This window comes from Netta rufina (genome assembly GCF_964035555.1).
Source record: "Netta rufina genome assembly, chromosome: 2".
NCBI lineage: Eukaryota > Metazoa > Chordata > Aves > Anseriformes > Anatidae > Netta > Netta rufina.
The window spans coordinates 22,118,132-22,357,847 of record NC_140124.1 but is presented as its reverse complement, the minus strand read 5'-3'; the positions used below and the strand labels follow the sequence as shown (position 1 = coordinate 22,357,847).

The window sequence follows — 239,716 nt, the reverse complement described above, 5'->3', positions numbered from 1 at the left end:
GCGGGGGGGCACAGCGCTCCCTGCCGGCCCTGCCCCGCCGAGGGGGGCGGCCGGACGATGGGGGTCCCTCCGCCGAGCCCCGGAGCCCGGCCGTGCTTACCTGCCCCCGGGCTTCGTCCCCGCTATCCCCGCCGCCCCCCTGCCTCCCCTCGGCAGCCGCAAAATGGCCTCTGCCCGGCGGGGGGGGGGGGACGAGGCGGGCGAGGGGCGCGGTGGCTCGCAGGGGCCTGCTCGCCTGTTGCAGGGCGAAAGCGGTGTTGGAAATAAAGGCTGGGGAGGGCGAAGGGCCAGCCGGGGCTCCGCTGCTTGGGCACACGGAATCGTTTCGTGGAAAGGGCCTTCAGAAATGGGGCAAGAAAGGAAGGGCGAGCGGCTGAAGGCAGATGCTGGAGGCCGAGGTGGCGGCTCTGCACCCGCTGTGGCCTTGCAGAGCCCGTGGGGATGCGGTGGTGGCTGTCAGCGCATCCTAACAGGCCTCACAGGAGGGTTTCTCTCAGGTTTAATCTGCCCCATCCGTAAGAGCATCTCTCGGTGTACATCTCTCGGTGTACATCTCTCGGTGTGCTTTCTCTCCAGGAGACGACACAATGCCGCAGCGCTCACGGCTGCCTGGCTCTGCTGAGCGTTGTGCTTCCCAGGCGCTGCTCGTGTTTCCTGACTGCTGCTAGGGCCAGCTATTATGGCAAGTCTTTACACAGCTGTGCAAAGCAAAGCCTCAGCCCCACCAGCTCACGGATTTCCCATGATCTGGTCCCAAACGCTGTCTATGCTTCTGTTTGCCTGTAAGGCTGAAGTTTGCATACCTGGAAGTTTAATCCCTCATAGAGGCATCTTATTTTACAGCTTCAACTTTTACTTGTAACTTAATTCTATTTTTAAATAAAATCTACCATAAAAATGTTGTATATTTATTTATAGGAAGCAATACAGTTGTTTACCACTTCAGTATGTAACCAGACTAGCTACCATAAGCTACAGGTTGTTTCCTTACTGAATTTTATGCAACTCGTATCCCAGAAGTATAAAACTGATTTTGCAATCCTTGAATATTTTCCATTTTCTTTTTGGAGACACTCCAATTGATTATAATGTATTTTACCCTGATTTTATTGTTAAGAGGTTCAAATACATTTTCTTAGACTTGACAACAATGGTGTAGACATTGCTATTTTTTATTATTATTGTTATTTTTATTGAGAGTTTGGAGGATTTATTTGTAAAGCTCATTCCTATGAGAAAAGTAGTTACAGAAAGACTATTCATTTCAAAGAAAAGACCAAGTGAGCACATACAGATCATCTGATCTTATCCCTGTATCTTAAAACAAAGATTTGAATACTGTCTTGTGTCCTGTCTGAACATTTGCAATGAACCAAAAATGGTCTGAAGAGCCCAGAGGATTTAAAACAGAAACTGGATGAAGGCTTGGAGGCTGTTAGTTACTATCATCACAGAATCATTACGGTTGGAAAAGACCTCCAAGATCATCTGGTCCAACCACCAACCATCATTACTATGACACATTCCTTCATAAAGAAAGAAAGTTAGCCATATGGTAAAAAAAAAAAAAAAAAAAAAAAAAAAAGCATACAGTCTACCACCTTTTTTAAGATCCTACTTCTCTTTCTTTGTGTGTCCATGGATTTAAATTAGTACAAATAAGATGAAAGTCATAGCTTGAAAGTTAAGTGTAAGAGATCTCTGTCCATAAAGAAAGCCAGACCTATTTCTTACAAAGAATATGCATTTTCCTGAATATAGTTTTATTCCTTTCAGAAAACGGATACCATGGTCCTTGCAGCATCAGCAGATAACTACTCCAAACAAAATTTTGACTATTATTGCTGTTTGAAAAGCATGCTGTTTTAAATTATCAGTAAACCCTACATCACCTCACAGAAGGCGTTAGTCTGTGTATAGCATCAAAGAGCTACCATACTTTGTCTCTTTGTTGGCCATTTTAAGAACATTGAAGCAAAATAAACAGCATAGAAGTGCTTTTCCATTTCTGATTAGTATGTCTGGGTAGCTGTAGCAATGGAAACAGATTTCAAGTTTCTGTATTACATCAAAAATGCTTCATTTTCTGTAGACCAGAACTTGGCACGAGTCAAGTTTTTGCAAGAGCAAGCTGAAACAGGCTGGAAAGTACTTCACTATTAGTCCATGTAATGAGGAAAAGTTTACTCTAAAGCAACAAGGTACCTGGATATTTATTATTAGCATTAATATTTTGATAACAATTTTGCCCTCAAATGTTGGTGTTGAATATATCTCCATGGAATGGTTGGGGTGGAAAAGAAATGAGATATTGCACTGAAAAATAGGATATTACACTGAGTTTTGTCCAGAATTTACATTTATGAAAGTGAAAAGCCCTTTACATGGGGCTTGATCATGTTTTACAAAAAATATAAACTTTTGCTTTATCACTACTAAACAAATATTCTGTTTCAAGATTCAGTTTTGGCGGCATTTGTTCACCTGACCCATTATTCAATGAATTTGCAGTTTCAGAAGAGAAAGGTTTGTAACTCATATTAAAAGCTACAGGCATATGGAAAGTTAACTTTGCTTTTTCCTCATTGCCTTCTTGCCTCAAATAAGAAAGACAATGTGTAGCCACTCAGCATAGCACCTGCCCCTCTCCTGTGGCTGTACATTGAGAACTATCAAAACTCATCAGGATTATACACTGCTCTGGCCTTACCCTGTTATGTTTCCCTACCTAACTTGAGTAAGGTACCTTAAAGTTATGAAATTAAACTTTGTAAGGCTAGTGGTCTCATAGCTTTCAGGTTTTATTTAGCCTGGGAAATACAGCTCGCCAATCTGGATCCATGACTAAGAGATGCCATTATCTGCTACCACTTCACAGAAGAGAATTAGATGTGAAGATAGGACGAAAGCTTTGTGGGAAGTGGTTATCCAGAGATCTCTTATTTCCGAATGACGTATCAGTTAATATCTCTATATTGATATTACAATATTCCATCTAAAGATAACTTCTCAGATGATGAAAAGAAAAGCGGTGTTTTCCACTCTATTTCCATAACTAATTTGACCTTCTGCAATGAGATGCAGACACCTGATCCTAAACAGGCTATGCATATTTTAAAAACAAGCTATATATACAATACCACAGGCTTCCTGTTTTAGCTCTCTTTATTGGAGCCCAGATATACTTAAAGACTGTACTGAGCACACAGGGCTTGTCTCTTTCCCAAGTAAGCTAAATATATATATATAATTATATGGTAGCACTCATAAATGCACCCATTCATGTCATGAAACCAAGCTATTCTTCCAAATAGCTCCTCTTGAGATGATCCTTTCTCCCTTGCTTCAATGAGCACTTAAGTATCTAATACTGACATATTGGTAACGCCATTGATTTCTGAATGAACACTCACTGTGACATGTGGGATAGTTCATGTCTTAGAGCTCAGTTCAAATCCTCTTCAGACTTAAGCTAATATCAGTTATACCCCAGTCATGTTTTCATGCCTTTTTTTTTTTTTTTTTTTTTTTAATTATTGGTACCTATTGGCTGTACACCTTTATAGGAAAAAAGGAGCCGATTTCCTGCAGCTTGATTAAACAACACATGAGAGATGTCAGTAAATCCCACTGAAATACAGTAAAATGCCCTGAGACAGGCACCCGTGAGAGTTTAGCTAACTCTGCTCATTTCTATTTAGGAGGGAGATTTGAGCCCTGGTACTGGAGGTGCAGCAGGGGCAGGATGTATTCTTAACCCAAGCTGGGAAATAAAATGTCTCCTCTCTATAGCATTTACTATTCCTCTAGTCCAAGCTGAGGCTACACATTATATATATTCACATTGTATGAACAAATTTCTAAATAGTTGACCATTCAAGTCATGTATACTAATATACTTACTACATGATTAGCTATTACTAAGGCTGTTAGCACCAGGCATTAGTGAACAGATATTCAAAGAGTGCCTTGAAGACTATATACTTTACTTCAAGGTTAGGCTTGTAGTTAAAATTTTCAGTTTCCTATGGTGAGTGGTTTCACAGATGCTTTTGAATGGTGTGTTGAATATGTTTAAACAACAATTCAGGCTAATTAGTTCCTTTCTGTTCTCTCTCACATCTTCTAGCACATCTTTTCAGGTGGTATTATTTCCATGTGTACAAATGTAACTTCTGAAAGCAATGCTCAGACAGCCAATGACAAATCTATAATGCATTAACAGTTAAATATTTTCTATATAGCAAGTGAATTCAGTGATCCAAGAGGCGCAAACATCTGTAACAAGCTGTTATCCAGCCTTTCTGGGTGGTAATACCAGTGTGTGCATTTAAGAATGGCTTTGAAGTACTTTTATCATTTCTAGCAGAGTCCTTGCTTACCAGCGTGCAAGTTACATGACATATGCAAGATCACACAACCAAATATTAAAAAATAAATAAATAAATAAAAATAAAAATAAATAAATAAAAGGTGAGTGTGTGAGTACAAAGCCCTGAAGATTACTTTGGAATGCTCCTGGTAAGCAGAGCCAGCCACTGATTTTGTGGTATTCAACATTTTCACATTAAAACTATAGAAGATATCTAGTCCTAGATCTTTGAGAGAGAACAAATTTTTATGGCCAGGACAATGACAGCTTCCTATCCTTACCAGAAATCTATGAGTGCTTGAGCACAACTGTTGTTTTAGCTGTAGCCAACGCTGAGTGTGAATATAAAATTATAACGCTATCTTTGGCATAAATATCTTTTACCCTTCAGATCTCAGACCATACCCATGCTGTGCTAGTAATATGAAAGTCAACGAGTACCTGTACCTGCTACTAAGGTGAAGAAATGCTTGCCTAAGCAAGACCTAAGTATTTGTTTGCATAGGGAAGTCAGTGTGGCACAGTTACATGTGAAATACATCTCCATACCTGAATGCACAGTAACCCCCTTGATAATCAAGGATGTGGACTGGCTCAAGCCTTCAATAAACATTAAAGCCAAAATTAGGTTTTACTGCCCAGTTTATATATTAAATAAACTAATTCTTGTCTTGTGGGAACTACCAGAATAGAACTGGGGTAGGATTAAAAAAGATCTGTAAGCATCGCCCAAAGGTTGCAGAGGAGAAGCTATGCGGGAATCTTGAACTTGAAATGAGGGTTTTAGGAGGCTGGGCTGCAGCAGCTGAGACTGTGAGGCAGTGGTGGACCTGAAGCAGGGACAAAAGGATGATCAAGGAGTCAGTGGGCTGTGGGAAAGATGAAGGGGAAGTCAGTGGGGAAGGAAAGTGAGAAAGGTCTGTGGAGTTTTTGTTAACTACAGGAGACACCAGCATCTGTAAACTTGTACCCATCCTGCAGCATGGTCTGCTCAGAAGATGAGCAGATCACAGCTGTCCTCCTTCCTAGATGCTTTTCCTCTTCTAGCAGAAGAGCAGCTGGCAATGGATGAAAAGTGAAGGTGAAGAGCAGGCTCGGGGTTGAGAGCAGTGGAAAGGGAGAACAGAGCTGGGGTGAGAGGTGAGAGGGCAGTGACTGCCACTGCACAGACTGCTCTTTGAAGTGGCAAATTTTCCTTCCACCATGGCTGTTCTCTTAGCAGGAACAGCAGCAAGTCTGGCTCCGTGAGATCTGCATAACCACCTTGGCTGGTGTGCTGTGAGGAAACATCTGTCGCTTACTGGAGTTGAATGGCAGCTCCTGTAGATTGTCTTGTAGATAAATGGACTGAAACAACAAAAAAATTGATGATATTTAATTACCTTAGAAGAAAAAAAAGTCTGGATTGACCCCAAACACTGTAAGGAGTCTAGGGCATGGGCTTTCAAAAAATGCTACTCAAGGTTTCACAGAGGGGAAAATGCAAGTTCAGAAATACTGCGCAATAAACCACCACTTTTCTGAAGTGACTCATACTTCTGCTAGAAAAACATTTGGAGAAAGCATACGATGAAAAAGGCATCCAGACATTAGTCTGCCAGTCCTGTGGAGAAATGCCAGTCCTGGTACTTAGATATTTACCAGTGAAACGTGTGCCTAGGCAAGCCACGCACCGATGCATCAGTTTGCTGCTCTTGTGTTAGGGCAGAATGTATTCAAGTGTGCAGCAGCTGGAAGTCTCTCTCCAAAACGTGGGGATATGCTAAATCAGCATGTGGGGATATGTCCAAATTATTATTTATTTAACTAAGAAGTTTATGCAGGGAATAGGCTGGAGAGGATGTGTTGCCTTGTGGATAGCTTACTAACAGCAAACAAGCCAGAACCCTACTGCTAGGCTGAAGGGATTTCACGTAACCAAAAGACAAAACACCAAGATAATTCAAAATCAGAACACTGACAAGCAAACCAAGGTCTCAGTATCTGCCTGCAGATACTCTACAACAGAACTGTAGCTATGATTCATTTCAGCATCTGCCAGCTCCCACCCCAGTTCTCATGCAAAATACAAGACTTTGGTCTTGCTTACGGCTGAGTAGCTAAGCATGTCCTGATCTCGAGTCTCAGTTCTTGCAAACCTGAAGACTTAGTGCCATGCATAATGCATCAAATGGATAGACACACACTTGCTTTCATTACTCTCAAACAACAAATATTTGAAAACCCCATTTGAGCCCCTGACTTTGAGAGCTAAGAATTTAGTAAGACCACCAACATAATAAATTTCCTGATAAGAAAAAGTGACAACATTCATACTAAGGACTGTTATAAGGTTACCATGGACTGTAATTAAGAGAAAGATATTCTTCAGCTCAAAAATCCTTCTTTTCCTCTTTATAGTTATTTATGGCTCTGTTTAGCGGAAGGAATGACTCTATCCTTCTGATATGGGCTAGAAGAACTTAAAACTTTCTCTGGAGAAAGCTTGATTTAAACTCTGCTGGACACCGCTTATGGGATTGAGTTGCCAAAAGCAGTTAAAAACACAACAAAATCGATGTCAGATGTAAACAAACCAAACTATCTTTATGCTGCAGTAAAGGATGACAAAAGCATACTGATAAATTTTAAGCTTTCTAAAGTACTGCTTTGGTGCAACGCCTTACTAAAAACACCTCAGTAAAAAAATAAATAAAATCACTAAAAATAAACAAACAAACAAAAATAAACACTGAAAACCCCAGTGGTACAGCTCTTCTGGAAGGTGATGGAGGAATGTACGTCCAAGCACCCAGCCAGGTGCAGCTCTGTTCTGGGAGCCTGGGAGTGACTGTGCTTCCCTGTCCCTCCTAGCGGCAGTTCTTTCTGTTCTCTCCCTCCAATTCAGCAAAAATAAAATGCAAGGATCTTGCTTAATGGCCCTGAGCTGTCATTAAGAGGCTTTGTACAGATCTCAGACTTTGGAAAAATAACGAAACCACTTTATAAATCAATAAAAAAGCCTGGCAAGCATTGTTCTCAACAGCCATAATTTTAGCAAGATTTTAAAAACTGATTTTTGCTAAAGTTCTCCAGACAATTGTGTCAGTCATTTTCTTTCTTTGGCTCCCCTTCCTCCCATCTGCCTGTCATCTCTGCTTTCAGACCTCCTCTTGCTCAGGACACTTCGCTTTTTCTCATGGATTCAGCTATTGCTTACGTTGCCAAAATCTCATTTATTTTTCTTGTCCAATTTTTTTCTTACTTTAACCGTGTGCTCTCAAGCACATCAGTTTTGCAGTTAGAAATTATAAATCCCTCAAAAACCTTGTCCTTTCCCTTATTTTAATCATATTTGAAACCTGCTTACTGTTCTCTCACCCATACTTCCAAATACAGCACTTCCATTTTACTTCCTTTTCGTTCTTTGTATTTGTTTTATCTCATGCATTTATCCCAGGTTATCTTTCTAAGCTTCACCCTTTACTGAGCATACCTACTACTATACCCTTGTTCAAACAGTCTTACCTAATCTTGATTCCTACAACTCCCTCCCCATTGACTCCCACCTTCCTACTCCAGCCTCTTTCCTTCTTTAGTCAAGACTGAGGAACGTTTCTATTTGACTGATGAGAATTCATCCCTTATGTTCATTTGGTGACAACATATCTGCTGATTCAAACAGACAATCCTCCATCAGTTTGATTGTTTTTTTTCTACATACAAACCAGAGATTTTTAAAGTTACAGCTTTTTTTTTTTTTAATTATTATTTTTTTAAATGCCATTTTACAGTGGCTAGAAATAATTCACTGTTATCAGTAATTTACAAAGATGGAGAATTATATTATAATCATGGAACCTCCAGAAAAAAAAAATATATATATATATATATATTTATCTGAGCTTTAAAAAACATTTTAGCTATTCATTTCACCATATAATACCACCACTATCATCAGTCCTTACTAGAATTATTTTTTGGAAAATTTCATTTTTATCTACCTAGTGAAAATATCGAGGCAATTATTGGTATTCTTTTTTTTACAAATGATTGCTCTGCTACATCTGATTGCCACACACATCCCATCAAGGCTTAGTAATCTCTTAGACAGCTACAGCTGTGCTAGCAAATGCAACTAGTTTCTTAGCTCCCAAAGGCCCGGCTTTAAATTAGCTGGTGCTAAGTAGTGTCCCTCCTACCACGGTTAATGTGATGCACATTGCAAGGTTATTTTTTTTCTTCTGTCACTGTACTTATGCTCTTGTTATAGATGTCTTCGAGCTCACATACAATTTGCTAGCAAGTGGTCTTGTGTGATATATATGTATTAAATTCTACAATATTAATATGTGGAAACAGCTTGGCTTTCACATGTATTTATGCCTATAAATGATTCTGATTGTTTATTGCTTCCAATTTGCACAATTGCAGATGATCTAGAGCTTATTGTCCTAGGAAGCACCTTGGTGTGCTTGTGCTTTTTCTTCATGCTGCTCTTTCCCATTATTTTACAAGTAACCAGAAGCCAGACCCATCACCCTTTTGCCACTCCCTGCAAACTTGAAGTGTGAAAGTGGAGGTAGAAACAGTCCTGCTAAGCTCAGGTGGTCCCTGAACACCTGTCCTCAATGCGTAGCACAGAGGGAAGAAATGGTGGAAATGAGGGAAAACATATGAAGCGAGGTGTCAACGGTGTACCTAGCATGTAGGGAAGGCAATGACTGAAGGACTGATGAGCAATGTAAGTATTCTTGCCAGTGAGGGGGAGAAGAGATGGCAGTGTTTTTATGCCAGACTTTAGGAAAGAATTTAGTCCCCACCTTAGTGAAAAGAAGAAAACAGCTATTTCCCTATGTATTTAAAATGCAAATGACAAAAGAAAATGAACAGGTTTTACCTGGAGAATAATAAAAAAAAGAGTTCTAAGGTAATTGGTTATTATATTTAAATATTTTTATTTATTTATTTATTTTGTGGTTCACTGCTTTTCTTTTCTGAGTGCACTGAGACTGAACATTTTAAGTAGGCTAGCTTCAGCCAAGAAGTTAATTACCATACTGGCAAATATTTATACACTTGTGCCATGACTTTTCCAGGTTAGGTTTTGCATATCTTACCTTGTATTTCCCTGTACGCCTATTAGAAATGCACAGAACTCTGCACCATTCTCTCTTTTCCATTTTCTCCTTGTATTTGCCCAGGGAATGTAGATATGGCTGAACAGTTTGTTCGTTTGAACTGCAACACTTTTCACAGTAAGTTTGCATTATACTCCATATACCGTAGATCATACTGACTGAAGCATAAATGCAGAACCCATCACCGACTGCTAATTAAACCTGACATCTGTGCCCTTGATTACAAACGTACGAGAGGTGAACATTTGCTAAAAATTTTATTAAATGACATTAAAAAATAGGAGAATGGTAATTGTCTCAGTTGCTATCTGAGAATCAGCCCTTCCCATTCTTCTTTTTGAAGGCTGTCTGTCTGAAACAGATGCCACCGCAGATTTCCAAGGGGAGAGTGTGAACGAGAGAGGGAGCTTCTGCAGGTGGTTTTGCCTGAATTACTCATCTGGAAAAGACAGCTTAAGCAGCACGCACAATAAACATAGTGAAATGAGAAATACTGAAATGATGGGCAGAGCTCTATTATTTGTCTCATGAGTTAATAAGGCCAGGCATCATAATTCATCCTAAATACCACTGGCTGGAGGGACCTGTTTCACAATTACTCAGGAAGACATTGAGGTTTCTCAAGAGGTGTAAGTGTCAGGAGGTGGGGGATGACCCACGATTAAATTGCTTTTGTGTCTGGGATTCTGAACCCTTTGAAGACTGCTGTGGGCAAGACTGGCTCTGAGAAAGGAAAAGCACATCGCTGCCTATTGAAGCAGGGTCCTGGGAGCAACAAACTGCTGCTGCCACTGACACAGGGATCAGCTGCTGCTAGAAAAGACAGCAAACTTCCCAGACCCTTCACCTCAGCTCTGCTCACAACCTCTGCCTGATCTGAACAACCACATACCTGATGGCTTATGGCTTACTCATTTTAATCTTACACCAAACCCTGTTCTGCTTCCCAAGGAATATTTGCAGCCTCTCACTGAGCATTCCAGCACCTCTGGGTGCTCCCTGAATGCCCTCCAGCTTGAAGGACACTTTCTGCAAAGAAGGAAAAAAAATATGTCTTTATCAGCCCCTGCATCCAACACAGAGGAAATCTACTGAATGCAAGACAGTGTGTAGCCATATGTTGGGAAGACTAAGGAGAAATCTTAAACCTTTCTATTTTTTTATTTTATTTTATTTTATTTTTATTTTTTAATTTTTTCCCTTAGAAGGAAGAAACTTATGTGACACCAACTTATGAGAACATGGGAGCATGGAATAATCTCCATAAATAAGAGCTAGGTCATATCTGTAGCGTCTCAAGGACATAAGGACTACCTCGTAACTTTTACAATGCTTATACGCTGCAGAAGAATAATATGGGGGACAGGAACTGTGAAAATATATTAAACTCACTCCTTGAAAGAGGTGGTACAGCCATCAAACAGACTATAGAGCCAGTGTCCCATGAAAACTGAGCTGCAGGTTATGTCTGCTTTCAGCAGCAAGTGTTGTACGAACTAAAAGACATCTATTTCAATGTTATCTTCCAGAGCACAATGAATATAATTCTTCTGGGGAAACCTTGTACAAGATGTGAGCTCATTACATGTATGGTACAATGCTGTCATTTTATCTAGCTTGAGAAATTTAAGATAAAAATGAGAGGTTTTGGTCCAAGGAAAATAGGCCCCAAACTTGATTGCATCCATTCAGAGAGTAAAGGACCGCAGTACCTCTGACTGTCAGGCACGGTGTTCTCAGGAATATTTAGACACACCATTCCCATGAAAATGAAGGGCTCGGGTTGCTTGTAACCTGAGTAAATACTGCTGAAATGTTAGCCCTAGGAAATTGAAACTCTTTAAATGTGAGGCTTAGCCATGTATGTATGCACACGCATGTGGATACACACAAATTATCGGAAGTGGAAATCCTGTAATGCCAACGTGGAAGTTGTAGAATCAAAGCATGCTTTTCTTGTGTTTCCCCTCCATTAAAAACAGAATACTGGTCATTGGAATCCAGCTGACAAACCCTGCTGGGGTTATTAGCATGACCTCCCCACTATTGCTCATAAGAGATATTAAACCAAGGGAGAGCATGAGGAGGAAAAGAGAAGAGGATGGGTGGAAAGGGTGAGACAGACAAAGATGAAGTCTCGGGACTGGGAAAGTTGAGAAGGTGGCTACAGGAACTTCTGGCTACAGAAAGATGGGAACAACCGATTCATATTCTGTAAGATGATCTTATGGTCCCAGCTGGCCTTAACTCTGATGGAAGGGCTTTGTTTAAGAGCTATGAAAAACTTCAGTTTTCATAAGCTATGAGTGTCATCTCGGAAGAGAGAGAATTTGTCTGACGTGAATCATGTGGTCTTTGTTCTTTGTATTCCTTATAGAATTTAGAGAATAATATGAGAGCCCTCCTGTGGCCAGCTGAACACCTGTAAATTCTCTTGGTTGCAAAGACAAGACAGTCTGCTGGGTAATGTGTCTGGTTTCTTGTTCAATGGGATTAAGTTGTTGTTATCATATTTCTGTAGTATCAGAGGTGTGCCTAGCACTCTGAGGAGTAAAATACAAGATAACTGGCCAAAAAAACACCTAGCACCTAAGTGCACACACACAATAAGGCAAAACATGGGTAAAAAAAAAACGCTTGCACAGAACACAGCACCATATCACCCATCATATGTGTAAATTGGCACAACTCCATCAACACTGACAAAAGAAGAGTGGGTTGAAGAGGCAGTCAGATGGAGTGGACAAAAGACAGTGGACCTGAAGAAAGGTCCTATTTCATATTTCATAGTCTATTTAATAGAATCACAGAATGGTTTCGGTTGGAAGGGACCTTAAAGATCACCCAGTTCCAACCCCCTGCCATGGGCAGGGACACCTCCCACCAGACCAGGTTGCCCAAAGCCCCATCCAGCCTGGCCTTGAACACCTCCAGGGATGGGGCATCCACAGCTTCTCTGGGCAGCCTGTGCCAGGGCCTCACCACCCTGTGAGGTCTGCTGTGAGGTCTCCCAGAGCCTTCTCTCTTCCAGGCTGAACAACCCCAGCGCCCTCAGCCTGTCTTCATAGGAGAGGTGCTCCAGCCCCCTGACCATCCTTGTGGCTTCCTCTGGACTCACTCTAACAGTTCCATGTCCTTGTGCTGTGGCCCCAGAGCTGGATGCAGCACTCCATGTGGGGTCTCACAAGAGCAGAGCAGAGGGGCTCTCACCCTGTTGGCCACCCTGCTTTTGATGCAGCCCAGGTTACAGTTGGCTTTCTGGCCTGCAAGCACACATTGCCAGCTCATGTGGAGCTTCTCATTCACCAACACCTCCAGATCCTTCTCTTCAGGGAAGCTCTCAATCCATTCTCAACTCAGCCTGTATTTGAGCTGGGGATTGCCCTGGCCCAGGTGCAGGACCTTGTACTTGGCCTTGTTAAGCCTCATGAGGTTCTCACAGGCCCACCTCTCAGACCTGTCAAGGTCCTCTGGATGCCATCCCTTCCCTCCTGTATATCAACTGCTCCACACAGCTTGGTGTCATTGGCAAACTTTCTGAGAGTGCACTCGATCTCACTGTCCATGTTACTGACAAAGATGCTAAGTGCCAGTCCCAATACCATCCCCTGAGGAACACCACTCATTACTGACCTCCACTTAGACATTGAGCCATTGACCACACCTCTTTGAGTGTGACCACCCAGCCAATTCCTTTCCCACCATGTGGCCCATCCATCAAGTCCATGTATCTCCAATTTATAGACAAAGATATCACAGGGGAGAGTGTCAAATGCTTTGCACAAGTCCAGGTAGATGTCAGTGCTCTTCCCCTATCCACCAGTGCTGCAACCCCATTGCAGAAGGCCACCAGATCTGTTAGGCATGGTCTGCCCTTAATGAAGCCGTGTTGGCCATCACCAGTCACCTCCTTATTTTCTGCATGCCTTAGCAGAGATTCCAGGGGGATCTTAGCATGAAGAATCAGTGCATGTCTCTTATGCAATGAAAGGCATTACATTACTCAGCTCTTTCAATGGGTGTAGGTAGCTAAATAACTTGGAATAATATGATCTAAGATCATTTACACAATATTTCTGCTGATTTTCATTAGAATGAGTAAAAATGCAGGAAGAGAAAGCAGTTTTTAATTCTTTCAGTACAACATTAGTCAATGTTGCCTGCACTAGTGTCACCAGGTTTTCATGACTTGCAAGTCAAAGCAAAACGACATTTGAAGTACATGTATTTGCAGTTGTTCCAGAAGTAGTTCAACATTATCAATAAAATAAAATAAAATAAAATAAAATAAAATAAAATAAAATAAAATAAAAATAGTCTCACTGAAATTCTTCAGTTTCATGATTATTCTAGAATTTAAATTCTTGCATTTATCTGTCTTCCTATCCTTTTCAGACATATACAACATGTGACAAACTAGCTCAGTACAGGAAGTTTAGTGTGAGAATTAAAGTCTCTGCGAATTCACATCAGCCTGAGCGGGTGCTCTGTGGTAGTACAGCCAGTTGATCAGTAGATGGTGGTGGTGCACTGTCACCTGGTGCGGTTGGCTAAGGACTGCACCTAGCTATTGACTCATTTTTACTTTAAAGACCAGTAACAGTCTTGGAAACGATTGGGTTTTCGAAATATCTGATCATGAAGAAGTGAGAAATGCTATGTACCTGCCTCCTTTGAATTGCAGAAAAGCTGTGGAAAGGGGATATCCTTCACCTATTTTATAGTAGCTCTTTCATGTATGGGATGCTGTCGTGCCTCTATCTCAGAAGCTTGATCTGCTTTCACTGCTGCCAAAATTTTGGCACTACCTCCTAGGGTTATATACGGCATTATTCATCTGAAGCCTGTACTTTCGTCATGATGGACTGTATCAATCTGGGGGCCTCTAATGAGAATGGAAGAAATGGGGTTTTAAGACTAGGACCATGAGTGAGTAGATTAGAGCTGCCTTTCTGAGCAGTACAGACACTGGAGCTTTATAGCAGGACCTCTGATGGGAGCGATATGCTGAAAGCAATACTTAAAATACTGTAGAGTGGGGGCCAAATAGCAAGGGAGATCAAATTTCCAGTTACTAAACATGCTTGCCACCCACTGGCCAGACTGCAGATTTGCCTGTTGTTGCAATGGGAATCTGCAGCTTGTAATTTAGTTACGGGTATTTACATATGAAGGATAACTACGATGTAGAAAGCATAGTTTAACAGTGTATTTGAATCTTTCTAGGCTTTTGAGTGTTTAAAATTTTACATGTAATGATTCCAGAACTGGGCAGTGACAGGGCCATACTAATGCCTTCAACTGTGGGGTTCACATACGCCATCAAAAGCAATACTTTCTCAGTTACTTAGGTCACACCGACAAGGAGAGAGACAGAGGCAGAGGCTGACTACATGACAGGCTGTGCATGTGAATGATCAAAGCTAAAATAGTAATTTAATTTTGACTAGGTATAAAGCCTATTATGGAGGTAAAAATAGGTGTGAGTCAAAGTTGAACTAGTAGCTAAGAACAGGATGAGGGAACTGATGCAAACTGTTCCCATTCGTCAAGCATCTGGTGTCAGAAGATGAATCTGGTGTTAGAAAAGATAACTGAAGGGGGAAAACATGGCTGAAAGCATCTTCTCATGGTCTTTGCTCCTATTCAGAAGGTTTTGGTTTAGGTGCTATCTTCACTCAGAATGGCATTATGAAGGTGGGTAAGTCTTTTCCTTATCTGAAAAGCACAAGTAAAAGTTGGGCACTGGAACAGAAAAAAAATGTGCCCCCAGTCTACCAGACCAGAAACAAGAAATGACCTTTTAGAATTTTCCCACTGAGTCGGATTGTTGTTTTTTCCCCTTTATTCCCTCTCTACTTCGCTATAATTTTCCTATCACCTAGAAAATGCAGGAAATGCTTGTTTAAAGATGTAATATAAAGAGCAATTCCCACACTGCCCCTTTTGGATTTGAAAGCTGTTAAGAATTTATTGCTCAGTAAGTTAAATTTGATAATGTGACATTTCTGAGGACAATGGCTATCTAAATGCATCTTTATGCTGCCTCTGGGGTGCCACTGCAAACAAAAAACAGTCCCCCTGGGCAATGATGTCACCTTTATATGACTGAATACAAAGAATTGAGAACCACAAAAATAACCTTTTATGAACAGCTTCTCCTTTATTATGTCCTGCAAAAATATGTATAGCTTCAAAAGGAAACAAAGCCGGGGAGGAGTGAGAAATTTAGATAATTTTTCATGGTACCTTCAAATATTAAAGAAGGAATACAATAAAATACAAAAGCATTTCAGAAACTCATCTCTGCCCAGAAGTAAATCACTTTGCACTATGAAGACATCGGTGCAGAAACATTACCCATGTCAGAAAAAAAATCCAGTCTTAAGACAAATTAATATCTTAGAGAAAAGTCATAGTGTAGCTTGTACTGTAAAGCTTAGTCATTAGAGAAGTTATTTAATAGAGCTGTTTCATCATGCAGTATAATTAAAATGATAAGTTAACCACTGTCATGACAGTTCTTCCGTGATTAATATATGTTTTTCTTATAGGCTGCTGGTTTTTGATCATAGTGTCATGAACTCTTACGAAATTGGGCCTAGAAGTTCCATATAGAGGCACAGGGTTTTTCATGGAAAATGAATTTCTAACCCTACAGAGACTTAAAAAAATTTACTGTTCTAAATTTAAATATGTCTGGTAACTGGATGGAGCAAATACTCCTGTATGGAATGTGAGGGTCATGTATACTGTAGAAAGGATATATTTGATGTACTCTGAGCATTACTTATCACACCTACTATCCACTTAACATTTTCTGTGACAGGTGCACCACAAAGGATTCAGGGACCAGGCACTACCTTAAAACAAACAAACAAAACCAAATTAAAACATTGTCAATATTGCAACAATAAATAAATAAATAAATAAATAAATCAAGCTCTGTCTTTTCCTTATCATGTTGTAAGTATGGTAGTACTCTCTGTTCCTGTAGATGATACCTATCTGCAAAGAAAGGCAGGCAATAAAAGATGAAAATTGGACTTTGACTTGAATTTAGTAATTTATTTCATGTGGACTATTCCCTAAGGTAAGTTCCATCCTTTCCAAGACACACTATGGGAACTTCACTGTTGCCTGAAGAGCTAATGAATTTTTCATGACGACACTTCAAAATGGCCATTCAGCTGAGTCTCTCTTTCTGCTGCTGTTTATGGATTTACAGAGGCATTGAACACAGTATGGGGAAGGACTCTGTGAGGTCACTCCTGCTGCTCTTCTACCTGCGGCGTGCTCAATTCTACCCACTCTGACCCTGCCATCCATCCTCCATCATCCCCGGCGACTGGGACTTTTTGTGCCAAATCACTCCCAGGCAATCTGATTTCAGTGCTTCACTGCCTGGCCTGTTCAGAAACACTTTTTAACATCTACTCTACATCTCCCTCAGTGACATGTAAGGCTCTTATTTTTTGTTGTATCCAACGTGAACATGGCAAGCAGGTTACTCCCTTCCTCTTTGCGGCAGCAAATATTTATGTTTGAAGGTTATTGCCATCCCCCTCCACAGTCTTCTCTTCTTTCAGCAGAACAACCTAATTCCTGTCAATCTTTCAAGACAGCTAATCATTCTTACTGCTTGCCTTTGGACCCTTTCCAGATCATCCACATTTTTCTCAAAGCAACTGGGGTTGCCAGACATCCCTTATAATGTGGGACTTCCCATATTTAAGCCTCAAATCTCGCATGCCTTATTAAAAACATGTGATATTGCCTGCTCTGGTGTTTCCTCTATAGTTTAATAGGGGACACAGGTAGTGAGGTTGAAACATAGAAAACCCTGCAGCTGCTTTCCTGCCCTGTTCTCCAGAGCCTCCTTTGGGAGCATGGAGGTACAGCGTGGTTGGTGGCTGTGACAGAAGTGATAACCAGAGCATCCCTAAAGGAACTGGGGAGGTCCGAAGGGGAATGCTCACACTTGGTGCACCAGAAAGGTGAATCAGTGTTTTAAAATTCAGAACATGGCAACTCACGTATACTGCCTGCCAACAGATGTAGTTAATCCTCATGCCAGGGACTCACCTGTGTGAGAAAAGAAGAAATATTCCTATGTTTTGTAGGCAATACTTTGGTTATACAGCTAAGGAGATAGCACAGTAGGTCAGCAACTTATGATTCTCTATCATCTCTCCTTCACAAAATGCTAACTATCGAGTCATGCTCCATCCTGCATTCGTATGGTCACTTATACCTGACTAGCTAAGTACCTTGTCTTTCCTGAAGTTGATCTTTTCCTTATCAGAATGCTTCTTCAACCTGTCAAGTCCATTCTGACTTCTCACCCTGTCCTCCAGTACTCTCACCATTTTTCCCAGCCTGGTGTCATCTGTAAATTTAGTAAGCCTACTCACTTCTTAAGCATGCAAATTATTAAAAAACTACTAGAACCAGACCTCAGACAGACCTTTGAACTATACGTGATGTATCTTCAATTTCCACAGAGAACCATCTGCTCTGTTATTTGGAGCAAATCAGGAGGAGAACAGACTCCCTTCCACAATTTCCACGGATACTACAGACACAGAGGTCTGTGTTTGCTTCTTCCACTGCCAGATGTATGGATTTGCTGTGCTGCTCATAGCATCAGCTCTCATCTCTGGAAAGAAAGACTGTAAGGCAGCCTGCTTATCCTCAGCCCTCTCCTCCACAGCAGAAGCGCTGTTTCATAGACACAAGTGCAGATCCAGCTGGAGCAGAAGGTCAGATTAACCCAATGGAGGATCCGTCTGAGAGCTGAGAACACCCTAGCATTAAGGGCAAAATATCCACTCTCCACAAAATACCTGCTGCAACAAATAGCAGTCATTTATCTGTGGGTTCCCATGCAGTTTGGAAATACAAGAGAGAAATTACAATAGCCTTTTGCAGCCTGTAAGATTTGTGGCAGTCAACCACAGCAATGTCCATAACATCTGAAAATGTAACCATGTCTTTTCCTCCTGTTGGCAGACCCCAACTGCACGAGAAGTATTTCCTTCAACATCACCAAAAGGCCTTGGATATCCAATTTTATGGCCACTTTATGAGTCATCAGTGCCTTATTTTCATAATTTTCTATGAATGTGTGTGGATCTTTCTATCCTGGATCCTATCAGAGCAGTGGGACTTGGCATTTGGGAGAGATTTGAGACCAACTCCTTTGATTCCTTTTCCAGTACTCAGACTGATGACATCTCAGTGTAAAAGGAGGCTCTGCAGCTGGTGTCTGTCCTTTGTCAAGGAGACCTCGCAGGTAGTGGCATACTTGGCCACGCCATGGGGTGAAAAAGATGCTTGTCACCCTCATCAAGTCTGGATGTCTTTGTAGGACCACTAATAGACTTCTTGGTAATCCAGTTGCAATATAAATCTTTGGATGACCAAAGCGGATAGAAGGGAAGGGAGAAAAGCAACACAAAGCTGTAAGGTTACTTCTGTTCACTTAATGCTATTCCTAACTAAATTTCTAACTTTTAAACAAATTGCCATTATTTGCCAGAACATTAAAAAAACAAACAACAACAACAAAAAAAAAACCTACAAACACAATAAAACAGCCTCTTGAAAATGGAGGAGGCAGTTTATACCAGCCAACAGCGAGAGCAGAGGTGGCTGGAAAGATCTGACATGTACAGCCTGTGCTGATAGACCATGGGCTTGCAGGATTTATCTGTGGCCAGGGACTACTTACAGGACTGTTCTGTGCTTGTGTGGCCAGACACGTGAACGTCACGGGGTAGTTTTTCCTTGCAATGATGCAAGGAGGTAATATTTCCCACATTTTTCTCTTGGTGTCAGAGGGAAGTTATCCTGAAGAGCAGGAAGGCTGAGGATTGGGACCTCTAGTTGCTCGAAGGTGACATTAAAAGATTCTTTAACTCCAGCCACTTTGTATTACTAAGCTTCTTGAAGATTTATGACTTCTACAACAATCATTTTCCCCTGTGAAATTTTCCTTCTGCTTAAGTATTTACAGGAAGAAGTTTTCCTTTTTTCCTCCTCAAGTCAGCAGAGCTCATCCTGTGAGGATTTCTGAATGAAAGGGGGAGATTACTGGTTTAGGAACATACCTTAACTCAGTTTAGAAGCATTTACTGGACTTCCTGGCATGCCTCCTGTCCAGCTGGCTAGGCAGCCCCTGCCCTGCCTGTCTCCATGCGTGGCCATTCAGCTTTATTTTGTGGGAAGGAATTGGGGAAAAAAAAATCCACAAGCAAGTTTTGAGATGCTTTACTTAAGAAAAATCCCACTGGGGAGATCATTGTTTTTGTGGAAAAGAGGGAGCTTCAGTTAATGGGATTAAGGAAATTTCCATCTGCTCAGAGCCTCCTTTTCTCTGCCTCTCATTGACAGGGAGAAAAGTTTAATCACTGCAATTGTACTGCAGGATAATGTACCCAGTGGCTGTGGACTCAACGCACAAGGCTAGCCTTACAGCTACCAGTGGCTGAACTTTAATGAAGGCAGTCAGCTGCATGCAGGGGTTTCTACTGAGACCCATTTCTCACCAAGACAGAGAATATTTATCTAGGGCCTTAGCTGCACCTTGACATTTGCCTGAAATGAATAGCTCCTTTTTTTTTTTTTTTTTTAATGAAATACTGACCTGCTGGGGATATTTGAAAAAAAATAATGAAAGAACACAAGTCATCTTCTTTTGTTGAACATTAGTTTTTCAGAGAAAATCATTTTGAGGTAATTTCCTTCCCTGCTTCTTTTGATTTTGGAGTACCTTTCAGTGTGATAGTGATGGATCTGCATAATGGGATCATTCCCATTCTGTTAGGGCAAAGTAAGCTGTGGAAAGAGGTAGAGGCACTGCGATCCAATCTACACCCCAGCCAAACTACTTACATTATGTTTTTGAGACTAGTATGGTATGTTTCAGAGGGTTAGACATCTTCATCTTTTCCCCCCACCCTCCAAGTTTATCTAACATCACAGCTTTGTTTCCCTGAAATATTTAGAGGGGTGATGAAAAGAGTACTATTAGGCTGTTTGGGGATTGGGGAGTACATGATCAGTATGCTGTTACAGGGCTCTTTCAACATAAGGAAGCTGGAGATATACCGTTAACATTATTATTATTATATATATTTTTTTGTTTGTTTTTAAGTATAATTGTACCTTGCACTAAGCTCATTGTTAGAAAAGTCCTATCCATAATGGTTTCTAAAACAGAACGGGTCAGAGAGAAATGATGTACTGTTTCTAAAAGCAGATCAGTGTTTAATTATCTGCTGATGTATGCACAATTATTTAAGGTTATTTGCTGCTTAACACTATCATTGAAGTTTTATGAGAGGGGAAATTAAAGACATTCTGTGCCCTAAGGAGCTTATGAAAGGTTACATCAAAAGAAAAAGACACAAGAGTTCATTAGTACATCTCATTCTAATTTGAGGCAAAGAAAACACAAATGACAGTCTTTGAATGTAGAGCTTTTCTACTTTCTGCTTTACTGTCCATAACGTGTTTCACCTTTTCATTTCTCTATCAGAGTTGGTTGCACAGGCCTGTGTAAATGACAACCTGTCCTAACAGAGGAGGAGCAGAAGTGGTAGCCCCAACCATGCAGCATGTCCTAAACACACATGGATGGGTCCTCGCTGGAGCAACTTGTTCTGTGTCTGAAGCCACGGAGTCCTCCGTGCCCTCTCACCTCTCCTTCATTTATGTACATGAGTATTAACACTCACGATATCTGTGTATGTGCTTTTCATCTTTGATTTTTAATTCAATTTATCAAAAGATTAAAAAAAATATAATGATTTGAGTATGGCAGATTTTTTTTTTTCCTAACTTAACTTGCTGAAGACTGGATAATTGCACTTTCACTTTGCACATTTTTTAATGGAAACTTTTATACTTTCAAAGGAAGCATAAACCTCTCACAGAGACTATTTTCAACAGAGTGAGGTATTTTCTTCTAAATAATAGTTTTCAATTTTTCCTAAAGAGTCAAAAAAATGTTTCCCTCGGAAAGATCAAGGAAGTTGAAATTAATATTCTTTGATACTGCTGCACGGCTTGTAAGAAGCCTCAGGGATTTTTACTAGGAGCTCTGGCACCTTAATTGCATCATTTTTACATAAATGAAGCTCTTGTTAAATGTTAAGTAAGGGTAAATCATGTTCTGCAGAGATTGCTAAGCAGCTTGACTAAAATTGCTCCCTCCTCTTGATCACTTGATTTTCTTTCTAATTCATCGTTTCACTACTTCTCTAGTTGCCATGGAGCTCGAACGGCTTATTGAAATCAGACAGAATTCCCAAATAAAACAAAAGCCACAGCAAAATAGAACAGTAACATGAGGAGAAGAGGTACTGACAGGGCAGATAGAAACAAAAGTTTCATAGTACAATCCATACAGTATGTCCCCCTTGCATATCTTTCTCTCAGTTAATCAATGCCACGTGAATTCCAAGATAAAAAAAAAAAATCCAGCTTCCACCTTTATGTTACTTTTCACTGATTTCATTAATACATTACATTTTAATGCTGTCTCTTCACTGCTTGTTTCACCATTTTCTCTCGCCTTCAGCAATATGCCTGCCTACGGGGCTGCAGGACTCCAAAGTACATCTTGTTTGCTGCATGAATCACTGTTGGAGACTCATTCCAGAGACTTCTTCCTCATGCTGGCCTGATTCCTTCGTGCCTACATCACACATTAAGCATATTTTTAAATCCAAGTATCTCCCAAAAGTTTTTATATGAGACTTGGAAAAAAAAAAGAATAAAAATCCACATTTGTCATCTCTCTGAAGCCCCATCGATTATGTTTCTTAAAGGAGAAGTTATGTTATTTACTTCTTCCTAATGACTTGGCCAACAGGAATATGTATAACCAGACAACTTAGATTTTATCCATATGGAGAATTTGGAAATTGCATTAAATGTTTGACAGCACCAGATCCAAAGCACTGCTACCACACTGCAGCAGGTTTACACACAGTCCCTCCAGAACACAAGGAGAGAAAAGGTGTAAGAGTAGCCTTTCACGTACAAAGATATTTGGCAAATACATATGCCGGCTGTAGCATCCCTTGAGAGGTTAAACAAATTTAAACTTATGACCCATGCAGGTCTCCTTTAAGGTGTTATTTTCTCCCCTAAATACCAACTTGAAATTCTACTTCTAGCAAGTTTAAAAATGCAAGCTACATTAAGTTTTCAAGATTGAAACAAATCTCTGTAAATATATCAATCTTGAGAAGGGTAGCTACAGGGAAACAGATGCAGAAATTGCCCTATTGACAAATTAAAAAATAAAATAAAGTAGAGTGCTTGAGCTTAATAAACCCAGCATCACTTGCAAGCCAGATTAGTACAAGGGTATGCTCTCCTGCTGAACTGGTGAAAAAACGCATTTTCAAGAGTTCATAACTCAGTTGTAAAATGTTAACAACTGTTTTCCAGACTTCTCTTTGGTATAAAAAATTTGTCCCAGAAGTCCTTCCATTTCACCAAGTATGGTTCAGATTAAGGGGAAAAAAAAAAAAAAAAAAAAGGAAGAAAAAAAAAATCAACCTTTAAATATATTTGCATTTTTTTTAAAAATGTATAACATGAAAGTTCTACCAAGGTGGAAACCTTAATAAGCCATAGAATACAAATAGTTGTTTTAATTTGTGCAAATTGAATAAGCAATGTTAATTGGGTGAACACCTAAATCTGTGTACAACTTTTTACCAGAAGGTTTCAAGAAGCTGGGTTTGATAACCCTGTTTTACAGCTGAAGAACTAAGCTAAGTGATGTACAAGTCTATCTGCTGGACTAGCAACCAAGCCATGAGAAAGACCGCGGGATCTTTGGTCCTATACGGATCTGCTCACCAGAAGGCAAGCTACATGTTAATAAAAGGTACGACATGTGGCGTACACACACAGACAGCATGTTACAGCGCGTGTTGGATCACGGAGTGAGGTCTGTAACACAGCCTGCTCCCTTACACAGGCTCACAGCCTTGGCTCACTCTGTCAGGGTGGGATCAAGAGGCCGGGGAGGGTTTTGTTTGCTTGTCAGGGTACTGAGTGTCTGTCATCCATGGGCTTTGGAGCGTGCCATGCTGGTATTTTCTTTAGCGAGAAGAGGAGATAATTATTACACAGCTATAGTATCCTTAAAAAAATGGTTTAAATATAGGTTTTGCAATCAGCCTAACTACCCAGATATTCAGCCTACAGTTTCATGAAGTACAGAAATTCAGTTCCCTCTGATCTCCCTAATAATCATAACAGGGAACAAAACCAACCACTATTATCCTTCCCCTGAACATCTCTAATAGTAATAGTTTGGTCAGAATTTCCTATTGAGCATAAGTGTTGTGCACTTCATACAGTGATGTGTCATGTGCAAAACTCTTTTGCAGCAATTTATGTTTCTTACCCTATGAAAAGAATTTAAAAAAAGAAATAATCAAGCTCAAATTAAAAAAAAAAAAAAAAAGGAAGGTAAATAATACATATTAGTGGTCTGATTTCTTGCTGCAATTTAAAGCTGGAAGTTCAGCCCTCAGTAATCTCTGGGAGTTTATTCATATTCCAATGCAGGCAGTTCCACAGCAACATCTGTCTGTAAAGAGCATGTATTTGTTACCCTTTATGAAGACAACAATGAAACAGAGATATAATTAATTATGGTAAGATCATCTCCACGTATTGAAGGACTTGACTCCTGCTAGCAAACAAGGGAGGGAAACACAGAAGGTTGATACCACATCCATTACAGACAGGGATCATAGAGATTGCCTATTTCACATTTATTTAATCTTGCAAAAGTACTGTTGGGAAAAAAAAAGTTATTCCTCAAAAGCAGACAAGCTATTTAAAGATGCTCAGGGCAATTCTTAGGCCCTGTTGTACAATCCGTGCTCAAGAGAGCCCCGAGCAGTCGGGTCAGCCTGCTGTCCAAGGGCCTCCATGGCTGGACGCCCAGCGGTGCTCCCAAAGGTGCCTGCCCCCTCCCTTTGACCATGCATGGTGCTGATGCTCTGCACTGCAATGTACATGCAGCAAGACTAAGCAGAAAACAAGATGCTGGGAGAAAAGTGATGGCTTTAAGATATTTAAAAAAAAAAAAAAAAAAAGAAAGAAAGAAAAAACCACCAACCCTCCCATAACTAAAAGCCCAACTCTATGAAGCATTTCACCTATGAAAAAAAATAAAAATCTAATTCACTCATGGACCAAACATCAAATTACTCCAGCTCAGTTGGAGGCTGTATGTTGAAGCTTAAACACTGAGCACACAGCTAGAGAATACCCCAAACGCAGCCTTTACCCTGAACTCTCCCTGCACCACAGACTGCATCAGAGACAGCAGAGCAGGAGGCGCTCCCTCAGAAGGAGAGGTCTGTTACCTTCCTCCAAGTGCTGGCATCTAGTGCTGGAGCCTTTTTGTCTAATAAGGTGCAGGTGAGTTGCACAGCACAGCTGAAAGGCAGGTGCCCTGCACTCTCTCTGTTACTGTGCTGTTAGGGAAGGACTGAGAAGGGTGCCACTGTGGAGTCTTTAGTCCAGGACTGAGTAATTGGTACTGATGAAGTCAGGAGTAGGCAGCAGTGCTCTGCTTCCATTTAACCTCTTCTTCCATAGCCTGCAGCTGGGAAAACTTTGACTTTATTACCAGTAAGGTTTAAATTAATCTCCTTTACCATCACACATACATGTATTTCTATTTTGCTCATTAAAGTATATAATTTAGATACAAAACATTTTAGTTAATACCTCTCCAATACTATTAACTTCTTTTAACTTAAATCTGTAATGCAAATTAATAGCAAGCACCTTCAGTTGCAGGATGCTGCAGTGTAGTATTTGGTCACCAGAAATACACCAACAATTCTCCAAGTTACTGTAAATCCTATAAACATCCAGGTTAGCTGCTAACCCTGTGTCAAACTGAGACTTGGGCACAGATTTCAATGGGGTGTAAGTGTTCACTGAGAATGACAGAGGGAGGCAAGGCATGGGAAAAAAATGTAAATGCAGAAAAATAAGCTCTGCATCCAACACTTCGTATTAGTCCTCCGAGACCTTAAAACCACTGTTTGATTTGGGAGTTTTCCCAGGATATCAGTTAGAAGCCAGCAAGAGCGTGCACGAGCCCAGCACGCATCCCAAAATATCGCTTTCAGTCTCAGCTCTGGCTCCAGCAGTGCTGCACGTTAAATGCCTGTGGCATGTGGGGTGGCACCAATCTCCCAGTCCTTCAGCACAAGCCGCAGGGCTGCCAACAGCCCCAGCTCCTAGCCACAACATCCAGCAGCCAGGCTGGCATTGGGGGTTGTGGAGATGAGGATGATGTTTCTTTATAAAGCATTTTTAAAGTCACATCTTGTACCCTCTAGCAGCTTTCAGATGTTTCCAGGTCAAGCAAAACACACGTAGCAAAACAAAACAAAACTGGGTATGCACAATCACCTGTAGTTTCTTCAGGCAAGGCCACCTCAGAGAAGCAAGAATAATAGTCTTGGAAAATTTTAAGAGACTGTTTTTCCTGCCAACATACACAAATCTACAGTTACTTTATTCCCAGGGGCCAATTTTCCCGTACCACATCATGAACATTGCTGCTTAATTTGGCCTGAGTTTTGGCATACATTTAACACAGCTTCCCTAATATCACTGAGGCAAGCATAAAGCATCACTGCTTTCTCCTAGCCTGTTTCATCCCCTGATTATATTCACAGGTTCTTCACAGCACCACTGTGAGCACCTCAGCAGCCATCCTCCTGCTGTACCAGGTTGACAACCCAGTACAGTCTGCAACACCCTGACAGCCAGAACTGCTTCCTCTGGGGTTTCACCATCAGCTGTAGCCTCTGCAAATTTTTCTAACACTGTCTTATCTAGACAGTGTTCCAAAACCTGATTCATGCACATATATATACAAAAATTGCTTGGTTTTCATGCAATTTTTGTTCAGTAGCACAGAGCATTTGTACAGAAGTTAATGCATTTGAAAACCTTGCATTTGTAGATGGATAAAAATAAACTCTGTATTTTAAATACAGTGCTTGCACTGTATTTATTTTTAGTCAGCTAAAAAAAAAACCTTCCCAGAAAGGCATTAATTTTTTTTTTTTTTTTATACCCACAGACCAACCTCTACTTTTTTAAACATCAGATAGCACCTCTGGGTTACCTGATGCCAATGTCCACTTCCTACCTTACCATTGTGTATTAATGTAGTCACTGAAGACAATATTGGGCAGTCTGGGTTTACCCTTACCCCTGCTGGTGAATCTCAACAGTTTTGTGAAGAACCAGCCCCAGATTTTCCATAGCTACTGTCATTTTTCCACTCCTGCATATAAATCTGCTTGAATTAAGGGAACCACCTCAAATCACAAATTCATCGCCGATTTATTACCTTCAGCAATGCTGTATGAGGACCTAAGTGGCTCAATTAATCAGGCGGCTAATAGCAAGTAAGTCTCAAGGTAAGACTAACTAAAAAGGATCCTGGGGGGATCTTACTGTGCAGGAAAAACAAAGTCAAAACTTAAGACTGCAGCGGAGACCCTAGTGGGATAGAGGAAGAGCTCCTAGCTGTGGGCTGTCTGCAGCTCCAGGAGCCCTGGCTTTCCACACCTGCTGAAGGATTGCGGCTGGTGATACTGCCAATAGTCCAGAAAAAGTAGCAGCTGCAAGAAAGGGAGGGAGAAGGACTGTATAGGACCTCCTGACTTAACCTCACACATCTGCAGTGTAAATTGTTTCACCCCCTCCCCGCCATACTTCGCCCATAAAAAATAAATAAATAGATTGCCATGATTTCACGCGGGTGAAGAGAATCTCACTTTCATGGCTCAAGAGTTGTTTCATTTTCACATCTTAAGGATTTACAGAGCTTGGAGAGATCATAGGTGTGATTTTTCAAGTGTGAGTTTTTTGAACGTTCAGTGTTATGAGCTGGGTTTTTACCACTGCTGGAAAAAAAAAATAAAAATAATCCACCAGCCTAGAACTTGAGGATTGCAAACTATCGTGTGAATGTCATAAAATGAAATACAATTCCTGCAGAGGGTGGTTTGTCTTTGTTACATTTCACATCTGCCAGTTTTAATAGCACTCCTGTAAACCTAAATAATTCATTGTTCATATTATTTTCTATTTAAATACAACACACTCATTAGGAGAAAAAAAACTCTGTCATTTATTGATTCTTGTCTTACAGAATAAGCTATGAATCTTCAACATATAAAGTGACTATAAAAGAGAAACTGTAATTTCCTATGTAGTTAAACTTTTTCCTGAGACCTTATTGCTCCTCTAATATAGTTCAGCCATCTAATTATTTCAGAAAGAATGCGTTGTTTCAATAGCTGAATTCTTTACTAGATATTTCCCTTGCAAAGCAATTCAGAGCTTTCTATGCTATATTATTCTATGCAACTGCAGAGGTCAGGCATATAAATGGACATAAGTTTTATCAGAATTTTGTTTCATTTTTTTTTCCTTCAAGAAATCTGTGATTCTTTTTATTATTAAAAATGCATCAAGTATATTTTGTAGACAGCTCCATAGTTGATTTGCAAAGGCCTGTAGAAAGACTGGTAGCTCTTCGTGTCAGCTTTGGGGACCCTGTGGCAGGCTGTGGGACAGGAAGACCCAGCTGGGCTCATGACCACATTCATGTTCTGGGACCGTGGCATCAGACCCTCACTTTTGAGCCACCTCTTTTGCACTGCGTGGATAGATGCTGCTCCCAGCTGGGCCCAAAGCTAGTGGCACAGCTCGGTCTGTGAACGGCTCTTCAACATAGGAAGCCTGCTGGCAGGAGTAGAGCTTGGTGCTGGTAGGTATTGTATGATCCAAGGCTAGATGAGGAAAGATGGATATGGGAAGGATATTGATTCCTTACTGAGGAATTTGTTGGAGTGCTCCAACATTGGCATCATTTTATTTTATTTTAAAAATGATGGCATATGGCAGGAAAAAAGGACTGGTAGAACACACACCCATGGCTCACACCATTACAGGCATATTCTAGATGCAAGAACTCTTTCAAATCTGATTTCTCAGACATTGTCTAGGGACTATAGAGCCCTGCTATTTCCTCCAAATTCCTCATTTTCCCCCAAATCAACAAGCTTCAATCAGTCCTTGGCCATACAGCCAAGAGCCTTTCACCCCAAGCCCTCCTGGCTGCTGCTCACAAGGGCCAGCCACTGCTCCTTGGCTTACCAAGTCCTCATCTAGAGGGGAGCTGTCCCGAAACCTCTCTGCTTAATAAAAACATACCATCTATCACACCCCATAAAAATGAAATAGAGGGATATCAGACAGCAAATATAAACACTCCCACAGACCTCCTGCCACTGTAAAATAGTTTATGGGGTTGGAACTACGCTGGCATACTGTCCCCAATAATGTTCCCACTGGCTTACCAGCACCTCCGCTTTCCTTGGCTGTTTGCAGCACAATCCCAGCTCTCATTCCAGTTCAACAAGTAACTTTACTCGGGCCTGGCTCTTAAAAGTCTCAGATGTAGCCAGCTGTCCCTCATTGAGTGGAAAACTGTGCTCAGCTGTATCAGAACAGCTATAATTAAGCTCACTTAAAGCACTGTGGCTTTTTATTGAATAACTCCAAAGATAAAGTGTAACTGCTACCATCTCATTTTTGCCCTCCTCAAACGTTTCACACAACTTACTGCAAGAGGTCTAGGCAACACAAATGTTTTTAGACAGATGATAATATTACAAACAAACAAAAAACCACACAAAGTAAATAAAAGTAGGCTATTCACAAAATTTAACATGAGAAACAGCACACTTCTACCCCAAAACCTGTAGGTAATCTTGTGACACCATTTGTGAAACTTCTGTAATGTCCATCTTTTCTCCTGTGGTACAGTTTTCAGTGGGGGCACTGCTTTGCTGGTTGTTTGAGAGCTTAATAACATTCTTATGAATCTGCCATGCATGGGAATTTTTGTGTTAGGAATGCAGATAATAAGTCCATAAGAAAGGCAAGTATAGGAGAAAACTTGAACAGAAAAAGCAAAGACAATAGTGGTTTGTTGTTGTAAAAACTTCTTCTGGAGGGCAGCTCTAACACCAAATGGAAAGCCTCAGGCAGCAAGTAAAAGGAGTGAGTGTAGACATTGGGCCACCACCAGAAGTGCTCTGATATTGCAATTGGTAATTCAAAGCCACGTTGCAGAAAAATAAATAAATAAATAAATAAATAAATAAATAAAATATATATCAAATGCTTTTGCTGAATTTTCTCTCTGTTTTTTGAGAGCATCATTGCAGGAGCCTTTGTAATCCCATAAGGACTCAAAACCCATCAAAGTATGTAAGAACAAAACGTCAACAGAAAGCACTCTTCTGTTTGAGTGGTGAGTGCTCTACGGTAAGACAAATCTGAAAGTTTCTCTTACCTAAAGAGCTCACATCTAAATATGATGGATACAGAATACAATGTTCATTACAAAATCTACATCACATGAATTGGTTGGATTTTTTTGGATGGTTTTTCCTAGCTGTGCTTCTCTCTCTGTTTCACCCTTAAAACAGAGCGTGTGGCTGCTCTGAGAAGCAGTACTGCTGAAATGATTTGCAATGTCTATAATGGCCACCACTGCATCACTGCACATTTTCCCAGTACTAGCTAGAGAAGGCTAGAACGAGAGTCCTAAAGGAATTTTGCACCATTATAAACTCATAAACTTAGAAGCTTAATTAATTCTACACTCATCAAACTCAGTTGCAAAAATATGGCTGGATCCAGTGTGCTTTGGATGGGGAGAAATGCATTGAAACATGTCAGTGCAGAGTGTTTGCTGCACCAGCATAGCCTTAGGCGGGAGGCGAGAGACACGGCAGATACAGGATCTAGGGAGAGAGAAATACTTTATAGAAGTCATGGAAGTTATGATCAGCAATCCAGACCCAAACAATGCAGGAGCTATCATCCCAGTAAAGCCTCTGGTAATTAAAACCACCTAAGTTCAAAAGGGAAAAATAGTGACATTCTTAATGATAGCCATGGTACTTGAGTGTCGTTACCTGAAAAAGCAGGCTAAATTGTAAAAGCCTCTGGTGTTAAATATAAAAGTCAGCTTGCAAGGAGCCAAGACCAGACTTCCTTGCTGACAATGCAGTTAAACAAGGTAATACCTATTTGATTAAGTGTGGCCTGTTTTTTTTTTTTTCTTTTTTTTCTTTTTTTCTTTTTTCTGTTTGCATCTCTCTAGTCACATGGAAATACACTGACAGTTAAAAATTGGAATAATTATAGTAATGGCTTTATTTATAGAAGCTGCCACATCTTTTGCCAGATCGTTTGGAGTGCTCTGCAGCAATAGAAGGGAAAAAAAAAAAGTCATAGCCTCTTAATATTCAAAAAAGAGAGACATTTGAGACAAATGTTAAAAAACAAAATAGAAATGGAAGAAGACAAAGGATAGATTCAAAATCATAAATGATGGTCCAAATGTGATGTAAGTAAAACATCTCTGAAGCAGAACATGAGGAAAGCCAGAAATGTCCTTTAAGATGTTGGCTTATGACAATGTGTAGGAGGGGAAAGGAGGTGGAGCCAATGCAGATGCCATCCAGTACTAAAACTCATGAGGAACACCACAAACACTGCCTTGGGGTGTTCCACCTCTATCATTCAAATAAATAAATAAATAAATAAAATTTAAAAAAATGCAAAAAAAAGTGAAAGATTTCATCTATGGCCCACCTCCAAAGGAATGAGTTCTGTCAAGGAAGGTGGGAGGCCTGAGCGGGGCTGTTGTGTCCCTTAGCCCCACCTGCTCTCTGTTCCTCTCCCTGCCTTAATTCTTAAATTGCAAAAGGTCACAGGAAGGGTCTGATCCAGAAAATGTCCTGTATGAATTCAGGACTACAAGGGACTGGGGCCAGGTGACCACAGATCATAGTACCATTGTGTGAAGTCTCTATAGCTCCTGGTTGCTGGGGTGAGGGTGGCCTACCGACCTGCTGAGGACAGCAACCCCTGAATGTCTCTTTAGTAGTTCTGTGAGGCCTGAGGGCCCCACCTCACAAAATATTAAAGCACTTAACTTCTGTGTTTAAACTCAGGCAAAAAAGTCAACCCTTTGTGCAATAGATAAAATCAATGTATTATTTTGGTAGAAAGTCTGCCAAAGAACAAATTTTTACATGGAAAGAAAGGAAAGATCAATATTTTGAAATCAAATTAAATCCAAATCTGAGCTTGATTCTGTGTTCAGATACCCACATAAAACTCTAATGAAGTGAATAAATGTCATTAGTGTGAGTGTAACGCTGGAGACCGTGTGGAGATTATTTAACTTCCTCAGAACAGAAACTGAGCAAGTGCTTACTGCCCTTTCTTCTCAACGCGAGCACTGACTAAATAAAGTTGTCCTGGTCAGTGGTAATACAAAAGCAGAAAAGGGTGTTGAAAGACACGTCTAAGCTCTGGACAGAAAAGCCTAATCCTTTATATTTTTATAGAAGCCTTCTGAGCTCTCATTAGGGGCAGTGCGGGGTATTCGGTGTGCTGAGGCCTGCAGGGCGTGCAGTGCTGCTGGCCTCGGAAGTGCACCTCTCCATAAAAGTTCACAGCACTGCTCCCTGGCAAATACCCGAATGGAACCTCGGTAGCCTGAGGATACTAAGGGTAGTGTTCAGTGATAGAAACACTGTTGTGCTTTTTAAAAGCCTCACTAGTCTGGAAATGTAAATTGGGTTTTCTTCCATTTATACAATGCCTGAATCATAGGTTATTTAAATCTAACACCGTAAAATAGCAATAAGGAGAATTCAGGGAACATTTGGTGCTCCTTATTGACTGTCCTCATGATAGTTCTATTTCAGAATCCTTTCCTACATCGTAATCCCTCTCCCCCTCTTAGGAACACCTACGTCTCTCTACGCCTTCTACATTACTATGGCTACCACATAGGAAGCTGAGAAATGGTGGATTTGTTACACAATCTGAATGGATCTGTCCTGGCTTATGCTGTACTGGGACAAGTGCTCTTGTCTGTGGAGCTCCTGGTCACTGGAGAGGTGCCTGAACTCAAGCTGTTTCGTTTTAAATAAAATCTTTGCTTACGAATAGTTAGGTGACTCCAAGAGATTGTCCTTTTCACGGTGTGACACGCAGTGACATCAAGCACAGAAGAGTCCCCACACACAGAGATCCTAAAATCATGGGGACAAATTTACTCTCAGCATAGCTGTATTGGCACTAATGAAGTTACATCTGGGATGAATTTGGCCCTCAGCCTATGAAAATAGAAACCTCATGAAAATCTATTGCTGAGTTAATGACAATGCTGAGCAGTAAGTAATTTTCCAGTAGGTTCCAATACACAGTGGTAATAAATTTCAATGAGGAAATTGTTTTCCTTCTTTATTGGCAGCCAGCCCCATTTAATTAGGCTGCTAGAAGGTGGGAAGTGTCCAGAAATCCTACTTGCTCTTTGCTCTTCAAATGCAGCACCCTTTAGGGCTAGAAAATCTGTATGTATACCTGTGATGTGCCAGAACAGCCCCATGGCAGGTTTGTTTTGTTAGCAGCACCCAGCCTCTCCCTCTACTTTTTCCAAAGGGCTGGCATTGGCGGGCAAAGCAAAACTGGTGTTGTCCTGACAGAAGGGTGGAAGGGCTTCATGCAGCATTACTTGAATGAGATATGACCAAAGGACATCTTTCAAGAGAGAAGAGAAGGGAAACGTCTGGAAGAAGAGAAACCCACTGAAACACTGAATCCCTCCCACAGAGAGCGTGTAGGTGCTGTAGGATCCTGGGAAGGCAAAGGAGAGGAGGATGCAAGTTGGAGAGGCTCACTTTGGCGTTAGACCCTGACTTCAGACCTCTAACTTGGGGCTGGTAACATACTGTTCATCAAATTCTTATTGAAATAGGGAAGAGTCTGTTCTGCTTGCTGCCCAGGGGACACAGCTTGTGTGGGACACTATGAAACAGACGAGCACTACATCGTCCTGTCTGTGCAGCAACCAGGTCAGTAGGAGAAGCCCTGGGCTAAAGATCTGTCTTTGTTTCTCTTTGCAGAAACACCTGCAATAGCAAATGCAGAACTTGCATCACAGAAAGTCTGCATGGAGCATGATCTGGACGAGGGCATCGAGTGCACCCTCAGTAAGTTCGCAGATGACACCAAGTTAGGTGCGTGTGTCGATCTGCTCGAGGGTAGGAAAGCTCTGCAGGAGGATCTGGATAGGCTGCACCGATGGGCTGAGGTCAACTGCATGAAGTTCAACAAGGCCAAGTGCCGGGTCCTGCACCTGGGGCGCAATAACCCCAAGCAGAGCTACAGACTGGGAGAGGAATGGTTGGAGAGCTGCCAGGCGGAGAAGGACCTGGGAGTGATGGTGGATAGTCAGCTGAATATGGGCCAGCAGTGTGCTCAGGTGGCCAAGAAGGCCAACGGCATCCTGGCTTGTATCAGGAACAGCGTGACCAGCAGGGCGAGGGAGGTGATCATCCCCCTGTACTCAGCTCTGGTGAGGCCGCACCTCGAGTACTGTGTTCAGTTTTGGGCCCCTCGCTACAAGAAGGACATCGAGGTGCTTGAGCGGGTGCAGAGAAGGACGACGAAGCTGGTGAGGGGCCTGGAGAACAAGTCCTACGAGGAGCGGCTGAGGGAGCTGGGCTTGTTCAGCCTGGAGAAGAGGAGGCTCAGGGGTGACCTTATCGCTCTTTTTAGGTACCTCAAGGGAGGCTGTAGCGAGGTGGGGGTTGGCCTGTTCTCCCACGTGCCTGGTGACAGGACGAGGGGGAATGGGCTTAAGTTGAGCCAGGGGAGTTTTAGGTTAGATGTTAGGAAGAACTTCTTCACTGAAAGGGTTGTTAGACATTGGAACAGGCTGCCCAGGGAAGTGGTGGAGTCACCATCCCTGGAAGTCTTCAAAAGACGTTTAGATGTAGAGCTTAGGGATATGGTTTAGTGGAGGGCTGTTAGCGTTAGGTTGGAGGTTGGACTCGATGACCTTGAGGTCTCTTCCAACCTAGAAATTCTGTGATTCTGTGATTCTGTGATTCATAGGTGTGCTCCCACGTATTCACCTTCCTCCCCCAGGTTCTCAGTTCAAGTTGAAAGGGGATGTGTTGCCTTGCCAGCAGACTTCAACACTGAAACTAATTTTGCTCTGTCTGCAAGACTCTAGGATTGGTTTTGTTGCTTTGCAAAATACCAAGGGAAGGATAACTTGTTTTAGAAATAATTTCATGAAACATTCAAAAATGTTCATGAAGGCATAATTTAAAAAAGGGGGGGAGGGAGAAATAATGAAAAAAAAAAAAATCAAAGGAAAAAAGTGTTCTAATGGTCTTTGCTTTTTAGCCTCTTTCTTACCACTGACAACAGAGGTCTCTGTCTAGCATTTGACCTTCCCTGCACCTCCACAGAAAGTTGAGCTGGAGCATGGAAAAGCTGAGTATGTGCTGTTGCTTCATGCTAGACATATTCACATTACCATGATACAAACTAATGCATCTGATTCACAGCAGTCATCATATCAATAAAGAGCTCCAAAGGTAGTAATCTCTCTAAAGACCTCAAGCAATATAATGAATTGTAAACCATTCTAGCTTTCCTTAATCAGAGTGAACATTTCCAGGTGTTCTTTAGCCGAATCACTTAAGCAATGTCCAGGTTTCTCTACAAACAATGTTCCATTTGCTAGTTTATAGTTCCGTGTCCTTTGCCCCCTTTAAAATGTGGGATTCAAATCTTCTAATCCTTAATCTTCAGGAATCTCTTCCTGACCCTTGTGAACTAGAAAACGTCAGTGAAAGGACTGCAGATGTATCTCTCCTACAAACTTATGGATGTAAATTATCTGGACTTTAGGCCTGCTTTTAGTGCATCTAGTGTTTTTGCAGATGATACTGCTGTTATCTCTAACACGTGAGCAGACTCTCACCCTCCCTTTCCTTTCTGCAGACAGCTACAAATGAGCTGTTTAACAAAAGTGCTATTTCCTATCACTCAATATCTGTTCCTCACTATCATTTTTCACTGACCCCATGATTATCCTTTGTCTGTTGTGTGTATATGTAAGATCACTTAGCATTTATCACACTAACCGCGTATAAATTCTAGAACTGGACAGTTGTAGGAGATTTTTAATGTGGAATCAAAGTCACTTACTTGAACGACTTGCAGATGTGATTTCAGAGCTGCCTCCTAGTGCAGCAGCAGGCACAGTATTTTGGCCAACAGGCTGCTGCAGAATGATCGCTGTTTGTTACAGTCATTTTCAGTCTCAGCTCCAAAGTAATACAATAACAACATTATACAAAGTGAGCAAAAATAATGAAGTAAACAGAAACACCTACTTTCAAGAAAAAGCCAAAGGAACTAATACAGGTTTTTGGATGACAATGCACAGAAACAGGTAGTGAGTTTGAGGAGCTGCCATTGATGACTGCTCTGTCACTTCACATTGTGGTTCCCCATATAGTTTCTGGAGCACTCTAGATGAGCTAACAGTGCCTCAGTTGCTCATTAGATGACTCCAACAATGTTCTTGGCAATAGGGCTATTTCTTTGTTTTTGGAAAGGCCTGACATATTTTACTTTCCTCAACAGCTTTCTGGAATTCTACAGTCTGTGTTTCTACACAAAATATAGTGTATTTTGTATTTACCAGCACCTTTTCTTGCATTTTCTCAGCATCTTGCCTTCTTCATAAGTTTAATAACCAGCAATGTACACACAGTGTCCAAGTGGAAATCAGTAACAAGCAGTGTTCCTCAGGGCTTGGGACTGGGACCAGCGCTGTTCAGCATCCTTGTCAGTGTGGTGGACAGTGGGATCGAGTGCACCCTCAGCATGTTTGCCAATGGCACCAAGCTGTGTGGTGTGGTCGACACGCAGGAGGGAAGGGATGGCATCCAGAGGGAGCTGGGCAGGCCTGAGAGGTGGGCCTGTGCGAACCTCATGAGGTTCAACAAGGCCAAGTGTAGGGTCCTGCACCTGGGCTGGGGCAATCACAAGCACAAATACAGTAGTCACTATAGGAACTAATTTAAAAATTAGGACCATCCAGCAAGATCATTGCAGCTTATTGTGGCATCCATCTTCGTGATAACCAGCACACACACACAAAATCCACTGTTAGAACTACAACTCATTATTTTCAGGTAGGGATAAGTACCAAAAGACAGCATCTTTGAATTAAATAAATGCAATAAATATTCATCTATCGTTATACTTTCAGCAATGGTTTTGTTCAGTAGTAAAGTATCACCACTATGAAATGAACCGATTGATGCAGTCCATAGCTAAACAGCAGACACTAAGTAAATCACATCAGTAATGGTATTCTCCTTAAACTATTGACATTCATGAGAATTCAGCCTTTACATTTTCAGTAGGTGTTGGGTGAGATATAACCATTTTTTTTTTCTTTTCTGTGTGGTTCTCCTTAGAGATGCTCTTATGCTGGATACGTGTAATAATAGCAGAACTGCTGCCATCTGCTAAATGGCCTGCTTTGCAGATTAAGTGAAACTTCACTTAAAGAGATTAAAATGTAATAAAGACAGCAGATTTCAAAGGAAGTTGCCCCCCAAGTTTCTCGCTATTTGATTTTCTGCATTTCGCCCCCTTTTATACCCGTGACATAAGGCATGCCTGTGTCTGTGGTAAAACAAAGACTGGGGTGGGCACAGCTGACCCGATGAGCATGTTTGCAGGACACGCACACCAGTGACACTGCTGCAGGATGGACATTTCTCCCCAAAACATCGTGTTTTCTGCCTCTCAGAAACCAGTATACTTATTATGACGGATCCAAACACTGTTTCACAGCAAATATCTAAGTGAGAATGTCTGACACCCCTTCTCTGGACCAACCAAATGCCCACCATTGGGGCATTTTGGGTTCGGGGTGTGTCTGTGTGTGTCTTTATTACTGTTATTTACATTATTTAAATGACTGTGGTAATTTAAACCAGAGGAGGGGAGGCGAAGTGCCTCCAGCTCTAGCTCGGGCCTCCCCCATGCTCAGCGCCTCAGGGCCGGGCCCGGCCACCGCCACCGGGCGAGGCCGCGGGGCGTCGCTGCGACACCGCCTACGGCGCCGCAGGGCCCGGCCGAGCCCGGCCCGCCCCGAGGGGCCGGCGGCTCCGGGGCTGCCGTGCCGGGGCACCCCCGGGTGGGCACCGCCGGGGTCTGAGGGCAAAGTGTGGGCGAGAGCAGTGCCCAGGGTGTCGGGGTAGCTCCGGGCCTGGTGGCAGCCATGCGTCGTTTGTCCCCGCTCAAAGAGCCCCGAGCAAATCTATTGCTTTCACACCATCCATTTAAAAGTCATTTCAGCATTAATCGTTTCTCTGCGTTTTGATGTCTTACTCCAAGCATTTTTTTTTTTTTTTTTTTTTTTTTACCTATTCTCAACAGAAACAGAAAAACCTGGTTTGTTTTTTAAATATAGATATGTAAGATAAGCACCCTGTAGATACTGCTCAAGACATGATTTTTCCTTTAACTTCAGCGTATCTCATGCCTGTCCTGTTCACAGTGGAAACAAGCACTTGAGCCATATGACAGCCCTTCTCAACTCTGCTGCTTGAATGTGATTCTACAGCACAACCCAAAACATCCTTGAGACAGTGAAGTGGCTCAGAAGTGCTGTTTACAGCACATAGCTGAGGCGCTGTTCCTGTTCCAGCCGAAGTCTCCACCGATGATTAAAGCAACCTCAATGTAAAATGCAGGTTGGGACTGCTTGTGGTACCACATTGCATTCCTGGCCAAACTATTCTTGGTCCAGAATTAGGAAATTCTGACATTATGGGTACTATAATAGTGCAGAGGATCATCTGAGATCGTTTCATCCCACAAAAGCTCTGCAGAAGATCAGCTCTGTATGAGTTGCACCATTGCAAAGTGTCTCACAACTCTCTCTACTGCTGCATGCATAAATAACTTTAAAAAAATTAATATTTCCTAACTGCTGTTGTATTTTTGGTTATGAATAAATTACAGTACCATATACTTGAAAGTGTGAAACTCTCCCATCTGAGAGTGAGCTGTGGAACCAGTCATGGCCAGCTGGCTACAGCTGTCAGCCTGACCTTTGGACAGAGATGTTTTGTAGCTTTCTTTTTTAAACATAAAATAATATATATATATATAATATAAACATTTCATTATTTTCATTATTTTTTTCTCCTGAGACTTGAAATATCTTGAAATATTCTTGGAATATCATAAGCAGGTAGAAATGAGACTACATATTGTTTGATATTTCTAACTTCGACAGTTCTGCTGGCTCATTACTTTCAGCTGTGCTGAGGACGCACTGACTGTCACATCCCACCTGAGGTTGTTCTAACCTTAGCTGAAGTCACCTAAAGGGGAGATCTGTACGCTTCCTGTAATTGAGAATAGTAGTGTGTTGAATAGGTTCATATTATCTCTCCACCTTGAATTGAACTGTCAAGTGAGGACATGCTAAATCAGAGAACACTTTTAAAAATATCAAGATTTTTTTCATTCTTCCACTGCAGTCATGGTATAAAACTGAGTATACTGAGTGCTGATGCTTTATAGAAATCTGAAATGTCCTACATCTACACAAAGCTTTCTTTTCTACTTGTGTTTTTCATCAGAATACAAAGTTATATTTGCTGTCTTTTTACTGAAGATAGGTACAGGTGACTGCAGAAAAAGTAGGACTAGGCCTTGGGAGGGAAAGCAAGAGAAGGTGAGTCAAAAGAATAGCACAGAAAATAACTTTTTATTGAAAAATATTAAGACCATTTTTTCTTTTTATTTTCCTAACCTAATAATGACCTGAGACATCAAAAGAAAGTAAAAAATATTTTGTTAAGAGATACTATTGACAGGCTACTTCTTTCTGCAGCTGAACATTGCAAGAGCTCCCAGGCTTTACCTATGAAGACCTCTATAAAAAGCAAGCAGAAGTTGATACTTCTGAGAAGGTTGATGTAAGAAGGCTAAAAGAGGTTTTTCCAATCTTCTGTATTTGGACCATTGCTTCTTCCTCCTCCTCTTTTTTCCAGTGGCTGAGGAGTTCCAACTGTGCACTTTGGTGGCAACGGAGGCTGGGTATCTTCATCTCTGTTCGCTTTACAAGGACCTTACTTGGCCTGAAAAGGGCACCTGGACCATGTCAGCACCTCACCCAGTCTTTGTTCTAACTCAATTCTTTAGGTATAGATCATCTCTATATAAAGGCTTGAGCTTTCTTTTATTCCTTTCTTCATATGTCCATTATGATGGGTACATTGGTATCCGCTGAAACTCTCCACCTGCACCCCTTGTGTGACTTTCATTTGAGATTTTGATATTCTTTGTCAGTTTTCTCTGGATTTTAGGAGAAGGACAGGAAAGGAGAAAGAAAAAGAGACAAAAGAAGGAAAAAGAGAGGACAGCTGTCAGCAGTCATACTGAAGTGTGTCATGGCTTCCCAATATGTAGTGATGGTCTTATAGCCAAGGTGAGTCTCCAGGTCAACTGGAGGTAAAAAAGAGGATGTGAAGAAAGCACAAAGCTAACCCTTGAGTACGAGATGCTCATTTTTATGATATCCTCTCAAAGAAGTTGTATTTCCCACATTTGTCTGGAGCCCTGAAGCCCTGTAATGAAAAGTATGCTGAATATTACAGCATATACTTGGGCCTATAACAAGGACCAAGTGCTGAGAGGCGGTGTTTGTTAGGCTGGGCACAGTGCCATGCTAATGCGAAGGTACGGCTTCCAGATGGGAGTTGGCTCCTGTCCTGCCAGCTCAGGGAGAAGGCAGAATGAACACATACGTGTCTGCCTGCACCCCTCTGTATAACTGCCCTCAGTCCCTACTAGTGCCCAGAAGGTAGGAAAATATGTAATCACGCAGAACATACACATTTCCCTATGTGACATAGTTCACTTTTGTGCAAATGGTATTGATTTCCCTGTATATCTGATTGATCTTTAAAACAATTTTTTTTTTTCAGAGTTTACTAGACAAAACAAATCTTTTAAAATAAACTGTCTTGCTGCTGACATGCTAATGTTCACGTGCAATTTCTGTTTTTTACTTGAGGTTACTTAGGAACTGAGCTGCAGTGCTATGATGATATGACAGCATTTGTTTCTTTCCTGCTGGGTGCTTGGGCAATGAGACATATGGGCTATGCTGTCTTGTGCAATGCACAACCACATATTAATTCACACAGAAACAATGTGAGCTACGATTCCAGTTCCCTACACTCCCATCTGAGAAAGACAAATGAAACTCCACAGAATTTGCCCAGTTTTGCCCTCCTGACAATACCAATTTTCATCCCATATCCTCTGGAGTATTCTTTCATAGTGCATTTATGGAATAAAGTTTTCCAACAAAAAATTACTGCAGGAACATTCTCTGTTCATCAAAGCATGAAACCAAGTGTCTGCCTCTTGAAAAACATAAAGGCGTTGTTGTGAACATTGCTCTAATATTTACAGGGGAATGGAAAAAATAGCAGCTTTTTAAAGAGATTTAACTCAAATCCCCATGTGCCTCCGGCCTAAAGCCAATACAGTTTTTGATTCTAAGCCTTGCAATCTGAAGTTATCCTGTGGTTCTACAGTTGTGTTTGTTTTGGAAGATGCACAACAAATAACAAGAGGAAGGATAAATGAGATATCACAGAGAGCTACGGGGAAGGGGTTACAACTCCAAGAAGGGGGGAACTGTGTGCATGTGGCCTCTTAAAACAGAAACATGTATGTAGATAACATTAGCTTTTTTTTTACACTCCCTTGAGGAAACAAAAATAAAGGGCAGGAGGAAATTTATTTTTTCATTTTTATTTTTTTTTTTAACTATAGCCTTTGGTTGCTAAGAATCAGATACTGTTTTAATCAGTTGATCTACTGAAGATAGGAGCGGAAAGTTTTAGCCTCAAAATCCTAGAGAAGGTTGTAGAGCAGACAGGAAATCAGCACTGTAAATGGGAATCTGCTCTGAGCTGGCTGAAATGCTGAAGTTCTGTTCTGGGGGGAAAAAAGAAGTAGACATGCAGACGTGAAATTTTCTTTCATCTCTGGTTGGAATGAAAAGTCAAAATTCAGTATTTCCCAAAGCTGAACTCTCAGAATACTAAACCGGACTCATCAGACCATTTCATTTGAATGAAGTCAGCATTTTGTCGTGATAAAGTCAAAGGACTTTGTTTTAACTTTTGATTTGAAAGCTCTTTGACACAGTAAATGGCTGAAGCCTGCTCTCTGGAGAATGTTGTGTTCCCTGAAAATCTCACGGATTGTGTTTGTAAACTGGGGCAAAAGAAGTTTGTTGGAATCCAACTCTGCAACGTTGTCCAGCTTCATTGTCATTTGAAAGCAACTAAAGCGTTCTAGTAAGGGGCACTATATAGGCTGGCAGGAGTTTGAAAATCATCTGCAACGATGCAGAAATGCATTGGTGCTGTAAAGTCTGGTGAGAAAGATAGTCTTACGTACCTGTGACAGAGGTAGAGGACAGCCCCTTCATCTTACGTGTGTCGGTCACGATGCACAGCCTGCCCAGTCTTCACTGGCTTAAGGCAGCTGTATATTAATGCATTTTGACCAAGCCTAAATAAATATATTCAAGCTTTCTTGTGTCCTTGGGAAAATGGAGTGAAATACGGAGGGCTCTTTGACTTTTGCACAGTGAGAGTTCTGATTCATGTTTTTACACGGCTGTTTGAATAGCCAGCTTATAAAGTTCCAAAAATTACTCATATTAGAATCATAGCATCATAGAATGAGTTGGAAGGAACCCATAAGGATCATCAAGTCCAATTCTTGGCACCACACACGTCAACCCAAAATTTTATTTTCTCTGTGCCACAATATCATGGAGTCTATTGAAAAACTGCTATATTCTTCAGTAGCATTTTAAGTGAGCATAATTATGAAGTCAAGGCGAAGGAAAAGAGTTGTTAGTGACGGGGCAGTTAATTGCGACAGGTAGTTTTTGCTTGTAACTAGCAATTGTTATCCTGAGGTCAGCTTCATTTATAAAGTGTCAGGCAGCCTTACAAAGCAACCCAGGCATCTGGTTACAAGAAAGAAAGATGGAAGCATTGCGAATAGATTAAATGTTTACCAGTGGGAACAGGAAAAGAGCAAACATTATTGTTGGCCTCAAGTGAATTATAAAGGAAGCAAGCTAATGAACCTGCAAGGAAGCAAAGGTAGGGTTCAGACTAAGAACAAGTGATTACAGGCATATTATCTTGGTTCATGAAGTCCATCACTGTTGATTTTCAAAACATCAAAGTTAGATGCAGATCCTAGTACTCAGAAATCTTTAAGGAGAGGGGTAAGAAATGTTCTGTGACTAAATGCAGGAGAAATTTCACATGTGAGTGGGCAAGGGAGAGGAGGACCACTGGCCACAGCTGACAAGAAGCAAAGTGCACAGAACAAACAAAAACGAAGAGATGGGGACAACAATGATTAACTGCAATTGAGCTCTTAATGGAGACAGATTAATTTCAGGTTCTACAAGAGAAAGGCATGAAATCTGTACTCTGTTATCTGATCTGATACTGAGGAAGAGGGTAGTTATTTTAAAGGAGATTCATATGGTTGATAAGGAGGAAGGAAATAAGAACAAATTTAAATTAAGACGTGGGAAACCAGGGAGAAACAAAATAACAAACACTGTCAAGGAGATGGACTAGATGACCTCGAAGGTCTTCTCTATCTCATGCTTGTTTGACCCTTCAGGAAGACTGCAGGGTCTCAGTAGCAGATATTTTAATGGCCAACCTCAGCAGCTTTGTCCAGCTACAAAGAGTCTTCTTTTTCTGCAACCTCTCTGTCATTTTAGAGTTACAAAGTTACGGAAATGCAGCTCTGAGTTTCATCAAACCGTATCTTTAAAATGTTGGCAACGAGTAGAGGTGCAGCTTCTCTCCTTTTACAGTCCAAGTGTGGTGGTATCTCTGTTGTGAATTATTTTGATGTTTTTCCAGCTGCCTTCCTATATGGCTTTGTACTCTGCTGAGACTGTCCAGGATATTTAGCTGTGCTGATATGCAGTCACCTAACAAAGAAGCCACCCTGTTCACATGCTGGCTTGCATCCAGTTAGTATTTGGCCTCTCTGGGGACATTTCATTGCATGCTATATGAACTGGGGCTGTCCTGGATGTCCCAGCTCTGTGGGGAAAAAGAATGAGTATATAAGAGTCTCTGGACACTTACCCATGGTGTAATGAGCTGCTGGAAAGCATGTTATCCAGAGCTGCTCTTCACCCTCTATTTTCTTTCTCTTCTGGGCAGCCCTCACACTCACACTTAGCCCCCAGACCCTGCACAAGAAGTATTTGAGAAGTTCTCTGAGGTATAAAGTACTCAAAGAAAATCCAGCACTCTTGTAGTATGTTCCCAGCAAGCCTTGATCATATAAGGTCTGTGTGAGCACCACCACATCATGTTCTGGAAGTTCTTCTTTCTGAACCCTTTGGAGAGGGAGGTTCTGTAGCAACCACCTCCAGACATTGCTTATTAGTTCTGAGGAAACAGAGCTTTCATCAATATCAGTGGCTGCTCTGTTGTGGTTGACTTGCAGCTCAGTGTTTGTAAACTTCTCAGTCAGTTCACTCCACATCTCTGAAAGCTGTGGGGCTGCTGGGGGTCTCCCAGGGCGGTGGTGCAGTTGATGCCCAGCTCCTCCCGTTGGACCCTTGCTTGGACAAATCGCAGTAGCAGCCTAATTGGAAATGCCAGGATCAACTACCAGAGAACTGGTGAAATTCTCTGAAATTTGTGGGTGGAGGCTCACACTAATCAGACCCAAATGCAGATAGTTTGGCCAGCTTTGGGTTTATAAACAATATGTGCTGTGCTTTCTACTTCTGTGTTAGGGTGTGGGAGGCTGTGTACAAACACAACGGGAAAAGCCCCCCGTACATACTGCCTTTTAACTGAGTACGTCCTACAGAGGGAAAGAATAAACATTAGCAAACATTTCTGGCTTTCCCCTAACCTTTGCTATGAAATCATCCTATAATGTATGGTTTGATTTTTTAAAATGACTTTTTATTGGATCATGTCAGTATAAAAGAGTTCATCACTCACGAACATATATACACAACTCCTAAAGACTAGACTCCATTCATTTTATTATATTTTTTTTCACAGTAAAAAGGAAAGAGCCATGAAGAATGTCTTGAGCATGAGTTGGTGAATCCAGGCAAAACTGGGAAAAAAAAATGCCCCTTTTGTGTTTTATGGCACTCACTATCTTTTTAAAGTTATGTTTTTGTGTCAGCACTCAGCAGATTTAAGGTGAGATAAAGTGTCTACTCTTTTATTTTTTTCCTCTTCTTCCCCCATAGCATCTGGGACCTTATAACCAAAAAACCCTTATGATTTATCAGCCCTAATTGTCTCGCAGTGGGGTTTCAAAGAAGGGATCATTAGCACGCCCAGACATAACGCAGATGTTCCAGTGATGACATGTCAGCAGAAGGAGTGCATTTCTCTTTTGCCTCCTCCCTCTTCCTTACTGTTATCTAATCTCGTTCCCCTCAACACATTTGTCATTGCTCTCGGTGTGATGTTTGGTAGTGGGAGCGAAGCGAGAGGAGCGGTGCTGCTGGTGGCTGGGCTTTGAGGCCCCATGCACCCCTGTGTGCCTGCTCATTCACTGTGAGGGGTGCTCTGCTGTGCACAGCCACGGCTGGATGGAGGCAGTAGGGATTAGCAGGACTGCCCGGGATTCACGGGCAGCCCACCTGCCGTGTTTGTGTGTCACACCCGAGAAAAATACCCCACCAACCTCTCACCTGCTGCCCTGGCTTCATGCCCTTCCCATGATGCTGGTAAATTACAGGCCATCTGGGTGAAAAAAAGCTTACGACAATTCAGCTTCTGCTGCACATTTACTTCAGCAAAGCCAAAGTATTATTTATGAGGATTTTTCTTTAAAAATAAATGTCCTCCGGCCTGAGGAAGAGCAATAATGCTCAAAATTATGTCCTTGACCTAGAATTAATCTGGATGACTGGACAAGGGGGTAAAAAAGGGATGAAGCAAGTGCTTCAATTTATAAAGGAGATGGTTTTCTTCCAGCTGCCTGGCCCTCAGCGTTGGGGAGAACAGAAGACACAGGCGCTCAGGGTCTGAAAATGTAAAGAGTAAAAATGGTGTTTGTATTTTTAAATGTTTCCTTTAAGAAAAAAAAAAAAAAAGAAAAAAAAAAAAAGCAACAACAACAAATGAGAAACAAAAGAAACAAAAGAGAAGGATCACAGATAGCCATTTTGATAAGAAATATTTCTCAAAGGAAAAACAATGGAAGCCCTGCCAAATCAGGATTCAATACGAATGCATGGTTATATAAAAAAATCCTTCTCTTTTCCCCCTCAAGCCTATGCTGCATGCAAGATTTATTTCATTCTTGTCATGGCAAATCATTCTATGGCTGCTTTCCATTTTAGGAGTAAAGACCAAACTGTTTATGTACAATTGCACCCATTTTATGTTTCAGTGTCTGCACACATAACTGTTAACACATTCACAACAGAAACGTCACGGAGACATCATATCTCCTGCTATATTTTGTGCATTTCTGACCTTGAGAAGAGCTGCAGAGCTTATGGCTGTGGTGGAGACAGTGGAGACAACTGACTTGGGTACAGAAACCTATCCTGTACTAGAGAAGGAAAGAGGATTTTCTTTGTCATTGGGACTGACTAAGACCATCACTGGCAGTGGTTATGCATTTTCTTACTCTGTGTAAAACCTTATTGATTTGTCCCTTCCTTGCTGGATGGCTGCTTAGTAGGGCAAGAATAGATCCTGCCTTAACTGCTAGGGTTAAATTAGTCCCTCAAAGAAGGGTTGTCGTGAAACACTTCCATCTGGAGCAGGTCCTGCAGTTTCCCAAGCAGGCCTGTAACTGCAGAGCTTGAGGCTCTGGCTGCTGAGCCTGCTGCTAGAAGCCACTAGCCCTTTCAACAATGCAAGTAAGAGATATTTTTGCCACTCAGCATACATAGATGGGAAAACTGGTTTTGTCTATCCATATCTTAAGCAATAAAACCTGCAGCACTGATAGAATGCAGACTTCTTTACAACATTTGCTGTGGTAGGATACTTTGACTGCAAAGTGGCTTCATTTAGAATCAATACGGTCCACACTAATGGATTTCGTAGAATCTTAGAATCATTAAGGTTGGAAAAGACCTCCAAGATCATCTGGTCCAACCATCCCCCTACCAGCAATATTACCCACCAAACCATGTCCCTAAGTACATGTACTATATTTAACTCTCCTTAGACACCCCCAGGGACTCCACCACATTCCTGGGCAACTTGTTCCTATACTTAACCACAGTTTCTGAGAAGATGTCTCCTCATTTCCAACCCAAACCTCCCCTGGCACAACTTGAGGCCATTCCCCCTAGTCCTATCACTAGTTATCTGTGAGAAGATGCCAACCCCCAGCTCCCCACGCCTTTCTTTCAGGCAGTTGTAGAGAGCAATGAGGTCTCCCCTGAGCCACCTCTTCCCCAGACTAAACAACCCCAGCTCCCTCAGCTGCTCCTCACAGGCCTTGTGCTCCAGGTCCTTCACCAGCTTTGTAGCCCTTCTCTGGACACATTCCAGGGCCTCGATGTCCTTCTTGTAGTGAGGGCCCCAAAGGTGCATACAGTACTCAAGGTGCGGCCTCATCAGAGCAGAGTACAGAGGGACGATCACGTCCCTGGTCCTGCTGGCTGTACTATTCCTGGTACAAGCCAGGATGTTGTTGGCCTTCTTGGCCACCTGGGCACACTGCTGGCTCATGTCCAGTCGAGCATCAACCAGCACCCCCCCAGATCCTTTTCCTCCGCACAGCTTTCCAGCCATTCTCCCCCAGGCCTGTAGCGCTGCATACGGTTGTTGTGGCCAAAGTGCAGGACCCGGCACTGAGCCATGTTGAACCTCATCCCCTTGGCCTCTGCCCATCAACCCTGTCCAGGTCCCTCTGCAGGGCCTTCGTACCCTCCAGCAGATCGACACTTCCCCACAACTTGGTGTCATCTGCAAACTTAGTGAGGGTGCTCTCAATTCCCTCACCCAAATCATCAGTAAAGATATGAAAGAGGATGAGCTCCAACACTGACCCCTGGGGAACATGTGACCGATTGCCAGCTGGATTTAGTGTGGGCTTAGTGGATTACCATCTACAGAGACGTGTCAAAATATAATTTGGAAGAAGGAAAAAATTGGCAATGGAATATCAACACTAAGCTCCCATGTTTCAATGAGGACTCCAGCTTTGCTCCTATGTTATTTAATGTTTTTATCAATAATCTGATGGGAAATATAAATATTACTCTAATATTTAAATATTTACATAAAAATATAAAATATTTATACTGATAGAACATATTGATAGCACACTCCCTTATTTAAAGGAGAGGTGTGACAAGATGTAGCAATCATGTGCTGGAGTTAAAGAAATTTGGACAGCAAATGAGACATGGATTGTCAAGAGTGAAGACAGCTAAATGGTGGATTTAACATAGTGTGTAACTAATTCCTACACAACTGGGTGCTCAGAAGATGCAGGTAAGCACTCAAGGATGAAGAACAGCCAGAGCTGAGGAGGTGCAGTACAGTCTTTATTTTCATCCTTGATGGACTTGCGAGATGAGCTGCAGATGTTGTTCGTTTTGAATATTGGTAGCTGTTCTGCTCAAAATTATTTCCAAAAATACACTAAACACTGAAGAGAATAACATTTTTTTTAATCAATACTTTCACTTCAAAATAGTTTTGTTCTATGTTAGAAAATTTAGAAAGGAAAGAAAAAATGTGAAATAAAAATAGAATGCTAGAATACTTCTGACAAAAAAGAAGATCAATTATGGAGAAGGATAGTTTCCATTCTACATTAAATGCCATTTTAAAAACAAATAAAATACAATATTTCTTCAGAAAACTTTGTCCTGAGTCTGGCATGCATGTGGGAAAACCAAAACAAGAACAGTATGCAGTATATTGTATATTACAAATACTCCAGGCATTATGAATGGAAAAAAATACCTATCACTGACAATGTTATTGCCTCATAAATTATTTTTTCTCTTCTCTGGCTTTCATTATTCCCAAATTAGTTTGTCTATAAACATTTCAAAATTATAAGGCTGTGTGTAAAAATTTCAGAGCTTAAAGATAATGCTTTTACAGATACCATATCAACTTAAAATAACTTTGTGACTTCTGCTTAGATAAATGTTAAAAACTTCAAACATTGACCCTTCTTTTCAGAAACTGGATTGTTTTTACATAGTTAAGTATTTGGGCAAGTTTCTTCTTTTTCAAGAGGGATTTAAAAATAAAAACAGATGCAGATAAACACTTGAGTCTCAGGATCCGAAATCAAGCTTTTGTTTAAAAATTGTTTAATGACAAACTATATCAACTTGAGAAGATGTCAGAGAGTAGTTTTGAATTGTGTATCGTTCACGTTCATGAAACTCAAAAAAACCCAACCCTTGGAAAGTGAGGCTGGACAGGTATACTAGACATACCAGAGACTGGTACCCTTTGCACCTAGATTTCCCCAATCTGCACATCATTAATTTACACCAAAGAAAAGTGTTTTGCTTTTTCTGCCTCTTCATCCCATATGGCATTCAAAATTCAGAGTTGAGCATGAAGATGGAAGATGTCACCCTCCAACATATCTATGACAGGTGAATGAAGCTGTGGGGCTGTAGCAGCTGCAGTGCTGCTGATTTCCATGTCTCTGTCATTTCCATGTCATAAAGGGTTTATGTCTCTGCCAAACACTCCTGATGCCAGCTGAGTTCAGAGGGCTCTACAAACACCCCACAAAATATCAAAACTAGACAAGTATGAAATTTGCTGCTACTGTTATGGCTGCGGCTGCCTATAATTAGCTTGCAGCCAGGTAAAGTTCCTCTTGCTGAAATGCTCCTGACATGAGGCCAGACGGGTAGCACCAATGTAAATCACCACCCGTGCTCTCTGTGGGGCTGCTGCTGCAGTCTCCCCCCTGGAATTTACACCGGGGCCGTGTTCTGTGAGCAGAAGCAGTGTGTGCCCTGTGCTTCCCCAGAAGAGGAGCAAAATGGCTGTGTGGAGAAACTTCCGCATTGCCCACATTCCAGTTGTTCCTTTGAGCCGCAGCCATAACTCCCTCCAGATGTAACCCTTCACTTCTCCCTCTTTACAAGTTTATTTTCCTTGTAAGGAAGAAAAACATGGAAAAGATTTTTGGTGGGTGTAGGCTGAACTGAGAAGTACTGAATGTAAAGAATGAAGAAGGCTTTATACAACATCCGACTACAGCCAGTGAGCTGATTCACACACAAAGCTGTGGAAGTGCTAAACCTTTTCAGATGCCTCTGTCTAGGTGAAATTCATCTTCTTGCCTAACAGTACATGGGAGAGGAATATATGTGTGTTCGTGCACACATAGAGAAAGAAATCTGTGCCTCAATTTATGGCCCGAGCAAGGAACTTTGTGACTCACTGGAGCTCCTGCTGCAAACTCTGAGGCTGATCAAAGCCTGAAGGTGCCGCAGACATCCTCCCTGGGGGGCTTTGATCACAGCAAACATGTATATGCAAGCCTGTGGCAGCTCCACAGCTCTCATGCTTCTCTACAGATGCTCTCCAGAGAAGGAAAGCCCTCCATTTTCACACTTCGGTGTTCTTCTGAGGGGAGTGTGGCGATCGTGTTGGATTTCAATCTGAGTTTTGGGCCTAGATGTGCTAGTTCCAACACATGCTCTTACCATCTCTGAGTAGAGGACAGCAATGCTTCCCACTTTCTGTGGCTGGAGGGTGACTGCAGCTAAACCTTCACCTGGGCCCAATGTAACAGCAAAAGCCTTTATCTTCTGAGCCTGGAGCCTTGACAGACACTGTGGCTACGGGTAGTGATGAGGGGACCACAGTGTGTTATTTCGGCCTTGTGGTGAGCAGCAGCATGGTGGAGAAAGGCGAAGTGCTGAGGTATGCTCTCTGTTAACCAAAATCACCAGCCTCTGCCCTCTGCCTGGAGGAGCTGGGGACAGACCTGCCCAAGCACTCAGCTGTGCCATTGCCTGGAGAACCAACAGCAGTGGTGGCAAGTCCCCAAGAAGGGGCTGTAGTCCCCACAAGACCTCTCTGGTGATTCTTTAGTCTATCAGATGGAGAAACCAAAAAAATGATTTCAAAATACACAAATGGTGTTTTATTACTCCACCGTAGGACCCTGCTGATGTACTATTATGCTGTTTATTCCATTAATGAAAGAAAAACCGTGAGTTTTTTTCCTCCGAACACAGGAGTAAAGCACAGCTTCTCAAGGGAGATTCAGGAAGAAATCTATTTTTTTCCTGAGGTTGCAAGTATGTCAAGGAACATATCGTATTTGTAAAATTAAAAATGAGCCTCTTTGAAATGAAATCACTGAACCAAGTCATTTCTGCCACCATCAGCATTGGATATCATCTACATGTAACCAGACATGGCATCATCCTGTTGACTCTTCCTTCATCTGTGAGTCCTCCTGGGGCTCTCAGTTTGCAGTGTGGGCCTGATGCCCAGAGCTCTCCTCTGCCCTCGTTTTGCTGCTCCTTCACCTGTCTGGTAAGACAGACCCCAAAAGTAAGCTTAAAAGATGTGGACACACTAAATTTAACCCTCTTGTCCAAGAATAGTTACTACTAAGACAAGAGCATAAGAACAGAAAACGTGAAAGCCTTCACTCATCAGTGACACCAAACTTCATTTCTGAGAAGGCCCAGGGGTAGAAGTAGGGATGTGGGATGGAGGGAGTGAAGGCCATCTACTGAGGCACGATGGACACCTCAGTCATCTCCATAAAACATCTCAGCTTGGAGCCTGATGACTTGGTAAGTGTGAAGTACAGTAGTTCTCTTCCAAGGACACTCTGAACTACCGATTTGATAATTCACATTTGAAAAACAAACAAACAAACAAAAAAAAACCACCAACAAACAACAACAAAAACAACTGCATATACAGATGCAGTAGTCCTGGTATTGCTCCAAGTTTTATGTCAATACATAGAGATCCTACAGAGTATTGCTTTTCTCCTTTTCTTTGGTCTTGTTTATGCTTAGATCCTTATTAGAAACATGTGAAACTATCACAAACATTAATACATGAATTTGGCTGCCAAAAGTTAGCTCCTTAAAACCAGGTATCCAAAGTATTTGATTCTCGGAGATTCAGGGCTCAAACTGTGACAGAGCAAGCTATTGATTTACGTGCCTACACACAACTTCAGGTGTTCATTTTGAACAACCAAATTGGAAATATTTTGGCCACTATATTTGGGCAAGAAACATCAAACTGGTGAACTTCAGAGCATCTGACAGTTTAAACTCCTAAATGATTAGTAGAACATGGCAAGGCTCTAAACTTCCAAGGACTTCCACAGGCAATCTCATATTAAATAGTTGAAATTTGGAGCTCCTTTAGTGTTTTGTTTTTGTTGTTGTTGTTATTAGTGAGAGACCACGTTTAGACTGACTGTTAGCAAATCTGTCGTTGTTTTAGGAGAAACTTGGGAGCCTTAGTTCAACAGAGCAATTGGTATCATGTATTAGCTGGTGCTGCCAGCCTGAAGAAGCCCAGCCTTAGCGGTGCTTTTTGTGCTGCAGCTCTCTCTGGATGCTCTTGCTTTACACTTGGAGGTATATCAGCCTGAGCACTTCCTTCCCAGAGTTTTTGCAACTGGTGTGGCTGAAGAAAGGACCAAAGGAGACAGGGACACTGTGTAACAGCTTCTTGGCTGCAGCACTCAGGGACAGAGCAGAGAAAGTGGATACTTGGCTTTATTCAACCAGCCAAGATCTGAATAACCATTTATTTCTCGGGGCACAAGGGAGTTGCTGTCCCACGGCTGTCACTGCCACTGGCTGTGTAAGGCGTTGGAGTAACTGGGAGAGATGCTCTGGATTGCCTTGCTGGGCCAGATGACTGCTATTTAGGTATTAAGATGCCCAATTTAGGCATTCATAATAAGAAGTTTGCTTAGGGCCCTGGTGTGCTATGGCCATTGCGTATTATGCTGTTCATAATCGTGTCATTGTTTCCGTATGCTTCCCGCTTTATTGCATCCATCTGCTGCTCCATATTTTACATTTGAAGTGCAGGCTTTCTGTGCCATGCCTTTGCTCAGTGCTTAGCACATAGTAGAGGCGTGCCAATACCCAAATTCTGCCTTTCCCCCACAACCCCTGCTAGAAGCGCTAAACTAAATGAAACAGTCTGGACAGTGGATAGTTCAGTAAAATGCTTAATTTCTACTCTGAGCACCAACATTTGAGTTGTTTGCCTGCTGATGCCTGCTATCTATGGGCGCAAAAATTCAGGACTCGGAGGGCAAGCTAAGGGATCAATTTTCATATCTGCCTTTTTAGGCTGTAAACATCACTGCCAATATACTGAGAAGAAAAGACAGTTTTGACAGAAACTCTGTGGGTCATCATTGCCTCTGTGACGCAAGCCAGTTTAAACAAGGGAATACAATGGTAACACAGGCTCCACTGCCACCCCCTTCTACTCATGGTGATTTCACAGAGGCTTTGGATGCTAATATGAAGAATTCCTGCTAGTTTTAACAAAAGGCCACGCCTGGGCCAAGATTTCCAAGTGTTATAATGTTTCTGGCTGCTCAGCTTAAAGCGGTTCTGTTTTTTCAGAGGGCACCCAAGGATTCCAAGCCCTGATCACTTTACCGTCAGCCACCAGTTATTTGAGTCAATACAGCAGTCCAGATGATGCTCAGGGTCTCTTGTGTTCCTTCCTGAAAGACTTCTGTGGTTGTTTGTGTATCTGTACCCCCAGTCTGCATCCCTTCACTTAGAGACAAAGGCAATAGTCTGGTGCCCGGTAGAGCAAAGGCAAGGTAAAGCTGTACATTTCTGACTTGCTGCTGAAAAGCTGCAGACTAGTTTGTTAAGAAGTTCTAGAAATCACATATAGCTCCTAGATAATTCTATTTTCAAAAGAAAAGCAAGCCTGATCCTCTGGGTGTCCACGGTCCAAAGTTGAACAGTATTTCATATTAATATTTCTTCCCTCCTGAACTGTTCTACACAACAGCTTGGAAAACTATTATTTGTCTGACATTTCAGTAGCTTTGTATGTGACTGGATTGATGGTAATGGAACCAGCAGACTTCTTAGTTGGCCTGAGATGAATAAATAGCCTAAATCACAGTACCCGTAACTACTTTCTTAATTAGTTTGGTTTTACTTTATTTCACCAGTTAAAACCGGTGCCCTTAATAAAACAGGAATAAGCAGCTAAAAATGCGTGGTTTTGTGGTCTGTGGGGAAAGAAAGGGAGGGGTTGGAGTTCTCTCCAACATGGGCACTTGGGCTTGTGGCAACTGCCCCCAGGGACCGACGCTGTTCAGTATCGATACAGAGCTGTAAGTCTGTGACAGCCCATGAGATCTGTGAGATGTGTCCTGGTGCTGTCCCCCTCCAGATGGGGACGTGAGGACTGAAGTGCTTTGCCCAATGTTATGTGAAGTTTGTGGTGGCCAAGCCAAGGAATGAAACATGTTTGCCCAAGTTCAGCCCAAAATCTGAGCACAAAGCCATCCCTTCCCTCTCTTGCTCTCAATTTCCACCAGCAAGTGGCCGTCCCAGAGGAGGCTGTAGGGCCTGGAGTGGTGGTGAGGAAGCTGTAAAGCTCCGGCGTTAAGTTTTATGCAGGCAGCTCCAGAGACCAGGCCTGTGTTAGCAGCTGAAGGGAACAGAGCTCAGCTACAAAAGGGGACTGGAAGAGTTTACTGTGAGGGCAATCTGCAAGGAGCAGACCAGCACGTTGTCCTGAGACATGAGGGGTGAACCCAGAGAGAAAAATGGGGCAAGAGAGGTTACACCGAGCAAAAAGAGGAGACCAGAGGGGTGTTGCTATTGATGAGAAGGCACACTCACACCCGGGAGCCCCAAGGTGCCCGTCTGGGGCCTCATCACAGTGTGGTGCTGGGCGACAGCTGGTGAAGGTGGAGCAGGGGAGGGTGGAGGAGCTGCTGTGTGTGGAGACACCAGGAGGAGCTGTAAGGCTGCAGGAAGGAGCAAGGGCAGAGGAGCAAGCTGGAGGAAGAGTGGAGATGTTGAGGAGTCCACAACATGTTTTGCGAGAAGGTTTGCTTTAAAAGACATTGCAGTGAGTGGAAGTATTGGAAACCTAATGGCTACACACAGCTGTTGTTAGCTTGAAATGGCCAGAGGGTCAAGTTCGTGGTCTTGCTTTGTTCTACCAAATTACAGAGCTAAGGCTTGGCTGGGTGCTCAGTGAAACAATGTGCAATAGATACCACAGGACTCCCTGCCTCCTTGTGTATGTGTGGGCAACAGAAGAGTGGGGGCAGAGACTAAACAACCCTTCCCCCCCAGATCAAGCAGAGTGTATTCTCTTCACTCCTGGGAATTACCAGAAAGTTGCAGACACGTTCACGAGACAGGAGCTACCCTCAGCTTTTTAAACAAGAAGCAGATTGAAAGGAGATGGAGAGTGTGGAGGAGACAGCGGAGCCGTAACATTGAACAAGCAGCACCCAACAGAGCAAAGCCATGCAGAGGTTAAAGCCTATGAGATGCTTCAAGACAAGGGGATACATCTGAAGGACGATGACCTGTTACGGTGGCAGGATTTCCCCTCCTGGTTGTTTTCTCTTTCTCTTTTTTTTCAGGAAAACAGACATCAAGATTTCTTTCCCCATGAAAATTCTTAGACTGAGACTCGGAAACAAACAATATCACTGTTACTAGTGTCAAAGTGCTTCGTTGGTATCAAAATATATTAAATGTAGAATTAAAGAAATAGTTAACTTTAAAAATGTCAAGCAAAACAGTCATTGAAACCAAAACTGGAAGGGAAATGCGATCAGTGTATTTTTCATTGCATCAATTAACTTTTCAATTCCACCGGTGATTTAGTTGTGCCTCCCTCATTAGCAAGAATTACTGCAGTTCAAACACTGGAAACTCTATGTGGGGAATCTTAAAACCAAAGCTATCGACATACACAGAAAAGCTTTCCAATGTATGTAACCACACTTCATAAATACAAAATGAAGATTTAAAAAAAAATAAAACACTTAAAAATCACTTTACTCCTCAGGTCTCTTGGGTTAGCTAGGCACAGACAGAAGGTTTCCATGAAAGAATTAATTTTTTTCTCATTTGAAAAAGTTGTCTTTCTATTACCTTTGGACAGCACAGGCTGTACCACGCCAGTGAAAGATGTTGTACAGCCTTAATGAATACTACAGCAGTCACTCTGAAACAGCAGTCGGACCAGAAGCTTTTAGCAGACGTTGGAACAAATTCAAGTCTTATGTTTCTGCCACCTCCTTCCTTCTCTCAAAGCCAACGCAGTGAATACTGCCCTTCTTCTAAGAAAAAGAGGGATTCACAGATAACCCAATAATCCTGTCACAGCTGCAGGGATATTTTTTCCTTTCGTTATTTAATTACTAGGAACATGCTCTTCCTCAAACTTTGTACGAGCAATGAATCAATTGGTCATTGTGGAAAAAATAATCACTGCAGTAGATCATTTCTCATGTTATCTGCTGGGGTCACAACTCCTCATCTGCTGTAGCTGAGCCTTGTTTCCAATCCATCCATCTTACTAGTCAACCTTTGTCTTGTTCCTGTGGTAACACCTACGTGTTTGAAGGTTTGCTTTCTCCTCTAGAGCCTCCTACCCCTACCTTCTATTTCTTTATCAAAGTTATTTATAGTTAACATAATTGCCTGCAGCCTCCTTAACTGCTTAAAGCCCTTTGTGCCCAGCCGACCTGCATTTATACTCGTACCAGTTATGCTTGGAGGACAGTGCTGCAATGGTTCCGTGTTCTCCTTTAGAAAACCAAATCTCTCCTTCTTTTAGGCTCTGAGAAAATTTACTCTTTGTCCTTCTCCACAGGAAAAATTCTTTCTGGTGTACATCAAGCATTTCTCATCCCTCTGCCTGCTTTGATGGTTCCAGTTGCCCATGCTCTGCCTTTTCTGATTTACCAGGGCATGCAGTAGGGCATAATACACTGCTGGATCTTTAAAAATAAAACCTTCTGTTTGCACATGAGTTGGCATCAGAGTGTTTGCTATGACAAAACCATAACACCTGTGAAAGTCTCAGCGGGCACCTGAGATATCTCCTGATGTCCCTTTTGTGCCTAAAAACAGAAAAGTCAGGTCCAGATCTAAGCCTGGGTCTCTTCTGAGACTTCACTGTCAGTTTAAGTATGTTTTCTCTTTTAGCTTTTATGATGCTGACCTAACTTTTCCTAAATGCTATTAAAATTTTAAAAGCCGACACCACCACCAGAATTATAAATTATCTAAAGAGCCAAGAGCTATCACATACATGCTTGTAAAAATGTAAAAACTCTACAAGATTCATGGAAACTTTTTGCAACTTCAGAGATTATTTTCTGCTCTTGCTGACCGATGATGGGCAGATTGCTTTTGCTGGGAAAAATTCAATATAAACCTTCATGACCAGGAGAGTGCATCAGAAGACAGACACTGTTTGTACTTTTGCTATTTGCTTGATTTGATTGCCTTTTATTTCTCCTACACAAGCCTAAGATGTGCCTGCCCTTCCATCCCCAGCCTAGTCATGAGGATTGCTTACAGCAATAATAGAGGGCCCAGCCTGGCCCTGACTTTCAGGAGAAATGGGGAATCTGAGGTTGATGCTCTGTTAGTATGACTCGGGCTGAATTTGTACAAAACTGTTGGAAAATGAGTTATCCCCTGTGATGCAGTGGGCAGTTCACACAGCATCCTGAATTCTGCTCGGCTGCCGTTATCCCGAGCTTGCTGCTGGAAGAGCAATGCTGCCTGACACAACCCGGCTTTGGAAAGCCTTGCCGAGGCAGGCTTCACCAACCATTTCTGAAACAAAGGAACAATACCCAACCAAATGAAATGCAGTGCATCGGTTAAGTAGATGCAGCATGACGAAAACAAATGAAACCATCTGAAAAGCGAGCTGAACAATTACTTCCATTCTCGTCCAAAAATCACTGTGTACAGTAGGGTAGCATCTTGAACAGTTAAGTGCCCCTCAAATGCAGCATAAAGTCAAAACAAGAACAGCCCTTCGATATTAAAAGCATTCCTGCTGTGTCACATCATGGCGCCTGCCTAAGCTGAATTCAAGACTCTTTATTGTCAAGAGGCACTACCATTACACTACATTTTAATATGGATCTTCGCCAACAATCATAAATAAAACACTCACTCATAAACAATTCCTAAAGGCAGTTTGTCAGATGGTATTTCATTAAAAAAAAAAAAAAAAAGTTTGCTACAAAGTAGTGGAATACCTTAGTTCATGAGCAGCTGGGGCTTTCTCTCCACTGCGTATCGCTACATGTTCTGCTGGCTCCCCAAAGGCTTTTTAGCTAATGTGTGCTGTGACTACTAGGAGATTCTTCTTGCAAATGAATGAAAAAATCACAGCTAAAAGGTATAGAAAATCAGTGCCATTTTCAAAGGATACTTAATATGGGAAACCTGTAGTGGCTCTGAGTGCAAAAAAAAAAAACTTGGAAAAGGCAGAAAAAATGTAAATGAGTTGCAGAATGGTAAAAAGAGAAAATTTTTGTTAACGACCTGGTGGCTAGAAGAAAATTGTATTTGCTACATACCTTCAAAGATTAAATCTGTAAGAGATGAGTTATTCAGTTGTACCAGTCCCGATTATGTAAATTCTGAAATTTTCATAAAACAGAAAATGTCACCTGACAGTTTTAAAAAGTCAACACTCTTCAGAAGTTTGCTGCATGGCAAAAGCTGCAATAAGCACGTGAAATGAAATGGATGGATGTCTCTCTGTTTATTAGACCACTGTGTTGGCCACAGCAGTAAACAATTTTAAAAGGTTTTAAAGCAGCCTCCTGTTTTTTTTTTTTTTTTTTTTTTTTTTTTTTTTTTTTTCCCCCTCTCCTGACTATTGCTGTGCTCTCAGCCATTAGCAGCGCACCACATACACTTGGAGGTGTAAGGCTGCATTACTTGCACAGAAAGCTGCATTTAGGAGCTCGTTGCAAAGCTGACATCACTGAAACAAAAGTTCACTCCTGCAGGGCTGTGGCAGAGGTTATCGTGTAGCACATTGCTAATATACTGGGGGGAAAGATTATGTTAACTGCCTGCTAGTGTCCACATCCAGGATGCAATCTCCCTAGGGGATAAACACTCTTGGCAAGCACTGAAACCCAGAAATCTCCTTTGCAAAGCTGTTTGCAATTTGCAGCCAAAACTGTCCACAAACGCTGGGACCCAGGACTGCAGTCCTTGACAGCACGCGGCTCCAGACATTTCCACGGGGGAAGTTTAATCTACAAGGATGTAGAAATCTAAAACAAAGTTTTGCTCAAAGTAACTGTTTGTCAGATCATGTGCCTCTAATTTGGTTTCCAGTGACATTATACAGCTGCAGCCAATGGACTCCAGCCAGGCCCAGCAGTCACCGAGGTTCTTTTTGGTTTAAATTTAGTATCTGAACATGTTTTGCCCATCATTAAAATGGAGAGTAATTGCTCAAAAGTGAACCATAGATGTTACAACTGCAAGGAACGCATTAGGTCACCTAGTCCCATCCTCAGGGCAATGCAGGATTGAAAACACATTGGAACAAACACTGAACAGAGCTGAGTTTGTTCTTTTTTTTCCTATTATTTTTTCTTTATTGTAGTCATTAATCAGTATATCCAGAAGTTCAAAAAACAACCACAAATGCCAGTGTAAACATGCTTCAGGTATATAAGTAATATAAAGTATTGCACGTACAAAAGTCCTATGTTTGGTAGCTCCTAATGGTGCTATTTCATCAGAGTTGTGCCAACGTCGTGAATTTAATGAGCTAGCCGACCGTAGGTCAGAATCTGCTACACACAACAACTCAATATTTACAAAAGCGAGAAGCTCACTGTCATTTTCACGGGAGGTTGATCTCACCTGGAATGTGCAGGACACAGAGGTGCGCAGAGGTGGAAGGGGCTTGCTGTGTGGTGACATTTATCAGCAGATTTCTTAAACCCTTTGGTGGTCAGGTCTCAAGAAGCAGAGGTGCCACTGTCTGCTGCTTGTGTCTCCTCCTCTCAGTAAGTCTCGAGGGCATGAAAATGATAACCTAAAGACTCCATGAAGGACTTCTTGCCTTAGACATGAGGACGGAACTCACCTGCCTAGGTTTCCTAGCTCTTGCTTAGATTTCACAGGTCAGCCTGTGTGCCAGAAGTGGTAAGACTGTAAAATGTCCTGTGGGACTGACAGAAGCAGCCATGTCTCATGGCTACTCCTGTCCTAAAGTCGCAGGGAGCAGGAGGGCAGGTATCTAAAAGGAGACAAGCAGAGGCTGAAGGGATACAGCCATTTGACCGTTTGAGAAGCTGAGATGGATGGGAGAGAAAAAGAGCTCAGGAGATGGAAAATGTGATAGATGTTTCAGAAAATGAACAATTGCTCCTGACGTTTACACAAGACAGCAAATTTCACACTCAGCCAGAACTGCAAGACTTGAGCTTTCAGGCACAAATTTGCATAGATCCAGAGCTTAGAGCCCCAGCTGAGATAACGACCAAGCTATTTTTGCTCACTGGAGAGAAAGAACGAAGCCTCTCTTCTTCAGAATCCTTGAGTCAGAAAAAAAAAAACAAGCAAACAAACAATTGTGTATATTGTTACTCTTTACCTCAAAATATCTTCTTTTTTTTTTTTTTTTCTCCCTTTTGTTCACACTTAGCTGGCTGGCATCCTATCTTCTGCATAAATACAATCCTTGCTCACCTTCCCTACAAGACGTTGCTTAAGAAATAATTATCTTCTACTACAAACTTCAGTGAAATCTCTTCAACTCTTTAAATATGCTGCTAGCTTGTAGTCCATAAAATGAAAACAAAAATTTCTTTAGATGAGCAAAACGTTAGGGTCTGTGACACAAATTCAACAGAAGATACACCAGCAGTAGCCACTTAAGAGGATATTTCAACCAAATGACAGGGCAATGGCAAAGAAAATTCTTCCTAGCCCCAAAATACCCCAAATCCTCTCCATAAGACCACAGATGCATGCCTGTGACAATTTAAATCAGTGTTTCACAAAGGACTGCATCCTGTGTCAGGTGGCAGTCATCAGCAATGGGATGAGTAGGTAACTCATCCACTGTATTATGTTGCACATGGATTTTGTTATCTGCGTGCGATGCTGCCAACTGTGGGTTGAAAGAGATACAATACATACTTGCTTATCCTACGTCTTATCTTGTAAAAAGCTGCATAAATCCTCTGTTCTGCAAAACACCTTGTAACCAAGAAAGATGTGCTCTGTGTGTACGATAGGTTTACTTTTCTATTTACATGCAAGTTAAGTACATGATTTCTATATTTTGGCTTTTTTTTTTCTCTCAAAATCTAAGCTGATGATTATATCAGATACTTATCCTGAAAAGGTGGAAAATAAATAACTGTGCCCTATCTATACAGTTCTTTATAGACTACCTTTGTGTTTCAGAAGTACTTTCACAGTACTGATATATTGCTTGTCTCCCTGAGCCATAATTTCATAAAAGTTCTTATTCTTAGGGAGGTGTCAAAGGTATTCTGCGTGATACAGTAGTGTTCAGAAGCTCTGTCTTGGTCCATCTTCTAGACAATACAGCAATGCGGGCGTTTTCTCCTTGGGAGATTTGGGCTTGTTCTGGAAGTGCCTCAGTATACCACACGTGTTCAAAAGCATCTGGTAAAATGCAGACTGACTGAAATATGGAACAAACATTCTGTTCAGTGGTGAGTATGTTCTTAAGGCAGTGATAAAGTTGCTTTCTTTGGCAAGGATGGCCATCATGTGGCATGTTCTCAGAACGTTGCATAGATCAGGCTATGACACCATGTCACTCGCAGCTACAAAAGAAGACTGGTGGAAGGAAACCTTCATTTACTCCTCATGGTTTCTAGTCGCAGGCAGGATTCTGACTTGATCTGTCACTCTCTTCCTCTATGCATCAGTAGTCTTGTTATTTGTCAGTTGTTCCCTGTCAGCCATGTCATCTTGAGGGGGTCTAGCTCTGTCAAAGAAGCCACACTGCAGAAAACAATCAACAGAAACAAAGGCGTCACGATAAGAAGACCACAGGGAGTCTCAGCTGCTGTTTCATACTTTGCTTGCTCAAGCTGAAAGGTAGGGTACAGTCTATGGCAACCTGATAGACTGTGAACTGTTTTTGTTCCTGTTCAAATCATTCCATATAAAAAATGAAAGTTTTAGGTGCAAGATGTTGAGTTCCAAAGTATAGCTTTAAAAATTCAAATTGTATGAAAGCTGTCTTTGCAGGCAATGTAGAGACTTGTTTGAATGCCAGTGCTGACTGACACTAATGAGGAAACTGTCAATTTCAGTGCAGCAAGACACTAACTCAGAATACATATCAGAATAGACAAAATAATTATAGAATCATTATAGAACCATAGAATGGGTTGGGTTGGAAGGGACCGTAAAGATCATCTAATTCCATCCCCCTGCCATGGGCAGGGACACCTCTCACCAGACGAGGTTGCCCAAAGCCCCATCCAGCCTGGCCTTGAACACCTCCAGGGATGAGGCATCCACAGCTTCTCTTGGCAGCCTGTGCCAGGGCCTCACTACTCTCTGAGTAAATTTCCTCCTAATATTGAATCTAAATCTACCCTGTTTTAGTTTAAAGCCATTATTCCTTGTCCTATCCCTACACCTCCTGACAAAAAGTCCCTTCCCAGCTTTCCTGTAGGCCCCCCTTTAGGTACTGGCAGGCCGCTGTAAGGTCTCCCCAGAGCCTTCTCTTCTACAGGCTGAACAACCCCAGCTCCCTCAGCCTGTCTTCATAGGAGAGGTGCTCCAGCCCCCCGATCATCCTCGTGGCCCTCCTCTGGACTCACTCCAACAGCTCCATGTCCTTGTGCTGGGGCCCCAGAGCTGAACGCAGGGCTCCAGGTGGGGTATCAGAAGAGCAGAGCAGAGGGGCAGAATCCCCTCCCTTGCCCTGCTGGCCATGCTGCTTCTGATGCAGCCCAGAGTATATTTACATAATAATAACAACAATAATAATAGAAAATGTGTTCAGAAATGTGCACAAAACATTGTTGTAACCAAGACTAAATATCACTAAAGATGAGTTTACTGTCACCAAACTGTAACTGCCTTAAAGTTAGCCTTCTGTTTGAAATTGGTTACATAGGCTTCACGAGAGGTCAAAGCAGAATACTACCAAAAGGCGACTCCTATCATCCTCACCTGTTCTAGAGATACTTTGTTGCTCTTGTAGTTAACAGACTACGAAGGGAATATGGACAGCTAGAATAGGCTGCACACCTGATCTACCACCTTTAGGCAGCTCAAAATAGATGAGCTATATCCTAATTTATTAAATTTTCAAAGAGACAAAGAGTTTTTTCTTTGATTGGTAACTGAAAGGATGGCAAAAAGCTACATTGGTTCCCCGTAACGTAGCAGTTTCCAGTAACTTGTCTTAAAACCTGTGAAGGGAGTGTAAAACCAACACAGACCTAAAAACCTTAGAAAACTGAAGATATAGCACGCTAATATAAAAGGAAATCTAAAAATTTATTGTCAAAGCTGGGAGTGTTGTTATATGCTAACAAAAACTGGAAATTCCTTAAGTATTCAGAGAAAACAAAGTTAGAGTCACTTCTTTATGAACCTAAACATCCTGAAAAAGAGGATCATAGGTCTTGGGAAAACAGCCAAACTCTGTATGCCCATTTATAACCACACTGTAATAATAAGGGAGGACTTTGAAAACATGCTCCCTACATAAAGGTCAGTGACACTAGCATGTCAGAAATGCCAAAACAAAGAAGACACATGTGTATTGTTGCTTTTCCTCCAAACCATTAAAGATCACAACCTCTTATTTTCCTTATCTGTGAGCATCTTCCAGTACTTTTCAGATTTTTTTTTTTTCCTTAAGACAACAGAAATAGTATTAACACAAACATACCTTCCATAAAGCTAGGGTCAGCATAGCTAGTACCAGTAGTCCAAGAAGAATCGCTAGTATTATAACCCATAAAGGGATTACAAAGGAGACATTTGGAGTGGACCAAATGACAGATGTTCTGATCTGAAATGAAGAGAATACGTTAAATGAACAAAAAATAAGTAAAGCAAATCTGACAGTAGAATACACAGGTTATAAGCATTCACTTCAATAGCATTTTGCAGATTAGAAACACACGTTGCTTGGAATTTTCCCATGTTGGCTTCATTTACTGCAAGTTGCTTTTCTCTTGTTCATGATAGTTTCTAGAAATGGGATTTGCACATCTACAAAAGCACTTGCCATCTCAGACGTAAGAAACATTTCCCTCAACACAACACAGCAAAGACAAAAAACAAAAAAACCCTCCTGTACAGATAATTCAAGAAGTTTCAAGAAGAAAAAATCTCCTCGCATGTACGCTGGTACAGCCTGGACCAGCGTAACTTACTTATATAGAAATATTCTGAAACAATGGTTGACTTCAGCCCAAAACTCTTAATTCAAACCACAGTAGATACCAGCTACATTAGTATTATTCTAATTTCTGCTGACAAGTCTGTATACATTTTTTCTAGGACTTGTGTTTCAGCTAAGCAGTCCAAAAATGAGACTCAAGCAGAATGCATTGTCCTTGTGATACAGCCTCATGTCCCCTATGCTCCTTGAAAGGAGGCGAGCGTACCTCCTGTTATGTGCATGGGAGGTAAGCATAACCCACTGTCTGTCCTTGTCTGAGGCTCTAGAAAGCAGCAGGTGTGTCTAACAATTTATGGAAGGTTTTAGTTGAATCAGCAAACTTCTCTCTTTAGACCTTCATGTTGACAAAGAGTAATAATAACCCTTCTTTATTTCTCCTTCTGGGGTCATCCATACAAGCAACCTCCTCCTTACTCTCCCCCTTTGTACCTTGTAGACAAATTTATCCTATGCTGTCAGACTCTGCTTGGAAGACTCCTCATCAATCTCATTTAATATTTGCTCTCTCCCTGCCATTCCCCAGTGAGAAGGAGTGAGTTTGAGCTTTTCTTATCTCTTCAGACATAGTTATGTCCCTTTTTTTTTTCTTCTTTATTTTTTCTTTTTTTTGGGGGTCAAACTTTTGTCTTCTTTTAGTCTGAATTGTTAGGCTGTGAAGTTAAATTTCTTTGGGGCTTTCTGTTGGACCTCTCTCATTTACTCCTAGTCTCTCTTTAACAGGATAAGTATGTGGCAGATGGAAGTTATTTTATTCTTCATGACAAGGTGACAAGTTTGCTTTGCAATCTGATTACACAAACTCTCAAATTATCTTCCTCTTTAGTGCTTGAGGCTTGAGGTACAGGTAGGAAATCTGCTCTTCTTAATAAATTTCTTGGCTATTGCCCAGCCCCTGATCTGCACTCACTGCAAATTCTTTTTTTTTTTTTTTTCCTGTTAGCTCAGTGGCTGGTACACCTGCAATTTAGCATAAGTCTAATTTGCTAATTCATTAGACAGCGTGCTAAGATCGAAGACTGGACTTGACTTTGTAGTCCAGTTCCCAATTAATTCAGTTCTGCGTCTCTGTCACTTTTCTCCCTGAAGATGGCAAATTTCAGCCTTTCTGCAACTTATAGCCCTTTTCCTCTTTTACTCTTCCTCTTGATCTTTCCCAGACTTCTCATGCTGTAAGCGCCAGCAGATCTTTCATCCATGCTTAACTGGAAGACACTTCGTAATCGTCTTCTCCATGTCCATCACCTGTGTAGCCAACTGTCCCCACTCTGACACAGCACTTGCAAAAATGGTAATAAAAAATGTAAACAGTTATTACCCTATAAGACTTAATGTAATGCAAGACAAAAGTATAGCATATGCAAAGAATAAATATTAGTTAGCCAATTAGAGCAAGAGAAATTTATTTCAAGGCAAACAAAGTTAGTTAAAAACCATGAAAACCCATGCCTGGGTCCCAACAGTGTGTTGCTTGAGTAACTGCAAGGATACCACTCCCATCTCTGGGAGGTTTCTGAAGCATGGCAGAACTTTGTAGGCTCTGTATCACTGGATTCAGCAATAGCAGTGCTTATTTAATAAGTGTTATTGAATGGCTTTCCTTGTGTCTCAGAGTGGCACTGTATCTGGCATTAAAATGCAAGGGCAGAGAAAATGAGGAAAAGGTCATCTGAACTGTCTGCAGAGATTCCTCCCAGAGAAAGGCCAGTTAAGGAAAAAGATGAATTAAAGCAAAAGGCTCATCTGGCAATCAGAAGGGATGCGGACACGATGGGCTGCATGAAGCCTGCAGCAAGCAATGAGCTCAGCTGCCCAACGAAGAAAGTGTCTCCCTTCTACTGCTCAAAACTCCTCATGAACACTGAGGAAAGGGCTACAAAGTGCTGATAGAAATTCAAAGAGCACCATGACAGACACAACTGAGATTGATTGAAAAAAAAAAAACACAAAGAAAACCACCACAATTCACGTACACTGCGTGCTTCCTCTGCTGGCAAAGTCTGTAGTACCACAAGCAAGAAATTACCTTAAAAATATATGCATTATTTGAGAAGGATCTGAAGCTATGAACATACCTCACTTAAGTAAGGTTTGGGCTTCCCTTCTGTGCTAACAGTACCGCGTATCCAAGCATTTTGCTGTGGAGGTGGAGCAGTGAGGCGATACCCCAGTTACTGCACCACTTGCAAGCAACAGCAGAAAGCAAGTGCAAGCAGAGCTTTCTATGCTGTAAAGTTTCATGAAACAATTGACTCCATTTTACAGTAAGATCAAACCCCAGGGAAGACCCATTTGCTTGCAAAAGTTGGATGTAGTCGTTTCTGGTATGGGTAGTCTGAGCCAAATTCCCAAGTGGCATAACGTGACTGAGGTTAATACAGCAGGAAACAGAGTCAGCATCGCTGCCCTGAGCCAGGCTGTGCAACATCAGCAAACCAGGACAAAAGGACTCCAGCAAGCTGTCAGCCAGCTATGAACGGATTGGTAGAGAGGTTGTCTAACGAAATCACACATTCTGAATACAGAGATTATCCTACTTTTGTACAAAATATTTTTGTTTACAGATTTGAGATAGTATTTGACTGATCCACAGCTGCCTCCTTCATCCACGCTAAGGCAACTCCTTCGGCAAGGAGGTACTTTTAGGGAAAGGTGAGCTAAGCTGCTCCTGGTGTTATCTAAGATCTGGATTGCTCACAAGGCTGCCTACTGACTGCACAGGAGCACAGCAATTAGACTCTAACTAACATGCTGCATTTGGGTCACTGTTCAAAATTAGATGGGGTCAGTCCAGACCTCAAAACGTGTTTGAGACCCTGCTGAAATCAGTGGAAACAGAGGATCTCATTAGGGGCTGGGGATTTCACTAGGGTTGAGTAAAGCTGACAGGTATGTATGGATCTACAGGTAGGTAGCCATTCTATGTCTACTTTGATGCACTGCTTCATAGGTGTGTGCTGCAGTTGCCTGCTCTGTTTTCTTTCCTCTTAGGCTGTGAAGAAGACAATCTAACTCTTCTTGTGATACCTATTAGAGAATCTGCCAGCACGGATCCAGTTAGGAACATCTGGGTTTTTTTTGAGGCCACACTGTAAGCAATGTTGCAGCAGTGCTCAGCCTTGCTTGTACTGCGTGGGTTCATAATCCTCATCCCTAACTTTCTCCTATTGTTCCGCCTTTACAGTGTAATTCAGTGTAATTTCCTGTAGCTCAGTAGCTCAGCTGGAGTCTGACAAATGTTGAAATATAAACAAGAAGCCTTAATCTTACAGAAGTGCAGGGCATTGTGTATATAATCCTGAGATTATCAGCAATGAATGTAACAGTAGAAATGGGCTCCATCCTGTATCAAGCAGAAAGTTGCTGCAAAGCTGCCACATCTCTGCTCTCTTGAAGCAGAAGCAAGACCAACAGCTAATGAACCTATATAAAATCTTGCAAACTATCTTGTCTCACCCAGCTTTTCCCCCTTTGCTGTCTCAGGTTCCTGAAAGCTAGCGAATGGTTGTGCTAAGTGCTTGAGATACATGGAGCTGCTCTACGAGTGAGCAGAAGATTACACGCAGTCCCACTCCTGCCTGTGTGCACTGACAGCAGAACTAGTGCCCCAGGGCTGCCTCCTTTCATACAGAGCCTGGTGGGGCTGCTAACACAATTCCTGGTGAACAGCTTGGCACCGCAAAGTCCCGAACACCCACAGAGCTGAGGCAGGAGCTGGAGGGGAAGAAAGAAACAAAGCATCCCTTCAGTTCTGCCTGCCTCATTTCACCGTTTCCACAGAAGACTGTCCCTCCTCGACCCCATGCTGTCCACAACACTTTTACATATGATTTTGATTTAAGACAAGTCTACATTATTCAGCTTGGATTTCTGTTCTTCATGTGGTAGGTTTAGTGCTGCAGGATCAGAGCCAGGGAACGTTTGGGGGGAGATTTATCTGTTTTCATCTAAGGTGGCCAATATGAAGAAGTGGAATTTTTACGTGTTGCATGTTGGCACTGTCCTTTAGATGCATTTTGGCTTTTCTCTCTTCAGAGCTTGAAGACTTTCTTATACTGAACGCTGAAAACAGTGATTGCTTCTCTGTCAGACTGGTGAAAAGCACACCTTGCAGACATAAGACAGGATCCATCTGACTTCTGGCCTTTTGGGTGTGCAATGGGGTGACAAGGAATGCCGTCTGGCTCAGGCATGGAGGTGAAGGTGAAGCCAACCAGAGTTACAGACAGTGCTTTGCTTGCTATTGGAAATAAAATCCAAGCTGGCCTTAGAACAGATGTTGTCTGATAGTCTTAACTTCAGAATCACTACTGTGATTCCATGAAAGTATTTCTGTAGGGGAGCTTTTATTTCTTTTTAATTTATCTTTTTATTTTTTTTTTCCTCTTTCAGAACACAGTACCTGATAACAAGCATCTCATGAAGCATTTTTTCCTTTTGTCCTTTAAAAGACACTCTTAAAAATAATTTCTCAATAGTTTTATCTGCTACTTTAAGAAACAGTAGCTAAATTAATTATTCTAATGCTATTACTTTTATTGCTTATGATGGCTTTCTTCTAATCTTATTCATTTTATTACAGTGACCGTGAAACAGTAACTCTTTAGTACTGTATGTTCCCATCTAACCTCTGCAGAATGATGTTCTTGCATGCTCTGCAAAAAAGCTGAAAATAGAATGTAAAAGTTCCCTTGAGCTTGGAGTCATAATTAATATTGACATTTATTTTTACACTTTACAAATGTTTGTGCAAACACATTTCATATGGAATATAAGCACATTTAAAATAAAAGTACTCATCACCATGTAATAGCTAAAAATGAGTTATAAGCCTGAGTCTGAAAACAATTTTGTGAACTGTGGGACACTGGTCAAAAACTTTATACTAAAGGTATGGCCTCTGAAGACCCTATCAAACAATTAAGAAAAGAATTTGTATCTTGTTAAACTCCAAACGGGCTCAAGAACCAGAAATTAAAATAGAAAAAAAAAAAAACCAAACTGTTTATTGTTACTCTAGACTTTGCATAATAAAAAGTGTAATTTCACTTTCCACATGAAATTCATCAAGTGCTGCATTATTATTTACCATAATACTCTCTAAGAAAAAAATATATTTTCTCTTGAAATCCAACCAGTTGTACAATAGTTGTAATTCCAAGCCTATCAAAACCAATAGAAATACATTTTACTATAAAAGATTCAGTATTTATCATAACGTTTATCATAACCTTTCACACATCTATGTATCATCTACCTCTGTTCAAGATACAGACCTTTATTCCATGGTGATGAAAATAAAGACCTCAGTGCTGCAAATATGTAAGCACATACATGACTCTGTATGTAACTGATGTCTGTGGGATTACTTATACCATTAAAGTTAAATATCTGTATCAGCCTGCATAATGGGAACCCAGTGCTGTATGAGTTAAACGAAGGACATGTGCTCTGTTCTTTTCGAATATATTATCCTAACTGCAAAAAATGTAAGGTGCTAGCTGATAATTAAGTACACACTGTCGACAATTGATTTTAAAATATTAAAATCTTTATTCCACTTTCCCCCTTGCACTGTCTGAAAGAAAACTGTAAACTTCCAAATAAATCTTTGGAAACTTTTAAAACGCAACCACTGATCTTTTTCAGAAGAAGCAAAAATATTAAGCATTGCCCAACTTCAAGCAAATATTTTCTTCTTGAGACTGGAACATCAAAAGAACTTGTGCATATAACACATCAAGCTATAGAGCTGGCAAACATCCACTGCCATGTCCAGATATGAAACAACATAAAAGCGCTATCATTTTTCAACGTTTTACAGTTGCCATTACAGGCATTTTGCTGTAAATCATCTGCACCAAATAACAAGCATTATACTGGCTGGAGTAAGAGAATAAAATGCTTATCTGATCACCTGGTAGATCATCTGACACTCGTTGAGAACAGCAGGCTATCACCTGGGTAAAGCACTTCAGCCCAGATGAAGGCACCACTATCAATAGAGCTCTGCACAACATGTGTTTCTGGTATGGAACACATGCTGCAAGAAAATAAAAAGAGCCTGAATATATCTGTCAGCTTGGAGCCTTTGAACCTTCTTGGGTGAACACTGCATTAAGTATCAAATCTCTCCGGTGAAATCATGGCCCTCCTGGTATTAGAGGCTGAAGATCTGTCACTGAGCCTACAGGACCAGGATTTTACCTTGTGTCTTCCCAGTGCAAATAGCAACCAGCCATTCAACCTCTGCTTGTTCAAAACAAAACTTTATAGCTTGTATCCTCTAACATACATTCAGTGTAAAGTGTATTATGTTGCTTTTAAAGATAAGAAAATCTGTTCCCTACTACTACGTCCCAACAGACCAATATGATATATTTGCATCAGGATTTAACTTGAAGAAATTTGGATTGATCTTACCTTTAAAAAGAGCTGTGAATGATAAATCTTTAGAAAGATGAGAACAATAAGCCTTCAAATTTCAGATGACTCATACTAAAATCAAATTTTGCACTCATATTTTTTTCACTTGCAGCAGTAATGACAAAATAAGAGTGAATTTTAACCATGATATCAGACACCAAAAGAAGTAAATTCCTTTTAAGTTGCTCCCCAAACTCAATGCTTTGGCAACAGCAAACAAATCAAATTTATATTTCCAAGATTCATTTTTCATATAAGAACCCAGAGCCATACTAATCTCACTCTGAAATAAGGCAAGTACTTTAGTATTCAACTAACACATCTGTAGGGATTGCCAGACAATTTTATATCTCCTACCTGATGAGATGGCAAAACCTAGGGAGGCATGCAGACCCTTCTGAAAATTAGGGTAAAGAAGAAAGTTTAATATAGATAAGAGAGAGGTTGCCATAGATAATCCATAAACTTGTGTAAGAAAACTGAAAGATGAGATCTCTAAACCTGACAGAAACAAGATTCTGGATTTTACATGAGAAAATTCCTTTTTTTTTTTTTTTTTTTTTTTTTTTAAACTCCAGATGAGATAATTAGATACTTGCTTTCATGATTTTGTTATTTTCTTCTGGGTGAAAAATCCATCCAGTTTGCAATAAAACAGTCTGCACATTAATGCAACACACAGTTATTTAAAATGGAATTAGTATTATATACCAGCAACTTCCACAGAATGCAATAAATGTATTTCCTTTAGGCATTACCTCAGGAATTTACACTAGAAACACAGGAAAGACTGATCTCAATATTTTCACCTATAAAAACTCTCACAGCCATGATCAGAATGACCAAATACATGTGCTTCACACAAAGATACAATTTTCAGTTACTTACTGCTATGCTTCCCCGGGGGAGCTTTGCTGGCTGCACTTTATAGGGCATGTTCTTAACTTCGAAGGACACGTTGGAAGAAAGAGTATAGGGATCATTTTTTCTCTGAAATTATATGAAAAGAAGAAAATATTAAAAACCATGTTTCTACTTAAAAGCATAATGAGAAATAAGCAGAGAAAAAATAGAGAGAACTCATTTCCTAAGGCAAAGATGGTTTCTTTCAGTAAAGGGTACAGCAGTCCTGGGACCTGTATGCATCCACAAATAATAGAGCATAAATTTGAAATACAAAGATTGCATGTTCAAAGCACGGAAGAAGGGCACATATGTAGAAGGGCACACGCAGTTGTTTCTCATATTTCTCACTGCAATAGGAGACTGGTGAGTTTGAAGGAGGAGGAGGTTTATGGGGTGTCTATGTTTTAAAACCTTGCCTCTGCTCACAAAGCACAACAAGAACCAGAGGTATCTTGAGATTTCCAGGCCCATGCTGAGACCAGGCTGGTACAGTTGTATGATGGCATCAGAGGAATGGCTGTGAATTCCCATCAAAGAACTATAGGGACAAGTATCTTTGCACTTTACTTAGGGTGTGATTGGCTTCCCGTTGCAGTAGAGTTCATAAAAAACACAACAACTCACCTTGATTTTTTACTGCACAGTGCAACTGCAATAGGAATGTATCATAGCCACTGCTTAACAGGGTGCTAATAAAATATTTACATAGCTCTCATTAAGCACTTCAGCTTAATGAACCAGAGATGTACAGAATAAACAAATGTAGCTCTGTCTGTCCTCTGTCTTTCATTTAAACTTGCTTGTATTTATTAGAGATTCAACTAGATTAGATTTGATTAGGCAGTATTTTTTCTGGTTTAGAATGACTCAAAACTGTTATATCATACAGCTCATGCTGAGAGCTTCAGTTAGTGCTGTCACCTCATTAGGAAGCCATACAGACACTACATCTGACTGTCTGTCTCGTGCTGTTCTGGCCTCAACAGCAGCCTCCATCCTGCACAAACTGCCTTGAAATGGTAGTCGAGTGTGAACATGTCCTTTGGAAAACAGCCACCTAAATCTGTACTGAATTGGTGCAAAATCTGACATTTGAATGTGCATGCCCTTTAGAAGGATCTTAATGGCTGCAACATTTACTAAAATGGATACCAATATTTCCACACACTTATTTTGAATCCTGTTGAGATCCTGACATCATCCATCTAACTGGAACTAGCTTTGAAGGTTAGGTACACCAGGAATCAAGTAAATTTTTCAATACACTTTGAGTTTGAGGTCTTTCCATTACACTGAATGTAATGTTGTCACAGAGAGAAGATCCTGCATGCTAACTACCTGTTTTCTTGTTTTTATCCCAAGGAAAGATGCCTAACTGGCTACCATGCTCTTCTGGAAGTCAAGAAACCTTCTTTCTCATTCCATCTCTGCAACTGATTTTTCTGGGTAATGTTACCTGTGATTTATCTTGCATATCCCATGTCAAGTCAGGGTAATGATATGGATCTCCTTTAAAAGTGCTTTGATAAGCCCTGAAGAGAATGAAATAAGGCCCAGTGGTTATGACTAACATTATATCCCTTTGCATTAGACTCCTTGAGGTAAACAACTTTAGTCTTTTATATAAGAATATTTTTGAAGCACTTTATCATTTTTGCTACCTGTCTCGATCCTTTTTGAAATATCAGAATTCAACACAATATTCCACTGCTGATTTATGGAAAGGTAGGGCCTTGGAAGTGAAGCACTCCTCTGTTTTGGCACCAGCTGCTCACAGATTACATTGAATAACAGAAGAACTGGGATGAATTTTAAACTATCCCAGTAACCCGAGCCAAATGTAAATTCTACCTTATCCATTTTGCAAAGCTCAGTTGCCTCCCTGGCCCCCCCATAATCTCCAAGCACTTATGAAATTTCTCCCAACTTCCAGGTTGACTAATGTGGAAGTACTGAAAGCCATTTGTCATCTTCTGAAGTCATATTTGTATTTAGTACCTAAAGAAACCCACAGTATTTCCCATTTCTATAATAATTCATATGAAATTCTTCTGTATGTTGCATTATATAGTGCTTTATTAATCATTAAAATTATTCTACCAGTCATAACAGTTTATTTTATTGACTGTAATCATATCCAGTGCATTTGGAATGACCCTGTCATTTCCTAAATCCCCTTCTGCAAGACTTTCTCATTCCTTCTACTTACGGCACATTTCGGAGTTCTGTTCCACTGACAAGACTTAGTTCCTATGCGATTATCCAAAATCTTTTCCTCCCTGCTAAGTGTTGTTTTCCTCTGGAATTTCCAATTTTATCAAAGGTATAAACCTTATCAGTCTAAGACACCTTTTCAGCTGTTTTATGGAATAAAGACTGAGGTAAAAGAGACCCTGTGACAATTTTGACCAGTGTTTTCATAGTAAAAAGTTTTTTTTTTCTTAGGTTTAAATGGCATTTCCCATATTTGACTTGTTCTGTCACTGAATATCACTGAGCCTGGCTTTGTCTTCTTTACTTCCACCCATAACTGGCCAGCTCCCTTTGCACTTGTGGGTGCATCCCACCAGATCCCTTGGGCTTTTGTATGTCCAATTTTTTTAAATGATCCCTAACCAGATACACCTCCACTGAGGGTTAATGTTCATTGCTGCAGGTTTTCTCTCCCATTGTAGAGGCCTTGGATTACTGTATGAAGATTTTACTAGTAAGGAGGCATCAAATAACTTGGCCTTCTGCACACCCCATTCAGCAGAAGGTCCATATTTTCCCCAGCCTTCCTTTTCTTCTGATGTACTTACAGAAGCTGCCTCGTTGCCCTATAAGTACCTTGCTAGGCTCAGCTCCTGGTGGGCTTTTGCTTTCCTAACTGCTCAGAGAGCATCTCTATATTCCCCAGCCAACACCTACTCCATGTCCACTGACCCTGGTTCCACCTCTTGCATGTTTCTTTTTTACATTTGAGTTTTACCAGGAACTCCTTGTTCATCCACGCAAACCTCCTGCCACCTTTGCTTGACTTTCCACATGCCAGGATGGACTGGTCTTGAACTTGGAGGAGGTGATCCTAGAGAATCAACTGGCTCTCCGGGACTGCTCTTTTCTCCAGTACCATCTCCCATGGAGTTCTTCCACACAGATCCCTGAAAAGGCTGAAGTCTGCTCTCCTGAGGTCCAGGGCTGTAGTTCAGATATTTGCCTTGTCCCTTCTGTTTTCTGTTTAAACAATGAACTTTCTCTTCGAGTATATGAGTGCTTACTGGAGACATGAAGCCAGCATATTTATTGCCTTCTGGAATTAATTTGGCTATGCCATAATTTTGTTCTTTTAAAATACCAAGAGCAGCTGAATGTTTATTATCAGAACATTTAACCTCTCCTTTGGGCTTGTATTAGGAATGAGCAATACAAAGAAAATTTCCTTAAGTGACTTACATAGGGATAGGCAAATCAGCTCCATAATACAGATGACATCTAATGGAAGAAACTACATTTTCTATCAACAGTGTTTAAAATAAGACTAAAAAAAACCCACAACTGACTTAATATTAGACTTATCAAATAAATAATTTTTATACTCTTTCACGGTGCTTAACACCTATGAGATGGTCTTCAGAAAAATATTTTTTCTTTACCACATTAATTATTTTCCATTTTCGGACTCAAGCCATTCTTCTCACCAGATTTTCACTATGATTCATTTTTTCTGTGAGAGTCCAAGCATTGGACTTCTCACATGCAGCCCCGGAGTGTTTCTGTAATTGAGCAATAATTTGCATTCATAATTTCAGAACTCTCTGCCTGAAAAAAAAAGTCATGCTTTCAATTGTAAGCATTCATATTAAGCAGGATTCTGGCTATGATTTATATGATTTATAAGACTAATTGTAATGGAGAGGGTAGGCTATGTTACATTATTAAAGAAGTAGGTATTAGACACACAACCTGATTGACAAAGGTACAGTGAAGTCATTAACTTCCTTGAAATATCCTACAAAGAAATGCAGTGCCCATAGAAAAACAAATCCTTTCACCTACTATACATGGCTTATTTAATTTTCAGCTTATATCAGCAATAAGAACAACAGAGGAGAATATTTCCTGTGGATTAATGCTTCACTGGGGTTAATAACCTTGGGTTGTGCCCACAGCTATTAAATGTTCTCAACCCATCATTAGGCCCTTGGAAATGCTGCACATCTCCATTGCTGTAAAGCAATATAAAAGGCTAGAGAGCCTTTTCCTCTGTTCACATAAATGTGTGTTTGTGGCAAAGGGCATTATAACAATGACTGTGGTCAGCATCAATTGGAAACAGGATTTTACTTGTTCCAACACCTTGGAGATACAGGCAGCTGCCTCTGTTTATAATTCTCAAGTCATTTGCGAGAAACTGCATTTCTTTAACATATCATTTTTTAAACAGTGTATATTTAAATATTCAGTGTTTACTGGAAGCAGCAGGACCTGTGGTTTGCAATTCAGCTGAGGGCTTCATTACAGTTCAGAGGAAAGGGAAGAAGGAATTTAGTCTCTGAACGTTGGCGCCTAATGGCCAACAGTGGGTGCCAGCCCTGGCTACCTGGGCCTTCTGAAGGCTCCTCTGACACTCTCGTGCGCATCACTGAGACAGCTCTTTGCCTAAATGCTATCGAGAGAAACAGAAATAATGTGGGGAGTGCTGGACACTCTTGGACAATTTAAAGGAGAGTTCTCCAAGCTCCAGCTGAATGCTGGCAATTCCTGCAGGGAGCTCAGGCAAAGACCCAGAGTCTCCAAAAAGCATCGTTAAAGCACACAGAGGCATCTTAGAGGACAGACTAAAATGCAGAGGGTAAATCTGGTCTAGACTGAAGGTAGGAGAACTAACACTTCTAGCAGCTTAAAGGTGTCTGACAGGTCCTTGTTTTCCTGCAGGTTTGGAGAGTTTACTAGTAGAGAGACTCCCCAGAATGACTTTGTTCCACTGGCTCTAGTTGAACACTGGCATTGTTCAACTTACCCAAAACACTTTCCTTCTGGTTAGATCTAGTCTAGTGAAGTCACTCTAGGTGAAGGGCACGTACTTTCTCTACAACAAGCTGTGGTGGAATTCTCCCCCAGAAACTGTTATCTCCTGCATACAGAGCTCAGTGCTGTGGTTACAGCATTGGCTCTGCTGATTAAAACCTGTTTCCCTTTGTGTCCACTGGAGTCTGGCACATTTTAGAGAGGAGACAGTAAGCAATATTGTGTTTCCTTTAAAATACATGCTTTGGGAATTCGTTAACTTGCTTTCTTTGACCCACACCTCCAAAAACCTGAACAACAGCCAGTAAAGAGTAGCTTACATAAATGCTGAGAGTAGAGGTCATGCAACTATTTGTTCTTCTGTTAATTCATTATAAAGCATGTCTATGATTCAAAAAGTCAAAAAGTCCTTGAGCTGTTTGTACTACAACAATATGTTCACGCAAATATCTCTTTTGAACAGAGACAATACAGCTCCTCTGAAAATCAACACATCCTCATCTCTACCTTTAATCTCTTACACCTGACATACCGTATCTTCTATATTCACTGAAATGGACTATTTTAAATTAACTGATAGAAACTTCGTGTGATTTCAGATCGCTTTGACATAGATTTTACTGGTTATCAGTTTAAGATGTCTGTTTTTCCATTCACCTAACTTTATGCACACTTCAGCACATCTATCAAGATCCTCATGTTCTGCTTTGTTAATATTTTGACATTATTTTAAGTAACAATGAATGAAAACAAAACTAGCCTACACCCAAAAGAACTTCCAGCTGGCCCAGCCCAGTGCCAAAGGCTCTTTCTTTCTAGCCTTCATTCCACATAAACAATCATATCCAGCATAATAGGGCATTTTTGGCCACACACAGTTTTGCTTTTTACTTATTTTATTTTTTCAAATAACAACACTTGTTTGACGTAAAGGCAAATTTCTCTGACAACTTCCCCCTTTTGTTTTTATATGTGGCTTGAAGGGCAGTGCATCAAATTTATGGCTTTCAGTCCTCAGTCTGAATTAAAATAATCTATTTAAACTTCCATGGCAATTATCAAGAGACCATGATCTCTCTCACTAATTTGTCTGTTGCCTCCCTGTAGGCAAACTTTCTGTGTAGCCTGGTGCATTGCTTCTATCCACTGACAGGAAATTTAGGCTGGCTGCAGTTATACTTCAGAAAACACTTCTGTAAGCTTCCCTTGACTGAGACGTGTTCCACTGGGCACAGGTAGAGGTTCTACGCTGGGGGATGCTGAGCTCAGAAATTACCGTTCCTTGGGTGATTCAATAAAGAAGCCTATATAAGAGGTAGATCTCACTCCTATCTTGGGCCACCTCCACCCCCTCACCTCTGCTCTGATTTCCAAGTTGGTTTTCTGCCAACACCACATATGCCACGCAGTCTGTGTGGATCCACTGCACTGGTTATCTGCATTCTGCCTCCAGTGGTCTTTGTGCAGTTAAATTGACTTCTTGTCCCCAAACCACTAACTGGCTTACCTTCTGCCACCCTCAGAAGAGTTTATGAGTTCACCAGTAGCAAAATATGGAGATTCTCAACAAATCTTCTCATTAAGGAAGTACAACTAGAGCAAACACTCTAACAGTGATGACAGCTGCAGGTGCAGGCAGTGAAGGCAAAGGGAGGTGAGAGTACTGGAAGGACTTCTAGCTGATGGCCCCAAATGCCAAGGTACTCCATCAAGCTCTTTTTCCTGTCCTGTACCCTTCCAGATCAATGGGTTTCTTTCTGTGTCTTTGTAAATGTGCTTCCTGAGCAACAGGGAACACCATCATCCTATAAAAGCAGGGATGTGAGGTTTCTCAACCTAAGGAGGAAACTGAATTCACATCTTCCAGTCATGAATTCTCTGACCACTAGACTGCCAGCTCTAAATCTTGTGACTGAATTTTGAATAAACAAAGTCTTCCTTAAGTCTTTCAACTAATGCTGTAGGTATTTCCCCTTGTGAGCGATTTGTGGATTTGCATTCTGAAAGGGTGGACATACTCCTGCCTAATCCTGATGTTCCTGCCTGCCCTCCTTATGACGGAGAGCACCACCCTGATGGTTAATGCAGGTCTGTTTGTTTTTCCGAGGTACTGGATTGCCTCTGTATGCTGTATGGGGACCCTATGCACTAAAAAGCTTCAGGTTTTGGATCCCAGTCTGGGGCCAGGCAGTTAGGATGCGGGTGTCATGGCAGTGATTGTCTTTATTATTTCCATATTTAGGCATCTAAGAGTCTAAGAAATAGGAGCAGTGCAAGTTCAGAAACACTGAAAAGATGAGTATTTTGCAGAGAAGCCAAAACACGGCTTTGCATTTTAAGAGAGCACCTGCTTACAGACTGGCTGCCATGTTTCTGTTGCTTTTGAACTTTCTCAGATTAAAACTAAATCTTTCTCCCTTCTAGCTATTAAAGCTCACATAGACGGGGTGCCATATTCAGCTATCTGGGTCTGTGTAAAAGCCAAGAGAGAAACAACACGATTACATTCAATTGCAGAAAGAAAATCAAATGATTGATTGAAACCTCTTGGGAACCTTGCACACCTTCTGTGTTTTTTTTTTTTTTTTGTTTGTTTTTTTTTTAATGTTACTGTCTCCTCAGGCACCCCAGAAGGAGATTTTCATCATTGTGAGGAACTATCAATACAGGCTGAAAAAACAGTCAAGAATGAGCTGAGTCCTACTTCCCACAGGGCTGTAAGTGTCTGACGAGCTTGGAGACTGGAAGGAAGTCACACATCAGACAGATGGTATAGACTCATCATTTAGAAATGTATTTTCAGAACTGATGTTTTACTACCCAGCTCCTCAGTATTATATTTAGAAGTACCCATCAGAGTTCAAAGAACATGGGGCAAGACCCCTTGGTTCTCCCTCTGATGACTCAGAAATTAGGCACGATTAGGCAAATGGAGACATAACAGAGCCCTAGCAGCACACAACGTAACGTGGCCATGTAAGGTTGTTTCTCTTTTGCATGAATCAGGCTACTATTTGCTAGCTCAGCAAGTCTGAATCCCAAAGTCAGCATTAGGAGAGGGTTCACATTTACAGCCAGGCTTTGAAGTTAATCCAAAAAAAGTCTGTAAGTCTGTGATTCTTCTTGGCTTTTGCACAACGTCTGTCTCTATCTTCGTTGGCTGGTTGAGAAATTTGGGCTCCTTTTGTTTACTTAAACACGTCTAATCACTGCACGTCATTTAACTGTTATTTGTTATGGGAGTTTGGGTTTTAAGGTGACAGATTGCAACTGTCAAGAGGCAAAGGGGGTCAGCTGTTGACAGTTAAACTAAGTGGAAAAGGAAGCAGTCACTCAGTGCAGGGCTGGTCTGTTGTGGCAACAAAATGCACAGGCTCATCCATAGACCCCTGATGAGAAACATGAATTACTTCATCCTAGCTGTAACCAATCACATTGAATTTTTATCAGGTTTGCATTAGAGTATCTATAAGGAGACATTGGCATATCTATGAGGAGAAAATGCAGACTGACAGCTTGTGCTGAACTGCAACGAGCACAAAGAATTTCTTCTGCAGATCATCATGTCTTCATTCAGATTATAACACAGTTGAGGAATGTTGCGTGCCACCATCATCCTGCTTTCTTTGGCATATGAAAATTCTGCACGTTAAGTGCATGTGCCAAAGAGTTTGTGATGTTGCCGCAGAGAGAGCAACTTTTCCTCTAAGTTTCTGTACAAAAGCATTAGTGTGGGGTTCAGCCTGTCCCTTGAACACTGTGTCCTGGTTCAGAACCACCACATCCTCATTATTTTGACTGCATTTTAATCCTCACTTTGAATCTGCAGATTTCAGCCGTGCGAACAGCAGTAGTTTTTTTAGGTGTACCTTACTTTACTTCTGGGATGACCTTAGGAACTCCAAGTTTACAGGCTTACTAAAAGCAAAAGATGCCCTTTTTAGGCAACTAATTACGCTCTATCATCTTTTATGGTGATGGCTGTATAACTGTTCATTTTAAAAGGGGCTTTGAGAAAGGAAACTGTTTGGAGGTGAGTGGGAGGAAGGCAACCAGATCCCATCAGGCTACTTGCTCTCTCTCTCTTCTCAATATATGTTTGCATGTGAAGCAGGGGTCATGTTATTCTGGCAGCTTTTTAGACATATATGGGAAGATGCAACAGTTCTCTGGTGACTACTGTTTTTATGTGGGGAAAAAAATCCTGCTGCTTTAAGTGGAGTTTTCTGTGAGTCTTTCTTTTGCAAAGCTTGAAAGCTACTATCTGAAGGAAACAGAAATGCTTCTGAAGGATACAGAGAAAAGGTAAAATCCTCAAAGTCCATAAAAAAATGTTTGATAGCAAAGGTACATAAGGACAGAGCAATACTGAAAGATATACAGATATACTTGCAGGCATGTTTGTCATGGGGTCTCAGCACCCAGGAAGCCTACAGGATGGCTCCTTCCAGCCCCTGCCTCAAGCTCAGTAAGTGGAGGGGGATACAGTCATAGCAAGAAGGATTTATTAGGGGAGAAGCAGGAGCTAAAGGGACCACAGCACCCTCACTGGCACTGCCTGTGTGTTTGCACACACCTGTGTCCCAAAGCAGAGCTGTGGCCCTTCTCCACCATCCAGATCAGGAGGGCAGAGGAGGATGTTTCAAATCAGCTGGACAACACATCCTCTGAAGACATCTCTGTCTGGCCACGGACTGGAGTTAGAAAACCACCTTTGGCATGTAACTTTCAGATGACTAAAATTGGGTACGATGAGTCCTCCTGCTCCTGTATTAATCATGCTACTAAATTTCATGCAGTTATCCCTCTTCTGAGCCTAAGTTAGGTTTATAATCTTGAAAAAGCTTATATTTTAGCTCTTAAAATATAAGCTCTGTAGCTTATACTGTAGGAAAAGATTCTGTCTTGCTTAGGAGACCCAGAGAAAAGAAGATTAATGTCTTTTGTAGCTAGTTTCTTCCAACTGTTACAGATCCTTGGTCACAAACAAAAACTCAGAGAACCACTTTCTGTTTCTCATTAAATTTGTTTAGCTTTAAACTCTTATAGTTATTTTTTGCTACATACTAAACTGGACTCAGAAAAACATTTATGAGACTAACTCCCACTGAAAGAGCTGTAAATACCCTAGAAAACTGGTGTTTAGGATCTGTGCAAGGGGGTTCATTTATGTTTTTCTTTTTTTTTTTTTTTTTTTAACAAGACAAGGCTTTGGTCTTTGCATGGTTAATTAGATTTCACCAGCAGAATGATGAAGAGAAAGACTTGATGGAATCCCAAATGTGACTTAACTTTTTCCCAGTACTGTAGCTAAGGGAGCTAAGCTCTCTATCTTTTGTTTGGTGAGGAAGATGGGGATGGTTCACTGTTGACATTGCTTGGACACAACAGTGGTCAAAATTATCATGAATAGCTGTAGCCATGAATAATTTTTTTGCCTCTCTGTCTGTCTCTCTGTCTCTTTGTATTAGGGACAGTGAAGTAGCTGAGCTAAGCTCTTAACTGAATTTAACAGAGACTAGCCAGTCTGCAAAGATCCCACCTGCTCTCTTGTTTCTCCAGCAAAGCAAGTTGAACAAGGAAGAATTTCTTTTATCTACCTTCACATTTGAGGAAAAGGAGAAATTAACTTAAAAGGTATGAATAGCTCAATTTAAAACTCCCGTTGTAAACTGAGCATTCTCCATTCTACTTTTGCTAGGGTAAGAGGCACTGTGGGGATAAACCACAGCTTCTCCCACAGCTATGGGGAACACAGGAAGGTTGGTTCCAAGTAGAAAGACAGGGAGATTTGAAAGTCCTTGAAGAAGGAAGGCAATAATTGACCAGTTTGATCAAGATAGGATCTGCAATTATTTCCTAGTTAACAGTGAACTGAATTGAAATTTCTCGGTGTACTGCCCAGTGTTAAAGATACTCATCCAGAGTGCCGATAGTCTTATCAATCTCTCCTGCAGAGTGCTTTAAAAAGTTATCTCTAAGAAAAACAGATCCTTCAGAGGAGCACCACAGCAACACACGTCTGGAAAATTTTACATTTTGGATCTCAATATATACTGTGTGACTTTCTGATATCCAAAGACAATATGTAGTATCTTCATATTTTCAGTAATGTACATGTAATTCATAGAGAAGATTCCCTCAAAATGACCTTTTGGAAAACACTGCTGTAAAAAGAGGCAAGTCCATAACAATCATATAGTACTAAAGACACCTGGCCAGCTACAAGATACCATCTCACAGTGCAATCCCACTGCCCTATACACCCTAAACACAATTCTGAGCAACTGAAGTTGGAAATGCAAGAATTTGCGAGTTGTTCATTCCTTCCATGCACTGCCCTTCTTTTTAGTGGTAAATCATAAATCATCTCTACTTGAGTGTTGAACGTCATACGAGCTTGGTACGTACTACCCTAGATTAACAGACAATAACAACTTGTAAGCTGGATACAGTGTACACCATCTACTGTTTGGTTCCAAGACAGATCTTTCACCAGGAAAGATATGAGCAAAGCAGAAAGCAGAAACAAACAAACAAACAAACAAACAAAACAAAAACAAAACAAAACAAAACAAAACAAAAAACAGAAAAGGTGTTTACAAATCATTTTAGAATTTTCAGGGAAAGATTCAGGACATGAGTTTGAGACGGACTGACAGTGAGAGAAGGAAAAGCAGCATGTATATGATATGAACTAGTGAGATGCTACCTTCAAAGAAAGTGATAACAAAGAAGGGTTTGCATATGCCCCATTTAATTTCATCATTGGTATTCTTAAATATCCGGTCAAGCAAAGATGCAGGGATCCACGTGTATAGAAAAAATTTTGTTTGCATTACCTGCAGGAAAGTTTGGGCCCATAGCCGGGACCTGATTTTTAGCGCTGCGCTCTTCCCTCTTTCCAGTTGTCCCACATAGCAGGAAATTAAGATACACTTCACATTTGTACAGTTCTGCGTACAAAATAAAGGGAAGTTATACATATACTTTAAAAATGTATGAAATCACTTTCAAATACTCAAAATTACCAAACCCAATCAACATTCCCTTTAAGGGTTACAAAACCAATAATTTTATATAATATGTATGAGGTACCTCATGAGTGACTGTGAGAATATAAACCAAGACGGAGATTCTTTTTGCACCACCAGTGAATACAACCAGCCACTGTAGTACTGAAAATGCAAGTAACAACTTTCACTAATTTAGTTTGAAGAACTCTTAAAATGGCCAGGTACTTCTCAAGCATGAAGCATATGCTTTGTCTCTATCTGTCAGTCATTTTGTCATTTCAACACATATTTTTTTCTGTTCTCTATGGCCGAAGCCTATATTTATGTTCTTAAATCTTTCCCCTCTTCCAACTCTCCCAGTTTTCTTACTGGTATTTACATTATAGCAGCCAGAACGTTTGCTGAGATTCATTAGTTGATCTACTTGAAACTTGTGGTCCATGAAACATTCCTGATGAGCAGTGATTCTGGCTTATACACAGGACGGAAGGCAAAAGCCAAGTAATGCAACTCAAAACTATATGCTCTGTTAAAGTCTGCCAGAAGAACGTCACAAAAATTATTAAAAACTGACTAGAAGCCACTGGAGGGAATGAGCAGAGTCTCATGGGGAAACCACAGAAATGATGGGGTTGTTTGGGGTATAGAAAGGAAGGCAGATCTCATAGAAAAAAAAAATGATTAAAAGTGTGTCGGGATTTGAAAAAAAAAGAAAAAAGAAAAGTATAGCTGTATATATACAAATGGTGTTTACCCCCAAAGTTTGGTTTAAATCAAGAGGAAGGCTAGGGTTTTAATTAATTCATATTTTTTTAACAAAGCATACATTACCCCTCTTACAGATACTTCACTAACACTTATGCCAGAAGATCTTGTGACCTTGATTGCAAAGCTGAGTTCCCACATGTACATTCCCTCAGGGGAGTAAGAATGGCTGTACTGCAAAGCCCATACTTCAGAAACTGAGATGATGATGGATGTAATAGATGTGAAAACACCCTTAAGGAATCCTTTATCTTTATGGACAGCTTTCCGCACAGATTTCTACCTTATTACAAGTTAAATAGAAGCTGCGTGCTTAAGCACCCTTGTCTAAATTTGCCTGAAAATGAAACTGTAACTTCCAAACTCTGATTTTTTTTTTTTTTAATGAGGATTTCAGAGTATCTGTTTATTTGGCTTTTCATATTTAAACATCCTCCATCCAGATTTATTTATCTTGCAGGAAGGAGGAGAGCTGTATTCATTAATCATAGTGGCCAAAACCACATATTAACAAAATAAATCATTAGTATGCAAAAAGCCTACTTTTGGCTGACATTTTAGGACCTGAACACAGATTTCTATTTTTTCTAAGTAATGCATTTAGCCCATAGTGCTTTTCAGAACACTATAGCATTAGAACTAAAGGAAGAGAAAGCAAATGCTTAATAAACAGTATAAATAGAGTAAGAGGTTCTCAGAACATCTTTCCTTTCTGTGAAAATGTTTCGATGAAAATAATAAAAAAAAAATTCTGATGAAAGAATATAAAATTTTGATCAAAAATTACCTTTAGCCAGTTAGGCATTTTCAGCAGCAACATTTGCTTTCCATAATCTCTCAATGACTCAAAATTAAGAAAAAAATATATTTTGGACTCCTAGTATGCAATGAAGACGTGGCATTGGGACCAGTTGCTAACTGAACATACTTATTTGGTTACTTTTCTATGCCCATCCTGAACAAAAACTGCTATATTTCCATTGGTAGGCACTGTACCCAATCCTATCTAAATTTATGCTTATCTAAAGCATATTGTACTGTAAAACTGATCATCACATGTGCCAATTTCATATTCTATGTATTCAGCTAAACAGTCTCTGTCCACATCAAGCAGCTGAAAAATCTCTGCCTCGTATTTTAAAATGAGTAATAAGGTGCAGACACAGTACATACTTATGATCTTGGTTAACCATTCACAGTTGCTGCAGTGATTTCTGTGCTGGCAGCATACAAGCCTAATCACTGAGAAAGACAACTGACAATTAAGGTATTACTGAAGAATGGATTAAGTGTTCTGTGGTATTGACTGGTATGTCTTTGAAAGCCTAGGCATTTTTCCTTCAGCCCCAGTGGAATCAGATTCTTCCCAGGCTATTAGGTTAATGTAAGAATTACATAGGCATCAGCAGTGATTATTGTTTCACATGGGTTCATCTGTGATTTTGTATTTAATAACATTATGGTATTCATTACTTTCAGATTCTGTCTTTTTCCTGTTATAAAAATTGCCAAATTAACTTTCGGAAGCAGCATTATTATTCTATTACTCCAGAATAGTTAGGTCAGTGAGGTGCTTCTCTTCCTCCCAAGGTCTGGTGATGTCAAGGAATTCAAACATGAGCCTGCAGCAAACAGCTTAATAAGAGAATGGACTGCATGAAAGAAACTGCCTGAGGTTCATAAAAATAAACGGCAAGGACTGACCACATGAATCCCATGAACGACCTCAAGGTCATCAACTTTGAACCCATGAACGACCTCAAGGTCATCAACTTTGAACACAGCCTCTGGGCACGGTGAGCTGATGCCTGTAATTCTTGAGACTGAACATGGAATTCAGGAATGGAAAAAAAGAAAACCCTTCTGAAAAATACAGCCAAGTACAAATACTCAGGTACCAGACCAACTAATCAGAACTCTTTTCCTGGACTAGCTAGGAGAGAGATCTTTGCTCTTGCTCATAATTTTAAGCACCTCAGCTGCTTTGGAGCATTGGTTGGAATGTTAAAAATGTGGTGACCTGTCCTATCTGCCTTGCTTGTGGTACTGGGAAGTCCTACCTCTCCATGTATATATATACTTATTGACAGGACCAAATATACTCCAAACTATGTCAGAGCTGTTACTTTCCATGAAAATGTTAATTATAAGCATTAGCTATTGTTTATGAAAGAGCCAGAACACCAGGAGCCAAGTTAACAACGAAAGACTTACATTTCAGAAATCAGAATCTGAAATTTCATTCCTGGAACAGGGACCTATTCTCTAACTTTGCACTGAACCTCCCTGTGATAAGTGTGTCGTTGTATGACCACAAAGGTCCACCTGTGTGCATGCAGCCAGAAGTAGCACAGTTAGAAATTTGGTATGCATGATCTTTAAATGTAAAAAAACTGCCAAACAAAATCTGCAGCCTGTGGCACCGTGATATGTAGTAAACAATATCTTAACAATGAGAGGATAAAAATTACTTAGTATTTACAAACCTGTAAATAAATTGCAGTCACACTGATAGCCACTTTGATTATACTGTATACATAGTCCCAGTTTATAGATTCTATTTAACTCACCAGTATTTTTGCAGAGTTTCTCCTGTAAGGTTCTGCAACTGTGATCTCCCTTCTCCTGATATAATGAGAAATTGTGGAATTATACAAAAAAGCAGCAAGTTCAGGAGTGTCTTGTGGAATAGCAAACTGCAAAGAGAAACAAAAAAGCAAATGGTAATGATATATCCACACAATGAATCTAACAGATCATCTGTTCCCTTCTCAGAGGTCTTGAATTTTGGATTAACATTGTGGTTTTTTTCTTTTTTTCTTTTTTTTTTTTTTCAGTTTAACAACTCAGCCATGAGAGTATAATGTCTTCAACTAGGAGTATGATTAGTAATAGCACTGCAAGATATTGCCTCGTTATAGGAATTACAGTAGATAATATTTTTTCCCACTTTATTTTTACTGGAGTCATTGCTATACTTATTTTCCTTAGATGCTTGGGACTGGATTCTGATCTCTGTAACAGGATAAATTAGAAGTTGCTGCACTGAAATCTGGTCAATAGCTCAGATCAGAAGCTGCCTACTGGAATATAATGATTTTACCAGCATTAGAAAGTAGAAGAAAAAAAGGAAATCTGAATTCTAGCAACACAGCTTTTAACCATTGCTTGTTGAAGATTATTTTTTTTTTTGTGGGGGGTAACAACTTGACTTTGTATAATGCAACTGTTTGTTCATTCTTAAACTCATATTAAAATGCATCCTCTTCAGCTTTATCTTCATGGATTTTCAATCTCTGAATAAAACCTAGTTTTACTGTTTCCATTTTGTCTTTAATTTATATACGAAGCATTTGTAGCTTCTTTCAAGAATCTTCAGAGAATGCTCAGGAACTCAAATTTCTACAGAGAGAAAGATAAATACTAATTTATGACAATCCTGTTATGTCGAATTAAATAAAATGTACTTGGAAGCCTGTAAAAAGATCTCAAAGGAACTCACCTAAACACAGACACCGCTATTCATTATGGGCCTCAGATTAGAAACAGCTATGTCAGATCCATCCTACCAGTTTCTTTAACCTCCGAGCACTAAATATTTAAATCACTAAAGAAAATGTTAGTAATTATAAAAAATATTGTAGCACTGAGGGGATGAGAACAGGCATAACCACAGAAAACCCTCCATGAACTAATACTGTGTTGTTCTTGATTTGGAAAATCTGTACCATTCAAATGATTAAAATTATGACGCAAAAAAGAGTTTTGACATTGTCTGAGATCTTCAGTCAAAAGCATCCTGCAAAGTGGAAGATGCTATAATTACTTAACTAATGAAAAACACTTAAACAAAAATGATTTTTTTTTCCTGAATTAGGTTAACATTGTCTTTTGCAATAAGGGAACGGTTAAATAGCTAGTAAATCTCTCCATCTCCATGTGATAACATGTGGGAATTCTCTTTCCAGGATTCTTTCACCAGGATATATGGGATTCTTTAATGATGACAAATGAAAAGAACCACAATATAATGACACGCCTTTGAAGAAGCCCTCAATATACGAAGACAATATGAAGACATATGTAGACCCATTTGAATAGTAGATGATCTTTCCATTCACTTATTTTTTTCATAGATCCTAGTGTCAGCATCTTCAGTACTGAATTATTACAGCTAGGGCTAGAAAACAGCCCTCAGCAATTAAGAAAAAGCATACATCTCATGCAACAGTTCAAAAGTAGAATTTCTCCAGTGCCTTAAATATCTGTGTTAAAGATACTACATTAAAGTTATTGTTTCAGCTGTCTTGAGCCAACAGTACAGAACTGGACAACTGTCTCCGTAGCCATTCTATATACCATATATTTTGCACATTAAACCTTACTCAGAATGGATTCTTGCTCCTTTTCTTTAACTACAATGGACTTTCTTGGTTTTCTCACCAGGAAAAACTATACTGCTCTTTCCTATCCTCAGCCTTGTCATCTTGAGCAGATTTCCAGATATCTCCAGTTCTTCACTTCTCACGCAAAAAGCCAGTTTATTTTTCCTCCTTTTTCAGCCTCTGCTGCAATGTGCAATTGCACCAGAAATGCTCTGAAGAGGATATTTTGTGTGTGTGTCTCCGGACCAGAACTTACATGCACTGATAACAGCTCCACAGTGTGAGGAGACGCCACCTCTGGCAGAGGTTAGCACCTCCCAGCCACTTCAGTGGATGTACCTTACCCCTGGGGTGGATTTTGGTCACCCTGAACAGTCTGTCATAGTTGGAAGCCACATCCTATCCCTCTGGTATTTATAGGTACAGGCTGCATAGAATTACTTTTTGCTATTAGCCTGGAAAAAAAGTAATCTCAGAAGTACTGGATCAGGCCAAAGGCTTACTGGCTGAGCCTTCTTCCCATCAACCCTGCCTTTAAACAGATGTGGAAGGAAGAGTAAGAACAGGGCATGCATACATGATACTCTCCTAAAACTGCAGCTTCCACATGTTTTCAGCTCAGGGACTTCCTGATGTGGATGAAGTTTCTGTTCATTTATTAATCTTCACTGGACTTCTGCAGATTTGTCCAGTTTCCTCCTAAAACCATGTAAACTTTTAACCCCCACTACTTCCTCTGGCAACAAGCTCCAGACATCCAATACCTGTTGCACAAAGCACCGCTTCTCTTTGCTTGCTTTGACTCCGACTCTGCGAGCTTCACTTGATCCTGCAGTTCCTGTGCAGTGAACACTCTGCACGCATTCCTGGGCAGGAGCAGGCACAGAGCAGTCAGTCCCCACCCACGGGTCTGACACTTCTGGCCTTGCAGATCCTAGCTGGATACAGTCACCTCCTCTTTAGATTGAAGCATCTAGGGTACCGACTTCTTCTGTGCAGGGGGTCTGTTCCGTGTCTTTGATCATTCCTTTTGCTTCTCTGTATGCCATTTGGAAGATTCATTGTTTTACTACCACCACCCCCAGAGTAAGATAAGCTACAGAACAGGAAAAGCCCCTACCTAGGAGTCTTCCCATGCGTGCCCAGGTTTACAGGCAAAATGTGTCTTCGTGAATGAAACAATGGAGCACAAAGGAAAGCTTTCTACAAGACAATAAATTCAACAATAGGGAGGAATATACTGCTTTAGCTGAAACTGAAAAATCCAAATAATTTTAAAGGGGAAACACCCCAGCACCCTAGGAGAGCTAGGTTCTGAAACCCAAGAGCAGCCAGACATGCGGTGTCCTCAGCCTTATTTGGAAATCTGAGCCAGATATCCCGTGTTTACACAACCCCCTGCATCCTCTTCCCATCTGAAGCATAACACAAGCCTTAAGTATTTGAAACCTGATTTGTGTATCCATGCTGTGCAGTGCTTCGAGAAGCTAAAACAATGAAAGGATGTTTAATTCTTGCAGTAATGACTGAGCATCTGAGGCTGTCTTCTGCTGAGACAGATGGACCGGTATTTCATTAGTACAAGATGGGTTCGCACAAGCCTCACGAAGATTTAGTCTTCTTTATGTAACAGATGTAATCCTTATCAAATAGGACACGAAAACCAAACTCAAAATATTAAAAAGTTGCCAAAAGTACATTGCCTGAAAATGTCATTAAGAGCTGTGGCACTATTCCACCCAGAAACTCTGTCCTCCTGACAGTGATGTTCCCATCCCAGCTTTTTAATTGAACCACTGCAACTTAAAGCAGAATGCAGCATGTATTTCATGTATTTGCAACCTGATCCGAGCAGTGACTTTGAGATGCCAGGCTTGCAAATACAAATTTGGCAGCTCACTTCTTGTTCCTTACCACTTTTAAAAAATAGGTGCAGAAAATACCTATTTCCAAACCTGTTTTGTTTCGGACACAAAATGGAAACATTTTCCATCCTCACTTCCCTATCACTCATTTCATTTTTCATCCCCTAGTGAAACTAAATGACAGGGTGTAACCCTAACCCTTCTCTGGCTTCCTTGGGGAAAATGCAAAAATTTAGAAATAATGTTTTTGTTATACATCAGTTTTTCTATATGCTTGTAAGTATTTTCTGCATTTCCGTCTCTGTAAGCTAAAGACTTGTCACATAGCTCCTGTGGTGGGGAGCAATCCTCTTCAGCAGAAAGATGTCTCCACTTTCATCCACTGTACTGAGCTCAGCCCCTCCTGGTATGCAGACGACGTATAGCAGCTTTAGCGTTTGGAAAGCAGCTCACCCCACAAGATGTTTAACAGACTACTGGTTAAACTCGAGAAGTGTTGTTTACTCCAGAAGTGTCTGGAAGCAGTTATGCTTAATAAACTGGATACCTTGTTTTTGATGGGATAATATGTAGAGCTGTGTTTTGCTAAATCTTCTGACTTTGAGCCAAACCCAATTCTTCTTGCGGGATCTGCCATCACAAACACAGATCTTAAAACAGGCTTTTAGACGCTGGCCTATCAACAGTGTGCTGAGGAGGCTGCTACTAGGCTTCTCCTTGGTCCCACCTCCTCCAAATTCTGAGATCTACAGCTCTGCTGTAACAGAGGAACCACATCCATGAAAGGAGAAACAATTTAAACAGAAAACAATACCTAGGAGTAACATGAAGAAAATGGTTGGGGATTTCTTTTTTTTTTCCTTTCTGTTGGTATGATTAAAATAACTACAGAACCATTTCCAAGTGGATAACAAAAAAAAAAAAAAAGAAACAAAACCAAACAAAACCAAAAAATGCCTGTCACAGCTGACATGGATATAACTTTTAATGAGTTAATATTGCTTAAGGCATAAAAATAATTTTAGACTAAGGTGGCAATGCAGGAAAATTTTCATTTTTGGAGTATACTCAGTGCAGAATCCAATTGGTAGTTTACTTCATAGGATATTCAAAGCATGTTCTTTGAAAATTTAAAATCATGAACATTTTAAGACAGGTAAAAACTGTATAGGCTTCTGAAGTGCCTCTAATTTCACAGAGTATACTGTCTCAAACTATGTTGAACTTGACCATACTACAAAATATAGTATGTGATATTATACATATGTATCATATACTTGGTGCAAGGAATTCAGCAGCAATATAGGCTGAGAGGCTGAGTGGTTATGCAGCAACTCTGCAGAAAAGGACGTGGGTTAAGCTGTGGAGGAGCCAGCAGCATGCCCTGGCAGCAGCAAGCACTGTGTGAACAGGAGCAGGGGCAGGTTGAGGGACCAGTGCTTGTTCAGCTCAGAGGTGAGACGGCTCTAGGGGGGGAAAAAGCACCCTACGACCTACAAGGAAGTTATCACAAAAACGGGGCCAGGCTCTTCACAGAGGCTCATGATGGGAGTATGAGAGACAATGAGAGTATGTTGCGAGGTTCAGGCTGCATGTCTGAAAAAAACCCTTTCCCCATAAGCACAATCAAGCAGCAGCAAAATTTTCCTAGAGAGGCTTTAAGCTGTAATTAGACCGTAATCCTGTAAAACAAATTTAACAGCCAACACAAGTTAGCTGTAAATTATATCATTGAAAGAAAAAACAAACAAACAAACAACAAACTAACTAAAATTGGGTTGTAACTCAAAATACTCTAAAAAAAATACTTTATGGCACAATAGTTGGTGGCCGCCTGCTGTCTATTAAACAGCTGTAAGAATATAATGCCTTTCATTCTGATAATATTGCACTATTGTGCTATAAAGCATGTTCCACTCTGCTAACAGGTTCAGATCTAAGACATTGTGAAAAACAAACCCGTGCTATGCTGTACTATGTGTTATGCCGTGCTGTGCTCAACTGAAGATTTCTGTCACCTTTGGGAACTCATCTGTTAAGCTCTGCTGTACAGGTGACTTTCTAAATTAACGTAAATTAACAAGAATTTTCTAGGTCATATGAAAACAGTAGAATTTTCTGTCATCTATTCAAAGGCATGTTAGAAAAGGCTCTCCATAAAAATACTAAAAACTTCTATTTTAAAATTATCTTGTATCTAATGCTGTAACATTGAATCAACGCATATAACTTTCTGCTGATAAGAAGAGTTTAGAAACCAAACATATCACAAAGCACAGCTGTCACACTGGACTCATAATGGACTATCTCTTGCTTTTTACCCACAAAAATGGCATCAGGGCCATTCTGAAAAAAAATCCAAAAATCTCCATCCTATTGTGAAGATGTAGACAGAAAATGCAAGCAAATATAGACAGGGATGGAAATAACAGTGAGTGACCTACCTTTATTTGCATTGTATTAATAGGAGAGCTTGTCTGACAGTGCAGTGGTCCGTGTGTCTGGATATGGAGAATGTAAAGAAGAAATTCTTCACGACTGGACACAGGCCAACCCACATGGAGAACTGTGTTGTTGATGGCACTGGGTCCTATATTGTGAAGCTGAGAAACAAGTATTATCAGTGCTTTCAAAGGCAGTGAATAATAGCTAAAGACACAGCAATCGCTACTTAGCCATTTCCAAATTCCTAATGTTCGCAGCCCTGAAGTACTTCAGGAAAGTTGTATAGATTATTATAATAATTTTACTGATGGAAAATCTGTGTTGGGGAATGAAAAAGGACCTTGACATATTAGTTCAAAAAGCCAATGGCAAATCTGGGAGAACAAGCTTTTTTGTCTGAGTCTGTATTCAAGACAGACTTTCCCACCTTTCCCATTTTTTCATACATATGAAAGACCTGCAGTTGCCAAATTATCTTACAAACAAAAAAGCAAACCACCAATCAAGACCCAAACCAAAACACCTTAGCAAAATACACTACACAAATATAAACAACAAACCATAACAGAAAATACTGGAAAATAAAAGGTGAAACTTCATGACGCAAAAGAATCACATCTCAGGCTACAGGAATAGAAGGTGTAGCAAAACATAAACTAGTTTTTGTGGTTAAGAACTCTATTTCCAGCACTTCTCAGTTCATATTTCCCAAGAAGAAAAAAAAAAGGAATTAGCTTTCCTAAAGTAACATTACATGACATCATTCTTTTCTGGGAAAATAAATAAAGATAGAAATAATAGAAATTAAAACTTGTGTGCTGTTGAACTAGTTTGCAATTTGAAAATATCTGATGACCACATAAAGTTTGGGTATGTGCTAGCACTGTATATGAGAGGTACACAAGCAGAATGCCATGGAACTTTGCTCAAAGTTTCTGGAGATGTGAAATAACTTAAAAAAAAAAAAAAAATGGAACCAAATAAAACCTACTTTCAGTCTTACATCTTCTTCAGTAAAGGGCTTTTATGTTGCTGTTTGGGCTTTTCATGCTTTGCTGATATCAGTAAACCATGAAAAAGGCTTTAATCACTGTAACTATTGAATCACTGTAACTATTTAAATATGTTTGAGGTCACATATATTGTTCCATAAACAGCTCAAATGGCTGAGACAGGAAAATTTGTTAGAGACTTTTCAGTTTAGAGAAATGTGTTAATATGAGGAATTCACAAATAATATTTTGTATTTCATAGCCTGATTCACTAAAGTTTAGTATGTTATGCAAATTTTTATCTTACACTGTTAATTAAGCTCAATTGCTTTTATTTTCTTGACTGCTGGTTTGTGAATTGTAACCACATGAGAAGCACACTGTTTTATGCCTAGAATAAAAGTTATCCATCAGATTCCAAAGATGGTCTGTATTCTGTGTAGTTCACTCAATGCACTTGTTTCTAACCTGAACTCTTCTCCTCACAGCATTTAAAGAAGAAACACTCAAGTCACTAAAAATATTTGACATCGGCTGTAATGAGCTGTATGCACTGTTTTTAATTCTTGCCAAACACTCCAAATGTTTATAAATCTATTAAATGTCAAAGGCAGATTTCTAGCATAAACTTGTGTCTCCTCCATTAACATGAAAAGGGTTGTGAATTTCTGGATTAAATTTGGGTTAGGTCTTAAAGTTTGAATATTTACAAATATGACTTCATCTACTTGCCGATAAAGATGATAATCCAAATTCATCAGGATTTCATTGGAAGCAGCGTCACATCCTATGGAATCAGGATGTGATAGTATCTGGCTGGTAAGATCAGATGGTATCTAACTGATGAGAATTAGTTTTACCTCATAGATGTGTTCAACTAAAGGACCAAGTTCTTCTTCTTTTGTAGGTTCATCTTTGGGTTCCCAGTTGTGAAGCGGCAAAACAATTTGTGGGGGGTGAGACACTCTGTAATATATAAGATGAGTTAAAACAGTATTCATTGCTAGTGATCAGCTGCAGTACTTTTAGAGAAATTAAGAAAAATCAAGAAAATTAAGACCCCGATAGTGACCTGAAGCCTTAAGGGCACTTTATTTAGACACATTCATTACAGTTAGGTGAGGCTAACAATGTGATGCCTCCATAAAGTGCTGCTGACTCCTTACAGGCTTCCAAGGGTGAGCATTTAGTTTCAGACTTCCTCTGAAGGGCAATTCTTTCCAAGCAAGGGAGTAGCTCCTTCTCTGTTGGCGAAGAGGAATGCAGTCTGCCTGGCATTTACATCATTCTCACAGATGAGTTATCTGAACACATTATCCACAAAAGTAGAGTAATGATATGTAAATAATACATTTTCCATTTAAGCCCGTAGATGCCTCATGCCATCCATATAACTTTCCTGCAAATATTTTTTAAATATTTAATTTCTTTGACTGTAAATTCCTCATGACCTTTGCTATTATCCCTTTTAAAAAAGGAATGATAAAGTAGTCATTTACCTCATTTTACAGGTGGAAAGCTGAGGTACAGGTAGGGCAAATGACTTCCATAAAGCCACAAAGCAAATTGGTGTATCAAGAAACTGAATTCATAGGCAGAGCATGAAACAGTGCTCCAGGCTTTCCCATTTGCTTTGCAGACAAAGTGGTAGCTAGGGCATTGCCCAAAACACTGTTGCAATGTCAACAATGAAAATCAAAAATAAATTTAAAAAAACAGTGACTTTGACATCTTTCTTTAGGTCTGCTATTTTGTTTTTCCTTTCCTTCTGGGTCTGCTCTTAAGAAGGGAACAAGCAGTCTTCTGTTAACATTTCCACTTGAATCACAAGCATTATTTCCTGTGAAAACTGAAAGTTGCCTGGAGGTACTTCATTCAGATGCCAACTTTAACCTTGTTCAGTTGTTGAGATCTTGGGAAATCAGATTCCAATAATTTCTTCCATCGTGGTAGGTGAGTGCTGGCCCAGATATCTGTCATCTGCTTGTATTGGAAGTAGTTCTTGGTGCTAAAACAGTAAGCATTACCCTTCCTTTACAAGGGTCAGCTCTCACTCACTTTTGCTGCTTCCCAGATTCTTTAGCTAAGAGGAAAGGCATTGAATTTCATTGCTTACTCTACTAAAGCTGAGAGTTTGCTGATAGAAAGCTGTTAAAACAAAAAATTAAAATTGCTGCTGATTTTTTTTTTTTGGTGCAGAATATAAAATTTGAGTGAAATGATGGACCTCATTCACTGATGTCAATTCCCTTTCACTTGAGTGTAAACAGAGGAAGCATCACTGCAGACACAGTTTTCCCCTTGAAGAAGGAGAACAGAAAACCAGAAGATTTTGTTACAAATCCTGACATTTTCAAAATATTTTAGGAAGAAGAAATGTTCCTGCTTCCAACTCTTATACCATATACAATGAATGAAACGTCTGACAAACTTTTTCACAGAACAGAGCTTCTCAAAGCAGGGTGAGACCCTGGAAGAGAATAATGTAATACCATCCCGCTAAAGTACAGATCTTCATGAAATATAGGGCATCTTGGAGAATCCTGCTAACTCTTCCCCAGATAATACTTCCCAGACTTCAAAATGCCTACTAGTTCCTACTAACACGCATGTCAGAAGACAAACTGAAAAGCAAAGCCAAATAATAAAGAAAATGAAGCGTATTCATAAAATGTCATTTCAGATGACATTTTACTTATTATGTTTCACAAATAACCTTCCAATGAGAACTTTAATTATAAACTGTCTGTGGAGAGTGGGACCTTTCCTGTGTAGTCAGAAAAGCCAAGACATGGAGACCTTTCAGCTACCACAAAAATTTTCAAAACACAAGGTATACATCAATAAAAAGAAGCAAGGTTTTAAAAGTCAGTGTTTTCTGTTACATTCCCTGCACAGTGTTTTTCTCATCTACGGAATTACAAAGTGCAAACATAGACATGCAGTTAAAATGATTATAAATTATGTAAGAATGTGTACATTTATTTTAATAGATTTTACAAAGATATTTTAAGCACTTCTGCTATTGACATGAAGGTAATAAAATCAGGCCAAATAAAACAGAAATCCTCTCTTTTGACTATTTTATTTTGTTATTAACTTTGAATATTTTGACATTTGAATGGTTTATTAGGTGAGAATTTTTCCTGGACTTTTAGATGACAATGATCTGATAAAGACAAGCACTGAAAAAAAACAAGATAAAAGAAGTTCTACAAAGAATGGTTATATAGGATATACTAATAAAAATTATGCCTGCTGCTAGTCTTCCCAGTCCAAATTGCTTCCTTCCTAAATCCCTCATTGCTCTAATGCTCTTTCAGCAGTGGAAAATCATAATTACAGCTATAAAACTCTTAAATTTTTATAGAGATAAAGGTAAGCAGCATAATTAAATGTCAGTTATCTGAGCAACTATTCATTGAATGAACAATCTAAGCAGTTATCTTAAATTTCTTTTGAAGAAAGATTTCTTCCTTTCTCATAGAGGCAGTATTTGCATGCATCTACTGTGTAAGTTTATATGCATGTATGCATATGCACAATCTGGTAACTGCACTTAGTTTTCTCAGTAAAATATAATGATTCTAGTCCCACTTCATCCACCCCTATTGCAGAGCAGTATGGAAATCAGTGTAAGATATTTTCCAGTCCAAATGTGGACATAGACTCTCTTTTATTTTTATCTAGGAAATAATGAGCAAATAGTTCCCATGGAGCTGTGTGTTTCACCATCTCTGAGTAATTAGCAAAATCTGTCAACAAAGCATTTGGGAATTTTCCTTTGTACACGCATATTACAGTTAACATGAAAACCAAAGGACTTAAGAGGAAAGGAACTGGAAGTCGTTCAATTAAATAAATTTCTCTATTTAACAACCTGTTTCTTAGCACTGTAGGCAGCAGTTCAGGCCCGTTTTTCCACTCGTTAGCAAACTCTTTTTAACAACCGAGGTTGTTTGAGTCGTGTTTGGTGAAATTTACAAAGAATTCAAACTGCAAGACTTTTCTATGAAGGTGATGAGCAATATCACTGAAAAAAAAATCAGCATCTACAGCTTTGAAAGCAACCCTTATTGGAAAATCTCATGTTCTACATGCATAGCCTTTTCTTTGCTGCACTGAAACTCTAGCCATTTTTTAACCTGGGCATCCAGTCATGGATGCTCTCTCCCAGCAGCATTCTCTCTCCTGTCTGCAGCCAACCAACTAACTCCTTTGATCCTACCTCAGCCTCTACTTCTCTGTTACCTTGCCCCTGATTTCATGTTTTTCACCTTGTTAGTGTGACATTCCTCTCTTGTCCAGATCATTGCCCTGTAATCATTACTAACTACAGAAAATATGATCACAGAATCAATCAAGAGAACCATAGAACGGCTTAGGTTCTGTTCTTGTTAAATAGTCTTACAGCTGCTCCTTTTCAGAAATATAAGCATTAACAAATGTCCACATAGTCTTTTGTGTGCCTGTCATCTTCCTTCCACCAAACTGCAACCTTCTGAACCCGGAAAGCACTCACAAATTGTGTTGAAAAATTCTTCAAAAATCTCCCTTATAGTCTTATGTTGAGTCTTAGAATAGAAAACATGATCTCTGGGATCTGCAAAATGGTTGGATTCTTTTATGGGACAGAGTAGTCAAAGTATTGTCTTAGAAGTGGTAACAATAAATTGATTTTTATAAATCTATAAATGCATAAATAAATGCATACTTGTTTACACCTTAGGCAGTCTGCTGAGGTGGATAATGTAAGAGACATCTACTCCTCTTATATCAGCCAGACCTCATGGTCTGATTGTGGGAGTGAAGCCAGGGTACCTCCTGCTCTCCCTCTGCAGTGCCGAGAATGGCTAAGGTTCAGAGCTATAATTTGAGAAGGGGTGATGCAGGAAATCTGAGCTCCCAGACAAAAAGCATTTTGGCAATCATTTGCTTTAAGAGAACATCCTGCTGATCTCTTCCAGGATGCCAAGATAGCAGTCTAGTTCCAAGATCTTACAGAACAGTCTGAGATTCTGATTCCCTAATTGCATTTTTTTACTTTCCTAAACAAAGCTGTATGTGAAAAGGGAGACAATAGAAATAATCATCTTCAATCATATCCTGTGCTTGTTTAGTTTCAGTATCCCTTGTGTCAGTGGACAGACGTGCTTCAGATAGAAATGTAAGAATACTACAGTAGTAGCTGGCTGCACTCTTGTCACAGTCATAGCTCACTCCTTATTCATTCTTTCTCCAAGGGTCTCACTCTGCTCTCTATTAGCATATGCCTTAATTTGTTTCATCATTCTAATGATAAAAACAGCAGATTCTGCTTTGGTATTGAGAATTAAGTGCCTAGGTGGTTGCACAAGCAGACCGACGCACATAAAGAGACATTCTGTATTAGTAATGTCCATGGACACGATTTGAATACCCAAATAAAAGGTTGGGTCCAACTGCTGTTACTACAGTGTGGAATTCTACAGCGTGCTGCATTTGCACCAACATGGTAAGTTTAAAGAAGTCTACATGGGCAATAATGCCCTACACAGCCTGTAACATCTTTAGCTGATCAGGCTTGCATGGCTGATACTTCCTGGGAATTCTCAGGTGTTCCTGTTGGGTTAAGGCCCTTGGGATTATAAAATGTTGAAAGATTCCACTAGACAGAATTATTATATGTAGAAAGATTCAATACAAAAACAGTTACCGTTCTGAATTGAAATAGTGGAATACTTACCCTCTGACCTGTACTTGAGCCACAGCACTGATGTTGATATGGAGGTTAACTAAATTGCTGGTTGGATTGATCTTATTAGAACTGGAAAAGATTTAAGATTGGTACAAAGGTTAAAAAAGGTTTTTTTTTTTTTTTTTTGTTTTTTTTTTTTTAAAAAAAAGCAGAACTCTAGACTGTTATAGATACAGCACTGAACACCCACAAGTCTCCAGCTGGGAAGTGGTGCTGTTGGACATATGACAACGTGGGTTTTGTTATTGCCACTCTTCAGTCTTGTAGGAGATTTGTATTTAAGTCTGAGCTCATCACATGTTTTATAGTATAATCAACTCAAACTTCCTTTAAAGAATCCTGCGGATATGGGTGGATATGATGATACAGATTTATTTGGCTCAGAATATAATTTAAATTTCCTTGTTCAACTTGGCTATCTGTATGGATAGGGATATCTTAATAGAATATGAGGTTGATTCATGTAGTGAAGGAAGGCAATGTTAATGAACAAGATAGGCTTTGTTACAATAAAATCTGCCTTTCTAATTCTCCAAACTTGTGACTTCTGCATGACAATCTTTAAAGCAAAAACATATAAATAGATAACTAACTAAATAAATGCTTTCTTTCCATTTCTTATTCTCTCCCCTCTTCTATCCAGAGAGTGTTTACACTCTTAATCCCACTTAGCATTGAAAACACATCTCTACATTTAAAGTGTGCTCTCACTCCTTTTCTTTTCCTAATGGAATTTCTTAGTAGCAAAAGTAGTTTCTCTCACTTCAAGTGGCCATTCATGTGACTGTAGTCCATTCACATAAAGAACAGTTTCCAGGTTTAAATTCATGAAGACAGTAAAAGAAATATTTAGAGATTTAGAGTATATTTAATTATGGGATTAATGACACTAAGTTAGGAGGTTTTACTCAAGCAAGCATGGAAGCACTTCCTTACTTCATGGAGTCTAAGTGTCTATTGCTGTCACAGTTTACTGTTATCACATCTGGGTAGCATCAGTCAAATGGAAACATTCAGAGGAGGCCAGAATTCCCAGTGACTGACTCCTGAGGAGTAAAGGCCAATAGTGCTTTGATCCAGGCTTTCTGGTTACAGATTGCTAAAATTAGGAGCAGCTCTAATTTGTTTGTAAACTAATGCAGATTCCCCTCAAACATCATGTGAACTTTTGAAGTAATCCTCCATAGCCATTGTTCTGAGCTGCAGTCAGCGTTTAAAATTTGCTTTTAAGTAAAAAATGACTATACAATTAATTTGTTAGTATCAGTTGTTCTCCATCTTCTTACAGTTCTACTTTCCATGGAGTTACAATACAGAGTTTGATCACATATATTTGGCATTTAAATCCTGTTTGTGCGTTATGCTATTTTGTAGGTAACAATAGTTTTAAAAAAAGTGCCAGGACATCTCCATTGCTTAGGGGTACATAATGCCTAGCAAAATCCACACCAGAAAACGAATCAGATTTCAAAACCCTACTCAGCCTCTTGCCTATTTCTTATAAGTGATGAAGTTCAGTCTTGCAAGCCAAAAAAATTATTTTCCACTTGATGTTTTGGAGCAAATTAAAGGTGTGTTTAAGAATAACTCAGATAAGGACACAGATTCAGACATGTTCTCTGCCTCCCTTTCTTTCCACTTTAGGTCACTTCCTTTTTCTCTTTTTCTGAGTTAAAATTTTCTGTTTCCTTTTTTTTTTTTTTTTTTAATTTGTTTTACCTCTTCACTAAGGACAAAGAAATACATGAATGGTATTGCTGCTTGGGAAGTAATGTAGAGGAGTGTGTTAACTATAGGATACATTCCTTATGCAAGAAGCTTAACTTTTATGTATTTATTTAAGTAGCTGGGTGCTGTTCAGCATTTTGACACCAACTTGTGGAAACTGTCCTGCCTTCCTGGTAGTCCAACAGACTTCTTCCCCTTACGTTTCAGTCAGTAGATATGGAGGAATTATGAGGTGCTGCTGCCTCTTGAAGTTCTGACTTCTACCTTATCACTTTTTCTACCGAATTGACCTGCCCTCAGCTCTTTCTAGCTGGAAAGATCTATCAACCCACCAAGCTCCAAGCCTCCCTGGTTTCACAGCATGAAAAGGGTAACGATGAGAGCCTTTGATAAGTATTTCATATATACAACTGTGTTACTTGCATTAATGCCCTGATGGTGAACAGTGGTGTGAGCAGGGGACCTACAAGCTAGAAGTTACATATTTTCTCTCTCTCTGGAGGTCCCCATGCCTCCAGCTTGTCAGCCACCCTCCCAGCCCTTTGGCTTCTGCAGCCTTCTGTTGCTGTGCCCTTCCCAGGTTTCTGCACGTCCTTTCCTTCCAGGGTTACATTCTGGAAACATGACTTAAACATTTTAAATGTCGCAGTTATTTACCATAGTGAGCGTGATCAAGGCCCTCATTAAAGGCCAGACATTAGCAATTAAGTCTGTGTGTGTGGGGCAGGGAGGGCCCCATCAGGAACTCCAGCATGCATTTGATGAGGACAGACGTAGCAGAAGCTCAGCCACCTACTGAAAAATTCCCAAGTTTGTGCTTGCTGTTATTCTAACCCAGCCTGTCCTGTGCTTTTCTGTCCCTGTGCATTGCTCAGCATAAAACAGAAGATTCTCTAGAAGTAATATTTCATCCCCACAAATGAGGAACTTAAAAAAATAAATACCGATTCACCTGAATAAAACTGAAACAGCTTCCTCTCTTTATGACAGTAACTGTAACTACATCTTCTATAAAATATGAAGCATTTTGACTTTCAAAAAACATTTTCATATATATTAAAGAACAATTATCTGGTAATTTCAGTAAAAAAAATCAAGAGTAAGTCTAAAAATACAGATATAAAACAACTGAAAATATTTTTAAGTTCATCTCTTAAAAAAAAAAAGGAAAACTTGATCATATTTTAACTGCTCACCTATTTTCCATATTGCTGTAAAGGAGTGGCATATCTTTTATGTTTCAAGAGCATTTTATACTTTAAAATACAGAACTTTGTTGGAAAATGATCACCGTTCATTAATCCCGAAGTGGAGAACCACATGCAAATTTGGGAAATCTATGGAAGAACCTTGGAACACTAACCAAAATTAGTTAACCTGTATTTTAACAAAATAAAAACCTTAGAATAACTCTAAGACTGATATAGTTAAAAGCTAACATGGCCCCAGCTCTACAAATCCTCCTGAAGAAAGCTACCAAAGGAGAAATAACTACTGAAGTTGAAGAGCTAAACTTCTTAAACTCCAGATATTGTCAGGAATTCAGAATTTAAATAACCGTGCTCTTGGTAAAATATCTAACCTTTTTATTTGCAGCTCAAAATTGATGCTGAAATCTGAATTTTCAAAATGCTGAACAGAAAAGCGGATGCCTGTAGAGAACTGGAAAAGAAACAAAAGAACAGGTTACTAATTTCCATTTGCTTTTTGAAACAGTAATGGAATAAAGCAGAACAAGCTCATTCAGAAGACAATGGAATTGGAAAGCTAGTTAAAGAAGCAATATACAACAGCATATGGTGGGGTCTCTGTAACCCTCTTGCTGGACTTAGTTACATCACTGGTTATGCAAGTGGCTAGGGAGGAGGGGGAGATGCCATCTGTCCTCCACATTAAATTAATAAAATCATCCCGCAATGTTTAAATTAATCCTTTTAATTGCCTCATTTCAACTGCATATGTTTTTAATCTGGCAATTTCTGAAATCTGAATTTTGCATTGAGGCTGACAGCAAAGCATACAGCCTGTATACTCTGCATATAAGTACCACTTCTCCCCTCCTTCTCACCTCCTGCACTGTCTGATAGTAACATTTCCTGCCAGATAACTTGCATACACGCTTTCCTTTTTAAAAAGGATTGTTACATATAACCATATTCTCCATGTGGAGAAAAATAAAGACTTGTCTCTTCAGTATGCTTTCCTTGGCATACTTGGGGCAGCATTGCCAGCAACAGAACACAACACAACAACGTAGTTTTCTGTCTGGGACACGGATTCAGTATCACTGACAAGGAAGGATTTTCTTCTGTGGGTGTCATTTCATATGTTTAAGAAATCTCTTTTTTCCAAGCATTATTTTGTTATAAGTCCTCACTCAATTTTCCCTCTTTTCTCACTTGTGGTGGTGGATCACTGAATATTAATCCATCTGCAGAGCGAGACTTAGCTAACGTGTTTCAATTACTTCTTTCAATTGTCCTATGCTAGAAGCAATATTGTTACCATGAAAAAATGGCACATTCAAATATTTGAATTATTTTCATTTTAATATCAGAGCTAATCTCTCTTCTTGGAAGTAAAATCTTTAAGATGAAAGGAAAATACTCATTAAATTAACCAGAAGCTGAACAGTTTGCTTGGAATAGAGATGCAAACTATTTTTATTACCATTCTGGGGATGATTTTAACCTTATTGATTCAACTTTAGAAACATATCATGATCTTTTTAATCTCTGAGACAAAAATAAATAAATAAATAAGATACTGATTTCAGCTTTTGTCATACTGATCAGTCTACATAAATTTGTTTCCATTTCTAGCAGAAAAAAAAGTTTTGATGAACCAAAGACATAATTTTCCTCTGATCTAACAGAGCAGGCATGAACTGCAGTTTTGATGATCCATCATATCCCTGATGTCCCAGGTTTAATGCCTTATTTAATACCGAAACATACCTCTACTGTATGAGTCTAATGAGCTGCAGATGTTGCCTCTGTGTGGTAATATGACTTTGTTAATGTCAAGTAGCCCTTGACAAAGCTACTAATAAGATCCTAACATGCCCTTGCTGAAAATTCAGAGGCCAAAGGAGTTGAATTTGCTTTAGTTTGTACACTAGCAGTCACAGGATCTCCTTGTTTTAGTAAGAGATTCATTTAATCCGAATAGTTTATTTAAATGTTCCAAGTGAAGTTACTTTCATCTGAAGTGCATCATTTGCCATGTTAGAATCATCATGCTTCTTTGAAATATATGACATTTCTGCTACTACTGATAATCTTTAATTTGTTATGTTCGGCAGCACCCAGGAGTACACTGGGAGATAGATGGCTACTGTTTTTTGGCATGTCTTACAGAGCATAAGAAAGATAAAGCCTCTGTGCTCTTGAAGAATTAGTTTGCTACACACCAAGACATAGGCAAGATCGTCCAAGCCTCCCAGCCTTCTGGCCTTATTGCCATTCGTTTCTATTTCCTTCCAAATTCTTCTACCTATTCTATTTCTAATAAGATCTACATTTCACTTGCTAAAGCCATTGAAGAGGCATTAGTAAGCTTGTCAGTATGATCCATTTCATAAACTAAGTACTTTGAGCATCTTTCCTCTCTGCCTGTGAGATGGTATCACAGACATCTAGTTTGAATTCTGGGCCATATGGTTGTGGGATTTTCTTTCTCATGTTTTTTATCTACTTTTTTTAACCATGCAGATACTATTGAAAAGGATACAGACTTTCTGTGGGCAGTAAATATTTTAAGGTCATGGAATTTAAAGAAGTCAGAGAGATAGTCATTCTGATGACAATGTTGAAAATGAAGTGTTCTGCAGCCCACAGCAGTAATATCCCATGGGATACATCACAAAATCCTGACATAATTCTCATCCTCAGAAAGTTGATCTTAATGTGTCGGAGAATCCCCAGGTTTCAGGGTGCTGAAAAGTCATTACAGTGACTCAATAGTTAAGAGTTTAAAGAATGTTAGACTTTGACCTAACCCTCTCTTCCCACTCCCTCACAACTTCCACAGAGTCCCTTTCTGACTGCGTGTTTTGAGAATAACTGATCTCCTGCCAGAGCAAAATTGTTTTGCAAAACTGGAAATGGATCAGAGAAGCCTCTCATGATTTATGCAATTTGTACAAAGGGTTGGTATTTCGCTGTTGGAAGTACGTTTGCCATCATAAATATGTTTGGACTGAAAAAGCTCAAGTGCTTTCACCTTTACTAAGCTTCCAGGAGAGCTGGTTTCAAAGATACAGCTAGGCTTTAAGCTTTTGCTAATTATAATCCAACACTTTTGCCATCTGGCTTTGTGATGCTTTATCTTTGTATGCCTTAATTTTCAAGTGTGAGATTCTTTTTGTTTCAAAACAGAATATTCTTAAACATGTTATGAACCCTGCTGTTTTATTCTGCTACTTCCAAGTCTCTCTTTATGAAGTATTTTGCTTAGGAATATTTGGTAACAATGCATTTACAGCAGCCCAAGTGCTGACTCTGAAGCAAAACAGGATTAGCTGTGCTGACAGAATCCATGAGGAGACAGGTGAGAGTAGCACTGCTTCAGTGGCCACCAAATAACATTCCTGAAGTCTTCAGACTGCCAGTAGTTTGGCTCAAGGATGATGTGGAAACAGCGCTTTGGATTCACAGGGGAGAGTAGAGGGGCTGTAGTTTAATATCTCCACATTCAGACCTTTCCATTGCTTATACTTAAGACAAAATGCAAAGCAACACAGACTTGCTCCTAGATTGATATAAAATGGCAGTGCTTCTTGTCTCCCTTTCCTCTTCAAAACCCATGCTTACCCGCACAATCATCCACAAAATTCTTGTCCACTTTTGTCTATCTTGATAATGTGCTTCTGCCATAGGACTAAGTAAGAAACAAATCAGTAGATAAATTTGCTGGTTTTCTGGTAAGCGATGTTATCTGCCTTGAGTTTGGATTTTTCTAAGGCTTTGGTCCATCAGTGCCTCCCATCATTATGTTAGGAAAACTCCATTCCTCAGTATTTTTTTCAATTACTCTTATTTTTTAGGAGTTTCATTTAATAGAATGAAATAAAAAATGCAAAACCTTTTAGCCCTGTTTTCTATATTCACTGACTCAACTATCTATGCAGTCAGCGTTCCTAGTGCAATGCCTTTCCCAGAAAACACTTTTAAAGTTCCCCTCTTCAGACTTCTAATTTGCATCAGTTTTACAGAGCAGAACCCTCACCAAGCACATTCCTGCTCCCAGTGGGTCCACCATCTGGAGTTCATTTCTCTGTGGTTTCTAGCTCCTTGTAATCCTAAGGAGTCTGCCTGGGACTGCTGGTAATCATGACTGTGCGAGACACCTGGTCTCACACTTGCCTTCAAAAGCTCTATGACTGATCTGAAGCCAACCTTACATATCCAAACAAGCTTATTGGAGTCCAAATCTTCTATCATGTGATCCATTTGGTTCTTTTATCAAGGCTGAGTCAGGAACTATTTCAAAACCATTTGAAAGATCTTGAAAAAGTTTGAGTTAAACACCCATAGGATTACACCATGAGCAGTGCTAGAATTCCTCTGCAGGGACATCCATGGCAGAACATTCCTAGGTTCAACACTTCTGGGGCTGCCCTGCACTGTTTGTCAGGACATAGGAACAAGTGATGATAATTGGTAGCTCTTTTTTTGCCTCCAAATATGTTCAATCCAAATGACATTCATAATGTGAAGGAAAACTTTACTCCAACATCATTTTCATGGATGTAAGTCATGACATAAACTGATAAGAGAATGCTCATACACTCAAGATTAGACTCAGAATAAAGAATATGTTATTTACTACACACATCTTAAATAGAACGAATACTAAGGCAGAAATAAACATTACACATTATGGATTGGGATTCCCTTCTCATCATACTAGTGCAACTTCTGGGACTTAAACTGAGGGACACTAACTTTCTTTAGAGTATGTGAAATAAAACGTGTTATCTAATATCATCAATTTTTTAGAACAACAGATTGTTAGTTTTTCAGAAGCACAGTACTGTCTCTTATTGCACCAACATTTTCCTGTCCGAGTAAATAATTTGGTTTAGGTGCTGCTTATTTGGACACATTCTGCTAATTGAATAGTTTTCCATTAGCTCCTCTTTAAAATTCAATTAGATAAAAATCAGTAAATGCATCTGGTTTTCCCTTACGTTTGCGCCAGCCACCATGGGGTTCCCAAGATCACAAACCACCATTCTAGTTTCATTTTCCATCTTGTAATCACAGCTCAATACACGCAGGGCCTGTAACAAAAGGACATCAGTATGGAGGTCAGAGATCATAGTGAAACGTATCCAGTTGGGAAAGCGATGCCTTTTTGATCGTGACATTTCTTTTGATTTCGGACACCTGCTCAGTGCACTAGGAAAACATTTAATTGGTTATTGTCAGACAATGGGTGAAAACTGATGCCAGGGAAAAACAAACAGGGACGCTTCCTAATACCTGAAGGGCCATGATGCAATCACTCTAGCTCCAGTTTTAACATACTGCTTTGCTGTTGTAAATCATCCTTATGGCCATAATGACTCAACAGAGAAAACAAGCATAAAAAGGTAAAAGGGGTGAAAGAAACAGGTTTCACACTAATTGCAATATTTTTATTATCTGTCACTAGAAGTCTCTGGAATGAATTTATGGCATTGGCCACAAATGGACCAAGCCTAGAATTTTATTTTCCAAGCTATGGTTTATGTTGTTACAACTTCACGTTGTTATTTCTGTAACTACATTAGTTGTAATTTATAATTTAGCAACAAAGAAGATGGATTTCTACTTAAATAATTTCCCTCTAAATTTCTTAATGTAAAACGTGTTTCTTCTTTGTTCTTTCAACCCTTTATAATCTTTATTGCTAGTAGTTTCACCTGTATAGAAAACAGACTGTGCAGAAGGAGGAACAACCATAGGACAGCAGAAGATAGGAGATACAGAGTAGGACAAAGCAACATTTTTTTTTTTCTGTTTACCTCTCTGGCATATTGGAGAAAATAGTCACTATTACGTGCAGAAGTAAACTAGCTTTGTAAAAGCAGAATGCAGCTAGAGCTGTTGCCATAAGGCTCTCCCACTACCTTTCCTCTCATTTGTGATTCTCACAGATTAACCAATACATGCAAGGTCATGCTCTTTATATAAAAAGACCTGGGAAATCTCCAGACCACTGGCTACCAATTCACTCCTAATCTGCAAAAGCCAGTGTGGACATGTTGATCTTATCACTTCCTGAGACTGAAAGAAATGATAGGGCATGTCCTAAATGTAGCCCATGTGAAGCATGCCCTCAGTATGCACCTCATTCATGTTGACACTTTTATGGTTTGTGAGGAGGAAAGAAAGTTTTTTACACAGTGTGTCCACTGAGCTACTCGCCATCCCAAGCCTCTCTACAGCAGGGAGCAGAGGATTTTTACATTCTTCCCAGCTGCTCAATTAGAGGTGGGCTGCAACACCTGGGAGAAGCAAGAATGTTAACACAGCTGAAACCAAACTTGTTTGTAAAACTCTTCATTTTAGCTTGATTTGTGGGTATATGGTTTTGTTCTTCATTTTTATTTTTTATTTTTTTGAAATTCAGGTCTAAATGTTTGAACATAGATATTCCTCTACATTTCATACCTTGCAGTTTCTTTATTAATACTGTATTAAACACCAGGACAGAGTACTTCATCCCTTATCACACACTTTTTGTCCCTTGAAAGCTAAGCAAATAGAAAAGTTGTGCAAGTAGGTTTTCTGCAATTTGAAGGTGATGCTTTCATGCCAAAAACGGTTAATGGAACTGAACTTACATGACCAGAATCACAAAAGCTCATTTGTGGGCATAAAGATGTGACAGGGAGCTGTGATATAATTTCTTCAGGATCGAGATTAATTGCCTTTGTTTTTCCACTGATCACCTTTTTGAGGTAGTTCAATACACCTCAAATTAAAACCAGGCAGGAAGCAAGCAAGAGCAAAGAAACTTATATACCCAATATTGTCAGTACCATTATCTCATACGTAACTCAGCCAGCTGGAAGGTTTTGCCACAAAACCCTACTACCTGCCACTGGTAGCAATTTATGTTTTTATAGCAACACATGGTCTTTTTGGCAATCTTGAGCAGAAGCAAAATCCCAACAATTAACACATGTGCTCCCAGGGTGCATTTTAACTAGAAAATGACTGGATGCTCTAAGTCATCCAGGCAGCCTACAAACTTGAAGCTTTCTGGTGGTCTTAGCAATGAATTAAAAATTGATGCCAGAATTGTTAAGCACTACAGACTGTGGATTAAAACACCTCCTCTCTTTTCTTGATCAACACCTTTCATCCTTATCTTCTGAGTAGAAATGGATGGATTAGGTACCAGGTGCCAGAATCTAGCTTCTCATCTAACTGATGTACGAGAACGAGCGTTTGTCCTCAAAAGGCTCAATTTATGCCTCATCTAGCCAGCCACCTTCTATTTACTCTTATAATATGAATTTTCAGGTAAGAAAAGAAGGTTGCATATCTTTTTCCTATTCATGTATTATGCTATAGTTCAGAAAGGCTTGGGGCTAAAAGCTGGATTTTCAATGGATTTATCCATTGAAAAGTAAAACTGGTTGTGATCCACAACAGCCCCACAGTTCCCAGCCTGCACAGAGACAGTCATGCCAAAATACATAATGTTTTTGGTGTGGAACAAATACCTAATAGGGCTTTGTATTTGCTTGATTTACTTCTACTAATTATTCCATGATAATTTGGGCTCCACCCATCACTACTAAGGCAGGATAGAGTTGTGTGTGAAACTCTTTTGCTGGGCAAAGGATTAGTGTACAGTACTCAGGCAATGGCTTGGGGTTCAAGTACACAATCACGCTATTGTAGCGTAAGAACTTACCATACAGCAAGTATATACTGCCTCTGGCTCTACTGCTGGCCATGGAAATGTGAGGTAATATAATGTGGTTATACTTTTTTCATTGCAGCTAATTCCAGTAATTCCACACCTACTGCATATGGACAGTTATTACAAGCCAAAAGGTTTCCAGTAACTTGTAAAGCTGTGGTAATTTTCTCATTTACCTGGTATCTGGAGCTTTTAAGTGTTCCCACAATACAACTAATGAATAACACACTTCATTTCATTATAAGTCATTGTTTCATTAACCAGTTTTTTGACTGAAGGAAGTATCAGTACGTGCAAGAATCAAAGAAACTTCAAAATCATATCCTTGACCTCAGACTTTAAGATCAAACACACTAACTTGTCTCTTCACTTGCATGTGTTCATGTACATCTCTGCAAAGAGTTATTCTTCTGATCCAGTTGCCCAGTTTAGGTTCAGTATGCTACAGAATCAGGCTGGAGATGACAAGCTAATGACAAATGAGGAATGCCAAACACTGCATTGCATCGAGCTGAAAAGAAGAGGTAATAGGTGCGGGAATTTTCAGTTATGTATTCAACTGAAATTATTTAATGCTTCAGTTAAATTATTTAACTGAAAGTATTTAACACACTCACAGTGTAATTCAGATAATACAGAATAACTCAAGAAATTATTTCCAAAAAAATCAGGTTTAATGGAAGCAATTAAGGGATAAATTTGTCTATTAGATAGACTAAATCCAGAGTAGCCCCATAATAAAGTAGTCTAGCATCCTGTAAAAGTATCGTTAATTCAAAATGCTGGCAGCCTAACAGAATGATTTGATTCTAAAGATTTTTCAGTTCCATCAGAAATTTATCAAGTGGTTTCTTTGGCTCATTACATTTCATTTGTTTGCCCCTCAGCCTACCTGTTTTGCTGCTTCTGAGATGTCTATCATCTCTGCCTTAATACAATGAAGTCTGCAGTATGGAGAAAAACAACTACACAGGCAACTGTGAACATATACATTGAACGAAATCCTTGAATGCAGAGCTTTAAGAGCATGACTGCAACTGCCTCTACCACAAGTCCACCTGTCTGCCAAAATCACTGTATTCAATTATCTGCGTTTCAGGAGCATTCAAAAATCCCGCATTGGCAGACTGCTGCACAAAAATGAAAATAAGAAATGAAATCCCAACTCCACTTACACCTCACAACAAAATGTTATTTTTCATCTACAGTCTATGCCTCAAAGTACCTACAGACCAAGAGAACTTCCTTCCATTTACCCCCGTGTTTCCCGCATACCAGTGTGATAAGTGTTTCTGAGCTCTTGTCAAGTGGTTCATACTGCCATAGATTTTAAAACCCCATAGGTTGCATTAAATGAGTCCCTTTCTAATATACTGTCATTTGTACTATGACCCATAAAAATCATTGTAACAATGATTTTTTCAATTTTTTCAATGTGAAACATTTTTTCAATGTTTCCTTGAAACAGATGGGCCTCTGATACCCAGAGTTCTGATCACTCTGGGGAAAATGAAATTGCCTGCTAATTCTTGTTTCAAGTTGTGATCCTACTTAATCTGTACATTTATCTGGGATAAATTAAACAAGAATGTTGAATAAGAAGAATATAAAATAATGTCTGAGTTCTTAAAATGAGTGATATATTTTCATTGTAAATTTACTTTTTTAAATTAAGAAGACTGTATTTTCTTTTTTGTCATGTCCACAGCAGTTTTAAGTAGCTTGTCAGTACAGTGACATGTTTTAATGGTGGACTTGGCAGTGCTAATTTAAAGGTTACACCAGATGATCTTAGAAGTCTTCTCCAACGTAAATGTTTCTATGATTCTATGAATACGTACAAGAACCAACCTCCACCAGTAAAAATGGCAGCAAATTTTAGCTTTGTCTTTTTAAAGAAAATTACAATATTAATTTCTCTCCCACATAAAGATTTAGAAATGAATATTTCAGTTAAATGAACCATAACATCACAAAGACCATTCTTTTCAAAAATATACTTTTACGGTTTAAAATCAGTAGAAAGAACAAACTTTCAGTACATTTGTAATCTTTGTGTAAGCTGTATCTGCAGTGTAGAAGGCAAGATGTTAACAACGATGTAGGCAGTAAGATTAACGTTCTGATACTTCTCAGAAAGAATGTAATGACATTTTTGATAGAGTAAGTATAAAAAGAGAGTAAGAAATAAATTCCGTGCTCTAGTGAACTAACTAAATGTGGGGAAAATGAAGGCAATTCTTCCATAAATCTGGAAGGATTCAGAATTTGACTTGTCAAAATTGTATATTATCTTCCACAAGAACTGAAGAATATGAAAAGCTTTTCTATGTTTCCTAGGTTTAAAAAAAAAGAAAAGTAGTATCTTTTGCTAACCCATTTCTAGCTTATCCTCATTCTTGAAAAACACCAGACTCTCCCAGCTCTTTTTCCCTTCCTTTCCCCCCTGAGGCTACCCTTCTGGCACCACAAAATTCAAGTTTTCCTAACATAATGAAAAGCCCTGAATGATTTCTGTCCAGTCCGAGTGATAGATATGTGTGGGCTAATATGTGTGGGCCTTGGAGTAAGCAACTCCCCTGACATCCTTGGTAATGGCCAGAAGAACAGCCAAAGATTCCCAAAGAGCAGCAAAGGAAAAAGACAACCAGGTGTACATGTTAAAGAGAACTTAAGTTTTCTTTATGCCTTGTAGACCACAGTATGAGAAAAGGGAGTATACAAAGAGAGTAAAGGAAATGCAGATGACAGCAAGAGGCTGATGTCTTTACTTATTTGTGCACAAATATATGCTTTTGAGAAGTGAGGTTTCAGAGAATTTCCATATTACCACCTTCAGTGACATCATTAATTCTTGTCATTTTTTTTCCAAGTGGGTTAAAAGCCCAATAATAAAGGCACTGACAGAAGGAGAGTAAGGAAATACTTTGTAAGTTACTTTCAACTTCCTTAAAAACATTTGCCTTCAGAAAGGAAATTAACTTGCTTTCTCCCACTCTCACCCTTGAGGCCCTGCTGCACATTCCAGGCACTGACAGAAAAAAAGAAAGTTCATGTTGCAACAGCCTGGGAGATTTATGTGCAGATGAGGTGATTCAGACTTGCTGTCCAACAGAGAATACAAGAACACTCTGCTTGTTTGCAGGATAGTGTTTCGTCTGTGCTCTTAAAAAACAAACAGATCCCAAAAGGAAACATTGTGTGTTCAGTACAGCTCAGCGGGACGTGAGTCAGCCCTTTTGTGAACATTGCCACATTTCATATTATAACTGTTTTTTTGGCCTATCTGTAAGATAAATTAATTGAATAGAAAGGAGGTCAACTTTGTCAAGTTTATACTGCAGTTAATGTTCAATTATTCAGCATATCAGAGACTGGAATACCCTTAATGATAGTAAAACACTGCTGCGCTGGAAGCATGAGCCAGAAGTGTCCAGGTGTCTGGGGTTCAGAAGGGCTTATTGACCCTTACTGAGATGTGGTAACACCGTGGGATCCGGGGTTGGAAGCACTCAGGTGATTCTGGTACTGTTAGGGTTGACTGGTTCGAAATCTCTGAACTATGTAAATAGCTCTTGCACTAGAAGAAACATGACAGTATTTGTGTGGCACTATATCTAAGTTAATGACGAGGAACTGGACCTGAGCTGGCTCTGAACAGGATGGACCTGCCTTTCCCATCTGCATGTGACATGGCTGATCTTCAGCCTGGACCGTGAGCACAAAGATAGCTGAGAGTTGATGGAATTTCCTCTCCTAGGAGGCAGCTGTCCACTTGCTGAGTTCAGCTGGCACTGCCTGTGTAGGTTAACTGGGCATGTCCTAAGTACCTCAAGGGAGGGTGCAAGGAGGACAGAACCAGGATCAGGCCGGTAGTGTGGCCGAGCGGTCTAAGGCGCTGGATTAAGGCTCCAGTCTCTTCGGGGGCGTGGGTTCGAATCCCACCGCTGCCAGCAGCTCTTTTATAGAACCAGTCATCTTGAATGAAATCACAGAGCAAATGTGGGACAACCCAGAGGATCAGGCTCAGTCAGTCTCCCACAGTATTCTCCCGGAGAAGTTGGCAGCCCATGGCTTGGACAGGTACACGCTTTGCTGGGTTAAAAACTGGCTGGATGGCTGGACCCAGAGTGGTGTTGAATAGAGTGAAATCCAGCTGGCAACTGCTCACCAGTGGTGTTCCGTTGATGTTGGGGTCCATCCTCTTCAATATCTTTATCAATGATTTGGATGAGGGAATTGGGTGCACCCTCAGTTAAGTTTGCAGATGACACCAAGCTGGGGGGAAGTGTCAATCTGCTGGAGGGTACGAAGGCCCTGCAGAGGGACCTGGACAGGGTTGATGGGCAGAGGCCAAGGGGATGAGGTTCAACATGGCTCAGTGCCGGGTCCCGCACTTTGGCCACAACAACCCCATGCAGCACTACTGGCCTGGGGGAGAGTGGCTGGAAAGCTGTGCAGAGGAAAAGGATCTGGGGGTGCTGGTTGATGCTCGCCTGGACATGAGCCAGCAGTGTGCCCAGGTGGCCAAGAAGGCCAACAACATCCTGGCTTGTACCAGGAATAGTACAGCCAGCAGGACCAGGGACGTGATCCTCCCCCTGTATTCAGCTCTGGTAAGGCAGCACTTCAAATGCTGTGTTAAGCTTTGGGCCCCTCACTATAAGAAGGACATTGAGGCCCCAGAATGTGTCCAGAGAAGGGCTACGAAGGTGGTGAAGGGCCTGGAACAAAAGTCGCACAAGGAGCCACTGAGGGAGCTGGGGTTGTTTAGTCGAGGAGACTCAGGCGAGACCTCATTGCTTTCTGCAACTACCTGAAAGGAAGGTGTGGGGAGCTAGGGGTCGGCCTCTTCTCACAGGTAACTAGTGATAGGACTAGAGAAAATGGCCTCAAGGTGTGCCAGGGGAGGTTTAGGTTGGAAATGTAGGAGAAAGAGTAGTCAAGCATTGAAATGGGTTGCTCTGGGAGGTGGTGGTGTCACCGTCTCTGGAGGTGTTTAAGGAGAGGTTGTACCTGGTGCTTAGGGACGTGGTCTAGTGAGTGATAGTGGTGGTAGGGGAATGGCTGGACCAGATGATCTTGGAGGTCCTTACCAACTTTAATGATTCTGTGATTATCACTAACATTTTGATTTTCATTTACCTTGTTGTTGCGTTCAACACCAGTGTAATCTGCTTCAGGTGGAATCTTTATATGTAGCTCAGCTTCATAGGCTCCTTCTCCATCATTCCTTGGATTTATTATGAGCATTACACAGTTTTCTTCTCCAATTATTAGCGGATCTTTATCTCTATATAGAACATACAACTTGTCAGGAATTAAAACATCCACAAGTATGATTTACATATGATTAAAGCAGAAGGCCAATTTGCTCTCATAGCATCTGCTCTGGAAAAATATTCTGTGAATACAGAGTAAAAGTTTTTCATAAAAAATAATCCCATGGTAAAGTATGCAAGCACCTGGGAAGGAGACAGTTCAAAGGAAAACACATACTATGGATGATCAGAGTAGACTACCAGAGAACCTGAAAGTCAGTTGCATAAAATTTCAGAGCCTGACTACTTTCCACCTAGAGACAAGTATCTACTGGAGGAAAGTACTTGCCACCAGAGACCCATTAGCACTTCTCTCTGGAGGGAACAGAATTGGTGGGATTTCAGTTATCCGTTCATGTCTGTTGTACAGGGAACAGACAGAAGCTCTCCTGAGAACTGCAATAGCACTGTGCCCTTTCCTTTCACAGATATCTACTGATTTTGATGGCACAGAGACAGGTAACAGGACAACATTGAACAACAATTGGTGTTATCTCTTGGCATTCAGAGAACTAGTACTGCTCCTAACACTTGTAAACTGTATTTTCAATGATAACATTTAAACACCATGAACATGTCTGACAAATACATACTTTGTAAGTGTATATTTCTCCACTTCTTGGTTTTCTAGATGAAAAATCTGGAAATCAGGTAAGAATAAGTAGCAAACAACAGAACTGTGCTTCATTTTGCTAAAGCAGTTAGAATTGTCTGGGTTTTGTTATATACAGCATTAGTTTTTTTATTTTACTTACGGCATAGCAGAAAGCTGCAAGTCAGGAATGCACAAGTTGTCCTCCCCACAGTCTACCAGAATGTAAGCCTGTGTAGTCACAAAATAGGTATATATAATACAGTTAGTATATGCTTGAAAGTCCAAATCACTTCATTAAATATCCCAAATTTAAATGTCTTAAATGTCACTATCACTGCCCTTCTGAATTTATCTCCTTTCTACAAGTTCCTTTCCACTTGAGTACTGTTGGAGACTATTTAGATTGTAAACTATGTCCTTACCAGAATAATAACATCTTTCAGGCCCTTTCCCACAGTAACTTGGCTTACATATCGTAAAATGCAATCAAAACTATGAACACAACAAAATTTTGGAAATGCTTTAAAGGATTCCCTGGTTCTATATTTATCTTCAATATACATTTTGAACTAATTAAACCCTCGTTGTGCAATTTCTGGGCCTGATACTCTGTTTAAAGAAAAATGACACACATTATACTCCTAAACATTTTTGAGTTTATATACAGAAGATGCTGCATGCAAAATTCATACCTGTTCTGTTACTGAGCTTTTCTGGTAATAATTCAGTATTGGCTTCACAGTCAAGCCGTCTTCAAAATGGGATTCATCCAAGCTATAATTCAAGTTTATATTGATGGGAGACAATTTATCTCTAAATTCTGTTTCATCCTGTAAGAGACAGTCATATAATAAAAAACAAGAGTTTAAAGTAATTCCTTCAGATGAGTAGGGTATTGCAACAGATTCAGAATTAGTCTTATTGAAGGTAAAGAGTTGGTTCTTTGACAGGTGCTGGCCAAAATCTGCCTATTTGTAACATCATTATGAAAGCAAAATGACTCACATGGAACTGGAATGCCCAGAACACATTGCCTCCACAGCCCCACATCTGGAAGAAGCTGGCTGAGCTGAGTAGACTCAGAATTTTTTCAAAGCATCAGCTTAAAAGAAGCTGTTTAAAAGAGACACGCAAAACCAAATGCTATCAGCTGCTGCCCATCTTCTGTTTGGAATGGAGGGAGTGCATGCGTGGATTTGTGGAGGTAACATTGTTGGTTTGTTCCATAACCAATGACATATATGGACTAGTGATGGTAAAACTCCACCAACTCCTTGTTTCGATGCTGTCTTACATATTTCTTGAGATTCCCCCATTTCTTCTCCCACTACATTTCTAGGACCAGCCTTGAAATCTGCTTTAATGGCAGGAGGTAATTCCAGCTGCAAGTGAGTAACCAACGACCTTTGCTCCTTCATAACTTAAGTGCCACTGTTTTAATTTTTCAAAAAATATTTTAAAAGATTTTTAAAATATTCTAAATAATATATTAATTTAGGCCAATGTTGTTGGCGACACGCCTTTAACATATTTGTTGGAACTGAGTTGAAATGACTTTTAACAAGTTCAGTTGATTATTGTACTGCAAATACTATAAGAGCAAACAATGTTGCACTTTTGTATAAGGAGATGCAGTGTTTAATCAGAATTTCCAGAAGAGCATGAAATGAACATATTTGTACACAGAAGAACCGTACACTCTTCTTCAAAGGAAGTCTTTCTTTTATATTTTCATTGACAAAAAATGAGACAAAGATTTACATGGGAATTCTTGCTGAGGTAGAAGAATGGTCTGGACACTCACACCAGACCTTTCTTATCTCTCATTTCTGTAATTCTGGGATCTAAGAACACTGGAAAATGTTCTTGCTTTTCCAAAGGGCTCCCCCTTTTTATTCATCTTTTAAAATTCCTGATACTACTCAAATTATGGTGACAGTCCAAAATATTTTAAACTTACTCTGAGATAAACAAGAAAGTCCTGGCAACGGAGCTGTTTCTGTCTTTCTATCACAATGGAGAAGTAATGATGTGACTGATGGTAGTCAAAGAAGAGAGTCCTTTTAACAGCTCCTTTCTGTTTCAATGAATCTAACTGCAATTCACCTTTCAGCACTAAAGAATATAAGTAAATTGAGTATTTATTTATTTAACATGGAAAGAAAAAATAGCAAACAATTCATTAAATATTATAGTTAATAACTAGCATTAACATAACAAATAACTAGCAAAGTCTTCCAAGTAAAACTAATCCATGCCCAAGGTATCTGTCTGTTTAGGAGCATACTAGTTTTTGATGCAAAGTATGTCCTACATGTAACTTCAGTAAAGCTTTGCAAGTTCATTTACAGATCATATGTGTACTACACAGGAAATCTGTTTTTTATTTTTGTTTTCTTGTTTATTTGTTTTTCAAAACAGAACATTCTCCAGCTGGGTACAATCTTATTTTTGTTTGTAAAATGGCTAAAAATTAATAAAAAATCCTTCAAGTGAATAGGACAAGCTTTGTGTTTATATAAGTACCACTTTAACTGCATTTTCTTACCTTAGGAACATTGTAGTCCTATTATCTTTCAAAGCATAAGAAAAAAAAAAATCTGAATTTAAGTGGGACAGACTAAATTACAGGAATATAAAACATTTCTTACCTATCGCATCTGAAATACTTTGACCTTCAAATGCTGCGCAGACTCTTACTGTAAAACTATGTATAAAAAGAAGTAATTATTAGCAGAAAGAGAGCTGACCTGGGGAATAGTAAATCCCAAATCATACCCATGTTCTTGTTTCTTTTTCTTAAATGATGTTCATTGAATCTGTGTTTAGGCACCCAACATATCCCCTAAGTCAGCAAGTCTCCCAGGCTCCACCAATACTCAAAGAAGACAGGGTATCCTCAGAATATCTTCCCTGGAAAGATGTAGAGAACTTTTCCCACTAATTCTGGAGAAAGCCTATAGAGATCACCCTTTAATACTACTGGCAAAGTTGGGTTCCTAATACTGAGCTTCAGCAAGCCACCATTGTATGAGGCTGCCTGCAGAAGTCCTTTCTGCTTCATCATGCTGAAGAAAGAAAGACTTCCATGATTTCAAGATGTGCAATTCAATACAAAGTGTCTCTGGTTAACAGTCATTTTCATGGAATACTTTAATGGGTTCAGAAAATATTTTGCTTTGTATCAGCTGAAAATGGGTAGTAAGTCATCATTGGAAGATGTGAAACCAGCATATTTTACAGTAATACCTTGGGTTAAATAGAAATATTTTTGAATTAGTCATTGCTCTTATTCTCCATGCAGTGGATTAAAAACCAGCAACACAATCTTTAAAATAACCTGCAATCATATTCTAATTGAATGTTTGCTTTCGCTGACAAACATAATGAAACTGTGCCACATATGGTATTCATATAACTTTCATGACCTTATTAAATATTTTCCTCTTGGCCAAAAAAATTGCCTTATGCCATTAAGCTATGCTTAACCACAGCCTTCAAATGACATTAGGAGTGTCGATTCACGTTCCATGCAGATATTGCAAATTCAGTCACATTCCTGCTTCTTTAGAATTATGAGTTAACAGATGAAGAACCGATCATTTGCTGACACACAAGGGCAAGAACAAACAACATGAAAGAGAAAAGCATGTGTAATTGCATAAATGCGGTTTAGACATCAGGCTTCACAAACTAGTCTGACATGTCATAGCATAGGAGAGCATTTCCTCAAATGTAAACTCACAAGCTGCCACTGTGTGTTGAACTTGGTGATCTCAGTTCCTGAAATCTCAAATAATTTTTGCACTATCCTGTTTAAAAAATAGTTGAGTTAAAAATCCAGCTTGAAATGGATTGTAATCAGAAATGAATTGATTGTTAAATAGCACAACTATAACATATATTTAATTTATTTTAATGAATGCAATAATTCGTAATACACATTTGATAACCCAAGTCATGTTCTGAAGTAATATGGTAAGAGCCAAGATTTAATCCTTCCTTTCCAGGCACAGCATGTCAAGAAGAGTGCAAAAAAATCAAACTTTTGGAATTTATCAGTCTCTTGGCTCTGCCCATCTGACTGGCAACACTGTGGGTTTAGCAGAATTCCATCACCCATTTCTGATTTCGAGGATATTCAGTTCAGAAACAGTTCTAAAGAGAGATATCCTCATCACTTTGACAAGAAGTTGCCGTGGAGATTTTGCAGGATGTTTAGCTGTGAGAAAATGAAAACGGAGGAGAAGGTAGACCACAGAAGAGGCCAGGAGTCTAAAATATTTTTGAGATTTAAGATCTGACTCCTTGGCACATGAAGAAACATAATAATTGATCTTCTGAGCTTGCAGGAGCCATAAAGCAAACAAGACAATTAACAATAAAAGGAAGGAAACTTCAGCAGGTAAGAAATGACTGGGAAATGGCCCATCATCCTTAAGCATATGATCTTTTCTGTGCTGTCAGTCTTATCTCTCTGTAGGAGATCTCTGCACTGCATTTATTCAACAGTGTCTGCCATCACTATCAGCTCATGGTTTGAGTAGTATTCAGTTGTGGCCATGAAATACAGGAAAAGCATTAAAACTGAACACACCAGCTTTCCCTGGTAATCTTGGACCAACAAAGCAGTTTGTTTGAACTAATTTTATGTTCTTCAGTTAGACAGAAACATTTTTAATGTTATTAGAAAAAGCTTAAAAGTATTTCTCTTCATTCAAAACAACACGTGGCATAGATAGGGATAGTATCTTGAGAAGTGAAAATAATATTAGAAAAACAAAGAAGATGATTTCTGCCCAAAAATGTTTTTTGGGGCTGCTATTTTTACCAGAAATAACTGAATTTAATCTGGCTATGGTACAGGGTGAAAAAAATAGGAAGCGTACTTCAGGAAGTGATAAACTTGAAATTATCAGATCCTACCAGAAATTACTTGCCATTGTTGTCTATTTTTTCAGAATACAGAACTGGACACAGAGAGGAAGATGGATAATGCCTTAGCAGAAAGGCACTCAAAGTTTTGATGGTATAGACCTTCATCTGCGCAAAGTAACGAGGCCCTTCAGTCCCTGACTGTGGGGCACTGATCACATCCAGGTTCCAATGAAGTCAATGGAAGAAGGAATTGCTACCTCTATCTTTCAAACTTTTTTTTTTTTTAAAAAGTCTGTTTACATTCAAAGTTGCAGAATTTGTTCCAAATTTGTTAGTTTTGGTAACTCAGAAATAGCCATGTTTTAAACATAGCAGAGAAATAATTATATATGTTTCTAGAAGTTCAGGACAATTCTCTTAAGATTGTGTATAAAAATAACTTTTTATGCATGCTTCCTCTGCACTTCAGTCTTCCAAATTATATTATGGCAAAAATAATATTTTCCTAATACTAGAAAGTGTACAATAATCTACGTTATTCATACTTTACACTTCCTGAAACTGTTCTGGTAGTAGGTTTTCTTTCACTCTAATTTTGCAATGTCAGTCAGTAGACATTTTATACTAGCAGCACAGCTGGCTAAGAGATACAGAAATCTATCCCAAGGGACTAAAGAATTCCTTGCCTGTTGGAGTTTCCCTACTAATTATTTTCATATGTACAATACAAGCTTATATCAACTAAGGAGAAAAATTAGAGCATGGAAAATAGCAGCTGGTCTTCAGTCAGTTCATAATACAAACTAAATCTTCAGGGAAGAATATTTTAGAATAAAGTGGACAGAAATTAAATTATGCTCATAATAAAAGTCTCGTAGATATGAACCAAACATCTTCTGGCTTTTTGTAATACAGAAGTAAAAAGTAATGAAAAAACTTCATGTTCCACAAGCCCTTTTTGAACAGTACCTTACAGCAGGAATACATTTTTAGCAGGGATGTTTTTATTCACTCATGTTGTGAAAAAAACAACAAATTGTATCTTTTTTTTTTCTTCCAGTAAACTGTCAGTAAATGCTATAATATTGGTATTTTTTTCCAGTATAAAACTTATCCAAAGGATTCTTTAGAAGTCTTAAAAACTGAAGTTTTGGGGAAAAAAATCAAATGCACATGGAACAATGAATATGCTACAGCCCAATGTTGATATTTTAATTTTTTTATTGCATTGACTATTAAAACAAAATTTGCTTGAATCAAAATATAAAGATGGATCTTTATCTGGAACCTACTCCAGAAAGGACTAAACGTTTTAAAGTTCTGGGACCACACCGTTCTACCGAGTGCATTCTACCTTCCTCTGTACGTGGCTGATTTTACTACACACAATGTAGAAATGAGGAACATAATGATAAAAATAAGCAGTTCCGTATAGAGTAAAAGAATAGAGTAAAAGTGAAAATCTCTTGAAAACCCTGTCCCAGATTTTGACAATCAGTAGATGTAGCACTTCTGAGTCACAAATTGCACCCACTGCATTAACAGCCCATATATTTAGTGGTTTAATGGTGTCAGAGTTGAGTTCCTGTACGTCTCTTAAGTAAACTGTTTCTGGTCATGATTATTTTTTATTTTTCATATTTATCAATTTGATGTAAAACCTCCTCTGCTAACTATTATGTTTGTGACTATTTTTAGAACTCATTTCCCATAAAGAATGTCTCCAGTGTGGGGACTCCCTCTGACCACTTCTAGTTTAAAAGCGGTGAAAAATTAGTGCAGTCACCTTGTCTTTCTCCTTTACACCTTGATATTCTTTTCATACATCCCATGTTCTGCAGGCTTTGTGCCCCTAATGTGTTTAATTAAAATGCTACAGCTAGTTTTTATATTTTAGAAATCTGTTCCGTACAGTCTCTCTGGCAAGACTTACTGGAATTTTATATTCAACTTGCAAGTGTTTATGCTCTGTTTTGTTTTTAGTTTCCTCATTTGTTATGATTTCAACTTCTAAAAAGCATCTAATGTATTTCTAATAGCCTGTTTTATCAGCTGTTATTTGGGGTCTTTTCTAAGTGACTTTCTTATAGTACTGTAAATGCACCTGCATGTGGTGTTAATAGTACTAGATAGCCTCCAACTGTCCTACGACATTTATATTTGTAACTGATCCTGAATTGTTTCAATTTGCTTCAAGGTTCTGAGTGTACTTTTTCTTTTCAAAGTTAAATGCTACTATGGCAGAGGGTTTCTCTTTTAAGGCTCTGTCCAACATTGTCCTGCCTGATGCACTAAAAATATCTTTCCTCTGACCAAAGACAGCCAGAAACAACATCCCATGAACTGCTCTCAGCGTAGTGAGCAGGACACCTTCTCTCTTCCACAAAGGACTAAGATCTCTCTTTCTGTTGCAGAAATTGGTGGGACTACCAGCTCTTTGCATCACTTTCACTGTGATATTTTCTCAGCAAAGATGTGTGTTTTGTCAGGTGAATGCTTTGTCAATCTTGGCTGTTGCACGTTTCACTCATTCAGACACTGAATGTGATTTTGCAGCTTGATCCTGTAAGACACTGAACATCTTCCCATGAAGGAGGATATCACATCACTGGACTTTTAGCTACTTCATTTAGAGAATCTGTGAAGTATTGGAAGGTGTCAAAAAGAACTCTGTTCTATATAATTTTTGTTGTTGTTGAGCTTATAGCATATTTGAATACCTGTACATTCAACAAAAAGCGGCAAGAAAAGCTAGGAGTGGGAGGTTATTTGAGAAAGAAGAGGATGCTGAAGATGTTTTTTGTCTAATCATGAACTTACCAGGCTACCAAAAGCTGAGAGCCAGGGAGCTGACAAGTCTTATTGTCTGGATTCACAATCATAGGGTTCAGAATAAGCAGAGCACTCACGGTCACAACAGGTCTGGCTCTAAGTGACAGAAATAACATTCACTACATACAGCACATTAGTACCTAACTTACACCAGAGAAAACAACTGAGATAGACACAAAGAAGTTTGAAATGTAGGGTTACTTGGTAGAAAATACTTTTAAAATGCTGCTCCTACCCAAAAGACCCTTGATATTTTTGGGGATCAGAAACTATGATACCTTCTGCTATGACATTTCGAAAGTTCTTCACAAAAAAAACACAGGTTAACAGCACACAGCATCGCTGAAACAGTATGCTCCACTTAACAATAGGTCTGTCCTGGGATTCACGCACATCAGACACATTTCATCACACTGTGATGTTTTCATAAAGGGACAGAGCCTGCCTTTTGGAAATTACAGAAGTCCCTTGGCTGTTATTTTATAAACTGTCAGATTTGTGTTTCTTCATGAACAGTGATATATTCAGGCTTGCTATCACTGTTTAAGGTTCTTCAAAAAATGAACATAATTTAGTTAAAATAGAAGTTGATCTAGAATTATCTTAAACCAACAATAAAGTAAACTCAGTCTGACATCATGTCTTGAGACAATTGACTTTGGAAAATGAGAATAATCATCACAGAAAATTCTGCTGAGCATGTGAATACATGGTTGTGGTGATGGGAAACATCCCTCTGAAAAGCAATCTGCTAGTAAGTAATGAGCTAATCTGTAATTGAGAGCAGTTTAAAAGAGAAAACAAAATTCTGTTAAGACAATGAATCTGTTTTACTTATATAATTAGATAATACTGTTTTAACTTAGGTAATTCTGCCAAAAATAGCTTACTACAGTTACTTTCCTCATATTTTAACCCACAGTTGAGCTTTTATGATCACTTTTCTGTATTGTTTCAGCAAGACACTCAAAAAATAGTTACTTCCTTCATTTCTGTGCAACAGCGAAAACCTTTTTTTTTGTAGCAAAGTTCAGCTAATAAAACTTTCTCCAGCATGACAAGTTTGGTATTTGATACACTCTGGACAGGAAACAGAAAGATTGAGGGATTCTTGCTTGCTATTCACCTTCCTAAATGAAATAGAACACATTTTTTATTGCTATCTAAAGTACACAGTGGATCTCATTCTCCAATGTTTCACATCCTGTGCAGTCATTTAATGCCACTGCAAAGTGATGCATTGCAAAATATTTGCATGACTCTAAAATAGGGCAGCAGGAAAACCAGGTCTTCTCACTGTGCTTAATAGTGTTACCAAAAATGAGCTAATGCTCCTGTTTTACAGAATTCTTATGCTTTGACAAATATTCATCCAGGAAACAGAACATGCCTTCTCTCAGACAGGTACTGTTCCGAATACAGACAAGAAGAAGACAGAGAGGAATCAGGAAATATGACTACATCGTTGCAGTAACGGATGGTGAATATTTAAATGCAAAGAACTGTCTGCACATCAGCATTAATAGGGCTGCAGCAGATAGTCATTTATGCGTTTGGTAGTTGTAATTTATACTTCTAATCAAAAAGTGCATTTAGCAAAAAAAAGTAGTCAGCAACAACTCCGGAGATTTGCAAAGTGAGATCTCATACATTTTATCTAAACTGAAGCTAAAAGCAGCAGTCTTTATTTCTAATAAATAGATTGTCTTAATGTGCATGACCTCCAAAGAGTCAAGAGTCATCTGAATAATGAATTTCTTACTAGTACCATTCCTCCAAGAAATAAATGAATTTTCAGTGTTGTGCTTCATAAATTTCTCTCTGATGAGCTGTAGGATGAGCTTTTTGACTCTACAGAATTTTGTGTGAAGTTGCTTTAAAGGTAGGAAAGACACCATTTTCTCTTCTTATCTAATTTAAAATTAACTGAGGAGTCAAGCATTCCAGAAAGAGTTTCTTGAACTAAGACTAACCATGGAAATTTTCATGAAAAATTGGAAGTTTTGAGCATGAGAAAAAAGAAATTTGTAAAACATTTGTTGCTCACACGATGTTTCATTTATCATCTGTAATCAGTATCTTTTACACGTTGCACCAGGGAAACAAAGAAATGTGATATTTGTTTATTCACAGATCTCCCACTGAAGCTGTAAAATTAAAAATCCATTGTATTTATCACGTACCTGTAAACAACTGCTTTTCCAGCTCCAAATGCACCCACAATTAAATCTGGAGAAAGAAAACAGCTTCAGAAGAACTATATAGAAGCCTTATTCATACTAAATAAGATTACTAATATACAGAATGCAGTAACATGAAACAAATGTGGAAATTCCCACTTCCTTAGCAATTTTTTCAACACTGCTATCTTAAAGAAAACATTTAAGACTGGACAAGACTGGCTCATAAATATCTTGGCTGTATCCAGTCAGTGTGAATCTGTTTAACACAGGGTCAGGCATGGTACAATTTTGTTTCTCTGCAGTTTGTATTAAAGAGTAAGAAGAATGCCTTCAACTTCCATGCATTTTCATAGAATCACAGAACCACAGAATGGTTTGGGTTGGAAGAGAAATTAAAGATCACCCAGTTCCAACCCCCTGCCATGGGCAGGGACACCTCCCACCAGACCAGGTTGCCCAAAGCCCCATCCAGCCTGGCCTTGAACACCTCCAGGGATGGGGCATCCACAGCTTCTCTGGGCAGCCTGTGCCTCACCACCGAGTAAAGAACTTCTTCCCAATATGTAATCTAAATCTCTCCTCTTTTAATTTAAAACCATTACCCTTGTCCTATCCCTACACCTCCTGACAAAGAGTCCCTCCCCAGCTTTACTGTAGGCCCCCTTTAGGTACTGGCAGGCCCCTATAAGGTCTCCCTGGAGCCTTCTCTTCTCCAGGCTGAACAACCCCAACTCCCTCAGCCTGTCTTCATAGGAGAGGTGCTCCAGACCTTTGATTGTCTTCATGGCCCCCCTCTGGACTTGTTCTAACAGGTCCATGTCCTCCTCGTGCTGTGGGCCCTAGAGCTGAGAGAAGCACTCCAGGTTGGGTCTCACAAGAGGGGCAGAATCCCCTCCCTCGTCCTGCTGCCCACGTTGCCCGGGGTATGGTTGGCTTTCTGGGCTGCAAGCCCATGTTGCCAGCGCAAGTTGAGTTTCTCATCCACCAACACCCCCCACGTCCTTGTCCTCAGGGCTGTTCTCAGTTTTATCCCAAACCACTAATTGCCCATTACACATAGAGATAAAAACCAACTTTTTGGTCACTCCCATGCAGTTCACATTGAAAGTTTACCGTGTTCTTTCCTGACATTCCTTCCATTCCTGTTTTGTGCTTTAAGTCATTTGTTCATTAATTTAGGAAATTACATCTCCGTGACCATGAAAACAAGGCATAGGTTGGAGGATGGCTAATTTCATAGTTACTAATGTTTTCAGCATCATATAGGGTGTGTTAAGGCCTGTAATAGTTATCAGTTGAAAGCCATCACAAGTCACGATTTGGAACAAATAGGGTCAACAGTGCTAGCATTTCACTGGGCCTTGGGCACATCTTTGTTACCAGGCCTGGGTTGGAATCCTACAGGCCCATATATTTCCTCCTTTTACCTGGAGTCCCCACACAGTGCTCTCTGGAAAGATCCCGACTGGCTTGCTGGAAAGATCACGTAGATCTCCAGTTCTTGTTGGAGAAAAGCTGGGGCCAAGCAGCAGGGAACAAAGGCTCAGCTTTCCTGCTGCCTCTCGCTGGAGCACAGATCAAGAATGGGAAAGAGCTTTGTCTTGTTTTCATACGCCCTAATGCAATGCCCAGCTGGGTACCTCTTTCACTCTACTGCTGATATCCTATGGTTTGATTTACAAACGTGCCATTCGGTAGGCCAGGCACAGCCTGGCACTCTGAGCTGATCTGACTGAGTTCATGAAACCAGTAGACAGGGTCGACAAACAAACCCTTCCTTGCTGTTTCCATCGTTTGAGCGTGGGTGTGCTTAGAGGCACTGAAGTCACGGAGCATAACGCAATGACACAGCTCTGGTGCTAATTAGCTTGGTGGGTTCGGGCCGGTCTGGCTGCGTGTTTTCCGGTGCTGTCTGCCCTTCAGATGGTCAGGATTTAACAAGTTTAAACAAGCACTCCACATGGGCAACAGCCTGTCCTACAATAGATTCCACTGATTAACGTCCTCATCGGAGAGGGCATGGACAGTTTATGGGTCTGATCTACTTTTTGCATAACATTTACATTTTTCTGCTTCCATTGGCCTTACAGAAACATGCTTCAGAGTCAGAAATACTTTAAATAGCAGAAAATAAGTGTTGCTTCTGTCTCCTTTTTTGGATATTTTGAGTCCTTTTCATTAGCAGCTTTTCTAGAGAGCTTGCTCACAGTCCCAAGACCTAAAGATATTTTCCTCTTAAATAAACAACTGATTGAGACATACCTGTCATCATAAAGGCTCCACAACACAAGCGGCAGAACTTTCTGTAACAGCTACAGTATGCACAGTAACCCAAAAAGATTTTTTTTTTTTTCCAAAAAAACAACATTGTGTTATGAACAGAAAGTGAGACAAGAAGGAAGGACTTTACATTAAAACTGTTGTTCCCAGCTGGATGCTCTTTATGAATTCTGCAACTGACTTAACCTAGGATATGTACTGTTTCATACCAGACTAGATAAGTCAAAAGGTTTCATTACAGGGCTGTGCTATGGCACTGACAAAACTAGCAGGTATCTATGACTTATCCATATTCTAGAATTGCGATGACTTCATAATCTGATTTTTCATTAAAAAATAAAGCACTCCAATCCTTCACAGACACAAGGTAAAGCTTGAACACACAACTTGAGTTCAAGTTTAATAACCCGTAGCCTGTTTGAACCTGAAGTTAGAAAGAATGAGTCTGTGAGAGATACTTACCCTCCGCAGTTTGAGTGAAATCTTAATTTCAGTATCTACAGCTGTATGAACTTGTGTCCCCACTACCTCAGCATCCCCACTTTGACATTGAGGAAAATTTTGCACAGCTGCTTACTAGTTAAATCCTGGTTTCTCTGGGACAGAACCCAGCTTATTTGAAAACAGAAGCTAATGGTTTTAGAGCAACAATGACAGTCCCCAGTCACCAAAAGACTGAGCAGTCTTTCTGCATTGCCACCTCAGCCAGGCTTGGAGACACAGCAAGAAAGATGAGGACATTCAATAATGGCACCATCATAAAAGCTCCACTTGAACAAATGCTTAGGACAGCCGGGACTATGCTCATCCTGTTCTCATTTGCAAGAGCGTACTTTTTCCCTGACATGTCCTTTATTTTATACTCTTGGCCATAATTATTCTTCAGCTAAAGAGTCTGAATGAGTGTGTGCTGGTTTGCTTGAGATATGATTAATTTTCTTCATAGTAGCTTGTACATGTGTTATGTTTTGTTTGTTTGTTTGTTTTTTAACTGTATGATTTGTAATGAAAATAGATGTGATAACACACCGATGTTTTAGTTGTTGCAGAGCAGTGCTTATACTAAGTCAAGGACTCCTCTGCTTCTTGTGCTGCCCTGCCAGCAAGAAGGCTGGGGGTGCACAAAGAGGGCACAGAGCCAGGATAGTTGATCCAAATGTAACAAAGTGATATCTCGTACCATAAGATGTTATGTTCAACATAAAACTGGGAGGAGTTGGCTAGGGGAGCTGCTTGGGGACTGGCTGGGCATCGATCGGCTGGTGGTGAGAAACTGTGTTATACATCACTTGCTGGGTGTGCAATTGTTTTTTTTTCCTTTCTTATTAAACTGTCTTTATCTCAACCCATGAGTTTTCTAACTTTTGCCCTTCCAGTTCTCTTCCCCACGCATCCAGCTGCGGGGGAAATAAGCAGCTCAGCTGCCCACTGGGTTAAACCACAACAGCATGAAACTACTAAGAAGAAAAAGTGGACTTCAGAATAAATATGCAAAGAATAAAACATATTTATGTCCAGGAGTGACATCTGTGAGCTAACATAAGGACCAAGTCATTATATATTAAAGAGGATTTAGTGGAAGATCCATTAGAGTTAGGCTTTGCTTTTACTTGTTCTCTTAAAGAGCATGTAGCTTTATTCTTTCTTTCATTGCTTTCTGGGGTCAACTCTTATACTTCTCATTGGAAAAAAAACACAAAACAAAACAAACCATTTTTGACACTGATACAAATCCAAGAGATTTGAATACACATCAAATCAGATCACTTATATGCAGAAGTTTTGAATTTGTTGTGCGTTTTGAAGAAGAAAAGTTATTAAACATTTCTATGAAAGAAAAGCATGTCTAAATTATCTGCAGCTTGGCAAGTTTCCGCTCCTAAAAATAGAGAGAAGTTGTTTTTATTCATTTCTTGTTAATGCTACACATGCAATGTCACTGATATAAAGTCCACTAGTTAGAAAACAAGGGTTTAACGAGGAATTTGGAATTACACGGAAAAAAATAGCAACAGCATAGTGAAGTGTAACCCTTCCAAGCAGAGCCTGAAGGAAAGCATATGAAAACTTCTGACTGCACCTTTGCATTTCTGAGTAGTTTTTTTTTAAGGTCCGAATAAAACATTTATAAATAGCGAAAGAAAGAGAGAGAGGTATCTGACACAAAATGGCCTTCACTCCTTCTCTATTTCATGTTTTCAGGAGGATGAGAATCCTTCTAGATTCAGGTAAATGACCACCTTGTCTATGCCAACTCATTGAGAAGATCTTTTACCATCTGTTCCTCCTTCAGAGAAGCAGAGCTGAAGGAAGGGCTGGTGTGCTTCTGCCTCATTGCTGCTGTGGCATGAATGAGCTGTAGGGCTCATAACCAAAATGCTCGATGGGTTTTGTAAGCTTATCTCTTTACCTGTACCTTCCACGTGGCCATGCCAGACCTTAAAGGCTGTGCTAAAGGGCAGAACCCAGCCACGATGCTGAATGAACCTTCAACTAACTGAAGGAAGTAGAGTTCTACTTCCAGTCTCAACAACTCATTTATTAACTTGAGCAAATTCTTTGATCCCCTGATATTTTTAAAGGACATCTCCATCCCTTATGAGAGATGCAGCCCCAGGGAGCCTTAAGTGGGGGAGGAAACGTGTGGCATGCTCAGCACTCCACCCTTCGTTTGGAGTCTGTCCAGCGGTCCCAAGAGACGTGGCCAAGGCACGGAATCTCATATTCATGGGGAGACGGGGGCCAAGAACAGCAGCCAGCGAAGAACTGTACCATTGGCACACACTTCATTTGCCAGAAACACAGAAATGAAAACGACAGACAGATGAGTCACTGCCCCGCCACAACTCTATCAGGATACAGGCATGAAAGTGTTTGCTTTATGGGCTCAGTATGTTCTGCTGGCAGCTTTAAACCGCATATTGTGTAGTCTGTCAGTTTAATTGCGTAGTAGAAATAGTAACTGGAAAACAATTAAGAATCCTATCAGTGTAGGTGCTAATGGAAATTTCACAAAAGAGAGTGAGGAAACTGCATAACTGAAAACCCTGTTAATTTTTTTTTGTGTGAGCCTTTCTTCTTTTTTATTTCCCCACCATCAGATTTCTATTTCTGCTTTCTAGGATTTCAGAGATCACTAAACAGTAAGAAAGGGCCAGAATAACATTCCCTTTAAATGGCCATTACTAAAGGCTTGACCATAATGAAGGACACAGGATATATCCAATTCAGCCAACCTTACTCAAGAATTTTAGCTGAATATGACACTCAACCACCACTCAAATCAGAATCACTTTCTTGTACCATTCTCGACTGTCTCGATCCTCATGTTTTTAAACCATTCTGGAAGCAGATCTGTTAAGAATAACACCTAAGGCTAATTCAATGCTCCAGTTTTGTCTGAATGAGACCCTTTCATAGTGCAGTGTTATTATTCACTCCATTATACTACAAACAAATTCAAAAGGAGGCAGGTCATGTCCTGTCACTTCAGTCAATCCCTACTTCCTGTTATTAACTGCTTTATTCTTATACTCTGTTGGGGAAAATATTGTTAATTTCATTAAAAAACTCAAAGAATTTTAGAAAAGCACGTCTATAAATTAAATAGATCATTTGTGCAATTGTTAATCGTAAAATTAACATATTTTCAGAAGATTCTTGGCTTGTCACTATATTTTTGATTGATTATTCATGTGTAGACAAATTTAGCTGGTAGAAACACCAGCTCTTCTGCATTTGCTGGCAGAACCCACGCCCTTGTTCTGGCTCCCACGCTCAGCAGTCTTTTCTTACCAGAGCAGATGCAACTTTTCATTGATTAAACTTGTTTGTCCTCCACAAATCTCCTGGACCAATTTCATAATTCAATCATCACTAGATTATGACTCTGTGATATCGTTGGCATGCTGCTTATTGTTCTCAAAAACTTATGAGCACTGAAGAACCCTTGCTTCTCAGAAAGAAACTTGAGTGTTTTCTTCCCACTGTTTGAGTTAACGTACTTAGCAGATGGAGCTGCTAAATACTCCTATTTTAATATGATTACACTGGATTGCTGAAGTTCTTAGGAAATTTTGTCTGATTATGACACTTGTTTCTTTCTTAAAATGTTTCTAGAGTAAATTGTTTGTATTATATTATTTAATTGAATTATTAAATATAAATATGTGTACTCTTAAGATAATAACTGAGCCCAAAATAATGAGGCCTGAAGATGCCTTTATCCATTTCCCTGGCAGAAAAAGGCTTGACTAAAAAGAATAACCAAAAGAACAGGCCAACAGAACTGGGTTTGTTTAAAACTGTGATACCTTGATCGCCATCAAGTTTCAGTGACACTTATTCCAGGGGAATCTCTAAGTTAATAGGGAAGACCTACACAAGTGTCAAAGCAGAAACCATATTGCATAATGTATTTGAGCAATTAACTAATTAACTATCAACAGCCTTTGAATAGTGAATTCATCCAGAGCACTGCTCAGAATCCACCCACACCGTTAAAAGAAACTGGTTAAACAATCCTGGCTCACAAAAACATTTGAACAAACCACAGTCTGCCGGAGGATATGCCACAAGAAGAAAGCAAGCTTAATGAGTTGAGCAAGTTTCTCATTATAAACTATTTGCTCAGCTATAATCAGCCATCAAGTGACTGAGCATATGCTCAAATGTGAGGGTGGAAACCTCACAGCCTCCAAATGCCTGAGCCCTGCACAGATAGATGAACCAGCTGGAAGTGCAGCACCATCACCTAGATAATCACAGACTTCAAGCACTCAGTTGGGAACAGCTTTGAACTGATTCCCAGAAGCAAAAAGAAATGAGTTTATTTTTCCTAACTAGTTGCATTTTCTAACTATGCAATTAGAAAAGATAGATAAAATAATACATAAAATAAGCTACAATTCAAAATGCAAACCTAAGCTGAGACCTCAATCCTTGCTCCAGGCCTTGTGACACAAATAAAGCTCAGGATAGAGCAAAGGGGCCCTAAACGCTCCAGATTTAGCTGGGAAGGGAGTGGTAACTGTTGAAAGTTACCATTAGACTGTTCAGATAGGCATAGGCATAGGCAGTCAGGAAAGGCGTGCTGAGGCAGGGACTGCAAAAGATCCTGGGTAAACCTTGAAGAGGTGCTGCTACAGAGGATGCCATGGCTATCCCATCGGAACATTATGACCAAGGAAGTGGTGGAGTGCTCATCCCTGGAAATATTTACGGGATGTGCGGATGTTGCATGGTTTAGTGATGGGACTCAGTAGGTCAGGTGACATTTGGACTTGATGATCCTGAAGGTCTTTTCCAGCCTAAAGGATTCTATGATTCTGTGATCTTCAACCAAAAATCTACCTCTTGAATTTACATTCTGGCCTCTTCATCTGGAAGTACAGCACGTTCTTCTGTTTTTTCTTCTGACTGACATATCTGACTGACATGCTTGATTTACCTTCCTGTTACTGCTTCCTTATAGCCTTTCTGACTATAACATTTGGTCAAATTTAGACTGTATTAAACTATAAAGTTTGCCTAACTCTCATATGACCACAAAGAAAGGAGCAGAGGGGGCAGCTGCATGTCCTTCGAGAGACACACCTGTCAGCAGCACAGGGTTTTACCCCTGGTGCTTCCCAGGGCTGAAAGTTTCCCACTGCTTTTGGGCCTGCAAAGTAGAGGCTAGCGTATTATCACCCCAGCTATGTAGATAAAGGAGTAGTTCTGGGCACACAAAATCTGCAGCGTCTGTGAACCTGACATGATTTACAGAAGTCCTGCTCTGGAAGTCTGTGGAGATGTAAACCTAGGGTTGTGCTTAATAACAAAAACTAAATCTTCCCTGTTGAAAGGTTAAAAAAATCCCTGTATTTTCACAATGCTCAGAGAAGAGGTCTGTTACTTTTACAGCACTAATATCTATGCCAGGGCAGCTGAAGACAGATGGTCATTACACTGAGAGGACCGTTAATGAGAAGGAAAAGCAGCCCTGTCTGTACGCTGACCCTACTAAAAAATTACTAAAATATAGGAGAAAAAACAGACTGTGATTCATCCTCACTTTTCAGAAACTGTATTCCCCAACTTGTAACTGAGTCTTTAAGTGTGCTGGCTCATGGGAGAGTCCAGGATGAAGCTCAGTGATCTGTGAGAGGAAGCCATACAGGCAAGTGGTCTCTTCTGGCCTCCAAGTCTGTGAATCCACTGTGCTGCTCCAAGAACATTAATCTGTCGTCTGATTTAACAAAGCACTGAAACTCTAAAAGCTCTGAAAATGCTACACAGTGCATGAAAAATGAAATGCCTCTCATTTCCTAGCCAGGGATATGCCTGCATCATGAACAAAGTTAGGCACAAGGGCTCAAGAAAATTGTACCAGCACCGCTTAAATTAAAGGAGCCCTCACAAACTAGTGTCTGAAGCTTTGAACTTCTTGAAAGCATGATCCTTTTTTGAGTTTATTTGTCTTCACACCACTCTTTGACCATAGAAGAGATAATTGCTGGGAGACTCTCACCTTAGACTGTGGCAATATGTGTTTATACCTTCAGCCAGACATCTCCAGGGAACTGAACTTCTGAGAACGATGAGTCAATATGACCTGATTTTATTAACCTTTTCTTTCTGTAAAATGGTTGAGTTTACAATATAGTCAGTAAAAAAATGTTGAGATCCTTTCCTAATCTTATACAACCCTCTTTGAATCACAAGTATGACCCATAGTTTGGGAAGCACTGAATTGCAAGTCCTTCTAAAGTCAGCAAATGCCCTGCCCCTCAGTTGACATCTAAAATAAAACTTCCTTCATATTCTTTCAAAGTTCTGTCCCTTCTTTCCTCTTCATTCAAGGGCAGCCCTTCAGGATTTCCGTCAGAAGGTAGAAAAGAAAAGCTTTTTGACACAAGAAGGATTACTTGTTTCATTGCCTAGTGTGTTTGTCCTGGACTTGCATTTCCCCATATTATTTCCTTTCTTTCTTTTACCCACAGGAAGGTATTCTATTCTTGTGCTAATACTGTGCCATGGTTGTGCTATTTTTACAGCTCTGTTTTGGTGCTTCAAGTGTATGACTTAAGGAAGAGGTGGTCAGCTAATAGTAAGGTGTGTTTTTTTTTTTTTGCTTGTGTCATTTTCTGACAGATTCTCACCAGTGCTCAGGACTGCTCATCCAGACACTCAACGAGCGATGTAGGAAAAAGCTAATTATGATAAATGTAGGTTTGTGTTCTATTTCTAAAATAAATAATGCATGTAACAAAACCAAACCATCTAACTCATGGTATGCTGATATCACAATGGGAAATTCTTCAAGTAGGATGTATAGCAGAGCCAACAATGACAGGCAGGATAAATCCAGTAAATCTCACAAGTGAACTGACTACAGAAGCTCCTCAGTGCACATTTAGAAAGATCAAGTCCCATCATCCAAACTTTTCATTAATTAGCTTAAAAGATGCTCCACAAAAAGTGATTTATACAGTAGGTAGACTTCTACTCTTCTTGCTTCCCAATGTGACTCAAAGAAGATCTGAAAGAATCTTTCCTTTCCCTCTATCTTTCCAATCTTAGAAATGTAAGGAATGCAATATCCTGTTTTCTTTGGTTTTGCTGGGGGGCCTTGTGTGTGCTTTAGAAAATGTTTAAATGCTGGAACTTTAATAAAGACCTCCCTTGTCCAAAGCAACCTCATTAGTCATGGACAATGAAAAACTATTAATAGCATCACAGACAATATGCAAACAAAAAGTCAGAACGCTGTTTAAAGTCCTTTCTCTTACATGTTAAAGTTTCTCTCACTTAAAGTGATAGCCTCATTTTATGACTCTGCAGTCAGCTTTTCTGTTGGGTAAGACTGTAATTTCTATCATAAACACCCCTTTCCAGAAACCTTCTTCCTCATCTGAGAAAAACAAAAGCAAAACTCTTCTAAGGTTTTTACAATCCATCACAAAATCGAAAGAGATCACACTTTTGTCCCTTTGAAAATCAAAATTTTCCCTTTCTAAAGAACACAACTTTTAAGAACGCTAGCCTGAAACAACCCAGGCTAACAAGAGAGATTTCACAGTGAGTTAGAAAACAAAGACTTAGCATCCTACTGTGGATGAACCTTTCACAATAAAAAATATGATGTTTTATTGCACGCTATTGCTAAGCTTCTGAATTCTAACGAAAAGAAACAAAACAGATTTGTTTTCAGAAGAGAGAGAGTAAACACAAACACATGTAAAATATCTTCAACATTCAGACTACTTGGATGCTAGGAACATTCCTCTTTTAAAAACCAAACACCTCCTCCCCAGCAAAACTCAACTGATGTTACCAACTTGACAAATGCACATCAGGTAAACTAATAAGAAAGAATCAAGGAAAAGTTGACACAGCAGAATGAAAACAACAACAGCAAAAAAAAAAGCATGGAAAGGCCCAAATTAAATATCTGTCTTTAAGCAATGTCTTTGCATTCTCTGTTTTTTGTAATGAGAACAAAGCTGTTAAGAACCCAAATACAGCCCATCATCTCTTTGGACAGCAAAAAACAACTTAGCAACACTACCAAGTCGATCTCTTTCTACAACACAACATGTTTTTAATTAAGAAAGAATGCCAGAATGAAGGAAACCTTACAAGTTCAATAAGCTGAGAGCACTCAGTGGGGGGAAAGGGTTAAGCTTGTATTGTAAACTTCACATGTTTTATGTTAATGTAACTGTTTAAGCCCTTTCTTGACTTTCTGATCATGTCTTTTGACAGGAAAGGGAGTATTTGTTTTGTCTGATTTTAACTCTCAGAAAAGCAAGCTAGAACTATCCAAAAATATGTCTATTCGTTAATTTGACCTCTGCCTTCCAAAAGGAGCAGTTTAGGCATGATGCATTTTCCAGGGGATGGAAGTATGAAATTCCCTTTCTAATGGAAAAATCTTACCTGGGTAATCATTCTTGTCTACATCCGAGTCTCCTCTCAGAGTGAAGCCAAATCCCGAAGGCATGGACTGTGAGGCCCAGGCTCCATTGAGAACCTGGGAAGGGTTAGTATTTAACCCATTACTGTATCCATTGTAAATGAACACTTTCCCTCTTCGGTCTTCACCTGCAAATGGTGCACCAATAGCAATGTCTGCAGCACAGTAAAAGAATAAAAAGAATGGGCACAGTTAACATAAAGCAAGAATTAAGTCCCCGCAGGAAAACAGACATAAAAGGTTTCTGCTATGTACATGCAAAAACTATGGCATTCTGTACTTCTCTGTGCATTCTAATTTCAGGGCAAATATTCAAGAATGTTCATGATGTCTTATGTATCAAACTTTTATGACAAAAGCTTACAAACTCATCCTGTGAGAGTGTTATTACATTGTACTAAATTGCCAATCCACACTGTATTCCTCTACTGCATTTCCAGGACATTTAATAAGCTTTAATAAATTGAGACATAATGAATGCCTGAATCCACTTCATTTTATTTAGTCAGATAAATTTTTTCCCTGATTTCTTCCATCACCTAGTTAATAAGGAATAGCTGTTATAGAAAATTAATTTTATTATTCCTGATAAAATGTTCAACACAGGGAAAATCCCCACCTCTCTCAAATATCCGGTGTGTTAGTATGCAAAAGAGAACAATGTAATGTAAGGTTTTATCTATACCAAGCCAACATGTTATCGAGAAATGGAGAAGGAGGAAATAGGAGGCCTTGTGTATTATGCAACTGAGCACTGCAATACTTAAAAAATGAGGTGTCATATCCAAGAAGTGGAACTCACAAAGCTCTTCACAATTCTAACACATAGGAAGTGGAGAGAATCATGATAGAAGTGGAGAGTCAAAGACTCAAAGACTGAGATTCAGCAGCTGAACTAGCTGAGCTAGCCAACTGGAAACACTATCTACAGCTCTAATTTTTAGGATCTCATCAAGGAGCTGACACTAGACTCCTTTATTAAACTTGACTTTTGCACCTGGAATTCCTACCTTCCCTCTGAAGGGAGGAGGGCAACAAAGCTCTGCGACTCATGTCTTCAATTATGAAGCAGAATACCTCAGCTCTAGATCCTTCTTAGCATTCTTTATACAGCAAGAAATACAAGCAGGAATACATCTTCCCTACCAGAATGCCATGGAGACCAATCTTCCCTGCCTGGAGAAGCTGAAGGCATCTGCTACTGCTCACAGGTAGGAAAGAGAAAGTCTTCACCATGGGGTTCAGCCCAGCTGGGTCTTCCAGGGAAATGGGATTCCCAGAAAACCCAATGAGGGTATTCTCACCAACCACAACCCACTGACTTCTGCAAGATGGGATTGGAGTTTCCTGCACCCTGAACCCCAGTAAAATCCTATGTATCCAGAGATGACTTATCCCTTGCACAGGAGACACACATTTGCCACACTGCCCTACAGTCTAGTGGTTAGAGCACTGTGCAAAAGGAGGAGCTAAGTCCTTTGTTTTTAGTTTACTGGCCGAAGTATCTTTAAGGCTACTGTTCAAAATAACTCCACCTGTAAAAACCCCTTGGGGCTTTAGATGCAGAGATGCCTCCTTGTAGGTCCTTAGCATCTGGAAACAGGACGTAAGAAAATGCATGTAGGTAAGATGAGAATGTTACTGACCGTGAGTAGGAGCCTAACTCTAGGTGCTCAAAGCATCCAAGCCATCTCATACAATTAAGCAAATTAGTTTACTTGGACTGTTTTCCAGAACTCTGGCTCTCGGTTTACTTGGTGAATGTTTTGCTATTTATTTTTGTGCTACTGGTATCTGGAAAAGATCCCACCATGAAACTGTTTCTTTCTGTGCCTAAATATCGGTGGAAGCCTGATTCCAAAACAGTATGCCTGTATTTGTCCTCTTCCTTCATTGTGGGCAAGATACTCCTGCTCCAGTTACTAAACCTTATTCGATTTATCCAAGCATTTGAAGAGAGAAAGAGAACGCTGCTTTTAAACAAATTCAACATCTTAACTAAGTATTTAAATCTAATTATATTTATAAAACAACAGATAATATTTTGATTCAAATGAACATGTTAGCATTTGGTAAAAAATAGCACTGTAGTGAATAAGACTGTCCTAAAAGTAAGCTTTTTATGGTTTGGCCCTCAGTACCAGTTTCATTAGGGTTAGTGTAAATCCTCACGATTTTCAAAAGCAATTACATGGTAAAACGCCTTTTTCAGGCACTGCACAGACACTTCATCTTCACTGCTTAGCCATTTTTAATATCAATGTTATACACACACATATATATGTTACCACATTATATAAAAATTACCATTATATCCATCCTGATTGAGATCTCCAAGGTGTGTGATTGCACTGCCAAATCTACCAAACACTTCCGTGCTGGTCAGAATTTGCGCGTCTTGGAAGAGGAAAGCACTTTCTTGCAGGTACAGATAAACTTGCCCAACTTCTTTAGGCTTGCTCTCAAATTCTCGTTCCATAAAGAGAGGGGCCCCAACTAAGATATCATCTAAACTGGAAAAGTCAAACAAAAATCAGTGTCACTGAGAGACTGAGGAAACCAACAAAGTTCATGCATTTGTTTAACACGAAGCAAACTAAAAGAGGCAGGGAGGCATTTCTGGAGTTCTAGAGCAACCACTTGGTAAAAGCATGGTCAACTGGAGAAGCCTACCCAGGGCTGTGCCCACTCCAGTTTTTAGTATCTCCAAGGATGGAGACTCCATAACGTCTCTGGGCAACCTGCTCCAGTGTTCAATCAACCTCACAGCAAAAAATTTTCTGCTAAGATTTAAATAGAAATTATTGTACTTCAATTCATGCCCACGATAGACACTGAAATGCTATACTTTGCAGTTTATGATACAGAAGTCCGGAATTTAACTCAGAGGTAATCTGTGTTAGCAGAACAAATTCAGTAGATCTATCCTGCAAATGGCGCTAGTGAAAGACAAAGTTTCGTATCAACTGTAGATTTTTTTTAACGCTACACATCAGTAAGTGAACAACAGACCCAAAATTGCCACTTGCCAGGATATTTTTGAAGTAATACACATGAAACACAGGCAGAACATCAAACCATAGAGAATTCCTCATCACTAATTCAAATGTAAGCTGGGAGAAAAAGCCAAAGTTTCATTTCTGAAAACAGAATCTTCTGTTGAATATTAGAGTAGCTGCAGTGCTTATGTTATTTGCTGTTATTTTGGTGTATTAAGTATTAAAGAGAACAGATATCAAAAAGTCATAGTAATATGAGGCTTAAAGGGAAAAGTTAATCTCTATGTTTTGCTAGTCCAAGAAGGATCAGTAAAAGATGACAGACTAATCAAAAGATATGTTGCATCTTATCAACATTTATTTGGCAAGAAAAAAAAAAGATGCTTTACTGGACATCAAGCAAGATTGATAGACATGTAACAAGAGGAAATGTTCATAATAGATCATTTTGAAATATGAAACAATGGTACCAGATAAATTTCTGAAGGTTGTTCAAACCCCTGTAAACTAACAGAAAAATTCCCATTATATTCAGTGGCACTGGTCATCCATATTAAGGAATTCTGTTATTGCAAAGGTCTACTACTACTTAATCCTAGCATTTTAAATTTAGAAAACATATTCTCTATCTTTAACATGAAACTTTGTTCCAACTTTGTAAAAATCACAGAAAACTTTATATGCTCACTTCACCATATTCTGAATAGTGATGTTTTCACAGAGGCTTTATTCATTAGCAAACCAATTAGGAAAAATGCACTACAGTGTTTTTCCTAATCCTGATAGAAAACAACAACAAAACCACAGACGCATGTCCTAGGAGTAGCTTAGCTGCTACTCTACCATGGATATACACTATTGTTCTAGGATGTGTACCACAGAATTTAATAGAGAATATCTCATTTGAATGCCTTCTAATCACATGGTAGAAGTTACACATTCTGTAAATTGTGACAAAGCACTTACTCAAAATGTTATTTTTCTATTAAGTTTTATAGATGTTTCCACAAAGGAAACTGTAATTCAAAGTGTTAGGTCACTTCTGTACAGTTCTTTTTTATATGTCAGATATTACTCCGTTGCATGGATAACTACAAAAGGAAGGAAGCAGAAGCTGACTTCACAGCAAAGGTGGGGTTTTCCTTCCACACTAAACATCAAAAGTTCTCTGCTAATGGAAGGTGTTAGTGGCTTGGACAGAACGTCACCTGAAGCTGTTGTCATGAAACAACAGCAACAACAGAAACAGATCATTAATGTTCTTTTTTCATAAGTTATTTTATGTACGCCATGTACTAAAAGCATTGCATGGTAGCATTATCAACTGTAATTTTACTACATTGCAGTCCACATGTTCACACTGATAATGTGACCCCATGGTGTTATGTGCTGTGTAAAGCATGAGGTAAAAGATGAGCTTGGCTCCAATTAAAATTTTATAAATGAGAGATTGTAAGGCTACGGGAAGATATTTTAGAAGTGGTAGGGAAGCAAAAGATTCAGAGCCAGTAAGCTCCCAGTACATCAATGTAAAATAAGTAGATACCTAGATACCTTTGAAACTGGGGGCCATACAGAAGTTGAATAATATTCAATGTGCCTAAAATGGAGAGAGAGGCAGACTATCCATTGTCCACCATGGCCAAAAATTCCCTAAGCAGAAGCCCAATGCAGAATACAAGAGTCACCAGGTAAGATGGAAAGCAGACAGGAGCTAGAGTCTGTTATGGAGGGATTATTACATCTCAGATGAAAGTCCTGGGTTATTTTTCTAGGAAAATTTCCACTTTGTTAAAAGAAACGACAATGATCATATAAAATGCATGAATAGTCCAGTGAGCAGGACCAAAACTCAGCAGCTAAGATGGCTAAGAGGGAAAGGTGGGAGGAAGGCACTCATCTAAATTAGACTGACCTACCTCTAGATTTGTTATGGGTAGCAGAGCTACCTGGAGCTCCCAGAGCACTGAGTTGGCCTTCCCTCCAGGTCTGGCATGTCCCACCCATACCAACCTTCCAGCCCTCACCCTCTTGCTGTTCCCTCTTCTTTCTTAGTGCCCAAGCTCAGGTCAAGATAAGCTGCTTCAGCAAGTCCTCTATAAGAAGGATTTTTTTTATTTTTTTTTAACCCCCACTGTCATAGCAACATACAATAGACAGAGAGGATTCTTCAGCTACCTTGTTCTCTGTTAGCCTCATTCTCTTATTCCCAGTGTCTCACCAAGTGGGTAATAAGAAAGCAATCATTGCTCACCATGCTTTACAGTCAGTTGTTTAGGACCTTTTACAGTTTCTAAATGTAAGTATTTAGACATCAAGCACTCTAGATGAGTCACTTGTTTGGTTGCAAGCACCATGTGATTGGAATTATTTATTTTTAGTGGTGAAGGAGGAAATTTCAATTGGCTTTTAGCTATAGGAGTTTATATTTACAGAAGTGGAGTTGTGAGCCAAATTCAGGGTGACGTCCTGTCTTTTAAAAAGCAACAAAAGCAAAGCAAATGTCCCTTAACAGCAATATTAAATCAAAAAGGGCAGTTCAGTGTGCAGTATTTTGAACTGCACCATTAGATTTATTTTGTCACTGCCTATGATGGTGCAGTTAACAGGAATCAGTGTATTTATGTTTATTCCAGCACAGAAACATTACTAGCCAATATTGCTTCCCTAAAAGCATAAACTGACCACCTGCTGAGACTGGATGAGGTTGCTTTGTATGCTGCCCTGTAATAAAAAACAGGAGTATGGGAAGTGTCAAGAGGTCAAAGTATAATTGTGGGAAGCTTTGATAGAGGCTCCATAAAAGACCAGTAAACAATTTATTCCACAATTTTTATTAAATTGTTTTACTCTAAATTGAGTGCTCTCTCTTTTTCTCTTCACTAGGAATTCAGCCTGTAAGTTGATGGCACAGCTTGATTTGTTAAGTTTCACTGAAGATTTCTGATTACTAGCAGTGGGCAACAAAAGGGTAGTTGAAATAATACCTTCAATTTCCCTGTTCTGCCTACAGAAATGTTTTCCTAGGATAAGCCTTAGAGCCACATCTTCAGCCTTATTGGAGCAATTCATCATATTTATTAATATTTTCATTATATGACTTAATCAGGTTTCTGCTACTGGTAAGGTCATCACTACCTCCTTTGTCTTTAGCTGAAAAAAAATGTGAATTTGAAGTGGACATTTCCCTTTTGCTTTTATTTCTTTCCCTCCAGTTTTACTTTTCCTTTCAGATAAATATTTCCATTGACTATATGTGCAAACCAGCAATGATGGACTATATATAATCAGACATGTTTATCATGTAGAGCTTTTTCTGTTTTGTTTTCTGTGGGATGTTTGGATCTCAGAGAAAGTCATTAGATTTCTTTTAAGATATAGACTGGAAGACCACACAGGCCTCAACAGCATTTTGATTATATTATTGACATAAACTGTGGTCTTAGAGGTACACAGAAAATATGAGACCTGCCAAGTAACCCTGTGATTCACAGGAAATAACCTGTCTACGAAATAGTTTGGTTCAATGAGAAGTTAACTAATAAGTTCCCTGAAAGTCTAATGAGTGCCTTTTGTAACTAAGATCAATATTTCTCCATCCTTTCATGTTAGTAACGCCTTGCAGTAACACTAAACTAATCCTGACTCAGTGTATCAGAAAAAATAGTTTTAGAAAGTTCAAGTATGATGACAAAATCTGACCTCAGAGCCTTGGAGCAACTTGACTAGTATAAAGATATCACAGGAACTGCTGAAGCCTTTTTCCACCCCATTTTAGTTTTGGAACTACAATAACATTTGATCACCTTGTTCCTCTTCTCATTTCTTATATCCCTAACTTTAAGGGTTCACTAGTCCCTGATGGGAAGTAATGATTTAGCCCAGAGAAAGTATTTAATGCACTATGTTTATGTCCCTAATAAGAAATAATGACAAGAACAAAGCATAGACAAAGCTGAGACAAGTTGCAATAGGAAAGAGTATGAAAAGCTCTGAATATAATCCTAGCTCACCTTCATGCAGGCTTACAAGGTTCTGAGCCTCACTAATCCTTAACTCCTTTCTAAAAAGCTAGTATCTTACTAGTATCGCTTACTAAAGTCCTGATTTTCTAAAGCATTTAATCGGATTTTACGTAAGATCAAAGTCAGCAAGTGTTGTTGTTGAATGGGGCCAGTGTCATTAAGCATAACCCTGGCAGTTAAGCAGCATTCTCCCTCAGGCAAGCACAATGGCTGTCATAACAACTGTGGATCATAGACACTTTTTGGACCTCTAGATGATGAAAATGGACGACCAGCCAGCAGGCACTGCAAAGAGGAACCAATGATACTGAAAAGCTCTTAAAACTGAGAAGTGAAGCTCTGAATGGTCTACTTACCTGCTTCTAAGAATAGAAGAATGAACTTTTGGCTTGCATCTCTCTCCCCAACAGCAGTTTGCAGTTTTATTCACTCTACCTCTACTTGGATTTGTTTCCTAAGACTTTAGACACTCTGCCATGCTGCTTTGAATAAATATTCAGGAAGATAAACTTAAACTAGGCCTGAAAATATTTATGCCACTGTAATTGCATAAAGAAAAACCTAAGTGAACAATCAGAAAAGCAGAGAAGCCAAAAGAAGCATTTTGAGGCATGAAGCACCTGAAAAACTGTGGTTATTAATAAATATCAGGCATTGCTTCTATGGATGTTCAGTGGAGCTGAATATATTTGGTAACCTACCCATCATTGTTAACATCAGATACTGCAACAGTGTACCCAAAATAAGACGCCATCTGGAAATAAAAAACAACAGATAGGCTTTCATATCATAACAATTTTTAAGAAGTTTTTACTGATAAACCTCTTTGTTTCTATGGTTATTAGTTCTAAGAGGTAAACATTTTATGTATTTTTGAAACTATATTGATGAAATTATATCCTCTTGATATATAATACTTCATCACATAGTTGCTTGACATTACCTGTTCACCAGTGAAGTTCTGAATGAAGGTCAAGTCAGAAGAATTAATGATTGAGACCTGATAACAGAAAGATATGGAAAGTTTCAAGCACAGACAAAGATGATACAGCATAGCATCACTGCAAACCAACGTGAAATGCTGAAGGACGGTCCAATGTGGTCAAGAAAACACATCAATTCTTTTCTGTTGCACCATAGTTTTCCTGTGTTATCTTGGATAAATCACTACAATTTTATGAGTTCAACTCCCCCATGAAGAAACTGGGGAAAAAATTGTTTCCTTCCTTACCAGACAATGTGAACAGCTGCAAATCACAGCACATCAGATAATCAGCAGCTACATTATTAGGCACGAAAACAGAAATTAAAAAAATATATATATACATATGTGTATATATATATAAATATATATAATAAACATATAATATATATGATACATATAAACATACATTTACATTTATATACATATACATACATAAATACACACCTTTCATCTGAAAAATGGTATCAATAAGTTCCAGAGACACAAGGAATTTTGGGTCCACAAAGCTAGATAATGTGTCTGTGGCTGGGATCTTTCTGTTTCCCAATCAGAAACACCTGAAACTTTTTTTTTTTTCTTCCTAAGAGAGAAAAGCTGTGTATTCACACATCACCCTTCTCTCAGTTTCTAACTGTACTGTACCTCCTTTCATTTGGTAGTCAGTCTATGTACTTAAAAAGAACACTGAAAACAAACACCGTGTATGAATAATCAGAACGTGGACTTCTCTCTACTGTGGACAGAAAGTTGCACATGAAATACCCCAGCCGATGGGTAAACTTAGGCCAGGGTCTGATACCTGTGGGTACTGGGATACTACTCGTACTCAAAGCATGCTGGTAACTGGCTGTTGAAAATAGACTTCAGAATGGAGTAAGAGCTTAATATTCAAAGCCGATGCCAGTAAGCATTTCATCTCAATTAGGTAAGCCTGAGTGTAAAAGCCAGTGGCAGTTTTATTTGATTAGAAAGTTTAGGCTCAAAGAGACTGAAAATATAATATAGCCTTTAACCTTCCAAATGGTCTAATGTCGTTCTCACTATAAATGTCATTCTCACTATATAAAGGATAAAACGTGAGTCCAGTACGTACATAGCCAAAGTTCTGTGCTCCTCTTGGGACTCCAGCAACCAACTCTGAAAGATAAACAATTGGCAATGAACTGGCTATGCTATCTGAGCAGTTCATGCAACATGCATCCCATGCCACTTAAATCTTCCTTGATACATTATAACTTTAGGATTTTGGTTTTTTATCTGTATCAGAAACACCTGCAAATCACTTCAAGGCATTCATTCATAAGATTTTAACATTCATCCAGTGCATCTAGTTGCTTGAAATACTACATCTGAAGTGTTGAATACACTCCACACCTAGCCAGAAGTCTCTTTCCACCTACTTAGCATGGAACAGTCCAATAAAGCTCTTACTCCGATTCAGCTTCTTACCTGACAGCTGTGGATTGATCAAACAAGAATTAGCTGTGGCAACACACACTATCATACAGAAGCTAAACATGATTGTCATTACAAATTCCCCTTTTCTTTCTGGCTGCACAACATTCTCTCCCATCTGTTATTTGGCTTGATGCCATGAAAGTGTTTGACAAGTTGTGCACACGCTAGCTATCTAAAAGCATTACAAGCAAGTTTTTGTGAGTCGTATTGAGGGAATTAATTGAACTAGAACATGAAACACTGGACCTAGCTACTCTCTAGTACATGATTCCACTCAGAGGCCAAATCTTAAACAACTAGTGGGGGAAAAAAAGACAAAGAAAAGAGCAAAGCTACAGCCAGCAGTCATACTGTCTAAACCTTCCCTCATTACAATACCCACAGCAGAAGACAGCAGAAGGAGCTTCAAACACCAGAGCGCCTCAGACATCTTCCTTGACTGACCTAGCATTCACCTATTCTGCTTTGGGTTTATATACTTCCCTTTGGTTGAATGTGTCTGGTCAAGAGGAGATGAAAATAGTAATGAAGGACTGTGAGGTCAGCCAACGATGCAATTCTTTGTGCCAATCATATAGTGGCTGCAGTCTTCCACTGTCAGAAGCATATAAGCATATCTTTTTTTATTTTTTTTCCTTATTTTATTTTTTTAGCATTGCACTCAAAATTGTGTCTTTTTTAATTTTTTTTTCTTTTTCTTCTTGACTCCAGAGTGGCTCAGGACAGGAAATTCTAAACTTTACAGGGATTAAGCAGCAGTTCTGGGGAGCTGGCTTCATTTGTAGAAATTTACCGGGTATCTATTGGCTTGTGAGTCTGGACCATGGAGCTATTCATACTCCCAAGAAATCTGCTGTTTATATAATACTTTCTGACTGTCAGCCTTAAACAAGATATATAGCTCCTAAGGTACGAAACACCAGGGATCACAGCTAACTGTATGTACATGTATGTTTCAACACACAGACATTGCCAAACTAGGTTGCATCTCTCCAGCCAGGTGCTGAGCTCCAGCAGCCTCTATGCTGCTGAGTAACTTAAGTACAGGCCACAGAACTGTAGAGGATTGCACAGTTGGTTCCACTTGTTACATCACCAAATTGGCTAAATTCAGTGAGCTTAGCTGGCTCCACCTGTGATGTCACAGCTCTGCAGAACAGACACACAAGCAGGAGGATACCACCATAGCGGATTCAGACGTTTAGGTCACTTAAATTCTGCTCTGGCATGCTACACCTTCTAAGGAAATATTTGCCTCTAAGAATATTGGGCACGGATAGCTTAAGTTTCACCAGTGTTTCAGATGCATAAAAAGTGGACCTGTGTACAGATCCAAACAGAGGAATTTAATAGGTGCACAGCCATGTGGTTTCCATTCAAATAAATGGCTTCTTACCTTGTTCAGAATCTCCAGTAAATTCCCCAGCAGCCACTGAGTATCCTGTTTAAAAATAAATCACAAGAAAAAAAAAAAAAAGTTAAACCATTTCTTTCAAAAAATGTGAAAGGACAATCAGATTTGTCAGCTCATCTGATCATCAGAATATAAATTTTCTAAAATTAGTATTCTAGAACTGTGTGGGGAAAAAAGGGAAAATTATCACATTATTATGACTTAATTAACTGTAGATCTCAAAGAATAATAGATCTAGCCTTCCTCTCCCCAGATGAACTGCCAAAGCATTAATACTTAATACTTTCTCTGAAAAAAAACAGGAGGTAGTACAGTAGTTTGCCCTAACAGCTATTGACAAAATTTTGGTCTTCATAACGGTCCTGCATTGTGTGAGAATCCTGGTTTAGTTCTATATGGAAGATAGATTTCCAAGATTTCCAAAGATGCAGTTGAATACCTCCTGAGGCTTTTGTAAACCAATGAGATAATTGATGCTGACAAAGTAAAGACTTCAGCATTGTATCAGTGACTGCAATTTCAAATCTATAGGCAGAGATGAAAGGTTGTATTTTTGCCTTCTAATTCCACTCCATTTTTTCTATAATCATGTGAAGCAAAAACTGTCTTGCATGCACAGATGTGTGAACATCATGCAAATTCTTAGTGAAAATGAAAGGTACAAAGAGCCTTTTTCATTACATAATATATGCAAACAGTGTTATATTATTTAAAAGACACAATTCAAGTAAGCAATTGCAGTGAGAATAAATTGGGTATTTATGTAGTACTGCATGAAAATACTGCAGAACTGAATTTTATTTATCTATCAAAAACTGAAATAGTCTTTAATTACTTTAAACTCAAACCATTATCTTGTAGTGAAAGAAAATATAAATAGGAAAAGTTGGTATTTGTGGTTATTTTTTTAAGATCAAATAATAAGAATCCTAATCAGACATTTAAGATCTCAACTTTCAAAACCTGTTGTTGCGCATAACTTGAAGAATGTTCTTCATTCCATTGAAGTCACAAGCAAACTACTGATCTGTTGTTCTGCTTAAGGCATAATGTGTTTGAATCATCTCACAATTGGGACATTAGTAATTTAGGGCTTGTTTTCTCATTTATATAAGTCCCTTGCTTTTAGGACATATTGCTAACTGAAAAAGAGCTTAGCTTACCCATGTAATTGTCATCATACGTGGGTGGTGCCACTCCTGTCTGCTTCTCTCGTGCCAGTTTCCTCAGAATATCTTTGAAAGAATAATTTGCAATGATATCCGCAATGCTTGCAGTGATTACCTGACCTGAATTCAAACAGCTTCATAAATGAAAGGGACACAAAGGACAGTCGCAAAACAGAGCTAGCAGAACATAAAAACAGAGCTTCAAGGGATAATATAGCACAAATGCAAAGATTAGGCATCTTCTCTCAATCTTTCTTCATCATTACCCTGAAAGTCTCACAAGTACATGTAAATAAATACATCAAGGCATTGATTCTGCATTGAACAATCACAAAAACCAACTCCAGATACATTTCACAGAGCTGAATCAAACTAAAATCAAACATTTTCAGGCTCAGCCTTTTCAGAACAGCTACCTTTTGCAGCTGTAGAGTTTAAATTTAATATACAAATGGAAGTAATTTCTTAATGGAAAATTCAAAGCCATGCATCCCCTACCATCATAATCAATCAGATCTTCCTTTTTTAATGGCTATGAAAAAACACACATCAAACACACATCAATGAGGCTGACAAGAGGCAAGTTGGTAGGCAGTCTAGGAATCAGCTACATCATGACATCAAAAACAGTTAAAGCAAAAATACCCTTTTTCTCCTTTACCAAAACTACTTCAGATTTCATCTACATGAGAAAGTACATCTGAGAAACTGCAGTGATGCCACATATATCCTGAAAATACGTGCAGATAGCAATAAAAGGTGGTGTTCAGAAACAAATAGTGACAAAATTTTGAAAATATTACATTTACTGTACAAATATTAGCTACTTAACGAATGCAAGTATTTTTAGGAAAACAGCTTATTAAATAACAAATCTGCTAAACTGCCAAGATAAAAATAGTTATTTCTCTTTGTCTCTCTTTCTGTAGAACCTACAGTCTGAATTTTCTCTTGACTTGTTTTTATGCTCAGTGGCTTCTAAACAATTCCTCTGTTGTTTATACTTGTTGAAAATAGACCAGAGACTGGTTATCTTAAACTGAGAAAACACTGGAAATCTAGAATGTTTTCCACAATACTTTATGCTTCACTTCTTAGATCAAGTTAACCAGCCAGATGAACATACCTTGCCAATAAAAACTACCAGGCCCGCCTACTATCAGGTCTCCATTCTACAAAAAGCAGAATTGAATAAAATTACACAACAAAAGAACACAACAAAATGAAGCATGCATGGGAAAAAAACAATTTTAATGACCAAAAGAATATCAGAACAATGATAAGGGAGAACAGTCCTGTCCAAGGAAAGGATGTAGGCACATGGGTTTTCAGGAAAATCTATGGATAAATAAAGTTAAGACCATCCTATGCATCTTTATTTGAATGAAAGACAATTTTATTTTTCAGTACTAACAGCATTCTAAAAATTGCTGGTTCTTTGTAAGAAAATGAAGTCAGCATAAAAAAGGTCCTTCACATTCAATGAAGCAACGGTAACATTTTACAGAGAAATACAGCTGTGTATATTCTACAATGAAGTCTTTACTACTTGCCTATTAATAGCGTGAATAACAATTGTTGCTACACAACACTGAAAACAATTCCAGTGATGTGAAAGACATGTGGGCTCCTAGTGCTGTAATACTGGCAAAGATAGTAACAATAGCTGCAAAATATATTCTTTGGCCCACAGTATTTTTACTGACTCTCTTGGCATGTAAGAACAACTAGCTATTTCCCTTCAGTGTTTCCTCTATCACCTCCACAGGAGAACAGTCTCAGTCATTGGTCTGGCTCCAAAAGCATCCTTATACAAAATCTATTTTGACTTCTAAAAGACAGCTGGTGCCTACCCATTATTTCCTGAAAGTCAGGTCTCCAGAAAGCAATGTGAGTGTGGAACACTGAGAGAGAAGCACATACAAATTTTTGCTTAATTATCTATTAAGAGATCAAGGAGAGATAAACTGGAGTGCTGCTAACAGATGAACAGGTACTGATAGTGATATTTCTTCTATTAATGAAACCAGAAAGTTTGAAGCTTGCAAAGGAGGAAAGAACTTGGCAAAACCTTCCATATGCAGTAGCATGGGCATAAACTCTTGATCACTGTGACAGCATGTGCACATGGGGTTTATATTAGAAATATATTTGGTCAAAGTATTTCAGAAGCATAATCTCACCTTGTAAAAATCTAAGCTGAAACCTGCTTGACAAAAGCCTTGTCCTTCAGGATCTGCATTGCCTGCAATTATGAAAGAAGAAGCATTTTATTGATTTCATAGTGCATGCAGAAGACAGTGTACACACCCTCTGGAGCTGTAAGGCTGTAAATGCAAAATTATCAAATTATATGTAAAGAAGGTGTTGTTTTTGTTGTTGCTGTTTGTTTGTTTGTTTTTTAAGGCAGAGCAAATCAAGGCCTTCTACAGGACACTGAACATGCAGCCCCCTCATGAAGGGTTTGGAAAATAGCACCAGTTACTAGGGTCTTCATCCTCTCATGCCAAGGAAGGATCCTTGTTACAACTACCAAGTATTCAGCTTGAATTTGTCTGCAGATACAAAAATAAACAACACAACAAGGAATTCTAGAATGGCCACCATAGCCTGCTCTGCCATAAACACAGAATTAAGTGTTTATTAAGGCATTCTCCAGAAATGCTGACAGAGTCGATGAGTCAGCATGGGTCAATGTTCAAACAGCATCCTGATTGTCAGTACTACAGCATGGGAAAGGGGCACTTGTTCTTCACAAGGGTCACCCCTTTAATTGACACACATTTGTTCAATTGGGACTTGTGAAATATAATTTAGGATGCACATCTGTACACGCAAAAACATCCTCCCTGTTTCTGTTCATTTTTATTTCTAGTCTCCAAATCCTTACATAACTGTACAAAGTGTGCTGGCATGCATTTCAGGGCTTCCCTATGAGCACTGGCATGCTGGAAGTCTGTAGGATCAGGAAACAGCATTGACTACTTCAATTCTCTCTTGAAATGGCATCAGCTTTTGGCAAAACCCCAGTAAGACATCAGAATGACATGAAGCAGATCTTGTGGGCACCGTTTCTTTTACAAATTCAGCTTCTTTCCATATCTGTCCACCCAGGGATAAGGATTAGTCAATTAAGAAACACTTGGTAGCACAACTCAGTTTAGCGTTTTATCTGCTACTTTATGTGTACAGATTTTCTGGTAGACTGTGGAAAGCATTGCTGGGCTGTATTATCAAGCATCTGTCAGATGTCAGGAAAATCCAGCTACACAATATAATGCTGACTGTAGATCATCACAGGAAAATGACCTTTTAATTATGTAAAGTGTGTGTCTACTTTTCCTGTAAAAAGCCTGGTACTTTCTTGGCAAAATGATCCATAAGAAACTTGATGGTAGGAGCACAATCCCCAGAACAGGAACAGTCAGAAGGTGCGATTCAAAATTAGCCCACGTGCACATGGCAAGAATGCTGGCTGCAATAGCAGGTTATCTGTTCAATGGGTGTTGTGATAAGGGGTTATGTGCAGACTTCTCTTGCATTGGCTGGCACACACAACCTGAAAGAGCAAACCACCTTACTAAATTGAACAACATCATAATTCTGCTTTGGAAGTTTCCAAAGGAAGGGATAGGCAAACCTATCATATTTGCTATCGTACAGACATTACTTTTAGGAAAGTAATTGAATGAATAATTCTCTGATCTGTGAGTGCAGAAACTGCATTGTGCAGTTTCCCAGTCCAAAGCTCAGTAAAGTCACTAGATACCTCATATTGATTTTAATAATTCGGAGCATTGAGGTAATGAGAGTATTAGCAATCATTACATAAACATAGACATAGGATGCTGAGCAGGATGAACATCTTTTTTAATCTGATGTGTGGCATTTTCTGCAGACTTCTGGGTAACTGAGATTGGTTCTAAATGCACATGCACGGCTTTTTCCTATTCCCCAAGAAGGTCCAGAGATTGCTACCACAGTGGAGTGAAGGCACACATCATCAGAATAGCAGAGTGAGGAACAGCAGTGCTAATGTGTGTGGCTTTCTTCCATGTTGGAAGTCCTTCCTAAGTGAGTCAGCGTGGGTGACGTTGGCACGAATGGTGATACAGGCTTGTGTGTTTCTGTGTGGGGTCTGGTCTTCTGATGGTGATCCTGGGATGAGCGATTTATACTCAGCATGAACATGAGTAATTGGTTTAAAATGCTGTCTGGTTCTTATCTAGATCTGTTTGTTACATTTTAAAGCCATTTCAACTGAACCAATTATATCACATCACTGTAACTGCATGAGCTTAATTTACTTAATTTCTTCTCTTTTAATTATACAATTAAGCATCCAATTGCAGGCATACAATTCTATGTTGATTTTTTCTTTAAACCCTCATCCAGCGTGATAACAACATACAGTAATTTTCATTCAACTGTGATTGTGCAAAAACTGAAAGGATGAAAACATTGAGAGCAACATTAATTCCTCCAAAACAAATTAGTTTCTATTAATACTTACTGTTGCGACAGGGTGAATATTCAGCATAGGCACTGAAGTTCTGAATTGCTACATAGCAGGTGCCAACTGGGTCCTTCTCAGGGCTATCTTTAAGTGTCCTCCAGTGATATAAGGGAGCACAAGCCTATCAAAACAGAAACCACGTCACACATACCTTTCATAAACTCCTGTACCTGACAAATGTAGTTTTTCATAAACAGTTTACAAGGATCCTTTCTGGTATTGTATCATTCATATAGCAATGATCATAATATATTGATAGAATGAAATGCAGAACCACTGCTTCTTATAATGAAATCATAACCTGAAAAAAAGTCTCATCTAGAATGTAGCAGATGAAATCTGACAGGGACAACAACTCTCATTAAAGCGTATGTTACACATAACCCCTAAGCCTGCTTCACAAGTAATATGCTTGCTCTATTACTGTTCACTGCACAGGACTCAATCCCGTAGTTTAAGCTGCACATTATGTGTATTAGGCTGAGGACATCCCTGCTTCTGTCCTGATACATCTTAAGATAATGGCCACTGCAACAGAACTGATATGATTTTCCTCTCCTGATGGAAGATTTGTCAGGGTGTTCTGCCACACTGCCTATCACAGCCATCAGATTGTCTGCTGTCTTATGAACCCCTGGTCCAAACCTTTAGAGAGGCAAGACAGTTATAATGCATTTGACAGACCCTCCATTAACAATTTTTTTTGTTGAATAACTTTTGGCTAGTAGACTGGTATTCCATCTTCTGTGTTCTGGTAGAGATGTTACAAACATGAAAGTCTAAGGATAAAACATCTTTAAGTTGTGTAGGGAGAGAGAATCTTTTTTAAAATAAATAATTATAAAACCAAAAAGATAAGCTGTCAGGTATGCAAGTCGCTCTTCAGGGTCTCCTGTGCCCTAAAACTTTTCAGTTGATGGGGGTGGTGGGGCAGAGATGCCACCTTCTCCTTACAATCTTTCCGCTGTAAGATACAACCAAATCCTCCATCTGCATCCTGCCCTGATTCACTTTCGCAATCAGGAACCCGTCTCCCTCTGGCAAGGCGTTGTTATTCACATTACTGTATCGGCCTTAGTTCTGCAATCAGTTCCAGCTGGACAAGCCCCTGTGTTATTCAGGGCTTACCAGTAAAGTCAGAGCTCCTGGAACACCAGTTTAGGACCAGGGACCCTAACACATGCCCCTGCCTAGAAGACCTTGCAGACTGAGATATATCAGAGAGCAGAACCAGACTGCAGCAATGAGGAATACATGCCCTATGAGGGTGAATTGAGGTACGTTCTAAAGCATTGAGCAAAGTGGATTGAAACAAGAATTATACATAATCATAAATGTTGACCTCATGCAGTTTATAATTGGATTTGTAGTTAAAAAAAAAATTCTGACAGTTTGATGACATTTCCCTTTTCTTTCCTTTCAGTCTACAAACCTTAAAAAAGAAGATTTTATAGCTTTGCTGACCAAGTTTTTGCCTGAAAAGTGTTGACCATTTCTGTGTTTCAGAAAGCCTGAGGAAATTTATAAGAAGAAAAGCAACGTTTGGTTAGTACAGACACCACACATCACTCTGTGATGATGTTTTCAGTTTGTTTGATTAAGATTCAGCAAGTGGTGATAAAGGAGTATTCTACTGCAGTTTGTGAACTATTTTTAGTAGAGTAAACAAACGGAAAAGTCTTCAGCTACTTCTAGGATTTTTACATTTACAATTCAGAAAAGTGACAAGTACTTTCTTTGTGTAATTAACATTGAAATAGAAAATGCACGTACAAAAGAGTGGTACATGAAGGCAATGAATATGAAATTTGAGAGCTGTGATAACACTGACACAGTATATGCTAACTCTCTAACAGTAAGGTGATGTTTTATTCATTACCTGTTCTGTGTCAAAATCCTTCTCTAGGTTAACAACAAGGCATGCAATTTAAGTGAAAGCACTACCTTTTGATGCTTCCCTTATGACTATTTCTTAAGTAACAATTGGAAGTTTGAAATAAATACCAGGATACAAGTTATTGCTTTGTAATTGTAAAAATAATCAGGTATCAACAAACTATTTATTCATATCAAAATTGTTTCAGTAGTGTTTCCAATGCAAACAAAAGTGCATAAATTATAAAGTGTCTGCATGTAAGCAACACTAAACGATAATACTACTTGTACCATGAGGACCATTGGTCCTCAACCAATACAGAGGAAATTCTCAGCAAAACTGGAACACTTTAACAGCAGTCATGACTTGGAGCTTTTTTATTGAGACTTTTTTGCAGCTGGTCTACCCTGTGACATAGGTGTTTGAAACAATGTAAATGTGACAAAGTAAGTCAGTGCTTCCTCTTATTACTTGATCTTCAGCACAGATTCTTGGCTTCAATTACATTCTACATTTAACGTCCCTCATAAACCTTCATAATACAAAATATTTTAAGCATACAGCTATTACAGTTACTATCTCACAAAAAAAAGTCTATTATTTGTTTTAAAAAATTAATCTTTTGCTTCCATAACCAATATGGCATTCCACTATTTTGACCTGGCAGCAGGATCATCTTCAAGTGATGAGTTCAACCTGATTCTACAGACTGATTTTTTACAAGCTATATACATCATCTGTTTTAAACTCTATGAGTAATCACAGACTTGCTTATGCGATCTATACACAGACAGCTATTAAAGATACACATTTGAGAAAAGATAAACATTATCTCCAAATTAGTACCAAGTGCGTAAGACTTACCACAACTTTTTCTTTATGAGCTTTGACTGTTGCCCCAAACCACTGATTTGTCTTAAACTCAATTGGTTCCCTGGTGCCATTGACCTTAATTTTCCTGTTGTCTGACAAAAAGAAGAAGAAGATTGTTGACAGCTTATTTTAAAAAAGTATTACCCAGTGAATTACAGATACAAGTAAACATACCAATGGATATACTAATTACATCATATCCACTGTCATCACCCTATCAGTTGAGAATTCAAAATAATTACACTTAAATTTCAGGAAAAAAAAAAAAGAAAAAAAAGGAAGATGAAACTCTGTGTTATACACACACACACAAAAACAAACAAACAGACAAAAATCCAAACACTTGACCTGGTGTTTATGATGAACAAATAGGAATCTACAAAAATAAGCAAAAATCCCTAAAAAACGTTTCTCATAAGTGGCAGAAACCTTCCATACTGGGAAAAAAAAAAAAAGACCATGTTCTATAGTTTTTGTCAAATGTGAAATTTCTCAGCATGAATATTCAGAGCCCAGCACTACTGATAGCAAAGGACTTCGTTTTTAACAGAATTACATGTGTACACATTGTCACAAGAGACAGCTTCTTAATGTTGCTTTATATACACTCTTGCAGATGTCAGCATAAGAGAAGCCATCTGGGCAAAGACTCAGGCCAATTATAATGCATTTCAGGTTTTAATAAAAAACAGACATCCCTTCCTTTCACCCTTAGTTCTCTGAAGTAAACTGATTTCCCATATGTTCGTGAGATATGCTCTTCCCTTACCAGTCACTCCTAATGAACTTCTCAATTTATACATAAGCAGGGCATTACTCCTTTCCCCTTGTATCTGCATTCCCTTATGCTTGTTTCTGGTTCCTATCAAGGGGGATTGCACGAGAATCAATTCTTTTTATTCACTCTAAGTGAACATAAAAACCTATACTGTCTACCTGGGAATGTAGGGAAAAAAAAAAAAAAAAAAAAAAAAAAAAGGAATTTTGTATTATACAGTATGTACTTAGATACATTTTTTTAAAAACTGAGGAAAAACACAGCTGGTATAATTGTCACCTGCAAAAAGCCAGTGCTTCCCGGGATTTCCCCAATAGCCATAGAGGAGATACCTGAATCCTTTTCTACGATGTTGGATTACCGATTGCCTCAGCCTGTGGTAACCTCATAAATGTTACAGATACAAACAGAAAGACAAATGCTTGAAATTTGGAGAAAAAGGGGACCCTACCTTTGTATTTTTCTAATAAGCATAGAAGAAAGTTGAAAAAGAACAAACCTGTGAAAGTTTGAAAAGTCTCTGAGAAAGTTTCCCTCAGACAAGTATTCGTTGTTGTGCTCTGCTGAAGCTAATACAGAAATCTATGCTCACAGCACTCATAGGAGAGTGATAAATTTTGGGAATATTAAGATCTTAAGATTTGGAAATAATACTTTAAAATTCTAGAAACTTTCACTTTTAAATACATTTATTTAAATTAGGCATAAACTTCAAGAGTGTGGGAGACACTGACTTTGACACTGCGTTATAGGCGCTGCCAGCTTCTACCTACTTGTTGGCAACACCACTTTTGATTATTTTTCCAGTGAAGACAGAGCATTTAAAACGTAAAGAAACCTTTATTTAACTTATTTATTTATTTTAATGCTTCAGCAGATCTGAAGATGATCAATGTCCACAGATGAGGTCTCGATAGAAACAAAGCTTTTGAAACTTGAAAATCCACCATGGTTGGCTTACAGAAGACAATGCTACCCTGGCTCTGAGGAAGCTCCCAACCAGTTTTCTAACTTAAAAAGAGCTTACATTTTTAATTGAAACAGCTCACTTGTCTACGGGCAAAGTATACTAAAATTTGAGATGATGTTAGGTTTTAAAACTAGGACAACTGTTTGCAGGATTTATGAAAACCATAGCTGAATTTAGCAGTATCTGCAAGAACTGTAGTCCCCCTTAGTGGCATATGGTGTAGTATGAATCCTCATCATGTGGCATGGGATTTTCATTATAAATTAATTAGTAAAACATCACACACACACAAATTAGTAAATAGTTTTTTATTTTTCCCTGGCTAAGTGTTTTTTGACAGAAATTCTCAAACCATGTTTATTCAGGACCCTTGCTGGAGCTGTCAGCATCTGCCAACTTTCTGAAGTTGTACTTTGCAATACAGTTTAGCCTTCAGTATGTAACAACCAGCCAGTATTTCAGATTGCTGTAAAACAGCAACTGCTTCCCCTGTAACTTCATCAAAATGAAGCTATAAACACAATTAACTTGTGTGAATACATATGGACTGTCATTACCGTGCACTGACTGCACTCAATTAGACAGCAAGGCTCCAAACGAAGATCCTGTAAATGCCCCCTCCAGAGCTAGTCAGCCACTTACAACGGAGGGCATGACCTACTGCACAGTTCTTATCCTGAAGCAAGCACCTGAGAAGGTCAGAAGAACAATGGCCTAAAAGTAACTTTCTTTTTTTTAATTTTTTTAAATTGACTATATACAGCCAAGGAGGACCAGCTTAGACTAGGCTAACATAAAAGCTACTTGTTTAGTCAGATAAATCCCACTCCGGTTCTCAAAAAACAATGAAGTTATTTCTGTCTTTGGTAAATCCCTCAAAACTGTGCTAAGTGTTTCAAAGGATGTCTGTATCCTGACAACACCCTTAATAAGACAGCAAAATATCTCATGTTATTTATGTGGATCTGAGGCCCACAGGCTACGTCTCATCTGCTTTGCCCTCAGGCTGAGCTACACTTCTGTGAGCAGCAAAAACTTGGCTCGAATTCAGGTTGCATACAAATGTCATCTTCTCTTCTGGAGGAACATGCCTGGCCCCTTTTAGGAAGGAGTCCAGGCTATCTTGTATCACGATACGTGACGCTGGCGTGAGGAGAGCAAGGCTGGAAGGCAGCAGCTGGGCCGGGCACACAACGCCTGGGCCTGCCCGCTGAGAGGCCCAGCAAGCGCCTCAGTCCCGGCTGGATTGCTTCAGGGCCAGCCCAGGAGCTCTTCCAGATGGTCAACAGTCTGGATCACTCGCAAATTTGGCTTGAACCTCAGCCCTGGAGTCACTCGTAATTGTACTGGCTGGGACTGTATCGCAGGCTAGGGCCCAGACAAGCGAGAGCATGCAAAGGGCAGAGATGTCTGTATCTAAATATAGGTGCATGTTAGCAGCCCCAAATCATCTCCCTTTCTGCTGCAGGAGCCCAAACTCCTGTGCATTGGTACTACCCCACAAGCCAGCTTCAGAAGCAGTGTTGGAGATGGTGAAAAATGCTTCTCAAGATCCATGTTCCTTCAGCCACTGCTATAGACCTGAGCTACCAAGGGGCTACTAAAGGGAAAGAGGCTCCTGAAATCACCTGGACAAGTAGAAAAAAATGAGTCCAGGCAGGAAAACGCAACAGCATTGCAAAAGAACAACAGCACAGAGATTTCTTTTTAGGAAATTAAAGCCTGAACCTGGAAAAAGTGTAAATGCCAACCCATCATTTGCACGTATTAAACTAAATTTGGCAGTACAGAGCTTGGTCTCCTCTCAGGCACTGAATGAGTACATTATAAACTCTTCAACAGGCATGAATCAAACATCACCCTTATACATATTTATTTTTTTGTTGTTAATTAGGAACAGCATAAAAACACTTGCAGATACTGATAGCGGCTCATTCAGTTCTTGAAAACGAGAAGTAAAATATTATCTACTAGAATTTGAAAATACTCGAATAAAAGCAAAAATATTTTAAACACACTAATGTAGGAAAACAACACTTCTAATCAAAGCAGCAAATCCAGCTATATTATGTACCTACAACTCTTTCTGGTCAGTTCTCACTTACCAGGAACTTTGTAACGTACTGTCTTCACTGGCTCTGTGTGTGCATTTGTCTGTATGTGCTGTAATGGATAAACATACATGGCCGTTCATCAGGCACCTGTAGCAGGCTCAGTTACACTATGCCCACTAATCTGTGCCTATTCAGACTACATCCAGGATGGCAAATCCCTTTTCAATACCTGTTTTGATATATGTATGTATTTATGCATATCCATATGTATCAACAAATGTATAGAGAAAATATAAATTTAATATAGTTATTATATATGTATATTCATATCTAATTATATATACACAGAGTAGAGCTGAATAATCATCTTAACCTATGCATATTTCTATAATGTGGATACAAATATATAAACAAACCAAACATTTATATTTATATAAATATTTATAGGTCAAGAAAAGCGTATATCCCCCTCACCTGGGGCAACACCTAGAATGCTACAGTACAGTTTTGAAACACTAGTACAAGTCTTGCAGTTGCAAGAAGAGAAAGCAAAGGAGGATCTCTATGATCTGTTTGCACTTCAGCCAGTGCTCAATAGGTAGAGAGAAGAGAGAGCCAAACTCCCACCTGAGGTACACTGCAAAAGGAAAAGAGGCAACAGACATTTGTTGCAGCAAGGGAACTTCTGATTAAATATAAATAAAATACCCTTCACAGTGAGAGTGATTAGGTATTGCAACAGTTTCTCCAGAGAGGCTGTGACATCTCCACCCTTGGGTAGATTCAAAACTTGGCTACAGGTGCAAAGCTCCAAGCAAACTGCTTTAACTTTGAGCTCAGCCCTGCTGCACTGGTAAGGTCATGACTTACAGGAGGTAAGAGAGAGAGTGAAGGGTTTGTACCGGTCCCATACTCCAGAAATTAGGTAAGAGGTGGTCTTGTCAGCCTTACCACCACGGCACAGTGATTTTTATTGGTATCCCCACCATAAAAGATTCAAATGATACCACCCATTACTAACCGAAGGTAAACCAATACCTTCCACAGGGCCACTGCTACTAGGTCTTCAGCAGAGAGTCAGAACACAAATGCAAGGCTAATGATGATTCAGGGAACAAAGCCAAGCAGTTGCCTTCAACGTTAATGCTGTAGAAAAAAGACTCCACAATATTTGAGACAGTAAGGACATGCAAAATCCATGCATGATGAGAAGAGTTGCCTCTATTTTTATATTTAACTGACTCTACAAACTGTGTTGTACTTATATTTCTATGTTGTTTTTTATTTTATTGTGCCTTAGATTCTATTCATATGAGTTATTTTAATTTAATAGATCATATCTAGAGAGCTTTATTTGGACTTAAATTCCATGAATTAAGAAAAAAAAAAGGAATCATCGAACCCAACAGGATTTTTTGCCTAAGTACTATCTGATCAAAAACAAATTAGAGACCTCAGGGCTTGAACTAACACAGCTAAGGATATTTTTTTCCTTCTTTAGATAATGCTGAGATTTATAAAAGAAACCCACAAGGATCTATTATAAATCAGAGTGCCACAAGTGAACCATGAGGCTCCAGATAAGGTCTTACTGGCACAGTGACTGAAATGTGTCAGCATTTCAAAGTACAACAAAGTTCTCCCTCGGCATTTTCTCTTGAGATGCAAATTCTGCTTTATAACAAGATTCTAAGTTTTCCCCAGAATCTCAGCATCTTTGCAGCTAATGATTTTTTCATGTAACTGAATCTCTCGAGTCCCACAATACATCCTTTCCTTATACAGCATACCTGGGTTCTGTTACAATCAGCTCAACTGCCGGCCAAATTAGCTCATGTTTTTTATCAACTCCATGCTTGGCCAGGTCTGACCTACATTCCCCCTCACCTGTTCCTCTTCAGAGCCCATTCAAATTCTCTCCAGCTAGTTTAAAAAACATAACCCATTTTTACTAAAACTGGTGAAGTGGACTGATAGCAAAGGCAACTCCAGTGAGTCCTGAAAACCTAGGGCAAGTATCTAAAATTCTGCCCTTCAGATCTAATTTAACATTAATTAGTATCAGAACTTGTTACAGCTTGTTTAGCGCTACAATTAAAAATAACTATTATAATGAGTTTCTGAAATATGAAGTATTAGCTTATTAACAGATCTCAAACACAACAGTGTACTTCAGGGAGCATTTAAGTTTGGTTCTGGCTGCAAGATGCCTTGAGAGCTTCAGAAGTTCCCCAGTTAATAAAGAAGGGAGAAAGATTTCTTCACATTGCTCTCCTGCTACCTCTTCTGGCAGCCGAAAGGAAGAGCATCCAGTTTGAACGCAAGGACTTGGTAATTTTACCTCCGTGCTAAAGCAGAAAAACTCACTGTAAACCTCATTCCATAATGGAGAAACTGAAAAGAAGTTGGCTTTGTGTAGGAAAGAGGAAATTCAGATCACATCTCTCTAAGATAATGCCAACGCTTGTTCCCCTGTTCTCCTGTTACATTTCAAAGAGTATCACATCCTGACAGTGCAATGCAATAGGACAGCCTTGCAGAGCAAGAAAACAAGGGAGAAGAGTCTCTGCCCTTCAGTCCGTATCTCCTGGAGTAAGGGGATACTAAAAGCCCTTCCATTATACTTTATCTCACTTCCCTGCTGCAACAAGGGCGCTTAAAACACCAGTTGAGCTCTGAAGGACAGTGCTTTCAGCTTCCTCTCAGGCTTGGCTCCAGTACCTAGATTTAGGGAGCTTTGAAGAACTGCAAACAAGGGACTGCAGAGTCAGCACTGCATCAACAGCAGGAAACACGGAGAGTTACTGCTAAATCCCCTTCCTGGCTGCAGGCCATATCACTGGTCCACCCATATGGGAATGTCCTGTTACGTGACTTACATATGGATGGGCGGACTCAATTCCCAACGTATGTCAAAATGTCATCCTCTGTCCCTCATCTGTTCCCTGTCAGGAATGATTTATTTCATCGGGAGGACTAATTATACACCTAAGTCTGCAGGTAAGTAACCTCAGTGCATTGGAAACGTCTGGGTTGACTGCTCTGGAACAAAGATGGGTGACCTGAGAGATCAGTGACAATCTGGGAGAACTCTCAGTAGAACAATGTCAGTGAGGTGGCATCACAGAATGGGTTGGGTTGGAAGGAACCTTAAAGACCATCCAGTTCCAACCCCCTGCCATGGGCAGGGACACCTCCCACCAGACCAGGTTGCTCGAAGCCCCATCCAGCCTGGCCTTGAACACCTCCAGGGATGGGGCATCCACAGCTTCTCTTCCATGACTTGCAGGAATGAGCTCCAGATACTCCTACACCTCTGCTAACTCTAAGTAAGCCATCTTCTCATCAGAGCAGCTTAGCCCACACACACTTCCACATTAACACAAGTTCAGCAGCAGCACATAGGACTCGGACCAGCCTGTGCATCCTAACTACAGGCTGAGCCATAGAGAGTTCAGGAGCAGCCTTGAGTAGTAAGGAACCTAGTTTGTGTTTGACAGCCAGGACATGGCACTCAGAAGTAATGACACATTGTTAAAAGTGTTTGCATATCTTTCACAGGGAATTGACCGAATATTGTATGTTCCCCTTAGGTATACCTTAGTAATCAACACAATGTCTATTTCCTCATGCAGTCTTAGTTCCTGAGGAAAAACAAAAAGGAGCAAGAGAACTTCAGAAGCCACAGGGATTTGTCTTCTATAATTTAAAGCTTACAGGAGACAAAGGACAGAGTTTAGTTCTAGTGTGGTGGAGGGGAGGTGAGCTGCACTTTGCCAGTGCCGCCCTTGCAGTGTCATATCTCCGGTCCTCTGTGCAACACTTGCAGTTGTCTTACACCAGTGTCAGGGTGGCAGGTCCAGCTAGGCTTCACATCTCCATTCTCCCTTCAGGACTCTATGGCATGGAGGATACAGAACAGCTTTCTTTAAACTAAACCTTTAGTTGTTTTTAAAATATGAAGGTAATGTTCACAGAGGGAAAAAAAAAAAATCATCAATGAAACAGTCTATACAGGACCAAAGTTATCCTATCTCAGCACTTTCCATCCTAATATTAACCTAACCAAGGATAAGCTTTTCACTATGGTGTCTATCCTGGAACACTGTCTTGGAATCAGTGAAATAAAGGGAAACTATAAATTAGTACAAAGCAACCCCACACCTGTAACATCATGATATTAGAAAATGTCCAGAATCTTGACAGAAGTCACCACAGAAAACTACTCAATGACATAATTATTTTTCATTTAGTAGGAACGAGATATTGATAGCATTAAGACAAACAACATCAAAGCATTTGCAAATGAAGGAAACCTTAAAATTAGGTCTGTTTTCTTTTTGGAAACAGAACAACAACCTGTACAATTACACAAGTCTCACCAACTAGGTACCCACTTACAGCCTTATTTCCACCAGCAAAACTGAGGCACTACGATGTTACAGGATGATTTGCAATGACTGCCCACTACAGCACCTGCACGGGGCAGCAGAGACACCCTGCTTGTGAGATAATTCCAGTCTTGATGGAATCAAAAACACTACTGTGCTTTTTTTGGTAAAATTGTCCTAATTCACACAGTGAACCTTCTCTGTTTCTGAACTACGGTGGCTATTATTGGCAGTAAAAGTCCAAATAACATCCAAGTGCACAGTGTGTTCCCTCAACGGGAGAGCATAACTTGCATTGAAAACAACATACCTGAACTTCTTGTGTGTACCCAGCCCTCAGAAATGGAAGACATATCAAAAGCCTTCATGCTCATGTGCAGTTGAAGTCAGTGTTTTTCAACCAACCACCTGAACTTGTTGATGTCTTGAATTTTTTGGTTATAGTAGAAATTCCACAGTTTCTGTGACCTGCAGAGATTTCATGTCTCTAACGTGGGCTGTAGTATTTATCAATCTGCTTTTCTTTAACAAACTTTTTAGAAGTTCTCCATTGAACCCTTCGGGCTGAACAACACTGATTTAATAAATTCTTTATCTATTTGTTGGGTCACACTGCCTTTTAACTGTTACATCATTCTCTTCTTTTCTTTCTAGTTACCCTCACTTTTAGCTTCTGATGTTAATTTAAAAATACTCTTACTGATTGAGCAGGTTTTTTTTGTTTGTTTCTTTGTTTGCTTGTTTTTGTTTTTGTTTTTTAATAATTTAAATTTAGAGCTCTTAGAGCTGTATTCCCAGTCTTCTGACAGTTTCTGGGAGTTTCTACTTTGGAAGAAATGATAATTTTCTGGTTAAGGTACTGGCAGAAGACAAAAAAATCTAGAGTCATTTTGCAGAACCATCACCAACTTCCTGAGTGATATTTGACAACCTAGACTCACTTTTTTCTGTTTCTCAGAATGGATACAAAAATGGATATTTAAATAGAAAATGGGAGTAATGGCCATTCTCAGCGACGCTGCAGGGAGAATGCATAGTGAGTACAAGGTGTCAGTCCAAGGAAGAGTCATAATCTGAAAATACCCCGAATATTAAAAAAGAACCAGTTAACTTCCACTTGGCATACAGTGGTCAAAGGCTTCGACAGGAACTGTGTGTAACAGGCTATTTAAAATAGCATCATCTAGGATAGAGTTCACGTGGACTGCTTTGGGGGAAATGTGGAAAAGATGGAAACATTGCTCCAGTAAGTGAAGTATTTTGGAGAGACAAAACTGACATGAAATACACATCTCTTCTTCAGTAAAATGAATTATCTAAGGCATATTAGAGATAGTCTTTATGTTGCTGGCAGTGAAGAATGGGCATTGGTACAAGCTATGCAAACCTTCCTGGGGTCCTCGTCCATGAGGGCAGCTGGCCAGCACCAAATTGTGTGAAATGACACCTGAACTGCCCTTGGTACTTGAATTGGACAGCCAGCGATAACACTTCCAAACACGTCTGTACTGCAGGCACTGCTTCTTGCTTAACTTCAATTTCTGCAAATTAAGTGTCTATCCAGAGGATACAAAATGCCTCAGACTGAAAGAACAACACTTTGGAGATGCCACACTCTCTGTCCTCTCTGGACAGTCATGTGGCACAGTCCAAAGCCTTTTTGATGCACTTACTCAACAGCCTGTGGTTGTGCCTTCCCTCAAAACACAGCACCCACAAATGGAAATCTGTGCCTACAGCATATGGAGTTGTCCTAAGCCTCTGTAGTGAACTTTTCTGAAGTTTCCCACAGGAAAGCCAGATGCCATTCTAGATTTCATCACTAGGTTTTCATTCATTTTTCAAAACGCCCCTTTCAAATGCAAAGGAATTTTCATTTGGTCTGAAAGTTTTCTCTTCAAAACTAAAAGTAATTTGTGTAGATAACATATTCTACTTCTGGTACATGAATTTATCTAACTGTAAGATAGAAATAGAAGAATATTTGCTCAACTAGGTTTATTAGTGCACTAGCTCACGAAGACACATGACAATAAAAATACTGTATACACACTATGCCCATACATTCCCATTTATACATAACTACATGCTCTACATCACTTCACATGCCCAAGGAGCCACAGATACATACAGTACTGCTTTGCAGGCTCCCGGGGCAGGAGCTCCTAGGCTGTTCCTAAGACGATGGCAGTCCTGAATGGAAGAGGCTTAAACACTTACACAGTCATAGTGGGAGGGTGGCTGGCACTGGGTAGGGGGGAGAACTGCCCTTACTTGCTACAACGAAATAAGCTCTACTAAGTTAATTTGTGCTCCTAGCACAAGAGCGAAGTGTATTGTGTTTGTATTTAAGTACGCCATAAAAGCTAAGAATATAACCGAAAGAACCGTAACTTTTGTTTAATGGCTAAACTGTCAAAGTTTGCCTGACTTAAACCAATCGGTCTTCCTGTCCCTGGAAACACGAGGCTCAAATTGTTCTCAAGACCTATACAGAGACAACAGAAAGCACAAACAGCCTGAACTGCTTAAATGCGCATTCTCCCTAATTAAATAAGTCTGTCCTGGGACTTTGGAAGTGGATGCGATCTACCCACCCCTGTGCCTAAATCCGTTTGCAGCCAGCCTGCAGCCCTGAGAGGAGGGAGAAGGGAGGGGAGCAGGAGTTTGGTGCCGTGTGAGCAGCTACACCAGCGAGGTAGCGCGATGGAGCACAACCACCCAGCCTCACCTGTGACTTCCAGGAGTGGGAGAAGCGTGTGGGGCAGGGCTCGGGGGCACTCAGCCCAAACGAGGTGTTCCCAAAGCCGGGCGCACCTTGCCCCGCAGCTCCCGGGAGGAGCGCGGGGAGGAGGTGGACGGGGGGGGGACCCGCGGCACTTACTGGTGTTGTCGAAGGGGATCTGGTGGCAGCCCGCGGCGGGCCAGGCGCAGTGGTACACCGCTCCTCCCTGCACGATGTCCGGCTGCGACGTGTTGGCCTTGGGGGCTCCCACCAGCACGCCGACCCTGCGGAGCAGCACGCCGCCCGGTCAGCGGGGCAGGCAAGGTGGGGAGCTCCCCGCCGCCAGCCCCCGCACTCACCTGCCGGGCTCGGGGATGTAGAAATCCACCGCGTAGCCGAAGTAGCTGCCGGGGGGCCCGCTGTACACCGTCAGCTTCTCCTCGTCCAGGTTGAAAGCCACCGCGGGCGCTGACAGCACGAGGAGGAGGAGGAGGAGGAGGAGGAGGAAGGCGAAGGGCAGCGGGCACGGCGGCTGCCGGCGGCGCAGCATCCTCGCCCCGCTGAGCCAGCCCGGCCGCAGCGCCCCGCAGCCCAGCGCAGCTGCGCGGTGCCGCGGGGGGCCGGCGGGGGAGGCTCGGCCCCGCTCACCCCCACCGCCACCTCCACCTCCGCCGCCGCGGCCGGCGGGCAGCGAGCCGCCCTCCGGCTCCCCCTGGCGGCCGCGCGGCCCGGCAGAGGCGGCCCCGGGGGAGGGAGGCTGTGGCGGGGAAGCCTCGGAGGCGCCTCAGCCCCGCGCCGCCTCAGGGCTCCGCTGAGGGGACGCCGCCGCTGGGAGAGGGGCCCCGGAGGTGGCTGAGGAGGGTTTGGCGCGCACAAGCCACCCGTGGGGCTGGGGGAAGGAGCTGTCAGCTGGGACATCCCCTTCGCTCTGCCCTGCGGTCCCCTCAAAGTGGTCTCCGTGTGGCCAGCCCTGTTCGCAAGGGGAGGCAGAGCTGGGGCTGGTGTGGGCATTTCCACTTCTTGCAGCATGTTCAAGAGTTTGAACTGAAGGGTCTGACAGCTGAGCAATGCCTTTTAGGAAACAGAACACGTGGAAAAGAAGAGACCTTCATTAGGTTGTTATGGGACATGGGCATTAAAGACAAAGCAAACAAAAACATGCAAACAAAAAACCCAAACCTCTCACCATAGGGAAGATGTAAAGCTGACTGACCCCCCCAATTCCGAACACTTTAGAGTCATAGAAGCATGGAGTGGTTTCGGTTGGAAGGGACCTTAAAGATCACCCAGCCCAAACCCCCTGCCATGGGCAGGGACACCTCCCACCAGACCAGGCTGCCCAAAGCCCCATCCAGCCTGGCCTTGAACACCTCCAGGGATGGGGCATCCACAGCTTCTCTGGACAGCCTGTGCCAGGGCCTCACCACCCTCTGAGTGAAGAATTTCCTCCTTCTATCTAACCTAAATCTCCCCTCTTTTAGTTGAAAGCCACTACCCCTTGTCCTGTCATCACAATCCCTGACACAGCATCCCTCCCCAGCTTCCCTGTAGGCCCCCTTTAGGTACTGGCAGGCCACTGTAAGGTCTCCCAGAGCATTATCTTCTCCAGGCTGAACAACCCCGGCTCCTTCAGCCTGTCTTCATAGGAGAAGTGCTCCAGCCCCCAATCATCTTCTGGATGGCATCCCTACCTTCTGTCGTGCCAACTGCAGCACACAGCTTGGTGTCATCCATAGACTTGCAGAGGGTGCACTCAATCCCACTGTCCATGTCATTAGTAAGGATACTAAACAGTACTGCTCCCAGTACCCACCCCTGAGGGACACCACTTGTCACTGATCTCCACCTGGACCTGTTGACCACACCACTCTGGATGATACCATTGTTAGCGGTTAGGAAAGTAAATTCCTCTGTGAGTTTCTGTCAGTGCTTGCCTGGCTACATAAGCTTTTGTGGTGCTGAAGGGAGGTCCTTATGTTCACAAGGACAGCATTGCTGTGGACCTTCACCACAGCTCTGTGCAGGTGTGGTGCCTTTATTCCCATAGAAATGGCCAACCCCACTATACTGCAAGGTTCACTAACTTTTAGAAAGTTCCTCATATAAGTTCTTAAAAGTAACTAAAAAAAATGAAGCTGTATAACATTTTTCTTGAATTGTTTTGCCCCAATGAGCCCGACAATAGTGTTCTAGCTGTTCTTGTTAAGAGAATGCAAAAAATGCATCTGCCTGTTAATGCTCCCTTCCCCAGCAAGGCTAAACAGGACATTGCACCCACATCTTAAGGGGACAGTCTAATTTTTTCTGACCAACCCGAAGAAAGGAAAGGAAAAAAATGATTTAATCATCTCTATTAGGACAAAAAACTGTTGTTTTTCAGCATTTATAATGTAAGATGTGTCCAAAAATATCAGGGAAAGATCAGAAAAATTGAGAACATTTGTCATGAAACCCATTTATAAACATGTTCCAGTAGTGCATACCTATGAAAGCAGCTGAGGGTAGTTTGTTTTGTTCTGAGGTTCTGGTTTCTTTTCTTTTGTGTTTGTTTTAATTTAAGTGTTTTATGGCAAGATTACTCTGATAAGACTGACATTCCTGCTCACAAAAATAGAACTGCGTGTTTATTTCCAGCATTAGCTATGTGACCCTCAGCTGTCCCCACAGGCTTGTAATATTCCTTAATTCTGTTAGCTTTACAACTCTACTGACTTTATTACTCTTATTAGAGTGAAACATAACCATTGACAGTATTTGGCCATTTCACATGGAACTACCATCACCTGGAGTTCTAAGCACCTATAAGAAATTCAGCAGTACCTCAATGACTTTGTGGGGATAACGCCTATCCTTAACAGTCATACATTTTTAAAGCAAGTGAAGGCAAATAAATGGAAGTTGTATGTTGTGATAGTACTGTATTCATCCCTGCCTATGTCACGGAGATTGGAACTGGATGATCTTTGTGGTCCCTTCCAACCCAAGCCATTCTATGGTTCTATGATTCCATTCTATGAATAGGAATTCAGCTATCGTAAGTGCTGCCTTATGCTAATGTCTATTATGTTGAACTACAAAGTCTTAATAGGATCTAGAAACTGATCTGGAGCCAAGATAGAGAGCTTTTATATAAGAGCATTTAGCCAGAGTCCAAAAGTCATTATAAACCTATTTACTCTACAGAATAACTGGAAGGTCGGATGTGGAACCAAATAATTTATACAGATAAAGTATGAGATTCACAATGTGAACTTCTGCAGCTTACATTATATGCAGTTGGTATGGTTAACGTGTCATTATGGTCTTTCCAACCTTAAAAATAAATCAGTGAAAGCTTCTACAGAAAGTTTTGCCTAAGCAAAACTTAGAATTCCATACAAGACTCTATTATTAAACCTTTAATCTTATTTTATGCCACTATTTAGTAATCTGTCTGCTAGCAGAAGGAGGATAAATGTTCCAAAGAATCATATGGGATTTTAACATAAAGCTTGTCAAAACTAACGCCAATTTTACTGTTGGATCTTTCCAAAACCTGCCAGTACAGAAGCCTCGAGTGTCCAATTCCCACAGGAAAGCTTACCCATTCCCTTAGCTGTTTCCCGGTAACTTTCTGTAGCAGGAAGCCTTCTCCTAAACCGCACTTGGAGCCATTGCAGACAGTATTTTGTACTGATTATGCTGTTGCAAAGCATGAGGATGAAATGAGAATATGACCATGCCCTACACAAGGCATAAATTTCTTAACAGCTTGCTACTGCGAGCTACTGAATCTGAGCACCTGCTTGTCTTTCCTAACTGAAAAGGATGAATTTTAGCCCATACCCAAGTCTGAGAGGCTATTGTGGTCAGCAGCCTTGCAGCATAATACAGCAAACCCACAACTACAGTGTCCAGAGCATGCTTGATCCTATATGCGAAGTAGATCAGTGTGGAAACGAGTACCCATGCTAACTGGCCAGAAGCTTTCTGTAGACACTCATCTAGCTGGAAAGCAAATGCAGCATGGCATGTGTTACACTAGTGGATGTTCTTGCTCCTGCTCACCAAGTGTTGTGCAGATATTGCCATTTCACTACCCTAATACATCTTCTTCCCACATCACCTATATACACTATCTAGGCCCAGCTTGGGCTTCTTTGCCCTAAATTCAGCCTCACAAGGAAGAGAAGAAAGAAAGAAAAAGAAAGAAGCACACGGATCAGATAGAAATTAGCACTGTCTGAGAGATAAAACCAAGCACAAGTATTCAAAACCCAAAGTGCCCTGTGAATACTTAAGTGATGGACTATTTTAAAGGGGTCTTCATGGGGAATGTAACAAGCATAGCCACATTTGGATTCATACTGGCTGCACAGTTTAGGCTTTAATGAAGCAAAATATATATATATATATATATTTATGTTAGCCTTAAGCCTTCATATAGAACTCCCCAGGCTAATATGAGGCACCGGAAACAATCTTTCCATTATTTATTTATTTATTGAGAATATCTAACTGCAAACTTCAGTACACATCCAAGTTAGGCCTCAAACAACCAGGCAGTTTGAAGGAAAAAAAAAAGAAAGGTGTAAGAAAAAGGGTTCCTTTACATGAGGCATCAGCTACATTCCTATAGAGTATTGCAGCAGGGCTTCTATTTTTTTTTTTTTCTCCTGGGAGATGAAAAATAATTGGTATCTGACACAGGACTAAAAAGAGCCTGTTCAATCTAACTGATTCAGTGCAAGTTCTGTTGTGAGACACTGTATTGTAAAGCAAGACAGACACTAAAATCCAGAAGGAGCAAGAGAAGTGAACTCTTACCTTCAAAGTCTGTCTGAAGGACAGAAGTTAAGAAAAACAAGACAAAGTTAAGAAAACGTTTTTCTTAAGTTACCCAAACTAACTAGAGCAAGTACCCATCAGGAAAATCAAAGCTTCACACTTGTCAGTTCAATAACTTGCCCAGTTAAGTATTAGAACAGATTCTCTTAATCGTCTATATACTTTTGAATAGCAATGCTACTGTTGCACAAGTCATTTAGCATCCAGACCACATAGATTAAGGAATCTTTTAAAAAATACTTTGCAGATGACTAAGTTTTTTATTTTTTTAGAAAAACAAATCTCAAAGAGGTAAGATACACTGCTGTCAGATTAGCATTCAGTAATGGTCATGTTAATTGGACCTACGCTGTTCACCCATTTCCAGATGTGACACTAATAGATACATTCTATAGTCCTGCAGAGAACATATCTGCAAGTGTCATGCAAATGATGTTCTTTCTGCTATTACTTTAACTACTATATAGTGCAACAAGGATTTCACCTCAAACCTACGTGTTTCATTTCTGACCATGCCTGTTCATCTTCTTGCATGATGATCACTCTAGAGGAATGAAATTTTTAAAAAGTAAAATAGTTCTGAATGTGAATTTCAGCCCCGTTGGCAATAACAGAGGCTCTTCAGTGAGTTAAGATGCAATAAATTACCCCCCTCCCCCAACTCCCTCTCGAGCTATGTTCATCTCAAAACCTGGCATTTCTAAATGTAAGGTCCCTTTTCATCATTTTACAGAAGTGGTACACAAGTCACATTAAAACCAAATATATAAAAGAAACAACACATCAGGATTCAAGGAAAAAAATTTATTTTAGGGCTAACAAGTTGATAATAAATAAAGGAATATAATAATGTAGTAACAGATGTTCTCATGCACTTAACACATACAATAACGCTGGCTTACACTGCTGTTTGGACAAATTGAGAAGAGGTATTTGGCAATATAAGTTTGAATAGTTTAGAGATTATAGAACAAGAAATTCTGCTGTGTTTCTTTTTTTACAGTTCTTTTATACAAATTCAAATAAATATTAATACATCTATTTTTCCTTGGATTGTGTTCACTTTTAACATGCCTGATAACTAAGCCACAGTAATATACAACTGCCAAGAAATAGTATTTATGAGTTATACTTATTAACATTCCCAGAAATGTATCATATTATGTCACATTGTGCAAGCTCCTTAGGTAAGATCGGATTTTAGGAAAAACTGCAGAAGGTTTAAACTCATTTAAACATATCCAGTGCAAAGGCCAGTCTAGTCCACACATTATGGTACTGTAATGTAAGCCAATATAATTTAAATAATAAAACATGCCTATATGATTCAGAAGCTGAATATGTCTTGTGTTTTAAAGATCAGACATCTAATATGCAGATTCTGCAATATCAGACATTTTTCAAATCTTTATGAGATGGCAAAATAATGTTAAGACTTTATAAGTAGTTTTTATTTTCTTTTTTTTAAGGGTAACTCACATTAACAGTACTACAGTGGCCAAAAAAAGACAAACTATTATAATAGAAATCAATCTGATTAAAAAATTAAATATTCCAATTAACACTGAAAAAGTGTTCGTATTCATTATTTACAATTCATCAATGATACCAGTGTATAACTTCACACGGTCAAAGCATACCACTTTCCGAGCAAATACCAATTCGTCTATCCCCATTCAAGCATCCGATAGTAGCATGTTGTTTACACGTTTCATTCAGTTTAAAGAAGGAGATCGATCTGTGGTCCACAGTAATTCTATATATGGCCATTTGGTTTGCAAGCAGCGCTTTACAGGAGTGTCATCAGTCTGTAGCATTGGTTCTTCAAAGCCCATAACAACTGCTGTGCCTTCTACATACATGACCTGTCAAAACAAATCCAAATATGTCAGCTTATGTTTGTTCAAAACTTTTTTTTTCCTAAAAAAAGAATCAGATCCATGAAGATCTTTTTATTATTTATTTTTATTTTTAAATGAGATGAGGTATGAAATCTCTACTCAAAAAGCACAGCTGAAGAGCTGCAGTCCAGCCAACCTATTCACTATACTGTCTACAGTATGATCGTAAGCACAAAGCAGTTTCTGATTACAAATATATCCTTTTACAAGAAAAATCAATACTTTTGACAAAGCCAGTTTGAAGTACAAGTATTTTGTCTGTCACTACAGAGACAGGGAGTCAATTTTGCAACCTAATTGTTATTAGGACTAGACTTATGTTTCTTATATCTTACCTTTTCATTATAGTTGGATTGTTTCAGTCCGTTGTAATGGTAAACAGTGAATGACTCTGAAACCCTGGAGTCCTGGTAGAAAGAAAATAGTTCATTTAATGTAATATATACACTGTGCCTTAATAGTGTCTTTTCTTTACAACCAGACAGAAGCATTTAAACAGGAATGCTCAAGGAGTCTGCAGGAGTGTGCCATTTCTATTTTTCTTTCTCTTTCAGGTGATATATTGAAGATTTTGTTCACCTTGCTTTCCTCATCACAAATTATTAAAAGATGTCATTAAATTAACAGTTAAACTCCTCTAACACCCCCCAAACATTTTCAAGAGCTGCTCATGATCTCCTGTGTTCATGCAGACACTTTAAATCACACCTTCAGTACTCAGCATGTAGAAACTGTCCTACTCTTTAAAGTTAAGACACGTTAAGTAGTAGCCACAGTTGTGTGTATCTGTAACTGTTTGGATACTACTAAGTTAAATATTTACTAAGGACCAGATCCAGCCTCCAACCCTCCACGTGAAATCCAAAGAGAAATTTCTATTTCACATGCCTGCCTACCTGCAAACTAATTCTGAGGACACCTGTTCAGCTGATGCCTAACAGATGGACTGCAGTTGTCAACCTTTACCACTCCAGGTGTTTAAGTCCTTTAGTCCTAAAAGGACTGAAACGTTTTGCATGTAACTGAATTAGGAAATGCAAATTAGGTGTAACATCATCTCTTTCATACCTACTGGACCGGGCTACAAACGAAAGCTTTTCCCATTTTAAAATATACGGCAATAAAGGCTGGAACGAGGACAGATCTGCTCAGGTTACAACACATTCATCAGTGTACAGAAAGCCCCCATTCGTTTTCCTCCTCCAGAAGGATTCAGAAACTGTGCCGTGCCATGGGTATCACGCAGCTAGGCTAGGCAGTAAAGGGAGGCTGGAGAAGAGAACTTACTGAAGTTGCTTCACAGAGACAAATAAAACAAAGCCTAGCTGGGAAGGGAAGAGGGCACGTTCTTTTCCCTGATAAAGGGAGAAGGGATGAAGGAAGAGATGCGCTGGTTCCCAGTTCCTGTCCCACAGATGTTAAGAATTTTGTGCAGTAATTGTTTCCCAAATAAAGGGCATATTGGGGAGTTCAAGAACTCCCCTCTCCAAGCGACTACCTAACCACCAAAGAGTCATGCTTGCACTCTCAGTCTAAATGATTTTTGAATATTTTTCTACGTCAACAGCTTTGAAAAGGAAAGCTGAGACCCCTTCTTCCTCCTGAGGTGGAGTTTAGTTCTCTCGGAGAGTAAGAATGAGAATCCCTTCTCAGGAAAGGAATTGATCTGATCTCCTGAGCACTGAGTGTTCAAATATTATGTAAAGGGGAGTATCAACAATTCCAACCATCACCGGCATCTGCTATTTTCTCGTGGTATTTTAAAACAAGATATTAACATTAACTTCTGAAGAATTTCACTTTAAGAAATAATTCTGAACTAGCATGGGGAAGGGTTCCTGCTATGTAATCCAGAGACATTACAGAATATGTACTTTGGCTTTCTAAACTCTAAACTAGAGGTGCCACTCTAGATATCTGAGACCGAAAAAATAAGTACTGGAATCTTCCAGATTAAATAGGATTAAATTGTATTCATTTTATAAGATATTTCCACTTCTGGAAGAACAAATGATAGTAAGAAGAAACAGCTGGGAAATACATAATGTATATTTAATTCTGTAAATCCCACGAAAATGAGCACTAACTCCTCTTTTTTCTTCTAGACCTGAATCATCTCTTAATGATGCATTCAGTCACTACCATCTTTGGCAGGGCATTCTTCTGAATGACCATCTCGTTTCAGACTGCGGTACTGTTTGGGTGTAATACTCTGTGCAACTCTAACAAAAAGAGTCTTCCTGAAGGTATTTTAAAAATACTAGTTTCATGTTACCTTGGTTGTAAAAATTAAGCCGCAGTTTCAATTATATGTTAAACCACAAAAGCCTCCAAAGGATTACTCCTCTCAGCCCTTCTCTTGCCTCCACCATTGCATCTTTCCATTCCTGGGAAATCCCTCTCTCTTCTGCTGTCACAAACGTTTGAGACTGCTCTCGTCTGGACCAGCTGCCTGTTCTGGTTTAACATACATCTGCACAGAGATGTTCCTCGTGGCAGGAGGAAGGCAGCATGACAGCAGGAGAATGTGACCCAGGCCAAAGAGAGAAGCGGAGAGCAGCACTAGGTTAACACGTGCTTCAGAGCAGTGGTGCAATCTTAATGAATCTATGGAAAATTACTTTCGAGCTCTCAATCTGTTTCATTACCCTGGCAGATACCGACTTCTACGCATACTAAACATAAATCTGTAATGACTTCTGCTTATACTGTTTACATGATTAGAGATGCATGGTTTTACATATGTTGCAATCTTTTCCTATTTGTAGCAATTATAGCAGACATTTGTAATATTGATAGAAACAGACTGACATTTCATTCTGAGAAAAAACAAACTCAGATGAACTTCCTTTTCTGGCTAGGGAAGTGGTTCAATTTCATATGCGACATAATTATACATTTCCAGAACATACGTTTTGAAATTGTCACTACAAGGGAGCTTCCTTCCAGTGTAAAGCTGACAAAAATCACAGATACGTTACACAAAATGGAAGTCTACAGTTTGTTATGCAATGCAAGAAGTTATTTACTGGTCATACGTGTCCATACAATACTTATTATTGAAAATACCTTTATGATATTGATCAAAGTGCTTCATGACCCTCAAAGACAAGTTAAAGAGACAGTGCTCTGCAGCAATGAAGCTATATTGATTACCTGCTCAGGGAAGAATTCTTGCAGAAAGGGACCCAGTAAGATGATGCCCAGCCCTTCTGGGTCTAATTTGGTCTTCATGAGGTTTACACTACGACAAAAACATCGGATATAAAAGTATGAGTAAGACGTCTTTACTCCTGCACTACTAAATTACGCTCTGCTACCACAGTACTGGCTGCCAAGGATATCAATACTATTCTATTTTTAATCCTGAGTGACAAAATGCACCAGAATGGCATGCCAGTTGCCAAAACACAGTTATTTTTAAGTAAAAATAATCTCTTATTTTAAATTAAATAAGTGATAATTCTGAAGGACCACCATATTTGGTAAAGTAATTTGAAACCCATATAATCTAAAACTAGGTTTATAGCCCAAAAGGCACTCTGCTGTCTTGTATGCATTCTTCAGCTATACATAAAACAGTCATCTCTCAAACGCAGCTCCGTTTATGCATGTTAATAAAAAAATGCATGTTAATAAATGCATTTATTAACAGCACACTGGAATAATCTGAAAGCCTTTCTGCATGAATATGATGTAATTTTGCGTCACTACAAACAAATGTCAATTATACCTTTATGATTCTACTTGAACATCATAGTATACAGACATCAGATTGTCTAAACATTTATTTATCCTGTCCTTTTGTCTAAATTGCAAGCTGTACCATGCAGGAGAATGTCCTCACTGGAGACTGCCTCGCCCTGTGTACTGTTTCCAACGCTGTTCAGTAGTGGATGCTTACAACAGAGTACAAGAGGGCAAGAATACAGTGATACTCTTAGTTTACCCTCCCTGTTTCCAGCAGTCTGCTGCTTGAAGACATCTTCAGTGAGAGGCTATATCTAAACACACAGATGTATATTCTTTTTCTTTCCATGCATATGCCTGATTGGCTTTGAACCCATATACACTTGATGCATTTAATCAACTCCACTCAAATTAAATATAAGATACTGTAAATAAGCATCCAATGTTTTGCAACTGCTACCTGCTAATCCAGTTTGATGACACCTTGTTCTTGTACAGTGAGTAACAATGAACATAATTCTGTATTGATTTTTATGAAAATCCTGATCTTAGAAACCTCTCACATGCCACTGATTGTCTTTCGTTACTCATCTTGAGATTCCGAAAAGCTTAAAGCATTAGATAAGATGATCACAACCAAACTTTTTAGTTCTCAAACTAAAAAGTGCAAATACCACTCTTGGAAGCAATGCCTTTAATTTTACTTTAACAACAAAAACAGAACAGAAAGGTCTGCACGTAATTTGAAATGTGTTATTTATACCTTTGTTCCACATTAAATGGACAGGGCAACTAGAAACAAAATAGAATAGGTCCTCAAGACAGTAACGTTAGACAAAATTTGTATTTAAGAAGAGATATTTCAAGACAAAATATTCCATGGTTTGATCTCCAGTGAGGTCTTTCCCATATAGCAGGCTGTCTGACTGTCATCCTACATCAGTTTATGTTTGATGTGCTAAGCACAATAACATAGGCCAGGGTTATGCCACAGATGCCCTGAAGGCCAAACAGCCAAATGAAAAAACTCCTCGATGCAGAAAGGGTATTTCTGCAGACTTATTGATGCAACAGAACAAAAGGCCAAAACAAAGTTTCTCAGACCTTTTAAATTAAGGCTTTTTTTCCCTTAAAAAAAAAAAAAACAACCCACAAACAAACAAACAAAACTTTTGCAAATTTCACCATTTACTAACATGACACAAATATTAGTATTTTTGTCTTGTCTTTCCTGGGTGTCTCTTGATTCCAATTTTCACTCTTCCTCCCCAGCTCAGTAAACTTCGCTATAGCTTGTAACATTTGGAAGACAGAAAATGACATCAATACATTTCATGTCTGTGGTAAGTACACTTGCAGCCTCAACAGCCATTGTACAGGAATGACTGATTTAGATTGTAATAGGCTAGAACATGCTCATGAAAGAACAGAACCATCTTTGAAGATGTTAAAAAAAAAATCAAGCACATAGCTCTCCTTTCTTGGTTAAACATTTAGTGTTAAGACATAATTAGAAGGTAAGCTTTGACACTGAAGATTATCTGCTGTCACTGAATATTAGTCCCATCAGTCCATATAACATCTAAAGTAAGTAAGTGAAACCTTTTTTTGACTAGTAGTTTTGACTCTAATCCTAGAAATGTGTCATTTCTGGAAATAAATATCAGTTATAAACAGAAGGCACCACATGCTGCTGGAACAAAAATGCAGGTGAAGCAGTTTCAGCTTTAAACTCTGTATATAAATCAATGTTAAACTGCCTACGTGTACCTTAGTGATTTATCTTTTTAGTCAGTTTCACCCTAGTCAACATATAGGAATATATTCACAATGACCATCTCCTCAACACATAGTACTGACGGTAGTGTGTTTTTTTTTGGCTTCTAGTTATCACTATCAAAGCTAGAGACATTTTAATTCTAATTCATCCCCCCTTCCAATTCACTGAAAGCTAACTTAGGCACTTCAAAATAACATCCTGTGCTCAGAGTACAGGCTAGAAAAAAAAATCCAGAAAAAAACAGTAATTAATATGTGGCTAACTGATACTTCTGTATTCTGAAATTTCATTATACTTACTATTCAGGATCTGAAACAAGGTCCAGAGCCTTCATTACATCTTCTAGGAGAGTGTCAGGTATAAAGCCATTATCTAAAGCAGTAACAAAGCTCATTAGGAAAAGAAACAAAATGCTTTCCAGGAACACAGAATTTACTCAAAACTACAAATATTGCACATCTTTATCTCTAAAACTTAAAAACACATGGTGGGGTTCTAGAAGGCACAGTTTTCAAGCACTTCTCTATCACTTTAAAAGAATGCAATACAAAAACTGTAGGTTTATCATTTATACGCTTAACAACTTAATACTTGCTAACAATTCAATCTCTATAGTAATCTCCACTTGATACATGGGGTAATAACTGTTATTTTTTTTTTGGTTTTGAACAGTTAAAATAATGACTGAATGTTACACAATTTGTTTTCCAAAACCTAAGAAAGTTTTCAGTTTGTGTCATACACGTTTAAAAACAATTTCATGATGAATGCAATCATAACAAATATTTTATGAAAGATTAATATAAGAGGAATCAAATTATATGTAAGCCTTCTGTTAATTAGAAACAATATTATGAGGTTAAAAAGCATATGCTCTAAGAACTCTAACTCCTGTTACACTACGTTGTACTCAATTCCCTTTGCTACAAAAAGTTTTCAAAAATTTGTTTCACTTATAGATTGAATGCTGTATTAAAAATTTCTTAAGTACTAAGTACTTAATTTGTCTATTAATCAGTCTGGGAATAAACAGTGTATTACCCTGACATAGAAAGCGCAATGGATTTGAAAGTGCAGTATTTAGAACAAATTTTATAAAATAATAATCCTGTTTATTTTTAAGAGATACTCCACAGAATGCAGCATTCATTACTCCTTGAAATATGTCTCTACCGAATGAATGCACTTCAATCCAAAAATCACACTTCAGCAAGACATACAGCCCTTACCCTCAGGGTCATATGTTTGGAAGACCCTCCTAGCTTGTTCTGAAGGCGCTTCAGGAGCAACAAGGGCCATATCCTTTGGAGAAAAAAAAAAAAAAAAAAGAAAGAAAGAAAACTTTCAGGATATTCTTAATTCAGATACAGATTACTAAGGAAAAATTTACCTATACTACACAGCTTTGGACCTTAAATGAATGCAAATTAAATACAAGAGAAGAATAACTGTAAGTACTTTGAAAACAGTGACTTAAAGCTATCAAGAACTATGTTGCAGACTATTAAACTTCCAGACAAAGCTTACGTAATTTTTAATGCAGATGTCATGGCACAGAAAAACTACTTGGAGTCTGTGCATTATATAGAGATTTAAATTTATAGTATTATTCTTCATATCCGAAAACACAAACAAGTAGCAGAGGAGTTTAGTGAGTGTACTATGCATGCATGCATTACAAACAGATAAGAATTATTTAGATAGAAAGCTGCAAGACAATGTTTTGAAGTCTATTTCACAGGCTGCCAGAACACAAACTTGTTAGTTGCATGAAAAAAATATGGTTCCAATAGTAGCTGTTGTAATGCTTTTATTTATGGGCTTTTCATCTCAAACACGGTTTTGTTTTCCAAAACTCATATACAGGAGACATTTTCTCTACTATCGTAAAACGGCAAAAAGCATATTCCTCTGGTTTTGTGCCAAAAACATTATGAAAAAAAGTAAAACTGGTAAGCTATTCATGAGAAATAAAAGGCGATAAAAAGGGTAAGAAATGCACCGTACTCAGCACACCCTTTAGCTTAAAAAGGTACCAAAACCTGAGATTAAAATGGAACATAAAACACCAAATAACTGCTCACTAGGAGTACCTGAAGCCCTCATCTCCTCTTAAAAGTTACGACCATGTATGTTATTTTTCACACAGAAAGGGAAATGAAAAACTAAAACTTACAAAGGAAACACTGCATTTGACAATGCCCCCCTATAGTTTTGCTTTCTGTCAAAGTAGAAATGTAATGGTACCTGCTCTGCTATGGACAGGAAAACAAACAAAAAGTTGGCTTTCCTCTAAACAACAGTAAACATCAAAAATGTTTCTTCATATTGTATGAAGTAATTTTTATTTTTTACAAACCAGTGTTTTAAAAAGCATACAACCTTTTAAATTCCAGTTTCAGCTCAACTTCACTTTCTGCAGATGACATTTTTTTAGAAGAGAAAATCACCATATCCACTCATTATACCTCTATGTGCAACAGTTAATCAGAGAAATGTAGAATTCAAAAATGCACAGGGGCTTACTGCTCTTTGAACAGATTAAGAAAACCACTTCAGGGAAAGAACAGAGGCAAACCATAGATTTTACCAGAACTCCACTCTTATCCATTTTCTCTTAATAGCTGACTCCAAATCAGCCAAGAACTTTAAGTATACACCTAACAGTATCCAGCATGCGCTTAGAAAACCTCCCTGAGTGAAAGCCAGCTGCCTAGAACACACAAAAAGGGGTAACATGCGACACAATACATTTAAAATATCAAGCAAGTTTTATTTTGCAGACATGAGAGATGCAGCTCTTACTGGCATCAGGCGCATACAATCATGGGTTAGAGTTCCCCTAATTTCTGCACATGGGACAGCCAATATTTGGTCTTAAGAAGGATTGTATTTAAAAGTTAGAAGGAGATATCTGAGCTGCCAGCCCATCACTACTAGAACACCAGCCTGTTATACTTTCTCTCCTAAGGGCTGCTCTATGGCTGCTTACACCATGCAAAAATCTACATTATGGAGCAGTGTGGTGCCTATATAGAAGGATTGGGGTTCAATCTGCTGTGATCTATTTAGATACATCCATATTGCAACTTAAGTGGTAATAAAGTTTGGGCCAAATGCCAGCCCCAGATGCACACTGTGCAGAAGCAAAGCCAGCTGCTCGTGTCCACCCCTCTCTGAAAAGCAGCATCCCAGTGCGCAACTTCAGCACGGGCTCCACAGCTAGAGAAAGCTTTCCGCACATCTGTTGGACACTTGGTTGCATGCAGCAGGATTTAAAGGATCAATGCAATGGGAATTTTCCCCTCAAAGAAAGCTCTGAAACATGCTAAGTCCCTAATGCAGATTAACCCAATGAATCACGTCTGCTGGAAGCCTCCTAGTTCTTAAGACGTGAAAAGCCCTTACCAGGACCAAGCCAATTCCTGGCCCTCTTGCAGCACAAGTACCACATCTCACTGTGACTGGACTTCTGAACCCATCTTCATTTATACCAGAAGTAGGTTGGCCTGCAGAGAAACTAGGACTGTACATCTCCCTGAGCTATACGCAACTTCTCCATCACCTTCTGAGTACTCCATCTCCATCATCCATCTCCAAGGCAGAAAGCCTACAGAAGACACTAGTTCAGAAGAAGTCCGTTCATGCTTTTAGTCTCTCCTGGTGAGAGCAACTTCTACAGTACTTGCTTAACGGACTGGAAAAATAAAAGCTAAATTGTTATATTGATCCAGTAGCATCAAAATGCAATTTTAAGGGTCTAAACACGACTGATTTGGAACAAAAACAGCAATGCAAAATATTAGTGATTGTGTGAATGAATGACAACTACAGCACTTACAGAAAATCAATACTTTAACAGTGTATCTTCATAGTTGCCTATGTTTAAACTTTTTTTTAAGCAGGTAAGAGACTTAGGAAGCAAAAAGATTAGAAAAAAATCTTATGTTTGTAAAACCCTATAAAAGATTAAAATTTATTCTTTAAAAAAGGAAAAAGTAAATAAAATATATCCATAGGGAGTGTGGAACCCCAAACTGTTCTAACCTCTGAGACTTTAAAAAAAATTTTTAATTGTTTTTATTAAAAAAAAAATAATAAACAATTAAAATTTTAAGATTTTATCCATGTATATACAAATCTAATGCATCCTTTAACTTAGAAAATACATGTATATCCACTATCCATGGTCCATACGTTTTTATCTAGCCAACGCCCCTCTCGCTCCCCCCAAAACAAACCCGTACCTCCCTCGAGCAGCAAAATTGAAAACGTGACAAACACTTAATGAAAACATATTTCAGCTGCCCAAGCTGATACTCCATCAGCTGTGCCAAAACACGCCCCCAGCCTTACGAATTGTATTTTGATGTATCCCATGCATTAGAAGTTCCATATAAGGGAATTCCATCAACAGTTAATTATAATAATTATTTGCAATATTAAGTACAACATGTCCCAAAAATCACATTTTGCTTGTTGGCTCCTATGATTCACAAACAAGGCATGTTATATTACTTTGAAAAGTTGTTCTCATCAGCGGTACCAGTTATTTTAAGATCCCGTGTTTACCCTCAGAGGCAAAAAATACTCTTCTTAAGTTTTAATGAAAACATTCCAGAAGTTTTCATTTTACAAATCAAAACCAGAACATAATGAATAAGCCACACTGACATCCTGGCTATGAATTTTTACAAAGACCCCTTGCTGAAAGACCTGCTGCCCCTGAAAATGAAATGTTTGCATATGGCCCACTTCACAGTTCCACACATGCCACAGTTGAGTGATACATGGAAGAATTACATACTACAGCACTAATTCTTTTCTTGAAAAATTGCTTGAAAACAATACAGAAACGCTGGTAATTTATTAACTATTTAATCAGATCTGCAAGAACCAGGATTATTTTGTATCTTGTATTTTGGAATCTTGTATTACAGACAAAACAGTGTCTTTTTCAATGCTGTAATCATTGGCTTTCAAGACAGCAACTTTTCCAAAATAGTTTCCTAAGAAAACAAGGCTGATGGGATCTGAAAACAATTCCCGTATCTCTGGTTGACTTCTGGATGCATTGCTCAACTTCAATTTTATTTGACAGAAGGGCTGGAGTCTCAAGACTGGTTGTTGAAACTGGAGGCCAGGCAGCGAGGAATTGCACAAGTTTGTGCTCCCAGCAGGACAGAAGGCAGACACTGCTGTTAATGACTGCGTTTGGCAGAAGGTGGACAACTGCCAACTACTGCAGGCATAAGCTCAGACTTCTGACTTGTGAATCCACGCCTGGCTCTCCTCACATGCACTCGTGCAGGAGATTAAGTGGTGGGTTACCATAACGTGTCTGGGTGTGTGGAGACGTAGAAAGAGAGGTGCAAGAGAGAGAAGGAAAGGGAAAGAAGAAAAAAAACATTTAAGAAATGGTCTAGGAGACACACCTGCTGAAAGACGGGCTTTGTCTGGTTTGCTCTTCCACAGCGTGCCTTGGCTTGGAAGCCCATTCACCCTATAGCAAAATCTGACAAAACGTTCATTGCATACTACTTTCTTTCCATCAAAGATAAAATGCAATACATTTTCCAGAAAGTTAGGCCATGGTATCTTGGGAGTTCTTTTGGACAACAAATTGTCTATCAGTCAGCAGCACATCCTTCGTCAATGACGGCTGCATTAGCGGGAAGGTTGTAAGTCACTGGAGGAAAGTGATTCTTCCTCGATACCTCTGAGATTTCACCTGAGATATAAGGGACAGGGTTGGGTTCCTGACCACACGATGTTGACGTACTGGAGCTGTCCAAGGAAGGGCAACCAAAACTACTGGCGCAGGTAAAGAATGTAATATAGGAGAAGGGGCTGAGGGAACTGGATTTCTCAAGCCTTAGAAAAGGTTAGCAATCATTGCTATCTTCAATTACCTACTAGGACAATAGGGAAGACAGGGCCAGACTTTGCTGTGATGCATAGAGAGGGCAAGAGCCAATGGGTACAAGTCACAACACAGGAGATTTAGATTAGATATTATAATTCAGATTTTTTTTTCCTCGTGATGAAGGAAGCTTAACATCGGAACAGGCTGCCCAGGAAGGCCGTAGAGATATTCAAAACACAACTGGGCAAGGCCCTGAGCAACCTGCTCTGGGCAAGACCTGCTCTGAGCAGGGAGCTTGCTTAATCCTAAAATGTCTAACAGGTCTTTCCAATCCAGTTTATAATTCTAACAAGTTCTAGATTTACTGTTCTCATCTTACAATTTCAGCTGGTCTTAATGAGACACTGAACGTGTACTTAGAGATGTGTAACAATCTTATTGTATTGTATAAATTACCTTTCCAGAGCGGTCACTGTTCCCTCTTAATTTTAATCCAATGGCTTCAAGTTGAAGGTTTCCATAACTGATTCAAATATAAAAATACAATTCCCTGACAAATGACAACTGTTATTTGAACTTAGGTACTAAGCTTGAAAGTTCTTATGCAAAGACAGCTATCCACATGCCAGTGTTGCGAAAACAGAGTGTGAATGCATCTGGTAGTTTAATTGCTGATTTTGGTCCACATGCAATGGTTGGGACTCCGAACTGAGATCCCAATAACAAAACTATCCCAACCACATCAAAAAACACTAGGGTCCTGTCCTGTTTTTATTCTGGGTAGGACTCCAGAGACAAGTTAAACTGGATAAAATCCAGTATCTGTCTGTTCAACCCAGCATGCCCTTGGAAACACAAAAAAATAGTAGATTTTAACAGTATGGGAAGTAGAAAGAAAGTCAGACCTATTCTAATACTGTGAGACTATAAAGGCACCTGATGCATGGTATAGAGAAAGAATCTCACTCAATCTCACTGTGGAGATGGTTCAGAAAGAAATCTGATTTTAATTGTCTTTAAACTTCTCTCAGATTATCTTTTGAAAAAGAAAAGAAATTTCATGCGATCCTACTAATGTACTCTGTATTACCATTTGGATGCATAGGTCTTTCACAGATTACCAGAATACATTTCAAATTAGGCAGTGCTCCAAAGTAAGAATGAGAAGCTTCAGTTCCTCAACATGTTCAACAACATCCCAAGAAGGCTACAAGTGAACTGCTGCCACATTAAAAAAAAAAGGGAGGGTAGGAGGTGGAAAGGGGGCAGGAAATTCATGTTCCTTGTTTTGAAGCATGTATTGTAATAGATTACCATAAAACAATGAAGATTGGTTATGTAGTGTTCACTTTTATTTATTTCAATTGCCAACTTTTTTCACTATCACAGAACAAAGTCTTTGTTTTGAGAGCAAAAGTGTGTTACTGGAATTACAGAACAGGAATGGATAAGTTTTAGTTTCCTGGAATTCTTATTTACTTACTAAATTAAATATTACCCCCACCTTCCCAAGTTTAATCAAAAAGGGCAGCTTTTCCATACTTTTTGTTATTTAACAGTATCATATTCTGTCCTCAACAACATCAAAAATTAATCTTTATTCCTAAGAGGAACCAAAGTGGAAGTGGTCAAGTTTCATGGTTGACAACATGCAAAAACTTCACAACAAAGTTTACTCAAAATGAATTGTAGTTTTTATTATCATGCTAGCTGTCAACTTTTAAAAAAAATCTATATGAAATAGTATTTCTGTATATAGTATCATTTCAGGCTGTAGACATGAAGCACTTGTAATACAACCCCTGGTGAGCAGTAATATACTAACTCCATGTGAAAATTGCACTAAGTAGGTGGGAAGTGAAGAGGTATGACAGGACCATGTAATGGCACAGTTCAAAGATACATGTATACCTCAGAAACTCAGTTCTTCCTAAATACTTGGAAGTACTGAGAGCCTAACTTCATGTTAGAAACCTGTTTCAGGTGTTCAGTTCACCATTTAAACTATGTAATTCAAGCTTGGGAAGATGAAAATGCCCTGCTTTGCTTCAACCCAGAACCATGAAATGTTTTTTAAAGTGGGTGAGATTGTGACATGGATTATTTTGTGACTCAAGTATGACAAAAATTTTTCTAAAGGACGATTATTAACTTGGCAAATTATTGAAAGTAAGATCTTATGGCTTTACATGTGAACAGTATGAGCTTTAGAAGTACTTAAGGAAACCGTGTATTAAGAATGTCAAGTGACCACTGGTATTTTGTGCTGCTAAGCAGTATTTTAGGGAATCTCCATGTACACATACAGAAAATGCTACATACGCAGGGACTGTTATTTCTTCACTGTTATTTTCTTTTTAAAAACAGTATTGCCTTTTATGTTCATATTGCAATTTGGCATTTCAGGTAGCTAAATCTGTAATAGCAGAGTACAACAATTACCTCACATGAAAGGCAGTATGTTTATTTCTTTAATACAAAACTTGTGTTATTTTCCTCCTTAAAGCTGTGTTACACAATAAAGCCCATTTCATTTAACACCAATTACATCAGTTTTCTTAATTATGCATAGGCAATCACAGAACTTTATTTCTGAATACATTCATACTGTCTCAATATTCCTGTAGCAAAGTATCTTTAACTTATTTCATGTCTTAGACTGGCAACTTTGGCACCTCTCTCTAACATAAAACTGCTCTTTTCAGAAAGTCTATATAAATATATACAGACATACAAAGATTCCCTAAACTATGAAGCAGTAGACCCAAACGGGTATAATTCAAACTCAAATGAGAAAATATCAATGTTTCATACCCTTCTCATATAAAAGGAATCAACAATGGGGGAAAAAAAGCATTTAAAAACTGAAAGGAGGTTACTTGAAAATTTAGAAACAAACATGTTACTCAGTTATAAAAATACGACTTCTGATGCTATGATGCTACATATGGGAGAAATAAAGATAGAAAATTAAAGTAGTATGTTAAATAACTGCTTCAACTCAGCTAGAAAAAGTTAAAAGCTTCTTCCACCATAACTGGTTTGCCCCACATCTTTCTTCATATTTTTTCCTTCCTTCCTCATTTAGACTTTTAATTTATTCATTCACATATTTCTAACCTGAAAGTAGAGGAGGTTGTTATCAGTATGAAAGGAGATGACCAGGGAATGTAAATCTCATTTCTGAATACTTCTCAGAAAGTGTTTAGAAATGGACTTCGAGGGTATTTGTGATTGTACTTGTGAAGGATGAAATTAGATGCTGTATATGGGTTCACTCTGATGTTCCCAGGGATTCAACAGCTGTCACATGCATTAAGGTTCTGTGAATCAGGCAATACCTAAAATCCAAGTTGATTTCAATCAGGTTCCTGCCAGTTATAAAATTACTTAAGGTCTCCTGGAAACATGCGGATTTTGTACGCCAGTTCAGTCTGTCATGCTACATGTTTATTAGGCAGCCAGGGAGTTTCATGAAACATGAAGTTTGGCCTGAAATTTCAGAACAAGACTACAACTGCTACTATTTTAAAGAATATTTTTTACTATTGACGCATATGTTGTCATGTTGGCATCTTGTTTAGTGTTTTCAGTTCCCTGCATCTAGCCTAGTGTAGTCTGGGAACATGGGAATAAAGCAGGCAGAGCAGAGATGAGAATTAAAAAGAAAACGTCATCTTCCCAAATCTTCCCAAGGATACAGGACATCTTGCGCAGAAAGAACCAAACATCTGTCTTCAGACTTTTTTGGGGGAAGGAGAAAATGGACACAAATTTATTTCCTTGTTGTTTAGCCCAAAACCACTTCACAACCTTTCAATAACTATACTTAGAACTCCCTATTTCATAAGCTATATGATACATCTATGACTTCATGATAAAGAAGAAAAATTCTATGGGGAAGAAAGAATATGAAGAATCAATCTAGAACATGTACTTATAGATTAACAGCCATTCACACTCACTGATTTTTGCTAACCGTGGATGGCACAACAGCCATACCACCAGTTCTTACACTAATTCTGCCACTATTTGGTAATGTAGTGAGCACCAAATTTTCATTTCCATGTTTCACTAAAAATGGTAAAATAATATTCCTAACATCATTATCTGCTAAACAATTCCTTCAGTTAGTAAGCTGTAACTAGAAAATAATAAAAAGGAAGTCTGTGGAACAACAAATGGATGGGACAGGCTTGGCATTTTCAGAGTTTATTATTTCTATATATTACCTTGTATAAGAATATTTAGAAAATGGAGAGAAGTTAGTTGTTACGCTTGACGTATCCTGTCTTTATCCTAATCTTTGCAACACTACATTACTATGGGTATTAAATTCCATATTTTGGAAGGCAGTAGGTTAGATTTTAGGACTCCTGGGAAAAAAATCATTCTGTGTTGAAACTGCTAAATAAAATCTCTTATGATTCCCTTTCTGGAATGATTCCATTAAGAGAATCACCGACTCTGATTATGCCACTTGTTGACATAAAGTGCCTTATTTACTGACCTGCGTTAGTTTAGAAACTTTGACAATCATGTATACACTTGTTGAAAAGGCATGGAAATTAAACCCAGCTTCTTCCCCTTCCATGTCTGAGACAGCATCGAATGACTAAAACAGTACCTTTTACCTCTGTTTTATCTTTCTAACATACAATGTCATGCCAAAACCTGGCATGAACACTGCAACAGACCACTGCACTGAGTTCATATACTTTCTGGAAAGGAGTATTCTACAGCATCAAACTAAATCCCTTCTTTCCATTCCTCACTTGCTGTCAGCTTAGCTATTAAGAAAGTTACTATTTTCTTACATATTACTCAATGATTTGTAAACCAGAAAGATATAGAATCATAGATATGAAAGCATGCTGAATTTATTAAGTCACAGCTTTTGGGCTAAGACTTTAAAAAGCCTTTAAGGGAATAAGTTTATGCCTCTCCCCTCCATCTACTCACAAATACTGGATAAACTACAAATTGGTTAGGGTGTAATGATACCTGCTCCATTATTAACAGAGTTCAAATAAAAATAGTAATATTATTCAGGGGGAATTTGAAAAAAATAAATATATGCAGGATGCTGAAGTATAAAATCATTTCAAAAATTAAAAAGCCAAACCTTAAATTTCCAAATGAGAAGAGGACTTTTGAAGTAGTTGTGTTTTTCAGGCCAAGATCTATTGTGAGCTAAACATAGAAGTACGCACAACAACTCAGCAGCTGTCAGATACAGGAAGGATTCTAAGCTGTTTCATATAATATTCAGTGACAACTATCAGAAAGAAAGGGTCTGCAAAAGAATTATGTAAAGACGTTAAGTATAAATGCCTAGTTTCTAAACATTACCTGCAGACTGGAACAGCTGCAAACATACCACTTGCCAAATGCAGAATTAAGACCACAGCTGGTAAATGCTAATGCACTGAGTGAGGTAGATGTGCTTCGTGACCAGCAGAAAAAAAACAAAAACAAACCAACAACAAAAAACCAACAAAACCAGTAATACAATATATGAGAGAACATTATATTAAAAGAGGTGTGGATATAAAACTTCAGATCAGGACTTGCTGGATGGCTATATCCTATTGTACTACTGAGCAATAGCATGAACAATGCTTTGCTATTTAATATAGCTGAAAAAGGAACTACAGTGATAATTAAAGTGGTATCACTAACGTGATAATGCCAGAATTGAGTAGAAGTTATAGCTGGAGAGGCCAAGGTACCTGACTAATGGAAAAAGCAGATGATGGAGAAAAAGCCATCAGCATTTTGTTTTTCACTTGAACTGGAATTAGGAATAACTTTTTATACATATTTCTGTAAATATCAATGTGATTGATATTTAAGAACTGTAATACTATTAAAAATTGTATCACTTTATTCATCATTTTTTAATAATAAGCTGGGATTCCTATTCCTCCAAATTTGAAAAACAGAATATCTACCCGTCATGTGAAGACTCAGGCCCCATGTCTTCTCTATTGTATCAAATATAGCTGGAACCAACATTGGTTTCATACCTAAAAGGGATACAGAATGATACAGTGATGTTCTCAGCCTTTGTTTCTATTATGCATTGACGTTCAGAATTTACTTGATACAGTGACTTATACTTTATAAAACTGTATTTAACAACGTCTTTGACGCATTTACTACTTGCAAGACACTCTGCATATACTAACAAAAAAACCTGTAATGTGTTTCTTCAAAAAACAGCCTTTCGTTTGATAAGACTGACATACAAACTAGGTTGCTCATACCCTCTTTCCTTAAACAGGACACTACAAAGCCTTCTGGATGCTAGGAAGTACGTTTATGGGGGTAAGACCCAATTCATTACCTTCCACTCCCCAGTTTCAGTTTACATAGTCATGACAAAGTCATTCATTTAATTCTAATATGAGGAAAAGGAAAAAAAAATATTTCTCAGGACTGTCTACAAATGGGCAGTAAATGAACCACAATTTTTACTATGTGTTGTACATTTTTCACAACAGTAGCTTATACATTCATTATAGTGTTCCAATAAAAAAATATACCTTTTAGAAACAACGTATCATTTAAGTTAGTCAAAATAATTTTCAGAGATGACTACGCCCTCCCATAGCCTACTGCTAATCTTTAAAGTCAGACAAGTTTATTTTTTAAGCAACTGAAATACAAACTCAGAAAACTGAAAGTAAACAGAATGTATGTTTTGAAGAGAACTAGGAAAAGTGAATAAACAGATGAATTGTAGAATACTAGAACCACTTTTCTTCCTAACTGTATTTAGAAGTAAACTTGAAATGGTTAAGAAATGGCATTTTTAGTGTGATATTCATGGTTATTACTTAAGTGTATTTTCTTTGTAATTTTTCCAATTTGGAAGTGCACTGACAATCTGCTAAACTGAGAACTTAACAGTTCAAGGGAAGGATTTTTTTTTGCATTTTTAGATCTACAAAAGGCTCCTTACACTGCATTGGTTTCCTTTCTTATTTCATCTCTTCTTGTTTTCAAAGGGCACCTCATGCAACAAGTATTAGCATTTTACTTTGAATTTTTAGACTTAGATTTTAGTGGATCAAAGGTTCCTGCTGGAACTACTAGAACTATTTTCTGCCCCATTTCACAAGTTTTCATCTAGGCTCTGAAACAGCATCCGAGGAGACAGTACAAAGTCATTCCCTCCCCTACTTCAGCACAAAGCAGTACCAACATGTAATATTTCAGGAGGAATAATTCAGTGACACAAAAATTGGAACAACATAAACACATGAAAAGTGATATCATCTAAGCAGTCCTGTTCTCATCTACATCATGTATAGAAACTCACATTCCCCCTCTGAAAGAAAACAGATGGATGAGAAATCTTTTCCCAAAAGGAAGTAATTTGCTTATTTGCTTAGGGGTATATACAATTACATTTCATGGTCTGTATCAGCCAACCATGAACAATGTCCTTAAATGATCACAGCGAAAGCTATACATCATGGGATGAATGTTAAAAATATCTGAAACTTTAGGGAACTTATAAATAAAGATAAGTGTCTGAAATTAGTCAGAGAATCAGGATAAACACAGTGAAAACATTCTTTTTGTTGGTAAATCCCCAAATAGCTGGTTTGGTGAATATTGTGAGCCTTACGTCCTCTCAGTTTAATGACCTCTGTTACAATTTTTCAGTGTCTCAACTCTGAGAACAAATAACGTAAAAATCTTCTGAGTGAGTTACTGCCTCTGTGATCTAAACAGTAACTGCTAGTCATATTAGGAGATGCACAGCACTTTTGACAAGAGCAGCATCAAAACTGCCTTGAGGTTAAGATCCTCAAAAAATGTTGTGTACAAATCTAGGCATCCTTGTACGGGAACAAGGACAAAAGCTGTAACTGATATAACATGGTTCAGTATAGCATGGAGAGAAGTTAGAAGCAGTGCCTCCAATGCCTTTCCAGAGTTCCTCTGCATACGATGTGGCAGCAATAAAAGGCCCTACCTGAATATGTCATTCCACTGATTAAAACGAAAAAATTAACTTCAAATTTTCTTGGGTAAATGCTTGAAAATTACACACACAAATGAAAAAAAAGTACAGGTTTTGCCACAGAAAGCCTCCCAGACAAACAAAAAAACGGCCCAGAAGTGCCTGCTCTGAGACACAAACATGCATCTGCAGGAACAATTTAATCAGAAAGTAAAATTGAGGCAGACCTACAAAGAAGGGAATAAGGTTTCACAGTCATGCTCTGTGATCCTGCAAAGCCAGAATAGGGTAGATACCTTACAGAAGCATTGTATTTTGAGGTACCCCTTTCCAGCGATGAAACCAGTATTGAGAAGAGAACTGGCCTTTTGGCTACAAAACTATTTGGACAAAGCAACCCCTGTGAACTACTGCGTTATTCAGAACAATTTAAATTCATTTGTTTAACAACAGCACTTAACATAGTGAAGCTCAAAGTAACCAGCGGAATAAATTAAATTCTCTGCAGGCTCACAGATACCACAGGGAACACTCTGCCCTAACATTCACTTCAAAGAGGGGTCTTTTCTTGAAGAAAGAGCTCTCAACAGCTGATGGAAATACATCTGAAGTTTCACTGCTGATTTAATCAGGTCAGAGCATTTGTGAAGAACAGAGCAGCATCTGTCTCCCTGCTCTTCATCAGCAGCACAGAAAACCAACCCCCCGCTCGAGCCCAGAAGTTACCGCCATTGACTTACACATCTACATCCTCCTGCCAGACAGTCCCAACCAGAACCAGTTCCACTTACTCTTGGAAACTTAAGACTCTGCAACCACATGCTCCATAACCATTTCCTGAGGTGGAATACTTCAAAATCTGATTCTGATTTCTCCTCTAGTGAAGAAATACTTCAAAATCTCATTACCTGTGTTCACCAGCCATGGGAGCACAATCCAAAACAAAGGGAGTAGATATTTTTCACTATCTTCCCTACCCAGAAGAACTCCTCTATTAATGTAGAAGTGTAATTTATTTGGATACACATAGTTTACTTTTGTATAGACCATCATTGTTAGTGTACACTAGTAATGGTTGAATTTTTACACAAGTATCTTGTTTTCTTTCATGGCCATTCTTACTCTCTGTTGATGTTCTTAAGTTAGATGTCATATCCAGTAACATTCCTCCTTAGGGCAGTGCAGGCAAACACCACTGACCCAAATTCAGGATTTCCTATAGCAATGCCAGTGTTTGCTCAGGTGTCTCTCTGCTGAAATTTAGTTTAAAAGCTTGTTTAGGAAGAGAAGCAAGTGACTTTTCTTCTGAGATAATATTATTGAGGATACTGCAGAAAGGCCCTGAGAATATGTAAACATGTTACAGCAATCAAAATTAGAAAAATATAAAACTGTAATTCAAAACCATAAGAACAGTCCCAACCCAGCAAAACAGGCACATTTTCCTTGAAAAGCGTTATGTGTAGCTTGTTCAGATGTCTCAGCCAGGAGTTTCCTCTGCTTATGTGATCCTTGAAGTCTAGAAATGCTACAATGCTGTAACTAAAAATGGAAGTGAACAGCCGATTCTGCTGAGGTCTGTGTGCTCCAAGAACAGACAATGAAATAAGCATATACTAACCCAAAGCCCCTGGGGACTCATTCCATGTTGTCTTTTCACTTTTAAAGGCTCTGAATTCAAACTTCCAGAACACGCAAGTTAGCATGTCAGCAGACACTATTTAGAAAGCAGCTATTAATCTGTTGTTCTTCCTATTACTTTAACTGAAACTTTTTCTTTTCATATTTTATATAAAAACCACACAAACTAGCTGATTTTTTTCCATGGTGCCTGATGACACCCTGACATTCCTACAGGTTCTGAACAGTCTCAGCTTGTCGTAACTTCCTTATGAGGATAATAACAACCAAAACCTGACCATACAGCATTTTATCCTTACCCATCACATCCTTATCTCTACGTTGTCAGAACCACCCCACTTTTCAATTTCTTCTCTCCACACTTTAAAAAAAAAGTTGCTTTTTAGAGAACATTTACAATACTGGCTATTTGCATGATCACTGTCTGACAGGGACACTTAGAATGTCAGATGAAGCTTTCCTTGTTTATTTTTGTTGGCCTGAGGCCATTTGAGAGTTTTCTTACTCAGTGAGAGGAAGGGAAGGCAGGGAGAGGCAGAAATGATGGCTGATTGGATTTAGCTGCCTGCAAAGAACCTCCATAGTCAGTTTTTCAGGGAAAATCCACCTTGTGACAAATGCAGCAACTATGATAGATAACTAGGAGGCATAGCCACCAGTCCTCCCCCCATCAAGATTAAATTCAGATTGCTGAGCATCAAAGCATCAAGCAACTTTCTAACCTTATATGTACACAGTCATAATTTAAAGAAGAGAAGATATTCTGGTACTAATTACAGTTCCCTGCTAACACTTGCCCCCGTCCCAGCTTTTTTCACCCAAGTTTTTTCAGATCTACTTTGATAGACATATATATCAGAGAGTTTTGAAGAACTATTCAGGTAATGCATGTGTTCATATGTCCTTGCCAACTTTACGACATACTCATCTACAGATCAATCTGTAGCATTTTTCCTCTAAAACATGAAACTAAAAAAAAACTAAACTAAAAAACCATGAAACTAAAATATGGAAAATGTGAGGTGAAGGTTCATTTCATTAAGAAATTACTTATGTCATTTCTTCGTACCTCCAATTCCGTTTAGCAAAATGAGGCTGAGTAAAATATCCCTATGTCCCAAATGAGTTTTGGCAATCCTGATGTGGTGATGAAAGCCATGTAGATAAAATCTCCATGATTCAACTTCCATTAATAATGGTGGAAACTACTGACCTACTGGTAGACTTTTGCTAAAACTTGGAATTGACTCAGCTGTCACACTTTAAGGCTATTTCAGGCAATGACAAGAGAATTTAAGCCTAGTTATGAACTAGTTCATTTTTATTTTCACTTATATCTTAAAGTATCATTTTCAGCACAAAAACGCTGTGCTGCACTTTGCTCATCCATTAAAATCCACTGAAAATGGAGAAGGTAAGTTTCAGGCTGGTAGATTTATTTTAGAAACTAAGACTAAACGTTTCTCTGAAAGTCACAGCTACAGCAAAATGGTTCACATTTAGTGATGCAAATATATTCTGGCAGACAGCAGCGGTTGTCTATAACATTCTCAGTATTTAATGTAAAATTTTCTAAGATAGAAAACCATGGTGGATGATTTCATTCCACAGTGAAGACACCAATGTTTATTGCTGTACTTCGAATGAAATGAAAAATCTGAATGAAGCAACAGAGTATTAAACAACAGCTGCCAATTTTGAGTAGGGTGGAATGCAGCATTTAAGTAAAACTTGTTGTCTGTTGAACCTTCATGCTCCATAAAGGTCCCTGAGGGAACAGTGAAGAATCTGCCCATAGGGACAATATTCTAGGAAGAGCCTTTTCCTAGGCTTCTTGGGCTAATTACGCTACTTCAACATTGACTACTCCTCTGCTTAACAATTGCTTAGATGTTCTATCTAAGCATAAGGGTTTGGCTCCTGATAATTATATGCAGCTTCAGAGAATTAGAGCCATATTTGTTTCTATCCAAACCTAATCTAAATTGCTTTTGTCTTCCCTCTCCATTTTCCTCTTTCAGTTCTGAAGATTTCTCTCTAATCAAACTCAACATTGAGCTGGAAGTTATATCCTCAGTATCAAGCATCATCCAGAGAACTACACACACTACTTTAACAACTTACTGGCTAACCATTTGGCAACGTATTCAGGTTTCTTCCCCCAGTTTTCAGCAAGCAGCTTCAACTGATAATTGCAACATGATTCAGTACTTCTGCATAGCTGACATTTCTGCTCCACCTGAAACGCCCACCAACCCTGACTTTAGGGTGAAGACAGACATACAAAGTACTCTTGGAACTTTTACAAACCTTCAGCTCGTACCTCTTTTCATAAGAAAATCTAGGAAATTCTTTGCCAAGTCCCCATTGCTTTCTTTTCCTGCTCTTTGATTCCTGAGATACTAATCACAAGATGAAGTTTGTCACAGCAAGGAAAGAAGAGCCAAGCTATACTGGAAGCACTAGACATTGATGCCTAGTTACTTTAAACCCAGCAAACAGACCTATATGTAGTAAAAGAAAGAGCATAGAAATAGATTTCTACCTAGAAGTAATACCTGTAAACAGAAAACATTTGGAGATACAGTAACATTCTGGACAGATATATCTGACTTGGATTAACAGGATGATTGTGTCTATTTATTTTACTTACCCCTATTATGACTCATAACACTATCTACAGAATAAGGTACTGACATAGGATAATTCCAAAAAAAAAAAAAAAAAGTGAAAAAATTTCAAAACTGAAATCCAAAAAATTTACTTGAAAAAATTGTTTGGGGAGATAGTAGGCAGAAAACAAGCAAAGTAGAATACGGATTTTTTTTTCCCTATATTGTGGGAAAGAAAAAGCAATTCCTGTTTAGAGCAACAGGAATTCAAAGTAGTTCTGGAATAGTGTTTGCAAAAAATTCAATGCAGAATATGAGCTAATTGTGTGTTTTTTTTTTTTTTTTTTTTTTTTTGTTTTTGTTTTTTAAAGTAAGGTTAAAGAAATGTTGCATATACACTTCCAATTATTGTGGGTTTCTTTTGTTCACTTTTATTATATAAACCTGCTACTTTGTTTCTTCTTTATTTTTATTTATGGCAAACTCAACAACTGAAGAAATTATGGTCTTTGTTTTGTCATAGGATCTACTACTTACTTTCAAGATTAATACCTAAAAATAGTCATTCATTTGTAAGATACTAAGTATAGGAAAGTTAATTTGTAATAAAGACTAACAAATGATAAAGTTTCAGTAAGTGTTTTTAATCAGAAAGCGTTTTGTAGAAATTATAAGTGTATGAGAAAAAAATATTTTCTACTAAACAAATAGAAACTGTTCGGAAACTTTGGTCTAACGCTTTAAACTGAGGACTTGTGATTATCATACATACCTGTTAGAATAAATAAAAGGAATTATTGCAAGTGTCCTGTAACTATTTTTAACCTAGGACAAAGATATCTATGGTTATAGATTAAAATCTGTGAAAGTACTGTCACAGAAAGATTAAACTACTAATAGGCACCTACATGTAACTATTTTTTTTTTTTTATCCCTCTCTTGCACAATAAAAATTCAAGACAGTATGTATCACGATTATGTTTTTTTAAAGCACCCCTTTCCCCCCATACCCTCAATAAATTATACCAGAATCAAAAGATTTCACTAAAATTTAACAGGTATCCTTAAACCACTTCAACAAGTTTGTCTTCAAAGGTAAGCTTAATTAAAAGTTTTGGTGACTACACTTTATATTAAAGCCACATGAAATTCATGCCGTGGCAAAATCTGAACTTTGGATTTATGTGGTGTTTATCTGCCTGAGGTTACATAGCAAAAATCACATCTAACATACCTTGGCAAAAAAGACTGTGAGATGTGTCTCGCTGCCGAGTATCCAGATGGGGAATTTTGGAGACTTCAAATAGGAGCCAACCTAAAAAGTTGCAATAAAATCAGAACCACAGAGCAAACCCAGGAAATTCATCTAGTCAGCAATCAATCAAAGGACGAATCAGTTAGTGGAGACCCAAATGCTCTGAAAACTACTATAAAATGTCCAACAAAATATCAAGACTGTGTAAAATACTTGGATTACAGTTTAGATCTCTGGTTCCTATCTGACTTGTAAAACAATGTAACTTACAGTAATTAACTGAAAGACAACATCATTGAGAAAGTGGTTATCGATATCTAGTATTTCAGCCTTGGAGACGTGCTTCAAAACGCACAGGCTTAACTACTGCTATGCCTAACAATACTAGAATCAGATGCTAAATGTGGTAGAAGTCCACCTGACTTATGACGTAGTTTTGGATGTACCAATTCGGAACTGACTATTAACAAATGAAAGGGTGGAGTCTGTCAATACATAACATTTTGAGAACTCCACAATCCTCTTTAACCATGAGCTAAGTTAAAAGAATTCAATATAGCTTGAAAAAGAAGCAGAGAGAGATCAAAAAGCTTTTTCAAATTAAGATCATCAATGCTGTTTAAGAAGTATGATTTTCTGGAACAATTTCTCAAATAAAATCCTTAAATAAAGGAAGTCTGTGTCATGACATGAAGAAACAACATAGATTAAGTTGCACTTCATCAACTTGCAAATGCGCACAGATAAGTACACAAAGTAATTTCTAGGTCTTCAATATATTACATTAAGAATGCATTTAACTTAACAGTTTTACAATTTATACTTATGGCATTTTAAGTGCAAGACAGCAACGGCATAAGAAGAAAAACAGAACTGCAGCGTTGATGATTAGCAAGCCTCCTTGGGACTAAATATTGTGAGAAGACAAGAATTTCATAACCATCTATATTACTTGCATTAAGCATTATTTTGGTAATAACATGAGCTTCTAACTTGCTATCTTAATTCGGTGCAATAAAGTTCTAATTTAAATAGCATCATACATTTACTCAACAAAATGCGTTTAACAATTCTTTTTTAATATAGTATTATTCTCAGTTTTAATTTGAAGTTGAAAATACTTTGAAAGTTCTGTAATATCTCCCATTGTTCACAGTGAAGCTTTTATTAAGTCAAAGAAGCCCAGAACACCACAATGAAAGAAAAATTTTAAGTTATACATAAAATAGCTTACCTTACAGTACCTCAGAGATTCCATCAATGTCAAAAAGCCTATTGTTGCTTGTTTGTGTATACCAAGAAGTTCTGTTCAAAACAAAACCCAAATTTATTCGAGCAAAATCCTTACGGCCTCTTTTAAGTTGATTTTTCTTGCTTTCAAAATTGGTCAAGGAATAACAGTTTTAAAGAGTAAGGCAGTTTCAGCAAAGATAAATCATTACGGTATAGTAAAAAAGCCTGGAAAGGTTTAATAATTTCTCTCTCTATAAGGAGCTACTAGTCAAACAGATGTTTTTAAATGAAGTTTGCTGTTGATACCTCTTTTCAAAAGTTGCTGCGTTTATTAGAAGTACTTGTATCTTACATCAAGATTATTCTCAGAAAAAGTTAAAAAGAGCTTTCCTGAATGGGAAAGAAAACATCTATGTGTGTGTGTATTATTTTAATTTTAAGAGTTCCACAGCTTTATTTATGTTAAACATTTCACATTCTGAACAATAAAACATGAGAATTTTGTAAATAGCAGTTCTGTTAGTAGGAAATAAAGTGTTCCCTCAATTTGATTTTCTATACCAGCTTCCATTTAATGAATCATTCAGCTCTCAAGTGCACACACCTGTCAGCAACATCTAGACTATTTACATACTACTGACTGAAAGAGCACTCAGCCTTTTTGAGGATCTCTATATTAGAGAGTAAGAAAGTGCTTCAAAATTTCAAGCATAGAAACTAGTCATAACCATATGGAACTGAAGGAGCTCTGGGTTTATATATACATCATCTCAACAGTGCATGGAGCACTTCCTTCACCAACTTTGAGTTTTAATCACTGAATTTTGAAACTGTGTAGAACAGTTATTATAGACGTGGTTCAACTTTTCCTCCACCATTAAGAAGAACAAAACCAAACTTACAATGTTAGTTCATTCACTACCTTTGTGGCCTGCAGGTGCAACTCATTCCTTAGAGTTGGCAGCTCTATGTGTAAAAGGACCTTGTTGCAACCTAGGATTCTTTGATCTGAAAATATGCTTTCAAGGATTATCTTCAAATTTGTTTGGAATTAAAACACATGGGGGTACACAGACATTTCTTTGCAGAACCCCCTTACCTCACCAACTTCACAGCTGCTATAAATTGCAATATGCTTAGACAACTCATCCTTCATTTGAGTCAAGGGCAAGCGAGATCTCAATCCAAAACGTACTCAAGGATCCTTCAAACTAGGGAATAGCTACTGCTTGGAAATAATACATTTATATGTGCAAAAAAGAGATGCATGACAGATGTAAGTAACACTACATTAAGGACATAATCTTACTGTATCACATTTTGGAAAAAAACACTAACAAAATTAATGTAGAAGTCTGATAAATAAAGGCTTCAGATTTAAGAACTGATGCAAAGAACAAAAATACAGAATTAATATTTACTAGTCAGAAAACAATGATTCAAGTTATAATGAACAGACTGCCCAGAGAGGTGGAAGAGTCTTCCTTCTTGGATATATTCAAAAGCCACCTGGACATGGTCCTAGACACCCTGCTCTAGGCATCCCTGCTTGAGCAGAGGGGTTGTGTATGATTTGCAGAGATGCCTTCCGACCTCAACCATTCTCTGATTCAGAAAATAATCCGATTAAGTATTTTGTTCCATTAACAAAAAGTAGCTTTGCAAGTGTAAGCAGATTTCTAAAAAGGGAGAAAATCAGAGCCTTTAAGAGTTCAGGCACAAACTAATGATGATTTTAGAATTTAATGATATCATTACCAACAGTATAAGAATACTACCACCTAGTGACTATCTGAAACATCACAAATTCTTGGCATTAGAAAAAGCAACTCCAGCATTTCATTTTTGAAACACTTCTTACATGAAATGTAAGAAAGACAGGAAGTTTACTCTAACTAAGATCAATGAAATTTTGGTTTTAAAACACTGAACTGAAAATAAGCAGGGTAGCTCTGGCTAAAATACTAATCCCCCAAAACAGAATGTAAAAATAAAAGCATATTTCTCAAAGATTTCTACCAGTAGATCCCCTTCAAACAATAGCTTCAACTATACCCAGTCCCCCTTCATATTTTGTCCCCTGCTCCGCTGCAATCCCTGACTCTCAATTTCCTTATTGATTTCCTCACTACCAGCCTAGCAAGGCCACACACACAAGGTAGTTGTTATGCTACTAGTATGTGTGCTGACTAGTAAAGCAATATGCAACTCGAGTTCAGCATGCAATCTATCCCACGGGAGGCATTAATTTTCTTTCTCTCTGGAAGTCCTCACTTTTCATGAATTTTTGGGAACTTCTCCTTAAAATGCCTGATGCAAAATTTGATTTGTCAGAAATTACTTGATGAAAAGAGAACAGACAAATGAACAGCAACTGAGATTAGAATAAGATTAGTTTAAATGGGAATATGTACATAGGAAACAAGAAGAAAGCTAGGAAGTCAGAAGACTGACATTTCACTGGTAGTTGTACCAGTTAAAAAAAATGCCTGTTAACTTCTGCCTGACTTGGAAAATTTGCATTACCATATAAGTTGTCACTTGTCCGAGTGTCACTTGTAAACTACTTGGTAATTCCTGAAGTTTGTAATTCAGTATGGTCTTTTTCACTAAAAAGATTACTGACAGCAACTTTTAAATAGTTTTAAATTATTTAAAAATTTAAAAGTTACATATTTAAATAACTGAACAAGAGTTAAAGTATCTTTATGCAACCTCTGAATAAAAACACAGGACAGGTGTAATTTTGAAAATTTCATAAGCGTATTGGCTTATGATAATATTATCACCTATTCATTTTCCTGTTTCTACGCTGAGGCTGAATGTTCTCACTGTTACTTCGCTGCAGTCCCTACAAATATGAAATGTGCTGTATTCCTGCTTGGATAGTCTCCTTGTTTACTGTACTTTGATTTTTAGCAGACCTCTAGTGGAAATAAAACATCACTGCACAAAACCTTTGATGTTAATCGGTGACTACAGGATTGTCAGCTATAGGCTGAGATTATAAAGTACCTAATGACCTGGATCATGGAAAAGGAAACAGTCTCAGGAAGTCAGGAAGATAGGCCAATACACTGGAGGCAGGGACATTATTCAGAGTAGACACACCAGGATAGATAAGTGAACTGTCAGGAAACTTATGATATGAACCATAGGCAGATACAAAGTCATGCATCCACAATGGAAGAAGCCCATGCAGCAGAATTGGCTGGCACTGACCAGCTAGGAAGCAGCTTTGTAGAAAAGGACCTGAGGTCTGTGTGAACAACGAGCTGCACGTGGGTCAGCCTGTCACTACAGCAAAGGCCAGCTGCATCTTGGGCTGCATTAGAAGGAGAACAGCCAGCACATGGAGAGAAGTGATGGTTCCCTCTCTCTGGCACTTATTGAGACCACCACTGGAGTTTTGGGCTCCCCAGAACAGGAGAGACACTGACAAAGTGGAGCGAGTCCAGTGGAGGGGCACTGAGATGATTAGGAGGCTGGAACACATTACGTACAAGGAGAGGCTGGGAGATGTGCTCGTTTCATCCCAAGAAAAGGATAATGTGACAGGGGAATCTTACTGCTGCCTATGACTATCTGATGGGAGGATGTAGAGGAGTCAGAGGCAGGCTATTAAAGGAATACAGTGGAAGAACAAGAGGCTGTGACCAGGAGCTGAAATGTGGAAACTCCATCCCAGTACTGGGAAAATATTTTTTTCCAAGAAAGTGGTAAAATGATGGAACAGGTTACCCAGGTAGGTTGTGGAATCTGCATCCCTGGAGATACTCAAAGCTTGAGTGGCCACAGCTGTGATCTAATTGGAACTACACTGAGCAGGGAGTTGGATGAGATGACTTCTAGAGATCACTTTCAACAATGAATTATTTTGTGATTCTACCATACCTTATATGAGTACTCACTGACTTTTTTTTTTTTTACTGATGTTCATTTTGTACTTTTCCTTTCAATTCAATTGTACTGCACTTTTGATTTTTGTTGTTGTTAATTTATTTTTACAAAGAGGATGGTCTGAAAGCATGAATACTTCAAATTCTGAAGGTATTCACATCCTCTCCTCTGCTTCTACAAAGTCTGTTTCACATTCGTCTTCCTGTATTTTTTTTTAATTTTTACACAAGGATTTTCCATCATGTAAGTCATTGCTGAAAATACTGACTTGAACTGAAATTTAAGATAGATTCATGCGAGATCTGAATTAAAATGTTCTGGTTTGACTATGTACAAGTAGTGGAAACTCCTTTGAGACTTTCTAGGCTTCCACTTAATTATGACTCCATAGAGGCTGTACTTCTGCATCAGTCTTATCAGAATGTCATTTAAATATTGTATCTAACTACCCTCACTTTTATTTACTAGATTTCTTACCAAGCCATTCAGACTGGATTTCTGCAGTCTATTATTGATGAGCTTATGGTGGCTGTTTTTTGGTTTTCATCCTTCTCTTGCATGCATATTGATTACTAATTTATTTCAACACCCTTTGGAAGTTTAAATTGTCCTTTCTCCAGGGTTTTTCCTTTAGCATTTCTTGTCATTTTTGTTAAGTACCCTGTTTTCTCTTTTCTAATGTTTTGACACCTTCTGTCTTTGATACACATGGTAATCATTAATGGTTCTGAGACTCAGTTTGTCTAGCTACTTTAGAACCATATAATGAATTGCATTAGGATTTGCGAACTTGAACATGCCTGACCCTTTTTTTCTTGTAGTTCTTTCCCTCCTTTGTTTTTCAGATTATCTTTCTGGGAGACCTTTAGTGCCTTCTTTAGTACTGCAAGTTAGAAATCTTTTATTTTCTGAGAATACTGAACTCTTTTCACACAGTAATACTATGAATTTAGGTTCTCAATCAGTTCTGACCTAAGTCAGAAGTCCAGAACCAAAGCTTCCGTAGAAGCAACTGTCTCCCACTTTGGAGAACGGAGAAGCAGAAAATAACCTTCTGCACATTTTAAGAATATGATAATGTATGTCTTGTTATTCATCAGGTCAGTAATTAGACTTAACTGCTGCTAGGAGCCCTCAATTTTCTCCAAACCCTTGGAATAATTATAGTCAAAACTAGCTTCATTTGCTATCTTAAGTACTCTTAAGTTAATCAGTACCTATTACAAAGTGATTTGTGTAGTCTATCAAAAAAGGGGGGAAAATGACCATACTGCACTCTTTAAGACTTCTTAAGCAAGACAATTTTTGATTTATCATCATATTTCCTTTATCAATGTTTTTTTTGTCATCTTTTCTCTCCTCCTTCAATCACTTCTCCTGTATTTTTTTTTTCCTCTTTGGCTGTAGTCTTAAGCTTCCTTTCTACCAGTGCTATGAATTTCCTATGTTGAAGGGTTTGCAGGTGTCAAAATAACCAGAAAATAATAAGCAAACATTAAGTTTAACTTGGCTGGACATATATTTTTCTGGTTTGGTTATTGGTCACTTGCCTTAGATTCTTCTCATCAAACAACTACAAGTCGGAAGGTTTGATGGCAGTAGTATACAGAGGTGATTGTCAGTGTTTCTGAATTTCTGTAGGGTCTGTATCTCATACTATGAGAAAATACGAACAAGTACAAAATAGAATTGACTTACTCATTCCTGAACATTCTCTGTCTCCATCCCACACGTTAGAAACAGCATGTCCCGTCAACAGGAGATTAATCAAACTTTGGCTATGCAACAGAAAGAAACAGCCTGTTAAGAGTGACATAATTTATATCTGAAAAAGCAGTTAAAAGAGCTTAAAATACTTCAAATAGCCAAATAAAAATATTATTTTATCATTCTCTAACTATATTATTTTAATTAGGGTGTATTCGTAGTTCAGTGATGCTAACACGATCTCTAACAACACTAATGTAAAAATGGAGCCCCAAATAAGCAGTGAAAAAGATATGCTATGGCAAGTGTTGCTTTTACCTATTACCAAGTTATAATTGAATCCTTCTCATAATGTCAATATTTTCCTAGAAGAATGCTCAATTACAGAAACATAAAAAGCTAGCATGCTCATTTATTTGAAATGGTAGCAATCACATTTTCTAGCCTACCTTCCATGACCGTAAACAGGGTCTATTAAGGGCTCAGTTGCATCTTCAATTTCGTTTTTTATGTTTTCAATACCCTGCAAAAATAATAAATATTTTTGTTCTCCTGAGGAATGAATAGACATTTACTGCAGAATGCAACAGTAAAACATTAGGAGGCTGGCCCTCTTCTATGAGCCGAGACCTGAACACACTTGTTTCTCATGACAGAAAATATAAACAGAAATGGAAAGCAACAGAATGCAGTAGTGAAACAGACTATTAGAGAGGCTGACGTTCTTACGTAGTGAATTGAAACCTAAACACATTTTTCTTGATAGCTGATGGCAGAGATATACAAGGAAGGATGTTTCCAAAAATCTATAATTATCCCAGATGAGAAGAAAAAAAGACACAGAAGGGATTGAGTTTTTCAAGTTTTCATGCTGCAAATGTACTGCAACATGAGTGAAGACAGCATTCTATCCATTTATCTAGATTTGAATTAGTTTGCCAATTGACTTTAGTGTTCACCTTTTTACAGGAAAAGGGTTACATGATCAAACTTCCTGTTAACAAAGACACACACAAAAAAAATCAAACAACCTACAAACCTTTGTCAGTATCACAGAATATAGAAAGAGCAATACTCCAAATCTGTTTGTCCACACTGAATATTGATCCCAAATTGCATCCTTCAGTTCAGGGAAGCTTTTGAATGCTCGTTTGCTAAAGACAAAAAATAACAGAAAAGAAGAACGTATTTAGATGAAGTAGAACAGTGCCACAAAGCACAAACAAGAAATATTAAGACCTAACACGAAACTGTCTGAGTAAAAGCAGCATAAAACAAGTGTTATATACAGAATGATGCCGCAGCTGTTCTGTAGTTACTAGAACCACCACAGAGTCATTATTATTTACCCATTAGAAGAAGAAAAATAATTCTGGAGCAATGTGTAAAAATGCATGTATTTTTATATGCAAACACTAAGCTTAAAGTTACATATACTTATGAAACAGCCAAGTGGCTTGAGCCAGTAATTCTATCACAAGCTGTTATTGAAATCACAAATAGGCTGTATGTCCAGAATAACGTTTGCATTACATACAGTTATGACAGATGTTCACTTCATATACAATGGAGAAAAAACTTCACCTAACCAGGTAAAAAAATATTTCAACCTTTAGAAATAATTGTTACCTTTACCTTGAGAACTTGATTTTATTAAACTCTAGCTTTGGAAAAAGCCAAATATTCAAAACCACTACTGGTACATCCACATTGGGGAAAATACCCTGTTGCATAACAGCATTATTGCCTGGATGATTAGGTAACACCAGGCGATCTTATGTTTAAAAATAAAATAAAAACTGAGGAAAAGTTCTATCAGGTTCTAGTGAAATAATGCTCTTGGTCTTTCTTGGGAAATTTAGAATCCAATACTACTTCTCAGAACACACTTTTTTTATTGAGTAATTCAAACTAAATCACATTCTCTGCTTATCTATACATCTGCAAAGTATATCCATATGAGAGTTCACTCTAGATAACACTTGAAATTTTTAAACCAACTTCATTATTGACAGAGTATACAAGGCAAAGACAGTTTCCGAAATCCATCACTCAACTTAATGACATGCAAGAGTGCTCAATTCCAATGAGATATACTGAGAAAAATTGAAGTGGGTATCATGAATCCAGGAATTGGGACTGAGGGAAAGCTAGCATTCTGATGAGATGAAGCTACATAAATTTTAATATCCCCTTTTCTTCTTTCCTCATATGACAAGAGGTTTAAAGCACAAACTGTAATTACTACTGAAGACAATAATCAGTAGTTATTTCAATTCTAATTAGTAACGTTTTCCATCTCAAGTGTTTTTAAAGTTCTCTTGCTTTTATTTTACTCTTTGGGTATTTATCTTTATAACAATTAAAACTCCTCACTGTGAAACTAAAAGGCAGTTGCCTTTAAAGACAAACTCACTAAGACTTTAAGCTCTGCATTTACACCCCAAAAAGAAAACAGTAAAGTATGAGACAAAAAAAAAAAAGTCCTCTATATGAAACATTTGTATAAGTATTTCTTGAGTAATCTTGAGTCAAAAAAATAGTAGACAACAATTGTTTTCAGTGCGTATATCAAGTATTTCAAATACAATCACCTGTGTATGAAAAAATTTGAGGATGAACATCTATAATTAAATATGAACCTTAACTAGCTGTGTTCATTCAGCCAATTTCATGTATTACATTGCTCCAGTTTTATTTTAAAGAAAAATTATGTTCAAAATAGTATTCCATTTTAAACTGTAAAATGCATAACAAACAACACAAAAAAACAACCCCCCAAGCCCCAAACATGAAAACCAAATTTAACCTGATGTGTAACACACAAGAAGCTTCTGAACAAAGCCTTTTCAGGGCTGTAAATATTAGTGTTATTTCAAAATATTGTATTTTAAATGTTCCAATATATTACTTACTGAATTAATGCATGAAATCGCTCAAAGCCAAGCTCTTCCACAGCCAAGGCAGCTATACACAAGAGACACTTTTCAGCACTACACATGGCAAAAAATGACACAAGATACACACAGCAAGCTAGTATACTTTCAAGCATTAATTATATTTTTAATTTTTAATCTGCCCCTGAATTTTTTTTAACTGATTAGTATAAAGCTAATTTACCATAACATTAAGTTTAGACCATACAAATTAGTGAGAACACTTCCATTTGGAGTAATCAATGTACTGAAAGCACAAAGCCACTGGATCGTGTAGCCTTGAAAATATCTGTCAAATGCCAAGCTGTTGATTTTGTACAAATCACGACTGTCTCAAAGTCAAGCATATGCATGCTATAGATTTAATTTTGCAGGTCATAGTATTATTTCCTAGAAGAGCAAGCATGATTATTTGGATCATTTTATCAATGTAGGAAAGCTGTATTTTTTCCTTTAAGTATACATCCGTATTACTGAAATTTTTATTTTTCCCTTTTAATGCTTATTCAAAGTATCATATATGAAGAGAATTAGTCTATAAAGTGTTACACATTCTATTTCTAAATATTTTTTTCACCATTTTATATTATTAATGGTTAAATAGCCTTTCAAATATTACCTTCAAGACAGAAAAAAAATACAGCATTTAGTGTCTTCCCAAGTTCAACATGGGCTTTATACCTTTGTTCCCCTCATAACACTTCCAAACTAGGGAGGTCAAATGAGCTTTTAAAAAAAAAGTGTGCCAATTGTGTAATTATCAATGTCTGATAGACATTCAAATATTATGATAATTGTAGAAGTCTTTAGCGCCCTCAACATCTATAAGGATGTTATCTTCCTGCTAACGGAATAATATTCTGAACAGACTTGCTTCTGATTAAGGCCACTTAGTAGTAAGTTTTTAAATAATGTCTCATCGCCTAGCTATTGAATTTGACTGCATATACTTCATTAAAGACCTGAAGCCATTCCGGTTAATACTACTGATTAGTTCTTCCTATAGTAATTCCCTTGTGATAGCATTTTATGCCAGGTTGTATTTTGAAAGGTGTATTTGGTTTGCCTACATACCAATTTTTTGTAATTGGTAATTTTTTTCTACCTCAGAAATACGGCAGCAGATAGTTTTTAATCCTTTAAAAAAATTACAACTATGAGGAATTGCAAAAATTGGGTTTCTAAGAGCAAAACTAGACTTAAAATATTTTAAGACATTTCTGAAAAATATGAAATACTGATCTACATTGTAGAAAATTTCGAAACCAATTTCTTCCCCCACCCTACTTCCCCTATTAATGCAAAAGTGTTTTTATATGAAAAGCTATGAATGCTACAGGAATTAACCCTTCTTCAAGAACACGCATCTATGCAACCAGAAAATTAGAGGGAATCAATCATATAAAGCAATCTTTGAACCTGGGAACTTGCACTACTACAGCCAATGCATGGCCAACAACAATCACTAGTATACATCACAAAAGCAGATGAAAAATGCTACTGTATTCAGTAAGTGGGCTTGAATCCATCTTTTGTTCACAAGATTATAGGCAGTTTCATTCCGTTACTACAGAGCAGATGGAAATGGTAAAATCTACTGTTTGAAACAAAGGAAAAGTAGAAATCCTAAAGAGAAGAGTAGATGTAATCCAAGGTTAGATAAAGACAATATTTAGTGGAGAGGAGAAGAACAAAGAGCAATAGAGCACGAGCTGTATGAAAGCTACAACTATATAGAATTTCTTTAGAATGATATTCTATCATGTTGTTACTAACCGTATTTCCAGGTTTACCATAAACATATCCCCATATACAATTCCCAAATAGTACTAGCCTGCCCTACGGAATTGCATCTGTAATGCTGTAGCACCAACCTACACCATCTCTTAAGTCCTGCAAACTATGACAAAACCTGCTTCTTTTTATTGATTATAGCAACCAAGCAAGACAAATGTATTCCTTTGCACCATCAATGGCACCACTCCGCATTATTAACAATACCTTCTTAGCCATATCTTTGACAACACCTCGTTATCCACATCTTTGTTCCTAGCCTAAGCATGCAAGTAACTTCTATAGTAAGAAAAAAATAAAATAGGAGCATGTAGAAGAAAAAGAAAACACAAGTGTATCTGAAATCAGGAACAATCAAGGACATTGGTATTCATGACAAAAGCAGACTGTTCACTGCTCATAGTAAATGTAACCTGCTCTTCCTAAGCACATTCCATGATATTAAGGACAAAGGCAGGCAGAACCCGTAGATGTCTACAGAAATATGAAAAATGTACATATGTAATAGAATGGATTAGTTCAATAAGTGTCAGTATTGAGAGTAATTGTGTTTAAAAAGACCTCCTGAACAAGCTTGCTATAGTTAAAAGCTCTTTAGAACAAGACAATATATTAAAAGGGCAAAAGAAACCTATTGATAGCTAGGCTCTGCTTCACTTTTTCACAACTGGAAAATCCACGGAATTTATAAATCTCAAAGTTACAACTACCTTATTAACTTTCAAAGGAAAAATTAAAAAAAAATACGTAAAAGTGCAGACACAAGTTTCTATGCAATACCTTGTCTTTATAAAAAAAAAAAAGAAAAGCTCACTTTGGAACTCTTCTGTGGTGACCTTTTTTTGTTTGTTTGTTCCCACTAATTAAGTTACATTTTAATTATTACTGCTTGAGCCATCTAAAGCACATGGAGCATTTGATAGCAGATGAAGATGACTGGTCCCATAAAGAGTTCCAGCACTACTAATTGCTCTAGCTAGCTTTACACATACAAATCTACTTGTATAATTCTTACTTTGTAATTACACTACAAACATGAGTAACAGATACCTTCCGCCAAAAGATGCACCTTTAAAAGCATGTTCTCATGTGAAGAGCTTTTCAGACTTCTCAAAGCGCACATTGAGAACAAAAACTATAAGAAAAAGAATCTTAGATGTTTCCTACTAAATGATGAATAAATACATCCCCAATGATTTCCACAAAAATCCCACAAAAAATTGCCTCGTCACTGGCATCACAGTAATCACATATGACTGGATGCAGCACCTCAGCACAACAGGTGATGCTCACTTGGTCTTTCGTAACAGTAGCTAATGAAGTCAAGACATTTGCAAAAAGCAGGTAAATGAAAAATTCTAACCTACAAAAAATTCCATTAATGTACTAGAAGGTGACTTGCTTAAGTTGTTCTGTTACTGTATTGAAGTAAACAAAGGGAAAAAGGCTACTTCTCCCCAACAAGGGGATGCAGAATATTTTAGAACAGTTTCTATAGAAGAGTTTGTTATAAACGCTCTTCTGAAATAAAGCTGCAAGTGACAAGTTAAAATATTCCTCCAGTTTTATGAAGCACACACGTACATTTTTCCAAATTAAAGAAACACCAGGTCCCAATAAATTCCAAAAGCAAATGTGAAAAGATTGTTCAAATTGCTCAAATTCAAGAAGCACATGTGTATGAGCTCCAGTGATAGCACATTTCTTTCAACGAAAAGGACTGATGCCTCTAATTAAAACAGACGAAAATCTACCTACTGCTAATGGAATCACAAAGGCAAAACCCCTTATCCGTATACTAATAAAAAGCAGCGGTCGCTCAAAAACAATGTAAGACTTCACTAAGTGATAGGTATTTTAGAGCTGAAATTCTTCTTACAAGGTTGTTCCTCTTGACGACTGGATTCTGCAGGACTTTCAGAAATACTAGCAGTTTCTTCAGTTGTTTTTCCTCTTATCCATGTTGCCAGAGAGTATGACTCAGAATTATCAGAGCAAGCCATTTCCAAAATATCACATAACGTATGACAGAGAAGGTTCTTCTGTTCTTCTTCTGTAAAATCAGAAACCTACATGAGTTCAATTGCTGCTAATCAGTACCTTATATATGCTACTAGTATCTTTTAAACATACTAATGTAATGTGAATAATTAAGTGAGCTTATTAATTTTACCTTGTTAACGTTAATTGTTGCATGACTGTAATGGACCAAAGACTTATAAAACCATCTTCAGAGATTTGTGTTTCAATATGATTTCTAACCCATTCCCTGTACTAATAATAGATTTCAATTAATCAAATATTTATAAACCACGCAAGTACTGTCGACTGGAATGGACCTTACAAATAAGAATTCAGAGTTTATAGAGAGTTGGGGTAGTTCAGCATGGAGAAGTTAAGGCTCCAGAGAGACACTATTACAGCCTTTCAACATATAAAGGGGGCTTGTAAGAGAGACAAAGACTTTTTACTAGGGCTTGTAGAGACAGGATGAGCAGCAATAGTTTTTAAACGTGGAGAGGGTAGATTTAGACTACATGTAAGGATTATTATTTTTTTTTTTTTTTTTTTTTATGATGAAGGTGTCAAGATACTGGAACACATTGCCCAAAGAAGCTGTGGGTGAACACTTCCAATCATGGAGCAAAGTCAGGTTGGATGTGGCTTTGGACAACCTGATATAGCAAAAGGTGTTCCTGGCTATGACAGTGGTGGGTAGCCTAGATGACCTTTAATCAACCTTCCAATTGACCTTCCAATCCAAACCATTCTATCATAAAATGTAGTATACATACTTTTTGCCACGTAACTGGCATAAAGGTTATGCCAGTTAAAATATATTAATAGAACATGTAAATGTTTTAAGTGTTCTCCTGTTTATTTACTATCATTTAATTACAATTTGTATTATGACTTGATTTACAAATAATTAAAGAAAGAGAAAAAGAGGTCTCAGTACCTGGACAGTCTCTCCAAGTAGACTTTTCACTGGCAAAAAGCCTCTTCAAGAGGAATGCCTTTGATATCAAAACATCAAATAATTATTAAAATTCATTGCAATTAAGTTTTACATTTCATCACAAGCTCTATACCAAAGCATTTCTGCATGCTATTAGAAAAGCTTCAAGCATGTCATCACTCAGTAAGAGACCTAAGTCTGCACTGTTTTACTGATTTCTCCCATTCAAAGTAATTACAAATGCGGCCTAAAGTTCACCCTTATTGAGTTTGAACCTAAACTATACTTTGAATTCACAGAGTACACATTTAAACACCTCTAGACTCATGGGAATGCAGCAATGGAGGCGCAAATACTTTGCAGTATAAAACTGAGGAGTACAAGACAGTTCTAGTCAGAGATCAAAAATCCGTTGAGTTTTTACAGAATGCACTGATTCAACCATTAAAAGTCATAAGTTGAAGATCACATTGAAAAAAACACTATATATATCTACATCCCTGCTTTGCTTTTTATTAACACCAACATTGCTCAAATTACTACAACGCCTGTAAACGTTGACACAGGTACCACTCTTCTTATGGTCGAGAAATTTAAGAGATGAGAACATATAAAGATTTCATTGATATCTAATCTTTTACTTTTCCCCTTCATCCTGCACTCCCCCTTTTAAAGTTGCCTCTGCTTAGTTCACTCTGCTGCACTTCCTCAAATTAACTCCATTCAGCATACACAGCTCAGAATGACAGCAGCTCTGCCCTATCTTGTGCTGAATATTGGTTTGCTCTATACTATCATTATGAAATTAGCTGATTTGCAATTAATTTTGGTATTTCAAATCCACATACATTAAGAAAAGAACAAAATTTGGGCTTATTAATCTTAAATCATTCCTGTAGTAAATGCATCTTACCTGTACTGGTGCAATCACTGCACAAGGGCCACCTTCAAATTGCTCTAACGCAGTTGATTCGGATTCACTAAAGACAAATCCTGTTAAATGGAAGATGATGGTATTTAGTGAAATATATAAGCAATCTTTTATATATATTCCTTCCCTAAAAGAAGGGACGTTTGATTTATTAACTTTTAAATATCAAACAAATTTTCACGATTTTTTCCCCCCATCATGCAGCAGAACGTGGTTAAACTATCTGAAAAGATAAAAAAAGATGGTAACAGGTGAATAGAAAAATGAATATATCTCAATAATCAAATCATGACCATGAAGAGCCAACTGCTAGAGTTTTTAAACAGTAAAACCGTCACTGGAGTGTGTGCGGCTAAACACTTAAAACATTTTTTAATTTATTATTTCTTACTGATCAACTAAAATTTGTTTTTAAGTTATATTTTTGTCTTGCTTATGTAAAAAAGTGACCTTTGGAGCTTCACTGAACACGTATAATGCATTTCTATTCTCTCTGAAGAACATGTTATGCTTCTCACTGATCTCATTTTTGGCCTGTCAGTGCTTCCTCTTGAGGTTGAAATAGGCTGAGTACCTCAAATATTCACTCGTAACCAAGGAAGCGAGCCTCTTACTGGTATTGTTTTGCAGTAGATACGCTGTATTTATCAAGATGCAAGATAACCTATTTTCCCCCTCCATCTTTGAAGTCAAAATTATTTTACAGTCACAGAACAAATTCTGGAGCCATTATTAAAGAATTACTTATCACTTTGTTCTTAAACTTCAACGCTTGTTAATTCACAGCCTGCATTTCTCACAGATAAAAGCACATCCACAGACAATTACCTTGATGAAGCTGATGCATAACAACTTACGGTGAGCTGTATTTTGCATTATTTAAGTGCTAGTAGCATTGTGCTGAAGTTCATTATAACGTAGAAACCATGCAACTGTAGTCAGCAACTAACCAGCAAACGCAAGCAAGTGGGGGCAGGAAGGAAAGGGATACACACACATATTTTCTCAGCAGAACGAATATTCAGCGCATTTTTCCCCCCAGTTTCTCCTTTCTCTGATTCTGTATCATTACACCCTGCTGCATCAGAAGTGTCCCCAAGTCCTAGATGTGAATTTGAACTCGGGGAACGTGTCCCCCCTGTGCAGACATCAGTACTGCCGCAGGACAGGTACCTCGTCCCAAGCAGCACCTTCAAGGGAGGGCTACTGCATGTCTGCGAGGCCAGATTCAGCACAGAAACGGCAGCTGATCAACAGCAGTGTGAAAAAAATGAGACAGATCAGTGTAGCCATTGATCTTAAGATGTGGGCTTTCCCCAGTATCCAACAGGGAGACTGCAGCTTTTTTTTTTTGGAACCAAACATGCACATGTGCATTACAATGATGTCCTTTATATCCAAACCTCAGCTGCTTGTCACGCCTGGTAGGTTGGATCCAGCATCACCAAATTTAGCAGTGGTGCTGCATTAATCTGGACTTCAAAGTTTGCCCCAGTGTGATTTCATTCCCCCGTTAACATGCCCTAACAAGAAATATCACCAGCCATTTCAACAGTCACACTTATCCGTATTAAAACTCCAGTTTTCTTCTACTTCAAAGCATTATTACATGCCATCCAAGCATGCTGCAACATTTTTTTTTTTAGTTGTTTTAATGATTTAGCCACTGCAGTGAAAAAAACATACTTGGACATAGTACCATTAAAGCACACTTAGGAAATCTTGAGTTTGTTTCGCTTTCTTCAAGGTTCTTACAGAAAGCACGACCTGTTGCTGTTTCCCCTGCCCTTTTTTGAAAACCATCTCCTAAAAGTAAAGAAAATCAAGTGTGATCCACTGGAGAGAAATATGGGATAGATGATGCAAAACTGCTAGTATCCAGAATTTGACAGAATACAACCCTAGAAAAGAAAGAAAAACAAATGCAACATGCAAACAACATTTTCTCTTTTAGCTATATGCTACTTGTTGCTTAATAAGCTTCAAACTTCCAAAGGCTGTGTAGCAAAAAAAGGGACTTCGGGAGTTTTCGTCTTGCTTTCCTTCTACGAAATCTGAAGTCAACTTAGGTAAAACTTCAGAAACCAGCAGTCTGAAGTCCAACTGGGTTCAAATCTACTGCAGCCTGCAATTGCATCTCTTTACTTTTTTTTTTTTTTTTTTTATAATAATCACAACTTGGGCAGTCCCACATGCTTTTCATAATGATCCACAGGAACGGCCTAACTACCTCATAAGCTATCAGCTAAGACCTGAATCTCTGATCCAGCCCAATTTCAACTTACTGTCACTCTCAACAGGTTATTTCTCTCATCCAGCTCCTTTCACTCAAGATAAAACCTTAAAAGCAACAGAGATGTAACACAGCTGAAACAATCGTCATTCATAAATACCATTATCATAATTTGCCTGGGAGAAACAGTTTTTTTTTCCACTGCTGTTTGTACTCCTACTAACTGTTCCACTGACCTCCCCCCTGCCCTGCTGGATGCTTTTGGCTGTGGGGAACAGCAACATAAGTCGATCAAGATTGCTGCCGGTAATCAACGCCACCAATATTTTCAGTTACACCAACTATTTGGTGTAACTGAAAATATGAAAATCTGCTATTTGCAGATTTGTCTTCATATCCTTTATTCACTACTAACCACACAAAAGAAAGCTTGTCGCCTTCGTTCCCACAATTTGGCATTCAGCAAGGCGCACGTTTCTTATAGATAATCCTCAACTCTTCTACGTTCATTTTGCCAAAACAAACATATGACTTAATTACGTACACTTGTCTTTTATCTAACACAGCACATTACGGTCCAAAGCACTACAAAAACCATTGATTTTTCTATTCTGATCATCCCACCACTTTGTGCATACTTTACTGTCTATTTCTAATATCTATCTATCTTACATCCATGTCACTGCAGACACGGGTTAACTGTCATTTCACGAAGGATGTGGTGTATGCCTTCAGTGCTTTCCCCCTGTGCTTGAACCAATTCTAGCTGAATGAAGGGGAGAAGAGGAGAAGCTAAAGAGCACGTGGCCTTAACCACATTAGAAAAACAATTTGTTCCATCGCTGACCCAGTCTAACTACAAAGATGCTGTGCTATTCATTTTTTTGTGCTATTCTCTGCGGAGCTGGCCTCTTCCCTCATCAGAGTATTGTATTCCTCTCTCTTTTGGGGGATATAAAAACTGCCTGACGTGACTACTACAATAACCTGTTATTACCGAAGTACAAGGTTTGCAACATGTCTTAATGTTTCATACTTTCTCTAAAGATGAATGTAGAATGGTAACACACATTTTGCATATGGCTTTGGGTTATCAGAGTACATTTTTACAGTCAATCTAAACTTCTGAAGCTTTCTCTGAGAAAAAAGCACACCATTTTCTTACATATAAGAAGAAACGAGGAATTACTATAGCAATACCACAAAAACACTCTACTTAATGGGTTGTGGTTAAGGAGCCAGGATGCCCTGGAAGGGTTTGAGGAAAGTACCCAAATTACCTGGCAAGCTGCTGTTACAATAGGCAAGGACCTGCCAGAAAACAAGGTAAGGTCCCAACCTGTCTGCCTTTCTCCACCTCTGTCAAAAATAGAGTCCTGCGAACCTTCTGAATTTCAACAAATCCATATGAGTTTTCTGTGTGAACATGACTCAAGAGCTTTTATTTTTAAGGCTGTCACCCTCTGAGATAAAAGAACAGCCCTGCTCGAACCACATCCTTCCTTACAGTATGGGCAATACCTTTTCTGATTTCCCTCTCTGGACGCAGGTAGCAGTAAACCCTAAAACTCCACTGTTCAGAAAACTGTGTTACAGGGCATTTGAAGTTCTTACTACTCTAGGTCTATTCCAACTTCGTTAAGCACTGTGCCTTTTAGCCAGAGAATACGATCTTCTCATTAACTTCACAATTTAATTTACGTGTCCACACCCCATTCTTGGGCAGTCAGCGATATCTTCTTTTCCCTTCCAGTTAAACAGTGCTGAAAGGGCTGTAATTTACACCTACTGAGTCTGACAGTCCCTCAAAAAACTGTATTGCCACCCCAAAGCCTAACCTGTCAATCTGCAACCTTCATTGTGCATCTTACTTCTTCATTCTGGTATAAAACGAAATTCACTAAAACAGTAGAAATTGGCAACAACGTCCATAATACTGGACAGATGCTTAGGGACTTAGGGAAGTCCTAGTCTGAGAAATTTCAAGAAATTCTGGGTTCCGTTTCACTTGGACTTGAAATGAAGTAATTTTCCTGTGAAACAAGAACCCAGCTCAGGCAGCACTAACCTTTTGCCAGGGCAGAGCCTCTCTGATCCTTCCCCATCTCAACTACGCAAGCACTCTGGCTGTTCCCCAGTCCATTACTTCACAAAGGCATTCGCGTTTGTCAGAATTAATCCATTATTTTTAAGACAACTCTGTGTTACGGAAGGGCATGAAATAAAGAAATTAGATCTCACAGAACAGAAAGGGATTTGACGGTCTTTCAGCTGCTGTTCAAAACAGCAAGATGTGGTCACTTGGTCTGTAAAGACAGGATCACTGCCCCGAAACAAAGCTGCCACTCCAAGGGGAGAAAAAAGGTCTACAAACATAAAATCAAGAAAAGAAATTTCTCTCGACTCAAGCGTTAGGTGGCTGTTCTCAAGCAGAACGTCCCTGTTGTTTTTCCCAAAAGCTACTGTTCTCTCGAACTTATTGCTTGTGCTAATAAAAAAACACTTCCTACTGGCTGAACTAGCAACATTTGCTGTTTAAGCTGAAGTTTGAGGTCAGCACTTTATAGTACTTTCCGATTTGAAAACCTCAATACGTTTTCGCACGATGTACTAATTCCTGGCAGCAGGTTTGACTTCTAACTTTTTACTTTTACAGAAGCCCTAGAAGCAGTCCCCCGATCATAAATCAAAAACCACCCACCAGGGTTTACTTTGCTATGTCTGACAGGCATTGGTAAAGCAGGAGCTTCAGCAACAGTTCCACCAAACAACTTGGAGGGGCAGCGCTTCGGGCAGACAAGCAGTAACAAGCAGGGAGAGCTGGTACAAAAGGTGTAACCGCTTCCTCCACCTGTTTGCACAATCAAGAGTTGCCTATACCCTAGCCGCAAATGCTATGAAAAACACGTTTTTATTTATGATTTACTGTTTGCACTAATAGGGAACTCACAGAAATGCAGATGTTCTATAATCATTAGTTATGAAACAAAAAAAAAAACACAAACATAGGTAACAGTCACTACTCTTCTCTAATCACCCAAATGAAATACAAATTAATAACTTAAAGGAACACTCTTCAAATTGCTACTTCTATTTAAGGCTTAAAGAATGGCAAATCCTTTTTCCTTTCCCTCAAACATATATGTGATTATCTGATTAAAAAAATATATATTTTTCCCTGGTAACCTCAACTTGATCGTGGTCTAATGATATTACAGCTCCAATGACTTAAAAGCAGTGCAGTAGGACGTAGCTCCTCAACCAAGGATGCAATAAAAGCCAACCTGGTGATGTTTAAGTGTACTAGACCAGACAAAAGAGTTCCAGGTGCGTAAAAAAAAAAAAAAAATAGAAAGAAAAGGGTAGAACGAAAAGGAAGGTTGCTAATCTACTCATCCAGCTCTCAACATTGAAGCCAAAAGGGGATCTGGATAAAACAAACCCATTTCCATCATATATTATACAGAAGTAGTATTAATACCCTCATAATATGCTTTTGAAGTTACGCAGTTGTTTTGAAAAGACTGTTCCATGTCTTTTTCCCCAAAGGCCAGTGAGAAAACAGCTTAGGTCATTCTGAAACGCTGCTGCACTTAAACCTGCCAGACATTCCCAGTTACGTATCTGCTGATCTGCAGAGCAGCTTTGTGAACGGAGTCTGTCTCGGATCAAAGCAAGAAATTGTTCCTATCACAAGTATGGTTCCTAAGCGTTCAGCCCTCCTCCTACCTGCTTCTCAAGTCCCCATAGCTATACCAGCGAATATCGAAGTGCAGACCGAGCCTTTGCTTCATATTCCTCTGCGCCCACTTTGAGGATTCTGCTAAGTGGGACTCACAGGGCTCAAACCGCAAATTCTGCTGCAAACACACAAAGGTTTTCCTTGGGAAAAGCCAACAGCAAACACCACCAGAAAGAAAAAACAAACACAGCAACAGCTTTGTGGTTATGCCTTTGTGAGGCCTGGAACCAAGACAATGTGTTTCAAGTTGCCAACGCAGCAAGCTGCAAGAATTATTTCTAAGTTTTGAACTGTCACTAACTTCAGACAACATATCTGCATTACCCAGGTCAGTTCTGCTAACTCACCATGGATCAGTTGATCTCAGTTTTGACCAAACACACACAATGGTTAACCGAGTTTTGTGCATGACTAAGTTTCCCAGAACACTGCTATCTTTACTAAGAAACCGACCGGTTTGAGTCTTACATTCCTCTACAGCCTCCCTACTACTTATTTTCCTTCCTAAATGTAGGTTACAGCTCTCAACTTCTAAAGAGTATGAGAAAGATCAGACCACATTCAGAAAGTATCCGAAATAAACACCAGCGTTGTCCCTACGCTCTCAAACACAAAAACCCAAAGCCAACCAACCAAAAAAACAAAACACCCACAAGCAGCAACAAGAAAAAACACATACAACGAAATCTCAAACTAGTTATTTTAGGCAAATATCATTTACATGTTTTTGGTAACTTTTGCACAACCGATGCAAAACAAGAGTCCCTCTCAACTATGAAGGCTGTGGAAATAAAAATATATATATACCCATAAAAATCAAGCGTTATCTTGGTAAGACTCCTTGGAGAGTCCACAAGACTCCTTGGCAGCAGGAAAACAGTGCAGTACCTTTTCAAGAGGGAAACTGAAAGTTTGTAAAGGTATTGTTTTGCTGACAATGCAGTAGACTGAGACTGACTTTTTTCTCAGCACAGGAACTCCAAACATCACCCTAACCTGCTGTCCTGTGCTTTTCCTACATGAAACTGATTATATTAAACAGGATATAGGGAAGGGAGCAGAAACACTACACAGTACACTCATGGGGCTTTGCCTAAGGACAGACGGAAAGCGAGGAAATATCAGCTTCTTCAAGGAGCCACCAACGGCCAGGAGAGGCCTTTCCATCAGTCCTTCACAGGAGCACAGGTTTGAGGCATTACAGCACACAGCTCAATACATTTTGAAACTGCTGAAACTCCGTATATCAACACGCTGTCTTAAAAACATCAATTTGGATAAACTAGCATTACCAGTTAAAGAGAGAATTATTTGTTGGTACCAGACACTGATGGTCTGGATACCACTTGTACCAGCGAGCCTCTGGATCACACCTTTTCACTGCAGCTCTGAAATGGCACCAGAAAACCTGCACCGAGAAGAAATTACGCCTAGGTTGTGCAAATTAAATACAGAGAAACCGCACCGCAAAGCCCCCAGGAGCCACGGCTATTGCTGCTTTATCTCTGGCCACCTCCTGGGGACGGGCTGCACCTGCTCCAGCTGCCAGAGAGCCCGTCGGGGCATAAATAAATAATAAATAAGTAAATAAATAAATAAACAAACAGCCGGGGGGGCGCTGTCCCAAGCTCCCCCCACACACGTTTGGGGAGCCTATTTGGGGCTCCCATGTTCTTGGGGAGGGGAAAAAAGGCAACTTAAGCCTTCTTGTAGCCAAAAGCTACGTGAAATAAAGCAGCAAGACGCCCTTGGGAACAGGCATAAGGAAGGTTTGGGGAAAAAAAATAATAAATAAAAGATGGGAGACACGGGCTTCCTTCCCTCCTCCTTTCAGCTCCCTGGGAGATTTGAGGCAAAAAGCGACGGCGCTGCCAAAAAAAAATAATTATTATTAATAATTATTATTATTATAGTAAACACCCCAAACTTCTTTCTCAAGCGAAACTGCTGCATCATTTACCACCGGGCGCACACACGGGCGGCCACCCCCCGGGCAGGGCTGTGAGGACAGACGGACAGACACACGGACGGACAGACGGACAGAGGGAGGGAGGGAGGGAGGGAGGGAGGGAGCTACCTTGCGCCCAGCGGCAGAAGATGGTGTCGGCCAGCCCGCGGGGCCCGGTTTTCTTGCCCCACACCAGCTGGACAAGCTCCTGGGCCGCCTCGGACATGACGGGGACGGGGCAGGGGGAAGGGGGAAAGGGAGAAGGGGGCGGAGGCGGCGGCGGCCCCGGGGCCGGGCGGGCGAGGCGGCGGCTGCCGGCGGCGGCGGCCCCTGCGCAGGGGAGGGGCCGGGCCGGGCCGCGCCGGGAGGGCGGGGCGGGCGCCGGGGGCCGCGCAGGCGCCGCGGCTGCTTTTCCGCCTGCCCAGCAGCCCCCGGTGCTGGGAGGGGGAGGCCGTTGGGGTGTGAGGGGCGGTGTCGGGGCGGTGTTTTAGTCACAGAATCGCTAAGGTTGCCCTCCCAGATCGTCTGGTTCAATTATTCCCCTACCACCAGTGTCAAACGCTAAACCACGTCCCTAAGCACCATGTCCAACCTCTCCTTGAACGCCCCCAGGGGTGGTGACTCCACCACCTGCCTGGGCAACCCATCCCAACGCCTAAGACTTTAAGGCTGAATGGCACAGAATCATGGAAACACAGAACTCGGCAGTCAGGGTGGAGGGTCCTGAGCTTGGGTGTGCCAAGGGAGCCGTGGAGGTCATTAATACTAATGTATTCACAGAGCTTTCTTCATGCATAAGTTGGGTGTAAGCACCAACCTGACACATAGGCACAATGTTGGGCTAGCACGACTATCTTAAGTAGTTTTACTGCTTAGAAACTGCTCTCTCGTCTAGCAGTACCTGAATTCATAAAATCAACTGAAATGATGAGTGAAAGACAGCCATGTGATTTTCTTAACCCAATTAAGAGCACTGTCACATGTACATCCCATGAACTTTAGGGGACTCAACTTTGGGAAAACAAACAAACAAACAAAAAAACAAACTCAAATTGGGTTTATCCAGCTTAGTAACAATTACTTTCCTGGTAGAGATTTTAGAAACCAAGAATTGGTATTTTAACAAGGGATCACTGCCATTGTTTTCCTGAAATGTAATTGCCATTTGAATGGGAATTCTTCATGGAGGGATTTGTGGTCAGCGTCATGCACAAGCTCGAGAGACTTCAATAAACAAAATTCTTCAGAAAGGCGGTAACCATCACCACCAACAAAACTGGATTAAGGATGTTGCATTAGGAAAAACAAAACAAAACAACAGCAAAAACATTTTAATTTAAAAGTTTTCTAGGTGAAGCTGTAATGCATGTGCCACTCGGAACTCTTCATCTGGAGATGAAATTGGGCTGGAATATTGTGCCCATCTATTTTATCTTTATCATACACTTACAACCTTTACAGAGACTGAGCATATATCAAGGCTGTTACATGTGCAATCATACTGAATTAACTGTGAAAACAGGCAGTATAAGGGTGTTTGTAAACTTTCTCCTCTGTAATACCACAAATGGATCAGAAGATGGTGTGGTTGTACTTCCGATGTGTAAGCATTTTCATGTACTTGCACAATTAAGCATTCACTTGAGTTACTGACATCATTTTCCTTCAATACTGATGAATAGAATTGATTTTGGATTTTACATAAATAATGCTTATCATGTCCACATTTTGAGTTTTAGCATGAAGAAAGAGTAACTCCAAACAAGTGAATAAAATGAAATTGGAATTGAAAGCATCGTAACAAAATCTGATTCTGTATGTATTATAATAAGGGTGTTCTTTAGATTTATAAGTTTTGAGTCAATGATGTGGAATAAAATAGAAATTTTCTTGCAGATGTAATACTTTGAGCTTAATGCTAGGTATAACAGGCTTGATATTGTAATCATCCCATGAGCAGGATGTTAATAGAAACATTTAAAAATGGAGCAATGATAAAAGCATGAGTCCACTACCTCAACATTGGTGGTCAGGCCTTAGGAGGAAGAAAGAACTGCAAGATTTGTTTCTCTCTTCACATTGATGGGCTTGTTCTGAGGAAGAAAACTTAAGTTTGTCATGGATGCTGAGAATGAAATCCAAAAAAAAAAAAAAAGAAAAAAGAAAAATGTGTTCAGTGAAGCCAGTGGAAAGAGTTGAGATAAGAGGGCACCCTAAAACAATGATGCCAAGCCTGCAACTGGACAATGGCCACCACTATATGGAATTCAGTGGCACTACCCAGCCAAAAGGCCTGAAAATCTCCTTCCCCCACTTCCTTCTCTGGTGTGTTGGATAATCATTTGCATGTTACCAAAGTGCTGCTAAAAATGTGGTTTGAATGTGGACAAGAGAAAACTTGTCTTCAGAGTTTTTCACTATACTGATGAAAGCAAAGACAGTAATGAGAAACCAGATGTAGAGCAATTTGACCCATTATGATGATGTAGTTGGCATGCAGCACATGGAATTCGATGTAGACAACTACATATTAATGAATCTGGGAGCAAGGGAACAGTCTTGGGCTTACGCACCAACTGGAACAATCTGCCCCATGCTGGCTAGAAAAGCATTAGGAAATTATTTTGGATATATCGCTGAAATTGTTAGCCTCAGTGATACAAATGGTAAAAGTCAAAAAGTGCAGTCAGTTGTAGCAAACAACACTGGTACAAGCAAATGGGGCCATGGATGTCATCCTTTATGACTTTTGATCTCTCACTGATCATCTTTAAAATTATGGGCATCCATAAACTAGTGTTATATTGCATATTTGTTATATATGCATATTACATATACTAATATGTAATATGTATATATGTAATATATATATGTAATACATATATATATTACATATTCTAATGAATTGGACTGGAAGATAGGTATGTGAATTTGTGTAGGTAGTTATCCTGAAATCAGAGAGGAAGAAACAAAGGGGATTTGGAGAAAAGCATCGGTCCAGAAATCTGATATTTTGGAATTAGAATTAGGTCTAACATCAAGTTGACCTGTATTATATGAAGGCAAACTATATACTGTATTTCAGAAACAGAATATGCTTGGATTTGGGGGCTGTGAGTGAAGAGTGTGCAAATTAGCACACTAATACATGGAAATTATATTTTCAAAGTCTCTAAAACAGTCATTTAAACCATGTTTCTGTATAGTCTGGGATGTTTGAGCTGTACTATAAAGTTAGGAGTGTGTGGAAGATAACAGCAGACTCCTCTGCAAGTTACCTCCTTTTTTATTTTATTTTATTTTATTTTATTTTATTTTATTTTATTTTATTTTATTTTATTTTATTTTATTTTATTTTATTTAATGGTTTATATTAAATACACAGAAGTAGGTATTTTTAATTTATTTTTTAAACGTTGTGCTGCCACCATGTGGTTTGTTTGGTGACTTAACGTGCGCTTTAAAAAAATCTGCAAGCTTTCCATTTTTCCTTTTAAATAATGTGCACTATTCACTTATTTTTAATTTGTCAGAAGCTGCTAATTCCCTTTGCAGGCTGTTTGTGTGTGTGTGTGGTGGTGTTTTTGTTGTTGTTGTTTTAGGAAAACAAAACAACTAGCATTTCCTCCCTTCTAACCCCTGATATAAACTCATTTGGTTTAACTTGGCTATATTAATTTCAGTATATGACATCTTAAAACAGTTCTCCATGGAAGGAGCAGGTAAAGAACATAAGCATGCATCCTCCATGTGCACAGTCCCTTTTGGATTACTTCAGTGCATTTTTAAGGATTAAGGCTATAGTCGTGCTTTAACTCCGGCAGGCAGCTCAGCACTGCGCAGCCATTCTCTCACTCTCCCCAGGTGGGATGGGGGAGAGAATGGTGAAGATAAAAGTGTGAGAACTCGCGGGCTGAGATACTGACAGTTTATGAGGTAAAGCAGAAACCGTGCCTACAGGCAAAGCAAATCAAGGAATTTGCTCGCTGTTTCCCACCAGCAGGCAGGTGTCAGCTGCTCCCAGGAAAGCAGGGCCTGTCATGTGCAACAGTTCCTTGGGAAGACAAACGCCATCACTCCGAACGTCCCCCCCTTCCTCCTCCTCTCCCCAGCTGTTATTGCTGAGCCTGATGCCCCATGGAGTGGGTGGGACACCCCTTTGGGCAACCTGGGCCAGCTGTCCTGGCTGTGTCCCCTCCCAGCTCCCAGTGCACCCCCAGCCCCTCGCTGGCTGGGCAGCGCGTGGAGCAGGAGAGGCCTTGGCTCTGGGTGAGCACTGCCAGCAACAACTACACATCCATGTGTTACCAGCATTGTTCTCATCCTAAATCCAAACCACAGCACCATACAAGGTTCTACAAAGAAAATGAACTCTATCCCAGCCAAAACCATAACACCTATCCATGAAGGTTCCTGAATGAATTAAGGATTTATGGGTTTACCAGTAGGAACTGTTGACAGACTGCTGGAAGACTTACTATTTTACTTATTGTATGTTTTTGCCAGGCAAATCTCATTGAAGAACATCTGTACTGAGTTGTTTTTTTTTTTTTTTTTTTTTTTTTTTTTGTCTTGACTTCAAAAAACATTGTTTGGCTTGGGTGGTAGGAAAAACAAGTATATTAATAACAAAGTAAATGCCAGGCTGCTTGGTGCATTCAGCTCCAAAGGGAATCACACTGGTATTGTATGACTAAGGTGCGCTGACATCAGCGAGGAGCTGTAACTGAGGATTACAGTGAAAGCTTGCTACAGGTCCCTTTTTTGTTTGCTCTCCTTACTTTTAATCGCCTATAAAACAAATGTCTTCTGCCCCCCACTCCCTTCCACCAAAAAAACATAAACGAAAACAAAAACACCCACATATGATCGGGTCTGTATAGAAAAAAAAAAAAAAAAAGTTATTAAGAAGTTTAAGCATTGCAGTAGGTTAGAAAAGGCCCCTGAACTAAAACACAGAATTATTTGGTTGTTTATCTGTTGCCTGGATACCTAACTTCTGACTGGTGCATGTCAGCTAAAAAAATTGTGTATTTGGACTTAGTCCACGGCACAACATGAAGTGTTATTTCACTGTGTGTTCTGGAGATGATTTCTGAGAAGGAATTATGATAATCACAGAATCATAGAATAATTTAGGTTGGACAAGACCCCCAAGATCATCAGGTCCAACCATCACATAATGCTACGGAGTCCACCACTGAACCATGTCCATAAATGCCACATCCGCATGTCTCTTAAATACCTCCAGGAATGGTGACTCAACCACTTTCCTGGGGAAGCCTGCTCCAATCACAGGATCATAGAATCATTTAGGTTGGAAAAGACCTTCAAGATCATCTGGTCCAACCATCACCCTACTACCAATGTCAACCAATGTCACCCACTAAACCATGTCCCTAAGCACCACGTCCAACCTCTCCTTAAACACCCCCAGGGATCATGATGCCACCACCTCCCTGGGCATCCCATCCCAATGCCTGATTGCTCTCTCTGAGAAGAAATGTCTCCTCGTTTCCAACCTGAACCTCCCCTGGCGCAACTTGAAGCCATTCCTTCTAGTCCTAAAATGCCTAACTGCCCTTTGTGAAGAAATTCTTCCTGATATCTAATCTAAACTTCCCCGACTCAAAATTCTGTTTGTGTCCACATTTTTGTCTGGAGAATAACTAATGTTCCCAGTTTACAAAATGAAGATTATTCAATCCAATCAGAGATAAGCTCGAGACTGTGGGTAAGCAATGAGAATGGGTGACCTCAATTCCTCCATTTTTTTCTCAGCTGAGAGGCAAAGATAACCTCAGCAACTGCAATGATAAAGTGGCGTGGGGAGAGGGACAAATGGCCAGGCAGTGAGACACTAAAGGGACAGAACAGCATCATGTTCTTCTTCTGCATCCCAAATTGGAGTAGTTCTGCAGAGTTTGTTACTTGCCAAATCTTTTCAGGTGCCAAGCCACATGAAGCCACGCTGAGTCTTGTGTGGTTCATTTTTCCCCTCCATAGTCCTCCTTGTTTTGAGAAGTTAAAACTTCTTACCTGTACCTTGGCACCAGTTCCTCTGACAAGGTGGACTCCAAGGCTGATGTCTCCTTTTTTCTCTTTTCAAATGATGAATTAGTGCTAGATGTGGAAAAAGTTTTAGAGGACATACTCTTACTGAAATGATAGAATAAAAACAATGGGCAATTTCTCTGTAGATATTTACCCTCAGCATCTGTAAGTTAGACAAAACAAGCTGCTTCTTGTCCTGGATGTTTGTGATTGGCATGCTTTGGGATGGGAAGAAATTCCTGGAGAATCACAACTTTCAGTGATAGCCCATAGAGCAAATGAGAAAAGTTTTTTCTTGTTTATATACCATATATTGGTATATTTATGGTACAGACAATAGTTTAGTTCTAGGAAAGCAGTTTAAGGCTGGTGGAACTATAACACCATAATTTGCAGAAACACTGACAAGAGTAAACGTCCCTATACATTTCACAGGACAAGCTACATCAAAACATAATGATTCTACTCATAATTACAGTTGCATTTCATTCAGGGTTTGTAAGTGTTAGCAGGGAAAAAAAGTCTGACAGAAGATAAACTACTTTAGAAACAGTCATTTATTCGCTTTTTGTGAGTTACCATGGCATTTTCATATTTAAAGAGAAGAGTCTTTCTTTCCTCCCAAAGCATCTGAGATTTTCTGTGCCTTTCAAATAGTTATTTTACAGAGAGAGGTTAAGATCTGTATGGCTTACAGCAAATTGTTTTGGATTACGGACTGCAATTTTTAGGGAAAAAATGGCATTGTAATTATCAAGAAAAAGTTTGTAATTATTAAAACTATTAGAGATATAATTAAATTGGCAATGTCAAATGCCAACGCAGTGATGCTAACACCATATGTCTGGCTTTATTAGTTACAAATGGCTCAGATGGGCTTGGTGTGACATGAATAGGATAAAAACTCGCTGTGCAGTCAGTACTCTGGTTAATTGCAGAGATTACCTAGCAATGACAAAGCTCAGAAGAAAAGATAGTAAGAGCTAGTAATGCAGTTAAATTTTTAAAAGTCATGTGAACTATATTTCAAAATGAAAAATTACTTTGAGACAAAAGACTGAGTTATTAGATTTAATAACTGAAACATATTGAAATGTTAAAATAATTAAATACACGTGATCTAGACAAAAGGGCTGGTTTCCCACAGAAAATTTCACTGAAGTATTTAGCCTAGATTTTTTTTCTAGGTTGGGGAGGCTGGGGGAAAATGGTTTTAAGGGGGAAGTTTAGTTTTCAAGCTGGTGATAGGCTGTGTGTGGGAAGACTGCACAGTGAAGACGGTCAGTCAGGTGGCTGGTAAGTGGAAAAAAAGTCACAGAATAGTCTGTATTAATAGACAGCAACCTATTTCTTTAAATGTGGCAATCAAAACATTTACCAACTTAACAGTCTTGCCCTCTAAATTCTTTTTCTTAATTTCTCAGCTTTTTGGTTTCAAATTCCTTTTCTTAAAGCCTCTTTGTATGTTCTCATCTCGTTTTTACCTACAGTACTTATTTTTAACGATCCTTGCCTTTTAATTTTCCTTGTTTCCATTGTTTTGTCTCCTCAAGTACTAATTTAAATGCTATTGCTTTTTTATTATTGAATGAGCTCTTTCTTTCTATATGGAATTTTGTCCTTCAGGTCTCTTATGAAAATCCATAATTTCATCTTTTTTATTTCACAGAGATAACTGGAAAGCTCATGAGCTTTTCATATTGATACCTTTTCATATTGATACCTTTTCTGCAACTGTCTGTGCATTCCTTGGGTATGTGCTGGGTTTGTTTCCTCTATGCAAGCTCCAAAACACATCACATATCACATACCTCATTTTAAGAATATGTAAGGAAGAAATCAAAAATAAGAGGTTTGCAGGGAGTTAATATATTTGGAACATTGATTTGTGAACAATCAGAACTCAGTGGAGACACTGGCCAGTACTGTGAAAAGCACCAATTAGATGTGAAATAGTAGGGAAATGGAGCTCATAAGTAAGTTACTGTAACTTAAAAATTGATTTAAGATGGGTCTTTCATCAGAAGATGCGATGCTTCCTTATTTGTTAGCTGATATCTTACTTCCTCTTTACAGAATGCTATCACGCCAAACTAAATCATAGGATTGTATGCGTCATTATATCTTATGTATAGCTTATTATATAGACTGCACTCATGAGTCACGCACTCAAATTCGACATTTTAAAGAATGCAACCTGTGGTTGCTTCAGGTCATTCAAATTAAGTATACTTTAGTATCTCTAAATCAAAAATGTTTTCCCACTAGGGGGTGTTGTAGTTCTTAGAATAGCTAGGATACTTTAAATAAATTCAGTGTGATAAACCCCGGCACAACCCTGTGGTTAGGAAATTAGGGGTCAGGGAGCTATGCTGATTTATAGCAGCTGAACATCTGCTTTGGAACACACAAAGTGAAGGATTTCAAATTTATGGTTTCCCACAACAACCATGACTTCTCCCTGTTTTACATACTGTTGGCATTTTTACGGACAACTTTTATTCCTGAACATATAAAACACTGTTGCTTTTTTGTTGCTGTTGTTATTTTATTTTGATCTTACACTTCTCCCTATGCAAAATTATTTTGACACTTTTGTTTGCTTCCCATTTTCTTACTTACTTTATAACAAAAGAATTAAAACTGGTAAAATCTAATACCCTTTCTTTTGTCATTCTAAATAACAATTGATAAGCATCAAAACTTCAAAAGATGATTATAGTCTGGAACTGTCTACATGAATCAGGAACATATCCTCAAAGCCACATTCTCTATTAGTTAAGAACTGAATAGTGAACAGGAGCAGATCCTCAATATTACATTCCACTGTTAAACAATCTATTCCAGAGATAAAATACTTTGAACATTTCATGGTCTTTATAGCATGGACCATAACTACAAGTACTAGAAAAGGTTTTCTTTGAAATTTTGCCATTAGATGGAAAGAATGGAAAGAAGTAAGTTTCCATGTTTTATAGGAAATATTTTTTTTAATTATTATTTCTTTTCCTTTTTACTTCCCTTCTGTCCCTTTAAAATACCGTTAAGAATTGCATGCTCTTAGAAAAAGTTCTTTGTGAGGTCTTTTCTTTGATTTGCTATGGAACCTGTCTACATTTCGTTGTCTACCTATCCATCAGGCGTTAATGACCTGTTCAGTTTTCTCATTTGATTGTCTCTTATGCCATTCTTACTGCCTCCTGTGCACTTGCCCTGAAAATCATATATGCTTACTCTCCTGCTAATCTTATGCTTTCATCCAGCACTCCCTTGTTTCTTGACAATAATTATCCACCACCATTCCAGAACGTGTCTGCACTGTAATCCTTCCATCATATGTTATCTCTTACAGCTTAGTATGGCTATTATGCAGTCCTCCACTCTTGTGTTTGCATCTGCTGTCCATCTTTACTGTCCATCTTTTATGTTCATAGCACAGATTGTTTTTAACACAATGCAATATTGTCTCATACTAAGAAGATTTAGATCCCTGTAGCCTCATTCCTTCATTTGTATCCAGTATGTTTTGTATTGCTAAATCCATCTTTCAGATGAGAAGAAACTAATGACTTGCAGTCATTGAGGCAGAAACCGTGCTCACATTTTTTTCTCCAATTTGGACATGTAGTCAGAGCAATCACAATTACAGTGACGGTGTGAAGGGACAGTAATTGCCTATGCAAATTAGGTGCACAATTGCAAATATTTTTGTGTGCCAGTTAAGATTTATGCTTAAAATTATATAGCCCTTTTTATACAATTAGACATGATGACAGTCTTCTAGCAAAATTCAGAAGTACTAAATGATTAGCCACTTGCTTATTTCTCAATTGCAGATACAACTGAATATATTTTGTGTTATCTTCTTCTCCAAACTGCTGCTTGCTTGTTACCTTATAGTGATGATTTTATTTGTGTATACTATAATACATTTGTAATATTCTATGTAGTATATATACATATATCTCTCTTTGAATGATGTTTTGTGAAGTTTAAATTGCATGTATGAAGTGGAATAACATTCTTAAATAAAGAATATTAAATAAAGCACTTTCAAGAATATATTTAATCACAATAAAAATAAATTCTTCCAGTTAAACGTTTTATGTTATTTGATTCTTAATTATTATTGGTTCAGAACATTTGGGAGGATTAAAACTATCTTAAACTGTAAAATATTCTGCTTATTCTGCTTTACAGCAAAGTAAAAAATTGTCATACGTTTTAAATGTCATTACTGCAAAGCTGTCCAAAAGTATGGAAAATTTAAGCCTTTTTTTTTTTTTTTTATGTATAAACTCCTGAAATTAAGACTAGGGAAAAACCTGCTCATTCAGCATGATAGCAGGACTGCTGCTAACACCACTCTTCAGAAATAATCAGCAGGTAAATCTGGACTATTGTGGCAACTCTTCTCCTAAGATGGCTGTCTGTGAAGAGCGGAGGAGAGAATCTGATATTCAAACATCTTGTTGAGTCACTAGACATGGTTGAATTGCTTGTTATTAATTTGTATGAAGCCGGTAATGTCAGAGCTTGTTCTGTAATTTGACGTATGGTACATCCTTGAGTAGTGTTCTACAGAACTTAGCATTACGTGAAGAGTGTACGTATGAGTTCTGAAATCCATTACTCTCTCTTCTCACCTCAAAAAGACTTCTGCTGTAAAAATCATCACCAGCTGTTAACATGCATATACTTCCAGTGGCATCACCTGTGTACAGAGAAATCCTAGGGCAGCTTTTCTCTGCTGCCCTGGAAAACTTCTTTCTGGAGCAGTGCAACCAAAGGCAAAACCCACGAGCTTCTCAGGAGCTGGGAAAGCAACTTAGTACTACAAAGAATCACATAAGAAAAGAGGCACATTTTTGTCTCAGCACCTTTTTCATGACATTGAAAAGGAAAAAAAAAAAAAAGTGCTGCTTAATGTGGCAAAAAATGTCAAGCTTTGTATATTTTAGTCAAGAAATCTGTTTGTTTCAAGCAATTAGTGATGAGGATGCATACCCTAAATGTTGTACTTCTGAGCTTCCAGCATTACCTTGTTTGCATGAGAAGCTGCTACATTGACAGAGTAAATTAAATCAGTCTGCTTTATTTATTTATTTATTTATTTATTTATTTATTTATTTATTTATTTAATATATATATTTCAGAGGGCATCATGTCTGTAATGAGCAGAGTCTCTAGGGACAGAGAAGTTTTCTCACAAAACTCCAGAATGAAACGTGAGGCCAGCAGGGAAGTGCTTGTGGCTTCCCGGATTTCTGGATTTTATTTTATTTCATTTTTTTCTGATTTTCAATGGCTGGCAACAGTTGCCAAGCAACTGGTATCTGTGTACTCTGGCCACCCCTCATCCGTGGTATGCTTCCTAAGGCTACCCACAGATCCTCCGTGTGACATGGTCTGCGGAGGGACCGCTGCCTACCTTCTGTGGTGAGGTGACCAGCTGAGTGGGTGTCATGAATTTAGCAAGGCCTCTGACAGTCTACGTAGCGTTCTTGCAGCCAAACTGATGAGCTGGATAAACAGACTGTAAGGTGGGAGGGAAATTAGCTCAACCACTGAGCTCTGAGGGTGGTGATCACTGGTACGAAGCTCACCTGGCAGCTGGTTCTGAGTAGCACGACTCAGGGACTCATGGTGATGTTAGTCATATTTGTCTTCAGCAACAGCTCAGATGACAGCATCCTTAGCAAGTTTTTGGAAATAATGTGAATTTGGGAGGCTGGTTAGTATATCGGAGGGCAGGGCTGCTGTTTGGGGGCTCCAGAAATGGGCTGTTAGGAACCTCAAGAAAATCACAAGTCTTCAGTGTGCCCTTATGGCAAAGGCCAGCTGCATCCTGGACTGCATTAGGAGGAGGATGGCCAGCATATGGAGGGAAGTAATGGTTCCCTCTCTCTGGCACCTGTGAGACAACCACTGGAGTTTTGGGCTCCCCAGAACAGGAGAGACACTGACAAAGTGGAGCGAGTCCAGCAGAGGAGCACTGAGGTGATTAGGAGGCTGGAACACACGATGTACAAAGAGAGATTGAGAGATGTGTTTGTTTCATCCTAAGAAGAGAAGGTGAACGTGATGGGGGCAAATCTTATTGCTGCCTATGTCTATCTGATGGGAGGATGTAGAGGAGTCAGAGCCAGACTCTTCTTGGAGGAATACAGTGGAAGGACAAGAGGCTGTGACCAGAAGCTGGAGCATGGAAACTCCATCCCAGTACTGGGAAAATACTTTTTTTCCAAGAGAGTGGTAAAATGATGGAACAGCTTACCCAGGTAGGTTGTGGAATCTGCTTCCCTGGAGATATTCAAAGCTCAAGTGGTGACAACTGTCAGCAGCCTGATCTAATTGGACCTACACTGAGTAAGGATTGGAGTAAATAATCTGCAATTGTTCCTTCCAACCTACATGATTCTGTATAAGAGATTCACTACATGATAGTTTTCAAATGTGTATGAGCTAGCTCTGTTAAGAGAGATCTATTTGCTCTTCTCTTTATTCATATTTTTAAAGTATCACGTACACATCAATTGAGTTTGGTTTTGCAGCTGAGATCATGAAGATGAAACAATTGAAATGAAAAAAGAAATGAGTTATGAGTTTTCATTTGTATAGTATGCTACTAGTCTTAGATGTGTATGAACAGTATATTTATTTCACCTTCTCTGTCTTCTTAATATTTCATTTGATCTTTTCTCTCATAAAAACTTTCTAGGAATTGCATCCGCTTTCTTGTTCCAGATTATCACATCATGAATTTTTTTTGCACGCGTTAGCAATGATCAAAATGAAACCTAGACTTTTTGTTCCCCTTTAACTGGGCAGCTTCTCTGTAAATTCATTATTATCATGGTTTTGTGAATTCTTACTGCTGAAAAAAGTTTAATAGTGTTTTTTGAAGGCTCACCCTCAATGGAGAGTGGAGTTATTCTACTGAAACTAATCTGTCTTAAGTCAACACAACTATGTAAAGAGGTGGTATAAGCTATATATCAAGTGCTTTCATTAGTAGCTTAGCAGCTGACTACTTATGTTAGTCTCTTGGTGCCTTCCCACCCCATTACCAGCTAGAAAATTAGGAGGCTTTGAGATTTCCCCCTCTGACAGTTCAGTATTTGAAAACTTAGAAAGGTTTGTATGTAGGTAGGAATCAATTAGGGAATCATCCTTGTTTCCCAAAGCTACTGCTCCAGTAGCAAGAGCAGCTAAAGCACCAAGACAAAACCAGTCTGCAATGTACACTCAAGTCTAAAGTCTGATTTTAGATAGGTTGACTGTTGCATACTGATAATCAATCTGTTTCTAGTCTTTCTCGGTTTTCATTCTTGATTTTTTTTGTTTTTCTTTCCCCATAGTTATATATTTCTCGTATCAAGTAATTTTATTCAGAAATAAATGGTAGTTATAGAGACATTATAGCCTCGCTATGGGATTAAATACACAGACAGTTCTGGGTGAAGAAGTATAAATCATAACAATGTACTCCATCAACTTCCATTTTTATGTCCATAAGATCAGGCATTAAGTACAGTTTTTACCTTGTAAAATGAAGAAAGAGAAACAATAAGAATTTATGGTGCCCAATAAACAAAACAAAAGAAAGGGAATAGAATTTAAGAAATGATGTGCTAACTCAAAACAATCAAGGATGAATATTAAATCTATATGCTATATATCTAAAGTCTTTCAGTGTAATAAATAACATTGAAAAAAACATTGTAAATCATAAGACCTGGCTTAGTTTCCATGCCTTACTCTTTTATGTGAGATGAACTAAGCCTTTTATGAAAATGTGAAGCTTTTTTCTTTTTCTTTTTTTTTTTTTTAACAATGCACTTCTTTGAACTAGTTTGGTGGAGGTAGAGACTATGAAGCAATAAAGTGTTGAATTTTCCAATGTTACCAAACGTTGTAGCTACCTTCCTGTTTGTCTATAGATCTTGCTATAGCTGGATCTTTTGCTCTCTTTGAGCTTCTTAATAGGTGTGGTTTGCAATATTTGATCTCCTTCATCAACTCTAAGTTTTGATATGTCAAAATTAATATTTTAGGTTGCCAAACAGAATTTGGATTCAGTGCAAAATTTTTGTTGTCTTGTTGAAAATTGAGTCAGGTCTGAAAGGTTCATGTCCTGCAGTTTGTCTTTGGAATATTTTTTGAGGAAAAATTTTGAGACTTTTAAAGTATTTTAAATAAACACCTTCCTAGCTCTTTTGCCAGTAATGTTTTCATAACCATGAAAATTTATTCTCCTCTTATATGCAACAGTGCATGGACAAGAATTAAAGTAGAGCCAATTTATGTAATCAGAATCTTAAGCCCAACAAAGCCCGAAGACTGATGGATTTTTAACTGATGATTTGAAGGGCTGGATTTTTTCTGGACTTGCCTACAACTCAACAACAAAACTTTGTGTTATAGAACGTTTTTCCAAGAACCATAGTGAAACAGCTTTCACAGGGGGAAGTTTTTTAATTAGGCACATGGGTGCTGAATATTCACTTTTTGTAACAGTCAGCCAAATATCAACATTATTTCCCTGAAAGGAAAGGGGACTTTTTTACAGTTTCAGAATAATTGTTATAGAAAGCTTGGGTAGAAAGGTGCTGGAGATGTTTTGATGCTAGATGCCAAGTACATAATAAAAGTCTTCAGTGCCTGCCTGAATATATGTTAGTATGAAACTTGGCATGAACGCCAGTGCCAGGCCTTCAAACCTTTGTAAACTCAAGGAACTACCTGCAGATTTGGCAGAGGTTTGCCACATATTCTTCTGGCAGCTCACCTGTAAGCCTGAAGGCAGTAGCAATGCTACTTGGTCTTTTGAAATATAAATCCCAGTTCAATATCTCAGTACTGATTCCCAATATTAAATGCTGTCTCCCTCTGTGGGGGTTTTGGATACAGAAACAACCACAGTCAAACAATGGGACAGGGATTTGTTCTATTTAGCATCTAAAGCTACCTGAGAAGCTTTACTGAAATAATCACTTTCATAATATATTCAGCTCCAGCTGAAGTGTTTAAAAGCATCTCAAAGCTGTACTGTTACAGTATGCCTAAAAGGAAAAGCTTGGAGATCGGTCACCTAAAGCGCATTATCACTCTGAAGTGGTTAATAGCTTCTACATATGGTTTCAAGCAGGAATATCTGATGAGCTTCATTAGCTCATTACTACTAGCTTCTTTAGATATTTATATCATGTACGTTTCTAATTAAAAATTGATAAGGACTGTAAGGTCTGGTGAAACGTACGTTCTTCATTGCACCTCATCTTAGTAACTTCTTTACTAAGTTTAACAAAATCATTTACCTAACTGTGAAAGGGAAAAATCTTTTTTTCTAATTAAGAGGTAGCCAAATTGTTTCATACTGAAGGTGAAAATAGAAGTAAAAAGTAGGAAAAGTAATGTACAAAACCTGAAAACCTGATTATCATCCTGTTAGGAGAAAAACAGGTTAATTGTGTAAAGACAGCAATTTCTGGGGTAGGCTAATTGTAAGCAAAGTATGTTATAGTTATATCTATGTACTCTGTAAATGTTTTAAACTGTATTATCTGTTCTGGAGGTCATGACTGAATGCTTTATTTATTTATTTATTTATATATTTTTCTAATTTTCTCTCAACCTGCTCAAGTGGGACTTCAGGTTAACAAAGCATATCTCAACCAAGCATGCAAAGAATCAGTGAACCAGGGCCATTTGACATCTTAACAAGTGCCCTAGATGCCCAACACGTCCACCACAGTATATAAAGTTGCAGATTCGTTCCATTTTGAATGGCAGTACAGGCGGAGTGCTAGCAGCACAAATGCTGGGGGAAGCAGAAGCCTTTTCCAGTGACTGTTGGTGACTATAAAGGGTGTCTAGCATGCAGTAAGATGCTGCTGTGGACAGCTGAGAGGTAAAGATGATAGGTGTCCTTTTTATCACATTTGTTTAGCTTGAATTGCTAAGGAAATAAAGCATAAGCAATTATTCTTTTGGTCTGTCTGTACATCTTTCTTTTCAGCCATCCTTGAATCCTAGAATTACTCTCAAACCATGTGGGCACAGTGGGTTGGAGATCTTAAAGACAATGAATTTTCAGAAGTTTTGTGAATATATGCGTTTGGTTCCTGAAGATTTCCTTCAATTATAAAAAGACAAAGAGAAGTTATAAGTATGTGTAGATATAGGTGGAACTGCAACCTATACTGAAGCAGAAACTGGCTAATCTGTCACCACATGTATGCTACCAACCAGCCATTGCACCTTTTCTCCAGACAAACAACTAGGATAAAAGCAGGAACTGTGGCAGGCTCTTTGAGGTATGAAATATGAAAGCTTCTAGGATAAAAGGACTCCCAAATTCTGTTATTCATGGGGGGGGAAAAAAAGGTTTGTATTATATAACTCTTGTTGTATCTTGATGTAAAATATTTATGATTACAGTTGGAAATGTTGATAGAAACAGACTAGTAGGCTTGTTCCTTATTTTGTGATTAAGTTCAAGTACAATATTGTAATGATACAGGTATTTTTGTTTTAAATAACTTTTTAGAAATATGTTGTTCACACTAGGGTCCTGGCCAAGTCAACTTTTAATAAAATAGAAAGATGAAAGGTCTTTTTGTTGTTCACAAGTCACATGATATCTTCCCTAAGACAGTGATGTGCTTTTTGAAAAGTGCATTTTTGTTCTGGAAAATATTGATTTTTTTTTATGATCACTTTGAACAATGAAACTTATTTCAAACATGACAATTCCGTCTATATTTGATATGCAGATAATTTGAACATAAACTTCTTAAGTCATGATACATAGATTACTTTTGTCACTTGTAGTAATACAAACAGTTTTTTTTTAATGTTCTAGAACATTCGTAGATGCACAATGCAGATTTTAGGACCAGGTTGCAGAATGCGTTTGTACAAAATGAAGTTAAATACAATCTTTTTGTAATTTTTCTTACCATTAAAAAAAAAAAAAAAAAAAAAAGGAAGAAGAACAAACCAAGATGTTCCACTATTGCTATTAAAGTGATTAAGTAATTTACAGTGCAGAGATCCATTTCCAGACTTCAGCCCCCAAACAAAACCATTGTTTTTCCAAACTGGGAGAGTATGTATGGCTCCTGGCTTCATTCCGTTTTGATGAAATGTGTCATTGATAAAAGAGAGTTCAAGCTTCCCTAAACCAATTAAAATGTTTTT

At 39.1% G+C, this 239,716-nt stretch overlaps 2 protein-coding genes across 3 annotated transcripts; both read right to left on the bottom strand.

The window, feature by feature from the left end:
* Positions 1 to 61,528: 61,528 nt before the first annotated feature.
* On the bottom strand, positions 61,529 to 168,074 carry ITGA8 (integrin subunit alpha 8; the record flags this gene model as incomplete). Its single annotated transcript, XM_084283041.1, has 31 exons — positions 61,529 to 61,615; positions 63,528 to 63,650; positions 71,358 to 71,459; positions 83,228 to 83,341; positions 86,737 to 86,862; positions 92,861 to 93,019; positions 94,714 to 94,819; positions 99,579 to 99,659; positions 102,901 to 102,980; positions 107,512 to 107,604; positions 115,389 to 115,536; positions 116,320 to 116,387; positions 116,852 to 116,989; positions 118,120 to 118,274; positions 118,811 to 118,866; positions 123,858 to 123,965; positions 126,053 to 126,098; positions 137,255 to 137,446; positions 139,599 to 139,804; positions 145,017 to 145,069; positions 145,259 to 145,315; positions 146,394 to 146,437; positions 148,155 to 148,199; positions 149,336 to 149,461; positions 150,468 to 150,513; positions 151,525 to 151,586; positions 153,855 to 153,978; positions 156,598 to 156,698; positions 157,376 to 157,468; positions 167,684 to 167,808; positions 167,884 to 168,074. The coding sequence occupies 31 exons, from the start codon at positions 168,072 to 168,074 to the stop codon at positions 61,529 to 61,531; spliced, it is 3,255 nt and encodes a 1,084-aa protein (XP_084139167.1).
* Positions 168,075 to 173,170: 5,096 nt separating this feature from the next.
* MINDY3 (MINDY lysine 48 deubiquitinase 3) lies at positions 173,171 to 222,782 on the bottom strand. 2 transcript variants are annotated; one of them, XM_084283087.1, is made up of 16 exons: positions 222,587 to 222,782; positions 216,221 to 216,340; positions 214,517 to 214,596; positions 213,604 to 213,661; positions 212,524 to 212,697; positions 208,830 to 208,881; positions 206,954 to 207,068; positions 206,364 to 206,437; positions 205,906 to 205,985; positions 200,309 to 200,379; positions 199,054 to 199,134; positions 180,952 to 181,024; positions 180,022 to 180,094; positions 177,409 to 177,496; positions 174,588 to 174,659; positions 173,171 to 174,216 (listed from the first exon to the last, which is right to left on the bottom strand). In XM_084283087.1, the coding sequence occupies exons 1-16, from the start codon at positions 222,681 to 222,683 to the stop codon at positions 174,067 to 174,069; spliced, it is 1,458 nt and encodes a 485-aa protein (XP_084139213.1). In that variant the 5' UTR covers positions 222,684 to 222,782; the 3' UTR covers positions 173,171 to 174,066. The 2 variants fall into 2 exon arrangements, with proteins under 2 accessions (XP_084139213.1, XP_084139214.1); XM_084283088.1 differs by lacking the exon at positions 216,221 to 216,340.
* Positions 222,783 to 239,716: the final 16,934 nt, after the last annotated feature.

Bases quoted from the DNA above. Each gene is read 5' to 3' on its own strand.
- MINDY3 (XM_084283087.1), bottom strand. From the start codon at position 222,683: ATGTCCGAGGCGGCCCAGGAGCTTGTCCAGCTGGTGTGGGGCAAGAAA. The intron at 216,341-222,586 runs GTAGCTCCCTCC...CTTTACTTTTAG, and splicing joins CTTCTGCCGCTGGGCGCAAG to GAGATGGTTTTCAAAAAAGG. The intron at 206,438-206,953 runs GTTTGTAGGTTG...TTATTTTTGCAG, and splicing joins ATTCTGTGATACTGACAAAG to GGTATTGAAAACATAAAAAA.